This window comes from Erpetoichthys calabaricus, chromosome 3 (assembly GCF_900747795.2).
Source record: "Erpetoichthys calabaricus chromosome 3, fErpCal1.3, whole genome shotgun sequence".
Lineage (NCBI taxonomy): Eukaryota > Metazoa > Chordata > Cladistia > Polypteriformes > Polypteridae > Erpetoichthys > Erpetoichthys calabaricus.
Genome location: NC_041396.2, coordinates 90,154,481 through 90,442,838, shown reverse-complemented (window position 1 = coordinate 90,442,838; position 288,358 = coordinate 90,154,481). Strand labels below are relative to the sequence as shown.

Genomic DNA, 288,358 nt, shown 5'->3' with positions numbered 1-288,358 from the left:
GTATGGATTGCGTGGGAACGACATATCAGCTGAAGGGAGCTGGCAGAGCAGAAGTAGGTGCAGCTTAACCAAACCCACCCCCGCCCCCCAAACTCCCATACATCCACTCAGTTCAGACAAACTAGGTTTGCTTACTCCCTGCCTGTCTGCCTTTTCTGGGAACATGTGGTTTTAATCCAAGTGAAACTCGCCCATCACAAACACTTTCCATCTTCCCTGCCCCGAATTCCACAAAGCCCTTTGGAGACGGCAGAGTTCGCTCCGGCTAAACAGGTCGTGATTAACTCGAAGATCATTAAGTAGATAATTAAAAAATTATCAATCAGCTGTTCTTTGTGGCGTGCGGCAATCAATTCGGACCTATGTGTTTACTATGAGTTTTATAAAATTGCAAACGCTGGACAAAGAGAGTCGTTTCAACTGCTTTGCTGTACACCTTCGTCTTTTCCTTCATCCAGTTGCTCACTTTCTAACTGTCCTCGTCCATTGTCTTGTCTGCGCGTTTGAACTTGGGAGTCTAATCAAGAAACACATGACGTAAGGCAGGAGCTAAACCTGGAGGGGACACAGTGAGTCGTCTAGTACAGCAAACCCCCCACACGCCCTCATGGTGGACAGATTTAATATACTGCGCACATTTTGCGATGTGAGAGAAAAAACACTCGGAAACGATTCGATTAAAAATGTAATCTAGCGGACATTACGGATGCTAAAGTCACCACACAGGTGTAAGATAAAATGTCTGGGATGTACTACTACAGTACTTCAATGTTTGAAACGGCTTCTTCAGGGAAAACCCCGCTATCCGCTATTCTGGATGCACATTCAAAATCGCCGATCGGACACCATACTAAAGACATTGTAGTTGGGAATTAAAGCAGGCATGATAAACGAAAACGCGCTTCTACCATCTGCACAGTGACGTCAAGTTATATATAATCTATCAAAATAAAAAAACCTAACTAAAGTTCTGTTTGTTTAATTTATTTATTTATTTGGTGGATTCGCGATTCTAAATTGGCCCTAGTGTGTGCTTGGTGTGTGGGTGTGTTTGTGTGTGTCCTGCGGTGGGTTGGCACCCTGCCCAGGATTGGTTCCCTGCCTTGTGCCCTGTGTTGGCTGGGATTGGCTCCAGCAGACCCCCGTGACCCTGTGTTCGGATTCAGCGGGTTGGAAAATGGATGGATGGATGGATATTGTATTACTACGTCTTTGCTCGAGACTATCATTTGGATGATTTAGTAGCGCGGAGAATTTTTCATAGCCAAAGATGTCAGGAAATCGTCTCTGTGGGTTTGTATATTTTTGGGTGCGGTAGGATTCTTGATGTTTCCACCGCGCAGTTTTCTCGTGTGGGTTTTCTCAAGTTGATTCGCTTTTCTCACACACCTCAAAAGGAGTGCACGGTGGTGTGAATGGAAACTCGAAAGCTGCCGAATATTCGTATATATAGGTATACTGTGTGTGTTCAGGGATGAACGGTCGGCCTGTGCATTATGTCCAATGTCATTATGTCCATTATGTCCAATGGTAGTGGAATAGGCTCCAGCTCCAGCCCTATACATTTAAAAGCAGGCATAAAGCAGTAAACATCTTCATGTTCTCAATTTGTATACATTTGATTTTTACTCTGAAGTGGTGTCATGTTTTTGTAATTACAGGATGACAGAATTCACAAACTGAACATATTAAGAACACTAAAAACTTTGTTAAGCTTTACAACATTTTCAGGTTCTCAAAATGTATGTGGCAAGAAGGAAATACAGAGTGGCTAATCAAGAAATCATTGGCTGTGACTGCCCACAGGATCTAAGAGTCAGAAACTGTGCAAAATAACCAAGTGATGATGGTCAGGATCTGCTTCACCACCTCCTGCATATACTAGATGACCTTAGTAATGCGCCACTCTGTAAGCTCAGCTTTAGAAGTTCTGGCTGTGGGAATGTGTGTTTGAAATAATGAAGTTTTTCTAAATAAATTCTGTTCCAGATACATTCCACATCTTTGCACACACATCACAAAAGAGTCATCCCAGACAACTGTCTCTTTCACCCACAGTATACCACTGGAAAGCCCAGAACACAACAGCTCTTAATGTAGTTAATGGCTGCCAGGGTAACACAGAGGTCCCTTATTTAGATTAAAGTTTTGTAGGCAACATCAGGAGATAACTGCATGCAATGACTTTACATTTTCGGTCCACTATATGTCTTGGCGACTTTGAAGACAAATTTAGTCAAACCTGAGGAATATAGGTGGATACTTTGGAACACCAACATATAGTCTGAAAAACTTAAAAAATTTCATTCCTAAAATGACTTTCTACTACAAAATCAACTTGACATCAAAGGTTACTACTGGCTATACTGGTTACCTAAAAAGATGTTTGCCTAAAAAGATGCCTCAGAAGGATGAGGAAATTGTCAAAACATCAGGGACACACTGATTTCCTTAATGACTGTACTTCATCAGTATGTTTTAAAGGTTGACTTGTATATTACCAAAATGCACATCTGCTTATTTAGTAATTTAATCCAGGCAACATACAAACACAATTAAAATTGATTCCAAAATTTCTATATTTTGAGTAGGGAGAAATTTTGACTCTTGGATTTGTGAATTTCCCCTTGGGATTAATAAAGTATCTATCTATCTATCTATCTATCTATCTATCTATCTATCTATCTATCTATCTATCTATCTACTCTTTGACAAGGATGGCGATTATACAGGCAAGTATGTGTGGAGTTATAGCCAGGCTGGCAGTGAGGCCTAGTTGTTAAGGCTTTCGACTTTAAACCCTGCAGTTGTGGGTTCACATCCACTACTAACACTGTATGACCATTAGCAAGCCACTTCACATACTTGGACTCTCCAATTGGAAAAAGAAATGTAATCAAATGCATCTTAGATGTTGTAAGCTGCCTCAGGTAAAGAATACATTTTACAGTGCAATACCTTATTCATTAGGCAGTACTATTAGCCTTTAGTAAAATAAATACATTTCTATAGTCTGGCAGTGCATACTTCAGTGCACATGCATTCACAAAGTGAATATCAAACACTGCAAACATAAATGTACAGACAAATCAGTTCTTCACATTTTCTGATGTTACATGTGTACCCACATATGACATTTATATCCAGGCAATATAGGGTTAAAAATTGAACTTAGTTTCAGTATATTTGGGATCCTTCAGCTACAAGATAACTTCGAAATAAACAAAAACTTGGTCCATTATCATTTTCCCAAGCATATTTGAGATCAGCTCCTGCCATTTTCTTTTATAACTGGTGCTTTTGTGAATCTATCACTGCTGTGCAGTTTATCAGCTTTTACTGAAAATCCACTCTCCTGTATATTCAGTTCACCGTTTTACACTCTGGTTTGATACCAGGGCATTTGTGTAAGTACTTAACAGTGATTTGTCATTTATTTGAATTACAGGATATTGTAAATTTATTTTATTGTCATTAGTCTAGCCTGTTATTATGGTGAAGATGATTGCTGTCAAAGGGCCATAAACTGTGGGCCATCCTTTACGTGTATCTGTGATTTAACTGAAATCTGGGAGTAAATTTCAATTTGATTGTACCATATAAACAATAACATCATGGTTCAAAAAAATAAAATCTGAAAATATAAAGAACGAAGCCATGTTGCTGAATTTTAAAGCTGCCAGCATCTGGATCTGAGTAAGCAGATAAGATAAAGAAAGGCAATCATTCAGCTCCTTCGTAGCCGCTCCCCCGTGCATATGGTGAAGAAAGACTGAAAGGAGAATTTTAACAAGACAGTAATAAGAATATATATTAAAATGTAGATGGCAGCTTTATTACCCAAGTCATTTAAATTTATACCACTTGATGAAGGGTAAGACTCCTCTTCATCTTGCCACAGCTGCACCAGCTCGTAGTGCTACTGCACTATTTCACAGTCTATATCTAAGCAATTTATTTCCTCTAAATGCTTAAACCACTGCTTGACTACATTGTCTTCTGAATCTATATTCCAATGATTTGTTCAGATTTTTAACAGTGCTCTCTACTAAATATGTTTTATAGAAAGAAATATGTAAAGCATGTTGACAAAGGGGTTGCACGGTGACGCAGTGTTAGCGCTGCTGCCTCGCAGCAAAGAGACCCGGGTTTGCTTCCCTGGTCCTCCCTGTGTGGAGTTTGCATGTTCTCCCTGTGTCTGCATGGGTTTCCTCCCACAGTCCAAAGACATGCAGGTTAGGTGCATTGGTGATCCGAAATTGTCCCTAGGGTGTGTGGGTGTGTGTCCCCTGTGGTGTGCTGGCGCCCTGCCCGGGGTTTGTTTCCTGCCTTGCGCCCTGTGCTGGCTGGGATTGGCTTCAGCAGACCCCCGTGACCCTGTGTTCGGATTCAGCGGGTTGGAAAATGGATGGATGGATAATATAGTGTAGGAGATTAATTATTATGTAATCTTGTCCCTTCTGGTGTTAATTCAAATAATCTTTTTCTTCTTTCGGCTGCTTTCATTAGGGGTCACCACAGCAGATCATTTTCTTCCATATCTTTCTGTCCTCTGCATCTTGTTCTGTTACACCCATCACCTGCATGTCCTCTCTCACCACATTCATAAACCTTCTCTAAGTCCTTCCTCTTTTTCTCTTGCCTGGCAGCTCTATCCTTAGCATCTCTCCTCTGCACATGTCCAAACCAACGCAATCTCGCCTCTCTGACTTTGTCTAACAACCGTCCAACTTGAGCCGACCCTCTAATGTACTCATTTCTAATCTTATCCGTCCTCGTCACACCCAGTGCAAATCTTAGCATCTTTAACTCTGCCACCTCCAGCTCTGTCTCCTGCTTTCTGGTCAGTGCCACCCTCTCCAACCCATATAACATAGCTGGTCTCACTACCGTCCTGTAGACCTTCCCTTTCACTCTTGCTAATACCCGTGTGTCACAAGTCACTCCAGACACTCTTCTCCACCCATTCCACCCTTCCGGTACTCTCTTTTTCACTTCTCTTCCACAATCCCCATTACTCTGTACTGTTGATCCCAAGCATTTAAACTGATCCACCTTCGTCAACTCTAATCCTTGCATCCTCACCATTTCACTGACCTCCCTCTCATTTACATACATGTATTCTGTCTTGTTCCTACTGACCTTCATTCCTCTCCTCTCTAGAGCATATCTCCACCTCTCCAGGGTCTCCTCAACCTGCTCCCTCAAGGCACCCTGTCAAATGCTTTCTCCAGGTCCACAAAGACGCAATGCAATGCCTTCTCTATTCTTCTCCATCAACATCCTCAGAGCAAACATTGCATCTGTGGTGCTCTTTCTTGGCATGAAACCATACTGCTGGTCACTAATCATCACCTCACTTCTTAACCTAGCTTCCACTACTCTTTCCCATAACTTCATGCTGTGGCTCATCAATTTTATCCCCCTGTACTTACTACAGTCCTGCACATCCCCCTTATTCTTAAATATCAGCACCAGTACACTTCTGCTCCACTCCTCAGGCATCCTCTCACTTTCCAAGATTCCATTAAACAATCTGGTTAAAAACTCCACTGCCATCTCTCCTAAACACCTCCATGCTTCCACAATTATGCCATCTGGACCAACGGCTTTTCCATTCTTCATCCTCTTCATAGCTGTCCTTACTTCATCCTTGCTAATCCATTGCACTTCCTGATTCACTATCTCCACATCATCCAACCTCTTCTCTCTTTCGTTCTCTTCATTCATCAGCCTCTCAAAGTATTTTTTCCTTCTGCTCAACACACTCTCCTCGCTTGTGAGTATGTTTACATCTTTATCCTTTATCACCCTAACCTCCTGCACATCTTTCTCAGCTCGGTCCCTCTGTCTAGCCAATTGGTACAGGTCCTTTTCTCCCTCCTTAGTGTTCAATCATCCATCCATTCCATCATACGCCTTTTCTTTAGCCTTCGCCACCTCTCTCTTCACCTTGCGCCTTATTTCCTTGTACTCTTGTCTACTTTCTGCATCTCGCTGATTATCCCACTTCTTCTTTGCCATCCTCTTCCACTGTATACTCTCCTGTACTTCCCCATCCACCACCAGATTTCCTTTTCCTCCTTCCTCTGTCTAGATGTCACACCAAGCACCCATCTTGCTGTCACCCTTACTACATCTGCTGTAGTTTCCCAACTGTCTGGTAACTCTTCACTACCACCCAGTGCCTGTCTCACCTTCTCCCTAAACTCAACCTTGCAGTCTTCCTTTTTCAACTTCCACCATTTGATCCTTGGCTCTGCCCTCACTCTCTTCCTCTTCTTGATCTCCAATGTCATCCTACAGACCACCATACTATGCTGCTTAACTACACTTTCCCCTGCCACCATTTTGTAGTCTTCAATCTCCTTCAGATTGACTCTTCTGCATAGGATGTAATCTACCTGTGTGCATCTTCCTCCACTCTTGTATGTAACCCTATGTTCCTCCCTCTTCTTAAAATACACATTCACCACAGACATGTCCATTCTTTTGGCTTAATCCACTATCCTCTGGCCTTCTTCATTCATCTCCTTGACACCATACCTACTCATCACCTCGTCTCATCTGTTCTCTTCACCAACATGTCTATTGAAATCCGCTCCAATTACCACTTTCTGTCCCTTGGGTACGCTGTTCATCACTTCATCCAAGTCACTCCAAAAATCATCATTCTCATCTACTGCACACCCAACTTGTGGTGCATATGCACTGACAACATTCATCATCACACTTCCAATTTCCAGCTTCATTATCATTACTCTGTCTGACACTCTTTTCACCTCCAAAACACTCTTGACATACTGTTCCTTCAGAATAACTCCTACTCCATTTCTCCTCCCATCCACACCATGACAGAACAATTTGAATCCACCACCGAACCACCTGGCCTTACTCCCCTTCCATTTAGTCTCTTGCACACACAATATATCAACCTTCCTTCTCTCCATCATATCTGCTAATTCTCTCCCCTTACCAGTCATACTGCCAACATTCAAAGTTCCTACCCTCAGTTCCACTCTCTTTACCTTCCTCCTCTTCTCCTGCCTCTGAACACGTCTCCCCCCTCTTCTTCTCCTTCTTATTCTTCTTCGGCCAACAGTAGCCCAATTTCTGCCAGCACCCTGTTGGCTAACAGTACTAGTGGCGGTCGTTGTTAACCCGGGGCTCGACCGATTCGGTATGGAAATTTGTATTGTTGTCCGCATATTGATTTGGCAAAATTTTACACCGGATGCTCTTCCTGATGTAACCCTCCCCATTTATCTGGGCTTGGGACCGGCACAAAGAAACACACTGGTTTGTGCATCCCCTGTGGCTGGGTTCCAGTGTTAATTCAAATAATACCTTAAAAAATTAGGAATACAGTAATCCCTCCTCCATCGCGGGGGATGCGTTCCAGAGCCACCCGCGAAATAAGAAAATCCGCGAAGTAGAAACCATATGTTTATATGGTTATTTTTATATTGTCATGCTTGGGTCACAGATTTGCGCAGAAACACAGGAGGTTGTAGAGAGACAGGAACGTTATTCAAACACTGCAAACAAACATTTGTCTCTTTTTCAAAAGTTTAAACTGTGCTCCATGACAAGACAGAGATGACAGTTCTGTCTCACAATTAAAAGAATGCAAACATATCTTCCTCTTCAAAGGAGTACGCATCAGGAGCACAGACTGTCAGAAACAGAGAGGAAAGCAAACAAATCAATAGGGCTGTTTGGCTTTTAAGTATGCGAAGCACCGCCGGTACAAAGCTGTTGAAGGCGGCAGCTCACACCCCCTCCGTCAGGAGCAGAGAGAGAGAGAGAGAGACAGAGAAAAATAAACAGTCAAAAATCAATACGTGCCCTTCAAGCTTTTAAGTATGCGAAGCACCCTGCAGCATGTCGCTTCACTAAGCAGCTGCACAGAAGGTAGCAACGTGAAGATAATCTTTCAGCATTTTTAGACGAGCGTCCGTATCGTCTAGGTGTGCGAACAGCCCCCCTGCTCACACCCCCTATGTCAGGATCAGAGAAAGTCAGCGCAAGAGAGAGAGAGAGAAAAGTAAGCCGGGTAGCTTCTCAGCCATCTGCCAATAGCGTCCCTTGTATGAAATCAACTGGGCAACCAACTGAGGAAGCATGTACCAGAAATTAAAAGACCCATTGTCTGCAGAAATCCGCGAACCAGCAAAAAATCCGTGATATATATTTAAATATGCTTACATATAAAATCCGCGATAGAGTGAAGCCGCGAAAGGCGAAGCGCGATATAGCGAGGGATCACTGTAAATTATGAATCCAATCTGACAAATATTTTCACCCAAGACAAGTCAAACATATGTGACCTAGAGAGTTTGCTGGATGGCATAATTCAGCTTTAGGGTCCAGTCCCTAATATATTTGTACAATCTTAAATCTTGAAAAATGTGTATGTTGCATAATTTTAAAGATGCATTACACAGTGCTTTGTACTTATTGTAACTGAATGTCTATTATGAATGACAGTTTCACCCCTTGTCTGAAGTATTGATCAACAGGTCTCTTTCACATTGTTGCCTAAGATCATCTAGAGGTGAAAACTGTGAAATTAGTAAATAAAGTCTAGATATGCTGCCAATAGTCTCCTCATTACTAGTTAAAGATAGTTAAGCATAGATACTGATAGAACACTAGGGAAGTTGGGTAGGATCTTTATCTTAAATTGTAAGTAGAACAGAATGGTGTATTGCAGAAATTCCAGATTTCAGACTTTGTGTAATGTCATTTTTAAAAGCTCAACATGTGCTACCTGGAAAGACAATAGCTGCACACGCCATACTTATCAAGAACATGCAGATTTCAAAATAAACAATTCACATTGTCCTGGTTACCGTCTGCATGGAGTTTGCCTATTCACCCTGTGACTAAATGGGGTTTTCTATAGGTACTCACAATTTCCTTTCAAACTCCAAACACATGCATTTAGTGTCATTGGTGGCTCAGAAATAACCACATATAAATGTATGACCTTGCCCTGTCACCAGTGCTGCCAGTATATGCTGCAGTTCCTGCAAAAGTGAACTGCATTACATTGTGCTTACTATGAAATGTACTATAGAAAGCAAACACAAATGTATTAGCTTGGCACATGCTGTGAAATATGCTACATAAAATAAATATATTAGATATTATATTTCTCCAGTGTTATTTCAAGTATAAGCCAGGTCCTTTCACGACTTCCAGCTGAGTTTTATTTTTCATTTTAATCAAAAAAAAAAAAAAATACAGGAAATGCAATGTATTCATAAAGGGGGAATAATACAACACTTTAGTAAAAGGAAAGTGTGTTAAACCACAGGTTTAAAATCAAATAATTGAGAAGTAACTGTGACTGTGTCACATGGAACCAAACTGGTTAAATCTAAGGACAGAGAATAAAAATTGTAGTTTGTGGCTATTTAAAGATGTGATTCCATAATTAAGCAAAACAGCAGCACAATCTGCTCAGGGTCACAAATGAAAATGCTGGGTAAGTCTTATTTGCACCACTGTTCAGGCTTGCATAGCTAGAAAAGAATCCCTTAATGGCACTAAAATCATTGTCATATATAATTCACTTTAATTAAAATTCCAAAGAAAGCAACCGACCATTACCTTTCTTTGCATATTACAGTCATCTATCATGCTGATATTTAGCAATTCAAAGTTTCGCAAATTTGAGTTGAATTCTGTATTAGAATATTTGGAAGAACACAACTCTTGGAAATAATGCAAACTTTATCACATTTTAATGCAAGCTGTTCCATAAGACAGGAAGGAGCAAACAAAAAATGAAAACCACATTATGACTATACTAACACTAAAGTAATCATAAAAAATTAAGACCTGTAAATACCATATGTCTGTGCACCCTCTAAGCTTCACCCAGTCTTAGGCAACAGCAGCCACGGATGTAATGGAGGGTCTCATTCCCATTCATGGTTGGACAATGGTCTGTCTGAAGGCACAATCAAATGCTCATACAAAACCATGTTTAATCACTTGACAGGGCACTTTAGACAATGAAAAAAATATCCCACGTATCTTGAAACAAAATATTATATTGATCAAGACAGTTGTCCATTAGATCGAGTGAAAAAAAAACAATTAGAGATTTCATACAATGACAAGAATAAATGTTAAACCTTAAAAAAATCAATTAATATAAATTGAATAGAAAATGGATGTTTACTGCAAAGGTAAAACCTCTAAAAATAGTGTGTACACTTTTTCATTAAAATAACAATATACCGTAATTAAAATGTAGAAAAAAAAACCAAATGCAACAATGCCGAGACCAACCAATTCAGAGCTACAAAGGCCAAATGAATGAATGAATGATGAATGAATGAATGGTGAATTGAAGATGTGTAACAAAAAAGTCAAATGGGGATTAGCCAATTCCAAATTTCCTAATGTTGGAATGTTGGACTATTTGTACCATCTTGGGATTTGCATTTCAAAACATTAATGCATTTTAACAGAAAAAATGTCAGGTTCTTCAAGTGTTCCCAAATTATGATTTTTTAAATAATACAGTGCCTAATGTTTTTATTATGACACTTTATTTATTGCCAGATGCTTGCATTGCAAGAGAACAGTTGGAATACAAAATCCAAGCTCATGTTGGTATAAACAAAAGATGAAGTCAGTCCAATCTAAAATACTCTTTTACTCTTAATCTCTAAAAATCCATCCTCCAAAGTAATGCAGAGAGCTAATTAGTAATGAAAATGCCATTCTATTATACTTTCTCATATTGATTAAAACAACAGCAGATAAACAGAAACACTGTTAGAAGCCTAGCAGACTTCTTTTATAATAATAATAATGTATTTTTGTTGGATTCTAAAAAATCTCTGCACAGTTCACAGAAAGAAAATTAAAATTTTTCTACTTTTATATAATATATTGTGTTCCCATTGAATTATTTGGTATTTGGCACACTGTATTAATCTCCTAGGGAAAATTACCTTTTCACACGGCCTTTGGAGAGCACAGGCCAATTGTACAGCGTCCCTGGATCATTTTTCAGGTTACAGTACATTAAAATTCTTCCAGTTGAACAACATTAGTTAATGTGCTAATAAAGCAGTATAGGAAATTACAGTACATTTATCACAAGACACATTCAATACGTCTCCAAACACTGTTGTAAGAAGGTCTAGAATGATTGGAAATTTGATGCTATCTGATAGATATGAAAATATCTGCACCCAAAAATGTTTTAATTTAGGACATTCCCAAAACATATGCCTGAGAGAGGCTGGGACTACATGGCATCATTCTCAATTAGAGTCAAATACCTGATATATTTAAGATAATTTTAATATAGGGAAGTGTGTGTGGAGTACAATTTTAGGATGAATTACAGCTTGTTTTGCTCAATTTGATGAAGAAAAAAAATAAATAATCAGATTCCACTCCTGACTTGAGATATTGACAGAGGGGTCTCCTTCCTAGTGTTGCCTAATATCATCTTCCAGTGAGTACCATGACTTTAACTGAAATAGTAACAATATTCTTCTCATCACTAGTTATACAGTTTGCAAGTATAAATGCTGAATGAGGATTTAGGTGAGTTAGGTACATTTTTTTAACAAAGTTCCTAACTGTGTACAGAAAATGTCTGTGTTGATTTAATTGCATATTTGCAACAGAGTTAATCAAAACATACAAACATGTTATCAATAAAATATTCCTAAAGATCCTAATACGTAATGACTTCAGTGTTTTTCATGCTATGAAGTGGTTTTCTTCTCTCAGTAAATACATTTGGTTCCCACAAGATATGTCAGGATTTTCCAAATTCCATGTCAAAAACAGTATACACATTTGTATACAAGTATACTACATATACAACAATAGGAATATTTTTTTTACCTACTATATTATTATTATTATTATTATTATTACCTAAAAAAGACCTATAGGGAAGGTCAGTTGAAGCAAATAACCATTTTATTCAGTTGAATTTTTTTAGTATATTGTGAAGCACATTATTTATTATCCTTTATGTAACACACACCACACTTGTATAGGGTAATCACATATGAAAAAGCTTTTGAACCAACAGCAGGCATGATGCAAGCCATCACTGCGAGGGTTTATTTAGCACTTTTGTCCAAAGTCATTACAATGAAACTGCCAAAATTAGAAGTCTAATGAGAAATCTTTTAATTTCTGACTAGAGAATTACGGCACTATTGACCCTGTATATGTAGACAGCTTTATCAATGTCTGGTAAGAATTTTATAGTGTTAGATGCTAAGGTTGTATTGAAAAACAGATGCCATTTTTTTTTTAAATAACATGGCAAGTGAGCTAAAAGGACATGTCTATGTGATTATGTAATACCACCTCCTTTTCACAAATGAATGTGGCTAATAAGTGGCTAGCTCAGAAATAACCATGTAGACTTAAGAGCTTGGTTCTGAAAGTGAGAGATTTTGGCCATTGAGTAATTGAGTGAGGAACTTTTTTTGGCTTGGTTTGAGTGTGTCCTTCCCTAATAAGCCAAGACTAATAATAATAACCATTGAATTATTGTGGACAATCGTCTTCACCTCATGCAGCAGCATTTCTCTCCTGCAATTACAAAGCAAGTCTTCCAGGATGTTAATCACCTTATTCCATAAATCAAGTGTCCTCTTTCTATGCTTGATTAGCATAACATTCAAATTCCTTATATTCTGTGATCCACTCAATTGGCAGGGGCAACATTCATAAAACTTTGTGTGGATTCAAACTTGAAAATATGTGCATGCCAAAAAAAAAACAACATGAAAATGCATATAGCAAAAATATATATATATCAGATTAATAAAACCTGCCGTATACACATTTCTACGCAATTTACCATTCATAAATCACCTGGTAAATATGTGTTGTGATGGACGGCCAGCAGCTCAACTCGGCCGAGATGCCCCTGGAATAGAGGGATGGAGGAAGGCAGCAACTTGCCGACACTGCTTCCCCCAAGACGATAGATGACAGCTTCCCTGGAGTGCAGTGGTACCCCGGATTCCCGCAAGGCACTATGGGACATGAAGTTTGGATACACCGCCCTGCTAGGTGTCATGGGTGCCACCAGGAGGAGCTGTCAAAAGACAAGGGGATTTTGGTTTCCAATATAGCCCGGAAGTTCTCCCAAGTCATGGGGACGGAAGGGCAGAAATATTTCCAGGCTGAAGAAAAATGTGATCCTCCATCTGACCCAGAAGAGCTGACAAGTCACGTGAACAGAAGAAGAGAAGCACTTCCGGGCCAAGGACTATATAAAGGACTGATGGGAACCCAGCAAGCGAGCCGGAGTTGGGAAGGGAGTGTGACAGAGCTGCTGGGAGAAGAGAAGGAGAATTGTTGTGTTTAAGTATTGTGTGACTATTATAGTTATTGCTTGTTTATTGCAGTGGAGGTGCTTTGGGGCACTTTACAGAAGAAAATTAAAATACTTCTTGGCGTTTTTAAACCTGTGTCTGCATCTGTCTGCTAGGTTTCATGGGGCAACAGCGCCCTCAGGCATCCATTTATTGACAGCGTACATGACTGCACCATGAATACTGCCCTGAAACATCATATATAGAGCATGGTAATCAACCTCATACATATGCAATCATGATGCGGCAGAACTTCATTGGTTGGTAGGGCAGTCTCCCATCTGACACATCGAGGCACCGCCATCTGCATTCAGGAGTATCTGGTGCTGCTCTTCAACCAAGAGCGCAAGATCTTTAAAAAGGAGTCCCTAGATCTGTGCTGAAAAGATCATTCAAGCAAAATCCTAGAATAATGGCAGAGACAACCAAAAACAAAATTCAAAGAAGCCTTTTTGAAATCAGCATACTTTCCTTTATTGAAGGAATTTGCATTCTGCCTTATTATACCTTACAGTCTATTGCACTTTAATGTACTATTTGCAGTTTCTGGTTAGATGCTAAACTGCATTTTGCTGTACATGTACAATGACAATAAAGTTAAATCTAATCTAATGTAATGTACAGTAATCTAATATGACAGGGTAGAAGAGAATTTGTTTTCCTGAACTTGTTTCTTCTACTGGGTGGTAAGAAATCAAAATAAATTCTACTAACAGTAGGTTCAAAGCAATACTGAACTCTGCATTACAGAGGACACTCACAACCACAACAGTACAGTAAAGTGAACAATCAGCATAACACATTTATTACTGTGATATCAGAGGAAACTGTAGTCCACAAGGGCATGAGGAGACAAAGCAATAGTTACACAATTGATTTCCAGGTGACAAATTAAACCTCAGCTTCTGGAACTGTGATACATTAACATTTAACAGTGCTACATAGTAAAATTGAATTCACAGTCCTAGCTTTTTAATTTTTACAATAAGTTATAATGTGAAACAGTACACCTGGATTGGGCCTGGGACTGCCTTTTCATGCTAGACACACTCCACATTTGTTACTTTTTTATATTTATCCTATAGGATTAACTTACTTTCTTCTGCCACTGGAATCAGAAGACTCCAGACAGAACTGACTATTTATTTCATGAGATAAAGGGGCAACACGAGTATTACAGGTTTATAGTGCCACTACTGCACACAGTACAGAAAACAATTTTACTTGCATGAGATAATCAAAAATTATTTCTACAGCACATTTTCATGCAAAAGGATGTAGCACAAAGTGCTTTATAAGATGTCAAAGAAATAGTTACAAGCAAGCAAGCTAGATACGAGCAATAATGAATAAATAGTATAAAACATTGCTTCCCAAATTCGGCTCTGTGGCCCCCCTGTTGCTTCAGGTTTTTGTTCCAATCAGCTTTTGTTTTTAATTAGACTCCTGGGCTAATTAAGTGATGTGTCATTTCCCAAGTTCTGTGTTTTGGGAATGCTGCAGAAATTAGAAAATTAAGTTTGTTAAAAAAATATATATATTAAAATGTACCAAGCAATTATACAGGAAATATTTATTTTTTTCTTTTTAAAAATATTTTCATCTTGATTTTCATTCTACTTTTCTAGGTGTTCTAATTGTTTAATCAATCCATTATTTACTAATTAGTGGGTCTGACACTAAGTAGTTGCAGCTTTTGATTTTTCAGTGTTGTTTGCCAGCGTGTCTGCTCTGCTCATTTTTAATTGTCATTAATAAGACACAATGAAGGGGGAAAACTGCACAGGGAAAGGGCAAAATAATGAAATCAACAAAAGTGAGTTAAGCATTTAAATTTATAGCAAAAGTAGAAATATTTCTAAATGTCTTATAAATGTAAACATCATGCTGCTGTGCTTTAACGAATGTAGAATAAGAGAAAAAAATACCAGCTAATTAAATGAGCTCAGTGCTATCAGGTGTTGTCACTTAATAGGAATCTGGTTGGAACAAAAACTTGCAGTCACAGCGAGTCCCTAGGACCAAGTTTGGGAAGCACTGGTATAAAACAAATAATTAATGCACGCTTACATAAGACAGATATTAGGTCTGGGTAAAAATTTCGATTTTCTAATTAATTTAAATTTTTCATCTAAACAATTTGATATTGATTCTTAAAGTCTCATGAACGATTTTGTGAATCTCTATTCTGCTCAATTATTATATGTAGATTTTTGCTTATCTTCGTTTTTTGCTTCTGATTCAGCAGATGTCGCTAATGTGCCTGTTAAGGCTTTCCATGGAAAAAGCACTTTACCACAAGTAGCCCTTGCTGCAGGACTTGGGCTGGGGCGGAGATGGAGCTCAGGGTGGTACGGTGGTGCATACATTTAACTATGCAAAGGCAGATCATGTTACATGGGTGAGTCTGAAAGCCCATGTATGTGCATCCAGCCCCTATTAGCTCCAGCAGCCTTAACTTACGATAGCTGAACATCCAGGGCAGCAGGTTCCAGTGGGAGCACCTCACTGCATATATAGTATGCAGAGCTGTTGAGATGGCTGGCTGTTGTTCCAAAAACCTTTCTAGCATTTCCAATGCACTGTTCTATCACATGACCACATCAATCACAAGTCTGTGTGTTGGCAAGTCCAAAAAATGTTGCTTCTCTTTAAGCACGTGGCTAACTGTACTGCTATGGTGAAAAAAGTTTAATGTGCCTCGCCCTACCAGCCTGCAATACCAAAATAAGCTTGTGTGGAAAGCAGCCAATGGGAAGTAACTGCATAAGCTGTACTGTACAGATCATATTAGCAGCATTATTAGTCACGATAGTTGGTTCTTAAGATTCATCCAACGCCACAGTTAACAAGCATCAGCTCTAGATCCTCATTTTAAAATGCTTCCTTTTAGTCTGAGGAGGAACAGTGAGGATACATTTTTGAGACCGATTAATGTGACTGCTACACGTGAGCAACTGAAGAATATGTAACTTGTAGAATTGTAGAAAGACATGAATCTTCCTGCTGTATCTTTAATTTTAACTAATTCAAGATTATTTTAAATGTCCAATAGGGGAATATATTTGGCTAACAGTTTAGTTGAAGGGTGTCTACATGGAGATTCATAACACATGAATAGGTTATTGAATAACATTATTATTTAAGAAACAAAATTTGATTATTTTATAATATCTAGGGGGCTCTGCCCCCTGCTTGCTTCGCTCACCAATCCTCAGGGACGGGCACTAAGCACCAGCTATCTCATGGCTGAGCCTCTGGAAGGATGTCAGGGGTTCTTCTGTTAGAGAAAGTGATTGTATTTAAAGAGATAGTATGCGGGATGTGGGACGAAGGCAGTTTGGTCCTTAGTTATTATAGATAGAAAATCAGTTACTGTACTTCAGTATTTCACTAGAACTGTCTATTTTAATAGCAATGAACAATAAAATATAGTATAAAGTAAAAGCTGAAAAGTAAAAGTAGATGTAAAAAAGTAAAACATAAAACAATAAAAATTACATTACATTAACACCTTATCAAAAGCAATATTGTAAATTACTTTATCATTCCATAAATGTTGCTTTTTTGCATTTCTGTTTGCATATTGTTCAGGATATTTTTCTCTTTTTCATTCATTGGACGATTCTCTTTGTTCTTGATTTTTAATATACAGCTCTGTTTTGTTCAATTTCTTTTTTTCAACATTTATTATCCGCTCTTGCCACTCTTTTTCTAGCGTGATTTAAAATTCAGCGTTCTTGAATAGATAATTTGCTTTTCTGCCTGCCATTATAACAGACTGTGTTGAAGGGCAAGAGTGTCACGAGGTGGTACGGAGAGAGGCTGTGCGCAGTAGGAGTAATGATTGGGTGAGTGGTGTAGAGGGGAGTGGTCAAGGCTGAATAAATGGACATGACGGAAAACTTTTTTTTAATATAATACACTGATATTATTTACAAAATGATATACATGTTTTATAAAGTAGATGCGATTGCATTGTATTAATACAAGGAGCCAGCTCCCCCATAATATATATGGACTCTGATATGGCGATACATATGTTAATTAAATTATGGTAAATTTTGAATTAGTGCAGTACTGTGAAAAAGTGCTTTTGTTTTTTAAGCAATGATATTTTGTTACACATATTCCAAATACTGATGTTAAATGTTCATTACTAATCAAATATTTCTGGTTAAATGTCATTCCATGCTTATTGTGGCAGGAGGCTGGGGGCCAGACCCAGCTGGGACGCCTGGAAGGACTGGGAGGTAATCTGTGTGTCCCCCACGCCACAAGGGGGCAACCACCCTAGATAAACAAGGGACTACGGGGACGGAGCAAGGAGGCACAAACCCGTGGCTACCACCAGGGGGCGCCACAAGTCTCATAAAGCCCGGGAGATCTGCACTTCCGCCACACCTGGTAAGGAGGGGGAAGGTCCTTCCAGTGACACCCAGAGTGCTTCCGGGTGCTCATGCGGCACTTCCACCACACCAGGAAGTGCTGCCGGAAGAACGTCATCAAGCACCTGGAGCACATCCGGGTGAATATATCCTACAGTTGGCGAGCTGGAGTCGGGAGCTGGAGCAGGACGAAGCTCCAGTGACAGGTGGAAGAGAGGTGGCCAACGGACATTGAAAGGCCCGAGGAAGGGTGTTGTGCTGTTGGGAACAATGTGTGTGTGCAAGATTTGGACTTGTGGGGCCAATTCTATTAAACGTGTGTGTTTTTCAAGAACTGCCGGTGTCCGTCTGGTTGTGTCCGGGCTGGTTATCTCACATTATGCATATGTTATAAAGCCACTATGTAGACACATAAAGTGTTACTTAAATTTGTCACATTATATTAATATTCTCTATGCAAGGTTAAGTAATCTCGAAAAAAGCCACCACTTCAAATATATTAGTGCACACTAATTTAGTCAAGATAAAATCGATATCGAATTGAATTTGGGCATTGTGAATTGGAATTTAATTGATTTAAGACATCAGTACCAATACCCAGCCCTAACAGATATATAATCAGGAGAAGTATCATCCATAAATATAGAGTGGTTCTTGTAAGCCTGTAAAAGTGAGTCTGATAAGGCCAAGTGACCAGAGTGGACACAAAAATTTAAATAAACTCCAATTAAGCGGAAGAAAAAAAACTAAATCTATAGAGGTTTCAAGTCAAAAGACCAACCAGCCCCCATTGGGCATTCTACCCAACATAAATGTTCTTAAGTAGTTCTTTATTGATTTTTGTTTTTTTAAGCTTCATCTTAGAGGATTGATCAAAGTGGGTCTCAACATGCAACATGCAACTCTTCAACTCTTCAGTGCCTTGATTAGCAAGTATAAAACCATTACTTCCATATACAATTATAAAAAAAAATTAAAAATTGGTTTAAATCAATTCAGAGTATGAAACATACAGTGCATCCAGAAAGTATTCACAGCGCATCACTTTTTCCACATTTTGTTATGTTACAGCCTTATTCCAAAATGGATTAAATTCATTTTTTTCCTCAGAATTCTACACATAAAACTCCATGATGACAACGTGAACAAAGTTTACTTGAGATTTTTGCAAATTTATTAAAAATAAAAAAATTGAGAAAGCACATGTACATAAGTATTCACAGCCTTTGCCATGAAGCTCAAAATTGAGCTCAGGTGCATTCTGTTTCCCCTGATCATCCTTGAGATGTTTCTGCAGCTTAATTGGAGTCCACCTGTGGTAAATTCAGTTGATTGGACATGATTTGGAAAGGCACACACCTTGTCTATATAAGGTCCCACAGTTGACAGTTCATGTCATAGCACAAACCAAGCATGAAGTCAAATGAATTTTCTGTTGACCTCCGAGACAGGATTGTCTTGAGGCACAAATTTGGGGAAGGTTACAGAAAAATTTCTGCTGCTTTGAAGGTCCCAATGAGCACAGTGGCCTCCATCATCCGTAAGTGGAAGAGGTTTGAAACCACCAGGACTCTTCCTAGAGCTGGCCAGCCATCTAAACTGAGCGATCGGGGTAGAAGGCCCTTAGTCAGGGAGGTGACCAAGAACCCGATGGTCACTCTGTCAGAGCTCCAGATGTCCACTGTGGAGAGAGGAGAACCTTCCAGAAGAACAACCATCTCTGCAGCAATCCACCAATCAGGCCTGTATGGTAGAGTGGCCAGACGGAAGCCACTCCTTACTAAAAGGCACATGGCAGCCCGCCTGGATTTGCCAAAAGGCACCTGAAGGACTCTCAGACCATGAGAAAGAAAATTCTCTGGTCTGATGAGACAAAGATTGAACTCTTTGGTGTGAATGCCAGGCGTCACGTTTGGAGGAAACCAGGCACCGCTCATCACCAGGCCAATACCATCCCTACAGTGAAGCATGGTGGTGGCAGCATCACACTGTGGGGATGTTTTTCAGCGGCAGGGAATGGGAGACTAGTCAGGATAAAGAGAAAGGTGACTGCAGCAATGTACAGAGACAACCTGGATGAAAACCTACTCCAGAGCGCTCTTGACCTCAGACTGGGGCGACGGTTTATCTTTCAGCAGGACAACGACCCTAAGCACACAGCCAAGATATCAAAGGAGTGGCTTCAGGACAACTCTGTGAATGTCCTTGAGTGGCCCAGCCAGAGCCCAGACTTGAATCCAATTGAACATCTCTGGAGAGATCTTAAAATGGCTGTGCACCGACACTTCCCATCCAACTTGATGGAGCTTGAAAGGTGCTGCAAACAGGAATGGGCGAAACTGGCAAAGGATAGGTGTGCCAAGCTTGTGGCATCATATTCAAAAAGACTTGAGGCTGTAATTGCTGCCAAAGGTGCATCAACAAAGTATTGAGCAAAGGCTGTGAGTACTTATGTACATGTGATTTCTCAGTTTTTTTTATTTTTAATAAATTTGCAAAAACCTCAAGTAAACTTTTTTCATGTTGTCATTATGGGGTGTTGTGTGTAGAATTCTGAGGAAAAAAAATGAATTTAATCCATTTTGGAATAAGGCTGTAACATAACAAAATGTGGAAAACGTGATGCGCTGTGAATACTTTCCGGATGCACTGTATATAATGGAAAATGCATAGCCTATGATATGCAATACAATAAATATTATAAACAACAATTAATTAGTCAATCACGTTCAAAAGTTTGTTTTCCTTTTTTGCTTTCATTGGCTAAGGTTATAAAAACTAAATCAGCTTTGGGACAAGATGCATAAATTTGTTAAACTTGCTGGCAGGGCTAAATTAACAACAGCAATAGTGATGATAAATCATCAGTCGTCATCCCAGATGGTGTTACAGAAAGCTATGATTAAACATGCATTTAATGCCGACACCCTCATTTTAACACACTTTCAAATGTTGGTCACATACTGTAAATATAAAAGACATACCCACACTGGCCATTACCATATTTCATTCAGCTTTTAATGCAGTTAAAAATATTCCAAAGATTAGCTGACCTCTTTTCAAATATTTGAGGATCCTCTTGGGCCCTGAAGCTTCTGTTTTTCATTTCAACACAAGTCAAGCCACATTACTAGAGGTGATTTGTTTAATTATTTGGGCAAATTTAACACTCTTGTAAAATATATAATAAAGATTAAATGTTGTTGAACCTCAGATTTTAAACATCATTTTTTATGAGGTTTTGATAATAGTAAAAAGAAAAATAAAGCACTGAAAAACTTACTTCAAGGTGTCCTGATTATTTTATGTTTGTGTCTACTGGTTTTCTAGAGTCTAGTCATCCAAAGGGTTCTACTGTAAAAAGATTAGACATCACTAGTAGTATCGTTGTGGTAGTATTGCCTTGCGTATAGAATATACTGTATATATATATATCCACACACATACACACATTTTTGCAAGCTGATTATCAACGCTCAACACTGTTGTGATACTGCTCCTAATCAAATTAAACTGGTGGAAAGGTGGAATATCGTAAATAACCATTGCAACCAAAAAAATCCATTAGACATGGCAAACAAAATAAGTATCACAATATGAACATGATTTGCAGGCAAGAAATAAATGACAAATTTATCAATGGAGGAAATAAGTCTTTATGATTGAAATTCAAAAAACATTTGTAAAAAGAGATTCAGAACTCAAACCTGGAAAACAGAAGCAACAGTAATGAAGGAGAGGCTTAAGCAAGAAAACAAATTAGACAAGAAAATAAATTCTTGTATTGCAAAAAGAAAAATAGAGAAAATATTCCATGAATCCTACAGGCCTATAAATACAGGAGCAGAAAAATAAAAGCAGTGCTACTTACTTACGTTCTGCATCTAAAGGGCATATACTACTCTAACATGTCGCAGGAACAGAGCTTTCTTAGTCTTGAAAAGACCACTCAAAGGCTCCAAGTAAAATAATGATGCACAAACTGAATGGCAGTGGTGAAGTGTGTTCAAGATGGGAAGTAGTAACAAAGTGTACTCAAAATAGAAAATAGTAACATAAAGGGTTATGGGACTCTGGAGCATATCAACAAGTCATGTAGATGAAAGGGCGATGCTGAATGGTTGAGTCTTTTTATGATGCATTTCTTTGTATTAGTCATCATTATTTAACATACATGATACACTTAGGAGATTACAGAAAAATATAAGTACAGTATTTCAATGTAAGTCCAACTCCGATTCCAATAAATGTTGTGAAATTATATAAACACTGATAGAAGCTTCCACCAAAAACAAAAAGACTTCTCTTCACTGAGGAGCTGTTTCTTTGATAAGCAGATTTCAAGAAAGCATATAACATTGGAAATTCTTAACATTGAAATCAACAGGATCGTTCCTTACACACTATTATTTATGACAGAAAGACGAGGATGCTGCAAGTGGTATGAAAAAAAGCATGGTTGCTCTAACTAGTATTATTTTGGACATAGTCTATTACAGATATGAAAAGTAAGGAGGATTATGATGTAAAAGGAGTGTGAATTTTACTGATGATGTAAAGTTTTTAATAGGCAAGTTAAAATATAAAATTCTGAGGCAAAATTGAAATTTGTGAATTTAAGTACTTGGGCAACAGGAGTAACAAAAACCAAAACGAAGAACAAACATGCGAGAGTCTGTACAAAGGATTTTAAATGAGTAAAAAAGAGCTCTCAAATACCAAGTTGATAGAGAGGATTAAGCAAGTGAAGTTAGTTCGTGGCTGAGAATTATAATGGCCACAGAAAGATATAAACTAAATTATCATATTTGCAATGGTAATTATTCAATTCAAAGCTATTAATTGGCACTCAAAATTTAGCTTAGGCCAATGTAAACATTATTACCCCATAATGAGAAATTAATTTTGTACAATATTTTACAAATAAATTACTAAATATATCATATAATAAAGGGAAAGATACTGTGGCAGATGGCCGGGGCCCATGCCGGGTCAGAATGCCCCTTTGACACTGCCTCCAGGGGAGCAATCATGGGATGCACACTACGCCCCCCGGAACACTTGTTGGCAGCCCCCCTGGGTTGCATTGGGGCCAATAGTTTGGAACACCGGAGCTCATTCCTGTTGGGCTCTGTGGCCACCGCCAGGGGAAGCTGCACGGCCTAATGAGCCCGTCTGGGTGGGAACGCAGCCACACCTGCAGCACTTCCGGGTGGGCTATGAAAGAGGCCGACAGTCACCACTCCAGGCACCAGAGTTGGAAGGAGGAGGACAAAGCTGCCTTGGAGGAGAAAGAAGAGTGTTTTGTGGTGTGGTTTTTCTTTTCTTTTCTTTGGTGTTTTTGGGGACTGTGTTGGGCCTGTGGGACACAGGGAAGACATGCTCCACAGCTGAAAAAAAATTAAAAGTTCTTTTTGGTTATTTTACACGTGCCTCCGTTGTCAGTCTGTGTCGGGTCAATGTCTATATAGCGCCTTTGCCACACTAGTGTAGCCGGCAGGATCCCTGGCCTTCCGTAAGGCAGGGACCTGTAATCATTTTTTTGTGTGGTGACCCAGCACAGTAGCACGAGGCACGCACACTACACGGTTGCGCAGAGAGCGCAACCCCGTGACACCATCAAATCACGCACCTGCGGCGGGAGGGCCACAACGCTTGAGACTCCCTCATTCACCGCGCCCATGGGAAGGAAGATGGCCAGGTGCAGCCTAAAGGCAGCAGGCATGCCGAAGAAGCCCGTCATTGGTGGAAGGATCGTCAGGCCTGAATGAAGCGGCCAGGCCATGGAAGCTGCCTCTTGGAGATGGGATCCAGGAGGTAGGTGCTGGACTCAGGGAGGGTTTGCCCTGGGAGCCCTGTTGCTTTTTTCTGGGTGCCTACCTCGTAGGGGGAGAATGTCCAGAGGCGTTTGGCTGGCCAATGGATGCCGATTCCGGAGCCAGTGGCAGGATGAGGTCCGAGGAGGACGAGGGCCCGCTGTCTGAAAGGAAACCGCAGCTGGCAGAGGAGTGCCTGGAGTTGCAGACCGGTGGGAGTAACCCACAGGAACAGGGGGCGGTGGAGGAGCGAAGAGACGTCCCCGTAGTATGTAAGGGGGTGGAGGGTGTGTGTCGGCTGCCCGCAGATAAAAGTTTACAGGTGGGAGCGATTAACCTCCACCCTGGCTTCAAGAATCACCTGAGGGCGCCTGCCCCTTTCTTTTCTTTGGTATTTTTGGGGACTGTGTTGGGTCTGTGGGACACGGGGAACACATGCCCCATGGCTGAAGAAAAATTAAAAGTTCTTTTTGGTTATTTTACATGCGCCTCTGTTGTCAGTCTGTTGGGTCGATGTCTATATAGCACCTTTGCCACAATACGTACACAGTAAATTGCAGGAAAAATCCTCACTTGCATACAAAATTTTCGATCATTTATTGTCTTAGGAAATTTCCCAGAAGAACACAGAGTAACACAGCTAGTTTCTAAAGGGATCATTATTCAGATTATAAATCTGAAGGACAGTTGTTTTAAGACAAAGTATTCCAGTGAAGTAATACATGGTATAATACAAATGCATAACTAAGGAAAGGGTACAAAATAAAATTCAAATCTTTGGATGCCCAACTGAGCACTGTTGGTTTAATTATCAGGGAGTCAAGCCACCAAGACGCTATCTGGAAATGGTCATCCCTTAAAACTTTTATGACCAGTGCTGACACTGCAGCTCGATAGCTGGTCTTCTGTGTATTCCTACCACGTAATGCCAGCAGCTGCACGCTGACACTCTGTTAAATATTAAAGCAATGGCAAAGCAACACAACTGCCCTTCAAAAAACTCCCTCTTAGAATGTATTTCAATGGGAAACAATCACACTCTTAACTTGGTCTCTTGGATCAGCTACAGGTTTGCAGGCTTACCACATAACATGCTTTTCACACGAGAAGATAGATAGATAGATAGATAGATAGATAGATAGATAGATAGATAGATAGATAGATAGATAGATAGATAGATAGATAGATAGATAGATAGATAGATAGATAGATAGATAGATAGATAGATACTTTATTAATCCCAAGGGGAAATTCACAAAAAATAAAAAAACATTTTGAAAATGTTTAGCATTTTGTTTAGCAACAATCAGCATTTTAAAAGAGCATTTAAAGCAGACTGCAGAACTGTCTGTTTGCTCACTCTCCTGTCCTGTTTCCTCCAAACTGCATCTACCTCAGTCTCTGCTTCCAAGCTGCTGAAGTTGCTCAATGAAAAAGACTTTGTGTACTTTAAATCCGAAGAAGGGAGATTTAACCTGTGTGCTTGTGTGCTGAAGAAAAACCCCTATTTGGAATAAAGCCTTGAAACTGTTCCTGGCCTCTTGGCAATAAAGTTATTCTTTCCTTGGAAACCTGGTCTCATCTTCCTGTCTCTCATGTAATTCAACGACCCACACTGGACACTCTGTTCACAAACAATAAAGAGACTGGAGAGAATCCTCAGACAGCCCAACAATCATCACAGACATCTTTAATATTATGACAATGGTTTCAGCAAGTTGTCATTGGTGGGAGTTGTCTGGTTTGGGCACCTCCATTTTTTTAGTGCATTTGAATGGGTGCTGCTATATTGCTTGTGGAAATTACCTTCATTAGTAGCTACATGAACCATAACCTGTAATGTAATGCACTGTACCTACAAAAGATGGTGGCACACATAACCATAGTTGTTTTAGTTTTGGGATTCAAACTGTAAAAGAAAAAGTACTTTGAGCTTAGAGATTTTATAGTTTATTTTTGGTTCTGAACTTCTCACATTTGCTTAGAATTGGATTTTGAGTAATGTTTTTTTGACTATCGGTATTAAGATTTACTTCTGGTTTCACTGACCTTTCACCCGTCTCTGATCACATGTTTGTTTACTTGAGAGGATTCAAAACACATAATATCCCAGTCTTGTTTGTTTTCCATATCAGCATTCTAGCTGTTGCTTCTAGCAGGACCATTACAGCAGCATTATGCTGTGGGGCTGTTTTTCCAACAACAGGGACTGGGCTCCTGGTTAAAATAAAAGAAATAATGGTGTAAATTGCAACCATATACTGCAAGAGAACCTGTTCAAGTTTGATAAGAACCTAAAGCTTGGGAGAAAGTTCACGTAACAGCAGGACAATGATCTCAAATGCAAGACCAAAATAACCCAAGGGCAGCATGGGTCAAATCCACTCAATAACAGTGTAAAAATTATTATCCCAAAAGACTGTTCTGTTCTTTCACTTAGAGGATTGGTCAATAACTTGAATTCTTTTCAAATACAGTCTATAAAAAGTGAATTCATTTTTCTCAGCTATTTCTAGGATATGTTCACATATTTTGCTTTTATTCAATTACTGGGAACTGCTGCCTTTACCTTCTAATCAATCTTTCATTTTATTATTTTTTTTACTTGAGAAAGGTTATCAGATCATCAGTTTATGCAATTTCATTTGTCACTGTTAAAACATTCCTGAGATGATGTGTGGAATCTTTAACCCCCACACCTTTGCTCTCTGTAAGCTACATATTTAATGTGTACAGTATATCCAGATTAGTGATTCATCTAGAGATAGAAACTTATAAATAACTCCTCTGATGTGTATTCACACCATATTGAACAAAATGTTCATTGTGAGTTTTCTTACTTATTAAAAAAAATGGTTTTCTGAGCTCCAGGGAAGCATACCAGTATTATGACATGTAGCACTTTCAATTAAGGTGTTTTTCACAATGAAAATCTAAGAGGATAAAGAATTGTCTTAAGACACTAAATAGATTACATTATTAGTATACAGTATTTTATATTATTTTATGCCAGTATTAAATGTATAGCAGGCCTCATTATATAATGTACATTTAAAGTAAAAATATGACATACCAAGATGACAAAGATCCACAGGGTTCAGGATAAGGTCCACATTTGACAAGCTTATTATGATGCCTTAGCAACTACAACGTATTACTAGCTAGTTTGGCATACAAGTACTGTAAGAATATCATAGATAGATAGATAGATAGATAGATAGATAGATAGATAGATAGATAGATAGATAGATAGATAGATAGATAGATAGATAGATAGATAGATACTTTATTAATCCCAAGGGGAAATTCACATACTCCAGCAGCACCATAGTGATACAAAAAACAATATTAAATTAAAGATTGATAATAATGCAGGTAAAAACAGACAATAACTTTGTATAATGTTAATGTTTACCCCCCCCCGGGGGGAATTGAAGAGTCGCATAGTTTGCGGGAGGAACGATCTCCTCAGTCTGTCAGTGGAGCAGGACAGTGACAGCAGTCTGTCGCTGAAGCTGCTCCTCTGTCTAGAGATGACACTGTTCAGTGGATGCAGTGGATTCTCCATAATTGATAGGAGCCTGCTGAGCGCCCGTGGCTCTGCCACAGATGTCAAACTGTCCAGCTCCATGCCAACAATAGAGCCTGCCTTCCTCACCAGTTTGTCCAGGCGTGAGGCGTCCTTCTTCTTAATCCTGCCTCCCCAGCAAACCACCACGTAGAAGAGGGCGCTCGCCACAACTGTCTGATAGAACATCTGCAGCATCTTATTGCAGATGTTGAAGGACGCCAGCCTTCTAAGGAAGTATTACCGGCTGTACTCTACATTGTACTCTGTTGATAACAACCTGAACCTAAAAAGCCCTCAAAATGATCTAAACATAGTGAATTAGTTTTCTCAGTTGTGTCTTTAAATTAGTATTACATTTTTTTAAACTATCCTTTTGGCACACTAAAGATCTCGGTAATTTTATAGCACCTTTCTATTTCTTTTCTCCAAAACAGGAAGCCAAATTATAGTTAGCATTGCAGATAAGGAACCACAGTGGATTGTATGTTATAAAAGGATTCCCGAAATTGAAACTGCTATTGTCAACATACGTTTACATTACGTTAACACTTTAGTACTAGGGTGTTGTACTGTGTTAGCCATTATGAATGTAGAGAAAAGCCAAGCAAAATGACACCTTTTATTACATCTTGCCTGAAGAAGGGTCCTGAGTTGCCTCGAAAGCTTGCATATTGTAATCTTTTTAGCTAACACTTTATTAACTGTTTCTTGTGTTACTTTATTTCACATTTAACATCTCTTTAATTTTTTAAATACTATACAGTCAAGTAGTTTTTGCATCTTTAGTTTGTACTAAACACAAGGAAATATGCCCCTTTCCTCCATCCTAAACAGTGAATTATAAACAAAAACTGGCCATCAGCAGCAGTCTGAGGCACAGGTGGGAGTGACAGTGGGTGACTTGCTCTCTGATTTTTCAGGGTGCCTGTTCATCACAATTGTCAGCATTTTTCTAAAGCAACTGAAACAACAGTTCTTAAATAGGTAGGTAATCAGATATATCTGTGAATCAGCTCATCTAGCGCAGAATGAATTAATGTAATACACATGTTAACTGCATTTGTTAGAAAAGTAAAAATCAGCTTTTCTAACAAATGAAGTGCCAATCAACCATTGGATTTAAATTCACATTTTTAACTTAACTCTTTCCATGGCAATACAACTGTATTTATAAATGCACACACGCAGTATATATCATGGATTCAGAAAGTATTATGAGCCTTTCCTTTCTGCAGATTTTATTGTGTTGTATATTCAGTCTTAAATGGATAAATTTGCCATTTTTTTTTACCATCAATTGGCATTCAATGACAAACTGGAATTAAATTTTCAGAAATACATGTGGTATATGTATTTATTTCTGTACAGTACAGCAACATCTATTGGAATGATTTTGTTCAAAAACTGATAGGCACCTATAACTTTACAGTGATAACTAGGAGGTTACCCCATACTTGCTTCACTCGCCAACCCCTGTGGCCTGCACTACGCACCAGCCACTTCACATCTCTGCTGCTCGTGTTGTGAAGAAGGGGGCTGAACGCACCCCAAGGAGACGCAGCCTCTCCTCCAAAACCCTCTCTTAAACGGTGACACAATGGGAAACAAATACCGTTTTTTTTTTTTTTTACCTCCTCTTTGCTTGATCAGCTCCTGGCTTGCTGCTGCTACCGTGCCGTGTGATCTCCATCTCACACAGCACTTCGAACATTTAAAAGCCTGTACAGCAGCTGTCTTTGTCATCTACTCTTTGTCTTTTATTTCCAGTCCTGGGCATGATTAAATCTCTTGGTACAAATTCTTGTCTTGTGGGACGCGAGTTCTGGATATTTTTTAGTTTATAATTTAAAAACGGAATAAGAATCTGAAAATCTAACAACATCACATTAAAATGCAATAAGTCTGAAATGAATGATATCAAACATAAATATGTAGGTTTTAAAATAAGCCTGACAAAAAACGTGCCATAAAATTGTTGCACAAAATCGTTGCACTTTTAGGCTTAGGATTTTATAGATATAGAATAGATAACCGTTTCAAGTTTCATCTGTGACCGTGGCTGTGTCCTCGAACCTACACAGGTTTGATTTCTTTCTTGCATCCATCCCTACAGAGAGAGGCACTGTGCCCTGTGACCTTGGAGAAGCCAAGTAAGTAGACTAGGAAATGGATAGGTATTATAAGCGTATTTATTTATAATATCTTGCCACTCCCCTCCCAATCCCCCATCTGTTTTACCATTAAAAATGTGACACATTGGCTAGTTTGCCAAAACCTGTTTGTTTTGTTTTAGTACAGGCACACAGCCTTATTTGTCTTTGCAGGTATCACATAATGCTATGCACTCAACTCAAACTAACCTTTCAAAAGAGATCAGAAAATGGGAAAGTGATTTCTGAACAAAAAGTAACACTTTTTCACTTATTCGGACTGCTTTAGAACAGGCAGCTTTAGGAATCACTGCCTTCAAGTGTTCACAGAGTATACTGTATACTATAAGAGAAGACTGTCTAAGAATAAATGACTGTATACAGTATATAGTATAAGTGTTACATATACGTAAAATCAACCAAACAATAGTTTGTTTATTCAGAAATATTATTTTGTCAATATGGTGCATTTTTAAAAGTGGTTAAGGTTATAAACATTTTAACATTAGTAAAACTATAATCTACTTATTGTTTAATTTCAGGAAAATAGTATCATCTTCTACAGTGCCTCCACATATTCTATGCTTGCTCGGACATTTAAGGCCACGATATGCTAGAATTAATTTAAGAGGAGGATCAGTTGACACAGCTCATAGGCATGATGGGAAGAAAGGTGAACTCCAAAAATTACTTTTATTATTATAAAGAAACCTTAAAAAGTGAAGCTAGATAACAACTCTCACATATACTCTAGCTTTGAAAAGTACGAGTGAAGTTGTCCAGTCTGCAGTACTGCTTTATTGCCCTTTGTTTTCCTGTCGCTTTACTATTTAAAACAACATAACCTTCCTTGTTTAAAAATGATGGCAGAGATTTGCCCTTAACTACATAGTCTTAATTTATGACAACATAAATTACAGAGAGTCGCTTTGATTCCCTGTTTAATGAAGCCAGGTTGTTAACTGGAGCCTGACCCCAATAAACGGTGAAAACACAGGACACTAATAAACACAAGAGTGTAGAAAATATATGGCAGTTCCAGCGATTCAAACATCTTAATTTGAGGGAATGAAACAAAGGAGAAAAAAAAAAGAAAAAGATCACTGGTCTCCGTCCCTTATAATGGATGTTTATGCTTATAAGGACCAATTAGGGTCAGTCAGTTGTCACGACCCAACATACTGGTGGACGGTCAAAAGTGGCCTCTGATGAAATATGAGGCAGTTCTTCAGTTCTAGTCCTCCAAAGCACTAATGTCTACGGTTATCAATCAACTTGTGTTTTTTCACTGATTAAAAACATGCAACACACGTCTGCAGGCCTTTGCGTATCAAGTGAGACTTTATTCAAGAACAATTTAAAAATCATTACCTGTAGATGAGAGAGAAACCAGACAGACTACTGAAGTGGTCATGATTGCTTAGGACTCTAATACATACTTGATAAGAGCAATTTACAGAAGGAAGAGAGTAGTTTACGTTTGACTTCACTTGCCTTGTTCGTCTTTTTTCTCAATGCCTTACTCCACTACTAGTAAAAGTCTGTGACAGTGCACACTATTCCAAGACACAATTAAAAAAAACATTTAACTGTTCCTCACGAACAACTCTGAACTCTTTGTTCCTGTCCTAAATATGGGTGCTCCCCACTCCCCAACTATTCTAGTAGTCCACCACCGCTAGTTTGACTGTCTTGATCAAAAGTAGCCATCTCTACTTCTTGAGAGTTGCAGTTTGTGCAAACTTGCAACTAGGACAGGTTTTAGGAAGTGCCACTGCGCTCTCGCAAGGCATATTACAGACTAAACAAGGGAACAAGCTGTAAACCAATTAAGAAGGGCAGTGTGTCATGGTGGTTACAGCTTTGGTCTTCAAATCCTGAGGTTGTGGGTTCACATCCTGATACTGTATGACCATGAGCAAGTCACTTCAACCTCCTGTGTTCCAACTGAGGAAGAAAACAAAAGAAATATAACCAATTGTTTGTTTCAATTGTTGTAAGTTGCCTTTGATAAATACATCAGCCAGGTAATAAGTCTCTATACACTGAAGCCACAATGCTAATATTACCACTTCACCAATCAATATTATATGAAAATTTTACATCAGCACTTCCATTGAGTAGAGATGTGTCGTGATCCAGATTGAAGTGGACTGTCACCTATTCCTGACGTTTTCGAGCTCAGTCCCTGGGCCATCTGTCCATGCAGGTTTTCATCCCAACCAGTGAGTCATTGTTACTTTTATTTATTCTCATCAAGCAGTTGGCCTTATTTTATCTCTCTTATATTGTATTCAGAAATGTGCAGTACTGTGAAACTTATAAAAGGAGTAAGTTTTTTTTCATTGCTTTAGCTGTTTAACTCTGTTTCTGCCATATTCTTTTTAATTCACTTATTTATGATAAGTTTATTGTCCTTATTGTATCTAAAAACTGACAATTAATTATGAGACACAGATGTAAATTGCAGCGGCTGTGGGGCATCTGTTGGTGAAGAAACATTCATGGATCTTGACTTTGCTGACGATGTTGCGATCTTTGCAGAGTCAGTGGAGGCTCTGATCGGGGCGCTCGAGAGACTGAGCGAGGAGTCTGAGTGTCTGGGCTTGCGAGTGTCCTGGACTAAAACCAAGATCCAGGCTTTTAATGACCTCTTAGGCACAGCCATCAGCAGTGTGTCTGTCTGCAGAGAGAGTGTCGACCTTGTCGAGAGGTTTACTTACCTGGGCAGTGACATTCATGTCTCTGGTGACTCTTCCTATGAAGTCAGTAGACAGATTGGGAGAGCATGGGGGGGTCATGAGGTCACTGGAAAGGGGTGTGTGGCGCTCCAGATATCTATGCAAAAGGATGAAGGTCCAAGTCTTCAGAGTCCTGGTGCTTCCTGTCTTGCTATATGGTTGTGAGACATTGATGCTATCCAGTGACCTGAGATGAAGACTGGACTCCTTCGGTACTGTGTCTCTCCGGAAAATCCTTGGGTACCGTTGGTTTGACTTTGTGTCGAATGAGCGGTTGCTCATGGAGTCCTGAATGAGGAGCATTACCTGCATTGTAAGGGAGCATCACACCCGAGGGTGATCCAGCTCGTAAGATCCTCATTGTTGGGGACCCGAGTGGTTGAATCAGGCCAAGGGGTCGCCCACGTAACACCTGGCTGTGGCATATAGACGGTCATTTCCGAAGGGTGGGACTGGACCGCGTGTCTGCCTGGGGGTTGCCAACCGGGATCCCAAGTTGTTTCTTTGTGTAGTGGGTGTGGCAACGCACTGTACCAGTGCATGCTCCCCAACTTGACTTGACTTGATGTAAATTGCATTGAATACTACATGGCAGCAGTTCATTCAGTGTTTCTTATACCCGTATTAGCTAATTATGGCTTAAATAGCCCAAACATTAAAAAATAATTAACAGCAAGATATAATTCATCTCCTTCAAACATACCTACATATTTCATCCAGTATGCATTCATAATAATAAACTTATCATTAGGAAACAAATTAAAAGAAGAAAATGCTTTGGATGAAATTAGCAGTACTTCACATGAAAACCCAGTCTTAATACACTCTAGCGATTTGCAGCAACTGCGGTCGAGGCCGCCGGGAAAACATTGCACTGATGTTTGATGTTTTATTAAAATGTATGGCTCTGTTCAAATTAACCAAACAGTAACTACTAGTTGCACATGATAAACAGCCTTTGAGAAATAAGATGACGGTAAAGGAGGAATATACATTTCAACGTGTGTTTATCTATGAGGTGTGTATACTAATCATTTTTGTAGGCTACGCAGTCAGTTCTTATCGCTTTATGAGGTAGATCTTTATGTTCAAAAACTGCTTGTCCATTTCAGGTTATGGGCGTCATTAAGTAAAAGACGAGTCAAACCTGGACAGGACTCCAGGTGAAGACACCTTTAAATGCAGTTTAAAATAAAATAACATCGGTAAGTAACTAAAGGGAAAAATAATCTCAAGTTTACTTGCGTTGTTGTGCTATTATGAAAAGGCTGCGCCCAATTAAGTCGGCAGTCCGAGTCGGATAATTCAGACAAAACAATGGTGGTCACTGCCATTTCCATCCATCCATCCATTTCCCAATTCGCTGAATCCGAACACAGGGTCACGGGGGTCTGCTGGAGCCAATCCCAGACAACACAGGGCACAAGGCATGAACCAATCCCGGGCAGGGTGCCAACCCACCGCAGGACTCACTGCCATTTCACCTCGGTCAATTGTATAAAATAAATTAATAAAGTTGTTACCAAGAAATATCATTTCTGAGTTTGAATTACGTTTGGTGCCATGTGATGCAGCTTTAGTATGTTTCGTTTTGTTATCTGGTTTTGTGAAAAAAAAAAAAATCTATTTTGCACACCAAAAAACGGATCAGCGGCATCCTTGCAATTCTCCATAAAGTTGAAACGTTACCTCAAGTTGGGGGTCCACAAACTCTGATAGAACCTGAAAGCACTATTTGTGCCCTTTTTCTAGGCACTAGCAGATTGGTGGCCGCCAGATATGCGGTTTTCCCGCCTGTTTGGACTACTTTTGATTGGCTGTGCTAAGTTCCGTTTGTAAAACGTTGCGCGTTTTAGAGTTGAAATTGTAAGAACATGGCATTGTCACAACTCAGGGAGGTCACTCATGTCTGAAACTCGCCACATGGAACAGGTGACACGGGTCAGTGTAGTTAAGGGGTTAAAGCCAGGAGAAGTAACAACGAAAGAAAAAAAATAAACTAAAGGCTTTTGTAATCAAACATCGCAACAGAACTATTAACTGTCAAATAATGGGGATATTAATGTCTAGAACAAGAAAGAAAAAATACTTGTTAGCAAGAGCGGTGTTTTGGGGTGGCAAGTGCGGTGACAGCCCCAGGCCCCACACCTAAGGGGGCCCCGCTTTTGAGGTCCGTGTGTCCCGTTCGAGTGGATTTGACAAGTTATATTCTCCATTTTATATATATATACTGTATATATATTTATATTTATATATATATATATATATATATGTGATGCTTCTAAGAGGAACCCTTTTAAAATCCCTCTTCAAGGTCAAATTCCGTACATGTACGTCTTTGAAAACATTCCACAGTCCACCTTCATCTCCGGAAAAGGGTCACCAGTATAATCCCTTCCTAAAACAGGTATAGCCCATTAGTCACTGGGTTGGCTTCTTCCATCTATAGAAAGAGACATTGCATCCAGATTAGACTACGAAGATGTCATCATTGATTTTTCCAATCGGAAGGCAAGAAAAGTGGATTTTCGTCTCTGAACCTGGAAACTGGTAAGAGATTTCATGATGTGACATCAATGTTAATTTCACACTCGCTGTCGAAACACTGAAGCTCACATTTTATTTGTAGGCCATAAACATGTCCAAATATTAATGCACAAAAACATGTATCACTAATGATAACTGGCTGACACGACATCAGCATGGGTTAAGACTATGACTGCCTGCATATCGAGACTCAGAGTATACTTACAATTTGGGTACTTTTCTAGAAGAAGCCCTGCTAATTTCCGCATGACACCGCATCGCATTTCACACTGTCGTGGTATTGTCATAAATTATGAATTGCACTTTTTTAATAGATTATATCGTTATATTTTCATAAAGTCCTTGTGTTATCTTGCAAAAAATTTAGCTGAATACTGTAATGAGAAATTCTGATGTATGTTAACATTATTTTTATTAAATTTGTGTGCAAGTTTATACAGACCACACATACCGGTAACAGCGTTTGACGTAACCGGCCCTGCACGCCCCTAAGTCCGCCTCTGCTTGTTAGTGCCAGTTCTGGTCAGCAGGTAGGGTAGACATTTAAATAGATACTGCAGACTTCAAAGACTAGGAATATGAAAAAATATACAGAAAAACCTATATATCTATCAATCCATTTTATTAACCTGCTTACCCAGGGCAGGGTCATGGAACAACAGAAGCCTGTCTCAGCAATTATCAAACACATGGCAGGAACAATAACTGGGCAGGGTGCCAGTCCATTGCAGGGTGAACAGACACACACACACACACACACACACAATAGTCAATTCAACAAAGCTACATGTCTTTGGGTGGGACCGGGAGTACCTGGAGGACACCTATGTGGACAGAGGGAGAGCAAGTAAACTCCAAGCAAGAACCTGAGACATGAACCTTGGTTTCTTTATTGGGAAGCAGCAGTCAATATGATAAAATATTTAAAATCTTAACGACCTTTAGTACATAGTAATTTTTCATAAGTAGCTGACTGAAGTAAAGGTATGCAGTAACCAATATGTTATGTCTTTATGTTTATAGGTATATAGGATGCATTGTACATAGAAATATTTACTTGCTTGTGCTAAACAACATGCAGTACATCGAGTGTAAGTGAAAATGTATTTGTAAAGATTCATCCTCAGTGTAAGAGAGAGAGAGAGATAGATCTCCCACCCCTCAATGCAAAAGTGCACTCTGTTATTGAGCATCTCTGTTTTTGAATACTGTCTCCTGATATACAGTAAATGGCAAAACACTACTGTCCATTCAAATTAAGGAAACTGTAAGCGATATCGTAATATCTGCCAATCCCACTCCAGGTGTTCATCCATTGCAAATTGGAAGGAGGGGTTATTTGAACAATTGACTAGGTAAAAAGTAAGTGGTGGGTACTGCCGTGCTTACAAACCCACCAGAACATTTTTCCATTCTTTTGTTGCCTTTATACTGTTGCTTGGGTTTCTGTTTTTGTCCACAGTGTTATACAGGTAGGCCTCCCATTTCTTTTCCCTTTTTTATTTCTTTTATTTTTTTTTTTACATTTGCCAGTTTGCTGCACTTCATTACAGACCAAAGTTTCTAAGTCAGTTGAGCACTATTCACAGCTGCTTTTTATTTATAAAATCTTTAGTCCAGTTCACCTTTTGCATAAAAAGCAAGCATTCTGCATAAACAACAAATCCTAAAAATTAAAAGTAGTGTGTTTAAAAACCGCTAATCAAATAATCAAGTTCCAAGTCCCGTCATCTGTATGGGCCAAAACAATATATTGACCTTGTTGACCTGTTCTTAGGTTTGAATGGTTCACATATAGAGAAGCCTGGTTCCTGGTGTTACTAGAAAGTGGCATAGATTTTGGGTCTGTTCAAAGGGGACCTTTAAGCCTTCTATTTTGTAATGGAACATTGTCAAGTCCATATGATACAGCAAAGTTTTCCACGAAGCACAAGTGGGGAAGCCAGTCCATTACAGAACCCATTCATAAACACACCTACAGAGGCACATTATCCCAGAGATCATTGCTTTGGGATGTGGGAATAAAACCAGAGTACTCATAGCAATAGCACGTGAATATGGAGAACATTTATATTTCGGCTATGATATTTGATCTGTGGAGCAGCAGTGGTAACCACTGTCTAGCTTTTATTCTTTTCCCTGCTAAGTTGCTGATGCCTTTGTTTTACCAAAATCTTTATTTACTTGTTTCAGGAGTTCTCCTGTGGGCTAAATGTATGTAATGTGTTTGTGGTTACTTTTTGAAAATAATTTACTTGGCTCTGTATTTATGACACAAATCAACTTACTCATATTGCTCATTTACTTAATTTTAATGATTCACCTCTTAAGACAAGGATCTCAAGCCTGCTTATGCAACATATGCCCTTAAATATGGTTAAAACTTAGTGTTTTCAAATGCTAATGCAAGGATGTGCTATACAGGTCTTTTTTTGGACACAATTCTGATACTCCTTTTTAGGTGTCAGATTTTTCACCCCAAACCTATTTAATACTGATTGACCATTTTAACCTGGAGTACAGTGCATTCAAAAAGTGTACGCCTCCATCCTGATATCCTCAATTTTGGTATCGTGTATATTGCTCATAATGAATGCTTTCATATATTTAAACAAAATGTAATTATATAAATAAACCCACTATTTCTAAAATGCTACCAAGTAATAATAATACTAATAAAGTTATCCTCCACCTATATTACCCATGTGAAAAGGCAGTTGCCCCCTTAAAATGTGAACCAAAGTTAACTGATAATTAGAATCACCTGACACAACCAGACCTGACTGCAAACAGACCGTTTGAAATTAAACTTTGCCATATATTAACCCATACCATGAGACTGAAGTAGTCATTCTGTGCCTCGATCAAAGGAAATTCCAGAAGAGATGAGGAAAGAGAGTTGTCGAAACTTAACAATCAAGAAATTGGTACAAAGCTATTTCTAATGCACAGGACTCTAAAACACCACAGTGACAGCCATTATCTCCAAGTTGAGAACATTTGGAACAGTGGTGAACCTTCCCAGAAAACCTCATCCTGATCCAGTTACTCCAAGGACCCTGTGATGACTCATTCAAGAAGTCACAGAGGATCCCAGAAGAACAATCAGAGCACTTCAGGCCTCTCTCACTTCAGCTAAGGTTGGTGTTCATAACTCTACAATAGGAACGAGATAAGTAAAAAATGTGATTCCTGGGACGGCAGAAAGGTAGAAATCTCTGCACCCCAAGAGTAACATTAATGCTCGTTTCACATTTGCAAAAAAATATCTGGATTATCCCCAAGATTTTTGGAATAAAGTTCTATAAACAGAAATGTCAAAAGTAGAAGTTTGTGGATGACATAGGTTCCAATATATCTGGTGTAAAGCTAGTACAGTGTTTGACAGGAAGAACATTAAACTTACAATAATGGGTGTAAAAGCAACTCTACAACTGAATGGCTGAGAAGAAACTAAATTGGAGTTTTGGAGTGGCCTAGTCAAAGTCTTGACATATGTAATAAGTACATAAGTTTAATATGTCACTGTGCTCCGTACAAAAAATATTTTATAAATCCACTCACATGTACAGGCCAGATTTAGCACACAGGGGCTCAGCATTTAGAACTGCTAGGCAAGCATTAGAAGACAAGAAAGGGACAACTATGAAAATGGGCATTGTACTATTTCTGTGTGACAGAGTCAGCATGATATTGGATCCTCTCTTTGCCTTGTTTGGAATGGCATGACTTACCTAAGTGAGGGCCTGCACATGGAGAAAGAGTATAAAGCCTTGGAACATTGCCCGGCACACCTTTGAAGCCGACAGACGGATGGGAGCTATCATCATCCGATCCTGAAAATCCTTCCAGCGCAGCAACAAAATGGCAAACTGTATACAGTACAACCTCAATTATCCGGTTTAATGACCGGCGCCCATCATCTGGATAATCAAAAATCACGGATAATCGAAAATAATTATAAAAATTCGCAAATGCTAGAATAGGTGCTGTACAATGAAATTCTTACCTTTCTTGTGTTGTTTATGAAGTTTTCTTGACAAAATCAGACAGGAGACGCTGCTTTGTGTTCTTGTAGCGCTTCAGTTTTATTGACATGCGGAGCTTGCAAAGTGTTAGGATGTCACTAAAATTTGAATCCGCTTCCTGCTCAAGAAAGCCTCGACAAGACGTTTAAATTCCGTTACATATAGTGCTGCAGCGTCAGAATCACTGCTTAGTTTCTCACCTTGGATATCCAACTGTCTAATTCCGTGGTGAGATTTGAAACATTGCAGGCATCCTTGAGACGCAGCAAATGGTTCAGGAATCTTCATCTCACAGTGAAACCATTTCGCTTTTTCCAGGACATCCCTCGGTGCGTTTTTGCTTGAACCATTTGAACACAGCTCTATCCAGATCGTCAAATTTTGAACCCTTTGTTGTCTTGCGCGCTTTCGTCCCGTTAAATGTATCGGATGAAGTTACGAACTTGTAGAGTTCATCTTTCTTTCGAACAATATCACGCACTGTTTGATTTCCTATGTTAAATTCTGATGAAAGCTTAGCAATTGATTCCCCCTTTTCAGCACGTTCAACAATTTGCAGTTTCGTAGCAATTGACAAAACAACTCTTTTTCTTTTTGCTCCCGCACTGGACCCCGACATTTCGGCACGAACTTACGCAAAACCGCTTTCTAACCTTGAGGTGTGGACGCCAACTGAATGAACCCGGAACAAGGCGTCGCCTACACGGACCGTGCGACCCATACAAAACTTATTGACAAATGGCAGTCGTCTGAATTTGGAAAAAGAGGAGGGAGAGTGTTCAGAACGAGTCCTCTGCATCGGATTAAGTCTAATGGTTTTTCATAGCAGGGGATCGCCTGGCTGGTGCACAGATGCTATACTGTACTTTCAATCCTTTTAGAATAATTCTCAGAAACCCATCGACAAAGAAAACTTAAGCTGTGACACACGTAGTGTACATTCCTGTAGTCGGAATTCTTGGCTGCGAAATCTTGGCGGTCTTGTGATGTCTCACACTTTTTTTCTAGGCGATCCCGAATAACCAAATGCACGGTTAATTGAAGACCGGATAATCAAGGTTCCACTGTATATCGACATCCCACTTTGATAATAGTCTTGCTATGGCTTCCTCATATGTTATGCCACGTAAATCATCATTAAAGAAAGCTAAGTTATTTTCTCTTACCGCCGTATCACTATGGGAGGTGTATCGCCTCGTCATAATATATCTATTCAGGTTCAGGTTTCTTAAAATGCCACAATTAAAATGAACTTATTCCAAACCAGAGAGCTAGTGCCCCCTGCTGGATAGAATATAAAATTAATAAAGATGCTGCGGCAGGGCCTAAACTTGACAGTCCACTCCTAAGCACTCCAATGTGTCCAAATTAAAGCAGTTTGACATTTAAGATTAATATCAAATTATAGGAAGCATTAGTTACAATTATTGCTACTAAAGGTGCTACAACCAAATATTGAAACTATGGGAGCAATTACTTTTTCATGTGGTGAAGGGTTGTTGGATAACTTTTTAAATCATTATTTTCTTTATTTAATGAAGAAACTGTTGTGTGTGTTCAATCAGGTTCCTTTTCTGTAATATTGGATTTTGTCTGAATGTTTGAGGGTTCGCTTCCTGGGTCCTCCCTGCGTGGAGTTTGCACGTTCTCCCCGTGTCTGCGTGGGTTTCCTCCGGGTGCTTTGGTTTCCTCCCACAGTCCAAAGACATGCAGATTAGGTGGACTGGCGATTCTAAATTGTCCCTAGTGTGTGCTTGGTGTGTGTGTGTGTTCCCCACGGTGGGCTAGCCCCCTGCACAGGGTTTGTTCCTGCCTTGTGCCCTGTGCTGGCTGGGATTGGTTCCAGCAGACCCCCGTGACCCTGTGTTGGGATGTAGCGGGTTGGATAATGGATGGATGGATGATTGCCTGTTCGGTAACCTTACAATCTCCAAGTAGAATCTGTCCCTGAATCTACTGGTGTGAGTGGTCTTTTACTATTTAGTAGAAGGATGAGTGAGAAAGTGTCTTCGCAGGATGGCTGAGGTCTTTAATTATAGAAAACTAATACTATATGCCCTGTGTGGGCTGAGATTGGCTCCAGCAGACCCCCGTGACCCTGTGTTAGGATATAGCAGGTTGGAAATGACTGACTGACTGACTGACTGACTGAGGGTATTCATTGAAATACCAAACCAGAGGTTATTAGGAAGGGGCAAAAACTTTTTTCACAGTACTGTAGAATAGATACTGTTTAGGTGGTCTTGATGGGTTGTGAACAAACAAAGTATCCTGAATGGAGAATTAATTCCATTAAGCGTATATATTGGGTCGAACGTTACTCCAAGAGGATGGCATTGTTCAAAGTATGTATGTAAAATTTGGAAACCGTTTTTGGATTTTTGTAACGCTATGGACCTTTATTAAAAGCTTAACATTTAAGACGTTGTTATGGGTTATGAGCCAACAAACTACCCTAAATACAGAGGAAAATCCATTAAAGTCAATGGTGGATGACAGCTTACCCAAAAGACATGGCAAGGTAAACATTTTTTGGAAGTTGTAAAATTTTTTTTTTCTAAACTGTTCTTTAATTGAAGGAAAAGTAGAAAAAGCTATAAAGTTTCACCCTGAATAGATTAAATCTAAGATGGTTTTACGGATTTCAAACACAAAACTTTGACCCAAGTATGTTATAGGAGTTAAGCATTTTCCGGATACTGCAATTTTGCTCTTATTTCTCTTGAAATGCTTTGTATGTTAAATCAAGTGCTTTCTAAAGTGCAAAACGGTGCATTGTATTGATGTGTTAAAATCATTAAAGTATAATAAAGAAACATTTACTTTGTGCAAGGATATGCTTGTTTGTACACAATTTAGACTGTGCTTTTGGATCCTTTTCTTCTAATAAGCCACTAACCTAAAGGAAATTTTCCTTATCCTCAGGGGGTGTTGTAACATATTAGCAGACCATTCGGCTGTGTGCAGGTAAAATATGAGTACAAAGGATGACTAAGTCTCCTGAAGGAGTCTATTTAAGCACAAAAGCTGGTCAGCTGTAGTCACAGGCTGTAAATAATTTGTACCTGAAAGTAAAATCCTTACTTAATCAAAAGGCTTTGCCAAATCTCAGTGAAAAGTAAAACCAGCAGATTAAAGGATTAATTAAGAAAATAGTGCAGTAGTTAAAGATAGTTGTCAACCACTGATTAAGGAATTGGTTGGAACAGTGATTTACAGACTGCCATTACTGAGTTTCAGAAACATTGCTGTAAATTGTTTCATTATGTCAGCATATTTTATTTTGCAATTTAGATTATACAAAGAAACTAAAAGCAAATCCAAGTACTGACTGATTACTCCTCTTATTTACTTTGTATGCAGAAGCAGTGTGTGGTACCATGGACAGGAATGATCTCTCATCTCCAGAGCTGCTATTTCTGTAGGGCTAGTAGATGCTCACTAAGTTACAGCATCTTTGTTTGTAAAAGAATACTTTAAAACAATGTAGCTTCTTTTTCCATATCTATATGGTTTAAATTAAACTCAGTAAGTCCTGTGGTTTATAGAATTTTCGGCAGCTTCTCCTGCTTCCTATGGGGCAGCAAAATAAGCAACACAGATGGGACAGAAATGAAAGATTGGTGCCACCTATTGGTCAACATGCTAATGTTTCAATTTCTTAATGGCTACATTTTTGCTGAGTTAAAAAGTTTTTACCCATGGACTGGCATTCCATTTATAATTGCTTCTTGTCTTGTACTTGATGCTGCCAAAATATTTCGTGGCTCCCTGTCATGGTGTGATGAGAAGATGGATGGATAGAGGGAAACCTACAAGGCAGAAAAATGAAAGAGTCAGGGCCTACTAGCTATTCATTTGAAATTAGTTGAAATGGTGAAGGTCATGGAAGAGCCACTTTAATACAAGACAAACATGCAGTCACACCTGGAAACGTTTGTGACTTCAGTTATCCTGACAACATGCCTTTTGAGTAAGAAAGGAAAAAAAATAATAATTTGAACCCAAAGAAACCATGAAAACATCACACTGACAGAATTCCAGTTTGAAATAAAACCAGAGACAAAGCACTGAGTAGTGGCAGCCTACATTCTGAGCCACTGTCCTGCCTAGGAGAGAGTCCATTGGTGACTGTGAAATAAATGAAACACAAAAGGTGAAGGGGAAAGATTCAGTAAATAGCAGGAAAATTGTCAGAAACTGATACTTATTCAATTTCTAGACTTTACTCCTAGGATAGAAGAGTTGCCAGTAGCAGTAGAATACTTTGGCTTCATCATATAGAGATCTGTATACACTGATGCACAAGTAGTAACTGTTCATATTGATTTTCTATAACAGTGGGCATCATTGTGGTGGGCAATTACTAAGGATTGATTTCCCTTTCAGTTACGCCAGTACTTGGCGTCCTTTGATGGCACTTGTCATCTGTTATTTTAATTAGAATACGTATCTTTGCTGACTTTAGAACATGCACCATTACCAGTGACCAGTCCAATGGTGCCTATTCATTGTATTCCATCAGTGTGATCAACTTTAGCAGCCAAGTAAAATCTTGTATGGTGTCCACAGAGGAGTTAACTAAGGGACGCTGAATTTTAATCTGTTTCTTTATTTTTAACATACAAAACTTAGGAAAATATTATAATGGAGTTTGCAGTGGATTTACTCATTTTGTGAATCCTTCAGGATGAGTTTACCCTCTCTGGCAGATAGCTCTGTGTGTTTGTGTGTGTATGCCCGTGGCATACATAATTAGTTAAGAGTTGGCACTCAACTTTAGTCTTCAGTTTTGAAATCCAAGAACCCTACTGCTTTTAAACAAATTCATCCATCATCCAACCCACTATATCCTAACACAGGGTCACGGGGGGTCTGCTGGAGCCAATCCCAGCCAGCACAGGGCACAAGGCAGGAACAAATACCAGGCAGGGTGCCAGCCCACTGCAGGGCACACATACCCACACACCAAGCGGACAATTTAGGATCTAAATAGCTTATCTTTGGACTGTGGGAGGAAACCCACGCAGAGACGGGGAGAACATGCAAACTCCACGCAGGGAGGACCTGGGAAACGAACCCAAGTCCCCTAACTGCGAGGCAGCAGCGCTACCACTGCGCCACCATGCCGCCCTAAACAAATTCAGTACAAGGGAACTTTCTTTTTTAGCTGGAAGTGACCCTAGAAGTTCCCATTAGGAGGATCTGTTTAAAATAAATGTAGAAAATTAAAAAGTCTAAAATTCTGCATGAAGCAATTTTGATGCTGTTCTGTTTGCCATCTATGCCACTTGTAATTTTATATTTACTTATTTTTTTGGAAATATTTTCCAAAGTTAAGTTAAATCAAAATAATAACCGTGTTTTGTTTGAAATCTTATGAAATGCTGAGCTGTTTTTGAGCAATGGAAGAAATCATCAAATCACTTGTGAGAAGGTCTGGCGTGCCCGCTTGGCGAGAGCCTGTCTACCAGTATTTAACAGATGCCTATATCTTGTTTACTTCTGTCAAATAACTATTAATCCTGGGTTTGTTATTTACAGTATACATTTGGACCAGAAAGCCTTGTTTTGCTTCCAATGACAGTAACCAAAATATGGAGACATTTTAGATATTTTATTGACTTTCTGGTCTAGAAACAATAATGAACTTGTGCTCCAAAAGTTTATTTTCTGTGCGATTTCTTTAGCCTGGCAATTTGCTACTCTGTTGTCAGTTACTGGCTTTAGGTACAGTGTTCTTGCTTTACCATTTACTTATTAATATTTAGTAACTTAATAAAAAGCAGGTATATGTTTTATGAACTTGTTGCTTGGTATTTTGTGCTCAGCTTTAAGTATATAGTATTAGTTTTCTATAATTAAAGACCTCGGCCATCCTGCAAAGACACTTTCTCACTCATCCTTCTACTAAATAGTAAAAGACCACTCACACCAGTAGATTCAGGGACAGATTCTACTTGGAGGTTGTAAGGTTACCAAACAGGCAATCATCCATCCATTATCCAACCCGCTACATCCCAACACAGGGTCACGGGGGTCTGCTGGAGCCAATCCCAGCCAGCACAGGGCGCAAGGCAAGAACAAATCCTGGGCAGGGCGCCAGCCCACCGCGGGGCACACACACACACCCACACACCAAGCACACACTAGGGACAATTTAGGATCACCAATGCACCTAACCTGCATGTCTTTGGACTGTGGGAGAAAACCCACGCACACACGGGGAGAACATGCAAACTCCACACAGGGAGGACCTTACTGCGAGGCAGCAGCACTACCACTGCGCCACCATGCCACCCGTAGGCAATCATAACAACAAATATTGTAACATAACAAATACCATTTTAACAGAGATATATACAATGATCAACCATAAAATTAAGACCACCTACCTAATATTGAGCAGGTCCCCCTCATGCTGCCAAAACAACTCTGATCCAAAAAGACCTCTGAAGGTGTCCAATCTTTGGGTATGTTAGGTGCATAGTAGCTTCCACATGAATACCAGGACCCAAGATTTCCCAGCAAAACATCGACCAGAGCGTCAAACTTAAACTTAAACCAAAAGTGAGGGTCCTACCTGCAACCACACGCTCATTCAGGAAGTGGACCCCGGAGGCTGAGAATACTCTGAGAGAATGTTTTGGAAATACAGACTGGGATATCCTGCAGGGATCTCTTAGTGAGAACATTGAGGAAGTTGTTGACTGCACTACTGACTACATCAACTTCTGTATGGACATTGTAGTTCTAGTAAGAACTGTACGCTGCTATGCTAACAACAAGACATGGATTACAAGTGACATCAAGGGCCTTTTGAACCAGAAGAAAAGGGCTTTTAAAGACGGTGATCAGCATGAGCTCAAGCGCGTGCAGAAGGAACTCCGAGTCCAGCTCAGGGTGGTGAAGGAGCAGTACAGGAGAAAGCTGGAGCAAAAGTTACAGAATAACAGCATAAAGGAAGTGTGGGATGGGATGAAGATCATCACTGGCTGCAGCTCGAAGCGGGGTACCACCATCGAGAGAGACGTGAAGAGAGCAAACCATATGAACAACTTCTTTAACAGGTTTGACCACCCTAACCCACTCTCACTCTCACCTCGGAGTACTGCACCCTCCACACATCCTTCTGCTGATACCAGCATAGGAGAGACATCCCCACCCATAATTACAACAGCGCAAGTGAGCAGAGAGGTGAGGAGACTTCGTGCCAGCAAAGCAGCGGGTCCAGATGGAGTATCACCATGACTGCTGAAGGTCTGTGCATCAGAGCTGAGGGGTCCTCTACAGCGCATCTTCAACCTGAGCCTGGAACAGGGGAGAGTCCCGAGGCTTTGGAAAACATCTTGTATCAACCCGGTCCCAAAGGTATCACGTCCTAGTGAGCTGAATGACTTTCGGCCTGTTGCTCTGACATCACATGTGATGAAGACCATGGAGAGGCTGCTGCTTCACCACCTTAGGCCACAGGTTCAACATGCCCTTGACCCTCTGCAGTTTGCATATCAGGAGAAGGTGGGAGCGGAGGATGCCATCATCTATATGCTACACCGATCCCTCTCTCACTTGGACAGAGGCAGTGGTGCTGTAAGAATTATGTTTTTAGACTTCTCTAGCGCCTTCAACACAATCCAACCTCTGCTCCTTAGGGACAAGCTGACAGAGATGGGATTAGATTCATACCTAGTGGCAAGGATCGTGGACTATCTTAAAGACAGACCTCAGTATGTGCGTCTTGGGAACTGCACGTCTGACATTGTGGTCAGCAACACAGGAGCGCCACAGGGGACTGTACTTTCTCCGGTCCTGTTCAACCTATATACATCGGACTTCCAATACAACTCGGAGTCCTGCCACGTGCAAAAGTTCGCTGATGACTGCTATCGTGGGCTGCATCAGGAATGGGCTGGAGGATGAGTATAGGGACCTAATCAAGGACTTTGTTAAATGGTGCGACTCAAACCACCTACAACTGAACAGCAGCAAAACCAAGGAGCTGGTGGTGGATTTTAGGAGGCCCAGACCCCTCATAGACCCCGTGATCATCAAAGGTGACTGTGTGCAGATGGTACAGACCTATAAATATCTGGGAGTGCAGCTGGATGATAAATTAGACTGGACTGCCAATACTGATGCGCTGTGCAAGAAAGGACAGAGCCGACTATACTTCCTTAGAAGGCTGGCGTCCTTCAACATCTGCAATAAGATGCTGCAGATGTTCTATCAGACGGTTGTGGCGAGTGCCCTCTTCTACACGGTGGTGTGTTGGGGAGGCAGCATTAAGAAGAAGGACGCCTCACGCCTGGACAAACTGGTGAGGAAGGCAGGCTCTATTGTTGGCATGGAGCTGGACAGTTTAACATCTGTGGCAGAGCGAAGGGCGCTCAACAGGCTCCTATCAATTATGGAGAATCCACTGCATCCACTAAACCGTGTCATCTCCAGACAGAGGAGCAGCTTCAGCGACAGACTGCTGTAACTGTCCTGCTCCACTGACAGACTGAGGAGATCGTTCTTCCCCCAAACTATGCGAATCTTCAATTCCACACGGGGGGGTAAATGTTAACATTTAACATTATACAAAGTTATTGTCTGTTTTTCACCTGCATTATTATCATTCTTTAATTTAATATTATTTATTGTATCAGTATGCTGCTGCTGGAGAATGTGAATTTCCCATTGGGATTAATAAAGTATCTATCTATCTAACTATCTATCTAAACTGCCTCCAACAACTTGTCTGCTTTCCACAGTGCATCTTGCTGACATCTCTTCCCAAGGAAAATGATGCACATGCACCTGGTGGTCCACATGTTTCAAAAAGATAACATGATTCATCAGACCAGGCCACCTTCTTCCATTGTTCCATGGTGCAGTTCAGATGCTCACATGCCCAATTTAGGCACATTTAGTGGTGGACAGGGGTCAGCGTGGGCACTCTCATCAGTCTGTGGTTATGCAGCAAGCTGTGATGCACTGTGTGTTCTGACTGCTTTTTCTCATAGCCAGTGTTAGGTTTTCAGCAGGTTGTGCTATGGTAGCTTCACTGTGGTATCAGACCAGACCAGGTTAGCATTTCTTCCCCACACACAGGTATTAACCACCGCATACCAGGACCCCCAACAAGACCTGCTTTTTTGGAGATGCTCCGACACAGTCATCTAGCCATCACAATTTGGCTCTTTTCCGGTTTTCTGTGGTGATGATCTGCGCCACCACCACCTGATCAAAGCACCCCTGAGGTTGTAGTTGTCACGTGTTCTTTTCATCAGATGCTTCACCCATAGCCAGTCAGTCAGTCATTATCCAACCTGCTATATCCTAACTACAGGGTCACGGGGGTCTGCTGGAGCCAATCCAAGCCAGCACAGGGCACAAGGCAGGAAACAAACCCCAGGCAGGGCGCCAGCCCACCGCAGGACACACACCCACACACCAAGCACACACTAAGGACAATTCAGGATCACCAGTGCACCTAACCTGCATGTCTTTGGACTGTGGGAGGAAACCCACGCAGACACGGGGAGAACATGCAAACTCCACACAGGGAGGACCCGGGAAGCGAAACTAGGTCTCCTTACTGCAAAGCAGCAGCGCTATCACTGCACCACCGTGCCACCTTTCACCCATAGTATTTTTACCAAATATACTGTATCTATTGTGTTTGTGTCCAGAAAGTTTGCTTTATGTTTCAGTGGTCCACAACACTTTTTGCCTAATGGTTAGTGGCTTATTTCATTTGTGCTTTGCACATTTCACATCTTGATTGTTGTGATGGAGGCTTTCTTATGACAGCTCTCCCATGAAGCAGAAGCGTGTAGCTAAACGCGGACATCTGCAGTGATATGTGTGTTCCACTTGGTTCATCTGATCAGCTTCCAGGCAGTTCCATTAGAGACATTTTGTGGTCTTCCAGATCTTGCTTCCCTTCAATAGTTTTCATTAGCATTACTTTCTTAAAGATATTTCTGTCACTGAAAAAAAAAATAAACCCAGGAGGCTTACTAAATACTTTAGTCTTAGGAAACAGCAAAGCTATAAAATGAATCTTTATTTTCAGTCATCTGCTTCAAAGAACCGACAGTTATTAAGAGTAAGTATAAAATTTAGATAAAAGTAGAAGGATAATTTATTTCATTTAGGAGCTGTCCTCACCTGGCTTAATGAGAGAATCAGGTTTTGGTATAAAACTGAATGGTGTCAAAAGCTTTTGTATACAAGTGGAGTTTGTCTCAACAAAGTGTCTCAGATTGTTAGAATTTTTGTAACAGAATACAGACACTCTTAAGAGATGAAGAGGAAGCAAAGTTTAAAAAAGGATCCTGAACGGACTTCAAACTAATGTAAGGAAAAGGTCTGTGCCATCATTGTGTAACAAATATTCCAATTCCAATGTAACACGGGCATTTCTCTCTTAAATTAAAGAATCAAATAGCATTTCAGATGTAACTCTAAGGTGGGATCTTTCTTTCTCATGGTGAGAGCTGCTTCTGCTGTAAATGCCTGCAAATGGCAAGATGTATTAATTCAAAAAGATGGCCTTTACTTCCATTAAAATGATGTGGAAATGCCATCTTGTGTTTAGTCAAACATGCTACCATGCAAGTTTTCAGCAACAATGTGCTAACAACGTCTTTCTTTCAAAAGCACTTAAACAGAATTGCTGGGAAGGCATAAATGCCCTCGGCCACAGGATATTACATGAACTGTGTGCAAAGTCGAGGTTTTGCAAATTTCCACCCCCTTTCAATACATACACATTAATGAATATTACAAGGAAGGACATCCTATGGTACATCCATCCATCCATTTTCCAACCCGATGAATCCGAACACAGGGTCACGGGGTCTGCTGGAGCCAATCCCAGCCAACAAAGGTCACAATGCAAGAACCAATCCTGGACAGGGTGCCAACCCACCGCAGGACACACACAAACACACCCACACACACACACACACTAGGGCCAATTTAGAATCGCCAATCCACCTAACCTGCATGTGTTTGGACTGTGGGAGGAAACCGGAGCGCCCGGAGGAAACCCACGCAGACACGGGGAGAACATGCAAACTCCACGTAGGGAGTCCTATGGTACAGTTTTGCAAATTTAGCTTTGAAATATTATATTTGCAAGAAGAGAGTGCATTAAAATATTTAATAAAAATTGAGTACTTTCAACCAACGAATTATTCAGCACAAGTGTGTCTAAAACGCCATTGGGGCTCCTTCCTTTATAATGAATGCCTCACTAGGACTGTGACTGCCCTTCTTATCTTTTTCCACATCAGACGTTTTTTTTTTCTTTTTATTAATTCTTGTGTGTGTTTGTTTGTTATATTTATCCACTTATTTATTTATTGAGCTTCTGCAAAAAAGGTCAATTTCCATCTTGGGACAAATAAAAGTCTATCTACTATCCATCTATCTAACTAACAAAAATACAGAAAAATAGTGAAATGTGAGTATCAGCATCCTGAAGAAGATTCAGTGGCAGGAGATTAGCAAAGCGAAGCCAGTCGATAAGTGCTGTAATCAGTATTGTATACAGTACATATTTTGAATAAGAATGACATAAAATTGTTATGAAAGTCATTTAGGAGAAGACTGCAGTACTTAAAAGTAGAGCTGAAGTAGACAATTTCAAAGATGGCAGATGAAAAGTGAGAGTAACAAAGGTGTTGCCACTGTCAAAGATGACTATTAGTATACTACATAAATAGGCCACAGGATTCACAATCTGTTATTCCACATCGAAGAAATGCTCTCTGCGTAAGGGACCATCTTGTACCACAAATTACACACTTGGTAGTGAGCACATTGACGAAAACATAAAACCATGTAATGCACAAAACAAAAACAGACAACAACTGGGTCAGTTTTTTGTAGAATAGATGGTGCATGGAGACTGCAAATTTGTTGTTTTTCTGCTAACAATTCTTGCATGTGACAGGTTTTCCACTCAAGTCATTTTTGTTGCATTCGCATTAGTCCTCTGTGTATTGCTACTTTGAATCTATTCCTGTACGGATAGACGTGTGTCGCTTAACCTGTTCTGTCCCATCCAGTACTTGTTCTGAAGGGGAGCAGCTCAATACTTTGTACCTGGTCCAGCCAAAGCACTAGCTATTAAGAGACTGGAATATCCCAATTCTGGTAGAATGACATACACAGAATAATGAAAGAACATGACAGTTGTCTTAGTACATTGTGGAACTGATCAGATTCAAATGTTTTGAACAGTGTGACCTATTAAGACTTCTGGCACATCTGCAGTATGTTATGAGAATCCACATATATTACAACAACAAACAACTTTTTAATACTTAATATTATAATACTTAGTCAACCAATATCACACAGATCTAAACTGAACTTGTGTTTAATAGCCAACCCAAACACAACTCTCCATCTATGTCAAAAGTCACAATGGGTATTACCATCCATCCATCCATTTTCCAACCCGCTCAATCCGAACACAGGGTCACGGGGGTCTGCTGAAGCCAATCCCAGCCAACACAGGGCACAAGGCAGGAACCAATCCCGGGCAGGGTGCCAGTCCACCGCAGGACACACACATACATACCCACACACCAAGCACACAATTTAGAATCACCAATCCACCTAACCTGCATGTCTTTGGACTGTAGGAAGAAACCGGAGCGCCCGGAAGAAACCCACGCAGACACGGGGAGAACACAGAAACGAACCCGGGTCTCCTAACTGCGAGGCAGCAGCGCTACCACTGTGCCACCGTGCCACCCTGGGTATTACCAATACAAGCTAAATTCATCAAGACTTTGGAGCATTTATTGTTACAAAAGTTCCCTTTTCTGTTATAACCCATCCAGCTCACCCGCTGAACAGAACAAGTGTGCCAGTGATGAACTGGTGTTGAATTTGCTAGGTGTTTAATATATCCTTAATATATCCATGAGGGCTCTGCATCGGTTTTTCGTGGTGAAAAAGGAGCTGAGCCGTAAGGCAAAGCTCTCAATTTACCAGTCGATCTACGCTCCTACCCTCACCTATGATCATAAGCTATGGGTAGTGACCGAAAGAACGAGATCGCGAATACAAGCGGCTGAAATGAGTTTCCTCCGCAGGGTGTCTGGGCTTTCCCTTAAAGATAGGGTGAGAAGCTCAGTCATCCGGGAGGAGCTCAGAGTAGAGCCGCTGCTCCTCCGCATCGAGAGGAGTCAGATGAGGTGGCTCGGGCATCTGATCAGGATGCCTCCTGGACGCCTCCCTGGTGAGGTGTTCCAGGCACGTCCAACCGGGAGGAGGCCCCGGGAAGACCCAGGACACGCTGGAGGGACTATGTCTCCCGGCTGGCCTGGGAACGCCTTGGGATTCTCCCGGAAGAGCTAGAAGAAGTGGCCGGGGAGAGGGAAGTCTGGGCATCTCTGCTCAAGCTGCTGCCCCCACAACCCGATCTCAGATAAGCAGAAGAGGATGGATGGATGGATGGATGGATGGATGGATGGATGGATGAATATATCCTTGTTGCTTCTACTGAAAACAATGCACTAAAATTCCTGTTATATTTTAATCAGTGTCAATAGCAGTTTCTTTTCTGGTATACTGCATTATTACTTGATCAAAAGTACAGCTTTGACAGCCCAAACGATCTGTTATGATAATAAATAAAGTCACTAGGTACTGTAAATACTCTCAAGGAACTCATGCTTGAAATGAAAATTTGACAATAGCAGGACATAAAAAGTCACAAGCTGATCTACACTTTAATGCTTGGTCAACTAAAAAATGGGAAAACATTTGTTTGCAAAACATTAATGTAGCTCTACACAACTAATACCGTACTCATGTCCTAGTGTAGTAACCAAAGATAGGCGTTCACATTTGAAAAATCCATCATCCATGTTGCAAACTCAAGAAACATTAATGGGTCCCAGGTTTTCAAAACTATGGGCCTTTAATATCATCATTAAGTGTATGGATTAAAAGAAATGCTCACAGTTCTATAAAATCCACACCTCAATGGTTCTACATGAATCAACATAAAAGAATAGCAAATGTGATTGAGAAGAAAGTGGTTAACATTGCTGCCAGCCAGCACGTCATATAATGCGGGACACTTTAGTCAAATAATGGTAATATAATCAAAAAAATTCTAACACTAATAAAGTATACTGTATATTCAACATCAAAAACTGGTTATCTCATGGAAGTGCAGCAGTTCATGATCAGCTTCCATTTTTTTGCGCAGGGTAATCATCAAATTCTCATTGTATGAAAAAAATCAGATTTTTTTTATCCAAGATGCATCTTCTGTAAAGTCTGTCACATGTGACAGGCGGCCACAGACAGTACCCGGCTGGGACACCACCTGGATGGAAGGATCGGGGGAGAGAGCATCTGTGAGGCACCCTGGGATGCTAGAGGGTAGCCCTCTTAGGCGGCTGTGGTTCCACAGATTCCCGCAGGGCATGCTGGGATTTGGAGTTTGGTGCAGCCCTGCTTGGTTCAGTGGGGGCCACCAGGTGGAGCTGCAGAGCCCAACCTTGAACTTCCATCACATCTGGGAGTGATTCGAGGTCACGCTAATGAGCCAGAGTTGGGTGGAAGAGAATGAAGCTTGCCAGGAGGAATGGAGGTGGAAGAAAGAGAAAGACTGTGAGTACTGTGCTGTATAAGGTGGGGAGCAGGGGAAAGCGCTGCCCCACTGGAGTAAAGCCTCCGTTGTCCTGGGACTGTTTTGTCGGTTGTTTGGGAAGCTGTACACCCCCTGGTGTCCACATATGATATGAAGTTAATGAATGGGCCAAAGAAACAACCCAAGATTAGATAAAAGATAAGATTAGTGTTTTTCAAGTCTTAAGTTATTTTTTCACAAATTGTGAAATTATGTTCCAAAGGCCAGCATTTTCTATAAATTTTAAAAAATAGCTTGCCTGCACTGGCATTTTACATTTGAATTTACAAGTACAGATGGAAAACAAAAGCCTTAAAACTTACCGAATACGTACATTTTTCAAGTCAAAAAGGTACTAGTCCACCTATTAAGATTGCACACATATTGCAAAACAGCGTATCCATGTTGTTTCAAGAAGGCAAAAAAGCAAATCAGTGTTGAGATTCCACCATTTTAAAAGGAAACTGCAATTTGCTGTTGTGGCATCTTTCAGGAGCACAGATTCACTTTGTAAAGTCATCACCAGGTCAGGTCAGGCTGGGGACCATGCAGTGGTACAGAGCGCTGCTGCACCCACCACATGACAAAACACCTCAGAATCCCAGCTGGCAACCTCCCTGGCAGACACACAGTCCGGTCCCACCAACCTGGAAATGACCCTCTATCTGCTGCACTAAAGTGTTTTACATGGGAAACTCTTGGCCTGGTCCAGCTGCTGGGGTCCTCAACAATGAGGATCCTGTGAGCCGGATCACTCTCGGAGAATCGCGCCAAATAGTCGTAGTGCCGTAACTTCCACTCCATCACAATGCAGGTAATGTGCCTCATTCGGGACTCTATGAGAAACTGCTCGATCGACACAAAGTCAAACCAACGGTACCCAAGGATTCCCCAAAGAGACACAGTACCAAAGGAGTCCAGTCTTCATCTCAGGTCACTGGATAGCGTCCATGTCTCTCAACCATCTAGCAAGACATGAAGCACCAGGGCTCTAAAGACTTGGACCTTCGTCTTTTTGCAGAGCTACTGGGAGCACAACACACCCCCTTAGAGTGACCTCATGACCCCCCCATGCTCTCCCAATCTGCCTACTGACTTCATAGGAAGAGTCACCAGAGACATGAATGTCACTGCCCAGGTAAGTAAACCTCTCGATGCGATCGACACTCTCTCTGCAGACAGATACACTACTGATGGCTTTGCCCAAGAGCTCATTAAAGGCCTGGATCTTGGTTTTTATCAAGGACACTTGCAAGCCCAGACACTCAGACTCCTCACTCAGTCTCTCGAGCGCCCTAATCAGAGTCTCCATTGACTACACGAAGATCACCACAGAAAAGTCGTCACCAAGTGCTGTTATTAAAACTGAATGTTGATGCCCTGATGTGAACTGTGCCACTATTCTGTAGACAACTAAACAATAATAACTGAAGAAGGCACACTTACGATTGCTTGATTCACTATAAGATAGCTTTTTTCGTCCCTCAACTGACATTCCTGTCTCATAGTGTCAGGGTCTGCATCAGTTTTGCATATTGTTCCCAAGTATTTACCGACTGATCATTATTTGTACAAAGTACAATAAAACTCTTATGTGCTCTTTTCACTATGCTGCCACAGGAAATAATGGTCACTCAGAAAAAAATAATTATGATATGAGCGTGCATGTCTCTGTTATTACTACCTACAACAGAACATAACTGTTGAAAAAACAGAATTGAAGAGTAGTCCTTGTTGGGTTGTCACAACTCCACTCTGCTGTGAGCAGACCAGCAAAAAGGGAATGTATTCTTACCTCAAGAAAAATAATCTGTGATGAAATAATATTTCTAGTTTCCTTTCGTTATCACAAGGATGCCACATAAAATTTGACAGGGATATTAATAAAATTGAAACCTTGGCTGTTTCAAAGTGTAAGTATTTGGTAAGTTTTAAAGCTTTGGTTTTACGTCAGTACTCATACCCCCATAATTTCTAATGTATATGCCAGTGTGGGCAAGATGTTTTTTTTAAAAGTTATTGAAAACATTCGACTTTGGATCACAATTTTGTGTGGTAAATGCACAAGCATCATCTTTGTGAAGAAATAACTTTGGCTTCAGAAATACCGAAATTATCCTTTAAAGGACATCATTAATAAGCAGACTTTTAAGATTTCACACTTACAGTGTCCTCCATAATGTTGGGGATAAAAGACTTTTTTTTTTCTTGATTTACCTCTCTGTTGCACAGTATAAAATCACAAATCAAACAATTCAGACGTGACTAAAGTGCACAGTGCAGAGTTTCATTTAAGGGAATTGGCATAGTTTTTATTCACAGCATGTAGAAATGACAACACTTTTTCTTATGTGTTCCCTCCATTTCAGGGCACCATAATGTTAGAGGTATAGAAATGGCAGATATATCAAAACAGTTATATTTAGTACTTTGTTGCACGTCCCTTGCATGCAATGACTGCCTGAAGTCTGGAATTAATAGACATCACCAGGTGCTGAGTATCTTCCTTCTCTGGTGTTGCTCTGCCAGGCCTCTAATGTTGCCATCTTCAGCTCCTGCTTGTTTTGGAGGCTTGCCTCCTTATGTTTTCTCTTCAGCATATGGAAGGCATGCTCAATTGGATTTAAATCGTGTGACTGGCTTGGCCATTCAAGAATTTTACTTTTTTTAGCTTTGAAAAACTCCTGTGTTGCCTTAGCAGCATGTTTGGGTTCAATATATCATTGTAGGATGAAGCACCATCTAAGGAGGTTAGAGGTATTTGCTGGAACTTAAGCAGATGTTTCTATACTCCTCAGAATTTAGTGTCGACTGTTGTCAGCAGTTACACCATCAATGACAATAAGTGTGCCAGTAGCTGTGGCAGCCATTCAGGCCCAGGCCATAACAATCCTATCTACATGTTTACCAGATGAGGTGGTATGCTTTAGATCTTAGGCAGATCCTTTTTGTCTCCACACTTTGCTCCTGACACCACTCTGATGCACGTTCATTTTTGTCTTGTCTGTCCACAAGGCCTACTTCCAGAATTCTGCAGCATTATGTGGGGTTTGAATTTTGTTTTTGATTTGTTAAATTTGTCTTTAATGTATGGAATGTTATCCAGTTCAAATTAAAATCAATAAAAATATATATAAAAGAAAACCACTGAAACATATCCAAGTAGCCACAAACACCTGTGATGTCAATTGTCCCAGTCATTATGGTGCCCTGAAACGGGTGACCACGTAGAAAATGTGTTGTAATTTCTAGATGGTGTGACTGAAATGTATGCAAATATCTTTAATTTAAAGTCTGCAATGTACACTTTAATCACATCTGAATTGTTTGATTTGGAACTTTAAACTGTGGAGCAGAGGAGTAAATCAAAGATAAATGTGTATTTGTCCCAAACATTATGGAGGGCATTGTAGTCGTTTTATATTTCTTAAACATTTTAACACATTCGTGAATACTTTTGTTTTATTTTGTATGTACTCTGACTTGTCATACATGCTGCCTTCACCAATTGTTTATGTACATGCTCACAAATGTGCGACTTTGAAGGAAGAAAACTAGTTAGATTCCCCCAGAAGTTTGAACAGGCAAATTGCAGTACTTTAAAAAAAAATCAAGGAAAGTGTCCCATCAAGACTACAAAAACATTTAAATTAACAGATTACATTTATTAAATACAGTATACAGATATACAAAAGTCCAATGAATAATAAAAAAGTAAGCTGCAATACATAACTTTTTTTCCCTAAAAAATTACAATGAAATCTTTTTGCCACTATCTTCAATGGTCCCAATGGACGTTGCTAAACAGTGCCACCTGTCAACAGTGTGAATTGCTGAATTTGTTTCTCATAATGCCACATAATGTATAAGCATTTATTTTAACTTAAACCAGCACCATTAAAATTGGGTTAACTGAATAAAATTACAAGAATATAAAACAAGTTGTGTGAGTATGTAAAAGAGAAGCAGCTAAAATCTGAATGTAACACGTTCTCCAATAAATGCCGCTCTGTATGGCATCTCCCCAGATGGCACTGAATAGTAGTGACCCAAACAACTAATCTGTTCAGGAGATGTATCTTGTGTGAATTGTTTCTTGCTTGCATATGCATTTTAACCATCAACTTACCCTAAAGTCATCCAGGGTTTTAAATAGGGAAGAGGGGAGAGTGAGAGAAAAAGCACCATTGTAATAAATCTGAAAGACTAAGATCAGATGATACACTGTGCCTCCAACATTATAAAGACCTGCTAGACAAATATTACCTGTTAAGCTGCAAAAAAAAAAAAAAAAAAAAAAAGGAGACAAAACTGATGGTTAAGTTGATGGTAAACCAAATCAGTTCTGTCAAAATAATAAGATGCAGCCCTGGACATCAATTAAAAATAATGACTATATAACTTGGGACACCTCAGAACATATCATAGTCCACAGAGATGGGCAGAAAGCTGGCTGATATTTAGTGTCACTCATGTCGACGCACATTTAAAATGACGCGTTCTGTTTGTATGCTGTACGTTTCACAATACAGTGAGCCAGGCGCACCCATTTTAAGGGCACCTTTGCAGCACTGTCAAGTAAGCGTCTGTTGTTGTGTAGTTAACAATATGGGTTATAATCGATTAATAGCAATATTTTGTTTACCACAGACATTCAAGGAAGTGAACACACTGATAGAAACCAGCACTCTTACAAGACAAGAAGGAGTTCCAAGAGTTTTAACCACATTTCATAGATTGCTTCTAAATGAACATAAAACACAGTCTCACATTTAAAATGTTTTTGCTGCAAAACATTATCATTCATATTCTTAATTAAAGAGGTGGTCATTTAAAAGAGCATATTGAAATGTTGTGGAAACCCAAATTCTGCTCTAAAATTATACTTATACAGTTTGTAAAATGATCAATATTAAAAATGCTTTGTTTCAAAATGACTCTGCAACTTGAAAGAAACAGTATTTTTGCACTATTTGGTACTTTATTTACCTTTTCTTGTAAATGATGGAGAGCTCCATTTCGATGAGAAGGACTTCATTTTACAATGATTAGCCGTTACGAGATATTTGGGATGCTACTCTATCACACTTCACAGATTTTAATCAATGGGTAAGTTAGCCCAATAGCAACCTGTAAAAGAAACATGATCAAGAATGCTTCCACCTGGTCAACAGGAGATCAGTCTTCCCTCACCCCCCCATTTTAACTTATAAAATTCTATAAATATTTCAATTAAAAGCAAGTAAGGAAACAAGGCAACTGTTAGGTGAGCATTGGAAGGTTTCAATCAGAATACCTAACAGGCAGTCAACTTCTCTGTGTTTCGCTTAAATGTTTTGTCTTTGTACAGAAAACTTCCATCCTTTAGTGTTTTTACTCAAATGTTCCCTGATACTGAAGCATCAGTGCAGAAGTTCCTCCCAGGAAATGGGCTTGGAGAAAACTTCCCGCTCAAGCCAGAGGTCATAGTTCATCTGGAAATCCTCTGGAAGTTCTACTCTCTGTCCCAGAACACTCTGTAGGCAGTTGTCCACAGGCAGGAAGTCTGGATTGCTCTGAGTCTTATCATAGCGGCGGCTGTTGAAACGCTCAATATTGGCTCGCAGAGCACATTCTTCAGCCTGGAAATCCCAAGGACGAGCATCCAGATCTACAAACACAACAGTTTAGTAAAGTAGAATTATAACTTTGAGAAAGTAGCCACATACACTGTATATTAAGAAATTGTTATGTTTAAATCTAACAAAAAATAAGACAACACTGGGTATCTCCTAGGGCAGGAGCTGGAATTCCCAAATATTTGGAAAAATCATTACATTTAGTCTTCATTGAACCCAAATAACCATATCTGACTTTGATGAATACTTAAGACACTTCATTGTTTCAGAACAGACATGGCACAAGAGTTAAATATCCAGATATGCATGTCCGATACAACATTCTCAAGCATTATTAACCCAATACAGCATCTAAGGAAACAACAATCTCTCCTGGGAGTAAGAGAGGAAACAGCTCTGAACAGGGCATCAGTACATTTAAGGGCCCACATGCGTACTGGGCAACTTTAGAGACCCCAATTAACCTAACCTGCATGACTTTCAGAATTGGAGAGGAAAACTCATGCAGAGACAGAGAGAATATGCAAACTCCATACATACAACAGGGTGCTTAATTACTGCTCCCTTCTGTCACCCTTATATCACATCATATACAGTGATCCCTCGCTATATCGCGCTTCGACTTTTGCGGCTTCACTCCATCGTGGATTTTATATGTAAGCATATTTAAATATATATCGCGGATTTTTTGCTGGTTCGCGGATTTCTGCGGACAATGGGTCTTTTAAATTCTGGTACATGCTTCCTCAGTTGGTTTGCCCCGTTGATTTCATACAAGGGACGCTATTGGCAGATGGCTGAGAAGCTACCCAGCTTACTTTTCTCTCTCTCTTGCGCTGACTTTCTCTGATCCTGACGTAGGGGGATTGAGCAGGGGGGCTGTTCGCACACCTAGACGATACGGACGCTCGTCTAAAAATGCTGAAAGATTATCTTCATGTTGCTATCTTTTGTGCAGCTGCTTCCTGAAATGACATGCTGCACGGTGCTTCGCATACTTAAAAGCTCGAAGGGCACGTATTGATTTTTGATTGAAAAACAAACTCTGTCTCTCTCTATCTCTCTCTGCTCCTGACGGAGGGGGTGTGAGCTGTCACCTTCAACAGCTTTGTGCCGCGGTGCTTCGCATACTTAAAAGCCAAACAGCCCTATTGATTTGTTTGCTCTTCTCTATCTCTCTGACATCTGCTCCTGATGCGCACTCCTTTGAAGAGGAAGATATGTTTGCATTCTTTTAATTGTGAGACGGAACTGTCACCTCTGCCTTGTCATGGAGCACAGTTTAAACTTTTGAAAAAGAGACAAATGTTTGTTTGCAGTGTTTGAATAACGTTCCTGTCTCTCTACAACCTCCTGTGTTTCTGCGCAAATCTGTGACCCAAGCATGACAATATAAAAATAACCATATAAACATATGGTTTCTACTTCGCGGATTTTCTTATTTCGCGGGTGGCTCTGGAACGCAACCCCCGCGATGGAGGAGGGATTACTGTATGCCCTTTAGGAAATACCATAACATGACATTCAATAATACTGACACCATAACCAGACCATCTTGACACAATTAACTAAACTACAAGCTCTAAAGAAATTCCAACTTCCAAATAAACTAGATGTTTATTTATGTCTATATAAAATTGTATTTTGCATCTTGCAATGAATTAAAAATGGCAAGTGTAAAACCCTCCCGGGCCAAGAACTACAAAATTGAAGAAGGAAAGCAAACAAGTGACAGCCTAAAATATAGATCTGGAAGGCTGATAACACATGTCAGTTGTGTTCCCACAATACGGGCCAATATATCAGATTTCAATTTAATAGGAAATGTCACCCTACACGATGCACATATCTTTGCCTTATTTCTATTTCAAGTTAAGCGTGTGTATTTTTTAACAAAAATATTAAGTGTGATAGTGACAGCAAAGGACATATTTCTCTCAGAAAAAAAAAAAAAATTTCCACCTGAAAACCAGACCACTAAATATCAGCAGACTTAAAGAATAAGGGCACAGACTACTTAGTAAGCCAGGCCAGTAATCTAAATGCTATTTTTAACAAAACTAAAGAACATTAAAACAGCAATAGCAGGCAATAGTGCTGTTGATTAACAGCTCCAGGATGGTAGGTGGAAATACTAGGCAAGTCCTCTGTGTGTGTGCTGTTTTCCCCATGTATTCTTCCTTCCTCCCACATAGTAGCTCTTTATGCAACCTTGGGGTGGTGACTGGTGATGAGCTGCCCTTCAAGGACCATGTTGCTATTGTCTCCTGTTTTTGAAGATTTACTCCGTACAATAACTGCAATATCAGACTGCATTTGACAGAGTATGCAGCACAACTCCTGGTCCAGGCTCTGGCTTTGTCACAGCAGGACTACTGCAACTATCTACTGGCAGGAGCACCAGCAAGTGTCAGCATGCCACCATAGATGATTTAAAATGCAGCAGCATGTCTGGTGTTCAATAAGCCGAGGCAGGCACATGTCACTCATCTTTTCAGATCACTACACTGGCTTCCTGTAGTGGCACATATTAAGTTCAAATCCTTAATGCCTGCCTACAGAGTAGTCAGTGGGTCTGTACCTCTATATATTGAGACACTTGTGAGGTCCTATGCTCCTTCTTGCCTACTCAGATCTGCTGCTGAATGGTGTTTTGTTCCCACATAGAACAAGCTGCCCACCTCCATTTGAAACTCTGAATCCCTCAATATTTTTGAAGACTCTCTTGTTTGGTGCATTTCTAAGTGAAGGCAGTTAGGTTTTATAAATCTGAGAATTGCAACTAACTTATACGTTACTTTGAGCAATTCCCTTGCGGAAATCAATTTTGTACCCTTGTCCTGTAAAACTTGTTCCCAAACAGAATCCAGACTGATGTTACTTGGTTATGTTGACCTCTTTTGTAAGTTGCTTTGGATCAAAACATCTACTAAGCAAATAAATGTAAATGTTAGGTAAACTCTGTGTGCGTGTGTCTGTTTGATTTCCATCCATGGTTGGTTTTGTCCTTGCACATGATGCCTTGACCAGGAGAGGTTCTGGTCTCCATGACCCTGAACTGGAATAAGCTTGTAATGACTATGCTGCCATGCCAATGCTGGAAGATTGCTAGGAAGAAATGGAAGTTGACAAAGGCACTGATACAAATTAGAGAAAGTGGCTCTCTAACCCAATTCCATTCCAGGATACAAGAAAAATGACCCAGCAGTCAAGTCAAAGAGAGGATGAAACCACAAAAAAAAATTATTTGGGGTGAGGATGACAGGCAAAATGAAAAATTATGGGACTCAGGAGTGCGGCAAGAAGAGTTTTATCCTGGTGTAGTGCTACCCATAAGGGTGGAAATTTTTTGCGATCAGGTAAGTCAGCCCTGACCTTCTAAGTCTTATTGAGTGTGAAGTGAGGAGATGAGCTGGGACAAACACTCAGCTAGTGAGAGCAACAGAGATTTTGATTTTGTGAGTTACGGAAAGTGGAAAAGAGAATGCTTGAATATGTTATTGAGGTTTGGACAGCTTTAGACAATGAGACATGATATTTTTTTCATTTAGTACTTTGTGTTTCTCCCTGTATTCAAATCTCCTTTTTGGACAATTTACATTAAACTTATCATTCTTGTGCACTGTGGCCTTGTTGGTGGTATCCTGGGTGTGGACAGAATATCCAGATACACAATGTCTTAATCCCTCACATCACTAAATTGTACTACTGTGCATCGTAAAACATTTCCTGAAGTCATAACTACTCACCAATAAAAATTCTCCACATACCTAATAATCAGACATGTCACTTACTACAGCAACATGATACAGAGCTAGCAATGATAATAGTTGATAAATTATACATCCATGACTGTGGAGTGACTGTTGTGTAATGTAATTAACTTGGCTAGCATTAGAGCAAGACGGTGGTGAGGTAGTTACATTAAAAGGCCATGTAATTAGCAGCACAACATGCTTGTTCAGCATGCAGGAAAGCAAAAATTACCAATAAGGTCTTCTCTTACTCACCATTGCCGTAGGCCCAATCATCATTTAGGCGATGGCGCACTTTCTGGTAGATTGCAGACATGGTTTTCATGTTGCTCTTCCGCCACTGGCGGCCAAGATATTTAGTTTGCACCTTTAGTAACTTCAAGACATAAAGTTGCATCATGGCCTGCTTCACTTTGAGTGCCCGCTTCAGGATGGGTGCGGATTTAAAAACCACAAGCATCTTTTAGAAAACAGAGTAGCACAGACATTTTAGTAGAAAGTTGTTTCCCAACAAAGCTACATAATAACATACTAAATTGAGAACTAGGGATTGAGGCTAGGGATATGCACTGGCAATCGGAAGGTTGCCGGTTCGAATCCCGTAAATGCCAAAAGGGACTCTGCTCTGTTGGGCACTTCAGCAAGGCCCTTAACCTGCAATTGCTGAGCACTTTGAGTAGTGAGAAAACCGCTATATAAATGCAAAGAATTATTATTATTATTAACTACTAGTGAACTTTTTACAGAGAGTAGGACATGCAGTGCATTATTATTTCCCTGCAATTTGACAGCTAAATCTCTTGGATTTAAGGCAGAAAGAAAGAGTTTCCTTACCATAGTTCTTGAATGCTTCCATTTTGTAAGCTTGTTCAGTATCCGCAGCAGATTGATGCAGGAAAAAAGATTCCTCCAGCAGAATTGGTTGTTGTCCCCTGCTTCCTAAAAATGAAACATTATGGTGACAGCTGCCAGTGGAAAAGACCACAAGAATGTTTACTCATTATTCTTTTCACAGTTCATTTTTTGTAAACTGATTCATAAATACAGTAGTATAATTACACAGCCTTGTATTTATGTATACAATTGGAGCCTTCACAGATAAAATAATTTGTTCTTCTAAAAAACTGAGTCAGTGGTGCAGACTGAACAAACAACTCTATCAGAAAAATAAACAACTAACTGAATTCAAAAACACTTCTGATTACGCAACTACAAATGCTGCATTACATTAGAAAATTCTCGACATTCAGCTGGACAACTTCCATTATTTTAAATCTGACTACTTCAGTTAAATTCTGTTTCAGAGTAAAAACAATCTAAATGATGAGTGTTATCTTTAAAGATCAATGTTATAGTTCTACTATCATCCCAAAATTATGGTCCAAAGGAGTTATACTCAATGTAATGAGTCTGTGATGACCACCACCCTAGTCCAACAGTCCTAAGGCACTGACCCTAACTTCCACTAAACATTGAAAAGGAATGTTTGCCCAAAATCTCAACAATCTCCAGTGCTTTCAGCATTTCCTGGTGTATCTTATCCACCCGTGCGGCCTGGCCACAGCAAAGCATTATAATCAGTCTAGCGACCTCAACCATACGGATGGGCCCAAACCACCCAGTACTTAAGGCCCTGAGGTGGGGGGTATCATCAGCATTAGGAGATCCTCTGAATGAAATCCACAGTTGTGCTCAACAATTCCCGTCATGATTTTTATTTCCATTAAGCACTGAATTCTAAGTTACTGGTAAGGAGCCCCAGAGTGGACACAGAGTCATTTTTTCTGGGAATTAATTTGGCAATAAATACTATCCTGTGTGCACCATATACTTCCTGAATATCAGATACTATTGCGTGCATCTACATATCATTTCCAGTTAACAGAATACACTCAATAAAATTGGATAGCTCACTTTACAGAGGTATACTGTAAAACCTAAGTCATTGGATCCACAAAGCAGTAGCAATGATCACTTCTCAACTGTGTAGTAAAAGGTTAATTAAATTTGTTAGCAAACGATTTGCAGGTACTTATTAACTCGCTGCCAGCTTGTTATTCACACAGCTTGTGAGGGCTATTCATACTCCATTTTTTGATTGCATGTGAATTTTGCCCAATCTCATGTGGGTACAACCAAGTATAACATCTCTGGCCAACTTGGCACACTTGCTTATCTATTCCAATGAACTGTAGTATTTAGCATGCACTTTAAAGAGTTAAATTACATCAGGGCACTTTAATTGTCACTGTTTTGTGACAAGAGAGATGCCATTGTTAAAATGAGATTATTTTTTCCAGGTTAAACTTGAATATTCTAGTCAAATCCATTGGCAAGCTCGGCACACTGGGTCACTCACTGCACTGTACAGAATTCTTCTTCTTCTTCTTTCGGTTGCTCCCGTTAGGGGTTGCCACAGCGGATCATCATCTTCCATATCTTTCTGTCCTCTGCATCTTACTCTGTCACACCCATCACCTGCATGTCCTCTCTAACCACATCCATAAACCTTCTTTTAGGCTTTCCTCTCTTCCTCTTTCCTGGCAGCTCTATCTTTAACATCCTTTCCCAATATACCCAGCATCTCCCCTCTGCACATGTCCAAACCAACTGTGATATTTAACAGTGGAGTGATAACCCATACGGTGACAGTTTCTTAAATTGCAAGTGATACATGCGTTGCCAAACCTGGGTACACTAATGAAATTCATTGGCTAATCAGACATGTTAATCATGTTTGCAGTGATGTAATAAAGAAAAGACACCTTTCAGTTTAATAGTTATACAAAGTAATGGCAAGGAGAGTCATAAAATCTTTGGTGTATAGGCACATGCAGTCGTATCTGGTGCTCTACAGAAAGTATCTGATGTGCTTGAAATAACAGTATCTGGCGGGCACTAGACTAAATGCCAGAAACAAAAAATTACACAGTGTCCCCTCTCAGGGGTTCCATGGACTGGAGTGGTTAGTCACCATGAAATAAAATGCAAAGAATGAAATTTAAAAAGTAGGAAATGACCACCCTTTATACAACTAGAGGTCTCAAAAAATGAAGTCTGGTAATACCAAAGCAGTGTCCTTTCTTTTTTTAAAGAAGGAGGTTATATTATGAACTTCTTTTTATTTAGAAGACAGTATAAACAATGTGAAGACTGATTTATTCAAGTTAAAAATCACAGTCGTTCATTACATAGTTTTCATACTGCCAAAAGAGGAAATAAAAAACTCTCAGTCTCAGTTGTTCAGTTATTTAGACTCTTACCAGACTTTCTGCTGTCAGCTCAGGTAGTTCATGGATGACACAAGAAGGGAAATCCAAAACTGATATACTGAAACAAAAAAAAGATATGCAACATGAAACCATACAATACAAGCAATAACCATGTTCTTTTCCTCATGAAAGACAGTACAAAAAATAAAGCTTTCTCATAATCAAACATAACTAGTGTTTAACCTCCTTGGCATTAACTCAAAGTGTCTCTCAGGCATGGAATTCAATGTAAATATGGTTAAGCCAGAGTGTCTGTCAGGTTACACTGTATTGCTAGTATGTACAGTGTTAAGCCCAAACAGCACTTGGGACAGTGTTCTGCTGCCATCTAGTGGATACAAAAAAGATCATGCTACAAAAATCAGTCATGAATGCTTCTATGCATTTTGCCACTCTACTGCAATTCATCCATTACAGTAGAACAGTCAACCAAAACACACAATGGCTCTCCTTTCTCATACTTCTCTAACTTCTAGACCTTTCTGTTACCCAAGAAAAGTTATTTGCCATTGGGACAAGTAAATGTACCAAATGGGTCGAGTAAATGTTGTCATCACCAAGAGTCGTTATTGACATTTAATGTTGATGCACAGATAAAGACAACTAGACGGTAATATCTGAAAAAAGCCACTCCTACAATCCCTCACATTCTTTGACTATAGAGAAGCCATATTCTGTACAGCTATAAAGGAGACTGTAATTATGCTACAGTGTCATTAGGGATGATATTTAAAACCATCTAAATTTCTACTCTTATTATTTCAAAATTATTCATTGCCCTAAGTTATAATGAAAAGTAACAAAATGTGTGTTTTATTCTAATCATGTTAACTGTGCTTACCTGTTTTTTGCAGTGATATAGGACATGATGTTCTGGTTGAAAAACTTCAGGATCAAAGGGATGCAGTTTGCAAACACCAAATGCTGGGCCATGTATTCAAACTAATAAAAAAGGCAATTGTGACAGAGAAACAATTTCAGTACAAGAAGCAGGATGGCAACATATTTTAATACATAAAGAACATTGAGATAAGCACTTAAATAAATCAGAATATGTGAGACTTCAAAAACAGTAGGATAGTGCAAAGTATTACATAGACATCCGCTCAAAAATATTACTATTTACAAGAGTGAATGTCATTTAAGTACAGCAAATATTTGACAAAACAGTTGTGTACTTCACACACAATGTGCTAGGCTGATTTAAATAGGTTTACCTGATAGACATGGTTTAACTTGAAATGTTTCAGGAGCAGCAGCAGAATGGCCGAAATTGCTTTTACAATGATCTCCTTGTGTCTGTTCACATCTACCCCAAGTTTCATGCTCTGCAGCACGGTTGTGCTAGAGACAAAAATGAAGAAATCCTTACAGCATAAATTAGTATTATGTAAATACGCAAACACAATTTTGAATTTAGAATTTTATTTAGAAACAAATAAAAGCATAAAAATGTATTTAGTATATTTTGGTGGTCATTTTGTTTCCTTGATAATTGAGTCTTCCCTCTCCTTTCTCATACTTCTGTAACTTCTAGACCTTTCTGTTACCCAGGAATAGTTATTTGCCAATGGAACAACTGTTCTTACTCTTTGTCTTTGGAAGCCCTCCTTTTTAACGTGACCCTTTTGGAACTCTCAGCAGTGAAGATCAATGAGGACTGTGGTCCCTGCACTGACAAATGGTCAGAAATGACATAGCTAGATAGTATACGGAAGTCTCTTGGTCATTGCCACAGCCCTTATCCTTAGGTTTCTATCTCTTTGCCACTGGTTGACTCAGTGGCACTCCGTGATTTTCACTCCACACAAGTTTTCCTTGTATTGTCATTTAGAACTTTGCAGGGTGGGTTTAGAGTTATATATGGGGATGAGAAGTGAGGTGAAGGGTGCCAGACACTGGGTCGTTGTTATTATAAGTTAAAACTAATGTTATGTTAATCTTAACAAAAATTTGATAATAAAAATATATTAACAAAAATTTGATAATAAAAATATATATAAAGTATGTTAGTCAAAATTGCTACAGTTGTGTAATTTCTTTAACACGTTTTTAGGACTTGATGATTACTCTTATAAATGTTTTACACTAATCCTTTCCAACTATGTATTGCAATTGTGATGATCATAAAGCAGTTGGCCCAGATAATATAATTTTCTCAATAATCTCTATACTAGAACACTATGCTGATGAGCTTGCACCTTTGCTTTGTGTTCAATGCAAAGTTTTTGTCTTTTGTAAAGGTTTCCAGTACTACACTGCTCAAAAAAAATTAAAGAAACACTTAATCATCACGGTCTAACACCAAGTCAGTTAAGCTTCAGGGATATCAGTCTGTTCAGTTAGGAAGCATAAGCGATTGTGAATCAACTTCATCTGCTTTGGTGCAAATGAAAGTGACAAGAGGTATACTGGAGAGGCAACAAGACACCCCCAAAAGGGGAATGGTTTTGCAAGGTGGTGGCCACAGGCAATTCCATACGTGCCTTCTCAAGAAGGTTTGCTGCTTCTCCCAGCACAGTTGCAAGAGCATGGAGGAGATACCAGCAGATGGGTCACTACACAATGAGAGCTAGACTGGGCCGTAGAAGCTCTCCCAGCAGCAGAATCGGCATATGTTTCTTTGTGCAAGGAGGAACAGGTGGTGCACTGCCAGAGCCCTACAAAATTACTTCCAGCTGGCTACTGGTGTGCCTGTTTCTGACCAAACTGTCAGAAACAGACTCCATGAGGATGGCAATGCAGGCTCTACATCCTCTACTTGGACCTGTGCTCACAGCATACCATCGTGCAGCTTGACTGGCAATTGCACACACAATTGGCAGCTCCGCCATTGGCACCTTGTTATCTTCACAGATGAGTGCAGGTTAACACTGAGCACATGTGACAAACATGAAGGAGTCTGGAGACACCACGGTGATTGTTATGCAGTCTGCAACATCACCCAGCATGACCAGCTTGGCGGTGGGTCAGTGATGGTTTGTGGAGGCATACCTTGGAAGGTCGTATAGACCTCCAATTGCTAGGCAACTGTACCCTGACTGCTGTTAGGTCCCGGGATGAAATCCTCATAGTCAATGTCAGACCTTACGCTGGTGCAGAGGGCCCTGGGTTCCTCCTAGTGCAGGACAATGCCAAGTGCTATGCGGCCAGAGTGTGTAGGCAGTTTCTGGATGGTGAAGGGATTGATGCCATTGACATGCCCACACATTCCTCAGACCTGAATCCAATCAAGAACCTGTGGGACGTTATGAATCGGTGCATCCAATATTGCCAAGTAGCGCCACAGACTGTCCAGGAGCTCACTGATGCTCAGATATAGGTCTGGGAGGAGATTCCCCAGAGCCCCATCCGCTGTCTCATCAGGAGCATGTCCAGATGTTGTCGGGAGTACATACAGACACTTGGGGTTCATACACACTACTGAGTCACATTATGAGTTGCTGTGATGTAATTCAAGCAAGTTGGATCAGCCTGTGATTTCAATCTTTGACTTTGATTTTTGGTGTGATGTTGAATCCATCCCTCAATGGTTTGGTGATTTTAGATTACATTGACTGTTGTTACATCATTTTGTTCCCAATGAATTACACAGTATTACTCAGTAAATATTTTCTACTTTAATATTTTGTTCATTGAGATCCAATGTGTGATTTAAGTGTTCCCTTAATTTTTTTTGAGCAGTGCACAAAAAACAATTTCCTGGCTTTTTGATTAAATCAATTGCACTGACTTCTTCAAAATTAAATTATAGCAGCTCAGTGGTTAGTACTACTGCCAGATGAACCAAGCATCCTAGGTGCAGATGACTGGTCCTTGTCCATATGGAATTTGCACATCCTTCACTTGTGTGCATGGATTTTCCTCTCACATCCCCAAAGTCATCCAGGTAAAGGTTATCTGGCGTCTCAGTATTGGCCTGTGTGTGTGGGAGTGAGTGGGGCCTGCAGTTCTCTTTTTGTGCCCAGTGCTGCTGGGCAACCCACAACCTTAAATTGGATGAAGTGGGATTGAGGATGAAATGAACTGCTTCACGTGTCTTTTTGGAATACATTAACAGATCTCACTGGTTTGTGTTGCACACAACGTACAATAACTGAACATTCACAAGTTAATATAATATTAAAAATAAGCAGTATGAACATTAATATTACAGCTTGAATAAAATACGAAGTTTTAACTTCAGCAGTTATTAAATACATATAACAGCAAAGTGGAAAATATTAAACAACTTATTATATTACATACATTTAAACTGTATTAATGGAAAATTCTAGAAAATTAAATAAGCAAAGAAGATGTATTTATATGCACATAAGAACTACAGTATACCCATCTATACCCCATACCCATCTGTAAACTAAATGGTTATTACACCAAAGAAAAGTCTCTTTCACACACACAGACTGATGTCTGCATACTTACGGCATTTCCTCTGGCAAAACATCTGCAAGAATATTGATGGAATCAGTTTTGGCTTTTGACGTGGGTGCAGCAGCCAGGAGGATTTTGAGAAGTGCAATCTGCAATGGAGGAAAAAGGTAGAAATACCATCTTTGAATCCTTTCTAGGCCAGTAGGATATGATCAGTGTGCTGTATATATCAGTTTAGCAACTCACCATATACTGTGGCAAGCTGGGTAACATGCCTTGATATAGAAGCTCAGCAGGGCTCAGCTCAATATCCTCTTCTCCCTAAAATTCAAACAGCAACACGACAGCCCTCATTTATCTTTCAAAAATATGAGGCAACATAAGAAACATTTTGACAAAAGTGGGTCATTCTGCCCTACTTACTTAGTCTATTCTTATTCACAAAATACAAATGTACGTACTTTCAAATACATTACTTGGTAACTTAAGCCAAGTGTTTTTTGGATTTCTCTGTGTATACCTAATTCCTAACATTTGTATGAAGTTTACTCTTAAGCAGCTTCTATCTTTGTCCCCATAATGTTTTCAAAGAAATAATTAAAATAACAGCTAAAAACTGGTATATAAGCTCATAATTTAATTAATTTATAATTTAATCACTTTTATCAGTGCCTCTTAATCATTGTAACTGAATGGATACTCCTTTCATATCTACTAATAGCTCGTATGCCAAATTCCTAAGCTTCTTTTCTCTGGACTACCTTTAGTTAAGTTTGGTTCAGTTTGTAAAAGTGGTAACCAAAAGTGAACACAGTGTTCTAGATGAGGCCTGAAAAGTGTGTTGAACACTTTAATCATATCCTTCCCAGACTTATACCTGGTGATAAGCAAACTTGATTTCACAACTGCAACACTCACTAAAAAGAAGTTGTTTGTGCTTTTTAAAGTTTGTTTTGTGGTGAAGATTGTAGAGAAGGATTTATACAGACTAGCGTCCCTGTAGGGTGGTTAATTATACCTTTCCCAGATGGAAGGCCAGTGAATCATTGGATGGCAGTGCACTAGATGGCAGCATACATTCTATGCTGCTCACGTGTGGATTTCAGCAGGGCTGCACGTGAAGTGTAGTTGCAGTGGGCTGCTCTATTGGGAACTTTTAGGACCACTGGGGGAGATCTTGGAAGGTGCCCATGTCCTCATCCATCTGACAAAGAAGTGTTTCTGTAATGTGCTAACTCCCGGATCTTTAAAGGAAGTGTCACCTTCTCTTCACCCAGGTGAGGTGAAGTTGGATGTGGAGTAAGACAACACTCAAGTGGAGTAGAAAAGGAAAAAGAAGAATAACTGTATTGTGACACGTTGTTTTCTTTTGTGGTGAAGAGGAAGAAGACTCAGAAGGTATTCTGAAAAATAAAAAAGGGACTGGGTTTGGGGTGCAAGATGTCCCCTAACCGACTCAAAAGTAAGGACTTTTGGTCTTTGGCCTCATTTTACACTTCTGTATTTACCTAAATTTTGCCAACATCAGCCTAATGCAGGTAATCTGCAGCGCAATAGATCAAATCAATTATATTTTCTTGTTCATCTTCACATTACCGCTGAAAAGTGTAGCACATTTTTTTAAAATGTGGAAGGCTACATATTTTTCACATGAATAGGCACAAAAATGCACATAACTGAAATTTTCTCAGCAGGAAAAAGCACTGCACAGGAAGTCTAATTTTTGTGGCTACCTGGCAACTACCCTTTTCTCATTCTTGATTGCTGAAGAGATGGAAGCTCCCAGCACCATGGCAAATTGGACTAAGATTCAATTCTGTCTTCAACAAGTCTTTGGAATTGTAACTGACAAGACTGTCATCATGATTGGCAAAGTGGGCATTGTACTACCAGATCAACAACAACATACATTTCACAGCTTCACTAGAGAACTTTATTTAAACACTACATGACAGGCAGGCACATGTGGAAATAGCACATGGAAATGTTCGCAGACAGGAACATTTCTTATGTCAAAGGCGCAATTTCACTAGTTGTGAAACAGTAGAATTTCACAAAATTTTCTGTAAAGCGTACAGTTCTGATGTGAATTTTCTTCAAGTGACTGACTGGCTCATTGTACCTTATACTCAACACTGCATACTACACCACCATGTATCCTCTAAGCAGAGCTTATAAGTGCTTGTGCATAGGATGTAACAAAGCAGCTGAAATACCAGTGAAGGCTGTAGGCAGGCATTAATTCTTCGTCCAGGGCACAGACTAGTCAACCACTTTCTTTTTCCTCATTTTAAAGATTACCAGGAAAGTCAAAACACAAGAACAGTACATTACAATATTAGCAATTCTTACCCCGGATAGTGGTGTCTTCTGATATTCTTCTTCTTTCTGGATCTGGATCTCAGAGATTGAGATGTATTTGTGCTATAAATAAGGAAATTAATGAATAACAGAAAAAATAATACCATGGAACTTAACAGAAATGTACCCAAGAATTATAACAAAACAACCACCTCTGCCACACATACACACATACTACTATATATCTGGTTACAGAAGGCATACTTGTTTGAGGGTTTTGATGCTTTCATGAATTGGCCTTGGCAATCCAACTACAGTGTCTGTATCTCTGGAACAAAGGAAGAGACAACAGCAAGTGAGAACCATATAACCTTTTAAATTACAGAATTTATTTGAAGACGACTGGGAGGCAGATGGACACTACTCAACTGTTTATTATGGGCAGTTAAGTACAGTGAGTAGACAGCTAGCAAGATGAGAGTTGCAGATTCAGTATGTGACACTGATACAAAAGAGGTCCACATATTATTACTTCCAATGATGTAAACCAGAAGATTCATAGCAGGTCCTCTGGTGGAGGAAAGCAAAGCAGGGAAAAACAATCTGTACATCAATATTTAATTTTATGTTGCATCTAAACCCTCTTAATAAGAATCAGTCCAAAGAGATTTTAAAACTTCACCCTTAAGCAAGTGCTGATGATTATTTCCAGTACATGACTAAGAAGAACATCCACAGTGTTTTAAACAGCAAGTACTGTACTATAAATATCACTCCAACAAAAAATTCTGAAATATTAAGGCCTGAATATAGAGTGTAATTCAACTCAGGTTGTTTTAAAATGACTGGTGCTTACTTTCCTAATGTGTAGCCAATAAATTTGCTTCTACTGGTTTCAAGGAAGTTTTCAATGTCTTTCTCTCTGTAAAATAAAGAAAAAAAACATTAATTTGATGGCAAGCTTGCAAATAAAATATTTCCCATTTGAATCATATAGATTCCAAATTTTGTTTATCTATTCCTGGTACTCACAACAGATGCACACTGTGGTCATTGGGCACTGTATTCCCCCAAATCCTGCCAGACTTATGAACATTGCATTCATAAACATGGAAGGGCATAGCTCCTGAAATTAGTGACGGATAATGTTATAAAGATGATTGAAAGCTATTCAAAGGTGATTTAAAACAGCTGCTAACTAGGACTAGTTAAACACCAGGGTTATGGATTGGGGAGTTACTCTTTCTCGGATCATAAGCGCACAAAAACAGAGTACCTCATCACATACTGCAGAAATCATTTCTAGCTAGAAATCTATTTCAAATTTTTTTTTTATATGCAGAAAATGTTATCTGTTCTTTGGCCCATTATCAGACAAGTTTAATCCATATCCAATCCTGAGTAGCAGAAACACCTTGCCCAGGTAGCATCGAATTCAAGGTAGGAGTCAAACCTGGACACATAAAAAAATATATATATATATATATATATATATATATATATATATATATGGAAAATGGAAACCTTAGCAACGATGACCAAAAGCATTTAATTCCCAGAATTGAACAAGGATTTGAGTAATATTACAGAATATAATTCAGCAGGACTCTGCAACATCTGCAGCTAGTAGGTGCTATTCCATGTAAGACATAAATTTTAATTTGTTTTGCTTCAGTGCAGCATACATTCCATCCACATTCCAATCTGTTTAGCAAATGCAGAGTTGTTGGGAACCAGTGCCTATTCCAGCAGGACTGAGTGCAAGGCAAGAAGCAGTCCTGGATGGGGATGCAAGTGTTTCTTCATAATAATGCTGGAAACTACACAGTGTTTTCTCTTTACTGTTGATGCTGAATCGTTTTCTACATACCTTCTCAATCTCACTGCTTTCTTTGCAAATGATTCTTTATTACAACATCTTATGAAGTATATTATTAAGAATTCAGCATTCTACATGCTTCCGTGGCTGGTTTCAATATCTACCCATCGCCTCATATACTGACGATACATAAATCTTTGTGAAGATCTATCCTGGCTACATTATGAAAGATAACCTCACCACCTGCCAGAACAACATATGTGTATGGATGTTCAAGAATGTCCAAGACATAAATACAAGCAAAACAAAACTACTTCTTGTAGGATCTCCAGGTACAATTCCAAAAAAGGGTAACTTCACATTGGACTTCAGTTTCTAAAAACTTTAGCCTTCACCCTTTTCCAGTAGTCTTGTAAGTCATTCTAGAAGGCTCTGTGAGTTTTAAAAACCACATGCTTGTAATCATCAAGACATATGTTACCACTTACAGAATACCACCAGAGTCAGGCCCTTTCTCACCTCCTCTAATGCAGATATATTATCTAAAGACCCTCGACTGCATTATTGTAGTTCTCTTTGTAATGGTCTCCAAACTCAAAATACCAATCAAATATGACAAGTTGAAAAATGCTGCTGCAAGATTTCTAACAAGACCAAATGTATTAAGCTCATTTCCCCCATTTGGCTCATGTATATCAACTGCCTATATGGATTATGTTCAAAACTTTTCTTCTGAGGTACTAAGTTGTTAATTTCAAAAGCACAGAGCACCTTCCATCACTACCTTAAGGACCTGCCAGACAGCCAAGACCATCTGATGTTTGCCTTCTCAAAGCGCAAAAGGGCTAGCATGTTTTCAACTCTGGGTGAGCACTCATTTGACATTGAGATCCTTACCTTTCAGAACCTTCTCTCCCCAGAACTAGTCATGACGCTCCATCTGTAGACTCTTTGAAATCTAACTTCAAGACCCACCTCTTCTCTCTAGACTGTAATGGTATTCTTATAAACCTTCAGCCTCATCTTTACTAATGCTGGCTATACAATACTGTGTCTGACGGTTCTTTACTAATGCACACTTTAGATGTATATAATCTTGCACCTACAATTTATTTTGAAATGTATCCTTGTTTGTTGTGCAAAGTACCGTGAGATAGTTTACTCCATGTATATGGTGTATTTTACAGCTTTACATAGGCTCATTATTGGCACATGTACACAATACAGTGAAATTCTTACTTACAAGTGCTAATCAGCATGCAACATTATATGAAGGCACTATGAAAAAAGTATGGATTTGTATGTCCAATTGTTCTTACTTCTTGATACGGCTGAAAGTTGTAGACAATAGCTAATGAACACATCCATGAGGCACATGCTACATATTTCTATCAGTAGATGGTTCACTCAGTTCCAGTTGTTAGTTCTTGGTAGAAAAAGCTGATTAAAATTTCAAACTAATATAAAACCAAAATATTTTTAAAATATTATTTTTTTCTTTATAAGACCTTGTAGTGGAATTTGATTTTTATGTTCTTGCATATAAAAATGTAAAAAGTAGTCTCTCTTACCAGTACCCCATGCTTAAAAAATCCTCCCACACCTCTGACTATTTACAGTTGCTATTACAGAATATGTAAATGCTGATATGATTACAAGTTACAAATAAGCAGATGTGCCAACCATTTAATTGAAAAGATACATAGCTAAAATATCCGATAGGCCCAGATAATTTAAAAACAATGGGCTTAGTGATCACTATTAATATAATTTTCCGTAACAGAGGAACAAACGCCAAGGCGCAGCTAAATTAACATCTCTGAGTGTGGTACAAGAATGTGGCAATCAAGGATTAATTTTATTTCTGATGTATTCATAATGTTATCATTTTACACCTAGAATTATGTGTTATTGTTATGGAAACCTCCTTAATTAAGACTCTCTAGTGGTAGTAAATAAAGCACAACTTATTGTCTATTTGAGAAGAAAAAAATCATAATACAAGCAGTTTACAACTGTTCAATAACACAATCATCATTTGACTCCAAAATGTCAAACAGAAACGACTCCATTCAAACCCCATTATTTTTCATGAATCACTTGCATAAACTGCATTTTCCATTGTAGTACACATTCACAGTCCAATAGAACAGAGTCCTAAAATTTCAAATTGCCATATTAAATATCATTCTTGAGTACAGGTTTCATATTGTGTTAGCCTGTAAAATTTCTTATTCCTCACCTGACTTTGGGGGCCCAGGGTAGCCCCTTTGGGAAAGAGATCCTTTCAGAGGGTGGGTGAGGGATTGGTGGAGGCATGACCTCATCACGCTCCAAGGGGAAGGTCTCTGCCTCTAGACTGTTATCATTGTCATCATTTTCATCATCATCTTCGCGGGGGTCATCTGTTTTGTAGGGGTCTTTTTCATTGAAGGCATCAAGGTTATCTTGCTTTATAAGAGCCTGGAAAAAAATTTAAAACACAACAGAAAAAAAGGTAAACATGATAAAAGGTTGAGTGATGATGCATAAAAGCCTATTTATGACTGCTATGATTTCTGTTTTTTTTTTTTATTTACAGAAATTCTCGTGGAGTTTCTGGCTAATTGTTTATCAGTTATAAGGTTTAAACATGAGATTCCAAATGAGGTTTGTTTTTGTGTTTCATACACCTTAACTATGTTTTAAAAATTGTTTATATTTTTCTGCGCTTTGATTTTGTCTTTTTCCTGGACTTCGCTGTTTTGTGGATTCCATTGCTATGATGAATCTTCTGGTTACTGGGGGTGCGTTCACTGAGGTTTGTGACTGTGACCTTGTTAGGTCAAGCGTTTATAGGTGGGCTTGAGCAACAATGTTTTATGTGATTTTGATAGATAAATCCTTGAATACCTGTTCCAAAGACTTTTTTTTTTTGCTTATTTCACGGTTAAAGAATTCTTGATCTTCTTGGAGCTAAAGTCACTATGCCCCACGCACTCACCTCGTAGATGGTGCCTTAACCCGCTTCTATTAACAGACAAGAACTGTACAGAATTTATATCCAAACAAATCAGTTTCATCCTAGAGACAAATACATCCTCAGAGGTTTCTGCAGGAATACTCTGGGGAACTCTAAAGGCCTTCTTAAGAGGACAGATTATTTCACATCTTTCCCACAGGAATAAATTAGAAACCAAGAAAGTATCAGAACTAAAAAGCAAAATTACTAGAATAGATGAAGAACATGCCAGGCTTCCAAGCGAGGCTCTGCATAGGAAAAGGCAGGCCCTGCATTCAGAACTCAACCTATTGACAACTAATGAAACTGAACAACTAATTTATAAATCCAGACATCATTACTATAAACACGGAGAGAAAGCTAATGAGCTTTTAGCTCAACAAATCCACAAGCAAGAAGTTCGCAATGCAATCCCAGTAATCACCAACATGAACGGAGGTGAAATCATTGACCATAAAAATATAATGCACACATTTAGGGACTACTATAAATCCTTATATTCTACTGAGTTCAAAGAAGACAACACACAATCTAATGCATTTAGATACTTTTAGTGTGGAGAAACTGGATAAACCTCTGGCACTATCAGAATTACTAGATGCTATAAAGTCGGGAAAAGGCGGGAAAGCAGCAGGCCCTGATGGCTACCCTGCAGAATTTTATAAGAAATTCTCCGCTCAGCTAGCTCCCCTCCTATTAGCAACATTTACAGAAGCTAGAGACAATCAAATTCTACCTCAACCTTTTCGCCAAGCATTAATCACCGTATTTCCTAAACAAAATAAGGACTTATTACAATGTGCACCATACACACCAATTCCACTTCTTAATAATGATGTTAAGATACTCTCAAAAATCATTGCTAGAAGGATGGAGAAAGTGCTGCCTTCAGTAATATCACAAGATCAAACTGGATTTATCAAGGGTCGACACTTATCCTCCAATCTTCGACTCCTGCTTAATGTAATATACTCACCAACAAAGTCAAACACCCCAGAAATATTATTATCATTGGATGCAGAAAAAGCATTTGACATGATTGAATGGAAATACCTTTTCACTACATTAGAGAAATTTGGGTTTGGCCCGAACATTTGTGCATGGATCAAACTACTGTATACCAATCCAAAAGCTTCAGTTTGTATTAACAATATTTGTTCAGACTACTTTAAACTAGAACGTGGTACCAGACAAGGATGCCCCTTGTCACCACTGCTATTTGCAAACCACTGGCGTTTCACTGTCGAAATGCTGATCAGATAAATGGGATTATCAGAAAAGGACTGGAACAGAAAATTTCTCTATATGCAGACTATATGGTACTATATATATCAGACCCACAAAATTCTGTGCCTGCAGTCTTAACAGCACTTACAGAATTTCAAAAGATCTCTGGTCTCAGAATTCATCTGAATAAAAGTGTACTCTTTCCAGTGAATTCTCAAGCATACAATATCATATTTCCTTTTATTATTGCAGATCAGTTTAAATACTTAGGGGTAAACATCACAAGTAAACACAAAGCTCTTTATCAACAAAATTTCGCCATCTGTATGGAAAAAATTAAGCAAGACTTGCATAGATGGCCAACCCTTCATCTCACTCTAGCTGGAAGAATTAACATTGTTAAGATGAATATTCTTCCTAAGCTTCTTTTTAATTTCAAAACATTCCAATATACATAAATAAATCACTTTTTAAGCAATTAGATTCAACAATAACCTCATTTATTTGGAACTCAAAACATCCACGTATCCAAAGAGCGACCCTACAAAGACCTAAGGCAGAAGGTGGCATGGCTCTACCTAACTTTCAGTTTTATTACTGGGCAGCAAACATACAAGCTATAAAAACCTGGACACAAATAGATGAACAAACACAGGCTTGGTCCACAACAGAAGTAAAATCCTGCAGTACTTCTTTATATTCCCTGCTTTGTGCCCCAATAAATGCAAGGTATTGGCAATATACTAATAACCCAATTGTGCTTCACTCACTCAGAATATGGAACCAATGTAGAAAGCATTTTAAGATGGAGAAGCTTTTATCTGTGGCACCTCTGCAAGAGAACCACCTCTTTCAATCCTCGCAAACATATGCAGTTTTTAATATCTGGAAAAATTTGGGATTAAATTGCTCAGAGATCTTTATATAGACAACATCTTTACATCCTACGAACAATTACATTCCAAATTTAACTTTCCAGCTACACATTTCTTTCACTATCTTCAAATTAGGAACTTTGTTAAACAGAACCTGCCCAATTTTCCTCATCTTGCACCCTCGTCCATGCTAGAAAAAATATTGCTTAATTTCAAGGACTTAGACACCATCTCTGCAATATATAAAATTATTTTACAGTCCCTCCCTTTCAAAGATCCAAGAGGACAATGGGAAAAAGATCTCTTAATATATCAGAAATGGAGTGGAAAGTAGCAATGCAGAAAATTCACTAGAGCTCCATATGCGCAAAGTATAGAATTATTCAACTCAAAATTATATATCGAGCACATCTGTCTCGCCTAAAACTGTCCAAAATGTTTCCAGGGTGAGATCCAACCTGCGAACGCTGCAATCAAGTCACAGCCTCACTGGGTCACATGTTTAGGGCCTGCACCAAATTAACATCATTTTGGACCAAAATTTCTAAGTGCCTCTCAGACAGCCTTGGTGTCACAATCCCTCCTAACCTATTAACAGCTGTGTTTGGTGTTCTTCCAGATGGGATTAAATTGGAGAAGGACAAACAAACTGTGATTGCATTCACTACACTTTTGGCACGCAGACTTATTTTGCTAAACTGGAAGAATCCTAACTCTCCTGTTTTAAGTCAGTGGGTAACCGATGTTTTATACTATTTGAAATTGGAAAAATCAAATTCTCAGTTAGAGGATCTGTACAGAATTTTTTTAAAACCTGGCAGGATATAATCAATAAAATTTTAGAATAAGCTCTTAAAGCACCGAGGAAGTAATTATTTCCGCATTTCTTTTTCTTCTCCATTCATCTCTACAGGCCTATTAAACTCATCAATTTAGATATGTTTACAAGCCTCAAGTTTTACTAAGTTGGCCAAGCTCTCTCTCTCTCAGGGGTGGGGGGTCGACTTGTTTTCAATACTATTTTTTGTACAAATTGATCGATTTGTATGAATGATTACAATACATTTCATAAAATAAAAAAAAAAATCATTGATTCCTTGATCTAAATTATTGATTGTGTTTCGATTCTAACAAAAGATCTTTTTGATTCCTGGCTTTTGACTTTTTCGTCACTCTCTCTTTGATTCCTGGGTTTTATTTTTGGTTCTGGCTTAAAGATTATTCTGACCTCCTCTTAACAAATTTGGCACAAACTTGCCTAATGTTCATCATTTAAAATACAATCTCTAGTCTTTGAGATAGTTCAGAAGTTCAGCTTTGATAAAATAAGTGACCCCGAGATGCGGCATGTTTAATGTGATGTTCACGAATAGCATGACGAAGTAGAAGAGCAATGTAAACCAATACCTGTGTGCCAATATTTACAATGTTATGGTGCTCTTGCTAAAAGAATGGGGTATGTAAAAAGGGAAAATGGTGAGAAATTTGTTATCCAGGAAATAAAAGGAAAATCTTTGGAACAGTGAATCAAGGGATTATCCAAAAAACTCAAATACAGTTAGGCCCATAAATATTTGGACAGAGACGACTTTTTTCTAATTTTGGTTCTGTACATTACCACAATGAATTTTAAATGAAACAACTCAGGTGCAGTTGAAGTGCAGACTTTCAGCTTTAATTCAGTGGGGTGAACAAAACGAATGAATAAAAATGTGAGGCAACTAAAGCATTTTTTAACACAATCTTTTAATTTCAGGGGCTCAAAAGTAATTGGACAATTGACTCAAAGGCTATTTCATGGGCAGGTGTGGGCAAGTCCATCGTTATGTCATTATCAATTAAGCAGATAAAAGGCCTGGAGTTGATTTGAGGTGTGGTGCTTGCATGTGGAAGATTTTGCTGTGAACAGACAACATGTGGTCAAAGGAGCTCTCCATGTAGGTGAAAGAAGCCATCCTTAAGCTGTGAAAACAGAAAAAACCCATCGGAGAAATTGCTACAATATTACGAGTGGCAAAATCTACAGTTTGGTACATCCTGAGAAAGAAAGCAAGCACTGGTGAACTCAGCAACGCAAAAAGATCTGGACGTCCACGGAAGACAACAGTGGTGGATGATCGCAGAATCATTTCCATGGTGAAGAGAAACCCCTTCACAACAGCCAACCAAGTGAACAACACTCTCCAGGGGGTAGGCGTATCGATATCCAAGTTTACCTTAAAGAGAAGACTGCATGAAAGTAAATACATAGGGTGCACTGCAAGGTGCAAGCCACTCATAAGCATCAAGAATAGAAAGGCTAGATTGGACTTTGCTAAAGAACATCTAAAAAAGCCAGCACAGTTCTGGAAAAATATTCTTTGGACAGATGAAACCAAGATCAACCTCTACCAGAATGATGGCAAGGAAAAAGTATGGAGAAGGCGTGGAACAGCTCATTATCCAAAGTATATCACATCGTCTGTAAAACACTGTGGAAGCAGTGTGATGGCTTGGGCGTGCATGGCTGCCAGTGGCACTGGGACACTAGTGTTTATTGATGATGTGACACAGGACAGAAGCAGATGAATGAATTCTGAGGTGTTCAGAGACGTACTGTCTGCTCAAATCCAGCTAAATGCAGTCAAATTGATTGGGCGGCGTTTCATGATACAGATGGACAATGACCCAAAACATACAGCCAAAGCAACCCAGGAGTTTATTAAAGCAAAGAAGTGGAAAATTCTTGAATGGCCAAGTCAGTCACCTGATCTTAACCCAATTGAGCATGCATTTCACTTGTTGAAGACTAAACTTCAGACAGAAAGGCCCACAAACAAACAGTAACTGAAAGCCGCTGCAGTAAAGGCCTGGCAGAGCATTAAAAAGGAGGAAACCCAGCATCTGGTGATGTCCATGAGTTAAAGACTTCAGGCCAGGGCTATTCAATTGGCGGCCCGCGGGCCACATGCGGCCCAGAATCAACCTCCGAGTGGCACAGCCCGTGGTTCCGACCATAGATAATAAATTAATATATATTATTCATTATTAATATAATTTAATATAAATATATATATATATATATATATATATATTATATTAATATAAATATATAGTATATTAATATAAATATAAAGTATTTATTATGTCTATGGTCCCGCCAAAAACGCGCATTCCTACGTAAATTACGTAGCCTGCAACACGCAAACAATGCAGAGCGTGCCGGTAGTAGCTTAGATTACTATCAATATGTCTTTCTCAACACTGAAACGTAAAATTGCCAATGAAAACCGTAAGTTTAACCCTGCCTGGACTGACAAATACTTGTTTATTTTACCGCCACATCCAAACGCCAAACCGATGTGTTTAATTTGTAATGAGTGCGTTGGAGTATTTAAAGATTACAATGTGCGGAGGCATCATGTTGAGAAACACCACACTTTTCGCACCAATTTTCCAGAGGGATCTCAAGAGAGGGCTGCAAAAGTGCAGAGTTTGATTGCATCTTACAACCGGAGCAGTACTACCATGGTGCGGTCATTCACAGCCCAAGAGAGAGCTACTGCAGCATCCCTTTGTGTTTCCTGGATACTGGCAAAAAAGAAAAGGCCATTCACAGACTCTGAAACCGTGAAGGACTGTATGCTGGCTGTCGTGGATGAGGTGATAAATGACGATAAAATTAAAATGAGCATGGTATCTGCTATAAAAAACGTACCCGTCAGATACTTCAAACATTCGTAGGGTTGAAATTCTTGCTGCAGATGTGTATGAAACGCTGTTAGGAGACCTGATGAAAGCTGATACTATGTCTATAGCAGTAGATGAGTCCACAGACAAAACTGATTCTGCTCAGTTGTGCATATATGTCAGTTTTTTTGATGGCAAATGCTTCCGAGAGGAGCTGCTCGGCCTACTGCCGTTAGAAGGACACACAACTGGCGGTATAGTCTTTGGGAAAATTTCCGCCTTTTTTAAAGACAGTGGTCTGGATATGAAGCGTGTGTGCATGCTTGTGACAGATGGGGCTCCGTCCATGACAGGGAAAGTGAATGGTTTGGCAGCACGTTGGTCCGCTGTTGCACCTCAGTTGATCTCCTTACACTGCATTGTGCATCAGGCGGTGTTGTGCGCAAAACTAAGCGGGGTGCTCAAAACGACAATGGACAGCGTTATGGCTATAATTAATTTTATTCGCTCCACATCAAGCCTCCAACACCGCTTATTCCGCATGCTGCTGTCAGAAATGTCTGCTGAGCACCACGACCTTCTTTTGCATAATGACGTGAGGTGGCTGTCCAAAGGCAAAGCACTGGAGCGTTTCTGCGGTCTCAGAGAAGAGATCATAACTTTCCTCCGCAGCAGCAAGCAAAAAAAGGCAGAAACGCACTTGAGTCGCATACTGGACGACAACTTCATGGCCGATGCCTGCTTTCTGAGCGACATATTCAAACACCTGAACGATCTCAATTTGGGACTACAAGGCAGAGACAAAACTGTCATCGACCTTGTGGAACAGATGCGCGCATTCCAAGTTAAACTGGACCTTTTCGCAAATGATTTGAGCACAGGCCGAATGCTGCATTTTCCGACACTCCGCAAATGCATCTCATCCCCTGCACAAATCACGGATGTGATGACAGATTTCATTGCGATGTTGAAAAATAACTTTGCTGGTCGATTGGATGGACTTGATCTGCCCACAGAGTTGGCCGTTTTTGTCAGAGACCCGTTCACTGTTGCAATAGAAGGGGACTTATCCGCCAGAGCTAAGAAACTGGTCCCTTCCATTGACGAGGGGAAATTCACACTTGAACTTGTTGACATGCAGTCATCTGTAACCATGGCACAGGAGCTTTCCACTAACGGGTCTGCAATGTTTTGGACTGATGTCAACGCACATCAGTTCCCTAACATTAAGAAAGTAGCGATCGTCATGCTCAGTATGTTTGGATCAACATATACATGTGAGTCAAGTTTTTCACACATGAACTCCATAAAAAGCAACTCTCGTTGCTCCCTGACTGACCATACTCTCCACCAATGCCTTCGAATTGCATTGACAACTTACGAGCCTAAAGTCACTGCTCTCGTTCAAAACAAAAAATGTCACTTCTCCCACTAAGTCAGCAGGGTAACTGTAGCCTACAATACATCAATATAATGTGGGATGCGTAACAGAGGCATGCCTAATCACACATGGTGATTTAAAATATGTTCCCTCAGTGTTGTTGTAGTTGTGAATACTGTGCACTTTTTATTTTATGCACTTTGAGATGTTCCTGGGTCAAATGTGTGCAAGTTGTTTATTTTGTTTCAAAAGGAAACAATGTTATTTCTAATAGCCTACTAATGTGCACTATTTTGTTTTATGCACTTTGTGATCAGATAGGTCAGATATGTAGCCTAGGTCAGTTTTTTTTCTTTTGTAAGTGGAAAAAATAGGGGCTACCTCAGATTCTGTTAATTCAGCTCTTTTTGTATGCACCTTTTGCTCTGCAAACTGACCAAAGTTAAAAGAGAAACAACGAATAAACCTTATGTTTTTCAATAAATTTGTTTGTGTTGGTTTTAAAATTTGTCATTACGAGCTGCTTTGTCGCTAAAATGACTGGCCCAGCTAACCTTCTTGGTTTGACAATCTGGCCCAACTGAATTTGTAATTGAATAGCCCTGCTTCAGGCTGTCATTGCCAGCAAAGGGTTTTCAACCAAGTATTAGAAATGAACATTTTATTTCCAGTTATTTAATTTGTCCAATTACTTTTGAGCCCCTGAAATGAAGGGATTGTGTTAAAAAAATGCTTTAGTTGCCTCACATTTTTATGCAATCGTTTTGTTCACCCCACTGACTTAAAGCTTGAAAGTCTGCACTTCAACTGCATCTCAGTTGTTTCATTTAAAATTCATTGTGGTAATGTACAGAACCAAAATTAGAAAAAAGTTGTCTCTGTCCAAATATTTATGGACCTAACTGTATGTCTGCTTGAACTAACCTTTAAACCCTTGACCTAACGAGGGCAGGGTCATGAGCTCTGTGGACATGACTCCAGCAACTGGAGGACGCATCATTGAAAAATATAAGCAATTTTTAAAATTTGTTAAGGTGCATGAAACACAAAATTAAATCTCCAATTTGGAATTACTGCATGTCAAAATCCTATAATTGATGCACAATTCGCCATAATTTTTAAAAAGCAGAAATAACATCAGTGTCTCACAATTGACATTATTCTCTCTGCTTAGGAAATCTGATGTCTGAGGCTTTGATTGAGCACTACATTTGCCAGATCCAAGTAAGACTCACAAAAATAAGATGGATCAACAACCAGCAGCATGTACCTACCACTTGAAAAACAACAAAAGAAAAATGTACATTACCTTGTGCTCACGGCGGGCTCTCTTCTGTTGCTGCTCAATGAGATCTGAGGCGGATGCTGGAGGGGAGGCAGCCCTCATGTTACGGATCACACAAATGCTGTCCTCTGGCAGAGGTGGGAGGCCCATGATCTCTCGCTTCTTGATTTTGATTGTCTGTAGCTGCTCAAACCCACCCAAAGTAAACTGAAAAAAGTAATAACATCTGAAAGCTTAAGTGTTTTGCGCTTGTCTTAGTTAAACATTTTAAGAATTTATTGGCCATAAAATAACTGATAGGTAAAAAAAAAAAAACAGGCTTTTATCTATGCGAGCTTTCCAATTCAATGTGTTAACAGAAAATTAAACTAATAGGAATGTATAGAACTCTGTACAATTCATAAGAAAACAAAAGCACAACACTTACCTGCAACAACCGCTAGCCACTTGCATATGGAGTGGGCAGCACTGGCCCTAGTGGGCCAAGTCATTGGTTGTTAGTTTCTAACATGCCAATCAAGTTGATATTTTGATCCATGTACTGTACCTATTATTATTCTGCAGTGTCAGAAATCCCTTTCAGCTAATACTTTACTGTTTTGGGGATGAGGGAATTAAAATATTTCAACTATTTTTCTCCAGTTTAGTAAAGAAAAGCCAAGCAAAATGACACCTTTTATTGGCTAGCTAAAAATCTAGTTTAGTAAGTAATACACAAATCAACCTTCCACCAGATTAACATATTAACTGCTGTTTCACTCATTACTTATGATTCATTTCTAACTCCTTAATAAAAAAAGAATAGCAACAAGTGACATAAAATTAAGCAAAAAAGTAGAATATTATGTTACTCTAGTGCAGGGGTGTGGAACTCCAGGCCTGGAGGGCCACAGTGGCTGCAGGTTTTCATTCTAACCCTTTTCATAATCAGTGACCAGTTTTCACTGCTGATTAACTTCTTTTCCCCTTCATTTTAATAGCCCTGTTTTTAAGGATTCAGTACTCTGTATTTATTCCTTTCTTCATTAAATGACAACCAAACAGAAATGAGATGTCAGACAAGCCTACAGATGACCAGCTAAACTGAGATTTCAAACTCTGACCAGTTTCACTCCAACCAATCCCTTAATGAGAAGCAACTTCTCACTGTTAATTAAACCCGTTAGGTAATTCCATGGCATGTTGCTGCTCTCACTCTGTCACAGCAGACATTCCCAAAACTGTTGATTTTTTGTTTTTTCTAAGAACACTGTCAAAATGTTTTGGTGACCTGAGAGATCAACCTTACCAAGACCTTCACCTTTATTTTCAGATATTGCTTGACTGGCACAGATGAACTGATCATGTGGCGGCTTGTTTTGTGTCTCATTATTGTTTGGCTGCTAATTAAGGAAAAAGAGACAACTAAGTGGCTTGAGTCAAGTTAATTAAAATTAAGGCAAAAGAAGCAGCAAAATCTGGTCACTAATGAAGAAGATGATTTGAATGAAAACCTGCAGCCACTGCAGCCCTCCAGGACCAGAGTTCGACACATGCACTCTACTGCATCAAAATTCATGTTAGCACTAAACATATTTCTGAATATTGAAGAGCAGTCATTCATTTTGAGGCAGAAAAGAGCTTGAGTGAGCCATCATTTATGTTGATATTAAATTTTTAAAAATTAGGTGGGACAAAAGACTTCAGGCACTGCAGCCCTTCTACACCAGGGACTACCCATCCACGATTTACACCAGGCAATTTTTACTATGCCTACCTGATTTTTTATTTTTGTTGTGCTGTTTAATTTTTAAAAAATGGTATATGGCTGATGTTGAGGTTCTCACTTTTTCTACTTTTTTAAAAATATTATTTTTATTTTGCCTTTCAACAACTCGATTTTCTGATCAGAAAAATGAGAACAAAAATGAAAGGTAACACTTCAAATTAATACAGTACTGCCCTTCAGTAAAGTACTTAATTTTAGTCTGTAGGTAAAGATGAAACACATCACCTACAGGAAATTCATCCTGTTTATTATTTTCAGGAAATTTAAATAAAACAGTATGTAATATACACATATAAAAACAAAAATAGCTGATTTTTTTGATGTGGAAATTACAGATGCTGAGAGTACTGGAGAGCATTAAATGTGCTTTCCAACACTATTTTCAAAATGACAGTTTCTCTATTATGAATTACAGCACATCATTTTCACCATCACACAGTGCATCCTGTCATATAATATATGTTATCATGCATTCTAAAACAGCAAATGGAACAGCAGGGAAAGAGATGCCCACTTCGGCTAATTTGATTACATAACTGAAAGTGGTAACAGTACAGGCAAAAATGTGGGTGGTTGGAAAAAAAAATGTAACTTGAGGAACACAGGAAAAGAAGAACCATTTTAAACACAAATGTCCAAAGAAACTGATTGTATAAACTATTAATCTGTTATATGAACTGCCGCACACTTTTAACACCAAACTTTAACAGATTTACTGTATCATATACACTTTTTTAACTGACTCAGAGTTTTAAAGTTTATTTTGCATGTGATATGCTTCACGTAGAGCTACAAATTACAACAAACAAGCGTGACAAAAATAGATGGAATTTTAAGTTAAAAAATAGTTTCTTCTTTATTGGGGGTGAATTAAAGTCAGAAGAACAGAAGCTGCAGATACAAAAAGACAAATGTGCAAACTGAACATAAAATATGATTCTCATATTGTCAGAAAAGCTTCAGTATCAACAAGATGATGAAATGTGATTCATAAAGACAAGTTTTAAAAAAACTGAATAAGTTATTAAAATAAATGGTCTGCTATTTTCGAGCTTACATTTATCCACAACTCAATATTTAAATAAAGCACTGTCCAGAATGGAGGACAATCTGGGTATCACTGGCCCTGCCCTCCAGTGGTTTAAGTCCTATCTGACTGATAGGCAAGAGTTTGTCAGTCTTGTAACAGCAGGTCCAGTTCAGTGCCGGTCACACAAGAGGTTCTTCAAGGCTCCGTCCTCGGCCCTCTGCTGTTCTGTATCTATATGCTTCTCCTTCGCTATATTATTTGTAGCTTTGGACAATGTTATCATTTTTATGCAAATGATACTCAGATCTGTTTCAGTGTTAAAAGTGACAGTTCATCAGAGCCTTCTTACCTCACAACTTGCCCCAGTGAAATTAAAACTTGGAGGAAATATAGAACTCGAAAGTTAACCTGCAACAAAACCAAAGTCATACTAAATGGCACTAAAGCTAAGGTTAAAAACTTAAATATATTCTAAATGACTCTTGGTTATGATGTCACAAGAACTTCTTCTGCTAAAAATCTTGGTGTCATTTTTGATTGCTCCCTTAATCTACCCATATTCATCACATTAAAAAACTTTCTTACTTCCACCTCCATAACATATCCTGTATTTGCTAATTTTTCTCCTTTTCTGATGCTAAGAAACTTTTCCATGTTTTTATTACATCCTGCATTGACTACTGTAACTATTTAATGGCATGTTCCCCTTCTAATCGGTCATCACAACTCCAGTTAGTTCAAAACTGCAAGAGTCCTCACACAGACCAGCAACAGCGATCACATCACATCCATCCTTCTCCACCATCACTGGCTCCCTGTGTCCTATACTGTAGGACTGAATATAAAATTCTATTACTAAACTATAAAGATTTACACGGCCTTTGCTCCGAACTACATCAGTAACATTCTCCTTCATTATGCTCCTGTTTGCCCAATAAGGTCCACCGACTCAGGTAATCTTGTGGTGCCCCACACTAACCAGTGCTCTATGGATGACAGGGCTTTCACCTGTATAACGCCCATACTTTGGCAAGACCTCCCTAAATTAGCGGATGACTCAATTCATTCTTTTAAAAAACAACTTAAAACTCATTTGTTCAGGAAGGCTTTTAACTTAACCTACCATTCTGACCCTTCTTTTAGTGTAGCCTCTTCAAAGGTCCAGGCGCCCAGTGAGATTTGTGTTTATACTACAAATTATGTTATTTGTTCAAAGTTTTTATTGTAGTATTCATATTTTTGTAATTTATGCTGGTTTATTGTCTCTTTGTATATCCTGTATTTCTCTTTATTTAGTGCTTTATGGAGTTATTATTTGTGCCCAATGCTGTGCAAGGCCTGCTATTCTTTGTGAATTTCTCTGAAACATGTTGAGCATGGGAAAAGTGGTATATAAATAAAATGTATTATTACTTATTATTTATGATTACCGATATCCCTGAAAGCAGGCTTAGTGTTTGAAGAGAAGCATTTTTATTCTGTCCTTGTGGTCAGTGGGAGCCACAGCCTATTCCAGTAGCATCAAGTCCAAAGAACCAATCTTAGACAAAGTGTCAGTTCATCACAAAGACCCTCATTGGAATATACACATTTACTCATATCAAACCACTCCAGCCACTATAAAAAAACCTCACACTGATTCCATTCTATCTGAATTAGTATGGTGATGGGGTGTCACCCGTTGCATGGCTGCACTCGGGTCCTAGTCTGGGATCCTGAGTTGGTTTGTCATGTGGTGGGTGCGGCAATGCGCTGTATCAGCACCTGCTCCTAACCTAACCTAAAACCATCACTCTGGACCAAAATCTTTGAATGCCTATCAGACAGCCTTGTGGTGTTACAACCACTCCAACCCATTAACAGCGGAGCTGTGTTTGGAGTACTTCCAGATGGCCTTAAAGTAGAAAAGAACAAATTGATTGTAATAGCTTATACCACACTACTAGCATGTAGACCTATCTTGCTCAACTGGAAGAATCCCAGCCCACCTGTTATAAGTCAGTGGGTAACTGATGTTCTATACTATTTGAAACTGGAAAAGAAATCTCATTTAGAGATTCTAAAAGTATGGCAAGACTTAATTGATGAAATCTTAGAATAAGCATTTATTTTTGGGAAAGGGATATTCTCCTTTCTTTGTTGTTTAAAGATTTGCTCATGTTGTAGTCTCTCCTCTCTTTCTCTCGAGCGGGTGTTGAATTCTGGTTTGTTAAGCGTCACATGATTGCATGGAATGTTGCTTTCTTCAAATAAAATCAATAAAATTTTTAAATATACATATCAAACCAAATTAGAGACACCACTTAAACTAAGTTGCATGTATTTGGGGTATGATAAGAAATAAGAATAACTAGAGAAAACTCACAGATATAACGGAAATGTGCAAACTAAAGGCACCACCAAGGTATAAACATTTAAATTAATAATAGTTTAATAAAAAAGATAAATTGTTTAAAATAAAGATGAAAATATTTCATTTGAAAATATGAAAGTAATCAATAATGGTCAAATTAACATAAAAAACGATTAAAATTTCTCATTTAAAGATTTACCAATGTTGTTTCTTGTCCTAGAGTGTGTATATAAACACAGGGAACTCCAGTTTCTGTATTACATCTTGCCTGAAGAAGGGGCCTGAGTTGCCTTGAAAGCTTGCATATTGTAATCTTTTTAGTTAGCCAATAAAAGGTGTCATTTGCTTGGGTTTTCTCTTCATAAAAAACAACAAAATTCCAGCAGGCACAATGACAATCTCTGTCCTTAAATGACTCCCAACAGCCTAACAAAATCATTCATTGCACTGCAAGTCTCTTACCAGAATAGTTTTCCAGAGCAGTAAGAGAACCTTCTTCATGGGGAAGTGAGGGGCATGGCCACTGCAAAATTTGGTCACCATCCCAAACAGCATCACCGAAACAGACTCATTATTATAGAGAGGAGAACCTGCCAAGGTTAAATACATCATTTACATAGATTATATCAAAAATTAAGGATTTGTGACAGTGGTTACAGTAAAAAGGAATATATTATGCATTATGCCTTTGGTTTGACCTTTGAACATTTTTAATCTGAATAAATACATAGGCTTTAAAAAGACCATAAACTCTTAAAAAGAGCTAGCAGCCTTAATAAAATCTATGTCCTAACTGTCTCCTTGATTTAACCAACAGATTTGTGTTCTACTTGTGGTACGTGTAAAATATAACACGGCAACAACAAACAATTTATCAGTTTTCATGAACTATTTAAGCGCAAACTCATCCCATACGACGCCATCACCAGTGCTAACCAAGCTCTGTTTTGAAGGTTTCCCTTGTGGCTTTCCATTCTGGCTTATCAGCTTCATCCTCCTGCTGGATGGTTTCTACCATCAGATACATGATGTTTAACAGCACCCTGAATGTAAGAAAATTGAAAATTGCACCATTTGTGTTGCAGTATTAAATTTTATATACAGTCAGAAAAAGTAACTTACATAAGTAATAAATCACAGTTAGATTAGCATATTAATACAAAATTGAATATTTATTAATAAACTTTTCACATAGTAAGGAGAACTGTAACTTTTTAATAATAGATGACTAATGTAACATCAGTTTATTGAATTGTAAATAACAGGATGGTACAGTAGTGCAATAATTAATTCTACTGCATCACAGCTACGGAATCCTCAATTTGAATTTGGGTACTCTCCATACAGTACAGTACAGTACCCACAATGCACAACTAAGGGATATGCTTTGTAAAAAAATACCAGAAATATTGCAGGAATGGAGGTCAGTATAACTGAAATGGAGGAATTTTTGTGGCAGGTAAAAAACAAACAAGGCAGGGGAGACAGTTGGCATATCAGGTCGAGACCTCTTTCAAGCGGCTCCCTCCAGTTTTTCATTTGCTTTTTTATGGTCCCTGAGCTGTGCTATTGTACCTGAACAGTGAAAACAGCTGGTCATTACCCCAGTTCCTAGGGTCTCAACGCTAAGCAGTCTGAATGATTATAGACCAGTTGCACTCATCTCCATTCCAATGAAATGCTTTGAACACTTGGTAAAAAATGTTTTAATGACAGACACAAAGTCATTTCAAGATAACCAACAATTTACTGACTGTGCAAACAGAAGTGTGAAAGATGCTCTGCAGGTTATCCTCCATCATATCCACACTTTTCTCAATAAGCCTGGTTCTTATGTCACAAAGACATATTTCTGGATTTGTTTTTCAGTGTTCAGTACCATCCAACGTCACATACCCAATACATGCAGAACTTATCTTCAGTAAATCATTATTTTAGGTAAAGATACACTACCAAACTGCTAGTAGTAGTCAGCAAAGAATTTGTTTTTTAAATGATGCAAATATTTTATTTTCTTTGTAAGTTTTTAACCTGCCTCATATGTATTGTTTGTGTTATTTCATTTCTGTCAGTTATGGGATGTGCGTTGCTTACCGAAGATCTGTACTGTCAGCCAATGAGATTGCTGGCTTTCTCACCGCACTGCTACATGCTGCACTGTTGCTACAAAAACAAGACCAAAAGGATGACTGAGCACCAAATCAAGACTTTACAATGCATTCACAAAAGAGTTTAGAATCACAAAGCCCAGTTACATTTATAGGAATGTAAAAAGATATATTTCTCAATGCTTTGTTTGACGAGGGCATTTACACACTCCTTACTCTATTTCCATGTTCAGCAGCTCCACCAAGGCCATGAAGGTTCCAACTTCAAGGAGTAAGAAGATATTGTATCTCATCCAATGCTGGACTTCTGCTTCTGAATCACATTCTCCAAATGTGCCTTGAAGAAAAGAAAGTGACCAGCATTATCTTTATGAAAACCAAAAGTAGGGGGTCCTTATCCAATGGAGGTGATCAAACTCAAAATCAAAAATCTCCAATGTACACCTTTTCCAAAACAGTAACATTTCCCAGATATTAACAATAAACAGTGGCAGCTTGCACCAGAAAAATGAAACACACAGGGGACTAAATTAAAGCCCTGTGCTGCACGTCACCTCTCTTCATCTGTGTCCCCTGCCCTTGTGAGCTTCGTCAGTTACAAACCTTGGGCCATGTAAAGAATGGCTCTTGCCACCTTCAGACGTTTTTCCCTTGCAGTTACTTCTAATCCGTCAAGAAGTCGCATGGCATGAGCTCTGTGCTCCACAATATCCAACTCTGTCCATTTCTTATCAGCCACTGAAAAGGAAAAGATAAAACACTAGCAACTTAACCCCACAGCCTTCCATTTCTTGTTAACCAAACCAAACTTGTTTTCTTTTCCTTGCACATATTACTTTCCCAAATTTGCTTGTTTTTAGAGCATGAGGACTACAATAATTTCACAATAAAAATATATGAACCCTTAATATAAACAGAACTCATAATTGAGAATGAACTTTACAAATATTGTTAAATTAAAAAAAACAGTAAACATTATTAACAGTCAACACACTCAAGTGAAGGTAAGTGCTGCTGCCTTGCAGCTCCAAGAATCCTGGGTTCAAACCCCAAGCAGGACAACGTCCATGTTAAATCTCATTATACCTACTTGCTTTTTTCTTGGTTATTCCATTATCCACCCACATCCTAAACTTGTGTAGGTTGGATTTATTGGCTCCTCTAACTTAGCCCAATGTGCGACGGAATAAGTGGTTTAAAAAAATGAACAAAAATAATTACCATGAGTTCTAAAATCCTCTTCAAAACACTTTCTGTTGAGGACAAACTCTGGCCCTTCTGTGTAGCTGTACAATTCTGCAAAACAGAAAAAGAAAAAAGTCAATGAACTTAAAAACGGAACCAGCTCATGTATATGTCAGTGAAAAATGAAAGAAACACGCACCCGAGAGCTCAGAGGCCCATTTGTCTGTATCTGCATATTCAAATTCTAGGTCTGGACATTCAGAAAAACCCTGTGAAGGAAGAAAACAAATCCTTGTGATCATTTCTACATGAAAGCAACCCTAGCAAAAATATAAATTTTTTAACGGTAGTCTGTTAGAGATGCACTGATTGTAGAGTTTTTGCAGATGACACCAGAAATGCCATCTGCAAACTCTGCTTTGCGAAAATTTCAAGAGGAGAGAATACTAGTAAAAACTGCAACACCACAAATCTCTCTGCTCACCACAAGGCAAGGCATACTAAGGAACATGACGAGTTTCTGAAAAGCGAATCTGCTTCAGTCAAGAATGCTCAAGTTCCAGCGCTCACCAAGGATTGCAGAACTCTGTCAATAGCGCAAGTATTTGATAGCTGAAGAAAATTCAATTGAGAGAGTGCAAAAGCTCAAAGTATTACACGGTACGTAATGGAATTTATCATACTAGATGATCAGTTATGACAGATTTTTTGTTACTAAATTTTAAATAAAATAGTTATTGGAAATGTGTAACTGACAGCGATTAAGTAATAAAATATATAACTATGAGTAGTGCTGGGAGGTATTCCGGTTCATACTGAAAACCGCTTTTTATTTTTGTTATGATATGAATTTTTCTTACACCGCAATACCGGTTTAAATAGCCTAAACAACGTTCAGAACGTGGCGCAGCGGGAAAATGTTTAAGGGGGGACCTTTTTCACTGCTACACCGCTAAACACGCATGCAACGGAGTACATGTGTTAGTGGAGGTACTGAGCGGTGAAAATGGACAGAGAACATTCAGAAACTGAAGCTGTAGCAGACAATAAAGTTGAACATGATGACACAGAAGAACTTTTGCTGAAAAAAGGAGCCGTGTCTGTTGTCTGGAGATTTTGGTTTTAAAAAGTCAGATGTGGACCAAAAAACTATTTACTGCAAATGCTGTGGAGGCTAAAGTTGTCTCCGGAGGCAGCAACACGAGCAATTTGCTGCAACACCTTAGCCGCAAACATGCTTTGGAGTGCCATGAATGTATGGAACTAAGATTGGCACCCTCCACGTCCTCAGGTAAAACTGAAAAAGCGAGAGGACACTCAAGTCAGTCGTTACTTGTAGACGCATTTGCAAGAGGTACTGCCTATGACAAAAAAAGCAAGCGGTGGATCGAGATAACCAACGCTATTACAATCCATATAGCTAACATGTCAGTGGACAGAGATTAATAACATTAACAGAAAGTGTAGTTGGTTTACAAAAAATATATACTCTTTATTCCTTTTCTAAGACATGTTCAGTACAATACAACTTTTGACAAGCACCTCTGAATATTTTACTAAGTCTAAATGCCTCTTTGGATGGTTAAAAATTTGTTGTCAAAATTATAGTTTAAGTTGTTTGCAAAATTTGTTCAATAAAAAGATTCTATATTTTGACTGCAACTGCCATGCAATGTGATTCCTTCTCTTCATTAGTGCCACCCCCTTGAAAACTATCACTTTATAGAGCCATACAAACCTGTATTAATACTTGTGTGCACATTAAAATGTTTTTTTGTACAATGTACAATTCTCATGGCAGTGAAATAGCTTATTCTTAGTCAGTCTACTGCAGTAATTGCAATGGAAAATGTGGTTAACATCCACTCATGCTTGGGGAAAAAAATACCGTTGAATACCGTGAAACTGGTATAATTTTGAAAAATACTGTGATATAGAATTTTGGTCATACCGCGCAGCACTATGAGACTGTACATTTTGTTTAAAATAATGTTAATGGTACCTACACTGAATTAAACTGACTAACCAGTGACTTAAAATGAACAGAACTTATAAAATTATAGAACACTGAGATAAGAGTTGGTATCATTTTCATATCAGAAAATCAATGCACTTTGACTTTTCATATTTTACAAATGCCACTTATTACACTTTTACAAATATACTTATCCAGTGTTGGCAGAACCACCAAGCAAATGGCATTTTTTTTTTTTTTAAATAATTGGCTATCTGTATCGGAAAGAAACTTTCATATAAGTGCATCCCTAGTACTCAGTCAGGTGTTTCCTTTTAATGACTAAGGAGTTAGATATTAAAATACTAAAACAGTTCTACCACTGGCTTCTTGTGTGAAAGTAAGCAAGTCACTAGAAATGTGAGCCAAGTGTAAGAAGGGATGCCCATGTTGAGCTGCATTTTAGCATGAAACATTTAGCTTATGAGCACAAAAGGCAACTAACTTACTGATGAGAGGTTTTAGGTCATTTAGGTCATTCTGAACTGCATAGGCAACCAAATTTGTGTTTCAACCAATACGTGCTTTAAACTGGACTCCCGTCTCAGTTCACACTGGTGCTATTTTGTTCTTATGAATTACTTATAATTGCTTATCTATATCTATTATTTATTTATTATATTACATATTTATTGACTAATTTATAATATCTAGACTGCATAATATCATATAATGCATCAATGTTCATATTGCTTACTACATGTCAATATTGCTGCTACTTCTTTGTCTTGTTTTTGCACAATGTCTTGTCTTGTTTGTGTTTCAATTTTAAATTTTAATTGTTAATTTTTTATTTGCACTTCATGTTGTTACACTGTGGACCCTGAGCTTCGCAATTTCGTCTATCTGTATATTTGTATATGGTTGAGATAACAATAAAGTTTGCTTTGACTTTGAATTCACTTCAGTTTCTTTTGTTCAATAAAACCCCTAAATATGACATACCATTTGATGCATCGTGATGACAAGTTATCCAAGAAGTTGAGCTTTCATGGGGTTCCTCCCATTTTTGGCCATCTAGGCATGAAAACCACTCATTTTTAGGTCCATATTCAGTACAGAAAATTACACCCTCAAGAAAAAGAGTAAACCAATAGGTGTCTACAGCAAAAATGATCAGAATGACTTGAAGGTGTGCATAACACATCAACTGACTACAGGAGTTCACCTCCTAATGGAACACAAGGGGTCAAAGTTAGATCGAAAACTTGGGGATCGGTAGTACAGGCATGTGGAGTGTTGTTTTGTTATTTTGAGGCTGCTAAAAATTAATGAGATATTAATTTTGACATTTGATTCTTTACTGCCGATCCTAGCCCTCTCACAGCCACCCCCAGAAGGTGAAAAAATGACAAATTTCAAACATAAGCATGTCTGGTATTGTTACAGACTATTTCAATGTCATTAATCATGAACATGATAGTACTGTTGATTTGTGATCCTTCACTAGGAATCTAGTGCTCTATGTACCTCTATCAAAGAGTGAAAAACGACAATTTTTATTACAATTGCAAATGATCAGATTCTAAACATTTAAATTGAAGTACTCATCTTAATATTTCAAATATCTGAAACAACTGTCCCTATTTATTCTTACCCAGTGGTGTAGCTTGGGGTGGTCCGCCCTGGGCAGCACGTTTTTGGGGGCGGCATTATTGGCCAAAAGGCTCAGTATAATTCGTGTGTAAGCAGCAGGGTTCAGAAAAATGTCGCGATGCATGCTTGATAATCCAATTAAGGAAATTCTAGAAAGTTGATTCTGTTCATCTGGACATAGATGAACAAAAAAAAAAAAAAAAAAAAAAAAACACTATGTCCAGATGAACAGAATCAACTTTTTAGAAGGTTCAGAAAAATATCACTCATGAATTAAAAAAGTTAAATTCTCTGATTTTTATCCACAAATGCTTCAAAAATAATTTTCAGACTGTCCTTCTGTGACGGCATCAGACACAGCAGTTGAAATTTATGAGGCAATAACAAAAATAAACAAACATTACACCAATAATAATTTCTAGGAAGATAAACAACTAATTTACGATTTATAATTTCGTTTCATTATCAATCAGAATGTGTTCTTGCTCTGCGCAGAAAACATCCTCACCTATCACTTGTGCACTGCACTAGTTCTGGTTTTCGCAGCGTAATTATATTTAATAATTAGAACACGACTTATCAGTGTGTCTATACTATATTCTTGTCCAGTTGATGCTTATAAATAATTACATGTGAAAAATTATTGCTGTTTCTCTATATATGGAGTACTAGGGTGTTGTACCGTGTTAGCCATTATGAATGTAGAGAAAAGTGAGAAATAAAAGGTGTAATTTTGCTTGGCTTTTCTCTATATATGGATAAATCTATGCAATATTTAATCTTAATTTTTCTCTATACGTTATTTTAAACTTCTCTTTAAGTAGGTCAACATATTCAGATATGCTGGAGGGCGGCAAATTGAAGCACCATCCCACCCTGAGCGGCACGAACTCGAACTACGCCCTTTACCTCATGAAGTAAATCGTTACACTTCTTATGAACACCCTAAGTTATGTAATGCTGATGTTATTTCCGATTTTTTTTGTATTTGTCAGGTCCTTACAGGGTTACATCCAGTTTTATATAAATTTAAAAAGTATAAGTTTAAGTATACTGATCCTATGAAGATATGTCTTTCCTCTTTATTATGAAACTAGCACAACGACAAGCCTGTTTACTAAAACAGGATTAATGGTACAATGGTAAGTCTGCCTGTTTTGATCACGTCCTGCATTTATGAACCACTGTTCACTGGATGTGCCAAACCTTACATCTCACTTTCTTTGGGCTTCTTATTGCCTTCCTTCATCTGACATTCCAGCTTTGTTGTGGACGGCGTGATGCCCAGACACACAAACGCACGCCACACAGTTTATTATCCAACGTCGGTTACTTGACACTGTCCTAGGACATTACTCTTCTTATTCTTGTGGATCCCGGACATTACGCTCCGCAAAGGCACCGACGTCAGACGTCTTATCACATTATGTGTACAGAGATGTCTTGGTTACGCCTTTGCCTACTAATTATCACACAAGTGGAAAGCTTCTAGCTGTTTTCAGGAACAATCTTTGTATTTTATATGTGCTTATAAACTTTCAGGATAACAACCAAAGCATACAAGTCTAAGTCTTTTACAACAAACAGCAGTAAAGCTGAATTAAGAAATACAAAAGTGAGCTTGTAATGGGAGAACAGCTGGTCTCCCAGCTCCTCTTTGAATATTAGTGATGAAAGAAAACACCTTTTAGAGTAGGGGTTCTCAAACTTGGCCCTGGGGACCCCCTGTGGCTGCAGGTTTTTGTTCCAATCAGCTTCTGTTTTTAATTGGACTCCTGGGCTAATTAAGTGAACTGTTATTTCTCAGATTCCCTGAATTACAAAACTAAGTTTGGTTAAAATGAAAAAAAAATATTAAAATGTATAAAGCAGTTATATGGAATAATGTATGTTTTTCTTTTTAACCATATTTTCATCTTTCATTCTATTTTTCCAGGTGTTCTAATTGTTTAATTAATCCAATGTGGGTCTGACACTGAAGTACTTGCAGCCTTTTGTGATTCAGTGTTGTTTGGCTGGGTGTCTGCTCTGCTTGTTTTTAACTGTCATTATTAATATACAATGAAGGGGGAAAACTACACAGAGAAAGGGAAAAATATAATGAAATCAACAAACAAGAGTTAAGCACTTAAATCCATAGCAAAAACAGAAATATTTCTAAGTTTCTTATAAATGTAAAAATCATGCTGCTGTGCTTATAATAAGAGTATAGAAAAAAGTTCGCTTCCCGGGCCCTCCCTGTGTGGAGTTTGCATGTTCTCCCCGTGTCTGCGTGGGTTTCCTCCGGGCACTCCGGTTTCCTCCCACAGTCCAAAGACATGCTGGTTAGGTGGATTGGCGATTCTAAATTGGCCCTAGTGTATGCATGGTGTGTGGGTGTGTTTGTGTGTGTCCTGCGGTGGGTTGGCACCCTGCCCAGGATTGGTTCCCTGCCTTGTGCCCTGTGTTGGCTGGGATTGGCTCCAGCAGACCCCCGTGACCCTGTGTTCGGATTCAGCGGGTTGGAAAATGGATGGATGGATGGATGAACACTGCCTGCTAAGACTTGTAGCCTAGTTCTCCATTAAAGGTGTTCCCCCTTGTAGAAGACACTGTTGGAGATGCTATAGAAGTAATTAAATGCTGGCAGTGCTTATACCATGGAAAACATGAAATATATATGTATTCAACTCATTTACTCATTTTCACTTGTTTTCTTGAATTTCTGAAGTATTATTATGGCATTGTGCCTGTGGGACTTTATACTTTGTGTGTGTGTGTATTAGTCAACAAGAGCAAAGTCCCAGTACATGGATGGAAACTTTCAGTTAGTGTAATAGGAACCACAGACTACAGATTTATAAATGATCACCACTGTGTGTACCTATATGACTTTCTGCTGTTCATTTAAAAAGTGTGTTTTTACTTGGGTGAAAGCTATTATATTAATCCAAATTTTTGTGAAGCAACACCAGTCTGAACTTGCACCTATTAAGCAGTTCAATAACAGTATTGTCAAGCAATTACTTTCTTCACTGTGGCCTCATAGTTTGAAACATTCTTGAAATAAGTACACCCCCCACCAACCCCATCAATCAAGTAAAGTAATACACTATGGATCAACTAAACTCAACTAAAAAAATAAGAGAATAAATACTGACCACTGAAAACCTGCAATAAGCCATAATGCACTGAAGTCTCCCACTCTATCACACTGTCCCGCAGATCTATTCAGTCTCTACATCCATCACTAAACCATTCACCACTGTATTAAAAAAAAACAAAAAACAAAACAAACCATAATGCAATATTTTTCAAACCTGCTTCAAACCCAATTTAGGGTCACAACAAACCAGAGTCTGTCTTGATCGTATAAGGAACCAGCCCTGCATGCTGGGCCCACACGCACATACACCCACAGGGCAAAACGATGACTCGCAGGCATATTCTGAGACACCATTTTCAGAAATTTTATTATCCCTGCTTGATGGATAAGTATGAAAGGCACCATATGACTGACAGATAGATAGATAGATAGATAGATAGATAGATAGATAGATAGATAGATAGATAGATAATACTTGATTAGTTCCCATTATACTCAGTTATCCTTTATCCATCTGAAATGATGGTTGCCCATGAGATCAGTTTCTTACTTCTGTCTTGCATAACCACTGCCTCATTTTCAAAACTGCTTTTTACATACAAGGCTATATTATGATAAAAAAAGCAACTGATTGCCGAGTTAAGCATTCGAGAAGTTTACATGGACAAGGCAAAAAAGTGTAACTAGTATCGCTTGCAGAATTCATGCAGGTTTAACCTTGCAAACCAAGACTCCTCCCTACTATATAATACAACAGTTTTACTGCAGAATGTATTGAAGAAATACTAATGAAATCTAACCTAAGATAAAAACAAATAAAATGATTTCTTACATCAGCTCTCTAACATTTCGAAATCACATCACATTTCAAACATGGAATCTCAGGAGCTGGCCATGGGCTCATCTCTTTCTCCTGTTTCTTGAAAGTAATATAATATGCATGTTGATTGAAGGAATGCACCTCTGGAAAACTGTGTTAAGACAGGCATGAATGCCACTCTATGTGGCGCTACATGCCAATCAGCCCGAATACAAAAAGAAGGATGACCCCCACGAAAAGACAACTTATCACAAAAACCTAAAGAGGTCCAGTTAGGCGCTTCCTCCGCGTGCTCTAACCCTTACACAGTTCTAGATGTTCTTCCTCTTCTCCACCACCCCCGACATTGTACCCGATGACAGGGTGTTGTGGGCAGTCTTAACTATCTAACGTTCGGATCAATCAAGGTAACGCACAGTCCTGACAGGCTTCCTGGACAGGGTAAGGCGCTGTCCGAGGGCAGCATTCAGCAACAGGTAATAACGATCCTTCCGACCTGCAAGAAATAATTTACCTCCGAGTCCTTCCTCTGATTTCGAATGAATTCTCCTCTGCTTTTGTTGGGTAGCATTGATCTCTGTTTGTTGTTGACAATTAGTCCAACGCCTCCTCCAGCTTCCATCTTCCTTTTTTTTTTTTCTTTTAATTCAACGAAAACCGTGACCCCTGCATCTCGCGAGACGAGAATACAATGACCGCGGAAGTGAAGGCGCCGACGTTTCCGAATTGGACGAGAAGGACTTCGCTAGGTAGCGACACGGGTTCGTTGCATTAAACGGGTCGTATTGGTTTACTTCAGTGTATCTACTTACATTTTTAACAACGTAATGAAAATCAACATTATAAATAAAACTGTATAAAGAGCTTTGCTGTTAACTATCTTGCTTCACGGTTGTAGTCGTCCCGTTTTAGAGCTGTGCGGTTGGTCTCTTTACAGATTTTTACATTTCTCCCGTTTACTTCAACGTAACCAAATAAGTTACACGTAAAATGAAAATGGGACTGACTTGATGGAAGTCGTTCTGCGTGTTCATTGATGGACTGGTGCCTTCCATGTGCCGGTGTCCGCAAAATTGTAATGAGAAAGTAAGTCGGCACAATTATTTTTAAGTATAATTCAAGTTATGTGCGAATACATGATTAACTTAAATTTCATAAAATCCGCACAGGTTTGTATAGCTATTGTATATATTTTAAACGAAGCACATCGTCACATAGTAATCAGGAACACACTATTGAGTCGGGTAGTTCAAGCGGACACTTCAGCAGCTTGAATTAAATTCTCGGGCTGTAACAGTGAAACAAGTAACCTGAAACAGACGCGTGCTGTGTATGGTGGCCTTTGGTCTGCATAAAGGCGATCCGAGTTTTCGCTTTTAATTATTTTTCTTAAAAACGAACAATTCGCTCTGATATTATTGCCGAATGCTGGTGAAGAATGGCCCGATGTGATTTGTCTTGATGTAAGCCTTTGCATTAACAAAAGGGGAAAGTTTTAGAGATGGTAGACATTTTTTATCCATTGCATCAGGTTTTATAAACCTTAACCGTTGAGATTTAATTGAGTATTTAGCCTTCCCTTTCATGAAGTACAAGATTGTAGGGACTCTTGGTAGCACAGGGCGGGTACCAACCCAGGATGCAGGGCTGCTGTTGTATCCAGTTCAGCCCCCCCTTGGCAAAACTGTCAATCAAACAGATGAGGGCTTCCGTAGAAGTCAATCGTAGGCCACGCCCTGCCCTGCAGACCATTGCAAGGTCCAAATTCTGTTGGCTCTACCATTAAGTAGAGGTAGGTAGTCGCCTAGAGAATCATAATTGTGGGGGTAGTGGTTTCATTATTTGAAACAGTACAGACTGACTTATGAACAACATGGGCTCAGTACAACTGGCAGATATCCAATGACTTTATTATATTATTTTCATGTACTGCCAATGTTTGCTTTTAACATCTGATGACCTACCTGAACCATTTACAGGTGGTCTTCAAAATCTCACCTTGCTTGGCACTCACAGAGACTTCCTTTACATGGAGCATGTTTTAGTTTTGTTTTCATGGGGATCAGCTTGACATAAACATGTTGGGAGGGCCATAGGCTACAACATAGATAATAATCCAACACTAACAATACTACTACTAATGATGATGGCAATAATAGTAATAATCCTCAAATTGGTGTAGCACAGAAGACATAGAAGTTTGGAGTATGCACTAATGGGATGTTGCTACACCCACTGCAAAACACCTGAGGCCTCATGTTTAAACGGTGCGTACACACAAAAATGTTGTGTAAGCCTGTTTCCACATCTTATACATCTCAGTATTTGAATTATTCAGAGAGCTGTAATATTACGAATGTAATGGATTCTGTGTCCTGTCAGAGGAAGAGAAATCCCGGAAGCACGTAGTGATTCACAAACAGAGCACATAGAAGATTAAATACAAAACATAGCTTTTAATGTGCTACTTTAGTTACGATGGGATTTGAGAAACTAGTAAATTAAAACGATTTTAAGATGAAGTTTATCATGTTCTAATTTAATGACAAAATAAACTGTGATTAAAGTGGAAATTTTGAGATTAAAGTTGACATTTCATGCTTTTTTCCCACCGTGTGACTATTTTTTTTTTTCTGTACCCTAATAAGCTTTCATATGATACTCATATGATACTTTTCACGGCCACTTGGATATCTGACAACTTCTTTTTTATTTCGGGCACTGTGCGACTTTGTGAACTTGAGCTTTCGAGTTTCTCCGACACGCTATGTCACTCGATCAACTTCCTTTTGTTGTTTATACTACTGTTTAAACCAAAAAATAGTACATTTTTCCTTGCCTATACTTGGTATTCGCTGAAATTCTGTTTTCCCCCGTGCTTTTGCCATTGCCTTTTCACAGAACGCTGATCTTAAGGGCTATTTATATTGATTTGCATATTCAAAGAGGCGTAATTCTGGGAGGAGTTTGGGGAGTGGCAGCAGGCGCGTGCATGTGCGTTATTTTTCACACTGACCGGGATTTATGGAGTGGAAGAACGTAGAAGTTGGCAAACGCACAGATTTATGCATCTGGATTTTTTTGTGCGTATGAACATTTCTGCTTTTGTCCTTACGCCATGTTTTAGTGTGATTTCTATGCACGGCGTTATGCATGAGGCCCCAGGATTGGGATCCGAGTGCAGCAGGTGACCTCGGCTCACACTGCAACAGTGTGAGGTGTTTTTTTTTTTTTTATGTTGGCTGGAGTGCCGATCCTGCCACCAACTCCCAGGCTTTCCGTGTAAGTAGGAGGATTAATCTGGATGTAGATTAATGTCATACCCAGGACAAAGCAAATGCAGGTTAAGGGCCTTGCTCAAGCGCCCAGTGGAGTGGAATCACTTCTGGCATTTAGACATTCAGACAAATCTCCTTGCACCAAGAAACAAAGTTCTCCACCTGACTCCAATACTCTGTCTCAAACCCCTTTATCTATACACCACATAAGTGCAGAACCATCAGGGAATTTCTGCAAGTGCCATGACCTGGGGCCTCATGTATAACGCCGTGCGTAGAACTCACACTGTAACATGGCGTAAGCACAAAAGTGGGAATGTGCGTATGCACAGAAAAATCCAGATGCAGGAATCTGTACGTACGCAAACTTCCACATTCTTCCGCTACATAAATCCCGATCAGCGTGAAAACGCACGTGCACGCACCTTCTGTCCCGCCCCAACTCCTCCCAGAATTATGCCTCTTTGAATATGCAAATCAATATAAATAGCCTTGTGTGAAAAGACAATGGGAAAAGCACGGAGGAAAAACATAAGAATGTCAGCGAATACCAAGTGGAGGCTAAGGAAAAAACGTACTATTTGTTGGTTTAAACAGTGGTATAATCAACAAAAGGAAGTTGATCGAGTGACATAGCGTCTGAGAAACTCAAAAGCTCAAGTTCACAAAGTCGCACAGTGCCTGAAATAAAAAAGAAATCACATATCAAAGTCGCCGTGAAAAGGCGAGTCATAGCCCACTGTCTGAGTGTCATATGAAAGCTTATTAGGGTACAGACAAAAAAAATAGGCACACAGTGGGGAAAAAAGCACGAAATGTCAACTTTAATCTTGAAATTTCCACTTTAATCACGTAGTTTATTTTGCCATTAAAGTAGAACATCATAAACTTCATCTTAAAATCGTGTAATTTACTAGTTTCTCAAATCCCCTTGTAACTAAAGTAGCACTTTAAATGCTTTGTTCTGTATTTGATCTTCTATGTGTGTGAATCACTACCTGCTTCTTAAACGGGCTTTCTCTTTCTCCGACAGGACACATAATCCATTACATTCATGATATTAGAGCTCTCTGAATAATTAAAATACTGAGATGTATACGTGATATCTTTTTCATGATGATAAGAATGAAAGCATGTTATTAAACATGGGAACATGGTGGCGCAGTGCTTGTTCATGTCTCATGCAAGAGGCTTGCTGCGCCATGCACAACCTTCGGTGAAATAATTTATCACAGCAGTACTGTCTCTTTCAAACGTACTAACCTCCAATTCCTGTCCTTACTTTTCTTTCTTCAAATATCCAATCGCCACACAATCGGCTCTGTAATAGACGAGAAGCCATTTGTAAGCTTAGAACATTGATTCTTAAAAACTTTTAAGGAACATTGAAATATCTTCATAGTACATGTTTAATTATTCTATCTGTCTATCCTTCCAGTGTCGCGTCAGCACCAGCAAGAATACAACACAATGCAGGAACAATCCCTGAACTAGCTAGCGCTGCGGCACCGCGTCCTCACATGTTTAATTATTAACAGTACAGATTATTTAAATGAAGTTAAAGTTTTATCTGTATAATATAATCAACATATTTTGCTGCATTTCATCTTAAAAATGATATCGTCATCATATGTAAATACGCGCTTTATAAAGTGGCGCAGGTTGTACAATATAACTGTAGTGCAAGTTTACAGTGAGGTAATTGCACTTATAAGTACAAACAGTTCTACAAGGAGCACTTGATGGACTGATTGAGTGCGTTTAGAGTTCTTGGGATGAAACTTTTTCTAAACCGCGAAGTCCGTACAGGAAAGTCTCTGAAGCATTTTGCCGTGGTTGAGGCAGCGTCTGCTTCATGCTGTATACCGATAATTCTCTTTCCAATCAGCTGCTGCTGTGATTCCCCACTCAGATACAGTGATGTAAATACTCCGAGTGGTGCAGTGACAGTAATATGGAAAAAGATGATCTGCTGTGGCAACCCTTAATGGGAGCAGCTGAAAGAAGAAGAAGATGCAGTGAGAGTAACAACGCTAAAGCAGTTATGTTATTTGGAATACTATGGCTATTCCCTGGACCATTATATTGCTGCAGGTTAATTACAATCAGATGCATTACACTAATAAACAATATGCAGTTAGTTTCAGTGTATTTATAAAGCTGTGTCAGGAATGTGGATCTAAGAAAGAAAGGGTGACCACACAGGAACAGTAGCACTGCTTTGACGCTGGGTGCCGCCAGTCTGCAAAACCGAGTGGAGAAATTGTGTATGCCAGGGTATGAGGTACAGTGGAAATTTGCATGGCTTTATACCAAGTTTAGGTTTTATACATCGCGATTTGAGCGTGGAAACGTTCGTACTCAACATTTCTGTGCGTAAGCACCGTTTATACATGAGGCCCCTGGTGTTATATTTATAGTCTGATGCGTACACAATTGAGAGGAAAGGAGACAGGACTGTTCCTTGTGGTCCTCCGTATCAAAAACACAGTCCTTGAGTCTCACAAACTTCGGTCTGTCTGACAGATAGTCCATTATCCATGACACCATAGATTCATCCACCTTCCTATCTCTGAGTTTACCTCTTAACAGGGAAGCTGGATAGTATTGAAGGTGCTTGAGAAACCAAAAAACATCCTCACAGTGCTGACAGCTTTGTCCAGGTGACCATAAGCCTTGTGGAGCAGAAAGACAATTGCATCCTCCACTCCACTCTTTGTCCAATAGGCAAACTGCAGTGGGTTGAGGTGGTCTACCACAAAAGGTCTCATGTTGTCCAAGACCAACCTCTCAAAGGTCTTTATGATGTGAAGCGTTAAGTGGCACTGGTCTTAGGTGAAGAGGCACCTACTTTCTTTGGAACAGGAACAATGCAGGATGTTTTCCACAGTAATGATAGTTCTCCGATTGTAATGTTAGCACATACCCAAATCCAATTTCATGTTCCTAATGAAACTAATACCTGTAAGATGAAAGGTGACCCAAAACGATTCTTAAAATTGTAGCAGTAAAAGTGCAAAAGTGAACTACACCATATTTCCAAAAGTATTAGGACGCCTGCCTTTACACACACATGAACTTTAATGACGTCCCTTTCTTAATACATAGGCTTTAATATGGAGTTGGCCCACCCTTTGCAGCTACCTGTATAACAGGCTTCAGCTCTTCTGGGAAGGCTTTCCACAAGGTTTAGGAGTGTGTTTATGTGACCATTTTTCCAGGAGAGCATTTGAGGTCAGGCACGGATGTTGGACAAGAGGACCTGGCTTGCAGTCATTGCACTAATTCATCCCGGAGGTGTTCTGTCGGGTTGAGGTCAGGGCTTTGTGCAGGCCAGTCAAGTTCCTCCACACCAAATTCGCTCATCCATTACTTTATAGACCTTGCTTTGTGCACTGGTGTGCAGTCGTGTTGCTATCCGCAAACTGTTCCCACAATGTTGGGAGCATAAAATTGTCCATAATGGCTTTGTATGCTGAAGCATTAAGAGTTCCTTTCACTGGAACTAAGGGGTTAAGCCCAACCCTTGATAAACAACCCCACATCATAACCCCCTCTCCACCAAATTTTACACTTGGCACAACGCAGTCAGGCAAGTACCATTCTCCTGGTAACCGCCAAACTCAGACTCATCCATCAGATTACCAGACAGAGAAGAGTGATCCGTCACTCCAGAGGACATGTCTCCACTGCTCTAGAGTCCAGTGGCGGTGTGCTTTACACCACTGCATCCGACACTTTGCATTGCACTTGGTGATATAAGGCTTGGATGCAGCTGCTCGGCCATGGAAACCCATTCCATGAAGCTCTCTCTCTCTACGCACTGTTGTTGACCTTATTGACTCTGCAGAAAGTTGGTGACTTCTACACACTGTATGCCTCAGCCATGCGCTGTCTCTGCTCTGTGATTTTTCGTGGCCACCACTTCATGGATGAGTTGCTGTTGTTCCTAATTGCTTCCACTTTGTTATAATACCAGTAACAGTTGACTAGAATATTTAGTAGTGAGGAAACTTCACGAATGGACTTATTGCACAGGTGGCATTCTATCATGGTACCAAACTTGAATTCACTGAGCTCCAGGGAGCAACCCATTCTTTTACAAATGTTTGTAGAAGCAGTCTGCATGCATTGGTCCTTGAGTTTACACACCTGTGGGCATGGAAGTGATTGGAACATCTGAATTCAATGATTTTCAGGGGGGGGGGGGGGGTCCCAATACTTTTGGCAATATAGTGTATATTATATATATATATATATATATATATATATATATATATATTACACACACACACACACACACACACACACACACACAGTACTGTGCAAAAGTTTTAGGCAGGTGTGAAAAAAATGCTGTAAACAAAGAATGCTTTCAAAAATGGAAGTGTTAATCGTTTATTTTCATCAATCAACAAAATGCAGTGAATAAACAAAAGAGAAATCTAAATCAAATCAATATTTGGTGCGACTACCCTTTGCCTTCAAAACAGCATCAATTCTTCTAGGTACACTTGCACAGTTTTGGAAGGAACTCAACTGGTAGGTTGTTCCAAACATCTTGGAGAACTAACCACAGATCTTCTGTGGATGTAGGCTTCCTCACTTCCTTCTGTCTCTTCATGTAATCCCAGACACACTCGATGATGTTGAGATTAGGGCTCTGTGGGGGCCATACCATCACTTCCAGGACTTCTTGTTCTTCTTTACACTGAAGATAGTTCTTAATGACTTTGGCTGTATGTTTGGGGTTGTTGTCCTGCTGCAGAATAAATTTGGGACCAATCATACACCTCCCTGATGGTATTGCATGATGGATAAATATCTGCCTGTATTTCTCAGCATTGAGAACACCATTAATCCTGACCAAATCTCCAACTCCATTTGCAGAAATGCAGCCCCAAACGTTCAAGGAACCTCCACCATGCTTCACTGTTGCCTGCAGACACTCATTATTGTACTGCTCTCCAGCCCTTCGACGAACAAACTGCCTTCTGCTACAGCCAAATATTTCAAATTTTGACTCATCAGTCCAGAGCACCTGCTGCCATTTTTCTGCACCCCAGTTCCTATGTTTTCGTGCATACTTGAGTCGCTTGGTCTTGTTTCCATGTCAGAGGTATGGCTTTTTGGCTGCAAGTCTTCCATGAAGATCACTTCTGGCCAGACTTCTCTGGACAGTAGATGGGTGTACCTGGTTTCTGCCAGTTCTGAGCTGATGGCACTGCTGCACATCTTCCGATTTCAAAGGGTAATAAGCTTGATGTGTCTTTCATCTGCTGCACTAAGTTTCCTTGGCCGATCACTGCGTCTACGATCCTCAACGTTGCCCATTTCTTTGTGCTTCTTCAAAAGAGCTTGAACAGCACATCTTGAAACCCCAGTCTGCTTTGAAATCTTTGTCTGGGAGAGACCTTGCTGATGATGTTGCTGTGCTCAGTCTTGCCATGACATGAAACTGTCTTCCACAACCTCACCTTGGTAGCAGAATTTGGCTGTACCTCGCCCAGTTTTAAGCCTCCTACACAGCTGTTTCTGTTTCAGTTAATGACTGTGTTTCAACCTACGTGTGACATTGATGATCATTAGCACTTGTTTGGTATAATTGGTTGATCAGACACCTGACTAGAATCCTTCAAAATCCCTGACTTTGTGCAAGTGTACCTATAAGAATTGATGCTGGTTTGAAGGCAAAAGGTAGTAACACCAAATCTTGATTTGATTTAGATTTTTCTTTTGTTTGCTCACTTTGCATTTTGTAAATTGATAACAATAAACAATCATTATTTATATTTCTGAAAGCATTCTTTGTTTACAGCATTTTTTCACACCTGCCTAAAACTTTTGCACAGTACTGTGTGTATATATATATATACACTATATGTATATATATATATATAGTATATGGATTGCGAAATAGCAAATGCTTTGCACTTGCACTTTGTTGAAGTTTATACGTGTGAAGAAGTCAATAACCTCCCAAAAGTGTCAGGGACTACCAAGGAGGCACTTCATGACTTGGTCGTTGTATAGGGAGAACTACTTAAATTAAATAGGCTGAAATCAATCTAATCACCAGGACCAGATAACATTTACCCTGGAGTGCTTAAGGAAGTTAAGAAGTTCGTACATAAATCCTTGACACATGCTTTTTTGAAAATCTCTACACACTGGAGAAATTCCCAAAGACAGGTGGCTACCAAGCATTATCTCATTGTATAAAAAGGGTGATCAGGCTGGTCCAAGTAACGCTAAACCAGTAACACTAAACCAGTACATCTCCGGTAAATCAGCAAAGCAATGATTAAAGAAAAGGTCGAGCAGCACATGAACTCCTGAAGGGGGAGGTTGTATTTGACTAATCGATGGAATTCAATGAGGAAACAACAAAAATATATGAACACAGAGGTGCATAATGTATTATTTATCTTGAAGGGTTAGTGATCAAACTAAAAGAAAGGGGGGATTCATGGTGCAAGCTGCAGGTGGATACAAAATTGGCACAAATACAAGAAGTAAAGGATTATTGTGAGCAAACTTTTTCAAAATTATTTGATGTTAAATGTGGTGTCCCTCACTGCTGAGGCTGCTGCTTTTTTTAATCTACATTTAATTTTTAATTCACCCTGAGTCGAGGTTTGACGCTGTCACCTATTGCCTGTCCTCTTCTTCTAACTGCAGATCTGAAGATGGACGGTGTGTTGAGATTTGACGTCACTTCCAGTTTTCAGTTGTTTTATAACACACTCCACCACCATCTTTAGTCAGTCTTAGTTTGGACTCGCATCTGAAAGGACGTTACCTCGACTAAGTGTCAAACTTTGTTTTTTTCTTTCACCAGTTGTATGGGGATCACCATCTCATGCTCCAAACCTTTATGATCTTCTTGTATTTTTACTTGCAGCATAAACAATCTAGCTAGCAATATAATCAGTAAGAATTATAAGTAAAGTTGCCAACTAGGTAGAAGGGTAGATAATGCAGAACCAACTAAATTACCAAGAGACTTCGATAGATTTGTGGCAGATGAAATGTTTATGCAAGTAAATGTATTACATTTAAGAAAGAAAAATGTCAGGTTTGAATACACAATGGGATCTCTGAAACTTAAAACTACACCTTATAAGAAGAATATGGGAGACATTGTGGACTCAAAACCATCTACATGATGTGTGGAGTACAAGTCAAAAGAAGCTATACTGTATAACACACTACAGGGACAGTTCTGTGTACATTTACGGTCTCCATCTTACAAAATATACACAGCCGTGCTAGAGAAACCCAGAGACGAGTGATTAGGCTGATTCCAGGACTGAGAGTTACGAGCTACGATGAGAGTTGAACCTTTTAAATTTAAGCAAATTTAGATTAAGAGAGGATATGCATAAAGTGTTTTAACATTATGAAAGGAATTAGTACAGCAGATCCCAGTTGTTACTTCATCAATAAATTCTTCATTAAGAACACAGGGACACAGTTGGAGTGTGATTAAGGACAAAGGTCACAAAATGTTAGAAAGTGGTCCTTTATTTAAAGAACCATAGACACATGGAATAAATCGTCAAGTAGTATGATGGAAGGCAGAGCTTTAGCGATCTTCAAATGTCGACCTGATGCTATTTTGGACAATCTAAGTGAACAGGGTGAGCTCAATGGCCTGTTCTCGTCACTGTTGTTTTAATGTTGGCAAGAAAATGGCCAGTCTTGAATGAATTCTTTGGGGATGTTGCTACATCTTGGTGATATACCTTGAATGAACACGTGATCGGCTACTCGCATACAGCACTAGAGGAGGGATGTTGGTAACAAGACAGAGGTGAAGTGGGAGATAAACGGGTTCAACAACTGCATCAGGTAAATGACGGAGACACAGAAACTCCTCTACTTAGCTTTTCACAGAATGAACATTTCAAACATCTCATACAGACAACACTTCTGTTGTATTAACTTGGTTGTTCAGTTATTATAAGAGATCATTCAAAAGGAGAAAGATGCTAAAAATAACTACAACAGCAAAATTTGGTTTGGAATTTTTTACATTTTCAGTGAACCCAAATTATATTCTTCCCCTTCACTGACAGAACCTGTTGAACCCTTTAAAGGACAAACTGATTTTAATTTTAGTAATAGACACATATCTGGAATGGGGCCAGCTTTGCAGATTCTTGGTTGTGTCACTGTGAACCTCCATATTGTGCCTTTTCTTCTTTTTTGTTAATCATTGACTACTCTTCAGTTCTTTTTACAGATTTGATGCATCTTGGCAGGTTTCCTAAGGACATTTGTTTCCCTGCTTACTCCAAAGTCACTCAAGCAGGGCGGTAGCTCCTTAGATGTGGTCGTCGTCCCCTTCAAGTGCAGATTTTCACCCAAGTCAAACTGCGGCTGTAGGCTGAAGCAGGTTCTTGACATGGATTTGCCCCCATTTACTGTAACCTCTTACCCTGAGGTTTTGTCGTGGTGGGGTCCAAGAGTGACCCTGCTCATACTCTTTATTACGTAGACCTGAACAAAATGTCAAACAAATCCCTGCTCTAGTCCTTAAATGTGACTGTTTATAGCTAAGACCTCGGGCAACAAGACAGAGCACTAAAACAAGCAAGAAAGAGAGTTCATTTATAGATGAGTACAAGTTTAACTTATGGTTTCTGATTATGACAAAAATGTAAATAAGCAGAGTGAAATGCATGCTGGTAAAATAATACAATACAATCTAAATAGAAGTTTACCTTGGGTCCATATGCTTACTACCAGATGGCTCTCTACCATTTTCCTCACCTTTGGGGTCCTAAGGTGACCCCATTTTTTCTTTCAGACTCTACAATGTGGACCTTAACCGAATGCCTCTATCTCATACTTGTACCATACTGTCAGGATTGACTGCTATTGTAATTAAACACTTCCCCCTTTCTTTCATATTCATAATCCCAGGCAACTAGATGGTACCGGAACAAACAGGAGACAAAGTTACAAATTTGTTAACGTTTTAGAGAGGATACGTGCTAAATAATAATTGACACCACATGAGGGCGCCAGAGAGCCCCAAACCACAGAACCAGTAATACAGCACATGTTAATAGAATAAAATAATGGATTTTGAATTCTCCTTCTAGGCACTTTTCCCCAGTCCTCTCCCAACAACAAGCCACAAGTATGCAATAAATATTCAATAATCCACAATTCTTCCTCCTTCTTTACCTCCATTGAGTTTAACCCGATGCCTCCCAACTCTGACTCTCCCATGTGTGGCGCTGGGCTTCCTTTTATGCCAGCCCTGGGAATGCTTTTGGTGCCATTCTGTCTTCTCTCTGAAGCACTATCAGGCCATATACAAAGTAGGGTGGTCCTCCCCCGAAAGCATTGTGTACCCCTACAGGGCTGCACTTCCGGACTTCATTTCCCTAGCACCAGTGCAGTTGTCCCGACTGGGTTTTCATACAAGGACCACTGCCACCTAGCTCATGGTGGATGGGACCACTCCCAAGTTCCAGCTTCCACTGATCTATCCATTTTATATCGACTGGGAAGAGAGCTATCTTTCTGCCCCACTGGCCAATCTGTCCATTGTTCCTCTCGGGCCTCCCATCCAGTTAATGATGTGTCCTCTGATCCAGCCGGGATGCCTCTTCTCCTCCTACATAATCCAATTGCAATGAGTGTTACAAAATCATACAACCAGGATAACAGGCTACCAGGTGGGTCTCTGTCTTGTTTTAATTGGTCTCAGGTCCAAAGTGGTCCACCAAGGCCAGGCAACATGACCCTTCTGAATAGAGCCGCAGAAAGAGAGAGAAAGGATCTTTGTTAGCCTGTCCTTATGCTTGTCATGATCTGGGAATCTTAAGCACTTAAGATTTTCAATGTACATTTCCAATACTGCCCACTAGATGGGGATATTACTACAAAATCCCAGCAAGTCAAAAGGACAAGCACCGAATTGTTATTAAATAAAATGGTTAAATTCACAAAGGGCCCTGTAAAGCACACTAGGCAAAAAGGAGTTGGCAGCAAGAGCAATCCAAGGCAAACAATTCCCAATACAAAATCCCAAAGAATAATGCACATAATCAACAATATCATACATCATGAGCATGTATTCATTCAAGGCAAATCACAAAGATGTAGCAGTATCCCCACAGAATTCATTCAAGATTGGCCATTTTCTTGCCATTAACATAAACAAAAGAACCAAAAACAAAGTAAAACATAAATTTGAACCATGGCCAGGACAGGAACCCTGGCTGAGGCATAAGAACGATAGTTGTGCCTCCCTGACGTACCCCGCTGGACCTATGCAATGTTGTAGTGCAGGGCCAACTGCCCTGGTTCAGCACAACTCAGACCCCATTTTATCTAAAGCGTTGTTCCTGCATCATCTCCAGGTCAGACAAACATGAAAGAAAGGATGTAATGCTCAGGTAATTAAGTCATAAACTGCCCTCTAGTGCCTGATTCTTTTCCAGAGTCATAAACGTCCTTTACAGTCCAGCCTCTCTTCATGGGGAGTGAGCACACAGAATGTAAAGTGTCCCTCACCCTCCTCTCCACAGATGGCTTAAAGAAGCACTTAGCACTCCTAAAAACTCTGAACTTGCTGTCTTTTTTTTTTTTTTTAAACTTTTCACACACACACACACACACACACATACATTGTATATACATATACAATACACACACCTCAAAAATTTAAGGAAACATTTAAATCACACTTGGATTTCGGTGAACAAAATCCTCAAGTGGACAGTCTTTACTGAGTAATACTGTAATTTTTTTAGGAACAAAATGATTTAACAACAGTCAATAGAAACCAAAATCACCAACCCAATAAGGTCTGGATTCAACATCAAGCTGAAAATATATATACTGGGGGACATTTTAAGGGATCAGATCATTGTCAACTGATGCCTTTTCTCTTCTTCTCTCTGTAGACCAAAGATTGACGACCATGACATTGTTGAAGTCACTTCTGGTGTCCGCCTCCCTGGATCCACCTCCTCTTGCCAGGAGCCAATAATACTAGAAGGTCTGCCATCTTAAGCAGTCTATTTTGAACATACACGTCAATACAACGCTTTCTTTTTCTTTTTGACGCATCAATACCTACTTTTTTTATAATATAAGGGTTTGGCCTTCAGGTGCCCCAAAGATTCATCCTCTTTTCTCTTTTTATTAAAGTGGCACACTGATCAGGATTTAACGACCATTGTTGAGGATGGAGAGACGAGAGGAAATTAGCCAGTTACATGCCATGATGGCAGAAATCAGGGCTCAAAAGGCCCATGTAGGGGAGCAACAGACACAGCTTGCTGAGGTACATAATCAAACCTCTCTCCAACAGGAACGATTGTTGGGTCCATCCTAGTTGTTGCTTCTATTACACCCAGATGACGATATTGAGAATGTTTTTTGTAGTGTATGAATGAGTGCACCAGTGCCCATCATCAGTGAGAGCATGTGGAATGGGCAAAGTACTGGCACAGGTTTTGAGGGGCCTATTATTATTTTGATGAGCAGGCTGCTGGTGAATATGACCAACTAGAAGCAGAGGCTTTAATTCCTCAAATAGTCCCATAGTCCTGGTCCCTAAGCCCACAGAGAGCTGGCGCTTTTGCAATGACTTTCATCAACTTAATCAAGTCTGCCAATTCAATGCATATCTGATGCTGCGAGTTGACAAACTCCTCAAGCGATCTGGTAAGGCTCAATATTTGACCACACTTGATATGATGAAAGTGTACTGGCAAATTCCTTTAACAGAATCTGCCAAGGTAAAGATCGCATTCAGCAACAACAGCAGCCATTGGCAGTATCGTGTTACCGTGCTTCTGTGATTTTCCAGTGTCTGGTGGATAGAGTGCTGCGGCCGCACAACGCTTATAGTGCCCCATACATGGATAACATTGTCATTGATTCAGCACATTGGATTCACATTGTATTCGTTCATGTGGTGCTCCTGGGACTGAGCAAAGTTGGCATATGCATCAAACTGAAGAAATGTTTCTTCGGATTGACCAAAGTCAAATATTTAGGCTACTTGGTGGGTAGGGGCGTCATTCATCCACAATGCACCAAAATAGATGCCACCATGAACTGGCCCCATCTGAAGAACAGGAAGCAGATGCAAGCTTTCTTAGGAGTAGTAGGCTACTACCGCCAGTTTGTTGCTCATTTTCCTGAGATAGCAGACCTTACAAAGAAGATGGCTCCTAACATGGTAGTATAGGATGTTAAAACAAAGGCCACATTCTGTGACTTAAAACAGGTGTTTACGTCAGCACTGGTATTGATCACACTTTTCTTGTGCTTTTATCTTACTACCTCCTAGGACATGAGTTCACTCTGGTAACCCTACAGTGGAATCCTTGTGTGACCTGGTGGTTTTTGGATCTGCAACCTTTTTGGTTCAAAGTCCTTCATCGTTGGGGCTTACTCCATACCAATGCTGATTTACTTTCTCAGGTTCATGACAGGTCTGGGCCAGGGAGGTGGAAGGGGGTGGTGGTAAGGGTGGGACGGTTTAATGGCTCAGATAGGTGTGATTTCTTGCCTGACCGAGGCCTTTTCTCTTCCTCTATCTGCAGACCGGATGATCGACGACCATGAAATTGGTGATGTCACTTCCGGTGTCCGACTCCCTATATTCGTCTCTTCCTGCCAGAAGCCAATAATACCAGAAGTTCTGCCATCTTGAGGAGTCTGTTTTGGAGACTCGCATCTATACAACATGTTCTTTTTCTTTTTGAAGCATCAAAATCTGTGTTTTATTTAAAATAAACATATACAGTATATAGATTTGGGGCACCAACTGGATTGTCCCATTTAATATTAAGGAAAAATAAACAAAAGTAACTCCCTCTTGGTGTGCTTGTCCTCAATCTCAGGCCAAAAACAGCAAAAGAATCAATCCAAGTCATAGGGTCATTTTGTATCAGGAGCTCCACCTAGCAGCTTGTCCTTGATTCAAATAGTGCCTCCTTCCAGGAGTCTGGGATTCTTATGGATAGGGGAGAGTCATGTTCCTCAAACAAGGCTTTGAACCCCAGCCAGTGGAGGAACCCTGGCTAAAACATGACAATGGGAGGGGCAATGAGAATAAAAGCAGCATCTTGACTAAAGGATAAGTTTTGAGATTTCTGAAGTCAAAGCTACCTTTACCTAATCAAGGCATACATTCCTTAGCTCCAGAAAGCTGGCAAGTGAAGCATCAGTTGGTAATTTAAAATTAAATTTGTTCTCTCTGGTGAACTACAAATGGGGTTGATGAGGAACCAGGAGAAACAAAAGCCTTGAAACTTCTTAAACATCCCATTTGAAGCCCAGAATGTTACTATGAATTGAGGAAGCACCCATATCAGAAAGGTACTTACTCATATTTTGCGAGACTCCACCATTTTTCCATGCATGGCAGCCTTTCACTCTTAATGGCTGGATTACTGGTAGCCGTCTTTAACAAGGCTGAAGTTACTTGCACACTTTGATAAAGATACTTTTTTTCTGAGGAAACAAAACGTTTTTCTAAGGATTTGCATAAATAATCTTTTACTTTCCACCACCAATATGTATGACTATGAATACAATGAAGCTTTTATCTTAGCGCTAAGTCAGAGTGCACAGATGAGGCACTTCAACAGTTGAAAGATACATTTATGAAAAAATACATTTATTTGAAAAGAAAGCAAGGAAAACCTACAACCTGTAGCTAGACAGTGCAGCTCAGGACAGCCTGGGACTGGTGTTGCATTGTCATGATTGCATTTTATTTTCCCTTTATGTTGCACCATCCTTTCATTCTTTCACATAACAGGTTTTATTTAGGAGTTTTGTATTATGGAGAATTGCTTTTAATTTTTGGCATCATTTTCACTTATTTATTTTTCACATCATGCTTTTTGTTGTTCCATCGACAGATGATGCCATCAATACAAAAGCCAGCGCCATGTCTTTAACGTTGTCCAAGACTGTACATAAATTCCAAAATAACTGACTTTTGTTGTGTAGGATTATTTTGACTTCAAATTTAGGATTACATATTTGAGTAATACAGTAAGGTATACGGTAAGGTATAGGAATCATTTGGCTTTGAATTTAGCAACAGTAAGCTATGAGTTTGGGATGGGTAAATTGATACTAAAGTATTGATGCTTCCCAACCTGAACTTTTAATTTAAACACTGATGTTCACATTAAAAGCATCAATATTACACATTTTCAATAATATGCAAGTTTATTAGAAATTATTTTTAAAAAGCATTTTATAGTGAGTGCATGATTATTAAATTAAACATGTCATATGGAGCTACTTTTTCTTCCACGATTTTCATCGTCCTGCATTCACCCTGGCAGTGCTGCTTACCACAAGCCAAAGCAGTGTGACTTTGTATGTGAGGCAATGGCAGAAAGAAAGCAAAGCGTTGTCTGGAGTTGTTTTACTCCACTGAAGAATAATGAAGCAAAATGTGATACGTTATCGCAGCAACACCAAGTTACAACAGAGGCGATCAGAAGACAGCACAGACACTCGGGCTATAAAGCCTGGTACAGTTGCCAAAGGGTTGTAGTCTACTCTTAAAGATGCCTTCTAGTGTGAATTTCCCCTTGGGATTAATAAAGTATCTATCTATCTAGAAAGGCAGGCAGTACCCAGGTAACTTTAGTACTGTAATCTGATGTAAGGTTGATGTAATTGTCTCTCTATCATAATAAAAAAATCCTGGGACAAGATGAGACTTTTTAGCCTGGGACGAGACATGAATTTCTCAGAAAGATACTTTCACGTCCCGCAAGACGAGACTTTGTGCCAAGAGATTTAACCACGCCCGGGGCCAGAAATAAAAGACAAAGAATAGACAAAGTAGAATGTCGTAAAGAATTCAAAAATGTTGGCGCGATACACATGCAGAGCAGGTTAGAGATAATGAAAGTACTAATATTTGAAAGTCTCAAAAAATGATAATAAAGATGGCATTAGTGCAAACAAATGGAAATTATTACTCGGTGAAATAACGGAACAGTGAAAAGAGATTGAATATATTGTTCGGATTTAAACTTTAAGTTGGAGACTTGTAGATCATCTAATTTGTGTTGCCATCAGGGAAAAGTAGTGTTTCTTCCCAATGAAGAGGCAGATCCGTGAGAAATAAGATTTGTTGTTTGGTTAAAGTGAAATCCACATACACAAGCGGCAGAGTCGCAAAGTGGCTGGCACGTAGCGCAGGCTGGGGGGGGGTGGGGGTTGTCAAGAGAAGCGAGCAGAGGGCAAAGCCCCCTAATTTGAATAGAAAATTAACAATTTCTGTTTTTAGTGAGGAGTATATTACATTTATACCTTGATAAATGAACATACTTAGAACACATTTTCAGTCTTTCTATATTTATTATGTCCATTTTGTAAAAAGAAAAAAAAAAAAAAAAGATTACTCGATAATTAGCTTTACTTCATTTGGGCTGTAAAATCAATGCTAAAAGCAGTAGTCCCGAGTGTTACCCAGGAAAACATTTTTCAGCAGCCCAAGTGTTGCCTGCTCTCGACAGTGATACAAGCAGTGGTGACAAAGTGAATCTGTCTGTTGAAATGGACAGTCAAACCCAAAGTGAGTCTGATGAATCCACCACTGACGATGCCACTCGCTTGGTATTTACATCATTATTATACCTTTTATACTTCTGACTGCGTACTTTTAGTGTTTTGCACATTTTACAGTAAAAAGTAAAAATGCAATTTGCTGAGCCAAAAAATGCAACGCTTTTTACGTGTTTTTTGAGAAAAAATGTAACCCAAATGGTGCTGTCATTCCACATATCATTTGCAAGAACTGAACATGTGTAATAATTTCTGTTAATAAACAATCAAAGAAGTCCAATCTTTAGCACTATATGTAATAGTCTACTAATGAAAAGTCTTCAAAATGTGACTTTTTGATGTCCACTCATACTGTATGTTTTCATGTAAGATTAACCGTTCTTGCAAGATGACACTCTGGCTGCATCAGTATGTGTATCGATAGTAGGTGATACTGAGGCCAGTATTATTGGAATGAAAAGAAAATCAACAGTATCGGCCATCACTACTATGAATAGGTCTAGTGATTAGGATTTGGTAACAGACCTTCAGACTCCCCCATTCTGACCTCAGCTTTATCTATTTTCCTGTCCCTGTGTCATTCCATCACTCCATGTTGGTCAATACTTGTAGAAAATGTAAAATAATGTCTACCTGTATATGCAGATGAGCCTGCTCTGTCACACAAAACTGTCATTTCTGTTAGTAATGGGGACTGTTTTTCTGTTGATGCTGGAAGGACCAAAATAACTTTCATTAGAGGCTGTATTGATCTTGTTAACAGCAGCAGTGCATGCTTTAGCACTGCAATCTTACAGCTCCCATTTAAGTGCTACAAAGATAACTGGAAGGGGGTTCATAGAATCCTAAACAACTCTGCTTTTAATTCACAGGTTGATACATTTTTCAAACTATTTTAGTTAAATGGAAATGTTTTGCTTAATGGCTACTGACACATATTTTGCATCATGATATTCCACTTCACTTCCACTTTGCGCCATTTCTTGCTTAACGCAAGCTTTTATTCACATGAAAACTCGAGCCCCATCAGTTGCTATGAACACAGATGAGAGCACACATCCTTCTCCCAGGAAAGACAGTGCCAAAAATGTGGTAAAAATAAACAACTTAACTTCAATTTGTGTTATGAATTAGGACATTTTTATTGAGTTTAAGTACATTTTCTTTATACAAAACAATATTTTGCATTTATTTTGGGGAGGGGGGGGGGGGGGTTATAGTCCTGGAATCAAATTATAGCATTTATTAAAACTACACAGTAATTTTGGACTTTTTGTGGATACTGCTGCTATAATGCGTCCTCCGGTTGCTGCAACATTTTCACACAGTTTGTGACTTTGACCTCGTCAGTTTGGCTTGAGCAGGCATGCTTTATGTGTGCTTGCAGATACAAAACCCCTTTTTGGCTATTATTATTTTCAAGAGAGTTTTTTTTAGGCATTCTGCTTTTGAGCTTTAACTCAAGCTTTTTGACTACGATTTTTGATTCTCGTTTTGGTCATTTTGGTATTGGCAAAAGAGGAAATGATCTACCAGTTTTGACATGCTTGCTGATTTGACTACATCTTTTCTCCCAGTCCTTTTCCAAAATTCTTGTGAGAAAAATCTAGCACAACAATTTGTTGCCATAAACATATTCCTAGGACAAGGAAGAAATATTTTCTGAAAGTGAAACCTGCGTCACACGTCAAACCATTTGGGTGTCTTTTTGCAAACTCCACACTGCTTCCATGTGGCTTTTGCTGATGAGAGGCCTCTGTCTGGCCACTCTGTCAAAAACTGCATATTGATAGGGTGTTGTGGTGATAGTTGTCCATCTGCAACTTTCTCCCATCTACACACTGGTTCCCTGGAGCTCAGCCAGAGTGACCATTGGGTTCTTGGTTTCCTCTCTTAGCATGCCCCTTCTCCCATGATTGCTCAGTTTAGCCACATCGCCAGCTCCAGGAAGAGTAACAGGTGTCCCAAACTTTTTCCATTTAAAGATTATGGAGGCCACTGTACTCTTGGGGACCTTCAATGCTGCAGGATTTTTTTTTGTAGCCTTCCCCAGAGCTCTGAATGGCAATATGTTCGACCTCACAGCTTGATTTTGTTCAACTGTGTGACCTCCTATAGAGAGGTGTGTGCCTTTCCTAATCCTGTCCAATCAACTGAACTTACCACAGAGAAACTCCAAACAAGGTGTCACAACATCTCAATTATGATCAATAGAATGGGATTCTCCGGTGCCAAATTCACCTTAAAAACATGAATTTAGTTCAGTACCTATTTGCTGGACAAATGAGCCCTTCCTGACAGCACTGTGTTCAAAGCAAACTATGGATGGACACATTCATGCACACATTCAAACCCACTAATTCTTATCTTGGGTTAATTTAGAGTTGTCTTTAATCATACCCTGCATGTCTTAGGGATGTAGAAGGAAAAACGTCTTAGAGAAAACCCATGCATAGACAAAAAAACATGAAAACCTCAGAGAGTGTCCAGACTGTGATGTGATGCCTGAACTCTAAAGCTGCAAGGCAGCAGTACTAGAAACTGCTTTACAAGGAAAAGCAAATATATATTAATGTAATCAAGTAACAGTAACACAGTGCTGCAGCTCCACCGCCCTTCTGGTGTCCACATGCCTGCACCTGACACCCCTGTGATAGTTTTCAAGTTTTGTAACTTGGTATATCTGATTTGAATTAAAGTCCTTATCTGATGTTAATTTTACAGTTTCAGATTTGGAGATGTCAGCTTCAAAATATAACCTGGCTGAGGTCAATATAGCGTCAATCACAATTGTTCCCATATGATTCTTTTTGGTCATCAAAGTAGGAAGAATAAAAATATAGTTCATCATGTGCTACAAATGGGTATTCTATACCTGAAAGCAAACAACGCTTAACATTTTCCAGCTGTTTTTAATATTCAGTGCTTTAAATGGCATTTTCTAAATATACACCCCATTAAATGGCTCACCACTTTTTGACACCACTAGTTTACAGATTAGTTACTAATAGAGATGTGGAAGCTAACAAACAGGATTTTTTGATATCACATTCTTTCATATAAAAGAGGAACTACTGAATCACCCATTTTCTGCAATACTGGATGTTTAGAGGGTTTTGCAGAGATGTGGCAATCTTTCTATCCAACTAACACACTATTTAGTGAACTGCCAGTATGTTTAGGCCAACTTTATGTAACACAGCTCCATTATTTTCAGACACTGGGTAAAAGCACATAAATTGTTCATAAAATGTATGGCATGCCATGACTGAGATTTAACCTGTACATTTGAAGTCTGACATTTGAATGCCACATCACAGGGGATGCAACTTCAACCTCCAGTTTTTACCTGCTGAGCACAGTTCTTTGAAAATCTTTTTTAATAATGCATACTGACACAGTAAAACTATCAAGTGTGAATGGAAGTTGGAAGAAAAACAAAAACAAAAAACTAACAAAAAAAGTTCATGTTCAGTCAAAACAGACAAGGTTAGATTAATGTTAATGGTACTTTAACACAAGGAAACAATACTAGAAAGTGTAATCAAACTCTTTAATTAAGATTTAAGATGTACTATATAACCAAGTGCCAATATTACTGCCATAAAAATGAAACTGTATGTTATATAAAACTATTTGTTTCCTTTTGTCATGCTCTAAAGTACATTTTTAGAAAAACAAAACCCTTGAAGACAGATTCATTGTGCCCAATCGGATCAATCAGATGCAGTCCCTTCAACCCCATTCAAGCAGGTAATAAGCATAAAAGTTACTGACTTAACAATACAAAACAGCATACTTAATGGAAGATACTAACAAAATAAGGGAAGATTTTTTTATGCCAATGCCTTATAAAAGTGCTCCTGCAATGATATACAAGAAAATAATGTCTAAAAATAAACCTAAACAAATGTCAAGTGGATTAAGGGCAAAGGCAGTTGTACAGCATTCAGATATGTGCAGTGATAGTCATCAATTAACAAGCGTATAAAAATAATTAAAAAGTGTGAGATAACATAAATGATACATTATCAGTATTCTGAAAAAAATACTTAGAATCACAAAATTGATGCACTGGTAACAATTACTGATAACATTTTCTGAAAAAGATTTAGCAGGAAATATGTTTCTATAGGGTAAGAGAATTTATACAAAATTTCACAGCATTTACTTATCAAAAGTTCCCAATTTTTGAACATTTTTTGCAATATGTTAGTGGATATATAATGAAAATCATGTTCTAGTAGTTACTAGGTTATTTAAAAGTTTAATGCATCAAGAAATAAAGAATACAAATTTTATTCAACTAAGACTCAATATTTCATATAATTTATAATCAATACCTAAGATTTGACAGAAGAAAGATCCTCTTTGGCAAATTAACCAGAATATTTGTAGATTAAATTTAGACAGTCCATTAAGTATAAACACATTAAACTAATTCTTTAAAAATAATTAATTTTAATTTTATAATGAAGGATAAAAATTTTGTCTTCTAATATAAAAACAATGTTTTTAAACAAATCTGTTTCTGAGATTAAGGCGTGCTTCTGTGTTGTCACAGTGTTACCTGTTTAAAATCCACTTCCTAGCCCTGCAAAAATGAACTGGTAGATTAAGTGTCCTTCCCTTGAATGTCAATGTGTGAAAAAATCAAATATATTCTTAATCCAGTGATTAACAAAAGTGGGTCTTCGTAAGTAATCAAGATAAAGTTATTAAACACCCTCTAATTGCCTTCCCATTCAGAGGATAATTTAAACTCTGTTCTCGAGAAAAAACAGTAGCTCAGATTTATATTATATCTTAATATTATAGCCACCAATGTGTATATATTTTTTGGCTTTTCAATTGTTAAAGTTTCACTAGCTGAGCCTAAGATTTCAGGATGCAGTGGCACAATACAATTACTGACAAATATGATTTTGTGCTTTCATTTGATTTGACTACATGATACTGTCTAACAAGAACCTTAGAAATGTGGTACATGCAGGTCATAAAAAAAACTATAAAGTCAACAACTATGGCAATCAACAGCAGATTAAATGGCAGAGAACAGAGTTAAAGGCATTTAAAGGGTACAATGCTGTGAGAGTTTGTTATGTAAATGTATAAAAGTGTGGCATTCAGACATGCACATTTCATAAAGAAGAATTCATGCATCTAGCAAAAGAGAACTTCACAGTATGCTATCAGAATTTTATTCTCTAGTAGAGCCCTTTATAAAAACTGAAGAAATTGTTGAAATGTATGTATCTGAACATCGTTCCTGGCTCTGTTACTATATTTGTTCCCGTTTTTTCTTAAAAATGGTCCATTCACTGAAATAACACTAAAGAAAGTGCATCATAAGACTATAAAACTATAATCATTGGGGCTGTAGTTTTGTTTGCCTCATGCCAATGAAAGGAAATAAGTAAATTACGGTACCAAGAATCAGCTTTTTTACATAAACCTCTTTCAGTCTTAACTTTAAACATATATTATTTCACAGAAAGTCTAGAAATTCATTTTCAAAGATTAAAACTAACGATAGCTAACTACACTTCAAGAGTAGTATGTGGGGTGGCGAGGGATTCTGATCAAATGCTGTGCAAATTATAAACGACTTCTTGGCAATTACAAAGATCAATTTAGAAAACACGTAAAAGTAAAATCACCGAGCAGCACACGGTCCTTGATCTTATTTCTTAATGAACTGCATAACATGAACCATAACTTCAAAAAGTCAATCCTATTGCATCGTATTTCCTCACTATTTGCATTTCAAGAACATTTGTCTAATCCTCTTAACTTGCAAACCATCATGTGAGACATATTTATAAAGTCCTGAGAAATTCACAGGTTAACCATCCCAGGAATTTACAAAGAATTGCTCTCTCATATGTACAAAGGCAACCCAGCAATATTCAAGGTTAATAGTGTTCATACATGAAGATCTCATTCTATGTAAAGCATTGGCAGTCTTCATGCACTGAGGGTTGTGTAAAAATACCACAAGTATTACAGTTATCTTTGTTTAAAAAGACACGTTGATAAACAGCAATGGTTGATGCTACATTAATTTTCTTTAACAATTCACTCTAGTCCAAAACAAACCATCCCACAAAAATAACTTCTATGGCAGTGAAACTGAAAAGAATGACAGCCAATATGTAGCACAATCGCCCTACAGATACTTGGCTTCCATGAGATAAGTGCCATACACCCCACTTCACTGCCACATGAGTGCATTGCTGATAGGCAACAGCATCCATAAAGCAGACAGTTCACATTTATGCCTGACAGTAACAAAGGAGAATGGCTCAGTGGTTTGAAAGTCTGTCATATCTACAGACATTTCTAAAAGCTAACCTTAGAAAAGAAAATCATGAAAATCTCAAGTTAATTGGAGATTTTCATACATCACCTGATGATTAGCTCACTCACATGAACATCAGTTTACCAACAAATTCCAGGCAAAGCCTGCATGTGTAAAAGGGACTAATATCACTCAGAATTAGTCCTTAATAAAGATATCAGTCTTAAAAATAACGGTAAGAGCAGTAAGAATGGTGGAAACCTGTTAGGGGTAGTAGCTGCATGTTCATTCACAGTTTATTCTAACTAACTGCAAATCAATGCAGGTATCAGTGCTTAAAGCTGTTGACTGGAATAGGTCATCATAGATGCTTTTTAAAATGCATCACTTTGCAACTTTACTAAGATTTGGTCTAGTCAAAATACCAAAACAAACTTTCCCTAAATAAGAAGATGATATACTACTGTCATGCGAATGCAATCTGGATATAATATGTACCACTTCCCAGAAATAAAAAACATGGAATGATTCTTCTCTCCTTTGGCACCATTGTGGTATGAGTAACACAAAATGATTTTTTTTTTGTGGCTGCATAACTCATTAAAAAAATAAAAGTAAAGAAGGTTAATGATAAAATGATACATTTATGCATCTTCCTGATTTACACTTTCTAGCAAAACCTTTGTTTAGATTTATATATAACTAATAAAAGTATACACAGGCACGAACAATAAAATACAGACCAAAAAAAATCTTTTAGGGAGTCAAAGAAATATGACTGTTTGAGACATCACAGTCTGTGCTGGATTCAGCAGTCTGAAGAATTAATATCTGCAAAAAAAAATAAAAAAGTATAATTGTTAACTATTTCAAACTATTGACTTTAAAATAATAAATATCATGAGGTTAACATTTTGCTTTATTATCTTGAGCCATATCAGTTTTGTTTGCTATAAGATAAAACTGCCAACTGAAGAAAGATTCCTATTTGCTGCACTCAAATCATGTTCACAGCACACATATTTGAAGATGAAGTCTTTGCAAACAACTGACAGAGCTCCTTTAAGAAGGGTTTAAAAAACTCAAGTCTAACAATCTTCTATTGTTGGGGTTCCTTTAAGGGAGTCCCAACACAACTTTAAAATAACCCTGATTTATATGCCCGTTCAAAAATACTACTTAAAATTTTTTTTTTTACATCTTCTTGCCTCCTCCAATCTCGCATCAGTTTCTCAGATGCATCGAATTTTGTTGCAGCAGTGCAGTTACCAATTTCTTTCGCTACTTCAACAATGTTTAATTTAAAACCAGCTTCATATTTTCTTCTGATCGAACGCTCCATCGTAGATAAGGGATGCTCTTACGATAAAAGGTATATGAGGGTGTGAGATACAAAAAAAAACCACAAAACAGGGCAAACATTGCTTCGGAATAGTTCAGATATTACTGTGTGGTCACGTAGGCACAATACATAGAAAAAAAGGCAGTGTGCTCCATGGTTACTCTCTCAGGTGAGCGTTAGCATATCATAATCTCTTGGACCAATAGCGTTAGTGTTCCGCATTCAATTTATATGAGACATTATAAAACACCAGAAATTATATGGTAAAATCAAGTCCCAACTTATATGCAGGAGAACTTATCCGTGAGTATATACAGTACTTAAAAAACAAGATCTGCTTTTAACATGAAGAAAACTGAAGAACCTCAGCTGAAAAAAGAAAAACAAAAATTGTGGGGATGTATATTTATGCCTTATCTGGGTCATGTCACAACATATGCCCAGCTCACACGTTCAACATAAACTGAATGCACATATACTGTAAATGCTCATGTCACATTTAGATCATTATAAAGTAAACACCACAAACATTGGATCAGGTTTCTTTACCAATTTCAGTTCTGGCCTTAAGACCGATTATTGCATTAAGTTAGTTTAAATGTGGATTTGAAGTGTCACCACACTACCACAGAATGTTTCAGGTCTGGATTTTGATTTGCCCATTTCAAAACCTGGAATGTTTTACTTTTCAGCCACTAAGCTTTAGATTTGCTGGTGTTCTTAGGATCATTGTCCTGATGCATGCTCCAAACTCAGCCAAGCTATAGCTATTGGACACATGGTCTCATATTTTTTTTTCTAGAACAGGGGTTGGCAACCTGTGGCACGTGGAAAAATTTTCAATGGCATTCTGATTGAATCAAAATATAGTAAATATATTTTAATTACACCGCACCCATTCTTGCCGTCATCTACAGTACGTTTTGCTCATGTGACTCAAATGTAAATGGAAACCATATGTTCAGTGCAGGCCGTGGTACATTAAAACAAACCTCTTATTACATTTTAATTACAGCACATACATTCATGCTCCGTGTCCCCACCTGTGTTTTGTACGTGTGACTCAAATGTAAAGGGAAACCATGTGTTCAGTGCAGGCTGTGGTACGTTGAATTAGTAGAATTATGTCGGCACACGCAATAACATTGTAACATAGGTTTGGCACAACATCACTGAAAGGTTGCCGACCCCTGTTCTAGAATGTTCCAGTATAAAGGGGAGATCATTTTCATCTAAATGACTACAAATACATTCATGTCCTGAGGCTGCAAAACAATTTTAGATTATTCTGTCCTCCACATTGCTTCACGGCTTGTTCAAGGATCTTCTTACTTGCTGGTTTTTGCCCGATGCAGTGTTGCACATAATGTTCACACTCCTCTATAGCCATGTATATTTGGAGAGGAAGGAAGTTTTTGTGGGCTAACCTTCCATGAAAGGCATACCTGAGAGCCTTATTCTGATAGTAGAACTGTAATATTTATCATGTTAAAAAGAGGCCTGTAGATCCATAGATGGAAATTTTGTGTTCTCTGAAATTTCTTGTGCAATTACATAGTCTGGTCTTTGAGTGAATTTGCAGAGATGCTGCCTAAAGAGAATGCTGGCAACTGCCTTGAATTCTGCCCGTAGAATGAAAGACCTCTTTAAATTGTTTGAAACTGACCTTTTTTAATCTTTCCAGACCGATGAGCAGCAAAAATTATGTCTCTGAGATCATTGCAGATGGTTTTTATGCTTGATGTGGCGTTTACACAAACATGACTGCTCCAGAATGAATTGTTAATGGTCTGCTTTTACATCAACTAAACAAGAGATTAGCGAAGCCTGGCTCTAATGAACTTTTTAATTGACATGAAAACAAGAAACATTAACTTAACTTTTCAAACATGGCTTCTGAATGTTGCTTTATTTTTTTAATTAATATGGGTGGATTTAGAATAGTGAAATTCAAAGAAGTTATTTTTTTGATGTTGCCATTACTTGTATAGGTAATTTTTTCTTCATGTATATGTTGCACACTTTAAACTGTTTGGGCTTGTATAAATGTTGTCTAATGTTACATTGTAAATTTAGCATTCTGATTCAGTTGTACATTCATATGCATTTTTTTGTTCTATGAGGAACAATTGCTAGATGACAACTTATTTACTGGGAGAATGTGGGACTTTCATTGTGTTCTGGATAGATGATGATATTCAACCTATGTCAGGAGATCTCTGACAATTACAACAACGTACATAGTGGAAGCATAGAAAAATATTGGTAATCTACACTTATCCAAGGAGGAGGAAGAGGAGGAGGAGGTTGGAAGCATGCACTGATACAGTATGTTGCCACACCCACCACACGATGAATCACCACGTGACGAAATATTTGGGGAACTAAATTTTTATGGGGGAAATAATCATGCTCGCTGGTTATTTGCATACATCTCTTCTAAGGGGTATATACCATGAACAGCTGGGACCGTTGGATTATCTGGTTGTTATTTCTTAACACTGGCTCGGTCAGATAGCATTTTTCTTAACACTGGCTCAGTCAGATAGCATGTTTCACAAATATTTAAACAGAATATGATGATCAATGAAGAACCAATCTGAACTGTTGAAAAGAGGAATAATGTTAACTTGAAGCCTTAAGTATATCAGAAGGCAAATGTGGAATAATGTTGAATAGAAGCCTTCAGTTTTATTCCATGTTGAGTTTATGGAGAGATGGATTTAAATGGCTGCTATACAAAGCTTTGCAAAAGTCCAGGTATGTAATAAAATGGTTAAAGCACTAAAATTCTCAGAAACAGAAAAGAATGAAAATAGACTGATTTACAAGTAACTCTTACATATTTGACAGTTACATGATCCTTATTCCTAAATCACAATCAAGTTTAAGAAACCTGATCAATCACATATGATAAAATATTCGACTTTAATTTTCACATAGGTATATTTTTTTAAATGCACTTGAATTGGCTCTTTGAGTTGTCAAGGGCTTGCACAATCACATACTCAACATTTCAGATACATCAGAACACTGAAGCTGCAATTGTAACACACATCTTTGGGGATGTGGCAGGAGAATTTCAGTAATTGGAGAAAAACCCACACAGACACTGGCAGAATGTAAAACTCAACATAAAACCAGCAGGCAAAGGCACAGAAAGCTGAATCTGATGATGCATCAATGTTAACCATAATCTCACACTGTTGGCCTCATGTATGTAAATAATGAAAAACTAATTTTGTTATTTGTTCTTTGACACGTGAGGTTAGAGTTTTTCATTTTAGCACTTTGTGAGGACTAGAGGATATTAGTTTATTCTATGTGTATAGGAATTACTTAAATATCTAAGAACATGGGGAATATATAATACTTATATATAATTATTTACAAATATATTAAAGATTATATATAATATTTTGTAACACTCCTTCTAGCCAAATTACATCAGTCTTAAAATAATATATATTTTCTACTACTGAAAGAGTATATGAACAACAAAGAACTAAGTTAAAGTGGTTGTTTGGAATTCTTAAAAAGAGGTCCACAATGCTGATATAAACAAACTAAACATGAATAAAAAATCTAATATGTGTTCAGATCATAAGGGCTTGGGATGAAAGAGGTGTTTTAAAAAGCTATCGTGAATGCAATGATTGTTCTAATAGATATGTCAGTATGCCACATGGATATAATAAAGCCAAACAGGAAACATAATGCTAAAGTGCATTCACAAAGACATTTGAGAACTTGCAGTCTAAAAATACCTTTCAATTACTTTTGCTAAATGGAGTGCAAGAAAAAAAAAAGTGTTCAGCTTTATTTCCACTCATTTTCCACATAGAAATGATCTTTATATTAAAAAATACTAACACACTTTACAGATGAAATTACTCTTATTGCTTTTTTAATTAGTTTTTCATCAGATTATTTCATCTGTGCATATTTACCTGTAGTAGTTTGGTTTGAATGGTCCATTTTTATTGAGTCCCAGGTATTTGGCTTGTTCATCTGACAATTCTGTGAGATGAGCATCAAATGAAGGCAGATGTAGACTGGCAACATATTCATCTGAATTTCAGATATAAAAAATAATAAAACATTTCAAAACATAATGATCAGATAGGCAAGTTTAATTTCACTGAATGGAAGGCAGGAGGTGGAAATCAATTTACCCGAGGGAATAAAAACCAACTATGCATACAATCATTTGCCAAATAAATATAACTGTAACCTCTTCAACTCAAAATTTCCATTTGATAGAATACTGAAATAAATATTTGTAATTTTGTGCTAGAAAGTTTATTCTAATATTTATTACGCAGAAAATGAAACATCTCTGTTACTTTCAAAACAAGCTAGTAAGAGCTCTACATAAACTATAATATGAACCTACCCATCTTTTTTGGAAGTAAATATACATCCTGTTTATAACGTCCTTCGGGTGCATTGTAAAGCTCTATCAACGCCAGAGCCTATTAAATGGAAGCAAAAAAGTTACATTTAGTATAGCTTAAGAATTCACAAAGTGAAAACCAGAAATCAATGCCTGTGTTTTATCTGCAACTGACTGTATAATTCAAACTAACCAAATGACAAAAATTATTAAAACAAAAGCACATCTGAAAGACTCAAGAACAGAACAATGTGTAGAAATGTTAAAACTATATAATTGAAAGTGGCAATCAGAAAAAGCTGGATTTTCTAAAGGTTTACTCTAAAAGGAGCTGAACAAGAATTGGAGAATGTACAAATACAGACCAACTTGATATCTTTGCTGCTAAAGAAAATGTTCCTGCTTACAACACAAGTTTAGGGATATATTTTTTTTGTAATTTATTCTGTATATTAAAGAGTTCATATTCTGTACAGTAGTTAACCTAAACATTATTAGTAAGCATAATCTTCGTTTTCTCTGTTAAAAAATTCACATTATTCAGCTTATTGGTAATATTTATTTTTTGATGCTCAAATCTAAACACTTATTGGCAGAAAGTCACTTAATTCAATGAAGATCAACAGACTCACAGATTTAAACACACAAGGGAATGACATTACTACAGAAAAAAATCCACAATACAAATATTATTCTTTGATAATACTTAAGCTTGATGAAACAACCTAGTAGAGGAAGACTCTTGATCTCTGCCCTACAGACAATTCAGTATCAATCTCTTCAACTATAAAAGGCTCAATTAATTGTGGCACAAATATAATTTCATTCAACAACTGCCAAATATAACCATCTAATTCCTGTTTTAAAAAATTAACTCCAAGTAGTGCGCAGCCCCTTCTAAAAAGTACAATCAAGATGGAGTACACAATTAAACTGACCAAACATTCCCTGTATAAACATTTATAAATACTTCCTACATGTATAAGGATTACTAAGTGAACATCCATAAAAATGACATTACCCAATATGATATAAAATTAAAAATAAACCTACTTACTTGTGTGGTGGCTGTGATTGATAGCACAAAGGTAGGGACAGTAGAACAGCTCAAGTTCAGGAGGCGTCCCTACAAAATTAAGCAAACTATTTATTACAACTCAAATCACAAGACATACCCAAATGCATTTTTGCAAGGAAGAAAAAAATAATTTTAAATGGGACAAAATCAATCTATTAAATACACAGTTACTAAATAAATATTTTTCCTAGTTTTATAATTAACAAAACTGCAGTGCTCTTACCTCAGCCAGCAGCACCACTCTCTTGCCATCTGGCCAGATAACATGGTCTACTTGGGACCGCACTCTTTCCCAAGTGAGCTCAGGTGTACGCAGGCTGGTCTAAAATGCAGCCAATCAAGAAATAAAGAAATTGCAGTTTCAAATAAAAGCTGTGTAGTCAATATTTTTATTCATGCAAAACTTTATGAAGACTACTTACAACATCAATTTCTGTATTGGAATGACCCATGTTACAGACAATGCATCCATTTTTCATGCGATCCAAGTGTTCCCTTATAACGACATTTTTATTTCCTAAAATTAAAAAATTAGTTAAGACAAAATTGTGGAGCTTGAGATTACACAATTATTTGGAAAGGCTTTTCTTTTTGTCAGAAATTGTATACAGTGATCCCTCGCTATATCGCGCTTCGCCTTTCGCGGCTTCACTCCATCGCGGATTTTATATGTAAGCATATTTAAATATATATCGCGGATTTTTCGCTGCTTCGCGGGTTTCTGCGGACAATGGGTCTTTTAATTTCTGGCACATGCTTCCTCAGTTGGTTTGCCCAGTTGATTTCATACAAGGGACGCTATTGGCAGATGGCTGAGAAGCTACCCAACTTACTTTCTCTCTCTCTCTCTCTCTTGCGCTGACGTAGGGGGGTGTGAGCAGGGGGACTGTGTGCAGCTGCTTCCTGAAGGACATGCTGCACAGTGCTTCGCATACTTAAAAGCTCAAAGGGCACGTATTGATTTTTGACTTTGTTTTTCTGTGGCTCTCTCTCTGTCTCTTCCTGCTCCTGACAGAGGGGGTGTGAGCTGCCGCCTTCAACAGCTTTGTACCGGCGGTGCTTCGCATACTTAAAAGCCAAAAAGCCCTATTGATTTTTTTTTTGACTGCTTGCTTTGCACTCCTTTGAAAAGGAAGATATGTTTGCATTCTTTTAATTGTGAGACAGAACTGTCATCTCTGTCTTGTCATGGAGCACAGTTTAAACTTTTGAAAAAGAGACAAATGTTTGTTTGCAGTGTTTGAATAACGTTCCTGTCTCTCTACAACCTCCTGTGTTTCTGCGCAAATCTGTGACCCAAGCATGACATTCTAAAAATAACCATATAAACATATGGTTTCTACTTCGCGGATTTTCCTATTTCGCGGGTGGCTCTGGAACGCAACCCCCGCGATGGAGGAGGGATTACTGTACACCTTTTTCTGCGATAAAAGTGCTGCCACCATTTGTCTACTAAATTCAACATGCCAGAACAATGCAGCAGTTCAACTACAACTTGTAATTTTGTAATAATAAAATCACATAACTTGTAATTGTAATTATATACACCTTCTTAAGGGTTCCTTGGGGCAATTACTTTAGTTGTGCTTTTTTAAATATTTGTTTATTTTCTTATTTTGCTAATAAACCATTGTTTTATTAAAAAGAAGGTTTTCCTAAAAGGCAATCCAGAGCTACCAAGCTGCAATACAACAATCCATTTTCGAAGTCCAGAAACAGAAGGGAAAAAAAAATCAGTAAATCCAAGGAAAGCAATGGAATAGCAAAACTCAAAATAAGACTCAACTCCACAAAGCACATTCAAATGAACCACCAGGAACTCACCTTCCCTGCCTGCCTTTATAGGCTTGTGCAGTTATTTACTGGTGAGGTAATGGTGGCCTTGTCTCTTGGGGGGGCCCCCCCACAAAACACAAGGGAACATAATTACATACAGAAAGTAATAATAAATGAAAATAATAATATATATTAAAAACATAATTAGATAAATAATAAATGGACAGACCAACATTAATAGAAAAAATCACAACCAATTGCCAAAAAATTAACAAAAAAGACAGAAAAAGACATTTAAACATAAGCCAGTGGAGAAACAATGGCTAAAACAAAACATATTTAAATGAACCAAAATCTACTTTAACTACCACCTTTTGCCACATTTAACATTTATATACATTTTCTTAAACGATAAGCTTTGAAAACCAAAGGTTTGATTTCTTTCTCTGAGCTTCACACTGACTCATTTTTACACATCAACAATCAGTAAATGTTTCCAATAATTGTATTTGTTGACAGTTTTTAGTGAGAAGTCAAGCAAAATGACACCTTTTATTGGCTCACTAAAAAGATTACAATATGCAAGCTTTCGAGGCAACTCAGGCCCCTTCTTCAGGCAAGAGTTGCCTCGAAAGCTTGCATATTGTAATCTTTTTGGTTAGTCAACAAAAGATGTCATTTTGCTTGACCTCTCACTTCATTCTTAATGGCTAACACAATACAACACCCTAGTACTACTGACAGTTTTTGAAATGATTAGACTGTAGCCTGCACTAACCTGTTGAGTGTCTTATAATACGCTTATAAATAATTACAATTAAAATCATAATACTTTGTAACTGACTGAAAATTAAGCACTTTCTTGAAAAAAACAGCATTCACTGGAATATTTGCTGCTACTAGTTTGTGATGATCCCCCCAAAATATTAAAAAAATTGAAAAAGTAAGATTAAAGATATCACAGTGACTTGTTCTTTTAAACCTAAGACCATGTCTAGTCAGATTAGGACGCAGGAAGCGATCACCATAAGGCAGATGTATGAATGTATGTATGAATATGAACTGCTACATGTGTATCAGATAAGCTAAAGGAGCGCTTTGTTCTTTTTATGCAGCAAAAACACCATTGGTAAATATATAAATGTAATGAATTAAAATAGCAGTTAAAGTGTACATATGAATCCAGCAGTTCTTTATACAATATACTTGTTAATTTAACACTATAAGAGTGAATTTAGCACTGGCGATTTATATACCTAAATAATTAAAAACATTTTTTATTCACATTTAATATCATTCCGCAGCTTTTGCTGGTCAGAGTTTCGTTCCATTGCAGAAACATTGTTCTATCCCTTGAGTAGAGCACGGTATGACTGGAAGTTCCAGCTGCCACACTCAATGGACTGTTTGAATAAATTAAGTGCACTGCTCAAGTGTGCTCTCATTATCAAAAAATAAATAGCAAAGTACAACTGACAACTCATAAAAGTGAACCAGTGGGAGCAGAGTTGTTTTATGCAGATAGACAGACAGACATAATGTCAACAGAAAAATATACAACATATTTATTAAATTTCTTCTCTGTCTGCAACACTCCCTTTAGAAAAACTTACTGCAACAAAGTTTTTGAATAAAAATGGCTTTATGTAAAGCAATCTGTCTTCCCACAGATTAGTTCAGAATGTTATGATATAGTAAAAATATTCTAATACGTATTAAAAATACATTTATAGTTTTCTTATCTGTATTTTTTGGTCGCAATGTAACTGTAAAGCACATGGGGAAAAAAAAAGCTAATGCAACCCTTGAAAATACAGTGCTTCACAAAAAAAAAAAAAAAAAAAGAAAAAAAAAAAAGACTTCTCTGCTTGTAAGATGTGACGTAATCCAGTAGCCTACATAGGAAATGCATATAAGACCACCTGTGCCTGCTAAAACACATTAAATGTAGTTATTAATCAAACTTGCATTTTCCTGCTACTATACTGTACTTTCTGAACTACCCAACATTCACTGAAACCCACTCTCTTAACTTTGATGGATGAAAATGACATCTAACAGGGTTCATAGATTTTAATACATTTCAAACTTAAGGACTTTTTATCACCGTTCTAGTACCAACAAGCACAAGAATTCCGGGCTATTTTACACTCTGGTTCTGATTATACACAGCAAAACTACATAAACCTAATAAGAACACATATACACTCAATTTTAAATTGCTGACCACTTGAAAGTTGACATTGATGCTCACAATATTTACTCAGTGTAATATTGCAGTTACAAGCTATTAATGCAATTTTAGGCACAGCTGCTATATTTTAAAAATAGATATAACATTTTCTGGAAAAAGAACGTGTCATTATATATGTGGTGTGCACAGAGCCAGCTCTTGCCAATAATTCCGGTGTGCGCAAGCAAAACACACAAAGAAATGATGAAATTAGCATGTTTGTTCGAGGACTCTTTACAAACAATACTTTACAGAGCACATAAAAATACAGAAACTTTACTGAGTTGAAATGCTAGCAAATTAGGCTAATGACAATAAAAAAATAATTTTTCCATATATCAGGTAGTAAATTGCTACAGATGAAAAGCACGAGGTATACCTTGGGAAGGATATCCACACACTTTAGGACTCTCTCTCGTGATCAGGAAACATTTCCTGTAAAAGGTTACCCATGTCTTTGTCTTCTCTGAACAATGCTTGGCCATCACATTTAAAACCGAGAGGATTTCGGAAAATTCACATTCAGTCACTAACCTGACTAGAACTCTCACTACAGGCACTGATCCACTGTCACTTGAACAACTTGCAGTGCGGCGGTCAGATGTGATGATAGCCACACAAAAGGTTAAAAAAAATCATAACAGAATTACTTGTTTCCTTACTCTTCTTCATTTTGCTATGTTTATGTCATTTAATATGGCTTTTCAAATGAACTAGGCCCATATTCCAAAAGTCATACAGTAATAGCACTCTGACATATTTGTTTTACTGAAGCCAATCTTTGTTGTCAGCATTATCCAACCATTTCAAGTGAAAGACACACTTTCCTGGCATTCTGAATGCTCAATAAATCACAGTAATATGTCTAATGTGGGTTAGCTTCCCGGTTCCTCTCTGTGTGAATAGAGCTTTGAGTACTGAGAAAAGCGCTATATAAATGTAATGAATTATTATTATTATAATATACACAATGTAATTAATCTTGCTATTTACCTCTTAATTCTAACTCAAAGCTAATAATTCAATGTGCAGGCTAACATCCACTATATATCTATATCAGTTCATATATGCAGTTGCACAAAGAACACAATGCAAGGGAACACTAATGCGCAATGTCATTAAATGTGATATTAATGCAAGATGTGGGTGTTTTGTTGGCAAAATATCTGATGTTTTATCTTGACATTTGATTATTGGAATCCTCGTTAATATTTTCCATTATTTATAAGTGCCATTTAAATTTTTAATTTTAAGGACTTTTCAGTACTAGATTTTTGCTTGTTAATTTTTCATGACTTTCCAGGTTTCCCAGAACCCATACAAACCCTAACCTTAGTTTTCAAGGCATATTTATTTCAGGTTGCATATGGTGTCACTGAATAAATAAAAGAATAAATACATTAAAAATAAGCAACAAAAACATAATTTGTGATGCATTTAATTGTTTATACTGACATTTTACTTCATTATTTATTGTCACATTTCCCAGTACATTTATTTATTTCCATATTTATGTAATTTTTCCAAAACATTCCTCCAGAGAAACACATTCCCTAACCATCCTTTTTACATACATTGAATCACCATGAGTCAGTAGCTCACAAGTGAAATTGCTGAGCGATCTTTGCAACGATCTGTGGTATTTTCTTCTCACAGTGCAGATATGCTGTTAATGCCCAATTACAAATAACTGTTAAATGATTGTTTCATTCTACAAGGCGGATTTGGATTTTTTTTCTCCCTAAATAATAAACACCATCATTTAAAAACTGCATTTTGTGTTTACTTGTGTTATATTTGACTAATGGTTAAATGTGTTTGATGATCAGAAACATTTTGTGTGACAAACATGCAAAAGAATAAGAAATCAGGAAGGGGGCAAATAGTTTTTCACACCACTGTATCCTACGTGTCAGCTTCAGTATATTCAATAAACAAGGACGCTTGTTCATGACATGCTGCATGTGTCTTATTTTACAGTAATTTTTGTATATTCTACACAAACCCCATCTTCACAGCGCTACATTAGCATTATTTGTTTCATAAAAAGAGTGTGCATATGCATCAGGGAATGATTAAGTAAATAATGCCTAACAAGAGTTTATAGTAAGTAATATGGATGAACCATAGTCTATGGTCATTTTCATGGCTAAATGATTATTAAGCTAAATTATTAAGGGTAAAATAAAAAAAAAAAAAACATAAAAAAAACATGCCACTGGAAGCAAAAAAAGCGTGCATTGTGTGGAAATGGGTGACCAAGGTCTGATTCACAAAACTAACAAACTGATTGTACTTTTCTTTTTATAGCTGAATCAACACAATATTATGCCTCATCACTTTAGGTACTGCATGTTAAGTGAACAGTTAGCTCTAGCACAGACTGTGTGTAAAACTGCATGTTGCCAAAGGTGACTAGAATGTGCACTGTCCTAAAAGACTTTTTAAAAGGGTGATGTGTAGCTCTTCCATTACTCATATGGAACAGTGGAAAGGCTGTGCTCCTAACTTTGTTTAATACTGTAAAGTCATACATGAACTTATTTTATAGATTTCAAGTGACAGATTCAGGTAAAAATGAAATTAAGATTGACGAGTTAGTAACAGGGCATCTCTACATGAATAGTATAGTTATGCGCTAAATATTTAAAAGTTTGCCGCAGTGGAAGGGCTGCTACCTTGCAAGAATTAGACCAGGGTGCATGTCCTGGATGCTTATTGCACTGGGCCTGCATGTTCTCCCCGTGTACACATGAACTGCCTCATACAGTCCAAAGACATGCTGGTCTGGTGGACTGACAATGCTGAATTGGTCCCTGAGATATTATATATATATATAAATATATAAATAAATATATATAACACTAAACCTTACTCTGGATAAGCAGTGTTGGAAAATGAATGGATGGATGGATATATAAAAGTTTTTGTGCCTAGGCCTTTTCATAGTTAAATTCTTTCTATGTGGGCTATTGAAATATTCTCTGACAGTATTCCAAAACAATCTCTGCATGAACTCCAAATGGTATAAAATTCAAGCAATTCTAATACACTCAAGGCTTCCATTACTTCACTTTTCAGATGTTTTAAAGGGGTTTGTAATGTATCTCACTTTTTTATTTTTTACAATTTAAAGTGGTCTATGAATGACATCTAACTGAGACACTTAACAAATAACAGACAATCTAAGAGTCCAAGCTGTAAATAATATAAATCATTTCAAACAGATCAGTCTAATTAACTAGTAAACTTAACATTTCCTCAGAAATTAGTTTAGTTCCCATTTTTTTTTTAATCACACCTGAAACAACCATTTATAATCAATATTCTTCCCAGCTACAACTAAATAATTAGTAGTTAACAGAGACCTCTGCATTTATTCTCAATGTGTTCATTTCCATAGTACACAGTGAAAGCCCTACACAGTAAGATAGTCATCTGGCAATCGTTTATGTGTGTTGTCTCCTGGTACACTTTTTAAAAACTGCAATTTTTTTAAGCAGATAAATTTGCCTCTTTAGACATGGTATTCTGAATTTATAATTCACTCGGGCTACAAGATATTTCTTCAAGCATAAACAGTTCAAAATATGTAATATTTACATAAAAAAAATTACCTGTGCAGGTAATGACAACATCAACCTGGCGGATTACTTCATTGAGCTTTACTACCCTGAATCCATCCATACTGTAAAAAGAATTAAAAACAAAACATGAATAAACATCTTAAATTACCTTCTATATCCAGAAAAAAAGGCAAATGATTCATCTATATGGAAATTAAAAATAACTTTTCCTTCTTTCAATGTTTCTGTTCTTAGTAGTGAATCTCAGGAGCTTTACAATATTAATCACTTACCAGGCTTGTAAAGCACAAATGGGATCAATCTCTGTGATATACACAATGGCCCCTAGTGCTTTTAGTGCAGCACAACAACCCTTGCCTACCTGAAATAAACAGGATAACACTGTCAATAACTTATTAAAAAATAGACTTTACAGCATACTGTTATTGATATTTCAATACATTATGAAGAACATCAAAAAAAATTTAAAAGGATGAATAGGTAACATGAAAATTAATTTAAATGGTGGTATTGTCATTTGCAGCACTGGCTTATGGATCCTGCATTTGAATCCCATACCTTCTCACTGAATGTGTGGAATTTGCACATCCTTCCCTTTTCTGTATGGGTTTTTCTCAGAATATTAGGGTGACTGATGATTCTAAATTGCTCTTGTGTGCGTGTGTACTGGGTTCTGCAGTACATTGGTGCCCAGTCCAAAAATTAGATTAGATTAAAATGACTCCTACCTTGCACCAGAAGCTTCTGAGAGCGAGTCTTGGAACCATGACTCTGATTTAGATTAAGCAAGTTCAAGAATTGTATTTTTTCCTGTAAAACGTGGTGGTTTAAGCTACTGATTAGAATGATAAAAATATATTCAAGAGAAAAGTAAAAACTAGATTTGCTCAGGCATTATTTATATAAAAAGTAAGTCTTCTAAAATTACTTACTATACTATGTTTATGGGTGGCATGGTGGCGCAGTGGTAGCACTGCTGCCTCGCAGTAAGGAGTCCTGGGTTCGCTTCCCGGGTCCTCCCTGCATGGAGTTTGCATGTTCTCCTCGTGTCTGCGTGGGTTTCCTCCCACAGTCCAAAGACATGCAGGTTAGGTGCGTTGGCAATCCTAAATTGTCCCTAGTGTGTGACTGGTGTGTGTGTCTGTGTGCCCTGTGGTGGGCTGGCGCCCTGCCCAGGGATTTGTTCCTGCCTTGCGCCCTGTGCTGGCTGGGATTGGCTCCAAAAGACCCACATGACCCTGTGTTAGGATATAGCGGGTTGGAGAATGAATGACTGACTATGTTTATACAGTGCATCCGGAAAGTATTCACAGCGCATCACTTTCTCCACATTTTGTTATGTTACAGCCTTATTCCAAAATGGATTAAATTCATTTTTTTCCTCAGAATTCTACACACAACACCCCATAATGACAATGTGAAAAAAGTTTACTTGAGGTTTTTGCAAATTTATTAAAAATAAAAAAACTGAGAAATCACATGTACATAAGTATTCACAGCCTTTGCTCAATACTTTGTCGATGCACCTTTGGCAGCAATTACAGCCTCAAGTCTTTTTGAATATGATGCCACAAGCTTGGCACACCTATCCTTGGCCAGTTTCGCCCATTCCTCTTTGCAGCACCTCTCAAGCTCCATCAGGTTGGATGGGAAGCGTCGGTGCACAGCCATTTTAAGATCTCTCCAGAGATGTTCAATCGGATTCAAGTCTGGGCTCTGGCTCGGCCACTCAAGGACATTCACAGAGTTGTCCTGAAGCCACTCCTTTGATATCTTGGCTGTGTGCTTAGGGTCGTTGTCCTGCTGAAAGATGAACCGGCACCCCAGTCGGAGGTCAAGAGCGCTCTGGAGCAGGTTTTCATCCAGGATGTCTCTGTACATTGCTGCAGTCATCTTTCCCTTTATCCTGACTAGTCTCCCAGTCCCTGCCGCTGAAAAACATCCCCACAGCATGATGCTGCCACCACCATGCTTCACTGTAGGAATGGTATTGGCCTGGTGATGAGCGGTGCCTGGTTTCCTCCAAACGTGACACCTGGCATTCACACCAAAGAGTTCAATCTTTGTCTCATCAGACCAGAGAATTTTCTTTCTCATGGTCAAAGAGTCCTTCAGGTGCCTTTTGGCAAACTCCAGGCGGGCTGCCATGTGCCTTTTACTAAGGAGTGGCTTCCATCTGGCCACTCTACCATACAGGCCTGATTGGTGGATTGCTGCAGAGATGGTTGTCCTTCTGGAAGGTTCTCCTCTCTCCACAGAGGACCTCTGGAGCTCTGACAGAGTGACCATCGGGTTCTTGGTCACCTCCCTGACTAAGGCTCTTCTCCCCCGATCGCTCAATTTAGATGGCCGGGTGGCTCTAGGAAGACTCTTGGTGGTTACGAACTTCTTCCACTTACGGATGACGGAGGCCACTGTGCTCATTGGGACCTTCAAAGCAGCAGAAATTTTTCTGTAACCTTCCCCAGATTTGTGCCTCGAGACAATCCTGTCTCGGAGGTCTACAGACAATTCCTTTGACTTCATGCTTGGTTTGTGCTCTGACATGAACTGTCAACTGTGGGACCTTATATAGACAGGTGTGTGCCTTTCCAAATCATGTCCAATCAACTGAATTTACCACAGGTGGACTCCAATTAAGCTGCAGAAACATCTCAAGGATGATCAGGGGCAACAGGATGCACCTGAGCTCAGTTTTGAGCTTCATGACAAAGGCTGTGAATACTTATGTGCTTTCTCAATTTTTTTATTTTTAATAAATTTGCAAAAATCTCAAGTAAACTTTTTGCATGTTGTCATTATGGGGTGTTGTGTGTAGAATTCTGAGGAAAAAAATGAATTTAATCCATTTTGGAATAAGGCTGTAACATAACAAAATGTGGAAAAAGTGATGCGCTGTGAATACTTTCCGGATGCACTGTATACTGATACCATATACTATACGGATTGCTTTATAGCCATTTCATTAGGCAAAGTCTCCTTTTTTTTGTATCTGTTCAAATTTCACTATGTGTCAGTTTTCCTCCCATATGCCAATGACTTACATTTTTGGTTGACTAAACCCATATACTTAAACAAACTGATCCAATAAAAGTGAGTATGGAGGAGTGCATGGATGTGCTGTGGAGAGTGAAAGGTTGGTTCCTGACTTTCATATGGATGATGAAATAGGCTTTGGTCTCCTGTTACCTACAGCTGTATTAAGCATTTTGAAACTGGAGGAGTGAACTAAATAATAAAATATCATGCTGTATAACAATATCCATATGGGTTTGTTAACTTGCTTTACTCTTCAAAGTCAACAAAATCAATTATACAGAGACTGTAAAGTAAATGTAAAAGCTCCATAAATGTTAATAATAATAATACATTTTATTTATTTGTGGGCGCCTTTCTAAACACTCAAGGACACCGAACAATAGATAAAACACAGATTATAAACAAAACTAAAATACAAAAATTAAAATCAGAGCAATTGTAATCAAAGAGAAAAAGCAGTCTTAAACAAATGAGTTTTAAGTTTAGATTTGAAAAGTGAAAATGATTCAATATTTCTAAGCTCAGGTGGTAGTGAGTTCCAGAGCTGGGGAGCAGAGCAACTGAATGCTCTGCTCCCTGAGTGGCAAGACAGACGAAGGGGTCAGTCAAGTGGATGGAAGAAGAGGATCTAAGGGTGCGGGAGGGAATGGCAATATGGAGGAGGTCAGACAGATATGGAGGGGCAAGGTTGTGGATAGCCTTAAAAGTTAACAGAAGAATTTTGAATTGAATGCGGAAATTAATTGGAAATGTTGTTGTACTTTTTAAAATATTAATAATGGTTTAACCAACACAAGTTTCTATATTCTACTTACAGCAATTGCACCAATTTCCAGATAACCCAGGAGCAAAAACAATCAGTAGCTTTTTGTGCTAATTATTGGGTCAATATACAACACGGTCATAGTCTTGTAGGAATATACTGTATACAAATCAGTATTGATTCTTAGTCTTTTATTCCAGTAGTTCAGATGACAGGATCTTTCTAATGATGTTCAGTTGGGTTTCAATAGGCGTTATTCTACTGAGACTATTCTGCCGACTGTGCTAGACACATTAAAGCTGGCTAGAACTACCAACATTTCATCTGCCCTCATTCTTATATATCTCTTTTCCACCACAGTCAACCTTCAGATTCCTCTTGCTAGCTTTTCTGACTGTAGCATCACAGGGACTGCTCTCATGTGGTTAGAATCCTACCATGTGCCCTGGGGAGGACAGATGTGAAAGGCGCATAAGGTAAGCACAGGGATGTCCCAAGGATCAGCACTGGGTCCTCTCGTCTTTTCTCTGTACACCACCTTCACTGGGCCCTATTTTCCAGTTCCATAGTTTCTCGGATCAGTACTATGTCAAAGACACAAAAAGATCTACCTGTCATTCATTACAGAGAACCATGTAGTAACAGGTAAAATCTTGGCATACCTCCTGATATCTTAACCTGGATGAAGGAGCACCATCTCCAGCTCAACCTGGCAAAGATGGACCTCCCTGTTATCCCAGCCATCCCCTCTATTCAACACCTTATTTCTGTTCAGCTAGGCTTATAATAGCTAACACTCACCAAGTCAGTATGAAACCCTGGAGAGGTGACTGATGACCAGCTACCCTTCGCTGACTAAGTTACAACTGCCTAATGGTTTTGTAGATTCATTCTGTATAACAACTGCAAGATCAGACCATATATGACAAGAGTACGCAACACAACTCCTGGTTCAGTAATCACGTCTGGACTTCTGGAACTCTCTACTGGCAGGAGTACCTGCATGTGTTACCAACCCGCTGCAGATAAGGCAAAAGCAGGGGCATGTCTGGTGTTCAATGTCACTCCTCTTTTCAGTTTGCTACACTCAATGGATCCTTTTAGCAGTACACCTCTGGGTGGCATCAAATCTCAGTCCATATTTGTTTTCATGTGTCGCTCCAAATTAGTGCAATGAGCTGCCCACCTCCATCCGAACTGCTCACTCCCTCATTGTGTTTAAGAAGTAACTGAATACCCTTGTTATGTGAATATCAGTCTAATTGATAACGGCTTTGATAGGTTCTTGTAACTAAGGAAAGATTAACTAGATTTGTGTTCTGTTAGGTTTAGAGCTCTTTGATGATAAATAGTGTAACCTTGTCTTGTAAACCCCCAGACTGATGTTTACTAAATTATGTTGCTCTCTTTTGTAAGTCGCTCTGGACAAAGCGCCTGCTAAGCAGACTAATGTAAATGTTTCAGGCCCCCCCAGAATGACTTTACTTGTACACTTGGTTGGAATATTTTAAAAGGTGCAAAACAGCAAATTAAATAAAGTCCACTATCTTGATGTACAACAAAGTGGTGATTGCACAACTTTGTTTGGCTTTCACTGGCACATAAGGACTTACTTTGTTGAAATGACAGACTTGACAGAGTTACAGAAAGTGAGCTGCTGTCCCCTGTCTACATTTGTGTTTGTTAAAGATGAGCAAACATCTCTGTAAATTTTTAAGAGACCAAGAAGTGTCTGCAAGGACATTTAAACTTGTAACAACAACCAGACCTCTTTCCTACTCTGGACACACTCTATCACCTATGAGCAAGGATCATCCTAAATGTGGAAGTGGATTCTGATCCATCCAGTATTACCTTACAAAGTAGGCATATGTACCTGTTCATTTTCTTTTGAATCAGGAAGTTTTTCCATTCTGTTTTAGGGATTGAATACAACTCTATATATATGTAAATGTTTTTGTTCTCTGGGCCCAAAGAAAGGGCTGTGGATCCTGAAACATCTCTTGAATTTAGACTGAATTATCTACAAGTTCTATAACCGCATATCATTGAGTTCGAACCGATTTCTTACAAGCAAGTCATTTGTTGAAGTTTACTTTAGTAGACTGTTCGTTTTTATTGATATTTGTTGGACGTCTGGTCTATAAATTGATGTGTTCTGAAAGTCTATAATGCTTTGAAATATTTGGTGATGCATGTATTGGTTTGTGAAGTTTGTTATATCTGACATCTGGTTATGGGTAAATGTTGACAAGCAAGATCAATGATCACAGATGATCCAGGAGATTTTAAAATGCATACTGTATATATGTAATGATTTTAAGTATATTGGCTGTTTCACCATTACCATTATGTTGGCAATTCTTGACTATGTAGTACTGTATGTTGACCAAAGTTGAAGTTCCAAGTGATGTAAAAAATAATTTAACATACTGGTGCCTGCCACTCTATGAGTAGAAAAGGATTAATGAAAGCCTTATACATTTTAAAACTGTGAGTGTGACTCTATGCTAATATCTCTTCATCTTTTAATATTATTAAATCTTCTGTGCCAATGCTGTATTTTCCACTCTACTGCAAGGTACACTCCTTTCAACTGTGCCAATTTGGGGTTGCCAATCAACCTTACCAATGTTGTGTCTATGATATCGAACAATAATAAAGAACCTAAGGAAAATCCACAGGCGGGAATTTTTGTAAGAATCATACCCATGTAACTAAAATACAAATAAGGAGGGGAAAGGAAGACAATGAAAATAAATTACTCTTAAGTGAATAAGTTCACAGTAAATCTTCATCAGGTCTGGACCCAGTGGTTTTGACTTTATGCAACCCTGATGGGCAAACCATAACTGGCTTATCTATCAGAAGCTAACACATCTGTCTTCTCCTGAGAGGATCTTTACATAAGCAATCTTGAACAAACACAATGAATGGTTATTTATTGTTTCTCAAACATTAAACGAAGCAATTAACTTAAAAAACAGTGTCTCTTAAAAATACCAAATATTTGTCTTCTTTAAATATAAAGGAAATACTTTTTATAAATAAATTGTAGACTCTCTTTCACACAATGTTTTGATTTAGAATGTTTTACGAGGACTGAATAAATTAAGATCAAATTGAAGCGAGTCAATGCAGGTTCTCTAGCCCCATCTACTGACAAAAATAACATGTTGTAATCACTAGGTGGAGGGATAGATTTGTTTAGATGTGGTAGCTAGCAGAATTTGACATGGTGCCATAAACATTTTTAAACAGGACTATCCCTGTACAACTAGTCAGAACATCTGAACAATTTTGACAAAAATAGCATATAGTACATTGTATTGAAACTGAATGTGATTTTTTTATAATCAGCCCGACAATCCATAAAGTAATGGATTAAAAAATTTACAGCTTCTTGAAATGATTGAAATTATGACACTGACAATCATTATTGATATTGTGACTATGAATTGACAAATACATGTGCTGACTAAAAAACATCTTCACACAATTTCATGTTAGGAAAATCTGACTCATTAGCCAGGCTTCAGTGCTATGATTTTGTATTAAATGCCGCACATTACATGGATGTTTCCTTCCCTCCTGAAATTTAAGATTAAGCGCTTTTTGTAGAATTTGATGCAATTAAAAAAAAAACTGTTTGAAAATTCAAATCTGGCACTGAAGTAATATATATAATTTTCTGAGAATTTTGGGAGATTGTTCAAATATTCTGTCTCGAGACAACCATCTCAATTCACTATAATTGTCTAAATAATTGCTTAAGTGGCTACAAAAAACTAATACACAACCCACAATGCATAAAGTATTGCAATAACCTATAAGTCAAAACTGACAGACACACATTGCAAGATGAATACTGAGCCAAGTCCAAATGCTTCTAGACAGTTTGTTGTAAGTCACATAGCTGGCTCCACTCCATCTGTAAATGCTAAGTCCCCTGCAGTAAACACTGCTTCTCCACCACAGAGTCATGACCAGATTTACCATCAAGGTGACTTGGTTTTACATCCTGGGGCCCTGCTTGCATGGCAGCATTGGCATATGTGAGAAAAAAAAACTAATAACAGGAAAAGTCCATATTTTCACCTACAGTACTTGCACTCACAGCAATTCACTATCCTGCACACACCCTAACCCCACTTTTATCCCTATGATTATAAACCTATCTAGTCACACCTAAATAAAACACTTTCCTGACTATTGTATGGATGGGGCATGATCATAATCAGAGCAGTGTCTAAAGATCACATTTACAAAATTGTACATTTGATGTTTTACTATAAAAGAGAAACTGTTCAAAGGGTTGATAGTCATTTATGGGGTGTAGTGACAATAACAAATTCAAAATAACTCAAATGGAAACAAAAGATGCTGTTTTGGTGAAAAATATACCTGACATTTTCAACAAATAAACCAAGATGTCAGTTTGAACAAGCACTCTGAACAAGTCTGTAAATAACACAGTTGAGACCAACCTTACAGACAGTTTTCTCAAGAGAAGACTAACATCTTCACATCTTGCTGAAATATGCAGTCCAATTCTGTGGTGTCCCATAACACCAACATAGACATAAGCACCACTGTGGATAGCAAACAGACCACAGCAAAGCACCAAAAAACACAAAACCACAACCAACGGTTTTTATTTCACTTGGTGCAAATACTGTATAAATACTAAATTACACCTCACAATTTTGGTACAAGTGGAATAGTCCCTTTAAAAATGTTTAATAGCACTTTGTGAACTGCGCTATCAAAAGAATGTTGATATCTTGTACAAATGATGTTGCACTCAATAAACTAATAACAGAAAAGAAAGATAAAAGTGACATACATTTTTTAACTTTTTTTTTCAACTGAAGACCCTTTAGCTGATTTATTATTGATATATGTGATGTTCATAACGGGTGAGTAAATAGCCTGGCGGGGACCTGTGGAGGACTTAACCTGGTCTTGCATGTAGTGATGGGCCCTCTGTCAGTATTGTCAGGAGAACAGTGACAAATTTGTTCTGACTTCTTTGAATGCCAGAACACTCCAATGCTACATTTGTGGGGACAAGAAAAATGTTGCTTTCAATAATTAAACTAATATGGACATTGTTTCATACTTGATGCACTAGTGTAGCAAACCGGACATAATATTGTAGTCTAGATAACAAGGCACATCCTGGCATTAAAATTGTGGCAAGCTGCGCAAGGAGCAACACGGTTTTAAGCAGCTAAAAGGGTGATTTACAAGTCGTTAGTAGGGCTGCTGACAGGGAACAGCTTTAGTCTTCTTAAACACTGTTCTCTGTAGACTTTCTTGGGGTTTCAAGCTTATAATAATTTAATCTTCCATGACCCTCTATCCCCTGCTCTCGTATATGGCAGTTAATCAAGTTCACAACTAAGTCACATAAGGATGTACATTTACAAAGAATGATGGTTATTTGACAAGACAGAGCATACCTATGGGCATTCTGTATATGATTGATAGCTCATCGATGCACACGATTCTGTTCTAATGAGCCCTGCCCAGTGGTAATTAATTACAGTGCTCCCTATAAGACCAGTTTAGCCCCACCACAATCTTGCCTCTTCATACTTGTTCGGTTATTCTGTATACACTTGTCTTGAACATACAGCTATGCATACTAATTTATGAGCATCATACCTATCACGCACACTTTTTATTAAATAATAAGTTTGTGCTCGTTTTAATTAATTAAGATTTGCAGCATCACGTCATTTAGCCTTCTGTAATGCAAAACAGTACTCGCCCCCTATTAATGAACTCCAAACAAGCAAGAAAGGATTTTCAATATTGCATATTATTTTGCATTTTAATGTTGTTTATGAGCACACACCTGTTACTGTTCTATGTTTTTGCTATTTACAGGAAGATGTTGTTGTCACTGTTTCAAAGCAGAATGTGTAGCAAAGGTATGTAGTTCCTTAAACTTAAGTGCTTCAAATAGTTACATCATCAAAAAAAAACAACAAAAAAAAAAGATTGCCAGGTGAAATTCACTGCTGATATCTGAATCTTCTAATTGCATTAATTCATCTTTACTTTATATACTGTATTTCAAAATGGAAACTCCAGCATTTTAATGGAATAGAGTACTGTACAGTATCTGCACATTGGTTAATATATACCAACACCTTTAAGTAAGAACAGATTAGCTTTAACTTTGATTTGAACCTAAAAATTGTAGACATTAAGCAGTCATCCATTTTCAGGTTGCTTCTTACATTACAGGGTACCTTTGGGATCCCTGGTCATAAGTACTACTTAGGTTTATGAAAGTTCCCGTGATTTATTAAAAAATGCTTTCTGACTGTCTTTTTAGGTATTTACATAGAATTTGAAAATAAATTTAAGCTAATATGTGGGTAAGTAGTAGGGTGCTGTAAAGTTAGCCATTATGGATGAAATGAGAACTCAAGCAAAATGACATCTTTTATTGGCTAGGTAAAAAGATTACAATATGTAAGCTTTTGAGGCAACTCAGGCCCCTTCCTCTGGCAAGATGTAATTAATTGATTACATCTTGTCTGAAGCAGATGCTTGCATATTGTAATCTTTTTAGTTAGCCAATAAAAGGTGTAATTTTGCTTGCCTTCTCATTTCAGCTAATATGTGGCTAATACTGTTCTTTTTTTCTTTAGGACGTGGGCCACTGATGAACAGAGTGACCGGTTCAAACAAGCTCTGCTTCAATCAGTCACATGTTTAACATACAATATAAAATTCTTAACTTTGTCTCTATTTTTCCTGAATTAAAGGCAACTTACTTCTCCATATCCGCAGATCACCACTTGTTTTCCCCCAAACATAACGTCAGTGGTTCTCTTCAATCTAGGAAGAAAGCATTAATTGGGCAAAACCTTCTTTATTTTTAATTTAAACATATACAAAATTCAACAACTAAATAAACAGATTTAAGTCTCACAGTAATTCCAAGATCTTCAAAGTCAATTAAATGTATTTTTCTATGTGTTACGCTGCTACTTTTTTGCCCGTCATTATTCAGAAACTCTGCTATGTGTATTGAGTGTTTTTTAAACTATTATATAACAAACTATACCTGGAACTGTAATGTAAGAAATTCCTGTAACTCCAGTAATGGTAGTACTTAATAAAAAGAAGTGACACACTCCTTACCCATCCAAGATAGATTCTCTGCAGCAGTATAAGTTGTCGAACTTCTGCTTGGTAACAGAGTCATTCACGTTCATTGCAGGTACGCACAATTTCCCAGCCTTAGACAACTGATACAACCTAAAATTATAATTACATTGAAGATAACACATATCTCTGCGTTGTCTTTACTTGTAATATTTGTTAGTCTAAATGACTATGAAAACCTCTTTGATGATAAAGTGCTTGAGAATGCTACTTACATCTTTAGTATTTTTTTGTTTTGTTTGAGTCAAAGTACAATAATTTGTTACTTGAACAGTACATATTAAATCTCATTTGAGCACCTACAAAAAATGTAGATGTATAATACAAAGGTGTGTCTGTAGACTTTTTTTATGGTATATTTTTCTAACCTCCTCATATCGCTCTCTATATATAGTCACCTCACTTCGTCATTATTCTCTTGATAGTCCTATCTATTTATGTCCAAAAGGTGCCTACATGGTCCGGAGCATCAGTGATCACATATTTCCTCTGCGACATATATACCCTTATACAGATGACTGACTGTTAAGAACATGTTACAAGGCCAAGTAAAATTCAAATCAACAGTGAAAATGTTTTGCTGAATAGATTATGAGTTGGAAGCAGTCCTAAAGTACCTTCTTCATAATGAATCATGTGCTGTGATGTAAAGGTAAGACTATCACTCAAAAAGCAGTACTAAAAAAAACCCAGAGCTGGCAATAACAGAAAAAGAAAACAAAACATATGTAGCTTGAGCAACAACTCAAGAAAACAAAGTGAATGTTACAACATGGTAGATGGAGCTATTGTAAACTTTATTAACGTTAATAACTTCTTTATATTGTGGTGGATGTGGCAACATACTGTACCAGTAGATGCTCCCTAACCTGACCTGAGGCACCATTTTGTTATTGGGGTTAGCCACCATTTTGTTGTCCCATTGTAAGAGTGCACAGTTCCTGATTGTGGAATGCGTCTCCCTAGAGATCACAACTTGTGATGTCACACACATTCAGTGATTTATAAGCTGGAAGCTCAGCAGTTAATTCTTTGAAATGTATGGATAATAATGAAAAATCTTTCAATTTTGTGATTATGTTTCGCTTTTTACATTTTCTGAATTTATTGGCTGTTTTCACTCAATGATGACTTTTTGTGACATTTTGGGGGTAATGTCTCAATTCTTTGATCTCCCAGTTTCTGATATGTATTTTGCATACAATTTAGTCTCCCAATCCTTTCTCTAAAATTCTCTTCTTCCACAGGTACGTAGTGATACAATATACAGTATGTACCTCAGGAATTTAGAGAGAGGGTTTTGAATTAGGTTTATCAAGATAAAATTTCTGGGACACACTGCCATAAAACAAACCTCAGAAATATCAGAATAATATTTTTGGAGGAAAATTATGGCTATTAATGTTCATAATGATGTTTTGGCTTATGTTGTTTGTGCTAGACCAAAAAGTCTGCTCTGGGCTTACCAAATGATTTATTACAACCACTTCATCCAGCTAAAAGAGCTAGGGAATCTATTAGTATGGATTTTATCACTTATCCTCCACCTCTCCAAAAATGTACTATAATATTATTCATCATGATTGTTTCTCTAACTAAATGCACTTATTTTGTCCCACTAAAGAAGTTATCAACAGCTAAGGCATTTGCAAATACAGCATATGCATATCTGAAAGTTTGTGACTATATGGTCCCTCCAAACATATTATATCAGACAGGTCTTCAGTTTATTTCTCCAATTTGGCTTTTCTTTAGTGCTAAAGTTGGGTTTACATTTAATTTGCCTTCAGGTTATCAAATGGACAGATGGAAAGGATAAAAATAGATTTGGAAAAATGTTTGCTGTGGATACTTTCCAAGAATATTGGTGTTCATTGTTACCATTGTCAGAATTTTCATGTAATGCTCTGTACCATTCTTCAACAAAGATGTCTCCCTTTGAATGTTTGTATGAGTTTAACTGCCTTACTTAAACTAGACTGTGTGTCTGCCTCTGTACCTAATCTTAAGAAATATCTTTCTAAACTACATAATATTTGGAAGCTAGTCCAGCAGAACCTGTAGAAAGCAAAATCATCTGAACACTGCAAGTGTGCCAAGTGACCAGTCCTCAAAATCAAAACTTGTGACAAACATGCTCCAGGTATTAGTCCACTCTAAAAATAAGAGAGACCTCTTTCATGCATGATAAGCATGATGAGATGCTGTTTTATTATTCCAATTGACCATAAAAGCACCTGCATTTGATACTGAGTTTCTCACTTATTCAAGTATTTCATTTATTTTTCCCTGTTACTTACACAATGCTTATTTTTGTGGCTTATCTAAAAGAATGCTTGCTGTAGTACTGGGATATCCTGCAGGGACCTTATAGTGAGAACATTGAGGAGGTTGTTGACTGCACTACTGAATACATCAACTTCTGTATGGACTTTGTACTTCCAGTAAGAACAGTACGCTGCTATGCTAACAACAAGCCATGCATTACAAGTGACGTCAAGGGCCTTTTTGAACGAGAAGAAAAGGGCTTTTAAAGGCGGTGATCAGCATGAGCTCAAGCGCGTGCAGAAGGAACTCCGAGTCCAGCTCAGGGAGGCGAAGGAGCAGTACAGGAGAAAGCTGGAGCAGAAGTTGCAGAATAACAGCATGAAGGAAGTGTGGGATGGGATGAAGATCATCACTGGCTGCAGCTCGAAGCGGGGTGCCACCATCGAGAGAGACATGGAGAGAGCAAACCAGATGAACAACTTCTTTAACCGGTTTGACCACCCTAACCCACTCTCACCTCAGAGTACTGCACCCTCCACCCATCCTTCTGCTGATACCAGCATAGGAGAGAGTTTCCCCCCACCCACAATTACAGCAGCCCAGGTAAGCAGAGAGCTGAGGAGACTTCACGCCAGCAAAGCAGTGGGTCCAGATGGAGTATACCACGACTGCGGAAGGCCTGTGCGTTGGAGCTGGGGAGTCCTCTACAGCGCATCTTCAACCTGAGCCTGGAACAGGGGAGAGTCCCGAGGCTTTGGAAAACATCTTACATCACCCCAGTCCCAAAGGTATCACATCCTAGTGAGCTGAATGACTTCCAGCCTGTCGCTCTGACGTTGCATGTGATGAAGACCATGGAGAGGCTGCTGTTTTACCAACTGAGGCCACAGGTCCGCTACGCACTCGACCCTCTGCAGTTCGCATACCAGGAGAAGGTGGGAGCGGAGGATGCCATCATCTATATGCTACACCGATCCCTCTCCCACTTGGACAGAGGCAGTGGTGCTGTAAGTATTATGTTTCTGGACTTCTCTAGCGCCTTCAACACCATCCAACCTCTGCTCCTTAGGGACAAGCTGACAGAGATGGGAGTAGATTCATACCTGGTAGATTCATACCTGGTGGCATGGATAATGGACTATCTTAAAGACAGACCTCAGTATGTGCGTTTCGGGAACTGCAGGTCTGACATTGTGGTCAGCAACACAGGAGCGCCGCAGGGGACTGTACTTTCTTCGGTCCTGGTCAGCCTATATACATCAGACTTCCAACACAACTCGGAGTCCTGTCATGTGCAAAAGTTCGCTGACGACACTGCTATCGTGGGCTGCATCAGGAGTGGGCAGGAGGAGGAGTATAGAAACCTAACCAAGGACTTTGTTAAACGGTGCGACTCAAACCACCTACACCTGAACACCAGCAAAACCAAGGAGCTGGTAGTGGATTTTAGGAGGACCAGGCCCCTCATGGACCCCGTGATTATCAGAGGTGACTGTGTGCAGAGGGTGCAAACCTGTAAATACCTGGGAGTGCAACTGGATGATAAATTGGACTGGACTGCCAATACTGATGCTCTGTGTAAGAAAGGACAGAGCCGACTATACTTCCTTAAAAGGCTGGCGTCCTTCAACATCTGCAATAAGATGCTGCAGATGTTCTATCAGATGGTGCGGTGGTGTGCTGGGGAGGCAGCATAAAGAAGAGGGACGGCTCACGCCTGGACAAACTGGTGAGGAAGGCAGGCTCTATTGTAGGCACAGAGCTGGACAGTTTGACATCCGTGGCAGAGCGACGGGCACTGAGCAGGCTCCTGTCAATCATGGAGAATCCACTGCATCCACTGAACAGTATCATCTCCAGACAGAGGAGAAGCTTCAGACACAGACTGCTGTCACTGTCCTGCTCCACTGACAGACTGAGGAGATCATTCCTCCCCCACACTATGCGACTCTTCAATTCCACCCGGGGGGGTTAATGTTAAATTTATACAAAGATATTGTCTGTTATACCTGCATTGTTATCACTCTTTAATTTAATATTGTTCTTTATCAGTATACTGCTGCTGGAGTATGTGAATTTCCCCTTGGGATTAATAAAGTATCTATCTATCTATCTATCTATCTATCTATCTATCTATCTATCTATCTATCTATCTATCTATCTATCTATCTATCTATCTATCTATCTATCTATCTATCTATCTATCTATCTATCTATCTATCTATCTATCTATCTATCTATCTATCTATCTATCTATCTATCTATCTATCTATCTATCTATCTATCTATCTATCTATCTATCTATCTATCTATCTACTTTGCAACAGGGTTTTACACATATGTGACTATTATGTTCCAGCCAGGGTCTCATTCCAGGTTCAAATATTTTTTTCCTTTGATTTAACTTTTTTGGTGTCTTTTGAATATTATTTTGTACATTGTATTTATTATATTTTTGTTTTGTTCTGTGCTTTATTTATTAACTAGACAAAAAGCCCGTTTCGACAACGTAAGATGAAACGGGCACAAGTTTGTGTCAGCAGTGTATGAAGAACAAATGATAAGTAAGAAATAAATAAGAAAGTGATGTAAGTAATGATAATTAACTAAGAGGTTTGGGATATGTATGAGTTTATCACGGCAAAAAATACTGTACACTTATAAAATACATGCTATTTATGACAACGTTTTTTGTTTGTATACTGGAGAACTGTCAGTATGCAACTAAAGTTGTAAAATCTCTCTGTAGACTACATTTTTTGTGAAGACACTCTCACTGTTTGGTAGTAATTTCCCTTGATGTGGCCCATCTTTAACTTGCACCTTCACATCACTCGCCCGCTGAAAGTACTTAATAAATATGTTCTTACGTATTATTTTGAGTGTGAGGGTTGGCTGTGATCAGGGCTAATATCCTACGCCTGGGCGGAAGAATTTGGGATTTCAGAATAATAATCCTGAAATGCGTAGGCTAAATCCGCCGCCTACCGCGATGTTGGGGTTGGATTTCGGTCTCGTAAGGTTTTTCAGGCAGCAGCGCAGAAGGCGACTGCGCATTCGGCTTCGGACGGAAGTGAGTGAGTGCGCAGAAGGAGACTGGGCATTCAGCTTCGGACGGAAGTGAGTGAGTGCGCAGAAGGAGACTGCGCATTCAGCTTCGGACGGACGTGAGTGAGTGAGGAGGCACGCGAATTATGTATTAAGATATTGTACTGTTTATTAATTATTGTGCTACATTGTATTTTGATAATATGTATTTGTTCTCTATTCTGTTCCCTTTATGTGGTGTCTCAAGGGGTGTAACCATCTAATGCTGTAGCTGGGGGACCACCCCCAGTAGTATTTAAGGAGAAACAGCTGATAACATGACCTTTTTGACACTATAGTTCCTTTCTTTTTTGGTTTGTGCTTGTTTCTGGATTTGGATTTTCTGGTTCGACTCTTGCGATTGTTACATTGTATTTCTTCTGGTTTGTGTTGTTGAGTTTGTTTTTCTTTTTACTCATTGCACAGCTCCTCTCTTTGTTTTGCTATGTTTAATGTCATTCTTTAAATAAAATATTTTAAAATATTAAATGGAACTTTGTTTTGTGTTGGGATCAGAGGTTTTCACAGGCTTCATCTCTGCCTGTGAGGGCATTTTGAATTTTAAAGCCATAACCCCATTCTGGGGCCTTTTAGGCTAAGTTTGGAGGCATACTCTGTAGGTGTTGACCTGTAGTACAGTTGTGGAGCACAGGTCCAGGTTTTGTTTTTGAGGCACCTAACATGAAAATTGGTGACGCTCAGAAAATTGTCTTCTGATTGGGTTGTGACTTTGGGTTGGCCAGATGTCTTCCTATCACAGTTTTTTACAGTTTCCAGTTCCTGTTTTCCTGCCATTATCACTGGAAAATTGTCCAAGTAGTATTTCAAAAGGATGTAGTGACACAGTCTGTTTCAACTCTGCTTTAAGACAGACACAGGGTTTTTAAGTAATCAACAAAAAATGGGACACCTGAGCAAATTGCTTACTTCAGCTTGCAAGGCTTAATTCACTTTAATTGCTGACAGACACAGGGTTTTTAAGTAATCAACAAAAAATGGGACACCTGAGCAAATTGCTTACTTCAGCTTGCAAGGCTTAATTCACTTTAATTGCTGCAGGACATCTGTAGGTTGTAACCTATTAGTTGTTCCCTGAAGAAGGCCCATTTGTAATATTCTGATATTTTCCTTTTTTTCAGTTTTTGCTAACAAACTTTAAATTTAACCCTCTGGCAGTTTACTGCTTACCTTTTCACCATTGTAGATCATTCATTGCATTTCAACTGATTAAAGTTGTAGAAAAACTGAGATTTTCCAAAACTATTGACCAGTAATGTGACAAAAGTAATGTGAGAGTTTTTCATGCATTTTTTTGATACTGTTTTGATCCTATGTTCTCTAGTACAGGTCATCATTGACACTATACCAAAAACATTATCACCATTCTGCATGAAAACCTGAGGTTAATTTTTTTCTCAGGTATCACTACAAACTGCGTAGATTAAAGAACATCTATAAAAAAAAAAAAGATATCATTCGGATGGAGTATTTCCGTCTATGTGTGTTCCTGCCCTGTGCCCTAGGATTTCTGGGATATTACTCTCCAGCTGCCCCATGACCCTGCTCTGGATAAGCGGGTTAGGAAGATGGAAGGATAGATATTCCTTTAAGAAAATTATTTTAAAAAATAAATTAACAACACCATAGATCTGTGTATTTCTACATGCATTTTGCATGTTATCTGCTGTGTCTGATGCTAGTTTGTGGGTTTAATGTAATTATTTTATTTGTAATAGCAAATAGAATTGGGGATTTATAGTGGAAATTCACTTTACACAAACTGAGTTGAACACGTCTGCTTCTCTTTTAATATTACATGATAGCCAGTCTTGTAAGAGTATTCTACTATATACTGTTGCTTCTGAACTCTAAAATATAGCTGGCTGGGCCAGTATTTTTTACTTGACCATTTGACACACACTGAAGAAAACACTAAGGCATCAAAAAATTGTGTGTAATTAAAAAATAAACAGATAAAACAGGATTTTCCCATACCACAGCTCATTACTTGATCTTAAGGATGGAAATATATATTGCAGTCCCAGTAGAAGAAAACTAAGTCTTTTGTAGCAGCCTCAAACTAGGAAAATGAATGATGAAAAATGTAATCTCTTTTTGGAGCACTATCACAGAATACCCCATAAAGCAGTTACTACACTAATATTAATAACTTAATTACAGTAAAATTTAACTACAGAGTCTTCAGATTTCCTTATGCTACAACATTTTAATGATTACCTGTGAACTCCTGTAACACTCTCTTCAACAATACCCCTTATCTTCTTAAAGACATTTGTGTATTTCTTATATACCCAGTGTGTCAAATCTCCTCCATCATCCAGGATCTACCAAGAATAATAATCAAAAAAAAAAAATGAGACAGCACCATTTTTGTTCATTTAACCTTGAACTAGAAAAGAAATGAAAGGCTTTCACTATAATTATTTTTTGACAGCTGCTGCTTTACCTTCTAGAAACATACAGGATATTTCAAGGACAAGCAGTAGGGAACTGGAAAATGCAAAGCGCTCATTCCATGCAGACAAAGCCTAAGATAATCAATGACCACTTTATTAGGGAAATCTTATTGTTAACAATAACAGCCTACTTCCCAAAGCAGCTATCATGTAGCTGCAAGTCAACATATAGTATACAGACGTGGTCAAGATTTTGAGCTGGTGTTTGACCAAATGTCCAGTATGTGAAAGTTCGGTGGGCAAAAAAAAACAGTTGGATGAGAACATGTGTGTCACAGCACGATCTCAAGCTGGTTAATGAACAAAACCGTGACTTTAGTTTTCTCCAAAAAGCCTGCACCATCCCCAGACATCAATTTAAGATGAAGTGGAGAATGAATGTGTCACTGAAAAATATGCAGGAACAGTGTGATAAAATGTAGTCACTAAGGACCAAAATCTCTAAGATAGTCCACCAACTTACTGAATACATACCCTGTGGGAAAAATCAGTTCCTGTCTGGTATTAGATTGATACACCTTATAAAGTAGCCAAAGAGTGTACACTAATTTAATGTATTATCTTTACAGATCAAATTTCGTTGGAATGAAGTGCTCGTTACTGAAAAAACAATGTGCTCATTACTAAAAAAATAAATTGTTGTAACAGATATTTCGTTATAATGGAACTGGAACATAGCGTGGTCTTTTGGCATGTACGGTGGACAAAGCTGACTGCAGAATGCCAAACTCAATGACAATGTCTATTCTCTTCTTGCTAGCATCAACAGCAGCAAGAAGTTCCAACGTTTTCTTTTCAAATTATGCTCTTTGGTATCCATAACAGGCAGTCAGTATTATTAGACTTTGAGGTCCAAGGAAGTGGAGGGGAGACGAGTTCCCCTCAGTGTCAGAAACACACGCTGCTTGAGTTACATAAACACCGCCCTTTGGTGTCCATAACTCGTGCCCCTTAACTTTCATAAACGGTGCCCCTTGGGTGACATTGCTTAATGGATTGAAAGACTCTTTGGCTGCCATCTGCTCTATTGTGAGCCACCTTTGATATAAAAAGATCATGATAAAAATTTCAAGAAAATGAAGATCAAATTAATAAGAATTATTGCATGTATAAATATGCAAGCAAAAAATGCAAAGATGCATTCAAATACAAATTTAATTGACAGTTATCCCACCCTTAGATATGACAACAGTGCTTGCAGTCTGCAGTAACCCTTCTCAAGCTCCACAGCTACAACAGTGTGACAACTATCGATTAAACCAAGTGACATAAGCATGCAATTTAATTGGCTGTTCACCTGAGTTCCTGAATCACAATTTTTGGGCCAAGTACAGAAGAAATACGCATAATTTTCTGTTTTGTTATGAAAAAGTTGTTGTAAAGAATTTTGTAGCTAAAACAGACTTTGCTATAATGAGATTTTTTTAACATTAGTTGCATAGAAAATTGGCCAGGACCAAGAAAACAATTGTTAAAGCAAGGATTTTGTTAAAACAGAGTTTGCTCTAACAGAATTTGACATGTATATACTAATTCAAAAATCTCAGCAGGGCACAACTAAGATAAAATATGCGTCATTTACCTACATGATTGTTTCCAGTAATTGGGGATAACTTTAAGTATAAAAAATACTTAGTTTTGACATAGTTCATTTACCATATTAGGCTGCCAGTCTTCCATATTTACACAACGATCGATACACCACCAGAAATCATCTTCAGACTCTCCTTTCCAAGCGAAAACAGCAACACCTTTTTTTAAAAAATATAAATATATATAGCATCATGCAATGAACTCACATTAAATCCCAGTCTTTACAGCAAAATTTTCTGTTTTACCAATTCTTAACTCAAGACATACTTAGACTTCTACCTGAAACTTTTCACAAGAAGCTACTTAAAGGGATATGAAGCCTTCAGTTTTAGGTAGCTTTTTGAAAAATAGAAACCACATGAACAATGTTGTGCCCACGATAATGAAAAAAATTGAACACTGACAAAAATGTATGTACAACATTTAGCAAACATCAACAGATCTACCGTGATCCCTCGCTATATCGCGCTTCGCCTTTCACGGCTTCACTCCATCGCGGATTTTATATGTAAGCATATTTAAATATATATCGCGGATTTTTTGCTGGTTCGCGGATTTCTGCGGACAATGGGTCTTTTAAATTAACCGCCCTCTGCCGGATATATCCGGCACCGTTGTTTTATTGCTAACGCCATACTGCCGGAATTATCCGGCACATTTGCCTGTGGTTATATGAATGCCTGGCAAGTAGTATAACTGACGGTTTGGCGTGGGTATTATTACTACGTTGTATTTCGACAAGTCTGTGGTTGTTTTGGCCGGTCATGTGACGTGATTCGCATGTAACAGCTGTGAATATGGCGAAACGTAAACTGACTTCAAGTGAGGCTTTGCAGGCGATTTTGGACAGTTCTGATCATGATTGTAGCAGTTCTGAAGAAGATTTTAGCGACAGTGATGAGCAGCAACGTGCGCTGCATGATACTGTGAATGAAGACGCATCGGATGACGGCGCTGAGTGGGTGTATCCCCAGCATCTCAGCTGGGCTGCTGCCCGTGGTGAACTACCTTTTCTGCATTCGTTTGAGGGAACGTGTGGCTTTATTGTTGATGTAAACAATTACACTGCTGAGCAGTTTTATGAGCTGTTTGTGTCACCTGATTTGATCAGACATTTTGTTCATCAGACAAATCTGTATGCAGCACAGTTTATTGAGAAAAATCCCAATTTACCTCCACATTCCCGTGTTCGTGCTTGGTTTGACACTGATGAAAACGAAATGAAAAAATTCATTGGGATTTTGATGTTGATGGGAATAATCAGAAAACCAGATATTGAGATGTACTGGTCTACAGATCCTATGTATGCAACACCTATTTTTGCAGCTGTCATGACACGTAACCGATTCTCTTTGCTGCTGAAATTCTTTCATTTGAATGACAACAGAAACGAGCCAGATAAGAAAGATCCAAACCGCGACCACTTGTTCAAGCTACGTCCTTTGATTGATCATTTATTTGAAGCATTTCAGTTGCCCTACATGCCAGGACCGTCAGTTGCAGTTGATGAAAGTTTATTGTTGTGGAAGGGCCGCTTACAGTTTCGACAGTATCTACCATTGAAAAGGGCACGGTTTGGTATCAAGATGTTTTGCTTACCTGAGAATTCAGGTTACATTTATAGATTTCGTGTATACACTGGCAACTTGCACAACATTTAGTGGTCAATACTGCTTGAATAAATGTAAAAAATGTAAAAAAAAATGTAAAAAAGTAAAAAAACGAAAATTGTTCAGATTTCGCCTGGCGTGGGGAATATTTAGGGAGTTGGCGGTTAAAGGGTTAATTTCTGGTACATGCTTCCTCAGTTGGTTTGCCCAGTTGATTTCATACAAGGGACGCTATTGGCAGATGGCTGAGAAGCTAGATTGCTTACTTTTCTCTTTCTCTTGCGCTGACTTTCTCTGATCCTGACGTATGGGGATTGAGCAGGGGGGCTGTTCGCACACCTAGACAATACGGACGCTCGTCTAAAAATGCTGAAAGATTATCTTCACGTTGCTATCTTTTGTGCAGCTGCTTCCTGAAACGACATGCTGCACAAAAGCTCGAAGGGCACGTATTGATTTTTGACTGAAAAACAAACTCTGTCTCTCTCTATCTCTCTCTCTCTCTCTCCCCCTGCTCCTGACGGAGGGGGTGTGAGCTGCCGCCTTCAACAGCTTTGTGCCGCGGTGCTTCGCATACTTAAGCCAAACAGCCCTATTGATTTGTTTGCTAGAGATTGTTTTCTCTATCTATGTGACATTCTGTGCTCTTGACACGCACTCCTTTGAAGAGGAAGATATGTTTGCATTCTTTTAATTGTGAGACAGAACTGTCATCTCTGTCTTGTCATGGAGCACAGTTTAAACTTTTGAAAAAGAGACAAATGTTTGTTTGCAGTGTTTGAATAACGTTCCTGTCTCTCTACAACCTCCTGTGTTTCTGCGCAAATCTGTGACCCAAGCATGACAATATAAAAATAACCATATAAACATATGGTTTCTACTTCGCGGATTTTCTTATTTCGCGGGTGGCTCTGGAACATAACCCCCACGATGGAGGAGGGATTACTGTATTCTTTTTGTCATAAAAGCTGAAACAGATACAGCCTAACAATTTAACTAATGAACTAACTAGACATTGCTCTGTAGTAATATGAAATCTGCAGCACTTAACTTCATCAACTTATTAGCACAAGTCACCATGTTTTGTTTGTGAATTTCCTTCAAGGAAAATAATTTTTTTTTTTTGGATGAGTGCACCTGTTTCACCAGTGATGTACTTTTAACTCCTTTTTTAAACTATCATATGTACAGTAAGTGGTTCAGAACAGGACTTCCTTTGGATTCTTGAACAAAATGACATATGAGTCAGTAAAGATATATGTTAACCAGGAGAGGCTATAAATGCATACTGACTAGGCTCTAAGTATGAAAAAATTATCTGGCTATGTGATGTAGCATTAAATTTATGGAAATAACTTATATAATAAGCACATGTCAAAGATTGTGTCATTTAAAAAGACGAGGATTTTCAGAGCATCTCGTTGGACATTTGTTGATTTCCAGTTTTGTGAAAGTAAAAAGGAGAAGACTTCATGTAAATGAAATATTTTTAAATGTCTGAGAAATTAATACTTAATTTATAATTGCTATGTCATTCTACCTTAGTGCACAAGATTGTAATTGCAAGTTTAATAATGTTACTGTTATGTTATGTTAGCAGTGTGTCTGTCAGCAACTCCCCAATGTATATACAGTGATCCCTCGCTATATCGCGCTTCGCCTTTCGCGGCTTCACTCTATCGCGGATTTTATATGTAAGCATATTTAAATATATATCGCGGATTTTTTGCTGGTTCGCGGATTTCTGAGGACAATGGGTCTTTTAATCTCTGGTACATGCTTCCTCAGTTGGTTTGCCCAGTTGATTTCATACAAGGGACGCTATTGGCAGATAGCTGAGAAGCTACCCAACTTACTTTTGTTTCTCTCTCTCTCTCTCTCTCTTGCGCTGACTTTCTCTGATCCTGACGTTGGGGGTGTGAGCAGGGGGGCTGTTCGCACACCTAGACGCTACGGACGCTCGTCTAAAAATGCTGAAAGATTATCTTCACATTGCTACCTTCTGTGTGCAGCTGCTTCGTGAAGCGACATGCTGCACGGTGCTTTGCATACTTAAAAGCTCAAAGGGCACGTATTGATTTTTCACTGTTTGTTTTCCTCTCTCTCTCTCTCCCTGCTCCTGACGGAGGGGGTGTGAGCTGCCGCCTTCAACAGCTTTGTACCGGCGGTGCTTCGCATACTTAAAAGCCAAACAGCCCTATTGATTTGTTTGGTTTTCTCTCACTTTCTGACATTCAGTGCTCCTGACGCGCACTCCTTTGAAGAGATATGTTTGCATTCTTTTAATTGTGAGACAGAACTGTCATCTCTGTCTTGTCATGGAGCACAGTTTAAACTTTTGAAAAAGAGACAAATGTTTGTTTGCAGTGTTTGAATAACGTTCCTGTCTCTCTACAACCACCTGTGTTTCTGCGCAAATCTGTGACCCAAGCATGACAATATAAAAATAACCATATAAACATATGGTTTCTACTTCGCGGATTTTCTTATTTCGCGGGTGGCTCTGGAACGCAACCCCCGCGATGGAGGAGGGATTACTGTAGCTTAAAAAGACTCTTTTGTTAACAATAGGGCATTTTAGCTAGATTATAATATTGGTGACTTTAGTCATGCAGTTGCTAGTTGTGTAACATTTTGTTGGTAATTATTTAATAGAATTGTTAAAAACACTCATAAGATAATTGAGATATTTGCTACACATCACATTTTTCTACATAATCTCAGTCAGCTTCAACAGCCTTTCACCAGGAGCAAGCAACTGTTTCTTGTACGAGTGATAATCCCGCACTTGCAGCCTCTTCTACACTTCTTCCATAACCTCATTATTACAACACAGTTCTTTGCACACAATTTTGAGGGCTCAAAAGAAATGGAAATACATTATCACAACAGTAAATGTTCATTACTTATTTCTTTTTCACTAGAAGGAATGTAATAAAAATACATTGTGTAATGCCTGGATTGATCTGTGGTATCTGGGGTGAACTTCTCCAGGCTGATGGTAAGGCTGTCCTCCTGGCACTGCAAGAAATCTTTGCTTCAATTTGGCAGACTGGCATAATTCCAACTGACTGGAAAATAGGACTTTTCACCCCTATCTGGCAAGGCAAGGGTGAGAGTCTGGATTGCGGCAACTACAGGGGGATAACACCGCTTTCGGTGCCGGGTAAGGTTCTTGCTAGGGTCATTCTCAATAGGATCTGTGATCACCTAATAGCGACCGGAGCTGTCTGAATTCATACCTAAGAAGTCTACCATCGACCACATCCTGGCACTGAGGGTTCTAATGGAGCGCAAACATGAATATCAGCAGAGTTGGAAGCCTCTGTTTATTTTCGTAAAGCGTTCGACTCAGTTGATCAATCTGCCCTGTGGGACATCTTGAGACTTTGTGGGATCCTCTCAGGGTTGATAGATATCAGTATACTGGTACTGTGAATGTTGTGCAGAGTGGAGGCAGAAGCTCTGTGTTTTTCCCAGTTGATTCTGGGGTTCGTCAGGGGTGTGTTCTTGCTCCTACTCTGTTCAATGCTTGCATGGACTGGGTGTTGGGCAAGGTTGTGGGGTCCAGCTGTGATCTTCACGGAGTCAATAGAGGCTCTGAGAGACTGAGCGAGAAGTCTGAGTGTCTGGGCGAGCGAGTGTCAGGCCTTTATTGACCTGTTAGGCACAGCCATCAGCAGTCTGTCTGTCTGCAGAGAGAGTGTCGACCTTGTCAACAGATTTACTTACTTCGGTAGTGACATTCATGTCTCTGGTGACTCTTCCTATGAAGTCAGTAGACAGATTGGGGGAGCATGGGGGGTCATGAGGTCGCTGGAAACGGGTGTGTGGCACTCCCAATATCTATGCAAAAGGACAAAAGATCCAAGTTTTTAGAGTCCTGGGGCCTCATGTATAACGCCGAGCGTAGAACTCACACTATAACATGGCGTAAGCACAAAAGCGGGATTGTGCGTACGCACAGAAAAATCCAGATGCAGGAATCTGTACGTACGCAAAATTTCACGTTCTTCCACTACATAAATCCCGATCAGCGTGAAAAGTAACGCACGTGCACGCGCCTTCTGTCCCGCCCCAACTCCTCCCAGAATTACGCCTCTTTGAATATGCAAATCAATATAAATAGCCTTCTGAGAAAAGACAATGGGAAAAGCACAGGGGAAAATATAAGAATTTCAGCGAATACCAAGTGGAGGCAAAGGAAAAACCTACTATTTGTTGGTTTAAACAGTGGTATAATCAACAAAAGAAAGTTGATCGAGTGACAGAGTGTCGGAGAAACTCGAAAGATCCAAGTTCACAAAGTCGCACAGTGCCCCGAAATAAAAAAGAAATCACATATCAAAGTCACCGTGAAAAGGCGACTCGTAATCTCGAAATTTCCACTTTAATCACGTAGTTTATGTTGCCATTAAAGTAGAACATCATAAACTTCATCTTAAAATCGTTTATTTTACTAGTTTCTCAAGTAGCACGTTAAATGCTTTGTTCTGTATTTGATCTTCTATGTGCTCTATGTGTGTGAATCACTACGTGCTTCCGTTCTTTCTCTTTCTCCGACAGGACACAGAATCCATTACATTCGAGATATTACAGCTCTCTGAATAATTAAAATACTGAGATGTATACGTGATATCATTTTCATGATGATAGCAATGAAAGCATGTTATTAAACATGGGAACACGGTGGTGCAGTGATTGTTCATATCTCACGCAAGAGGCTTGCTGCGCCATGTGCGACCTTCGATGAAATAATTTATTTCAGAAGTACTGTCTCTTTCAGGGCGACACGGTGGCGCAGTGGGTAGCGCTGCTGCCTCGCAGTTGGGAGACCTGGGGACCCGGGTTCGCTTCCCGGGTCCTCCCTGCGTGGAGTTTGCATGTTCTCCCCGTGTCTGCGTGGGTTTCCTCCGGGCGCTCCGGTTTCCTCCCACAGTCCAAAGACATGCAGGTTAGGTGGATTGGCGATTCTAAATTGGCCCTAGTGTGTGCTTGGTGTGTGGGTGTATTTGTGTGTGTCCTGCGGTGGGTTGGCACCCTGCCCTGGATTGGTTCCTGCCTTGTGCCCTGTGTTGGCTGGGATTGGCTCCAGCAGACCCCCGTGACCCTGTGTTCGGATTCAGCGGGTTGGAAAATGGATGGATGGATGGATGTCTCTTTCAAACGTACTTTTCTTTCTCCAAATACCCAATCGCTACACAATCAGCTCTGTAATAGACGTTAAGCCATCTGTAAGCTTAGAACGCCGATTCTTCAAAACTTTTAAGAAACATTGAAACATCTTCGTAGTACATGTTTAATTATTCTATCCATCTATCCTTCCAGTGTCGCGTCAGCACCAGCAATAACACAGCGCAAGGCAGGAGCTATCCGTGAACCAGCTATACGCTGCGGCACCGTGTCCTCACCTGTTTTATTATTAATAATGCAGATTATTTAAATGAAGTTAAAGTTTTATCTGTATACTATAAGCAACATATTTTGCTGCATTTCATCTTAAAAATGATATTGTCATCATACGCGCTTTATAAAGTAGCACAGGTTGTGCAATATTATAACTGTAGTGTAAGTTTACAGTGAGGTAATTGTACTTATAAGTACAAACAGTTCTACAAGGAGCACTTGATGGACTGATTGAGTGCGTTTATAGTTCTTGGGATGAAACTGTTTCTGAAACACGAGGTCCGTACAGGAAAGGCTTTGACGCTTTTTGCCGTGGTTGAGGTAGTGTGTACTTGAAACTGTATACCGATAATTCTCTTTCTGATCAGCTGCTGCTGTGATTCACACTCAGATACAGTGATATAAATACTCCGAGTGGTGCAGTGAGAGTAATATGGAAAAAGATGATCCGCAGTGGCAACCCTTAACGGGAGCAGCAAAAAGAAGAACAAGATGCAGTGAGCGTAACAACGCTAAAGCAGTTATGGTATTTGGAATACTATGGCTATTCCCTGGACCATTATATTGCTACAGGTTAATTACAATCAGATGCATTACACTAATAAACAATATGCAGTTAGTTTCAGTGTATTTATAAAGCCGCATCAGGAATGTGGAGCTAAGAAAGAAAGGGTGACCACACAGGAACAGTAGCACTGCTTTGACGCTGGGTGCCGCCAGTCTGCAAAACCGAGTGGAGAAATTGCGTACGCCAAGGTATCAGTTACCGTGGAAATGTGCGTGGCTTTACGCCAAGTTTAGGTTTTATACATCGCGATTTGAGCGTGGAAACATTCGTACGCAACATTTCTGTGCGTACGCACCGTTAATACATGAGGCCCCTGGTGCTTCCTGTCTTGCCATATGGTTGTGAGACATGGACACTATCCAGTGACCTGAGACAAACACTGGACTTCATGGGTACTGTGTCACTTTGGAGAATCTTTGGGTACCACTGGTTTGACTATGTTTCGATTGAGCAGTTGCGCATTGAGTCCCGAATGAGGCACATTACCTGCATTGTGAGAGAGCGTCACTTATGGCACTGTGGGCATGTGGCAAGATTCCCCAAGCGTGATCTAGCTTGCAGGATCCTCATTGTTGAAGTCCCAAGTGGCTGGACCAGGCCAAGTGAACACTCATGTAACACCTGGCTGAAGCAGATAGAGGGTCATTTCTGGAGGGTGGGACTGGACCGAGTGGTGTGTGCAGCAACGCACTGTACCAGTGCATACTCCCCAACCTGACCTGATTGTATAATGCATATTACCACACAAAGGAATTCTGAAGGCTGACTGTGCATGCATTTGGAAAATAATGATTAGAGATTCTTGCAGTAGGATGTGTGAAATATCTAGTGTGAAATATCTAGTCATTAAAGCGTAAACCACAGGCTTTTCTGTTCATTTTAACTAAAGTATAGAAAGTTTTGCATGACACTTTGGGAAACCCACACATATTACAAGGGCATATTGTCTTTGGAACTTTGACGGGTTCTGTGAAATAAAGTTTTTTTTTTTTTTTAAGGTTGTTTCCTCTCTCCATGGCAACTGAAATTTATAGTACTTAGGCATTGTTAGTGAAAGAGAAATATTTTTACATTGCAAAAGTGACTGGAGAAACCTACCTAGACTTTAAACTCAGGATTTTGTCTTGAACACTGGAGTATATTAAAGGTTATTCAGGATGTAGTGATCATAATGTAATAAGTTTCACAGTGTTATTGCTAGGTATACAATACAAAAATGAAAACTTTGATTTTAGTAAAGCAAATATGAAAAACAAAAAATTGAGACAAGGTCTTACCTGAGATAAAATTTTAGGTATGGAAACAGTGGAGAAGCAGGGGAGGTCAGTTTAAAATGATGCTTTATGTAATGCAGAACAAGTATGTCCCTACTCTGAGAAGCCATAACATATTTAAGCAAAATTCTCTATAGTGAGTTAGGAAATAAACATGAATATCTGGAAGAAAAACAGCTTTACAATGAGTACACATTGAAACAACTATGGTTCTATCATTTGTGTCTATGAGCACATGGGAGCAAAAATGCAAAAACAAATTACAAATGCTAAAGGGGAATTTTAAAGGAGAATGCTGCTGAAAATGCAAATGTAAATCCCATCAGTATTTCTGCATAAAGATAACATTCAAGAAGTAATGAAGACTATTAATGCTGAAAGGCAGCAAGGACAGATTCTGCAAAGCAGATTGGCCAGGGGGGAAACCTCTGAATAGGCAAGCGATAATTCTAAGACCAGGAAAATGAATCCCCATTATCATCCATGCATAATAACATAAGACTTACAATGTAAACAAGCAATAAATCTTTGCAACACATTTACAAAAGTTAAAGAAAATAGGAAACTTGTGTCCAAAATGTTTAAAATTTAGTGACTACTCTTCAGATTGCAAAATCAACAGCAACAGATGTACATATTGAGTAAGCCAATATCATACCAGCAGTTCTAACAGATATATAAACTGTCAGACTACAGCAAGTTATGGGATGCAGAGAGAATTGCTCACAAACTGCTCACAGTTACACAGCAGGCACTTCATAATTGCAAAATAAATTGTCACATATTTTGTACCATGAACACTATAATTAGTATATTATGGTAGATAAGGTAAAATACTTTTAAAAAATTCACAATAAAAACATCACTGAAAAATATACTTTAACACAGCATGTGAAAGATTGTCTAGGTTAACTAATACAAGTCAAAGTTTTATTTTTTACATACATTTTTGGAGATTTGTTTTTTTAAATAATTCTTATGTGAAAGAATTTGTGCTATGGGTCACTTATATCTTTTTTGTCGTTTAGCCTAGTATCTGAATATAACTGTTTACTAAGTAAAAGTTCATATCTGAAAAAGTGTTAACCTGACTTATTATTGCAGAAACAGTTTTTAAGAGCTGGTGGGTGGCACTAGAAATAGGCATGATCATCTTTGAAGTTTGATGAACCTGGTGGAAAAGACAAACATTGCCAGCAATAGTGGGACTTCAGGTGCCTGCCACATGCAACTAAGATGACTAGGGGGCACAGAAGCAGCTAGCTGAGTCACTTGGTACTAGTGAATGTCAGTCAGATGTAAAGCTGCAAAGTCTGTTAAGGATTTCTCCAGCTGTCTGTGCTGGGGCTGACACGATTCTGCTAAAACTATCCTATGCTTTTTTGTGTTTCCCAACACAGATCAAGAAAATAATGCAATCAGACGAATTCTTATGTGAAACAAATCTTTCTAAGTGAAAAGGGAGGAAAAAACACCAATGTGCAACTGCAAAATTGGCAAATCAGTGTCAGCCAAGTAAAAGAACCCAAATGAAAAAGTGATATTATCTGTGATTTAAAACATATCTATGTTTATTTTTTTTACTCCTGGGAGATTTTTCATGCACATGTGGACTACAACTGCTGAGGACAAGAAAATGTTTAGGCTTGTCATCAAATGGAATAAGATCTAATAAGACTGCCAGTCTCGTTGGTGAAGACTGAGATGATATCTATGCCGCAATCAAGCACTATCCATATTTCAAATTTATGTACATGGCTTTCAGAGTATTTTAATTGCATGGAATTTAATCATCTTCAAATTAGTTGTTTTATAGTCAATAATGGATAAATTCAATGATTGGGGAACTTCACTCTCAACTGTTATTTCTCTGAATTGTGTCCAAGTCTGCAGTGTTTCAGGTGAGACACATGAGATAAGATACAACATTCTTGTTCAAACTGTTTTTTCTTGTTTAATATTTTCTAACTAAGCTTTGCTTCTGAGTAATTTTTACAGCATTAAAAAAAGTATTCATCTGCGGGCTGTTGGGATTTCTTCAGAAATTACAGCCATGTCTAATAAGCATAAAAGCAGAAGCAAAATAATAATACATGATTTTGGTCCAAATTTAAGTTTGGTTGGAAAACAGTAAATGCTCTCAATTCTTATTTCTCTGAGGTTTGCATGAGTAAATATTATCTGGTCCTTGACTTCAATGTTTTTAGTTGTACTTGAAATATTCTGACTCAATAATCTAGAAAGCATTTAGTTTAATCCCTAGAGTTAATGGAAGAGTAAATGTTTTCACAAGTGAACACTTCACAGAAATAAGAACTGAAAGAATTTAAAGTTTAATTGTCTACTCTCAACTTCGTTCAGAATGACTGATTGTGGATGAGTGCAGCCTGTGACAGACTGGTGCCTAGTCTATGGTTCCTGCATTAAACCCAATGCTGCCTGAACTGAAACTGGGTCTCTACAATCTTTACATGGACATGTGGGTTAGAAAATAAATGCATGTAAGAGTTTATTTTAAATTCATACTGCACAGTTTTAAAGATTCAATAAATAATAGTAATTAAAAGTACTGTGCATTGTTTTCTCACCTGCTTCAGAAAGAGCAGAAGCTACTTCATTCTGGGTAGAATAGATATTGCAAGCAGTCCAGCGACACTGTGCCCCTAAAGCCACCAAAGTCTCAATTAGGACCTAGAAATAGAACATAAACAATACAGTTAAGTGGACAGGACCATTCTAACCTCTGTATCTTGTAATAAGAGTTTTATTTAAAACAAATTAAGGATATCAAATGTATATCTTCATTACCTAACCATGCCTTTATTAATATTAGATTATTTTAAGAGCACCATAGATTTTTAATGGGCGACAACCAGGTAGGTAAGAAGCACATAACTCCAAATAATATCCATTACCATTAGAAACTGCAAAGAATGCACAAATAAAGTAATATATACTTTTTGATCTTCAAGTAAGCAACAAATCACTAAAAAAGAAAATACTCAATTTTTACACTACTAAAACAGTGGTAAATTTGTCTGGCAGAGAATACAGAAATGCACTGTAAACAAGCATAATAAATACTGAAATTTTGAAGGAAAAGTAAAATCTCTGAAATGTTTAGCATAAAGCATAAAACAAATTTAAGTTTTTCTCTTTGACAAAATACAAGAATTGGATCTCAGCATTAGGGTCAGATGAAACATGAATATTATTAAAGTGGTACATTTATCTGTTGAATGTTAGACATCAAATAAATAATACCCATATAAAAATAACCTCATGTCTATAAAACAAAACAAGTTGGCTGGGCTTTGGAGGATATGGGGATATTATGCGTTCATTGATCCTGGGACTCATGTTAAAGTGAACAGCTTTATGAACACTAGTAAGTACCAAGACATTTTAGTTAACACATAATACCTTTAGCCAGGAGACTGAAATTTAGGTTCCAAAGTACATTCTTGTAAGACAATGACTGCAAAAATAACATCAAAATCCATAAATATACAGTCAATTTACAATAAAATTAACATCAATCTGACACCTTCAGTCCTACTGAATATCTCTGATTTACACTGAAGGACATAACTCCAAGTAAAGATAAAGGATATCGAGGACCTGAAAAGATAACACCCAAGGATATGTCTCATGTGTTTTTCATTTTCATATATTACAGAAATTCATTCAAGCCTGTTATCCTTATAAGAAGTGTTCAAAATTCTGAAAATCAAATGGCAGTAATCGTTTTTACTTAAATGCAATATAAAAAATAATCATAGAATTTTCAAACAATTACCACCTGAGGATTTACTTTGTTAGTCTGAAGAATTAAAAAAAAAAAAAAAAAAAAAAAAAACCTACAACACTTATTTAGGAAAGCGGTTCCCCTCCTTCTAAATAGATACATCTCGCCGGTCTGTCTTTGTACCAGAGTTCCACCAGCATTGATATAAACAACACTCTGATAAATAAAGATGCAACCTTACCGCAGTCTGAGCAGTAATGTGAGTGCAACCCACAATCTTTGCTCCAGCAAGTGGCTTCTCTCCTTGTGCTCTCTTTCTTAAGGCAATGAGGGCCAACATATCTGTATAAGGTGGAAATTTTAAACCATTGATGCATTATTGTGGGCATATTCCATGATAAATTAGATGAGATTATAAGTAAACTTAATAAGTTCAATAAACTTTAAATATACAAGGGCTCATCACAACTAAAACAACTGAGTATTTATTAACTACTGTCACCTATCTCAGCAAAATAAAATAGCTAATAAAATCTGAAGTTACAAAAAGTTATACCAAAAAGAAATTTCACTCATAAGAGTCTATACTCATTAGAGTCTTAAGTAAAATACATTACTTATACGATGAAGTAAATCTTTAGGCCGACAGTATGAAAAGTCCCCAGGTTGAGCTGTCAGAGGAGCAGCATTTCAAAAAAAAAAAAAAAACTTAAAAACATTGTATTTTAATGTAATATTTTATTTGTATTAAAATCACCAAGTCAAATGCCATTAACCAGTATGGCTATGGCAGTTAGGTAAGGTAAGAAACCCAATGCTCCCCATACCAATTAGGTGAACCATAGTTGAATCATACTGCAAATTTGTTGACATTTTTCTTATTTTCATTAAGATATTGTTTTGTGTTGAGTATCCTATGTTTATAAAGGATGAAGGTTTGTCAAAGTTAAGAGAAAATGATGAGTAATTGATTATTATCCAGCAGTGTAATGAAACCTTTATAATTTCTATGTGCATGAATATTGTGTTATTAACTTTAAATGACTGCCCACTATCAAGACTGATGCAGTTTGAACTATGATTATCTGCTGCCCAGAGACACCCTAAAAGATTTAACAGGGAATGCCAAATGAAGAGAACAGGGTTTAGGATTTAGCAATTTCACAATACCCACTTTCACGTACTGTGCCAACAGGTGATACCAACATTAACTTGACATGGATACAACAGTAAAGAAAATTAAATAATTAAATATTTTCAGATTATTAAACACATATTTAGAGAAACATAAATATTTGCAGTTCCCTCAGAAGTAGTAGTATCGTTAATTGTAAGACACTTTTTGGCAAAAAAAAAAAAAAAAAAGGCACACATAAGCAACTTTCAGACAAGGAAAATACTTGAATGGTCTTTCAAACCTCACTAAGCAAAGGAAACTCCTGTTTTGTGAGCTTTAAATGCACATATATACATATCCTAAGGTACATACTGCTTTGAACATTTTTAATACCATCACAATGAAGGGTTTTCCTAAACCTATGTTCAGGCCATACAGCTCACCGGATCAACAACTAATGCTGCTTGGCCAAGAAACTGAGGGAACCACAAAGATCTATTATTAAAATATTGTTTTTCTTGTTTGTGTTAGGATGATTCACCTGACCATACACTCTCTGCACACTGAGATCTCAGAAACATAGTACCTTTCTATTAAATGCCAGACAGAAAGGTGTCTGTGTACATTGTAGAAAGAAGTAACCACAGATTAGAACCTCATCCCATTCATAATTTTAACAGGAAGAACTGCAGTTTAAATGCATTGCTTAATGGAGGGTGTTAAAGAATGAATTTCTCAAAATTTGTGTTGATCTCATTATAAATAGCCAGTTATTTTGTTCCATATAAGATGTTAATTCACCTAGATGGCTAGGGAGATTTTATATCAAGTTTCATACTAAAAATGGCAGGTAAAAAATGTTATTGTAAATATTCATTTGTTTAGTCTTTTACCTTGGAAGTTAACTCTGTTGAAGAGGTTTCTTTACTTTTCAATGAGTTTGAATTTTATTGATAAAATATATAAGCAGCATATTGGTTAGGTCCTTTTGCAGTTTGCTCACTCTCACTTCTGTATTATTTGTTTTCTATAGACAAGTGTTTTCCTTACATATTAAGGGCTTAAGCAACAACTTTAAACTGACTTTGTTGGCATGAGCATGGTGTATGCATGTTTGAACCCTGGAATCAGATGACCCTCAATCTACAGGATGATTTTTGCCTAATGATGGATGTTGGCAGGATAGGTTCTAGCATCTTGTGAACCTGTACTGGAATTACAGGGTTCCAAAAATAGCCAGATTAATAGATTTTGGGAAAAGCTCATTAAAAGTACTTATTTATTTGCAATATAATAAATGTACAGGATTACTTTTTGTCACTTTGTCACCACTGATTTACTACTGCGACAATACTATCCCTGCTACGGTACTGATTTCCTCTTTGCGGTTTTAGACCATGAAAACTCTCATACTTTCTGTGTTGTATCGTCTTCTCTCAGAGCTTTTAAAACGTCTCTTAAGTTACATCTCCCCTAAAAGTGTAGGGAAATCTTGGTGTGAAAAAACAAAAACAATAAACTACACAGGTGCTACCATCTTGTATAAAAGAATTACTGGGCAGAGAATGGTTATACACTGTACCTTAAGTTCTATTGGTAGATCTAATACATTTAATATTTTGGGTCAAGAGACAGCATGGAGTAATTAGAACATAACAAGAACATATTTTGAAAATAGCTGACTTTCAAGCTGTGACACAGTAAATAGTCACTTGTTAATAGTAATTACGTGTCAAATCTTGAAAACAGAATTACTGGTACAGTTCTAATTGTGTGTGACAGCTTAGATACATCAGATTTAGTCCAGCAGCACTATTAGTTAAACCTGTCTTGCTAAGAGACTAAAAACCAGAACTGTTTGCTGATTAGATCAAATAAAAAATGTAACTGTTAAAATTATTAAATATTCTGTTTCTATCATATGCAGAACACATGACAGATTACATAATATCAATAAAATTAGTTGTTTTCTCTTCATAATAATATACAATATAATAACTGTGAAGTGTTGCCCATAACTGTTTTAATCTTGTTACATTGATCCCCCACCCATTTCAACAAGAAATACAAAAAAAAGTAAGAAACTAAAGTCCATATCCAACCTTGCTCAGCAATTTCAATTTCTCTTCGACCAAACTCAGCTTGTTTAATGTTTTTCACACAAAAGTCGCTGCTCCCTTTGCTGTTGATCTGTGTCTTGTCTCTGGGTGATGCTTCATCATCCGAGCTATCTGTATAAGAAGCAGCTAGAAAGAGAGATTTTGAAAACTAATGGATTTGAACAAAATACAAGTATAAAACGACAACCAAAGAACAATATGAATGTTTTGTTAACATTGTTTTATATCTACTACTTCGAAGTTAAAGACAAAATATAACAAACATCTCCTAGCCTTGGAACAAGACCTCAGTGTGTATAGACTATACTGTACTATTATCATCAATGTGTCAAATATTCATTGTACTCCACCAAAACCATACATACTAGCCTGCACCACAGTATACAATTAATCCTTAGGAAAGTTTATGGCAGCCAGATCACGCAGGCCAACAAAGGTTTGCCTTTTCCCAAGGACCAGGAAAACCAATAGTTAATTTTCTCTGGATTACGTGTACTGTATACCCAAGTTCTGATTTTAATATTCTGCATTGTCAAACAACAAGTTTTCATTATAATGTATTCATACAATGACATTTACTTATTGGGTAGCATTGTCACATTGTAGGTAGTATTGCTGCCCTCTCAGATCTAGGATTCTGGGTTTGAACTTCATATCCTAATGTTGTCTATGTGGACTTTACATATTATTTCTGTTTCTCCTTTGGTTCATCTAAGGGTCGTTCAGTTTCCTCTAAAAACCCAAAGACATACAGGTTACATTAACTCACAAATCCAAATTGTCCCTATCTAGGTGTGTGGTTTAGTGGGCTCTACATTGGACTGGTACTCCCTCAGTACTGCCTACAACAGCCTGCGGCCCTGGCCCTATCCCCAGTCTGCAAAGACCCCAAACTAAATTATGTAGGTTCAGGCATGTTATGTAATATTTACTTATTATTCCTAGAAGCTACTCAGAGAACCAAATTAAAATAAAACACGGGTTCAAAATCCTAGTAACAAAAACTTCTGTTCATTCTCTTCTCCAGTTTCCAGTTAATAGCTTTACACTGGTCCAGTCCAGTCCAGTGAGCATAAGTTTGACTACAGTTCTCTGTGGTAGACTTACACTCCATTCAGATCTGATTCCTCTTTTGCAATTGATGTTAATAGGAAAAATAAGTGAATAAATGACATCTGCATTTGTATGTACTGTGCATACTGTACTGTATTTTTTCTTTTCTTTAATTATCTAATTGTTTATGTTTTACATAGCTGTATTTGTAGATGTGTGTGTATATTGCACTTTCCATTGACAGGCTCCATGTAAAACAAAAATGAATTTTAATTTAGCAGAGCAAACTATCTCCATAAAGAAGCTGTATATATAAACTGGAAGCAGCATCTTAAATAAAGATTTGCTTATGTTATAATAATACACTAATGGATTTCTGAGAAAACACAGTAAGATTTTTTTCTTTAGTACTGTAAGAGTATTACACATTGTTTGTCTTTACATGTAAGAAAAGAGGTTCCTAGGAATAAATACGAATAAACACTTCCTGGAAAGAAGTACTAGTAAAACAATTACTACTGAAAGGAGTTCTATTTTAATCTATGTCAAAAGCACATAATGTAATTGGAAGGTCTAATGCAACATAAGTCAGAAAAAAACTAAAAATAAAAAAGACAATAAGAAACTATAAGCATGCCCATGGGGTAAAAATGAAACAGATAAGTCCATATCATCACTATTGCTAAAAACATTAACTTTGTGGTACATCCACACAACACTAAGCAGAACTGACTACAGTCAGAGAAATGACCAGAGAAGTATTGTTTTTTCTGGAGCAAATTTACAGAGGAAAATAAGTGAACATAATGGTAACAGCAAAACGTTTCAATACCTTGAAAAGTTGCAGGATCTCTTTTGTTAAAATAATAATTTGCTTAATTTTAGGTAAAAACAAAAATTGTGTATGTTTAAATTCTCAGACTAAAGTTTAATGCTTGTGTTATAGTCTGCTTATTACATCTGAAACAATCAGAAGAAAAAAAATCATTCATAGCACACAAGCAACATTTAAGTTTTGTTTGCAATATCTAAGCCTCAGTCCAATTAATAAATCAAATTAATCCCATTTTTATTGGCACTGGAAGCCACAGCCAATTGTGGAATCAGGCAAAAACCAATAGAGAACCATCCACCTCAGGGCATACTTTGACCAATTTAAAATTGTCCAACTAATCTGCATTCATTTGGAATATGGGAGGACATCCCACAGAGCAAAACTCATGCAGACATGAGGAGAGCATGCACAATCCACACAGTGACTAAATCAGAACTAGAACTGAGTCATCTGAAGCAGTGAGGCAACACTAACCACTACTCTGTTCACATGTAATCATTATGATCACTTTCTCTGAAAGAAATAAAATTACATGAATAATAAAGAAAAGTTGAAATCATACAATAAACTGCGTAAGATTTCTCTTTAGTAAAATGAACAGATACAGGAAGAAAAATACAGCAAATGGCAGGTTTAATTAAAATATACAGTGGTGTGAAAAACTATTTGCCCCCTTCCTGATTTCTTATTCTTTTGCATGTTTGTCACACAAAATGTTTCTGATCATCAAACACATTTAACCATTAGTCAAATATAACACAAGTAAACACAAAATGCAGTTTTTAAATGATGGTTTTTATTATTTAGGGAGAAAAAAATCCAAACCTACATGGCCCTGTGTGAAAAAGTAATTGCCCCCTTGTTAAAAAAATAACCTAACTGTGGTGTATCACACCTGAGTTCAATTTCCGTAGCCACCCCCAGGCCTGATTACTGCCACACCTGTTTCAATCAAGAAATCACTTAAATAGGAGCTGCCTGACACAGAGAAGTAGACCAAAAGCACCTCAAAAGCTAGACATCATGCCAAGATCCAAAGAAATTCAGGAACAAATGAGAACAGAAGTAATTGAGATCTATCAGTCTGGTAAAGGTTATAAAGCCATTTCTAAAGCTTTGGGACTCCAGCGAACCACAGTGAGAGCAATTATCCACAAATGGCAAAAACATGGAACAGTGGTGAACCTTCCCAGGAGTGGCCAGCCGACCAAAATTACCCCAAGAGCGCAGAGACGACTCATCCGAGAGGTCACAAAAGTCGTCTAAAGAACTGCAGGCCTCACTTGCCTCAATTAAGGTCAGTGTTCATGACTCCACCATAAGAAAGAGACTGGGCAAAAACGGCCTGCATGGCAGATTTCCAAGACGCAAACCACTGTTAAGCAAAAAGAACATTAGGGCTTGTCTCAATTTTGCTAAGAAACATCTCAATGATTGCCAAGACTTTTGGGAAAATACCTTGTGGACTGATGAGACAAAAGTTGAACTTTTTGGAAGGCAAATGTCCCGTTACATCTGGCGTAAAAGGAACACAGCATTTCAGAAAAAGAACATCATACCAACAGTAAAATATGGTGGTGGTAGTGTGATGGTCTGGGGTTGTTTTGCTGCTTCAGGACCTGGAAGGCTTGCTGTGATAGATGGAACCATGAATTCTACTGTCTACCAAAAAATCCTGAAGGAGAATGTCCGGCCATCTGTTTGTCAACTCAAGCTGAAGCGATCTTGGGTGCTGCAACAGGACAATGACCCAAAACACACCAGCAAATCCACCTCTGAATGGCTGAAGAAAAACAAAATGAAGACTTTGGAGTGGCCTAGTCAAAGTCCTGACCTGAATCCAATTGAGATGCTATGGCATGACCTTAAAAAGGCGGTTCATGCTAGAAAACCCTCAAATAAAGCTGAATTACAACAATTTTGCAAAGATGAGTGGGCCAAAATTCCTCCAGAGCGCTGTAATAGACTCATTGCAAGTTATCGCAAACGCTTGATTGCAGTTATTGCTGCTAAGGGTGGCCCAACCAGTTATTAGGTTCAGGGGGCAATTACTTTTTCACACAGGGCCATGTAGGTTTGGATTTTTTTTTCTCCCTAAATAATAAAAACCACCATTTACAAACTGCATTTTGTGTTTACTTGTGTTATATTTGACTAATGGTTAAATGTGTTTGATGATCAGAAACATTTTGTGTGACAAACATGCAAAAGAATAAGAAATCAGGAAGGGGGCAAATAGTTTTTCACACCACTGTATAATGAACAGAGAAAAGACACTGTATGGCCAAAACTTTTTTGCGCTAGCTTCCAATAAACTTGCTAACAAAACTGTTGAATTCTGTTGAGTGCAGGGTTTACTGTGTAGCAACCAAATTCCCATCATATTATGATCCACTTCTTAGGATCCACTCAAAAAATACATACATGTTGCTAACAAGTTTAACCAGTGTCAGATTTAGGCATAGCTAAACAGACTAAAGTTTAGGTCCTCACAATCAGCAGGAGCCTCATAAAATTTCACATTTCTTTTTTATGTGTATTGCAGTTTTAAATGTGTAATCAGTACATGCATTCATATGAAAATACTTTTCACTTTAAATACCTAGCTATGTTTAACAAGGGGCCTCCAAGCTTTATATAGCTTAGGGCCTCACCAAGTCTAATCTGGCACTGAGTTTAACACTCTGAAAGTGCAATCCTTTTAAGCAGTTACCGGCTGGAACAATGCTGGCATTCTGCCAGGGTATCTATGTTTAATGAACTATTCACATATGATCAGAGGAGATGGAAATATAGTAACTTAAATGGTAGCAGATCCTAACTGAAGTACAAAAGCTATACATAGGAGTAAGATGGTTTCGCCTAACTAAATGTTAGAAACAAGTATCTAATAGAATCAACACCAGTACAAAGAATAATACATGTCTACTAAAACAATGCAATTTAAACTCATCAATTCAGAAATTTTTAAATATTTACTCACAGTTTGTAAATAAATAACAAAATCAGAAACAGTAGCACAGACAAATTAAAAATGATTTTTATACAAAGCAGTGGTAGCATTACTACCAAGAGAATAAAAACAGTAATCTTTTTTGTTGGAAGTTATGGATTAGACTGATGCAAATACCTGAGCTGTAGCTGTCCGTGGAAGACTGGGAGATGGAACGAGAAAGAGACCTGCGTCCTGTTTTCGTAGGAAAGCGGTTGAATTCCTGTTTGTCATCAGCAAACTGTATTTGCTAAAAAGCAAAAGACAGATTTTACTTCAAAAGATACACAACCAAAAATAAAAAATATGCACAATCCATGGCAACAAAACACTTTTTTTTATATAACAGTCAAAAGGGGTTCAGACATTCTACAAGTTAAACTCTCCTCCTCATTCATTTTACATTTACTGTATTTGCTTAGCATATGCTTTTATCCAAAGTGACTTACAAAGCATGTCAATAGAATCGAGTAAACATTAGTGTGGGGACTATTTGGAAAACAAGTGTTACAGGACAAAGGTACACAAATGATTACCACAAGTGAAAAGCTCAGAAACAAAATACAAGCTTGCTATAATTTTCCAGATTACAGGACCTTAGACAGAAATTCAAACAAAAATGTTTTCAAATGGTTCTTAAACACAGTGAGGAAGACGGCAGTTTGGATGGAAGTAGGAAGATTGTTCCACCAGCCAGGAGCTACACACAAAAAAGATCTCGAATGAGATTTGATACCGCAAAGAGGTGGCATCACCAGACACCATTCAGCAGTGGACCTCACCGGTCAAGAAGAAGCAAATCTCACAAATGTCTCCATATATAAAGATGCAGACACAGTGATTGCTTTGTAGGGAAGCATCAAGGATCTGAACATAATATGTGCCACTACAGGGACGTCAATATAGTAATCTGAAGAGAGGAGTGACATGTACCTGCCTCAGCTGGTTTAACACCAGACATGCCACTGCATTTTAAATAATCAGCAGTGGTTTAGTGACACATGCCAGTGTTCCAGCCAGCAGAGTGTTGTAGTAGTCCAGATGTGACAAGACCAAAGCCTTGACCAGGAGTGATGCTGCATACTCTGTCAGTTATGGTCTGATCTTGCCAAAATGGCACTGAGTAAATTTGCAAGACTAAGAGACTGTTGCAATATGGTCAATGACGTTATTGATCACCAACCCCAGGTTGTGTACCAGGTTGGAGGGTGTTAGCTATAATGAGCTGATCTGAACAGATAAGGTGTGCTGAATAGGCAGACGAGCTGGGATAACAAGAATGTCTTGATCATGCTACCAAAACCACTATAACAGTAACTAAAATTGAAAACTGTCTAATTATCACTTAGAAAAACATTATCCAATATGGGAAACAGACACATCATCATTGGTCCTGATTGGTCCATCCAGGCAACATCAATGACACCTATGGGTTATTTAGTGTCATTCGGTATTTATGTATTCTCTGTAACTCTGCTCATTTTTAAAATAAACATTCATAAACAAGCTACTGCTTGATTATATTTTACCATTGCAGGGTGTTCTGATTCAATGTTCACATGGACTTCCACAAAATATAATAATGTACACAGTCATAAACCTTCTCCAAGTCAACAAAACACAGACTGACAAACTTCCATGACTTCTTTCTTTACATCAGCTTTCCTAACCATTTGTGTCTGTCAATGGCTCATAGGACTACTTGTATGGCTCTCACCAACCACCTTTTAACTACATTTTTTTTTTTGTACAAGCTCCTTCTAATGAGATCTTCCACAGGTCCATTAAAAATATGTGTACCAAACCTCACTCAAAACAAAGAGGCACTCTTGAGAATCCCCTCCAACTAAGGTGTTTAATATCATTTCAAATACAGCCTTACTACTAATTTACTTTTTCTAGGACACTGCAAAATAAGCTTCATCTTTCAGACCAAGCTAACCACCATATGATGATCAACAGACAGTTCAGCACTTCTCTAGCCAGGTTTCCAGGACATTTAGCTGGCCTCATATCAGAATAGCACAACTACAAAAATGAACCTTTCATGTTAAGTATAAGGTAATCTGGTACCAGGCACATTTTTTTAGCAAACTTGTCTTTCAACATATTTATTTAAGACAGTCTGGGTCTCCCACATAGATCAACAACAAATCACCACAAAGATGCAGATCACTCAGAACGTGGCTAATAATCATGTTCCTCCATACAATGTTGCCGTTAATCATGTGAGCAACCAGGTCTCCCAGTAGTACTATGCCCTTTGAACTACTTAAGCTTAGGTTTCTATAAAGAATGACTACTCTGTACAGCTGATACATGTATATACACATAAGCAGCATACAAAGTATTCCCATACACATCATCAAGTCAAACTAAGGTGAATGCCTGATCCCTTGGTACAAACTCCAACTGTACCATTAGCTGGGGGCTTGCCTTGAATTCATCTCCACAATCCATTGGGGCTTCATCTTTGCAAAAATTCATGAACAATCAAACACTTCTGTCCATTGCTTTCACTACACTTTTGGCACACAGACTTATTTTGTTAAATTGGAAAAATCCTAACTCTCCTCTTTTAAGTCAGTGGGAAACCGATGTTTTATATTATTTGAAATTGGAAAAAATCAAATTCTCAGTTAGAGGATCTGTACAGAATTTTTTCAAAACCTGGCAGGATCTAATCAATAATATTTTAGAATAAGAAGAAATAATTATTTCCGCATTTCTTTTCCTTCTCCATTTATTTATTTATATATATATATTTTTCCTTGTTTATTTTTGCCCTATTAAAAAGCCCTTAGCAATTCTCCTTTGGCCATGCTCTCCTTGTCAAGGGTGGGGTTTGATTTGTCTTCAATCCTTTTTTGTATAAATTGATCTATTTGTATGGAATGATTACAATAAAATTAATAAATAAAATTAAAAAAAAAGCACTTCTGTCCATTGATGAGGACAATGTTGAGTAGGACTATATTTAGTCCATAGTTTTTATGTCTTCACTGTGAACATAGGCTCCTTCCCTACCACTAAAGTTCTACATCCCCAAAAGCTATTTTAATCAGCCAAAGGTTGCTCTGTTTGGATCTGCTCTACATGTGCTTCTCACTTAAAACCAACAGTTTATTTTTTGGGTGATGAACCCATACTGTAGGTTAAAAAGCTCACCTGGCTAACAGGCACTCACCAATGAACACCATCCATAGGCTTGGACCTTGTAATGTGTTCTACTTCCAGGTAAGACCCGTTTAAAATTATCAAGTGCCTTTGTTGGAAACAAATTTTACATTACTCTCACTTCCTGAAATTTGGAAAATACACCTACAGCATATTTACAGTAAGTCCACATAGTACGAAAGAATTATAGAGATTATAGCTATAGTGTATAATTTTCACATCTGATTCTTTATGGTAACAATTTTAAAGATGGGAGAAGTGATGACGGTTTATTTTTGACCCCCGATATTTGGTGAAGTATTTCTCAATCCTCTAAAAATAGTCACCCGACTTTTAAAAACACTAATGTAGAAAATGTTGCAATTTTTGGTTAGAAGAAATTTTACATCACAATTTAATTAAATGATTTTGCTTCCTTAAAAAGGCTGTGCAAACTGTGGGATAATGACAAAGACACTGTGAAATCTTGAGGTCTCCGTGACCTCTTGAACCCTCAGACTAGACGTCAGACACCAGGTAAAAGTCCAAATATAATATTTATTATATAATAATAATGTGCACCAAGCACCCTCCTCTCCACAATATTCAATAATAATAATAACAATAATCAATAAACAATAATCCTCCACACTCCCAGACACTTTGCCACCCTTCCTCCCAGCTCAGCTCAGTGTACTGGGCTTTCCTTAGTCCTTTTATAGCTCCTGACCCGGAAGTGGTTCCAAGCACAACCCACAAGTCCATTTCCTTCCGGGTCAGGGCAAACAGTCCTCTTCTTCATCCCGGGAGCACGTCGCTTCCTCCAGTCACGTGACTGAGACGCACTCCCGGGTTATAGGGCACGCAAGATCCCACTAGCCCCCCTACAGCGACTCCTGGCGGCCCCCAAGGTATCCAGCCGGCTGTGTCACAACACTACAAAGTCCATGAGGCCCTGCTGGAACTTGGGGCACGAATATGCTGTCCGGAGGGCTCCTCCTAGCGGCCTGGGGGTGGCGACCGGAGTCCATAGCCGGTCGTCCATCACAGTCCCTCCCCCTTAGCGACGACCAGTGGGGCGGAGCGTTGATTCCCGCGAGGGACGTCCTCCTCCAGGAGGACGCGAGATCCGGGCCGTGGTTCCGCTGTCTAGATCCCCCAGCGAACCTTGGGGGAATGGTGTATCTGCTATCCCACCGTTCCCCTGTCCTCCGGGGACAACTACGCCACACGTGGCCCGGTTGCCGGCAGTTGTAGCACCGCCGACGTCCTCCTGTTGGCTTCTCTTCCCGAGACCGGAAACATCTCGGGAATCCCGTCAGCTCCACCCTGTCCTCCGCCAAGGAGGGTTTAACGGCCGCTTTGCTGCTCTCTGCCCTTTTCTTTAATCTGTCAGGAGACCCTCGTTTTAATTCAGGGATCTCCTGCTTTCTCTGGGGCTTGTGCACAGTATGAGGCTCTCTATGGAAAAGAGAGAGCCTCTTTGCTGTTTGCACACCCGTTGTCCTATGCAAACTCGGAGGCGGCGTCATTAGTACCGTATCGCTCCGGGTAACAGCACTATTCAGCTGCACCGGGGTGATCGGTACTTCCCCCGCCCCTTCAGTAAGAAGCGACAACCCCCTCTTCACGCGGGTCGGGCTCTTAAGGTCCGCATTGGTCCAGAGCGGTGTCTGATACCGCCGCTCCGGTTCTATCGGACAATTGCCCGACCACTCCGTCATTGTGCCACACTCCAATGTCGGGTTCACAGCGCTTTGGCAACCGCTACTTTTTAAACGCGGTGCCGGTTCACACTGTGTCCCCTTATTATATACGGTACAGAGGGCACCTACCAGCACCGCCGCATTAATCGAGGCCGGGGCTTCACGGCCTAACCGCCGAAGGTACTCCTGCAGTCCCTTCAACGGTGCTTCTGCTGTAGCTCCCAGCTCCTCCACACGCTTCCTCAACTCTTGTAATCCCTGGAAGAAAGCATTTAGGGGCTCGAGATATTTGTCGAGCTCCCAGAAGTTTATAAAGTTATTTGTCTCGGCCGGTGGCAAGGCTACTTCCTTGTTATGATCACCTGCCGACCGGGAACCAATGAGCACGTCCGCTCCTGGCACGTGCTCTGCTGGGCTTCACGAAGGCTCCTGGGGATTTGAGTCCCGCATTTTAGACGGCCTGGGTGCTGCTACCGGCCGAGAGCCAATGTGCACGTCCGTTGTCGGCACGTGCTCTGCGGGGCTTCGCGGAGGCTTCTGGGAAATGGAGTCTTCTGAGGGACGGGTGGCTGCAACAAGCCGACTGAGGTCTGCCTTTTTACCATTTACGGCAGATCCTTCAGTCACATCCCGCCTCTCTTTCTTTTTATTTAACATTGCCGCTGCTTCGCTCGTCGCCCCCTTCCCCTTCAGGGAGCGCAGACGCGTTGGGGAATTATTGACCTCACCGACGGCTCCAAACTGACCTTCTTCCTGGTCGCCGTCGCGCGAGGTCACGTGGACACATCCCACGAATGGGTTGGCCGCTTCCAGCCGACTTCCAGCCCGACTTGCCTTCTGGGTATCACGGCCATCTTGCCACGGTACGAGGCAGGTATCCGATTCACCGGGAGTTTTCCGAAGGCAGGCCTCTGCAAAATAGGAATAACACATCCCTTGCCCATCAGGCGTTGCCCCGGCACATACCTCCGGATTTTTCCGCGGTGTCCCCGATTCATTCAGGGCTGTTGATGCAGCCGATTGCTGGTAGCCTTCTTGCTGCTTTGCCCTTCGGGCTTGTTCATCCTTTATCGGCTGCCGGTCCTCCTCACACCCAGTCAGGTAAGCCCAGGTCAGCTCGGCATCGGTCGCGGTCTTCACCCAGTCGGTGTTGTTGTTCTTCTTTTTCCCCGACTTCTTTCCCATCTCAACCAGATACGAGGCGAGATTCATCAGCGCAGCCCACGGAGTATGGTGAACTTTTCTGTGCGTCCTGACGCTGTCTTCTCAGGGTTCTGTCCACAGTAAAATTTATTTAAATTCAGGTCCTCTGCCAAATCCGACGGCCAGAGAATCCTGCCGAGACTACGCCAACTGTGAAAGCTTGAGGTCTCAGTGACCCCTTGAACCCTCAGACTAGATGTCAGACACCAGGTAAAAGTCCAAATATAATATTTATTATATAATAATAATGTGCACCAAGCACCCTCCTCTCCACAATACTCAATAATAATAATAACAATAATCAATAAACAATAATCCTCCACACTCCCAGACACTTTGCCACCCTTCCTCCCAGCTCAGCTCAGTGTACTGGGCTTTCCTTAGTCCTTTTATAGCTCCTGACCCGGAAGTGGTTCCAAGCACAACCCACAAGTCCATTTCCTTCCGGGTCAGGGCAAACAGTCCTCTTCTTCATCCCGGGAGCACGTCGCTTCCTCCAGTCACGTGACTGAGACGCACTCCCGGGTTATAGGGCATGCAAGATCCCACTAGCCCCCCTACAGCGACTCCTGGCGGCCCCCAAGGTATCCAGCAGGGCTGTGTCACAACACTACAAAGTCCATGAGGCCCTGCTGGAACTCGGGGCACGAATATGCTGTCCGGAGGGCTCCTCCTAGCGGCCTGGGGGTGGCGACCGGAGTCCATAGCCGGTCGTCCATCACAACACTTAGGGGAAAATAATCTCTATTGAGTTTGATTATGTCTGTAATACTACTATATGAAAAGCTTTGGACAGCCTGTTTGTCTAGTGTGCATGTGTGTCACACAAACAAGCAGAAATTCTGTTACATAATCCTAGGCTGCCTAAACATGACTAATTTCTAACAAGAACATCACTTCAAAGAGAATAATGCTCTGTAACACTAACAGACACCAAATATGAACTTTGATAACAACATTATTTTTCAACAAAACAACTACTTAAATTCATAAACTGTAGCTGTCAAAATGCCATACACCATTTCCATGAACTGCATTATTCAAAATATGTATTCCATCCATTTTTTGTATATTTGTATTTAACAGATACAGTGGGTATAGAAAAGAACCACCCCCTTTGGAAAATTCCAATTTTTTATGCTTTACATCCTTAAATGAAAACACACAAACCAATATTTTTTCCAGCTTCACTTACTCAATGCAATTTATAACATCCAAGTGAAAGATGTATAGCTTAATGTATATATACACATACAGTATAACAGGTAAAAGTTCTTAAGTAGTTGTGATTAAACATCAGAGATCCAAGAAATTGTAATCAGGAATCAACTCTAGGGCTACTGTTATTCTCTATTTATGTACTACTCTACAAGAACTATTATAACTTTGCTGACAATGCAGCTTTACTTATCTTTGAAATGAAGAGGTACTGTACCTGAGGCTCTAAGCCCTCTGATCCAATGTCTTACTAACATTACAGAATGGATGAATATTAATGAGTATACATTTCCTTAAAATAGAGAAAAAAACAAATTTTAATTTTTAGCTTAAATAAAAAAGTGATGGTTTAAGGAATGCCCTTACAAATAAACCATGAAGTAAATAATCTAAGCAGCTTTATGGAGTTAGATCTAAACTTCACATCAGATTGTATTCATATTATTAACACGGTGTTCTTTCATTTTAGAAACACTGTGAAAGTTAGACATCTTATAAGATACTGAAAAAAGATTTATTTTTAATAGACATGTTTACTGTAATTAGTTGAAAATGCAGCAACAAGAAATCTTAACCAAAAAAAGAAAATTTGAGTAAATCTCACTGGTCTTAGCATTGTTACAATAGCTGATTTTGCCCTTTAGAACTGATTTTAAAATACTTTTAATCATACACTACAATATACAAGGCTCCAAACAATCTAGAACATTCTTATATTCTGGAGTGTGTGTCCCCAAACATTCCAAACCATAATCTTAGATCCTCACACACTGGTTTTCTTATTATTTCGACAGCAAAGCATAAAAGAACTAGTAAAGTGGAGTTTTGTTCTGATGCACCAAAACGTAATGCTTCAGTTATAGAAATAGCCAGTCTAATACTGTGAAACATTTTTAAACACTTCTAAAAACCCACTTTTTTAATTTGTCCTTTTCATAATTCCCAAAGTACTACAATATAATATACTTATATATTATATACTATAGTAATAAGTAGTAATAATATACTTGAAGTATGCACTATTCACTAACCACTACTTCTCACTGCTTTATTTTTCTTTAGTGGCATCAAGTGGCCATTGTTGATCCTCTGTAATGCTGAACTTTCATTCATTTCTCTCCTAATTATTCATACAACCTTGAATTCTTCAGCAATTCTGTGAAGTTAGAAAACTCTCACACAGTACATCGGATGGGTATGGTTGACCTTGAGGAACAGTGTAAGTACACAGTGTTCTGCACAATCCATGGAATGGTGAGTTTAATTATAGACCAACACTGCCTTTTCTAAATGCTGCCATCATACAAAAAGGCAGTCAGCAATGAAAATGTATTACCCCTACATAAAAACATTCTTGGTACATATGTTTTGCTTGGTTTCATTTTTTTGTTATTTTTTCAACAGATCAGACAAGAATGCTGCTGTTATCTAGTCTTGGCCAATGGCATGACTCTTAATCAGAGTGTCACGCTGCCTAAAAGCTTCTAAAATAAAAATTGAAGCAAAAGAACTTAACAAAATGTCTGAACAAGTAGCTCGACATAGACTCTGCTGTTATCTAGTCTTGGCCAATGGCATGACTCTTAATCAGAGTGTCACGCTGCCTAAAAGCTTCTAAAATAAAAATTGAAGCAAAAGAACTTAACAAAATGTCTGAACAAGTAGCTCGACATAGACTCTGCCACAACTCAGCTAGCGTGTAATGGCAGCGTGGGTAGCAGCACCTGGCAGTACGACTGTTAGTAATGATTAGATGACCATGCATTGGCAGGGTTTCTTGACACTTCATATGAAGTGGAGTAAATGCACTGTGTAGCCATTCCGTGGTAGGAATCCAAATGGGTGAGTGAGCACAAGCTCTCAACTTTAATAAAGGTTAATTAAAGTAATAAAACAGCAAAATATTTCAGGGGTCTAAAATGTATATACAACATAAATTCCTCATACAAATATCTCATATTTTAAAAATCTGTTGGCCTCTTCCACCTATAAAAATAAATAAAAGAAAGCTGTATATAAAATCACTGCAGTTATCACATATAGTTTCCAAACTGATTAGAATTAATCCACAAGAAACAGGCAGGAACAGTAAATTCCTTAAGAATGACAGACTAAAAGGTAGTGTTAAGGTTATGATTAACAGAACCTACTTATTTGTTTTTAAAATTAAATCAATCACCAAGATCTTGCAACACAAGGAAAAGAACAGAGCTTTGTGATAAGGATTATTAAAAAAAATCCTTGAAGAGTTCCGATAGCTTAAAGCACTAAAAAAAAAAAAAAGTTACAATGACTGATAACTGCAATGTGAGCAGAGGTCAAATGTAACTCTGGTTGCCAAGTTTAAAACAAGGTAACATGAAATGCTTAAACACGAAAATAAACTGTTTTGCCTTGTTCTAAATATGTTCAGGAATAACAACAAAAAATACAAAATGATCGCATTAGTTAATTAGTACATTTCATGCCCACCGTGGTCAGCCCAAAAAGAAACTTGACAATACACTGGTGTTAATAAGTGTTAAAAGAGGTCTAAATGAAACAATGACATTGATAACTTGTTCCTGGCAATAAGGCAGCAGTCCATTAACCGAGTAAGCAAAAAATGTGCTCAGATACCAGCAATTTAACAAGTGTAAAGATAACAATAGACTTTTTGTTCTGGAAGAAAATGATTATTGGCAGAGACCTTGGGAAAACTTCACTAAACAGCAAAAAATCCTGCACTGTACAGGTGCTCTTGCACCAAATCAACTGCTAATAACAGCATTCAGAGACTATGAATAAAATGGTCTAACTTCAGTATGTAGTACTGAAGCCCTAAACACATGTTGGTTCTATTCTTTTTCTAATTTTACGTTTACAATTATCTAACCAAAATAATAAATCTGCTAAGCCATTTTAAACACTTCTTATTCCGTCGGCAATGCACCTTAAAACAGTAACAAAATTCATCAAGGAACATGTAATCCTGTCTCGGTAAAAGTATATATATTTACTACCATAAGTCAATTAATAATGCCAGCTCAACTTTGCAAAAAGCAACTCTGAATGGGGTAATGCAGTACAACACCTACAGAATACTTAAGTATACCTAAGAAGAAGTGTCACTAGGACCCAATAATTAATGTTTAGGTCTTGGTCAAATATGATTATTTTTCAGAGTTTAAAAAAGGTCAAAATATGAACATATTAGTGAGTATAGTTGGTGTTTCAATGTCAGAGTCTGTAGCTATCACGGATACAGTATAAAAATTTGCTCTCAAAAAGAACAAAGGAATTTAGCAGCTGCTTTCACACACTCAAAAGTATATATTTTCTTTTCTTATTGTCAGTGTCCCAGTTCAAAGAGATGAAATTATTTGTTGTGCTTCATTTATATAGGTGTTAGTAGTCTATTTATCATTCATTTTATACACTGTTAATATTATTTTCTATAGTTGTTAATGTAGGCACACACACCATTTAAATTTCATTTGAAAGATAATAAAGTACTCAACATTGAACTGTATACCTAGCTAATATGATGTAATACCTTAAACACTGCCATTGTTTCTCATGTCAAAGTGTTCTATGGTACTAGACTTTAAACCCCAAACAGTAACTTACACTAATTACAGTTGAGAAATATAAGCAGATTAAATATTGTATAAAAGAACTTTCTTGAATGCCACACTGGTTGTGCAGCCAGGACAACTGACTACAAGCAGAACAAATATGCTGGGAACTTTTTTTTAAAAAAAAAACTCAAGCACTTCTTAATTACACTATTCATCTATACACTTTCAAATATACTTAATCCAATCTTAAAGATTGGATAAAGATTGTGCTTTAACTTTACAGAAAACCCAAAGAATCAAACAGACAAAATATTTGCTGACCATACTCATTTCCATGTGTATTAAAGTCATTTAGAAAGACTGCTATATTGTAGCTGATAACCAATTAAGAAATAAGTTGCTGAAGTCAACTACAAATTAAAAAGAATAAGCAAAAGGTTTGGTGGGGGAGGGGGTCTTTACATTTAAAGTAACTGTGCTTGAATTAGTTTTAATATTTAACACAAGCACTTCAAATGAAATGTCACATAGACTTGAGATCCTTAAAGAATAATAAAAAAACACCTGCTTTCTCAGCCTTCTATTGCATAATTTGCAGAAAAAGCTATTTAAGGCTCCCGTGAGCACAACACTTGAAAAATTGACTATGCATTGTGCTGTACAAAAAGATTCTCAAAATGTAGTGAAACAGACAAATAGGTTGTATCAGTATATACTTATGAAGATCACTGGTAAAGCCTGAAAAATCAAAATTTCCAGATATAGCTCTGGTGACATCCTTGCATTTAAAATATATTTTTTTTGTCAAAGTAATTCAATCTCTTAGTTTAGGATGTCTAATTTTGTTTCAAAAAACCATGAAAAAGAAAGGCAAATTGAAGTGTGAATGAAAAATCCCTGGTAACAAATAAAATGAAACGCTATTTATGAAGCACTTGATTTCTGACTATAGATTCATCAGTGTATAAATCATACCCTAAATAAAACAAATAAATACATAAATAAAGGACTGGCCTAAAAGATCACAGCAAATAGAGCCACTTGTGTACTGATGGAATATTTTACCAACCAGCACTTTTCAAAAGTTTAACAGGTTGCTGAATTTCCAAAATGTATCTTTCAATATGCTGCTGTTGATGAAATGCCTTCTTATCTGAAGAAAACGGAAACAACTCTCTCTAATGAGAATCGGTATAATTCTGAAAACAATATTGCCTTCTTCGGACTGGACTTTTAATAATTCATCATTTTATAATTTCTTATTTTTACTTTTATCAATATATCTGAAACAGGTCAATTTCAGCCAAATATTTGCACTGCAATAGCCCAAATTAACTCAGTAAATAATTGTCATGCCCAACAAAGCTTTAACCAACACAGAGGTACAAAATACAAGCTAACATTGTACTAATTACATTCTAATTACATACAACATTTCTCAACTGGCAGCTACAATACTGGACAGATTGTTTAGGTGCAAAAGACCTGTTTCCAAAGTGTTTCCAAAATGGGACACAGGATGTTTCCAAAGAAGGGGAACACCTTGCTCTAAACAGTATATGGGGATATGACATCTAAATATGGCACAATGACAGGTAACAGATTGGGACACAAAATAAAATTCATTCCAGAATTGTGCATTATAAAAATGTCTTGGTTATGAATTGTAAAATCCAATTGTTTAGAGAGAAATCTCTAAAGCATCACAAATAATTTGTCTTTTATTTAGCTGATATTGGTGTAAACAAAGGCTTTTAATTATAAATACCTTCTTTTAAAATTTCAAGAGTTGTACTCACTACTCTTCAGCCATTTTCAGCTACTTTATTCCATAAGCAGAATAATAGCCATTTATTTTGGTTATATATTTTGGTGCAATTATGTCAAAAACTCTTTAGGGCAGGGGTACTCAACTGTGGTCCTGGAGGTTCACAGTGGCTGTAGGTTTTTGTTTTAACCAAAAATTTTAATTAGGACTTGTTTAATCACTAATAAAGCAATATGTTTTTTTTGGGCTTAATTTTAGTTAACTCCTTTGTTATGATTCAGAACCCTTAATTGCCTATTTTAAAGGAAAAGCAGCATTAAGATTTTAATTGTTGCCCGTTTTTGTAATCAGCCATCATATTTACATTTATTTATTTGGCCAATGCCTTTATCTAAAGCAACTTGCAACATCTGAGATACAACTGATTCAGTGGTTAGATTTGATCCCACAACTTCAAGGTTGGAAGTCCAAATCCTTAACCACTGTGCCACACTGCCTATCATCAGTTAATAATGAGGTGCAAATGACAAAGGGTCCACCAGCCCCCAGTTAACACGCTTCCATTTAAACCTGTGTATATCATGAAGTTAATTGTGTTAATGCAATGTTTTGAAATAAATAAGGGAAGGGAAGAACTAAGTGGTACAAATCTGTTCTGGATCACAAAACATATAGATAATGTTCTCAGAAATGTTGCACCCACTGCAAACCTCTAGGAATGGAGCGGAGTACCCCTGCCTTGGGGCATGAGGGGTTAAATAAAAAAGAAAAAAAAAACTTGCAGTGTTTTCATCTGAATAGTATATTAGATGATCATAATGGGAATATTACGAGAACTGCCAGCTGTGGCCATTTGTTGTATTTTGTTGGTGGTTGTGATTTCATCTGAGCCTTTTGAGGAACAATGACCTAGTGGTTGGAATTGCTGCCTCACAGCTCAGGTCACATTTCTGGCCATAGAAATCAGTCCAGCATAGTTGTCAAATACTTCCCTAGCCCTCAGGGGAACTTCAAAGACGATTGCTACCTTATAGTCCACAAAAAACAAGTTCAGTTATTCATTCTTAATTAACTTCAATACATTTCACAGAGTTTGGCGAAGTTCCTGAATATTTCCATGATTTCACCAAACTCATGGGGAACTGAACTCCATGGGGTTTGCTCATCACTACACGTGTGGTATAACTTTGGATAATGCTCCCACTGTTTCTTGGGCTGTCCTCTCCGAGACAACAGATGCGAGATGCAAACAAGGATCACTAGAATTAGAACCTCCACTTTCATTACATAATGTATCTAAAAATGTCAATTAGCCACTTTCAGACCTAGCCCTCTTACCTGTCAAATGAAATTTCCTAGTCTGTACACACCAATGGTTACAATGCAAAACTTTATTTAGTTTGTTTGAATTCATAAACAGAACACAGAAATTCATGCTCCAAAACAAGCCAAGCCAAAAATATGTAATCACCAAAGGCCTTACCTGGAGCTTGTCACTAATGAATGTGCTTCTTCTTCTTAACTTTACAGTCACAAAGAGAGCAAGAACACAGTTTTGATCATGATTGTTTGCCTCTTGTACGTGAAAAACCAGAAACCTAAACCTGAAATGTGTTTGTTTTAGTAATACTGTAGTCTACTGGGGTTCCACAACTGACGAATCCTTAGTTACATAGGCACATATAACTTGGTTTCTAATACCTTCATTGAGATTTTAATATACATTAATGCAGAATCATGTTGTAAACAAATTATTTTTGACAGCATTTACATTTATACTTTGATAGAATAATTAGCCTGGACTGCCATTGTTATTCAAAACCAGACAATACCTAGTTGTCTGGTTTATTTAGTTCCCACTTCCAATGTTTAGATTTACATTATGACATTTCCTTCTTTTGAACATAAATGTATAGCAGCTTAATTATAAAAAATATATTTTTCCTTTTATATCAGCAAAAAAAGTGTTATACAAAAGGGTTTAGAATGAATGAGTTTTTTAAACTAGAATTTGTTACATTATTATGGAAAAAAAAATCCACAGTTGGCATCAACCTGGTGAATCTAAGGTGGTTCACCTATACTAATGCTCAGTGAATGAATTTGTTTTGCCTTACATGGGTAATGCAGAAATAACTGTAAAATAAGTCAGGCCAAAGTATTTTGCTTTACAAAAACCAATAAAATACAACAGTGCAAATTGCCCAACGTCTTTACCAACTTTCAGCCCATCATATAAACTATTAAAAAGTAGTGTTGCAAACAAATTTTGTTCCATGAACTAGCTGTAGATCATTTGGTGTAGATTGCTGGTATATTAGTAAAATGTCATTCAATATTCAGCATCAGAAACAAATAAGTACAGACATTTCTTAATCTGCCCTTGAAATTGAACAAGCAGTCAGCTTCAATGCAATAATACACTTAAGTATCTAAAAAAAATCGGGAGTGTGCTCCCCTTGACTTTCTCGTATACTGAAATAGAGGAAAAGATCATCAGAACGACTTCCAGCTGCGCAATATTTATCATATATCATATCTCTTTGTTTCTCACCATAACTAATTTATTAATATTGATACACAATCATTTATCTCTATTTATAATCATACTTTATATTAAAATATTTTCGCACTTAGGGAGGTCGAAAATGGTGATGCAATTTTTTCATAATTACATATGCATTACCTAGATTACATGCAAAGTAAAAAGAGTTATAGACACCTAAAAACATAGAAAAAGTGTTAATATTACATATTTGTTGCAATAAATTGATATAGGTAAATATGCATTTAGCTACATTTAATTGTGATAATGATGGTGGAAATAAAAAAAAAAATCATAAAATGAAATGTATTACAAGGAATATGATGGGAGCATTTTATTGTTCCCATAACATTTTTGTATTTACATGGCATGTTCAATGTTTATATGTGATGGTGTATAAATTAAAATAAAATTAATAATAGTTATTGAAAGAATATGCGTTATATTGAATACAGCCTTTAATATCACATACACATTTATATTTCCATGATCCAAAAAATTTCAGGTAGGTGTTTAATTAAAGTACCACTTTTGGTTGCGCAATTTTTCTCAAATTTCATATCTATTTTTTTCTCGTTATTGTAACTATCTACACAAACTTTCAATTAAGTAACTCTATTCAAAACTGTAGTGTGCATGATATAATTCGGATGGTTGTTTAAATAAAATACTACTTCCGCTTGAGTAATTTTTCTCAAATTTCACATCTGTTTGCTTTTTATCATTATAAATATCTAAACAAAATTTGAATCATCTATCTATAATTACAACCATAGTTTACTTGAAAATTCACAAAAGTATTCAGTTAAAGTACCACTTCCGGTTGTGTGATTTTTTTCAAATTTCATATCTACTTATTTTTTGTCATTTCTAATATCCACCCAAAATTTGAATCATATCTTTATTTATAGCCATAGTTTACCTTAAAAAATCAGAAATGTGTTCAAGTAAAGTATCACTTCCGGTCACTGGAAATGGCCCCAAATGATTCCTTATTTTTGATATAAAGCAGGTGTATAAAATCTCACTGACCTAGGTCAAAGCGTTTTCGAGTTATTGTGTTTACACATAGACAGACACACAGACAGACAATTTCAAAAATGGTATTTTCGGACTCAGTAAAGTCTAAAATGTCAAGATTCATCAAAATCTTGATGTTGATTTTTTTCACGATTCCTATACTTTCTCTATACTATGTATATGAGAAAGTAAAAATGACACCAATATTTCTGCCATAATGTATTGGCAGACTAGAATGGAAGCAGATTGCCTGCTCTCTTTACTGTATAATCAGCAAGGAGGCTGGTGTCCTTAACCAGACAGTTTCCCTGTCACTATTCAGCATGAAGGAGGTCTTTTGGCTTCATGACATTCTAGACCTTCATTCATTTTCTTTCTCTAAAATGTTCCTGGAGATCTGTACTGTCATCTGTCAATATGGAGGTCTTCTGATTTCTATCCAATTCTTTGTTGCTTTTCTTTCTCTATGATGATCTTGGAGAATTCTCTTGTAGAACACCCATTGTTAACTGGAGGATCCCATCTACTTAGAATGATTTCTAGCTGTCTAATTGCCACTGACAGTTTTCGCCCTTTTCTGAAGTACCCGTTGAAACTCATCTATATCACAGTCACCATGATGCTACCTTAACAGATCACTAATATTCAGTAACTTGGTCTTTTTTGCAAACGAGTTTTTAAATGTAAATCTATATATATAATCCACTAAGCCGACAGAACAAGCAAGACAAGCATGGGATACGCATGGTGTAGCCGACAGAACAAGCAAGACAACCATGGGATATGCACGGCATAGCCACGCCCACCAACTCACAGAGACCCGCCCACCCACGCTAAGACCATGGGATACGATGACAACTCACAGAGCCCCGCCCACCAACAATTCACTAAGCAGCCGACCATGGCACACGCCCGACAACAATTCGAGCGAGAGCAAAAGCATTTGCCAAGAATGTTTTCATTAATCAAGAACGAAAGTCAGAGGTTCGAAGACGGTCACATACTGTCGTAGTTCCGACCATAAACGATGCCGACAGGTGATCCGGCGGCGTCATTCCCATGATCCGCCGGGCGGCCAACCGGGTAACCAAAGTCTTTGGGTTCCGGGGGGGGGGGGGGGGGGGGGGGGGGGGGGGGGGGAGTATGGTTGCAAAGCTGAAACTTAAAGGAATTGACGGAAGGGCACCACCAGGTGTGGAGCCTTTTGCTTAATTTGACTCAACGCGGGAAACCTCACCCGGCCTGGACACGGAGAGGATTGACAGATTGATAGCTCTTTCTCGATTCTGTGAGTGGTGGTGCATGGCCATTCTTAGTTGGTGGAGCGATCTGTCTGATTAATTCAGAAAACGAACGAGACTCCCGCCTGCTAAATAGTTACGCAACCCAAGAGCGGTCAGCGTCCAACTTCTTAGAGGGTCAAGTGGCTTTCAGCCACGTGAGATTGAGCATTAACAGGTCTGTGATGCCCTTGGATGTCCGGTACTGCACGCACGCTACACTGAATGGATCAACGTGTGTCTACCCGGCGCCGAGAGAGGTGGGTAAGCCGTTGAACCCCATTCGTGCTGGAGACTGGGGCTTGCAATTGTTCCCCATGAACGAGGAATTCCCAGTAAGTCTGGGTCATACGCTCGCACTGATTACGTCCCTGCCCTTTGTACACACCCCCCTCACTACTACCATGGTCGGGTGACTTGGTGGATTATACAGTATATAGAAAAGCAGCCGGAACCGCAAAGAACAATGAAAAGACAACGTGGCTCAGAGGTGCATGTGGACTGTAGCAGAGACAAAAGCGACTGAGGTGGTGTTTGGAAAATGAACAGTCAACGTGACTCACAGGTTCATGTGGACTGTACACAGACGAAAGCGACTCAGGTGAGGAGTTGGGGGCGGGCACATGAGCAGGCAGTGCGTACTGAACGATGATTGTATGTTGGTTCGTAGCGTGCATTGTTGCAATGTTACTCTGCATTAAAAAAAGCGGCGTGATTATGCGGCTTGGCTAGTAAACACTATTTTGTTATACTTCTGTAATGTAAACTTTGAAAAGATCTTATAACACTGAACAAAAAATAAATTGTTTTATCTTAGGTGATCATATGTTTCTCTTTATGAACATGTCCCACAAAACTGATCTACTGTATTATGGAAAGGTTTAACTGAATGTTTTGAAGGCAGTATGGTCTCTCTCCAAATTTTAGATCAGACACTTATCCAGCAACTAATCACATCCGACACTCACACCTGATCCTCACACCTAATTGTTTGTAAGACCAGGAATTAAGTCAATTCACCTTAAGCTTGGCATTGAAGTGAAGGCTATGTTACTATAGGAGGCCACAATTGCAGCTTAGTTACACCCTGTGTCATTCTGAGCAAATCACTGCATATCCTTTATGCGCCATTCTTGAGGTTATAGAAAAGTGATTCCCTCTCTCACATTTAAGTATTATAGGAGGTAATTAAAGGCTCAACCAGTAATAATTCACTTGCTTTTGGATTACATCCTGTGCAAAAAGAAAAGATTCTTTTTAAAGTCTGTTTTGGAATACTGTTTACCGCCATTTGACAATATGAATGCCTAGTGTGGTACGTGAGAGACATGAAGAACAAAATCTTCACTATTAGAAGAGAACCAAATGAACTGCTACAGCTGACAGCTAAATTCTCTTTGCATCACACATTTAATTTTTTTGGTGTTACGCCGAGCAGGCTGTGAGCACTGCAGCTTTACAAAAATTAAGGCTTTGCCATCATTCCTGCAACTTAAAAATAAGCACAGATAATTTAGAATAGGATACTAAGAAAATAAATCCTGAAATGTTTGATTCTTACACTAAAATTATTTGATGATTCTTAATACATTTCGAAGATAATATTGACTCTTTCCTAGGTAGGTTGTAAATGTGGTAGCAGTAGACTTATTATGAAAACAAAGTAGAGACTCTATCCATCATCAAAACCATGGTCCGTTAACATTAAGTAGCGCAGACACAAAGTTACTGGCCATAAGTCTTGCTCTTAGACTGCAAAAGACAATACAGTAAAGCCCTCTAGGTGAGACAGGATTCATATCTTTATTCTCATTATGTAACATAGGGATCCTATCGGATCATTTGATCTGAGGGATCTATCATATGTACTTATAAGTGAATGCCTGGATTTTCTTCAGAATTCTTCACCATTCTCCACCTTTTCGAATCACATAACTGGACAGCTTTGACATTTGAGTTGAAATTCCTCACTTTTGTCTTCTTGAATATGCTTGTGGATATGCCTGTGCACTTCTGCAGATTCACATCCTGATGCCTTTGCTTTTGTTCCTGCCTTGCTAATTATACTAACAACACAGATAAATCAGTTGAGATCTTCTATGCTCCACTCCACTTTCATTAGGGCCTTCTTGTTTCTTGTTTGTGTAGTAGTTTAGTCTTTTCTTGACTAATTTCTAGTAAAGCTTGCTTTGAAGTTACACTCAAGGCATCATTTGTATCCTGCAATTTCTGGAATCAGCTGCCTAGCTGCTTTGTTGCATCTGGACTTGTGCAGACTGCAGGTATCTCTTCCATTACTTTAAAATCCTGCATGTTTAATTTAAGCAGGATAATCCTGCTGCACTTTCAAGTAAAAAAAAAAAAGACTTTATTGTTGCCAGTTTTATCCCTTCATGGAATTGGTTGAGAAATAAATAAAAATACATGATTTGTGCATATTTTGAAAGCACACTGATGTGACCAATGAACATTTGGCTGAGTTGAAATGATGGCGAGATGTTCATATGTTTATTAATGATGAGCAAACCTCATAGAGTTCCTTTTGCAATGAGTTCTGCGAAATCACAGAACTTTGCCAAACTCAGTGAAATGCATTGAAGTCTATAGGGAAGGGATTATAATGGTGTAACGGTCTTTTAAGTGTCTCAGAAGACTAGGGAAGTGTCTTCTTGTATTCAGAAATGTGATCTAGGCTGAGAATCAACAATCCTACTAACTGTGTCACTGTGTCTAAAGCACCACAAACAAAATACAAGAAATGGCTTAAAACTAGCAATAACTAAGATAAATAAATATATATTATTTATATATTAGGGTTGTGAATCATAAAAAAAATTAATCACATAAATGTAAGTAATTGATCACGATTAACCGGATCTAATAATAAAACATGTAATTCTAAAATTAATTAAATAAATTATGAGGTAAATACACACTGAATCACAAAATTAATGCAGAATCAACACAAACGAATAAAAACAAATAATGGCACAGTTTAAATTTAAGTAATGACCTTAAAACTGAATTTTTAACAAAATACTACTTGAGCAAGTACAACCTGAATTTGAATGTCTTCCTGAAATGCAAGTTGAAAAGAACACAATAAGAAAATGAGGCCAATGGATTAATTATCAAATTGGTATAGCATATAAAACAGAGACATGTCAAAGTAAAAAAAACGATCGAAACAACTACTGACTTTGAATGCATTGCTAAAGTCTGATTTAATTGAAAGAATATGCATCTCTTACATGGACATACGTTACAAATTGTGTTAAAATTCCACAAATGCTATCCTCAGCTGTTCATCACCATCAACGATTGACAATTATACCCTACACAAGTGCTATGTCTGTGAACGTCAATCTTCAAGCTCTTTCTTTGCTGCCAACTCTGTCCCACCCCTTCAGACAGCTTCACAAGTAAGAGATTTAATGTTTTTGTGGTTGATAGAATTATAGTGTGCCTTCGGATACTTTGTGTTACAAAAACATGCCACCACAGAAAAACGGCTGAAAAACACTGCTTTACCTACACCTTTGCTCCTGGCATGCTAAAAAGATCTCCTAGGTTCTATCTCACTTAAAAATGGACTCTGTGCATTACTTGGATGGTTATGTTGCATTCTTTGCATAAATTAGCGAAATTACTGCAAACTGGAATAATGGATAGGAATAATCATTACAGTCCTAGTTCGTTTAATTTTTTCATATATTAGGGCAGTTGGCACTGTAAGCTACTTAACAGACCGGCAAGTTAAACACAGAGGTACTAGAGACTTATTTTGGTTTTACTGCCACTCAAAGATAACTTACAGCAGGAAAAATAAGTTTTGAATGCGTCAACGTTTTTCTCAGTAAATATACAAATGGGGCTATTAACATGAAATTTTCACCAGATGTCAGTAATAACCCAAGTAATCCTCACATAGAAAGAAATCAAAATAAATAAGTCCATAAATTAAGTTATGTGTAATAAAGTGGAATGACACAGGGAGGAAGTATTGAACACGCTTACTGAAATTTATATTTTATAATTTTTAATACTTAGTAGAAAAGCCTTTGTTGGTAACAACAGCTTTAAGAAGCCTCCTGTATGGAGAAACTAGTCGCATGCATTGCTCAGGTGTGATTTTGGCCTATTCTTCCACACAAACGGTCTTCAAATTTTGAAGGTTCCAGGGCCTCTTCTATGAATTCTGATCTTCAGTTCTTTCCATAGGTTTTCATTTAGATTCAAGTTGGGTGATTGACTGGGCCATTCTAGCAGATTTATTTTCTTTCTCTGAAACCAGCTGTAGTACTAGGGTGTTGTACTGTGTTAGCCATTATGAATGTAGTAAGAAGTCAAGCAAAATTACACCTTTTATTGGCTAACTAAAAAAATTACAATATGCAAGTTTTCGAGGCAACTCGGGTTACATCTTACCTGAAAAAGGGGCCTGAACTGCTCTGAAACCATCTGAAAGTTTCCTTGGCTGTGTGTTTCGGATTATTGTCTTGCTGAAATGGTGATCCCAGTTTCACCTTCAGCATCCTGGTAGATGGCAGCAGATTCTTATCAAGAATGTCCCGGTACATGAAGTATTTTAGGGTGTTTTTTTGGTGATGAGCAGTGCTATTTCTCCTCCAAAAATAATGTGTGCAATGACATCCAAAGAGTTCAATTTTGGACTCATCTGACCAGACTATATTCTCCCAGTATTTCATTGGCTTGTCCAAATGTTGTGAAGCAAACTTTAAACAAGCATCAACATGCTTTTTCTTCAGCAGTGGAGTCTAGCACGGTGAGCGTGCATAGAGGCCATGGAGCTCGAGTGTATCGTTTATTGTTTTCTTTAAAACAACGGTACCTGCTAATTCCAGGTCTTTCTGAAGCTCTCTGCGAGTGGTCCTTGGCTCTAGGACAACTCTTCTGATTATTCTGTTGACTCCTCTGTCAGAAATCCTGCAAGGAGCACCTGGTTGTGGCCAGTTTATGGTGAAATGATGTTCTTTCCACATTTGGATTATGGCCCCAATGATGCTCACTGGAACATTCAGAAGTTTAGAAATACGTCTAACCAATGCCATCACTATGTTTAGCAACTTGCGAAAGCTCTTTGCTTTTACCCATCATGAGATGCTTCTTGTGTGACACCTTGATAATGAGAAACCTTTTCATAGGCCATCAATTAGGACTAAACTTTGCACTGATAGGGGGCACAATTGCTTTTTAAATACTGACAGATTTCAGCTGGTTTCTTGGCTTTCCATGCCTTTTTGAACCTCCTTTTCTTCATGTGTTCAATACTTCCCTGTGTCACTCCACTTTATTACACATAACTTAATTTATGGACTTATTTGTTATGATTTCTTTGTATGTGTGGATTCCTTGGGTTGTTACCAACATCTGGTGTAAATTTCATGTCAATAGCCTGTAATAAGCATAAGTTTAATATGTCACTGTACTCTGTGTAAATATATCTTATAAATCTGCCTTTTTCTACTCACATGTGCAGTTGACACAGAGCCAGATTTAGCACAGGGGTTCACCATATAGAACTGCAAGGCAAGCAGTATCACATAAGACAAGACAGATAGACACAACTGGGAAACCAATAGTCGGACTGAGAACTGCTGTATACTATTTTTGTCTGTAAAAGTCAGCATGAAACTGTATCCTTACCTTGTTTGGAATGGCATGATTCACCTAAGTGGGGGCCTGCATGTGAAGAGTGAGTATAAAGCATTGGGAAATTGCCCAGCACTCCTTTGAGGCCGACAGACGGATGGAAGATAATGTCATCTGATCCTGAAAATCCTTCCACTGCAACAGCGAAAATGGCAGACTCTATAAATCGGGCCCCCACTCCCAAACTGGGTTCTTGCCACTGGCTTCCTTCATCTGCTATGCAGAGTAAGCCATCAATAAGCAAAGCTAAGTTATTTCTCTTATGTGATTTCTTACCGCCATATCACTAAGGGAGGGGTATCACCTTTTTATATCATATATATATATATATATATATATATATATATATATATATATATATATATATATATATATATATATAATATATATATATATATATAATATATATATATATATATATATATATAATATATATATATATATATATATATATAATATATATATATATATATATATATATATATATATAATATATATATATATATATATATAATATATATATATATATATATATATATATATATATAATATATATATATATATATATATATATATATATATATATATATATATAATATATATATATATATATATATATATATATATATATATATATATATATATATATATATTATATATATATATACAGCTTCAGGTTATGTAGCACACCACAATTACAAAAGAACTCATTCACAGGAAACATAGCCCCATTAGAAATATATTTACTGAGAAAAATGTTGACACGTTCAATATTCATTTTCCCCGGTGTATTTAGCACTTATGGGATATGACAATGACTTGATTTTCTTACAGAAACATGAAATGAAAGAAGAAAAAAAAAAAAAAAAAAAAAGAGTGTAATTTTTACCTTTGCAACTTTTCTCTAGCATTGCACCAGGACTGGTGTAAACCCCCCTCTCCTCCCACATCCCTACACCTATGTCAGCATGTATAAATCAAGAAAATGAACAGTGCTATGTATTGACATGAGACGTATTGTTGTGAACCATGTCATACGAAATGTTAAACCTTCAAATGAAAGTTTTATTTCATAAAATTTTTTAAAGGTAGTATATACTGTAAATATGGTACTGGAGGTGTATGTAATTCTTTAGGTACACACTTAACTTGTGTGTATTATTGTTTTGTAATGTTAAAAAATAATAATTATATGAAAATGCCACACTGACCAAAGCACTGCCTGAGGCGTTTGCTTTGTTGCCAGCCCAGGATGCAACAATATTTTTAATGTGTTAAACAGACCACATTAAAGTAACACATTAACTTTCCCAGGCCTTTAAATATATATATATTTTTTTAATCATTGCGCTCACAGAATTCAATTCTCGTAACACACACTGGCAAGTGCCATGGGACTAACTCATTCCACTGTATGAAGCTGCGGCTCCTGGTGCAGCTGAAACATCTATTTTGTTTTTTTTTCCACAAAGAAGATAGAAACACAATGAAAACAGTAATAAATCATTCATTATTATTATTTCACTGGGTCTTATTCTGACATGAGTGGGAGGGCTCCTTTGAGTCTTATTTTGACTGGTAAGAGCAACACGTAGCTAATTACACATGCAAAGTTTCCATGTGGTGCTGCCAGAGACGCAGGAATCAGTGAGTGAATTTACTTGTCCCTTAATAATATGATTATTCACAGTAAACTGGTTTCAAGAATGCCATTTAAACAGTTTCTCTGATTAGAGACACTGGGTTACTGGTCTCTGAGAAACCAGGTTAACAGATGTAGATTTCTCTGCAGATATCAGAGTTATGGGGCCATGTAAACCCTTAACCAGGTTACTATTAAGGATTTTGTAGTCTGTACATGTCTGTTGCACTCTGTCAGCCTGCATATGTCTTTGCTTCGCACATGCTTCCAGCCACTGGTGGAAGACAGTTGAAGCGTCACCAAGGTAATTTTCTTGAGGCAAATGCACAGGCGATCACATTATAGTTTCTCCTGGCTAAGATAATCTGTCTCAATATTTAAGAAATCGCTACATTTATGTTGATGAGCTGAAGGTACAGTGTTAAACTTGGCAACACAACATTGAGAGCAGAAGGGTAACACAGTAAAAGTAACACGCGTTTAGTAGTCCAACTACATTTTTAAAGTAACCTAACACTAAACTTATTGTATTGAAGTTAAAATACCTACAGTATCTTTATTGCAGCAGCACTGGGTGTTATGAAAAAAGTAAATAAACCGGGTCCTTTTCAGGGCTCTATTGCATAGCCAAGCAGAAAAGAGTGAGCTGTGTAACAAAGGTATATTAATAAAGTTAGTGTGCTGTGAGGTCTGCTGAGAAAATAATTGGCTGTGCTTTTCCATGTGCTACAGACCAGTATACATCTCGTGTCACTAAATATGTTAAAAGGAACACCACGGACTCATCTCACCTAGCTCATCACTTATTCCAAAAACCCCCTTCTGGCAAACGCTTCAGGTCAACTAAAATTGAAACTAACAGACACCTCAGTTTCTTTCCCAGAGCCATAGCCCTCTCAAACCAGTAATTTGTCCTGTCATATTTATATATTCATGCATTCTGTCATATACTGCATGAAGGTGGGTGTGTGTACAGTATACAGTATGTATATATGTATGTATGTACATGCATGTACACTAGACACTCACACTTTCACTTTCACTCCAGTTATGTGTGTGTATGTAAACACACTCATTGTTATATATCTAGTGGCAGAACGTATAACATTCTCATTATGGTCAACTAATATACCCATCAAATGAAAACACTGCAGTTTTTTTTTTAAATTAAATAGTATGTGGGTACAAATCTGACTGGATCTTGTTAAGACATTGCACATGCAGAAACAATAATTGGAGAACAAAGTAAGTAGCAAACACAGCATATTCACTGTGAAAAATGCTTTGGTGAATTTTGCCAATCACCATTAATCTTTAATAAAGTGCCATACATAGCCTCATTAAAAAAAACAAAGGCTTCATATCCATCCTCAAAAGTGTACTAAGCTGGAGACTAGATTCAAGCCTAACACCTGATTTCTATTGTTCTTATTTAGTATAACAATTCAAATACAACTAACACTAAAAGAATGTACAACACATACTTTGATGATATGGGAGTGAAAGACATGCTGTCTCTGGTTAAGAAAAGTTACTGCCCTTATAGGCTAATTAAACAGCAAATTCTGGATTAGTGTACTGTCAATTATGAAAGTTAGACTGAAACTGAACAAAGGCCATTTTATAGGAATTCTGAAATAATAAAAATAATAATAATAATAACCTTATATTGACCGGATTGATTTCACAAAGGTAGTCTTAAAGTTGAGGCAAATCTAAAAATACAGAGAGTGATTTGGAAAATTAAAGCATCAAGTTTTTCTGACATTTGAAATTTGAAATAAATTGATTGGTCCATTAAACATTTTTCTTCTTAGGTATTACTAACTAGCCAATGCCTTCTCCTTAAACTGATAAAGACACAAATCTTGACTAGTTTGAAAAAAATATTGTTACTACAGGATTTATGTGAATGAAAATATCCTATGTTATCATGACATTCAGTAATTTATGTGACCAACATAAAATAATGTATGAATTTTTCTTTTACTATTGATTTAAACCAGTATTTATTAGTCAGCTAATGGACAGAAAATGTCAGTGAATACATTATTTGCATGTGCAAGTTAATACAGAAGGTAGTCCATGGTGACCATATAATATTTTTATAACCTCTATGCTGAAATCCTCCAGGGCCAATACAACTTTGTTTCTTTTGGGGAATTTCCCTTTTGCACATGAAATTCAAATGCTGTATGCATTATGTACTTCATTTACCAAGAGAAATGTTGGTCAAATTTTGAGATATGGCATAGATGTAGGATGTAAATACTAAGAAGGACCGAGAACCAGAAGAAATCTATCTTTTCCAAGATCTGGAAAAATGAGCTCATGAAACGAAAACATGCTTGAGTAAAGCTGTTTCTCTCTCACTCACACCTGGGGATAGTACAGAATCATTCTCAGTGTAACTTTTTTCTGTTTCACTGGAAACTAAAAATCCTTAACAGTGCAAAATGTGATTCATTCACAATATTCTTTTGCAAAATACTTATTTTGATTATAGTGGTGGTGGGAATCTGACGCCATGCTGTAAAGGTAAAGGAGGCTTGAATGACAACACTTTAGGTTTCAGGTTTCTAGCCCTTGACGTCAACAACAGCTTGAAAGTGTTAAGACAGACCCTAAGGTTAGTAACAAGACTTACTGCTATGTACTTTCTTAACAAATGTAATTTTACACCAAACTTGTACTATTGTTATTCTAGGAGAGTATTGTTAAAGGAATAGCATTTATTTTTTTCAATAAAATGCTTGCACTTTTGCACAAATAATACAATTGCATTTTTTCAAATCCAGCTACTATAGAAAGGTGCTTTATAAATTGACGGCTGTTTAAATCCCTCACTTGGTACTGACTTTCACATAAACATTGATTATCAGGGTTTCCCACAATTGTTTTTGTTTTTTTCATTTTGTTCATTCATTTTCCAAACCCACAAATATCATTTAGTTTAGTTAATTTCTTGTTCTAAGTATAATGATGTTAATTTGAATAATTATGTATAATTGTGTATGCATGATTTAATATATGTTTAAAAGTCATGCATACAGTAACACTGGGCTACAGTACTGATACAGTTGCTGTTTAAATATAAATTTAATCTTTCAGTGCAGATATGAGCAAAAATATTTTTATTAAAAATTCCAGCTTCCAACAATGCTAAATTAATCTGTATTGTTAAAAAATAAGCAGGGGTCATACCACCTTCTGTCCAGCATATTTGAGGAGTAGTGTAATATCTAGTACTTCTAGTATACACTAACAAAGAAAAAAACCAAACTAATCAAAAATTGATGTGAAAATATTTATGGTTACCAAGTATAAACCATTCTACAGTAGAAGCATTTTCTAAAAACTGCATAAAATTACCAATCAATATACTATCTATAGAAACAACACACATAGCAAGTACAAGCAGAATTGTATCCAAGGAACAGATAACACTCAAATTTTAGAAAAACTGAAAATAAATATTTAATAAGATTTTGAAGTGAGGGGTAGGGAACCATGAATTAGTAAAATTGATTTGGCTGTATAAAATCCAAAAAGTCCAAAAGAAGATACATGTAAACATGGATTTAAACATAAGCCCCACCCCACCCACCAACACACACACACACACAAAATTTCACCCTAACTTCTGGACAAAATTTGGATAAATATGTACAACCCAAGGATTTGGAAAGCATTCAGATACTAGGCATAACAGCAGCATAATATTCATCTGAATGTAGTGCATGACCAATATTCAATAAAATGAGACAATCAAACTATCAAAATGGTGTAACTAAAGCTACAAAGAATGCATAAGATAATTGATAGGATCTCTGTATGAATTACACTAGTTTATTTATGCTATTATACTTATTTGTGACACATTTTAAGTGTTAACTGTCCCAAGAGCTGTTGCAAGTAAATCATAAGCTAACATTTGGCTGCATCCACTTAAGCTTAACACTTGCAAAATCACTATCAGCTGGGATGGACAGAACTTAACAGGAAATTTGTGGAGAAAGATCTATAAAAAGCAAGTTTTGCTTCCTTGATTAGTTTTAAAAGTGAGAATCTGATGCAAAACATTTTTAAATGAGTGAAAACACAAATAGCGTAAGGCTAGGACTGATTATATATTTGCATGCCACTATAATAATGTTATCTTCTATGGACTAAATAAACTGTATAACACACATGCGCATGGGAGGCAGTCTATGGCCTAAACTAAGGGTAAAACAGTGGGTCAGGGGTTGATGAAGTGCACTAATGTCGCCTCTTCCTCCTCTGTAGAACCACAGAAGAGAAAATGGACTACAGCCTAACCAATATCTACTTTCTTCTCCAGACCATGCCCTTCTGCTGACCACACTTCCGCCAGTGCCCTGTTGGACCCTCCTCTTTTTTTCCACCGCCTATAAATGCAATCACTTGCCTTCCCCAGTCAGTTCCATTCAGGACTCTGACAATATATGGGATGGATCTCCAAAACTTTCTTGTTTCTGTGTTCTCTTTTACAGTGGCATAGTCAGCAGGATTCTGCTTCGGAATGTCAGGCACCTGAACCCTATTTTTAGAGAACTGGCAACGGAACTTCAGCGGCCCAAGGAATGGCTGGAACAGTCGTAAGTGAGGATGGAAGCATGGCTAACCCTCTAACTAGACTAGATCAGGCCTCCATTTCAGGTACTTGTGCCTGAAATTTATTTTCTTGTTTTTGAGCAGTCAGCTAGCCGGAACAGGTGGCCATGGTCAGAGTGGGGTGACATCCTAGCGTCTTCCCTGAAGGATGAGCCACAGCGAGCTTACTATGACCTCTTGGAGAAAGACGCTGCTGACTATGATGTGCTCAAGTTGGAGGTCCTAAAGGGGTTTGGTGTATTCACAGACCAGCAGGCGAGGGAATGACACGACTGGCGTTTTGACCCTGAGTTGTCAACTCACGCGCAGGCGTCTGAGATCTGGGAGAAAACCGGTCACTGGCCAAGGTCAGAAGTGAACAGCGCTCGGAAAATCGTCGAGCAGTTGGTCTGCAATGCCCTTTTAAACGCACTGCCCGACTATCTAGCCCAGCTGTTTAAAACCATGGAGGGCCTTACTGAGACGATTGAGTGTGATAGAGCAGCATCCCAGACTGGGGGATCAGAAAAGCCCACCTGTCGAGCCCAACAGGGAAGAGGCGCTCCTCCAGACCCCGGCCGCCACAACATGAAAACGATCGACAGACCCCAGGAGAAGACTCCCGCAAACCCACACTATTTCAAGGTCGGGGAGCCATGACACATTGTACCTGCCAGCCCATTTCACAACATATCCATGGACTGCAATTGGGCCCATGGAGAGAGGTATTGTGCACTAGTTAATCCTCTGTCTCTTCCCCACACAGGAGTGGTTTTGGTTAATGGGCACAGGGTCACCGCTCTAATTGATTCTGGGAGTAACATCTCCATTGTTACTCGCCATTTCACGCTGCTGCAACAGTGGCTAAAAGAAAAGACCAGCGAAACCTGTATTTATGGAGAAACGCAAAACTATGGCACGGTCTTGTGTGTAATTGGTTTTGAGGACAAACTACAATGTATCACAATGGCTATCATGCCTAATCCCCCGTACCCCATGATTCTGGGATGAGACTGGTCTGAAAGCAAAAACAGCCATGTAAATACCATTCCACATGTACAGTTAGGCCTAGCTAAGGCCCTCCCGTCTACTAATATTTTGGAATATGTCACGCAATTACGCAGTAGATTGGAGAAAATACATCCAATACTAAAAGAGCACTAGGAAAAGGCTCAAGCAGCACAGGCCCATTGTTACGACTGTGGCACAATGCTTCAGGAGTTCCGCCTGGGAAACCGAGTCATGGTCCTCGTTCCCACTGCAAAACACTTGCCCATTGGTAAGGCCCTACAAAGTTAAGGAAAGAAAGGGGCGAGTCAACTACTTGGTTAAACAACCACATCGTCAGCCGAGTGAATGAATATACCATGTAAAGCTCATGAAACTGTCAAAGGATAGGAAACAAGATCCCTCCTCCGGCCAGCTCTGTTCACTTTTTACCCAGAAAGTCAATCTTAACTTCAGCCCCAATTTGGCACCCTCTCAGTGTCAGGGAACGGCCATATCAACTCCCAGAGGCAAAATGTGCAGAACTGGAACTTGAGATCAGGCATATTCTGGACCTAGGGTTGATTGAAGAAACCCACAGCCCCTGGTCTAGCCCTATTGACTTGGTCCTTACACCAGACAGAAGTTGCCACAGTCCCTGGTCTAGCCCTACTATCTTCGTCCCTAAGCCAGACGCAAGTTGGAGATTCTGCAACAACTTCCAAGTCTCCCAATTCAAAGCCTACCTGATTCCTCGAGTGGAGGACCTCCTCGAATAGCTCAGCAAGGCACAATTCTTGACCATGCTTGACACGACAAAAGGTTACTGACAAATTTCTTTAACGGAGTCCGTGAAAGTAAAGACTATGTTCAGCACCCCTAATGGACACAGGCAATATCATGTCTTCCCATTCGGCTTGCACAGGGCACCAGCAACATTCCAGCATCTGGTGAACAAAGTGCGTTGGCCCCATAATGCCTAGAGTGCTACCTACCGGGTTGACGTCTTCATCTATTCCAGCACATGGAAAGAGCACCTACTGCACGTCAAAGCAGTCCTCCGGACACTTGGTGAAGCTGGCATATGGATCAACCCAAAGAAATGCTTCTTCAGGCCGACTGAGGCCAAGTATTTGGGCTACCTGGTGGGCAGGGGCACTGTCAGACCACAGTGTTCTAAAGTCGACGCCATCCTAAGTGGCCCCATCCTAAAACCAAATGACAGGTCCAGGCCTTTCTGAGTTTAGCAAGTTACTATTGCTGATTTGTGCCTCACTTCTCAGAGAGGGCGACGCCCTGGGCAAACCTGATGAAGAAATGGGTCCCTAATTATGTGGTGGTATGGGATGATAAAGTGGACGCTGCATTTGGTGACCTTAAGTAGGCCCTTACGTCAGCACCGGGAAAACACCAGACCTCTCTCTACCTTTTATCCTCCAGACGGGAGCTTCAAACACAGGACTAGGTGCCATGCTGAGACAAAGTGTCGATGGTATTGAACACCCCCATCCTTAGCCAGAAACTGCTGGATTGGGAGACCAGGTATGCGGCGGTCGACAGGAATTTCCCGGATTTCTCACCCTCAACAGCTGCTAAACGTGTAGCATTTCACAACCTTAAGCAGCGCTTACGGAAAGCCGACCTGCCAAACTGAAAGTGGACATTCAAGGTAAGCTCTACATTCTTTACTTCAATGGAGGAAGCAGAAAAAGAGCTAAAAAAACTGATCCCGGCACTTTTTTGAAACACGATCGCGGGTCGCATTCTGTCCTGGCATGGCAAAGAAGATCTTACTGGCTGTTTAATAAATGATACTGGTACCATAATTATGCATTGTATTTACTTCTTGGCCACTTTTGGTTTATGTTTTATGTTTTAATTACAATTATATGCATATATGTATGCTTTTTTTTTTTTTTTTTTTTTTAAGCAGACTGTTTAACATCATATCCTTGGTTTATAGCATTAGGGCTTACTATACTTATCAAGGGTTACTGTTTAACCTCATTCCCTGGCTCTGCATTTAGAACTAAACCTCTTGACAACTAAAGAAACAGAACAACTCATTTTTAAATATAGACACCATTACTATGAACATGGAGAGAACGCTAATAAGATTTTAGCTCAACAAATCCATAAGCAGGAAGCTTGCAATGCAATCCCAGCAATTACCAACAAAAACGGAGACAAAATCATTGATCACAAAAAAAATAATGCACACATTTAGAGACTACTATAAGTGATTTTATTCTACTGGGTTTAAAGAAGACAAGACATGACAAAATGCATTTCTGGATGCATTACAGATACCACAACTAGACTCTCAGCACAGAGGAACTGGATAAACCTCTATCTTGGCACTATCAGAATTACTAGATGTTATAAACTCATTTCAGAGTGGGAAATCAGCAGGCCCTGATGGCTAGCCTGCCAAATTTTATAAACAATTCTCAATTAAGCTAGCTCCCCTTTTATTAGCAACATTTACAGAAGCAAGAGACAATGAAATTCTACCTCAATCTTTTTGTCAAGCTTTAATATCTATCTATCTAATTACCATCTTTTCTAAGCAAAATAAGGACTTATTACAATGTGCATCATACAGACCAATCTCACTTTTGATTAATGATGTAAAGATACTCTCCAAAGTCCTAGCTAGAAGGATTAAGAAAGTGCTTCCTTCAGTAATATCACAAGACCAAACTGGATTTATTAAAGGCAGACACTTTGCTTCCAATCTTTGACGCCTGTTTAATGTGATATATTCACCCACAAAGTCAAACACCCCGGAGATATTATTATCGATGGATGCAGAAAAAGCATTTGATATGGTTGAATGGAATTACCTTTTCACCATATTGGAGAAAGTCCAGAGGCTTCAGTTTGTATGAATAACATTAATTCAGACTACTTCAAACTAGAACGTGGTACTAGATAAGGATGTCCCTTGTCACCACTGCTGTTTGCAATTGCCACTGAGCCACTGGCAGCTCACTATCGAAATGCTTATGAGATAAAGGGGGTTATCAGAGAAGGATTTGAACAGAAAATTTCTCTATATGCAGATGATATGGTACTGTATATATCTGATCCACAAAATACTGTGCCTGCAGTCCTAACAGTACGTACAGAATTTCTAAAGATTTCTGGTCTCAGAATTTATTTGAACAAAAGTGTGCTCTTTCCAGTGAGTTCTCAAGCACACAATAGTAGATTGGACACCTTCCCTTTCATCATCGCAGATCAGTTTAAATACCTAGGGATAAACATCACAAATAAACATAAAGCTCTTTATAAACAAAATTTTGGTGTCTGCATAGAAAAAATTAAGCAAGACTTGCATAGATGGTCTACCCTTCATCTCACTTTAGTTGGAAGAATTAACACTGTCAAGATGAATATCCTTCCTAAGCTTCTCTTTCTATTTCAAAACATTCCAATATACATCAATAATTTTTTAAGAAATTAGATTCAACCATAACCTCATTTATTTGGAATTCAAAACATCCATGTATCCAAAGGGCGACCCTACAAAGACATAAAGAATAAGGTGGCATGGCTTTACCTAACTTTTAATTTTATTAGTGGCCGGCGAATATACAAGCTATAAAAACCTGGACATTGACACAAATAGATGAATAGTCACAGGCTTGGTCCGCATAAAATCCTGCAGTACTTCTTTATATTCCTTGCTTTACAGTAATCCCTCGCTACTTCGCGGTTCACTTTTCGCGGATTCACGACTTCGCGGATTTTATATGTAAGCATATCTAAATATATAACGCGGATTTTTCGCTGCTTCGCGGGTTTCTGCGGACAATGGGTCTTTTTACTTCTGGTACTGTACTTGCTTCCTCAGTTGGTTTGCCCAGTTGATTTCATACAAGGGACGCTATTGGCGGATGACTGAGAAGCTACCCAATCAGAGCACGCAGTTAAGTTCCTGTGTGCTGCTGATTGGCTCAGCGACGGAGTGTTGCATTAACCAGGAAGTCTCATCTCACTCATTCAGCATTAATGTGCTACTGGTTCAGGGGCCGTGTCCAAGCGCCAACAGAAGATGCAAATGATTGCAGAAAAGGTAAAAGTTTCAATGAGTCCACGATTCTTTTTATTTAAAAAGGAGGAAAAGCATATAAGATCTACGGCCACAGTGTCCTTTAACCAGGATGCAAAACGAGTTGCAAGTGGACGTGATAAGGCAGTAGTCTGGATGGAATCTGCTTTAGGAATCTTTGCAACAAGGTCGACGACGTCATGACCGCCTACAAGCTGCTACGTGTACTTCGCTATACAGTAAGTGTAAACTTATCTACCGATTTCATATTGCTTAGCAGTTGTCCCTGTTATTAATAGAGTAAAGGGAGGGTTGTAAACAATACAGGGAGGGTTTAAAAACGTCCAAATACACGTTAAATAATTAAATAAATATGGTGTCCCTACTTCGCGGAAATTCAGTTATCGCGGTCGGCCTTGGAACCTATCTCCCGTGATAAGTGAGGGATTACTGTATACCCCAATAAATACAAGTCATCGCCAATATACTAACAGCCCAATAGTGCTTCACTCACTCAGAATATGATATAAAGAGGTAGGGGAAATGACGGGGAAGGTGGTAGGGAATGAGAACGGCGCCCGTACACATGTGCCACACGGCCGCCCTGCTGGCCACTGCCGAGAGTTGATTCTACAATAAAACAAAAAAAAAAATAAAAAGAGGAATAACCTTGGAGGTCAATCATTACCCCGAAAGCGGAAAGTAGATGTCACGTAGTATATATGTACCAAATTTAAGGTCAATAGTTCAAACGATTTGTGAGCTACAGGTGCTTTAAAATCCTGGACAGACAAACGGACAGCCACGGTAGCGTCAAATTCTCACTTAGAGGATCTGTACAAAACTTTTACGAAATTGGCAGGATCTGATCAATAACATTTCAGAATGAGTATTTAAATTGAGGAAGTGGATTCTCGACCCTCTTTTTTTATTCTATTTATTTTTATTCATATATATTTTTACAATTTTTAAAGTTTTACTCTGCTGACCTAGCTCTCTTTCTCATGGGTGGGGGTTGATTTGTTTTGAACCTAGTTTTGTTAAACTTGACTTCCATGTATGAAATGTTATCTGATTTTAATAAAATTAATAAAATGTTATAAAAAAAAAACTCACGAATGGAGTATTTCTTTATCTGAAGGATACTTGCATATGTCATATAGTTAAGCATTTTACAATGGCTCTGGTTATCTTGTACTAGGGGGCTCCGCCCCCTGTTCGCTTCGCTCGCCAACCCCTGGCGTTGGGACATGACAAAGAGTGAGATGTATGAATTAGATATAGATTAGTTGTAATTTCTGTCCATTTAGGATTGCAGGTCATAGTGATAAACAGATCCGGTTTTCCAAATTTTCTTACGATAGCCATGGCATCTTGGTAATGTTGTTGCATATTGCCTGGGCTGCCTTGAAAGGATGATGGTAGAATAACAGGTTTTCCAGCCGGGTGCTCCATGACGTCAGCATCCCGATTAATGTAGTCCAGCAGCGATTTGTATTTATCGGCTGTAAGTGAAGGCTGGTTGTTTTTTATCCACTGCAGATCATTTGATTCCGCTCGAACATAAACGTCAACGATGTATTGTTGAGTCAGCTTTCCTGCATTGAGTAATGGATTAAAGTCGTCCCTTACTGAGAGTCTGTAGGAGAAATATTCTTTCATGGATACACGTGATCGTCTCTGCGCCTGCTGTTTTTTAATTCTTGAAATTGTAGCACTCCATCCTTCCTGTCCAGTTGGAAATAATATGGGGTATGTTAAAGTATCAAGAAGCGGAAAGCAAATGTCCATGCGTTGGAATGTAGGTGTGTTGTTTTTATCAGGACGTAAATGTAGAACAATATCTCTGTGAAATGGAGGCTCACCATCTTTACTTTGAAAGACAATTGCCACTTCATTAACGACGGGCAGATTGTATCGTCTTGGATCTTGTTCTTTGTCCTTTATCAAGACCAAAGCAATTGTAGTTGCCGCTATACCTTCTGCATTTGCTTTTGTATTTGCCTCCTTTTCAAGTTCATGTAGCATTTTTATAGACTTAGCTAATGGGTGATTGTTTATGACATGAGTGACGTTTCTCATTATAAGCTCTGTGCATTGTTTGTTTCAGGAAGGTTCATGCGTTGATAGATTGCCTCATCTGGATCTAGGATGTAGATTTGTGCATATTTGCGTTGTTGATTTGTTTCAGGGTGCACTGTTCCAAAGCGATGCAATATTTGTCCACATATGCGAAAGCAGTATGGGCCATTGCCTTTTGGTGGCCTGATATGTACTCCGGTAGATGCAAAAGCAAATGAACTATTGTAGGATCTAATGCAGTTTATAAAGTTTTTACTTTCAGGCACATCGTTAGTTAGAAGCTTCTTTAGATATTCAGGATATGAATGTAAAGGAGGCAGTCTAATCTGACCTTTTTGACAACAACGTGTAAATTCATTATTTGTATTGCCAGTTGTTTCTTCTGTGAAGTTAAGTGAATGACAATGATTGCAAATGACATTCATTAATCCCAATGAATTTATTGTTTGTATCGAGCCTTGTCCGTTTTTGTATGTCGGTCATTTGAGCTTGGTGCTTTTCGCGTCTTGCTTTTTTTTTTCTGTCAGTTCATTTGCGCGTTGTACACGTCTCCGTTCATTTATTCTGTCTCTTCGCTCCCTTTTTTGTATGTCTGATACGCGAGCTCTTTCGGTTTGAAATCGTGCTTCTTTCGATGCAGCACTTTGACACGCGCGCTGAATGCGTCTACGTTCATTGTGTCTGTACATTTGGGCACGTCTCTGTAACGGTGTCACTTGTGCTTTGCGTTTTTTGATCCGAGACATTTTTTCTCCCGGTGTTTCAGAAGCGCGTTTTATGCGCCGCCGTCTATTTTCTTGTTTCTTTCGTGTTCGTGTGTTTGTTCCCGTTATCCTTTCCGAATCGTTTTGTACCCGTGACCGTGTATTCATGACTTGTTTCTTTCTCAGCATGCGAAATATGGATAAGTAATAAGGAGGATCGCACTCACTGTTAATATGTATCCTTTTCTGCAGTTGAACGGTTAATAGTGCTTTATTGAAAGGACATCCACCTATGCTGACACCTATGCCGACACCTATGCTGCCTCGTGTGAAGGTGTCGACGTTCACTTTAGAATATGTGGCTTTGGGTGTCACTTCTTATGGATGTGTGGGGGGGATTGTTGTTGCGCGAGCGTCTTCTTTCTTTTTGTGTTCCTGTGTCTTGTTTGAATCCCCCTCTTTGTGTGTGTCCCGTCCCTTGCTTGTAGGGTCTGTGGGGTGGTTTTGTGTTCTTTTTTTTTGTCTTCCATAGGCTTGTTGAATCCCCCTCTTGGTGTGTGTCCCGTCCCGTCCCGTCCCGTGCCTGTAGGGTGTGAGGGGGTGTGTGGTCGTGCCTTGCTGTTGTGCGCTCGTCTGTTCTTTTTTTTTGGTGTGTTTAGTTTCGTGTGCAATGTGTTTCGTGCTTTGCCCGCGTTTGACTACTTTTTTATGTGCCTTTTCCTTTTTTCGGTGCTTGTTGCGCCTCATTTCTGTGACTCCTTTTTGTATGTGCTCACTCCTTGTTTCTGTGGTCTTGTCCGCCTCTCGCGGCCCCTCATCCGCCTTTGTCGCCCTCTTTTGTCCGCCTTTCTCCGACTCTCGCGGACTCTTTTTGCGCCTGCGCCTCTCGCGGACCCCCATCCGCCTCTCTCGCCCTCTTTTGTCCGCCTTTCTCGGCTCCTCAGCCGACTCTCGCGGACTCTTTTTGCGCCTGCGCAGTACGTCTTTTTGCAGCTACGGCCCATGGCCGGATGTGCCTGCGTCCATCATCCGGTTTAGCATTCTCGGCTCCTCAGCCGACTCTCGCGGACTCTTTTTGCGCCTGCGCAGTACGTCTTTTTGCAGCTACGGCCCATGGCCGGATGTGCCTGCGTCCATCATCCGGTTTAGCATTCTCGGTTAGTAATATGGATACATCGACAATAAGGTAAACTGAAGCTCAACATACAAGTGAATATTAGCAAACATTTGATAAACATATGGCAAATAAAATACGTAAATTACAAAATATTATGATAGCAAAAACTTGTAAGTCGGATGGTATAATGAAGCAACAAGCAGGAAAAGGGGGCAAACCAATAAAATGTCTTCTGCAATTAAAATATTTTCTCACTTACATGGTACATCCCCATAGAACAATTTTTAGAAATTCAATGACAGAAGATAATGGAATCTGAGGCTTTACTGCCTCCACTCTATGCTGTAGCAAACAAAACCACAATCATCTATTTGCTTCCTGATATGTTATACAGGTATGGACAAATTTGTTGGTACCCCTCCATGAAAAAAGAAGACCACAATTGTGTCAGAAATAACTTGAAACTGACAAAAGTAATTGGCACCCTTCGTTGTTTATTCCACATTCAACAAAAATTGTACTTTGCTTTAGAGTTTTGATTTAACAGGATAACTCAAAAAATAACAGAAATTACAATGGCAAGGAGAAAAATGATGGTATCCTTAACCTAATACTTTATTTTGTTGCACAATCTTTAGAAGCAATTATTGCAAACAAGCAATTCCTGTCACTCTCAGAGAGACATCTGCACCTGTACAGAGGTAGTCTGGCCCACTCTTCCTGAGCAAACTGTTACAGCTGTGTCAGGTTTGAAAATTGCCCTGCCCAGACTGCATGTTTCAGTTCTTTCCGTAAATGTTCAATAGGATTCAAATTTGGGCTTATAGAAGGTCACTTCAGAATAGCCCAATGTTTTGTTCTTAGCCATACTTGGATGCTTTTAGCTGTGTGCTGCAACTGAGACAGAGCTTTCTCACACTGTGCAGGATATTTTGCTCCAGAATGCCTTGATAGTCTGGAGAATTCATTGTTCCCTGCACAGACTTAAGACACCCAGTGCCATACTCCACGAAGGAGCCCCAAAACATAACCAAGCCTCCTCTATGTTTCACAGTAGGTATGGTATTCTTTTCTTTGAAAGTTAAATTTTTTCATCTTTGCACATAAAGCTGACTTGTGAAAAAGCTGCTGTTTTGTCACATGTGCCAAAATGACACTGTCTCAAAAGGTACTGTGTTTTGTCAGTATGTATTTTAGCAATTCAAGTCTGGCTTTTTATGTTTTTCTTTCAACAGTGGAGTCCTCTTGGGTCTCCTTTCATTAAACTCAGTGTTACTCAAAAAGCCACGGATGGTGTGGTCAGACACTAGGGGACCCTGATCTTGGAGCTCAGCCTGCATCTCTTTGGGAGTTGTCGTTGGCTTTTTGTCTACCATTCTCACTATCCTTCTGCCCATTCTGGGTTCTATTTTCCTCTTGCTATTGCATCCAGTGTGGCTGGCTAAATTCCTTTGGACCTTAAGTTTCTTAATAATATTTGCAACTTTTGTCATTGGAAAATCAAGCTGCCTGGAATTGGACTTTTAGCCTTTGCCTGTAACAAGCTTGTCTATCTATTTTTTTTCTGATCTCCTCAGAAAACCCTCTCCTTTGCATTCTCTGGTCTATGTTCAGTGTGAGACACACAATGACACCTAACAGTAGAGTGACTACTTATCTTTATTTAAATAGGCTGAATGACTGATTGCAGAATTGTGTGATACTAATTAAGGAAAACTGTTTATTAAAACTGTTTATTTAACAGTTCACTTTTATCCAATTACGGAGGATCTTTTCTAGGGGTACCAACAAATGTATCTAAGCCATTTTAGAATTATCTGTAGTATAAGCAGTACTTTCTATCTTTCCACATTTGTTTTACTTTACTCAATGACATATCAAAGGCATGCAGGTATACATGGGACAATTGGTTTTCATTTAATCACCTTTTCAGGGAGCATACAGCACTTTTTCAGTGAGCTGTAATGGTAAAAAAATTAATTTGTCAATGGCTGTATATTTGTATATGGAACAGCTTAATCTTCCTCTTTCTGAAAAATTAGTAATCCACTACTGATACCATAAAGAAGTCAAGGAATTGTAGAGAAACCTTAGATGATGGCGGCCACTTGGAAGTTACTGTACTTGTATTGATTAAATGTATTGAGCACCCCTTTCATAACAGTAAAACAGAGCTAAAATGTAAAGGTGCCATCCAAACAAGGTTTAATGTCAGAGGTTTTGGCTCCCTCATCGTAGCTCTCTCATCTATCGCATTACCTTTAAAGTTTGAAGATGGTATGGATTTCAAAAAACAAAAAGGATGAAAAGGAAAGACCATTGAATAAGAGATTAAAATGACAAGAAACTGGAGAAAGAAAGCCAAAAGAAATAGTCAAATTTAAGCCAGACAGGCACAAATGCACTAAAAAGAACTGTTTATACACTGAAGACAAATGTAAAGGAGGTAATACATAGAGTTTTTTCTGCAGTCCAAATCATTATATCTTACATTAGAGCAGAAAATATACACATAATCTAAAAAATAACTACATTATTCAAGAGAAAAATTAAATATATGAGAAGAAAGGTAATGTAGTAATGTACTCTGGCTATATAACATTAGGAATACTATTTACAGATTTAAAACTAGGTATTTTTTTGTAAAGGAGAAATCACATGCTGGCAGAAATATTTGAGAAATAGCTGTAGAGCAAGTGTTTGATTCTTTCTGCATTGTTCCCAATATCAAAAGCAGCAGTTATATAAGAAAGAACAACAGAAAATTATGCATGAATGAACTGATAGCTTGTATAATGGTACTCAAGTATTCCTTCATTTTAGAGAAAAACAGTAGTTCAAAAAAGAAATCTCTCCTATTAGAATGCAAATAATGAGTCTAACTCCTAAAAATAAAACAAGCTTTTAACCATTTTAAGGTTTCAAACAAAAACTGACAATATGATGGGAGTCTATTTTTGGGTTGCTCTTTGCTTGATTATTCTCTTTATCTATTTTGCCAAGGATAGCACTACCAGGAAAACAAGGCTGCAAAACATCTACCCCTAAAGATCTCTGAAGTGGTTATGCCTCTCAACTAGGATGAAGTTTATTTGCTACTAGGAAAAAAATGTTTGTTTCAAATTTCATTGTTAGGTAGAATGCCCAGTGGGGGCTGGGCAGTCTCTTGGCTTTGGAACCCCTGAAGATTTTGTTTTGGTTTCCAACCTAACTGGGGTTTTTTTCTGTCCTCCTGGCTATCTGACCTTACTTTTTCTTTTCTTTTTTTTCTTTAATATCATTGGCTAATCTTGTTTTTTTTTCTCTTTGATGTACTTGTAAAGCACTTTGAGCTACATTGTTTTTATGAAAATGGATTAAATAAATAAATCTTGTTGTTAACATGATTGAGATTGATGTATATTTGCCCCTTTCACAGACACATGCAAAGGGGCAATGCTACAACTCATTAAGTGAAACACAAACAAACTAGTTGTGTTGATTATTCACTTAAGTTAAATTAAATTTACCTGTTTGCAATTATGGCACTTCCTGTGAGTTCTGGTTAAAAAAACCCATATTTGTGAGAAATCCCATGACTCTGATGGTAGAACTCCTGGAACCATTTCAAGATAAACAGGACAGTCTAGTTATTATTATACAATGCACACCTGATCTAATAATAATATATTTTCCATTTGTCAAAATTTGCATAGAAACCAGCATATGGGATTCATTTAAGATGTACTGAATAAAAGCTAAATTATGGCTACTATTAATTGTCTTCTAATTCCATTAATAATAACCAAGTACAGTTATGATACTGACTAATCTTAGCTCTAAGTTTTAAGCTGACTTTCTGATAGATGTGTGGAACACTTTTTTGGAAGACTCACTGCTAATTCAATATGTTAAGGTTAAAGTATAAATCTCAAACTTCTGTTCTGTGATATCTTTGCTGGCTCATTTGCCCTCTCCATTTAAAATCAATAATTGTCTTAAAAGGCTCCAACAGCCTGCAGATAGAATCCATTTCATTACAGAAATCATGAATAAATTAGAAGAAAACTACCTTAAATAATAAAAGAGTACATACATAACTATATCCATATTCACTTTAAAATTACCTTGTGTTGAAAATTGTAGTACTTAACAGTATCGGAGCAAGCACTGCATTTCAGTCATTAAGTCTGTATCAGTAATCGGCAATGACTTTACATATTCAAAAAACTCACAGTCAAAACATGGAACCACTTCTGCAAGCTCATCTGTTGCTGTGCTGCATGAGTAGCTCGACCCTGATAAAAGATTCTCAATATATTTGATTTTAGACAGACAGAATAAATGTATTTGTGAGGGTCTGAATAAAGATCGCAATTAGCTTAATCCTTATGTTGCAACATTAGTGGTTTAATGTCCAAGACTTCAAGCTCAGTTAAGGGGCTGGTCATTCACTATGTCTGGGCCCTTTGCTAGGCAGGGTGAAAATTCATCAACCTAGCTTACCATGCAGCCAGTTTCTTAAAACTCTCAAAAATAAGCCTGATATATGTTTAATGCGTGCACATAACCAACAGAATGTAAATGGATTTTATTAAGCATGATATAAGACGCATTTATTAGAAATGCTCAGACTTGTTGCCCTTTATTTGCTATCATTTTATATTCATTAAGATATCTGCCATGTACTATCTGTTACCTTAATTATTTTATACTAGTCATTTAGCCCGTTACAATAACGGGCGCTAGAACAGTAGTGCATAAACATTAGTAGGAACAGTCTATATTAAATGGCAAGGGACTTTGACCTCATTCTTTTTGTTGGTCGTATTTTTCTTTCTTTCAGCCTTTCTTTTGTTGATGTTTACTTGCTGAGCTGACCGTTCTTTGTGGGCTGCCGCCGTGTATTGTGTGTCTTTAATTTTATGTGACAGTAATACTGTCTTGTACGGCTCTCTTCAATAAGGGCGTGCACAAAAAGGCGAGCTTCAAAAGGGCGACCTCAATTGAGCGCGGCGAATAAAGGTGTTCGTAGATAATTTAGTTCAAATGGCTCTGGAATATGTGAAGAGCAACAAAGGTGCAGATCTTTACTTAAGCGCCTTTATTCGCTGCGCCCAATTGAGGTCGCCCTTTTGAGGCTCGCCTTTTTGTGCGCACCCTTACTGAAGGATGCCTGTGCGCGCCCTTATTGAAGGATACCGTCTTGTACATCTGCTGGCTTGTACGTCCGCCATATACCTTTAATTTTCTCTGGCGGTAATACAGGCGTGTGCGTCGGTAATATGCCTTTAAACTCCTCTGACAGTAATACTGGCTTGTATGTGGCTATAATATGCGTCACTGTATTGTGTACCTTTAATTTCCTCTCGCAGTAATACTGGTTTGAATTTCCGTAAAACGCCTCTAACTTTCTCTGACAGTAATATCGCGCATCGCACCGTGCCGCGCGCATGCGCACTTTCCCTAGAAGACACCCACACAAGGACACCTGGATGCACATAGGGATTTTATATATATATAGATTCTATATGCTATCTGTTGCACTTTATGTACTATTATTTTATATTCTGAAATTTAAGGCAGTTTTTGAGTAATACTGAAAGATATTTTGTAACAGCTTTTAATACTGAAGGAACTTATATTATTCTGTGAAACTCTCCACCTTAGTTCTAATAAGTCAGGGAACATATTAAGAAAAAAGAAAGAAAAAAAAGCAAATATATCCATAATGTTTCTTAAGCTTCACTTATTTAAATAGCATTGTTTTGTGTCAGCAGTCAATTGCCCCTTCCCTTGTTTAATTGTTTATGCTTTCAAAAAAAGAGTTGCAGTTTCTCACAGTATGTAACTACTGTTGTTCCTTATTGTTGACATACCAGTATAATCATCTAAAGATGCTGTCCATGCTCCACAATACAATGTGGTGTGACACATCACTCATTTCCTACAGAACATAAGGTGTTTTTTTAGAGTACCATCCATACCCAGCACAGAGGAGCAATGGAAATATTGTCTCATTTTCAACCAAAAACTTTGGCATTTTTTACTCAATCAGTTTAATACTAAATGTGCCATTTTTGGGTACTTTAGTCAATATTTGTGTTGCCCAAAAATTCTACACATCTTTAATTAGTCTAGTTGAAAAATATAAGTTGGAGAGGATGTTTATAATTTGCACAATGGGTAGTAGAGTGAAGTGTGCCTGCCATAGGCAGGGGACTGATACACTGTATCTCAAACAGAGACTCTCTAGTACAAGATGTGGTGTCCCACTTCTCTGTCACTCCCAGAGCAAGAGTTATTTTGTGTGTGGGCTCACACCCAGAAGCACTTTTTTCAGTTTCAGTTCACTTTTCCTTGCTGTGTATAATGCATAGCAACAGAGAATGTGCTTGAAAGTATCAGGAAAATGCAGAAATAAAACTAAATTTGCTTATACTTCAGCACTGTACCACAAGAGAACGCTAACTTTTACATTTAAGTATTAGTTTAAGTTTGATACAATTTATAAAATTGTGATGTTCTATATAAACTGTTCAAAAAAATTAAAGGAACACTTTGAAAACACATCAGATCTCAATGGGAAAAAAATTCTACTGGATGTCTATACTGATATGGACTGGGTAATGTATTAGGAACAAAAGGATGCCACATCGTTTGATAAAAATGAAAATTATCAACCTACAGAGGGCTGAATTCAAAGACACCCCAAAAATCAAAGTGAAAAAACGATGTGGCAGGCTAGTCCATTTTGCCGAAATTTCATTGCAGCAACTCCAAATTGTATTCAGTAGTTTGTATGGTCACCACGTGCTTGTATGCATGCCTGACAACGTCGGGGTATGCTCCTAATGAGACGATGGATGGTGTTCTGGGGGATCTCCTCCCAGATCTGGACTAGGGCATCACTGAGCTTCTGGACAGTCTGAGGTGCAACCTGGCAGCATCAGATGGACCAAAACATAATGTCCCAGAGGTTCTATTGGAGTTAGGTCAGGCGAATGTAGGAGCCAGTCAATGGTATCAATTCCTTCTTCCTCAAGGAACTGCCTGCATACTCTTGCCACATGAGGCTGGGCATTGTCGTGCACCAGGAGGAACCCAGGACCCACTGCACCAGCACTAGATTTGACAATGGCTCCAAGGATTTCATCCCGATACTTAATGGCAGTCAAGATGCCATTGTCTAGTCTGTAGAGGTCTGTGTGTCCCTCCATGGATATGCCTCCCCAGACCATCACTAACCCACCACCAAACCGGTCATGCTGAATGATGTTACAGGCAGCATAATGTTCTCCACGGCTTCTCCCTTTTACATCTGTCACATGTGCTCAGGGTGAACCTGCTCTCATCTGTGAAAAGTACAGTGCGCCAGTGGTGGACCTGCCAATTCTGGTATTCTATGGCAAATGCCAATCGAGCTCCACAGTGCCGAGTAGTGAGCACAGGGCCCACTAGAGGACGTCGGGCCGTCAGGACATCCACGTGAAGTCTGTTTCTGATTGTTTGGTCAAAGGCAGTCACATGAGTCGCCTGCTGGAGTTCATTTTGTAGGGCTCTGGCAGTGCTCAACCTGCTCTTCCTTGGCCAAAGGAGCAGATACCGGTCCTGCTGATGGGTTAAGGACCTTCTATGGACAAGTCCAGTTCTCCTAGAGAAACTGCCTGTCTCCTAGAATCTCCTCCATGCCCTTGAGACTGTGCTGGGAGACACAGCAAACATTCTGGCAATGACACTTATTAATGTGCCATCCTGGAGAATTTGGACCACCTGTGCAACCTCTGTAAGGGCCAGGTATCACCTCATGCTACCAGTATTGACACTGACCGTAGCCAAATTCAAAATTAGTGAAAAAACAGCCCGAAAAGATGAGGAGGGAAAAATGTCAGTGGCCTCCACCTGTTAGACCATTCTTGTTTTGGGGGTCGTCTCAGTGTTGCCCCTCTAGTGCAACTGTTGTTAATTTCATTAACACTAAAGCAGCTTAAACTGATTAACAACCCCCTCTTACTTAACTGACCAGATCAATATCCCAGATGTTTCACTGACTTGATGCTATACTCCGGTTAAAAAGTGTTCCTTTAATTTTTTTGAACAGTATATATCTACAACAGCATCCCTTTCTTTACATCCATAGAATTAACTACAGGGACAGCTGATAGAGCTATTTAGCATGACACTGTCTGTAGTCAATGGCTGGCATGCAATGGGGAACTTGGGGATCCCATTGTTTATTATAAGGTATCAGCTAACCATTTTAATTACAGTAGTACAGGGACATTTAAAAATGAAGAATTTTAAGACACTGAAAGATTTCAGGCAGCAGCAAGTAGGATGCATGGGAGCAGTGGTGCTATGCAAAGAAATGCTGCAACAACATGGGTTGGAGCAGTGCAGTCTATGAATTTTCTCTCTACTCCTACTACTCAGTTCCCAGTTTCATGTTGGCTTACAAAAGTAACCAATCCCATTGAAAGTCATCATAATTTTCTGCATGACAATCTTATACACAAACGATTTGTCCATTCAGTATTTTTAATGTGAACTCGTATGCTGTAACAACACATTTCCAAAGTCAAAATAAACCATTTTCCTTGGATATATAACTGAAAAAGAAAAACTCAAAAGTTATTGTTTGCATAAGCATTCAAACTCTGTGCTTTGGAAGGTCCAGGTTAACACAAATGATAAAGTAATCACAAACAATACAAAAGTGAGTCATCTGACCATAATTAACATAATTAGGTGCTACTTTGAGTCCTTTATATCTCTTTGGATATACTAGGGCCATAGTCTTTGTTGGACCTACAAAAAAGAAGATAAAGGAGCTTTCTGCTGATGTGAGAAACAGTCATTTAAAAGCACAAGGTAGGAAATGGGTACAAAATAAGAATTTGAATGTCCCTTCAAGCACTGTTAGATCCATCATCAGAAGGTGGAAGGTTTATCACAGCGCCCAGATTCTTACTAGAACAGGCTGTCCCTCAAAACTAAACATTAGAGCCAGACATTGACTGTGAAAGAGGCTATTAAAAATCCAACCATCACTCTCAGGAGTCTTCAAGTGGTTGAAACTTGAGTGAAGGTGCATAAGTCCGTAATTTTAAGAGCTCTCCATAAAATAGGCCTCTACGGGAGGGTAGCAAGAAGGAAGTCATTCCTTAAGAAAGTCCACATAAAAGCACGTATGACATTTGTTACAAAGCATGAGAAAGGCCCAGTTAAGATGTGTGAGAAGTTTTTTTATGGTCAGATAAGATCAAAATAGAACTTTCTGGCCAGATTTCAAAGAGGTATGTGTGGCGTGAAACTAACGCTGCCCATGCTTCAAGAAACAATACAATATGGGGGAGGCAGCATCATGCTATGGGGATACTTTTCATGTGCTGGGACTGGGAATCATTGTCAGAGGTGAAAGCACAACAGATGAACACAAATATCACATTATATTGCACGAGAACTTGTTCTGGTCTGCTATGGGAGAAGATACAACAACCTAAGCATATGGCCTAAGAAACACTGGAATGGCTCAAAAACAGAAAGGTGAATGTTTTGGAATGGCCAAGTCAAAGCCCTGACCTTAACCCTATTGAGAATCTGAGGCACTATTTGAAAACTGCTGTCCACAGGCAACACTATCCCACCAACCTAGAGGATCTCTATAAATTCTGCCAAGAATGGGGAGGAATCACTGCTGAGAAATGTGCAAAACTGTACATAATTAGCCCAAATGAATTAAGGGTGTAATTGCAGCAAAAGGGTTCTCGACAATGTATTAATGTGTTGGGCTTGAATACTTACGCAAACATTAACTTTTGAATTTTTCTTCTTCAGTTAAATATCTACAGAAAATGGTTTTCTTTGACTTTGGAAATTAATTGTTAAGAGTTCACATTAAAAATACTGAATGGATAAATGTGCACAAATCTTTTGTCTTTCAGAAAATTATGATCACCTTCAATGGGATTAAAATACTTTTGCACGCCACTGTATCTACATCATGGACAGAGTAAAAGCATTTGTATAGGACTGCAGCTGAAGGAATATTTGGTACAAAATCCAATCCTTGAAAGGTCAATTTCCATAATAGTTCTAGAAAATGCAGCCTTTACATTCCTATTTAATTCTAAAACTGCTCTCACATAGTCTGTGATGATTATGAATTGAACTTTTCAAAAATACCATAACAAGAAGCTCTACCTCACATTTATTTCACTTTGATAAAGATGTCCAGGCAGTTGACAACTTCTGCTAAAAAGGTAAAAACAATGTAACAAACAAGGAATTAAAAAGTCTTAAAACTTATTGAAGATAAGTCCACTTTAAAGATTCATATTTCATGCTTCCACAAATCATTCATCTGTGTTTCTAAGGCTTGTCTATGACTATAAGGCAATGTTGAAAAATTAAATAGTAGCTTTTTGGCATTCCCTTTCCAACACAATTGTATTAGCTCTCTTCTCTGTTCACAATGACTTTTTTATTTCAACATGATAGTTCTAACAAAGAGATGTAAGGAGAGGTAAAATTGTAAAAACTTCTGTAAAACTAAATTGTTAAAAAATAGACATGCGTACCATTTCAAGAAAATAGTGAAACAGCTAAAACAAAGCATAAATGTGCATACCTAGGAAGTGAAAATGCAAAGGAAAAAAATCAACTGCCTAAACTTCTTATTAACCCCTTTACTAACCTTGACATTTTCAAACTACTGTTAGTAGCGCGAGCATCAAATGTCATTTTGCCAATAAACTATACTGAGATGCAGCAGAGGATTCCAAACACACATTTCAAAGCTAATGAGAACTCACATCCTTTAGCTTAGATTCAAATCCCGCTACTAACACTGGGCAAACATAAGTCACTTCACCTGCCTGTGCTCCAATGAGAAAAACAAAACAAATGTAACCAACTGCATCTCAAATGTCGAAAGTCGTCTTGGATAAAGGCATCAGCTAAATAAGTAAATATAAATGTAATTGAAATGTAATTGCTGAAAAGAAGCTGCCTATCTGGTCCTCCCAGGTGTGACTGTTTATTCTAACCTGTTACAGAAAAATTATGGCTAGAAACTTGTTAATAATGTAAGCAGATTGTAGTGATGTGTTCAACCATTTTATTACATATATAGGGCCTCTCAGTACTGAAGTACTGCTCCATCCATCTAGTAAATGCATTTGTCTGCATAACTAGACAATTCTCCACATTTGCTTTACATGGTATTCTGAGCCTCACAAGAGCTATTCACTATACATTTTTTCTCTCCATCTCTTCATTCTGTTATCTTTGCTTTGTTGCAGTGACTTCTCATCAGTATATTCTGGGTCATAAAGATAAAGCTCACTATCACTATCATAATCTGAGATCTCTCTGATACAAGTAACAATTTCCTTGTCTAAATGCTTAGAAAATTAAAAAAAACATTAAAATAAATAATTTACAGCAAAAGACCAAGAACAACTATCATAGCAGGTTTGCAGCTTGAACATTAAAGAATCCAGCTACCAGTAACCACGCCAATGGGGTCAACAATGCAGAGTTTTCTAAGTAAACAAGCTTAATGGACTGAACGGTCTCTTCTTGACTGTCAAAGTTCTAATGTTCAAAAGGAATCATGCATTTTACTGAGGAGGAAATTAGCGTTCCACCAAAATCAAAAATCTTGATTGAAGCTAAATCTAGGAAACACTAGACCAAATACCCCTTTATACACATATTTTTTTTCATTTGTTTTTGTTATACAGTATTGCATAAAGATCTAAATAAAATCAATTGCAATTTTGATTTTTGGATGCCAATTAATTATAAAACTGCAAGTTAATAAAAAAATCCTTTTACTAGTGAAATTAATCTTTTCAACAATGATATACTGCATGTTAATAAACTATACCAATAATAAATAAATAAACAAATAAAATGTTAGTGCAGTTAGCTTGTCAGGGTACTTTGTCCATTCATACATACATACATACATTTTCCAACTCGCTGAATCCGAACACAGGGTCACGGGGGTCTGATGGAGCCAATCCCAGCCAACACAGGGCACAAGGCAGGAACCAATCCCGGGCAGGGTGCCAACCCACCGCAGTTTGTCCATTCATTTGCTGGCAAGTCATATGGATTCACACTGTTAATTAGGTTCAACTGGTTTATAAAATAATATTGTGTTGCATCCTAAATCCGGTTTTCACAGCATGATCCCCTACAATTTTCTCTTCCTTTGTCCATTTGCTTTTCCTTTCATAAAAACACTGGAGTTTCTGTCAGTGTGTCACAAATACTTGCTCTTTACTGTAAACAAACCACAACCATTCTCTACAAATGTCATCCATGGCCCACAATGAACCGCGGTGTGACGTATCACTAGTTCCCTATAGAACAGGAGGCACTATTTGAAAGCATCATCCATAACTAGTGCAGAAAAGCAATAAAACCAGTATAAAACATTCAGCCCACAAATGTGGGATGGTTACTCAATCAGCCAAATACTGAATGCTTACTGCTTTTGGATATTGAAAATTTGGTTCATCCCTAAAGGAAATACAGAATTATTTAAATTTTCAACAACAACAGAGTCTCACTCAAATGAAATATTTATTTATTAAAACAAACTGTATAGATACTAATTTAACATGTATGCAATCTCAAGATATGGAGGTGCTCAGTAAGTTTATAAACTTACACTTTAAAAGAAACTGTATGGGACAAATGACGTCAGGCAACAATTGTGAAGAAGTTACTTTAGCTTAAATAATAACAACCTTATTCTTAAAGAAACGACTTGCAGAGCACTCAGATATCATAAAGCAACCAACTTCATGTCTTTAGAGCTTTGGGTTCAGAATAAATTAAGTATCCCCTTAAAATCTCCACAAACATTAAGAACATTAATACAGTGGAACCTCGGTTTGTGAGTAACTTGGTTTACGAGTGTTTTGCAAGACTAGCTAAAATTTTTAATAAATTTTAACTTGATAAACTAGCGAGGTCTTGCAATACGAGTATTATGTATACACTTTGTCTGCTGAGTGTCATGTGATCACAACTGAGCTGATGGTTCTTCTCTCTCTCGCTGCAGGATTGTGGGCAATCGTCTCCTATTCTCCGTCTTAGTCGGCATGCCTCACTCATATAGTCAACATCCGTACACGCTTATACTGTTTACTACAGCATTGTGACTGTGTGTGTGTATGTGCACTGTGAAGTGCGAGTCCCCGTCTTGCACCCCAAAACACGAAGCTGAGTCTCAGTACTTTAGCAACACCAGCTTTATTCTGCTTGAAACAGCAACAGCGCAGTTATTTATTGTAGAGGGATATCCCACTCTCCTATACACAGACACAGCAGTCAGGCAGGGTTGTGGCCAAGTAGTACTGTGCCCTGCGCATTTATAAAGTTCTTTGTTCCTTGTATCACCCATAGACGGCAGGCACTTATAGCATGTCCGCGATCTTTTCGGATTCGCTTTTACGGTGAACTGCTACAGCGCTGGGAGACACACTCTTCCGTGTGTCGTCCCGTTGGGTGGAATCCCACAAGAGTTTAGAAACTCACTCACACCAGCCATGATTCTTTTTAAAGGTAAAGCGCAGGTTCATTTGTTTTATGTATTTTTACTTTATATTTTGTATTAATCATTTTTATATGAATAGTTTTGGGTTGTGGAATGAATCATCTGAGTTTCCATTATTTCTCATGGGGAAATTCACTTTGATTCACGAGTGCTTTGGACTGCGAGCACGTTTCTGGAACGAATTATGCTCGCAAACCGAGGTTCCACTGTATAGGCAAAATGATAACTCCGAACTAGACAGACTGTGAGCAGAACCATGGTTATCATTTTACTGTGAATTCTGTTTGCAAAGAAATCTACACTCACCAAACCTGGTATACATTATTATTCCCCACAGGTCTAAATGCAGAGTTGTGTAAATCAGTAACTTATATACTAGCTTCCATACAAAGCATCAAGAAACTTGCAAAAGAAGAAAAATACAAGAGAAAGATTACAAGGTAATTAAAATTAGGGATGGTCGAATCAGGTTTTTTTAGGACTGATACCAAATCACTGATATCATGTTACAGGATCTGCTGACCCCGATACCAATTCAGATTTTTTTTTCCTTTACCTCTTTAAAAATGTGTACACTAATATATATAGAGAAAATATTTACCCATAATACATATGGCATTAAAGAAAATAAAACTACAAGTTTTTATACTATTTCATTTCTTCTGTAATGTACTGTATCTAAAACAATTACTCTTGCACGTTGATTCAATTAATTGATATTGGTAGCTAAACACTGCTTAAATGTAAACATACATGCACTTATACATTTATACATTTTCATCAGTTTTAATCATTAACTGCACTACCGCTTTTTTAGCTGTTAAAATACGCATTTACTAAATTTATAAAGGTTTTTTTTACCCCCAGCATGCTAGCGAGACAATCTAATTCTTGAAGAATAACTATAAATATAGACTACCATTTTAATTGTGCAGCACTTGTTTCTTACCAAATACTGTATGACACAAACAAACAAATAAACACAGTAAAAACCTTTAAAAGAAGCCAGAAATCTACCAAATGTTCATAAGATGTTTAGCAAGATCATACAAGGCTAACATGTGTCACTAGTTCACAAATAAAACAGACAAATTTTGCTGTTAAGCAACAATCTCAAATTCTTTTTAGTCTCTTCATTTTCTAATTGGAAATGAAAGCCACTGTAATTAACACAAGCTCACTCATTGTCCAAACTCGGACAAGCAGTGTCCATTTTAACTAAGGATAAAATAAAAAGGTCTAAATTCTTTAAAGAAGCTTTTCATGCCATTTTTGTAACTGTACAGGATGACTCTTCCAGTTGCCTTTTCTCACTATATTACTTCATCCATCCATCCATTTTCCAACCCGCTGAATCCGAACACAGGGTCACGGGGGTCTGCTGGAGCCAATCCCAGCCAACACAGGGCACAAGGCAGGGAACCAATCCTTACTTCACTTTCTTTAATGTAAAGGCTAATATTCCAATCTTCTCTCTCTTAGGTAAAGTCTGCCTTACTGCTCTCTGTTTACAGGAAGTTCGTAGCAAAAAAAGGTGTGCAAGGTCAACTACTATAATCCTTCATGTAAAGGAGCATGACAACTAAATTAGCATAAAGCTTAGCAAAGCAGATTCTGAAAAAATTTTTGTGATCAACCAATTTACCAATCAAATGTCAAGACTTTGTAGTGAAAATCAGCCAATTTAGATTGCAGGCCAAATGATCAAAGCATCACTAATTCAAATTTACAAAGCGGCACTGGAACACTCGCAGTCTGGATAGGGCCTACAAAGCAACAAAACTATCAATCATTTATATAACAGTGCTATACACTTTCATTGCAAGGCACATACTTGACTAATAATTGCCTACTAGCCGAAACGTGTAAGAATAGGAACGGAAAACGGTGAGAAAAGAATTCAGAAATCAAGAAGAAATAAATACTTCTTGAAAGACGCAGTGTGCATGTAGAATTTCCGACCAAGCAGGATTACATGTGAAAGTGATAAATAAATCAGGCTTTCCTGATACGTACTATGGCCATGGCATCCTGATAGTTTTGTTGCATGTATCTTGGACTTCCTGGAAATGTGGACGGTAATATGATCATTTTGCCTACACGTATGTTGCTATTTTCAGCATTTGCTTGCAGTGCGTCTGATAGTTCCTCGCGCAGATCTTGTTGATGTAATCTGAGATAGTTGAAATGCGCGCCCTCTGTTTTAACATATGCATCTACAACGTACTGTTGGAATAGTTTGCCGCTGGAGTGCAAAATACTAAATATATTCTTCATTGCTAATCTGTACGTGTAAAATTGGCAATGAGTAAGTCTTATTCGCTTGGCGGTCCTTTTATTGGGAACATGTAAATCCTTGTGCCAGCCAATGTCTCCGTAAGAGAATAAAACTGGGTAAACCATAGGATCGCAATTCATATTGAGCGTGGAAATCTGTTTACAGGAGTTGCCTATAGGATAGATGCAAATGTCCCTTTCGGCAGGCGTTTCACCATCTTCTCCAACGAAAATCGCTGCAACATCGGTGTGACATGTCGGGGCATTGTATCGTCATAAATCCTGCCTAGGAAAACCTTTCATACAGATGCTGTTGGATTGGACTGAGCGATTTCATGCATGAGTTTGTATGATTTAGCAAAGGGGTTGATGGTTCTGAGCGTGGAATCTAGCTGGAGAAGTACATTTTCGCTGCATGCAGAGTTTGCTTTATTTTGTAAGCGTACTTCAGTAGCTTGCACTGTGTCAAGAACATACAACTGTCCATATCCTGGAGAGGTAGAAGTGTTAACATATAGTGGAGAGATTTGGTGATAAATTTGCCCGTGTATTTTAAAACAGTATGGTCCGTGGCCAGGAGGTTGAGTTATCTGTGCACCCATGGAAGCAAATGCTAGAGAAGAGTTGTATTCTCGAATGTGTTCACGATAATTTTTAGCTTCTGCTGTTTGCTGTGCAAGAAGCTGTTGTAAAGACACAGGTGGCTCCCGCAAAGGTGGTAAAGCTATTTTACCGTTGTGGCAGCACCTCGAGTACTTGTTGGATGTATTACGCTCAGCAGGCCAGTATAGTGCATGACATGGAAGAGGGCGAATAGGAATCGAGAAATGCCGTGTCGGCTGCATGTGGGCAGGACCGGTTTTGAAGTGGAAGCAGGACGAACCAGAAGAGAAATATATATATGAGATCATGGCACCAAAGAGTAGTGATATGTTGCATTTCACTGTAGTCTGAACAGTAGATGAAACAATCAAAATACAAAAATTATGCAACACACTGACTGAGAAACATTTCGGCTAGTTCATAAGTGCATACTTGCAATTCAATTATAAAACCATGTATTGATAGTGAGAACAAAAACAGGAACATTATGTTGACATTATCTCATTTATATGAAAGATGTTTTCTGTTTGCCAGTCTTGTAAATTAGTGCCAAAGCACAATTGCCAAGCATTGCATAGTATATTCAGATTCAACCATAGAAATACATTATATAACATGAGTCAACTTGTTTTACAGATAAACACCACTTATGAGGAGAAAAATAAAGATGTAATTAGAGGCTTGCTAAAGTTTGCAGTGAACACAATGATCTTTTACAAAAAATGACAAACATATGGGAGGACCTCATACAGCTTTGGGAAAATGTATATAAAAGTAAACATCCCTATAAAGATGTTTTGAAAATTATTCTTAAACATTTAATCAGCACATAACACTTGAAAAAACAAGTTCCTGAACTACTAAATCCATCAGGTTTTAAATGGGTATGTGTGTAATGTCTGATAAACACGACCTCTAAAAGCTTTATTTTTTTTTTTGAGATGGTCTCCTATGCTCTTTGAGAAATTCTCCTTCATTTCATACTTTACTGTTATACATTAAAACACATAAAGAGCCAGGAGTCTTCCAGTTCTGCCACTAAACCATTTAATTCATTAAATATTTGCTACCTAGTACTATTCATCCATTTCAATTTTACTACCCAATTAATCTATTTAATAACCACTATATAATGTCACAAACGGTCCCACCCAGACCCACCAAGACTCAGAGAACAGGGTTAAAATGTTCATACAAGTGTAAAGCCCTGTGGGAAAGAAAAAAATTAAGCCAAACAAGGAAAATCCCAGTTATATAATCAGTGGTATTACTAAAGAGTAACCCAGGAAAATATTTCATGGGAATTCTAGGTTAAAAGATGAGAAGGTAAAAGATAAGGGCTGACTTTTACTAGCGGCCCATGAAGGAAACTTTTCATGGAGATTACGGCTGGGTTAAAAAAAAAAAAAAAAAAAAAAAAAAAAAAGACCAGATTGCCTCCAATATCATTATGATGACTCAGGAGTACAAGACATGAAAGAACAGAATTAGCCTCTTTACACTGATTGTTGATGACTGGTCCTAAATTGGACTGTTGGCATCTTTCGTCCCACAGTACAGGTGTTCTATGGCTCCATGAGCTCCCAAATGCTTTGTTTCTTTGCCAGCTCATGCATGTTACCCAGCTTTGCTTCATTCCACTCACTCAGGGTCAGAGGCTACCCATACGCCAAACTATCCCTTAGATCTGTGAATGGACCCAAGACCAAGGTCCACTGCCGAGGCTAACTGATGGCCATGCATCCAGTTAGATGGGCTTTATCAGCCGGAAGAGGCACCCAAAGTGCTATCTAACTCCTGTGTCTCCACCTCCCACCTAACATCACTAGCAGAGCTGCTTTTATGCCTGTTTCTCTGAGTAGTCTGGCCTTCTCAGACAGATCTCAGCCACCTGAGGAGCATGTTCACCCTCTCAGATCCTGACAGGGAACTGCACTGTCCTCTTCTCAGAACTCTTGTCCTTGAGGGTAACACAAATTCCAGATATCAAGGACATTAGAGGGGTGTGGTGGCCTGCACCTGTCTAAAGCAAACCATCATAAGCGTGATTGAGGGGTCCATCAGCATTAGGGATAAGTCCTCTGTTTCAGGATCGTTTTAGTCAGATCTTCTCCCAACTGCTGCACCAGGTACAACAAAGGAAGGACTGACAGACATAAGCAGCTGTTCTGACAGACACAATCAGCTGTTTAATAGTTCCTGAAAGGACCCAAACCCTAACCCTAGTTGTCTCTTTAAGAAAGGACCCTAATCAATTCCCACTCTTTGCCTCAGGAGATACCACTATTCATCTTCAAGGGGGATTGCTGCATGAGTCTTTGTGCCAACACACCCATCCTCTTTATTTGCCAGGTCTAACCTGCTGTGCTATTTCGCAGCTCCTTTTACGCTCCTTCAGCGTGCATGGCTTCACCCTCTGGCCTGCAGAGTCTCACCTGCCTTTCCTCTCACAACAATATTATGATATCCATTTCATGCGAATCCTGTAATTTTTGACCCTTCAGAGTTTAAAAAGAATGGAGCTAAATAGCAGGCCTTCCAAAATAGTGTAAACAATGTGAAATATTTTCTGAAGCAGAAGTGACTCGAAGGACAGGTTTATACTTCATGCAACATGGTGCATGCTCCAGCAGACACTGATGCTACACAAGCGTTTTACTGTTTATACTTGCATGCATACTTTACGTAAATCTGAAAGAATCCATCAGGTGGCAGTGTGAGATATCATCACGGTGAGAACAAGTTCGGCTTTTCTATGTTGTGAATTGCCTGGAACACCCATTAAATTCCGATGACACCTTACTGCACTATCTCAGAAAAGGATGTTTAATGATTAAATCCATCAATCCAGGGATGTTCCCATTCCAGCAAGCATTGGGCACAAGGCAGTAACAATCCCTAGATGGGGCATCAGCTCATCGCAAGGTGAATACAAGTACACAAGTACACTGGTGTCATTTTAGTGTCACCAAATCTGCATATCTTTGGAAAGAAACCGGAGCACACTGTGGAAACCCAGCAGGAAACCATGTAAACTCCAGGGAATACCAGCGATGTGACTCCCTGCGAGACAGCAGTGCTACCGCTCCGCCATCGTGTCACCCCCATGTGTGTAATTGACAGTATTCATTATTTAAACAAAATTAACGATTTACCTGTAAAATGTAACATACATACGTTAATGCATTTCATCATGAAAGTGATATGAAGTATTAATCTAAGGATTCTAAATGTGCAGAGAGTTGGAATATCATACATTTAATGTGCTCTGTATGGTGATCTATTGCCGTTTGCCGCTTCTGTCAGGTCAGGAGGAAGCTCCAGAAAAAAAAGACGGCACAAAAGATGGTATGTGAGACTTTTAAAATGTATCATGTCATTACGATGGGGAATATGCAACGCTTGAATATAAAAGCACCACGAATGCATCTGTATGTCGGCATTTTGCATCACTACATTAAACAATTCATCAAACATCAAAGCATGCACATCGATCCTGGAGGATTCGCATAGCGGCTTTCTGTCACATGTAGATAGTAAACAGAGACTCTGACATCATGTTCCGACTTTTGTCACACTGCGTCCAGCTCCACCACCCCCAACACACTTTTTGCTGGTACTGCAACTCGCGCACGTGTCGCGTTAATTTCTGAGGACCTGCTCAGAGGACGCGTCAAATGAATGCTAGGAACGCATGGCAGCCATGATGCGTGCGTGTCCACGTTCTGAGCTTGAAGTATAAACAAGCCCTAAAAGGCCAGTATTAACTATTGAGCTCCACAGTCAGTAATGAACAGAAAGCCCAGGGCCCCACAGAAAAGTGTTTCATGTATGCTGTACATTTCATTATATCCTTTTAGATACTACGTAGATTTTATGTCCAAGAACAAAACTGGCCATGTAAATTTCACACAATAAGTAGTAGTAATACCATATCAAGATAGCCAAATCCATACTTCCAGTTACTAAGACAAAACAGTGATGTAAACTGAACTCCTACAGAAAATTCTTTACACATGCTGTACTCAGTTTAGTTAAAAGAAAATTATTCCTTATTTTGTTGAGCATTTTTTAAATCAGCAAAACTTTTTTTCATAATAAATTCTTTTGCAAATGCTTCTTTTAAATAAATCTCCAAGAACTATATTACCTTGCAATAGTTTCTAAGAATAATGAAACAAAACACAAAGGAAAAAACTAAGGTTACATAATTGCAAAATAATTATAGTGTTTTGTTATAATTATAATTTAATACTAGCTGTAAAAACTTTCTTGCTTATTCATTTTATAACTTAAATTTCATGTAAAATCAACAATTAAGGGTGAGCTATAATGCACAATGATGCATAAAGTTTTAAAAATCAAAACTTCTAAATAGATTTCACTGAAATTTACTCAAATTCTTAATCCCATTAATGTTTGTTTAAAGGCAATCTGAATGAGAAAAGGGTAATGGAATTCCATTATGTGGTACTCTTATAATAGCAACCAAGAGCAATAATATATTTCCTCTGCAGACACTAAAGAAGAAAGCATCCTTTAAATACCATTTAATGTAAACTTAAAGGAAACTCCTGCTGTGCATTTTAATCTTACAAACACAGCAACACAAACTGATGCGATAACATGAACTTTCACAAAGGAGCAATTGTGTTCTTTGAACTTAAATAATTATGGGAATGTTGTAAATAAAAAAACATAATATTTTAAAACTGAGCAGGTATTGTTCTTTCAAGTCAGAGATTTGAGTGTGTGAGAGCTGGTCAAATAAACAAACATTCTCAAAATTTCAATAGATTATAACAATTGCTTGGCACAACTCAAAGGAATGCAGTGCAATATAAATAAAATTTATTATTATTATTTAAACTTTTTTTGTAAAAAAATTACACAATGGCTCCTGAAGGGGTATGCTTTGATAAACATTTATTTTGTCCACTTTCCTGTTAGAAAACCTTCTTATAGCACAGATTAATACAACTACCCAGACTGCAATATACTGTGTTAATTGATTTGTCCAATAAGATTAGAGCTAAGGATAAGAAAATGTTTTATAATTATATACATTTAATTTCAAATATCCTACATAACATTTTCAGCAAAGCTGCCATGCAATTCTCAAGTAAAAGCTCAAAATGTCAAAAACTGAGTTGCACAGCAGTCTGTTAATAGTTTTCACACTATTAGCTGCACATCCTAGATCAAGGGTGTCGAACTCCAGGCCTGGAGGGCCGCAGTGGCTGCAGGTTTTCATTCTAACCCTTTTCCAAATCAATGAGCAGTTTTCACTGCTAATTAATTCCTTTTTCCTTCATTTCAATAGCCCTGTTTTTAAGGATTTAGTCCTCTGAATTGATTCCTTTCTTCATTAAATGGCAGCCAAACAGAAATGAGACGTGAAACAAGCCAACAGATGACCAGCTAAACTGGGATTTCAAACTCCAACCAATTTCACTCCAAACAGTCTCTTAATGAGAAGCTGATTCTTGCTGTTAATTAAGCCCATTGTTTAATCCAATGGGTTGTTGCTGCTCTCATTCTGCCACAGCAGATATTTCCAAATTTGTTGGTTTTTCTGTTTTTTCTAAGAAAACTGTCAAAATGTTTTGGTGACCTGAGAGACCAACCTTACTAAGACGTTCACCTTTCTTTATTTTCAGATATTGTGTGATGGGCACAGGTGAGCTGGTCATATGGTGGCTTGTTTGTCTCATTATTGTTTGGCTACTAATTAAGGAAAAAGAGACAACTAAGGGGCCTGAGTCACGTTAATTAAAACTAAAGCAAAAGAAGTCAATTAGCAGTAAAAACGGCTCACTAATGAGCTCAACTTCAATAACTTCAAGAGATCATCTTCCTTCAATTAGCCACTGGTTACCAGGAAATGACAAAACTACATTTAAGGGCTTGGTCAGTCACTGTGCATCTGTAGTGTTTCAGTGGTTAATTTACCAAGTAGCTGGCAAAATTGACTCTTTGCTCAAAAGTGGATAGTTTCAATGTACTATGTACATCTTTCTTTCAAAATAACTTAACAACTTCAGAGTATGTGCAAGCAACCACATACTTTCAGCTGTTTCAGTATACAATTACATGTACAGTAACACGCAGGCACCAATGGCTTACAACCATAGATGCACCACTCCATGTAACTCATGGCACCAAGACTTTTAAATGCATATTTTTATACATTCAAATAACATTTTAAATGTGAAACATTGTAATGTCAGTTACTGGTTAAAAGGCTTACAAATATCAGATCATATCTTACAAGGAGTCACCCATATATATATATATATACATATATATATATATATATATATATATATATATATATATATATATACTGTGAGGTTCCCAGGGACAAGGACACCACCAGAATGAGACATGGAGGGGCAAAATGCCAAAGATGGCCTTGATGAGGGGAGAGCACGAGAGTACGCGAGAGGGAGAGAGAGAGCGAGGCAGCCTGGGGGATGGGGGGTATGTACAGCTATGCTATGATGCTGGAGGTCTAGAGACCAGCTCCTGGCAAGGATTCCTGATGTTGCTTTCATCATAGAGAGAGAGAGACACATAGACTTAGAATGAGAAACAGCATCAAAGGAAAAAATACCAGCGGTTGGCACATTGTCACAGAAGGCAATATATGGAGACCTACTGCCCCATAGAGCAGCAAATAGGGTGGCAATTGGGAGACCTTTTGTTTTAAGGCAAATGGAAGGTTCACATGTACAGGAACACCACAAACCACTAAATAGGATTTCTAACCAAGTATTCCAGCAGAAAGTGGTAAACTATCTTCCATTTTTTATGTACTGATTCTGGAACTTAGGTGAAAATAACCCCAGGAAATGTTGTAGACCAACCACACAGAAGGACATCTGAGTGCAGACTGAAAAGGAGAGTGGTACAAGTACTCAGCTGGGTGAAGGGGGAGAGGCAAGGGTCTGGACAAAGTAAAAAGGAATCGTAGCTGAGAAACAGATAGTTTTGTGCAGTACTGTAGTGGGCAAGTGAACAAGTCACTCCACCAGACAGACAGAGTTTCATGTCTGTTAAAGTAGGCCAAGAAGAGTAGGTGGGTTTTTATTTACTCTGTTCTACTCTACTTTGATTTATTCCATGTTCTCTACCTTTAGTTTATTTTATTAATAAAGCCACCATTTTTCTTAACTTTTGGCCTCCTGCATATTCTTATGGGGGTAGCCAGCTACCACAAGGGTGCCCCATCACAATATATTCAAACACAGAAGGACTTTTTTTTAATTTCTCTGTTTAGCAGATGTGCTCAGATGTTTTAGTCCAGTGCTTAATTATTTACATAATACACGTCACACTTGCAGACTGCAAATCACACTGTTTGTTTGTGTGAGGAAATGACCGGCTTTGTGCATGACGCACTGGATCAACAAGGTGTTAGGTGATTGCTGGGTGTATTTTATAATTAATAAAAATGAGTCATATCCACAATTGGCTTATATTGGTTTATATTTTATACTAAAATTCCTCCTGCTCTTCTAACAGCAGGCAAAAAAAAGCACAAGTCTCACAAAAGGGTGAAGCTTTGGGGTATCCTTCATACATAACATTACGGCCCTGGAACGCTCAGTAATTTTCACAAACATAACCCTGCCCATGAGATGTGGGAATCTTCTTACCTAAAACTGTACCCATGCAAAGCTCTGCCATGCATTACTCATGTATTTAACTTCATTATTTTGCCATTTAAATGGATTGAATTTAATGAAATGGTAGCCTTTTAATTTTTTTCTTACAAGATTTACCTGCTTTAAGTTAAAATCTATGGGATTGCAAAATGAATTGTGCAAATCCTGCAATTTCACACCGAAATTGAAGCTCTGAAAAATACTTTGACAATACTATATTGTGGGGTCTGTAGCAGGGGCCACACGTGATGAAGTCATTCACATTGAGAATGATGATAAACAACAAACACAATCTTGGAAGTCCCAAAAACATAAAGAAGAAATCTATTTTTCTTATTATGGTGTATACCAGAGATAGATAAAGGACAATTAAGCAAAATTAAGTACGACGTTTTAAGAATTATTATGCTCAATTGAACCAAATCAAGATCGAATAAGCAGCTTATTTAAACTACATTCCAACATCCAAACACTGTATGATTAGTATATTAACCATATTAAATTAAATGGATTACATTTTATGGGGCTATAAAAACTATGCAGACTAGGAAAAAAATCCAGTCTTTGAAGATGATTTGATAAAAGATTTGTTTTAAAATTTCATCACTAATGCTGTTTATGTTCCAGGAAGTTCTGAGGAACAACATGGAGCCAAAAATGTTAAGGATACGTTTCTTAAAATATAAATAAAAAAACATTTTATATCACTTTAATCACAAATGAGACATTTTAGGCATTTACCAGGCCAGTCCCTTTCTCTAGTCCAAAGATCCACTCCTTCATTGTTTAACCCGTTTACCCAGTTAAGGGTTATGGGGCGCTATTGTCTAACCCAGCAGCCTGGGCTTAAAGCTGCCCTGGAAGAGACGCTAGTCCATCATACATCTCACCAAAGTAAAATCATACTCACAAACTTTGGGTCAATCTACAGTTTCCAATTAACCTAAAAATTCAAACCAATCAACCTAAGCTTCCCATATTTACAATGTGGGATGAAATATTAACATTCAAAACCTACACAGGCAGAGCATGGAGTGAGATGCAAAGCCAGTTTTATTGTTTTACTGCTTAGAAGACCTATTATACATGGATTTTATAAAGAAGTGCTGAGAAAAATCTTACATTTACATTCACCCCATATGAGTAAAAAGCCACTCTTTAAAAAATATATTCTTTGCTTAATCTGCGTTAGACATATTGCAAGATAAAATGTTAAACCACATTTATCTAAAACTGAGCCAGGAATCAGAATGATCCTTTGAGATATGTAGCCAGATACCAGACTCCTTTAGTAAGGTGCCCTACTACCAGAAAACCAATTCCTACTGGACATATATTTTTAGACAGCTGTTTAACACATACTCTGTCTCAGGAGAGGATCATCTACTTAGCCAGCACCCCCTGAGGGTTTTACTGGATCTAATACATTTTCACAATGTTCTGTCTAACAATGTTGTCTTTTTATTATTAAACCACTTATTTAATAAGTAGAAAAAATGCTTTAGTATCTTATACTATATATACTACTGTGCATTTTGCAATGGTTTATGAATGTGACATATTTCAAATTGAAAAATAAGTAAATAAATAAAACTCTGCTCGTAATGGTGATGAACCCAGCAATTTTATAAAATGCAATATTCCTTTAATATAGCCCTTCATTTTATTCTCTAAAATAGTCAGAGCCCTTTCTCCTCTGCTACAACTGCATTGACTTAGATTTTTTGGTAGGGCAGGAAGTAGTGACTACTAGTAGACTACCAAAGGCATCATTAAAGTGATACAATGGCATTTTACAGAGACAGTAAAACTTAATAAAAATATTTTTGTCATTTATTAGGGAACTTTTCTCATCATAAAATACAGTTATATACAGTACAGCAGTACATATAAATTTCACAACTGAAGTTCAGCACCAAAGTCAATGTATGAAAGAGAGAAATGCAAGAGATTTACATTTCACTTTGGTTGGAAATCGGGTTTCATGCCCCTGCCTTAAATAATAATGAAAAGGCTTCTATCTATTTATTTATTTTCTAAAACAACTTATCAGAAACAATGTGCACTGCTCCAAAGTATGTAGAATTAAATGCAATATGTTGTACTTCCAAATTCCAGATTTTTTATTTATATGACACAATCCTACAGTACTGTAATTAAAACTGAGAATGTGAAATTTGATATGATGAAGGAGACGACTCAAATAACCAATATAGTTTTTTGTATACAGTAGTCTATTAATCCTTCTAAATTGGTTAAGTGTTACAGAATCTGACTATTTCAGTAACACTGTGCTGGAAGTGCTCAGGTCTCTGGGTTAGTTCATCTTGGGAAAAGTTTCGTCTCCCTTTATCTTTTTATGGGAGTTCAGGAAAATGGTGGGTTGGGAGAGTGCTGAATAGATTGCGCCAGATTTCCAGAAGTCGGACATTATGAACAACAAAGTGGCTACAATTTTTGTGACTTCAATTATATGATCAATTAGAATTTTCCAATTAAACTCTTGGTTAGTTAAAATTTCAACACTGCACGATCTTTGTAAACAAATTACAATGCTTTGCAGGTTTGACATCACCAATATGCAAAAAAAAAAAAAAAAAAAAATACAACATGATGCTTTTGCTCGTTATGCAAACGACAAAACATGGTTGAGGTTACATAAAAAGAAACCGGACTTAAAGGTTTTAATTAAATGGCTAGCCAACTGCGAAACACTAACATTTCGTGCTAATATTAAAAACGACTAGTCACTTTCTTGCATCTGCATAATCCTGTTAAAGGTTAGGGCTTGCCGGACGCATCCTGGCATGAAGCTGGTGTAAGGGCAGAGTAAAAGCTGGAAAAAGTACCAGTGTGTCGTGGGGTACACTCGCGTGCCCACACACTCATACCTGGACAATTTAGATTCGCCTATTAACTGAACATGAATGTCTTTCAGATGTGGACATAACGCAGTGAAAAAGACACACTGAGACACATATAAGATACAAAATCAAATACGTTATAATGAAACTAATTAAGACTATGCCAAAGTAGACTTCGAGAATTCCGTTAAACCACAGGTTACGTACAAATCAGAACGGGTAACGATTCAGGTACCTGATCGGAGGATCACTCACCTTTTTGACGGGTTTGTGAGAGGTGACTGCGGCGAAGGCTGGCACCGCCGCAAAGTCACCAAGCTTCGTGTCACTGCCCATTTTTCCGACTGACATCGTCGAGTACTTTTCCGCAACATTTTCACTTTCTTTCACCTCTTTGCTGGCTTGTTTTATTTCTAGCTTCCCTTCCGAGACAGAATCTGACATGATGTCAATCAGTGGCTTTAATGGATAAAACTAAAAACGTACTGCTCGGTCGCGTCTACAGACCATGGGTCTACTACGAGCTCGACTACTATTTATGAAGTTTGTACACCAATGATTTGACAGTTGCTCCACCACCTCAGACTGCGTAACTGGCGTCTGCCAACCAGCTTGTGGCGGTTTGTTTTGCTCGTCATCAGGACGCATGGAGAGGTGGCGAATAAAAACGGAAGCGGAAATACGTCAAGGCGCGAATAGCGGAAAGGTTAGGCACCTGTCTCCTGATGCGCTACCATTTTGGCTCAGTCTTACTAGGGGAGATACAAAAATAAAACGGACACAGATCCAGAATGGCTTCATATACCGCCTCCCATTCACACGCCTTTAATTGTCCCAGTTAACCTTGAAACTAATATCGACAAGTGTATCTAGGGCAGCGTGGCAGCCGTCCCTGTGCTGTTGTACTTTGACTAAGGCAGTCTGCAATATGCAATATTGTTGGGAAGGGTCCCGTAAGTTTAGTTTTTTGCCGTGGGGCGGAGACACGATATCACACCCCTTTGTGACGTTTATTTTTGAGGCGTGGTCGTCGACTCCTTCACCTTTGCCAAATGGAGCTCACAGACTTACTTAAAGTAGTTAGCGATAGTTAACTGCGACCATTGAAATTGCAGTCTTGCATCAGATTCGTGTATGAGCGAAAGTATGATATGTTGATAAAAATAAGCGACGCTCACTTACTGTATCAAAATTTATTCTTTTATTTTCTGACCCGCTAAGTCTCAGCAAGAAAGTGTTTATCACTTCATTTTCGGACGCATGGCTTGGACAGGACGCCATACTATAACAGGTTGCTGGAGTTCACTTTATTCTTAAGTAGCAACTTTCAGTAAAGACAACTGTCATTACCCGAGCGTATATGCGAATTTATTACATAATCCTAACATAAACGTTTTCAATATTTACATTCGTAAACTCACCTTGTAAAGCCAATTAGCGTATATAAGAAACCTTTATAAATGTTGCTTTTAGTTGAAAAAACAGTTACAAAGTGTAAAAGATGTGACACCCATAGAAGATTTGACCGATTGAAGAATAAGCGTAGAGGAAAAGACATACTGTGCTCTGAAATAAGTAAATATTTAGACTTACCAAGGTTCATTGGCTGTCCTGGTGATCTTGCAATATCATATGGCACATGCTGGGGATTGAAATGCGGTATACTGTGATGGAATATTCTGTCTTTTACTATTAATGCTAAACATTCACATCAGTATAATGGTAGAAGTTGTAGCCTTTTCAAGGCTGTAATAGTATAAATCGCCATAACAGGATGTCAAGAAGAAAAAAGAGGAGATTATTAGTATTTGGTAGTATTACTACTAGTAGTAGTAGTAATATAAAAACGTGTACAGAATGCATTGAGATTCTTACTTGCAGATTTGACCAACATGGTATGATGGGATGGGATTTAAATTCCAACCTGCAACAGTTTAATTTAAAAGTAGTTACTAGTTTTTGAAATGTTTTTGCAGAATAATTTCTTCTAATACGTATACCCTGTGCTAAATTAATGTTTTATTTTTTTCAGACAGGATTTACTTGTAAATATTGTGCCTGAAGGGGAACTCCTTGCACTAACAGGTAAATCACCCAAAAGTTTTGGGGCCTCAGAGTTGAAGACCATATCCACTACAGTAAGAATATATAAGATGAGGAATGAATGCAGTAATAGGATTTCTTTAAGTAATCGGGAGTCATAGTAACGTACATTATGCATTAGATAGGACATACTTAGTTGCCCAAGAATCAAAGTTACATATAAGCCCTCTGAATCCAGAGCAGGGTTTTGTGGGCCAGGAGCCTATCCCAGCAAGCATAGGGTACAAGGGAGGAACAATCTCCTGGGCAGGGTGCTAGTCCATCACAGGGTGAACACACTCACATGCGCCACATACACTGACGATAGCCAATACAGCGTCACCAATCAACCTAGCCTGCATGTCTTTGGATTGTGGTAGGAAACTGGAGCACCCAGAGGAAACATATATATAAACAGGGAGAAAAGAATATAACCCTGGTCTCCATACTGTGGCTTCACTACTGTCCCAGTGTGCTGCCATATATATATATACAGTATATATATATATATATATATATATATATATATATATATATATATATATATATACAGTCATATGAAAAAGTTTGGGAACCCTCAGCCTGCATAATAATTTACTTTCAACAAAAAAGATAACAATGGTATGTCTTTCATTTCCTAGGAACATCTGAGTATTGGGGTGTTTTCCGAACAAAGATTTTTAGTGAAGCTGTATTTAGTTGTATGAAATTAAATCAAATGTGAAAAAGTGGCTGTGCCAAAATTTGGGTCCCTTCACATTTTGCTAATTTGAATGCATGTAATTACTCAATACTGATTACATGCAACACCAAATTGGTTGGATTAGCTCATTAAGCCTTGAACTTCATAGACAGGTGTGTCCAATCATGAGAAAAGGTATTTAAGGTGGTCAATTGCAAGTTGTGCTTCCCTTTGACTCTCCTCTGAAGAGTGACAGCATGGGATCCTCAAAGCAATTCTCAAAAGATCTGAAAACAAAGATTGTTCAGTGTCATGGTTTAGGGGAAGGATACAAAAAGCTATCCCAGAGGTTTAAACTGTCAGTTTCAACTGTAAGGAATGAAATCAGGAAATGGAAGGCCACAGGCACAGTTGCTGTTAAACCCAGGTCTGGCAGGCCAATAAAAATACAGGAGTGGCATGTGCACAGGATTGTGAGAATGGTTACAGACAACCCATAGATCACCTCCAAAGACCTGCAAGAACATCTTGCTGCAGATGGTGTATCTGTACATCGTTCTACAATTCAGCGCAATTTGCCACAAGAACATCTGTATGGCAGGGTGATGAGAAGGAAGCCCTTTCTGCAGTCACGCCACAAACAGAGTCGCTTGTTGTATGCAAATGCTCATTTAGACAAGCCAGATTAATTTTGGAACAAAGTGCTTTGGACTAATGAGACAAAAATTGAGTTATTTGGCCATAACAAAAAGCGCTTTGCATGGCGGAAGAAGAACACCGCATTCCAAGAAAAACACCTGCTACCTACTGTCAAATTTGCTGGAGGTTCCATCATGTTGTGGGGCTGTGTGGCTAGTTCAGGGACTGGGGCCCTTGTTAAAGTCGAGGGTCAGATGAATTCAACCCAGTATCAACAAATTCTTCAGGATAATGTTCAAGCATCAGTCACAAAGTTGAAGTTACGCAGGGGTTGGATATTTCAACAAGACAATGACCCAAAACACAGTTCGAAATCTACAAAGGCATTTATGCAGAGGGAGAAGTACAATGTTCTGGAATGGCCATCACAGTCCCCTGACTTGAATATCATCGAAAATCTATGGGATGATTTGAAACAGGCTGTCCAAGCTCGGCAGCCATCAAATTTAACTGAACTGGAGAGATTTTCTATGGAAGAATGGTCAAAAATACCTCCATCCAGAAACCAGACACTCATCAAAGTTATAGGAGGTGTCCAGAGGCTGTGATATTTGCAAAAGGAGGCTCAACAAAGTATTGATGTAATATCTCTGTTGGGGTGCCCAAATTTATACACCTATCTAATTTTGTTATGATGCAAATTGCATATTTTCATTTAATCCAATAAACTTAATGTCACTGCTGAAATGCTACTGTTTCCATAAGGCATGTCATATATTAAAAGGAAGTTGCTACTTTGAAAGCTCAGCCAATGATAAACAAAAATCCAAAGAATTAAGAGGGGTTCCCAAACTTTTTCATATGACTGTATAAATATACGGTGAAAACAAACATGTTAAATGTAAGAGTTTAAATCCCAGGTAGTAGGCTTCATTTATTTGCCATCGGTAGTTAGAGTAGAGGTTTAGAAAGCCCACTATTCAGCAAAGTGACATACAGTATAGGTTTCTTTTAGGACATCCTCATCCACTCTAAGGGTGGAAGCAGAAATTAAGTCACAGATTATGCAGCTCTCTTAGTCTCCTCCAGTTTGCCCTAAAGTCATTCCCTGTGAGATCTTCTTCATAGTTGTGTGACTATATATTATATATATATATATATATATATATGTAATATATATGTGTGTGTGTGTAAATTATAATCGTACTTCATAGACCTATTGATGATCCTTGTCTCAACATACTTTAAGAAGATGATTTGAACTGACTGTGAATAAAGCATTCTAGTCATCAGTTTTACTTAAGAAAAATGGAACAATTACTTTTTCGGTGTCCTGCACAGAAAAAAAATAAAACCCTATATTTTTTAGATGGAAGAAACATGCATGGTTAGTAAAGAAATATGAATTATAGAAATAGAGTGTCTCTCGAACAAAAGTAACTTTCAGAATGCATCTGCAGAATCTGATAATCTTACTAGAATATTTGTTAAGTTTAAGGATACAAACTGCACTTTACTACTCATCGATTGTCTAAATCCATTGAAATAATGAATTATTAACATAATAAAACCCCTAAACACTAATTGTGGTTAATAAGTACAACTAAGTATTGTCTGCATATGAATGAAAATAAATATTATGCTCCCCAGTGACATCTGCTAATAAGAGCATAGAGAGTGAAAATAGTAATGCTTCCAACAGTAATAGTAATATTTGTCACGCTGTTGCTGCAAGTTCTAATACCTGTAGCTGGAGATTATACATTTCCACATTTAGAGTAGCTACTTGGCATGTTAATCTTTGTGCCTTTGGGTCACTTATTTTGCCCAGTGTGAACTTCTGTCAAGAAGTAATCAGCGCAGACTTCAGTGTTAATGTTTGCAGTGTACCATGTAATGCATATGTCTCTGATATATGCAGTTTTGGTATGGGATTCGTAAAAGCAGTACTAATGTTTGTGATGCACCATACTGTATATTGGAATGACAAATGCAATGCATTTTATTACTAAAAATGTTTGTGATGCACCATCTTATGGAATGACAGAGACATTGCGACCAGAAGACACACAGACACTTACCCTTTTCTTAAGGTGAATATCAGCCAGGCTTCGATTCTAATTGTATTGTCTCATGTGAGCATCAGAGCCTAAATTATAAAATACTAAGCAAGATCTTAGACAGTTCTCAAAGCAGGGCAAAAATGAGAAATTCTGTTGCAAAGGCTGCCCAATTTAGTGAGGCAAAAAAATTGAGTCATTTAACTTTCCTAAGATAAAAAGGATACTGGAGTGAAAGCCAGTAATCTTCAACACCAGTCAGTAGATGCTTTTGCTGTTATCACTCTAGTGTTCGAAAGGAACCACATTTTTGTCTAGAACAGGGGTCCCCAACTCCAATCCTGGAGGGCTGCAGTGGCTGCAGGTTTTCATTCTAACCCTTTTCTTAATTAGTGACCTGTTTTTGGTGGTAATTAACTTATTTTGAATTCATTTTAATTGACTCGTTTTTTAAGATTTGTTCCCCGGAATTTCTTTATCGTTCCTCTGAATTGCTTCATTTCTTTCCTTAAACAGAAATGAAATGTGAAGTGAGTGAGCCAACAGTAGACCAACTAAACCAGGTCCTCAAACTCCCAACCAATTTCACTCCAGCCAGTTGCGTAATTAGGCGCAGAGTCTTGTTGTTAATTAAACCCGTTCTTTAATTCCACGGTTTGTTGCTGCTCTCATTGTGCAATATCATATATTTCTGAAATTGTTGATTTTTTCTTTATTTTTCTAAGAGCACTGCTAAAATGTTTTGGGGACCTGAGCAAATCAACATTCCTGAGACCTCCACCCTTTCTCAGATATTGTATGATGGTCACAGTTTGCTGGTCATGTTTTGGTTAATTTTGTATCTCATTATTGTTTGTCTGCTAATTAAGGAAAAAGAAACAATTATTGAGTCTGAATCTTCAAGAGCAAGTCAATTAAAATTAATTCAAAATAAGTTAATTAGCAGCAACAAAAACAGATCACTAATTAAGAAAATGGTTAGAATGAAAACCTACAGCCACTGAGGTCCTCCAGGACTGGAGTTTGAGATCCCAGGTCTAGAACAACCTCAATTCTCCCAGGTATGGATTCAAAAACATCCAGGATGCTTTCCTTTGGGATTTTGGCACATACTGACTCAATAGCATCACACAGTTCCTGTAGATTTTTTGGCCACAAACCTCACAGCCCACCTCACCCAAAGGTGTTCTATTGAATTGAGATCTAGGCCTTGGAATGAACCAAAGTACCTATTGCAAACTTGAACCTTTGAGGACAAAGTTGCTAGCAATTTCCCTTGGTGTTACATCCATAGGAGACAAAAGTTAATATGTGATATTAATCACTATGTAAAACAATGTGGTAATGTAGAATTGCACTCAAGCCCATTAATATATATCTTTATAAAGTAAGCATAATGTAGGTTGTAACTGCAATAGGAAAGAAAGTATTTTTGTTGGATGTCTCTTTCCTTTTATGCCAGGCAACATTTCCATGATACTAGTAACTGAAAAAGACGGTTTCCCAGGTGAGTGTGGTCTTCGATTATATTTCCAGAAAGTTTCCCTACCCGTGATACTGTATATACTGTTCTTCAACCGTGAAAGTGGACCAGCACTGATTAGGACAGGTTAAACATTTGATGTTGTCAGATAAAAAGCATGAGCTGTTAAGTTTTTTTGATAAGAGCACTTATGCTTTCATTTCAGTGTAGACTATAAATCATAGTGGTGCCAGCAAATTTTAATGATTACACCCCGCTCACAGTGTCACCATTTATAACCAGGAGTGTAGGCAGTGATGAGTGTCTCCTGAACTCCACAACCATCTCAACTGTTTTCAAAGCACAGAGTTTGAAATTGTTAAGATTGTACCAATTAGCCAGTCTACCACCTTCTTCCAACAGGACCCCTCATGACCATCTTTGACCAGGTTGATTATGGTGGTTTAATCTGCATTTTTCAGCAGTTTTACAGATGAGTCATTGAAACTGCAGTCATTGGTTTGAAAATTAGAGATCAACAGACATGTCAGCTTGCAAAGGGTAGACAATAACTATAAAGGGGTGCAGATTGTCAGAAAAAAAATCTTATGTACTCAGTAACATTATAATGACACCTAGTTAGTGTTAACAAACCCAATGAGTGCCAAGAAAACATTCCTCAAACCAGTACACCGTCAGATCCTGTACCATTAATACAAAGCAGGATGTTGTTTACCAAATTCTGCCTATACCATTAGTATGTCACAGCAGAATTCACAATTCATCACACTAGGCAACGTATTTTATTTGACCGATTTTGTTTAACTGATGTCCACAGTAGCCTCATCTTCCTGTTTTTAGCTGTTCTCAGACTGTTGTAGCCCATTCACTCCAACTGTGTTGTGCATTCAGAGTTTTCCTTCTGCACCTCACTGTTGTAAACAGCCAATTACTTGAGTATTTGTTTGTCTTTATATAAGCTTGAACAAGTCTGGCCATTCTTCTTTGAGCTCTCTTATTGTCATGTTGTTTTGTATCATAGAAAGGCCACTCGCTGGATATATTTTGTTTTATTGTACCATTCTCTATAAACTATAGAGACTGTAGTGCATAAAATCCCAAAAGGGCAACTGTTTCTGAAATGCTGAAACGACCATGACTGACACCAACAGTTGTGCCATGGTGAAATTCACACAGAGCACCCATTCTCTCATTTTAATATTTGCTCATTACTAATTGGACCTTTCAACCATGTTTACATGCTTTATTTAAAGGGTCACATGATTGGCTACTTGGAGGTTTAGGGAATTTAAGTTAAGAAGATGAAGCCTACTGCCAGCAAGCATCGGGCAAAAGGCAGGAACAACTCCTGGACAGGGTGCCAGACCATCACAGGGTGATCACACACACACATACATCAGGCAGACCCTACTCAGGATAAGCAGGATTGAAAGATGGATGAACACATGAATGGATGGATCTTAACAAGGAGGTGTACCTAATAAAGTGATCTTTAGGTGTATAAGTTCTGTCCATCTGCAGATGTGTCTAATTACTGTTTACAGATATAGATGTTCTTAATACTTAGATATTGTGGGTAACCAGGCTTAGGCAGCATAAAATTTTTAATTTTGCTTAGCACCCTTCACGGTGAACAACATTGATGAACGATCCAGTATCAAAATAGCAGTACATTGTCCTTGTTTTACAATTGTTTTCAATCAGGGCAGCTTGCGCAAGAGTTAAACTATTAGTTTTTAATACTGTCATATGTCAATATACATTACAGGAAATTTTGTTCATATAACCAGATTTGTATATTACAATGGTCAAGTCCTTTGTGATGGATGTCAGGGATGGACTGGGATCCTGACCGGGATGGTTGCTATTCCCTTGCCCGGTCTGGAGGTTCAGGAAATTGGTGGGTGATGGCTGACTGCCTCCCAGAGCCAGGTGCTTCCCAATTCCACTAGATGACAACATTCTTCTAGCCTAGCTCCCACTTGGATACTCTCAGGGCAGCATGGGTGCTGAAGTTCTGGTGGGTGCGCCAGGTGGGGTTCTTCAGGGGCTGCTGGAGGGGGTGTCTGTTAAAAGGAAACTTCCTTATGGGATGGAAGTTCTGCCTGTTCTAAAAGCACTTAAGAGAGCACTTTATTGAGGTGTTTAAAAAACTTCTCACCATATCAAATCTTGCCCCCTTCATGATGGATTTTTCTCCCAAAGTCTTTCCCATGCCTTTTAAAGAACTGGAACAAAGTGACCTTGAAATAGTTTGTGATGAAGCCATAGCTCAATTTGTAAACATTATAATCAGGTCAATGTGGCATTTTACAGATAAGGAGGTGAAAAGTATTTGTTTATTTAATTGTTAATGTACAATGAGTGCATAATGGGAGGGGCTAAATTAAACTTTATGCCTGATCTTACAATCAGTATAGTCAGATGGATCTGAGTGTCTAAGAGTGTGATGAATTGAACAGACCTTGTACATTGCTTACTTAATTTGTTCACTACAGCACAGCAGATTTTAAAGAAGGGAGCAATTGCATTGCAAGGCCGTTTCCCTGGATATGTTGTTTACTAGGTGGTGTGAACTGCAGTAAAACTACAAATGCATCCCATGATTATATGCATATTTTTCACCAACCCTGTAAGCATTACCAGGAGGTGCTAATCACAGCATTTTAGCTCCTGTTCAGTATTCACCAACCCATAGTTTATTTTTTGCATACAAAGGCATATTCATGAGTGTGTGTTTTGTTATTGCAGTTGCCTATGGTGGCAGATTGCTCATCTCAGGGCAACAGGGCCCTGATTTGGAATTAGGTTTGCACACAACAGGGGAAAGGCCTACAAAGTGCTAGAGGGTGTGTAAAAGAAAGATACTGAGGAGACTCAACCTGCGCTAACAAGAGTGGAGCATTTTTACTTGTCCTTTTGGGCAGGCAGGGAATACTAGCAGTGATAAATTCCCTAACGGCCAGATATTCCCTAGAAATGGACTTCTCAAAAAGCATGTCTAAAAGGAAGAGAAATAGGCTCTGGCACTCTTTGAGAAAGCAGACAATGTTCTTCCAGGACACTAGAAGTTAGCAGGTTAGCTTGATCAGAGTTGCCTTAGCCTTTAGCAAAAGTGAAAGGCTGTGAAATATCTGTCTATTATATTAAAAATCCTTTGACGCAACAAGACTTTTTGGAAGAGTGCACTTCCTGTGCACTCTATATTTGAACATTTTCCTCACTTTAAGTTCCCAATTAAAGAAGACGTATTATGTCCAAATCTTATTGAAGAATTTCAACACGAAGGGTTATCAACATAAAAAATTAGTACAAACGCAATTTTAGCACCGAGAAACGAGGAAGTCAAACGAATTAACACCAAAAATGTTGATCATTTACACATCAAATTGGTTAAATGCGTCCAAAAATGTTGAACGTTTACACTGCAAATTGGTTAAATTTGTATCAATAGACTATGCTGAAACAGTTAGTGGTGATCGTGTGGAAGATGAAAACAACAACTTACATTATCACAAAGAATATCTACAACCATTAACAACGTTCCGTCTTACAATGCACAAATCACTGTAGAAAGAAGGATGTATCCAAGAAAGATAATGTAGTACATCTTCCGCGGATAACATTAGACAACAAAGGAGATCTTGATATGCCATTCGTATTAAAACGTTAACAGTTTCCCGTTAGAATAGCTTTTGCAAAGACAATTAACAAATCTCAGGGCCAAACATTTGAAAAAAGTACTTTTATTTAATAGAGAGAAAGAAACAAAATTTAATCACAGGCAGTTATACGTTGCATTGATGCATATGTAACAATTCTCATGAAAATAAAAATCTGTTTAAATTGTACATCCGCATCCCCATACGTGAGCGACAGAACCGCAAAGAGGCTAGTGCGTAGCGCAAGGCAGCGGGTTGGCGAGCGAAGCGAGCAGGGGACAAAGCCCCCTAGTTAGTACTAGGACAGTGAAACCATTACAAAACTGGTATCCACCTTGGAGGCCTGATCATTTTTAGGCCCAATTATGGATCAGGTGAGTAATGAGGTGGCAATAGAAGGCAAGCCACACCTGACTGATGAAATGAACACCAAACCAGTCTTAAAACCCAACACTCTACCAGATCCAAATTGAATCAACTGTAGATATATGAGGTGAGTTGCTAATTTTTATTGTGTGGTGTTGAGATTTGGGAAAGAAAAGTAGCCATCCACCCAGAAGGTGCAAACTGTTATGAGCTAGAAGAGCTCCTGAGGAAAAAGTCACAAAAATACTCAAAATGCCCACTGCTGGGGACTGTCAAACCTCAACTAGAAATGAAAAGGGCAAAATATAATCTCCATAAATAAAAATATTTATTTGTACAAAAATGGTCTATAACACAATAAAGCTCCACGGAGTACAAGAGGCAAACAAGTTTCCTAAAAAAAGCAAAGGCAATATAGAGGCAAGTAAATCCCAATACAGAAGTCAATATGTGAAGTCAAAAACAGAGCTAAAGGTAAAAGAAAATCCAGAATATCACAGAAGCACAGAAAAAACAATAATGAAACTCACCACACCTTAAGCACATTCAATGAATTGCAAGGGAGTGTGGATTTTCCCCAGCCTTTATAGGTGTAGATGGAGAACCACCTACAAAATGCAAAAGAATACACATTGACACACAGAAACTAAATGATCAATACTATTAACATAAAAAATGACAAACAGAAGTTAGATTTTTGAACCCCAGCCGGCAGAGGGGGAACCCTGGCTGAAACATGACACAAACCAAAATTGCCCAGACCCATTTGAACAGTGGACATTTTGTTCTCTTTTAGCTTATTTCATTACTGTGCCTTCTACCTAAAAATAACTCACTCCTTTCATTTTGTTTGATTTAGTAAAATAGTTGTTTTGAATTTTCAGAACTCTTTGGCACATCATTTCAAGGTTAGAGGGATTCCAAAGTAGTGCTCTCATATTTTACTTTTTTAACCTTGCAATTTAATTAGGTGACATTTTTCAGTAATCGCGAATTTCAGATTTTCCATCAAGTCTGTCAGTGTGTGTGTGTGTGTGTGTGTGTGTGTGTGTGTGTGTGTGTGTGTGTGTGTGTGTGGTCCCTCAGAGTAGTCCAATTGGTCAGTTTCACTTTTGTCACACTGTTAAACGCAATCAACACAGGCAACCTCTGGGGGTTTCCTCCTACATAGTGCAAGATATGCTGGATAAGTTAATTGATAATTCCAAAGTAGCCCCAGGGTGACTGTGGGTAAATGCATAAGTGAGCCTTGCGATGGACTCAGACCTCCCACTTTCAATAAGTGTGGTACAGAATGATTGAGCATACAAAAATTAATACACTTCATATTCAGATTCAACTTCAACTGCATTACCAACCCATCTAGAGAAATCAGGTATCCTATTATGGACGTATCACTCAGGAATCCTGAAGCATGTAGAGCAGGGGTCCTCAATCAGGGTCCTGGAGGGCCGCAGTGGCTGCAGGTTTTTGTTCCAACCCAATTGCTTAATAAGAAGCACTTATTGCTCAAGTAACACTCGTGGTTTAATTTAGTGGTCTCGCTCATTAAGATTTTGAACATTTATTGCTGTATTCTTGTTTTTTAATCACTCCTAATTAACAATAACATGCATATGAAAAAAGAGACCAGCATTTCCCCATTTAGCTTGTTACCATTTACACCTGTGTGTATTTATCATGTATTATTTGCTTTAATTAAATAAATGGAAGGAAATTGAAGAGAAAAAAGTGAAGGACTGAGAATTATTCATCCATTTTAGCCTTCAAATCATTTGGATGATATCCTTAGAAAGGAAAAAAAAAATCTAGGACATGAGAATGACCCAACATAGCTAGACTTAAAGCACTAACAAGCCATGAAAATAAATTATTGGCAAGAATTGCTTTCTAATTAAGCAACCAGATTAGAACACAAACCTGCAGCCACTGCAGCCCTCCAGGACTGTGATTGAGGACCCCTGATGTAGAGGGTTTACAGAGGCCCAGCATGCTTACTTAAGGACCATTAAATACATTCTTTCAAAATTTAAGAAAAAAAGTTTCAGACACAGTGTAAAATTAGATTTTTTTTCTCATGCTTAATGTTATTGATGTCCTAGGTCAGACTGAAGTGGATCATTTCTCAAGCAAATGCCTGAAATTTCAATTGAATACAAAGCACATTAAAACAGGCCCATTACTTTTGAAGATGCATCATCTCCAAGGAGGACCAAGTGCTGCAGCAGACAGTGAGTAAAATGAGAAAGATCCCGGAATGGTCAATCTAAACAGTTTATGCAATTAATTAAGAGATAGTATTTAAGCAGCTGCAGTAGTAGATTATGTTATAGTGAAGCAGATGAACAAATTGCTAGGAGCAAATTAACTTCTTTAATATTGATATGGAATACCACAGAATGTGAATTACGAATTTGAGTGTCAATTTGGCTGTAGCTTTCTCGACCCTTTAATATGGCGGGTAAAGTTTCAGTGCTTAGGCTTGGCCAGTGTTTATACAACAATTCCCATCTTTGGTTGTTTCCTCTGCTCTGTTTCCAGTTGACAGTGTTTATTCTGACGCCATCTGCTGTATCAAATGACTAAGTGCAGGGGCTGCTGCTCTTCGATTCTTACTATTTGCTTCTGGTTAATATTAGATATTCTTGACAGGCTGTTAGTCTTTCAATAGGTGTAATTTTTTCCTAATAGACACTTAATACAAATACAATTTAAGAGAGCCTTTACATTAAGAAATTAAGCACAAATGATGTCATACTGGGTTGCACACACCAACATAAACGGCAATACTGTAATTTTAGGCTCAAAGGGATTAGTTAGGAGTTAAACACAGCTTATGTCCCTACCCTGACACATTTAAGTAAAGGACCTTCAAAAGGAATTATAAGAAGGAAGAAATTTCCCATATTTGTGTACATTGTTGTCCTTATTTTACAAATCAATGCAAGGCAGTGCTTTACATTTAACAAAGACTACAAAAAAACACCCAGATTTAAATCTGTTGTGGTATTCTTCTGCACATCTGCCATTACTGATAATTATAAAACTAGTTCATCATCCAGGGAGTAGCATCTCTCCTGTAAAGGCTGCAATTATTCATATTGGATATGCCCTCATAAAAGCCTTCATTTAGCACAGTGTATTCGTGGAAAAAAGGCTTATGCAATGTTTCATAGGTCATCTCTTTGGATTGTAAATTGGTGGGATCACGTGGTCCCAAGTTGGCTGTCTTCACATCAAACATACTTCACAAGCACAAGAGAACTCCTGAATGTATAAACGCCCACAACATGAACAAAGATTCTGTAATTTGGTCTGACTTATCAGGTGACATTTCAGATATCCTAGTACTTTGTTTTTTTTAAAAAAAGGAAGGACAAATAACATGCCCTTTGAGAAAGATAGATTTCACAGTGAAGAAAGCCCACATTAAATATTTTAAAGAGCAGGGCGCTGCTTTGCATAAATTTGAATATCAGGTTAAGTTTTCCGAGACGCCGTTCTTTTTGGTTCTCTTGTTGGTGCTTTTGATCTGTGTAGTGTGCCCTTCCTCGCCTACATTTTCTGAGACTGCAAGCCTCTTAATTATTGCAGGACGTTTTTTTAATATATTCTTTTAAAGTATGTTTGTATATTTACTGTGTTCTGCAAAGTGAGAACGGTGCTACAGGTCAAAATCTGTAGGCGTATTTGCTGCTCTCTTCTGGGAATATATAGTAGGTACATAATGTAGCATCAGCCAAACAGACATTGAAAAGCAAAGACTAATATTTTGGAATCCATTTTGAAAACAAGGAGAAATTGTACAGATTGTTTTGAGAGAACTAAGCAAAGAAGAAGGGTGTCCTTACCATTGCCAGACGTTTAACTTTAACAGAGCTAAGAGCTTTATGTCAGAGCTGAGTCACAATGCATTTGGTTCATCGACCACATTTTGGGAAGCAGTTTAGCAAGTGAGTCCTTGGGATTAAAGATGCATCTCTGTTAAGTCAATTTAATGCTTTTAAAGCACAATTTAAACAATGGATGAAGTGCTGTACAATACAAATAATAGTATAATCAAAGGTTACATTAAAAATTAAGGTAATAAACTAAAAGATGAGTCCATAAAGTGACTTAAATGTATGGGGGAGAGGAAAGACCTGGCAGATAAGAGGGATAGGTAACTGCACATCCTAGGAACAACAATGGAAAAAATACCGTCTCGACTCCCGAATCGTAGCTGAGGGACTGACAGCAACAGCTAATTAGAAGACCCGAGAGGTCTTGGCAGAGTAAAGGAACAAACAGTGCCTATAAAAACTACTGACCCTCTGAGAACTTCTCACATTTTACTATTATGTAACATTGGATCACAGTGGATCTAATTCATTCGAAGACTTTGTTTGGCGTTAATCAACTGAAAAACACTCTTTAATGTCAAAATGAAAACACATCTCTACAAAGTGGTCTAAATCAATTACAAGGATCACAAGTATTTTAGAATTTTATGATTACAACCTGTCTGAAGGGGGGGGGGGTCCTCAGCCTGCATATTGTAATTGGTTCACTTAACCAAGAAAAGGTATCATCTTGCTTAACTTCTCACTGAAAGTAAAAAAACACAAAATAATTGCATAAGTATTCACGCCCCCCTTACGTCAGTATTTAGGCGGCCATGACAGTTTGTGTGCACACGTCTTGCTCTCTCTGTCAGCTCGGACCCTCTTCCAGTTTCTCCCCATTTGTGTTTGCCAAACTATTCAGGTACTGTAGGGCTTCATGTAGACCCTGAGTGAAGACCCTTTTTCAAGTCCAGCCACACGTTCTCGGTTGGACCGAGATCTGTGCCCAGTAGTGGGGCCCTGAAGCTTGAGCCATTGTGGGGGCCCCACCACAACCATCAAAAAGGTCTGAGTAGCCACTGTTATCATCTTCAACTGAGCTGCTCTGCGGCAGATCACCACAAATGTTTTAAAAATGTAACCACTAAATCTCAGTCTTGGATTAAAATGGCTGTACTGGATTATCTTGCATGTCAAAGTCACTGGTGTGAATAAGAACTTATAGTATAAGTTACTGAGGGATGAAAATTAGGTAAATGTTATATGCTGTACATGCATGATATATCATAGAATGATGAAATAAAACATGGAAAAGACCACAGTCAATATCATCTTTTATTTTAGACACCTATGAGGAGTAAATAAAAAGTGTTGGCCATTACAATGAGCATAAGAAACAAAATATGCTTTCATTTAATTCAATTACAGCTAGCCTAAAATAAATAATTTTAATAAGACTATCAATTTCTGTGAATATTTTTTTTTAATTATGGTATATATATATATATATATATATATATATATATATATATATATATATACATACAGTGGACCCTTGACTTAAGAGCTCAATTCGTTCGAGAGAGCTGGTTGTGACTCAAGTTGGTTGTAAGTCAAGACTATTTTTCCCATAAGAAATAATGGAAATGCCCTTAATGTGTTCCGAACCTCCCACAGCAACACTTAACTTTTTTTAATAAAAAAGGGTTGTATAATGTGCATAATTTACCAAAAACACCAATAATTTTTCTAATGTACTAACTAAAAAGTTGTAAAAAGTGCCTAGCCTACCAGAAACAACAATTTCATACTGTACTCACCACTTAAGTTGACATCTTTGGCTTACAGGAAGGAAGGTGGAGGAGAATGAAATGGAAGGTGGTTATTGTTTGGAAGGAGCTTCCTTATACAAATCTTTTCTTTGTAAAATTGTCGAGATGGTGGATTTCGACATGCTGTACATATTAGTGAGATCAGTCACACAAATACCACTCTCATATTTCCACACAATTTCCTTCTTCGTTTTGATTGTGATCGCTTTCTTTACCTTCATTACCTTCTCTTCCTTCCTTGGCAATTATTGAAATAAATTATATAAATCACTGCACTGACCAAAATTCCATCCACAAACACATGTATCTGGGCTCCGACTGACGCTTACAAACGCTCTCGGCCATTTGTTTACAATCGCACAAGTGGATACACGTGACTGCATTTAGGTCGTAACGCAAGACGTTGGTCGTAATTCAAAACAAAAATTTTGGTCGTAAACCAGGTTGTTTGCCTGTCAGGCCGGTCGTATATCAAGGGTTGACTGTACTGTGTGTGTGTGTATATATATATATATATATATATATATATATATATATATATATATATATATATATATATATATATATATATATATATATATATAAAATCCAACGTCTGTCTGTCTGTCTGTCTGTCTGCCCGCTTTTCACGAGAGAACTACTTAACGGATTTAGATCGGGCTTTTTCCTATAATTTGCTTGAACATTTCAGTTGATTTTGCGACTTCTGTCATCGTGCTACGTATTATAGTTCGCTTGCGGCACCGATTTATTCGCGTGAATCTGAGAAACATGCTATGGGCCGAGGGGAGGGGGAGGCGGGACCTCAGGAGTAGGAAGCCAGCCTCCATTCGAGTCGGTCTACATCTCGCCACGTGTTGGAGTGTACCGTGCCTCCACTTAGCTAGCGATACCTGTTTGTTCAGCAGACATTATCATCTACAGATTGTTAAGGAGTAACGTTTGACATTTTTGAGAGAGACATCACAGCTACGTTTGAGGGTACCTGCTGATTGACAGAGATATCATGGCCATGTGCTCTTCTCTCCATGCTGGGGACGCTCTCCTGTCAGAGCTGAACACGGTCAGATACAGTGCCAATGTTTGATGTTGGAGCGTAACTACCTTCCGCTTGGCCAGAGATACCTTGACAACTTTTTACATTTTTGGCAAAGAGATTGCAGCTGCATTCTTGCCCCTGAGAGCAAGACCAAAAATATTATATACCAAGAGGCCCTCTGATACGAAAGCTATCAATATAAATTCTCTACATTTTTTTTTATTGATTTTTAAAGTTTGTCCTGTTTTACTATTATGGGGTGGAGCTGCCGGGGACAGCTAGTAAACATCCTTAATTTTGTTCATTTATGGTTAGCCTACATAGTACTTTGATAACCTTTGAATTTTTATATGGCCTATTATAGGCCTTAATTATAGGCCTATTTCAAATCTACCGTTTCTCTCTAAAATACTACAAAAAGTAGTCGCCAATCAGCTTCAGTCACACCTTACACATTACAATTTATTTGAGAAATTCCAGTCTGGTTTTCGCACTGGTCATAGTACAGAAACGGCACTAACGCGGGTTGTAAACGACATTCTGATATCCTCTGATGAAGGAAACTCCACTGTAATTATGTTGTTAGACTTAAGCGCAGCATTTGACACCATCGACCATTCTATTTTACTACACAGGCTAGAAAATGATGTTGAGCTTACAGGCACCGTGCTCGCTTGGTTTAGTTCTTATTTATCAAATCGATTCCAATATGTACAGAAATGTGCTGACAGTACTCCATCATTATACACAGAAGTTCAATATGGTGTCCCGCAGGGCTCAGTACTGGGACCTTTACTGTTTTCACTTTACATGTTTCCACTGGGATCTATCATTAGGAAACATAATGTTACTTTTCACTCGTATGCAGATGACACCCAGTTATACCTTTCATTTAAATCAGATGAAGTTTCTCCGACGTTGTCTTTAATTAGTTGTGTTAGCGAATTAAAGGAGTGGATGAATGAGAACTACTTGCCTTTAAATACAAATAAAACAGAGATGTTAATTGTTGGAGGGAATGATGCTGATCGTAACAATATTTTGTCATCATTTAACTCAGTTGGAATCCCAATTAATTTTACTGAATCAGCCCGCAATCTAGGAGTTATCTTTGACTCTAGCATGTCCTTTAAAGCGCATATTACAAAGTTGTCCAAAACATGTTTCTTCCATCTTAAAAATGTTAGGAAATTAAGGTGCTTTCTAAATAAACAGGATTCTGAGAAATTAATTCATGCATTTATCTCTTGTAGGATTGACTACTGCAATGCGGTGTTCACTGGATGTTCAAACTGTTCTTTATACAGCCTCCAGTTAATACAAAATGCGGCTGCAAGAATTATTACAAGAACAAGAAAATACGAACACATAACTCCAGTTCTTACACTGGTTCCTGGTTAAGTTTAGGGCAGATTTCAAAATCCTTCTTTTAACATATAAAGCATTAAATGGCCGAGGTCCGGCTTACTTGTCTGAACTTATCATGACTTACAAACCAGAACGCACATTAAGATCTCAAGATGCCGGTCTGCTTATGGTTCCAAGGATTAATAAAATAACAATGGGAGGTCGAGCTTTTAGTTACAGGGCCCCTAAACTGTGGAATGGTCTGCCTGCTACTGTAAGAGATGCCCCTTCAGTCTCAGCTTTTAAATCCCGGCTGAAGACTCACTACTTCAGTTTAGCATATCCTGACTAGAGCTGCTGATTAACTGTACATACTGCAACTCTGTTGTTAGTCATTAGCACTAAAACATAAGTAATATGATAGAATTGGATACTAACCCTCACCTATTCTGTTTCTCTTCTCGGTACTCAAATGTGGCACTTGGTATCACGGCTGACCTGCCAAGTTGTTTTGCCTGCCTAAGGTAAAGTCATCCTTGATGGAGGATTGCAGGAATCGTGAGAAAGAGGAGTCCTTTCTTCGGACTGCTGGCCCAATACTGTTTTAGCCGTGGAATGGCCAAATGGGGGAGGCAGCTTGATGGATGAGGTCTCCAGGAGTCTAAAATTATCCAAATCTTATTATGTGATATCATCTACTGTTAAATTCTGCTCCGTACTTCTAAAAAAATTTTATGTTTTATTGAAGATTTGTTCTGTAGGGCGGCACGGTGGCACAGTGGGTAGCGCTGCTGCCTCGCAATTGGGAGACCTGGGGACCTGGGTTCGCTTCCCGGGTCCTCCCTGCGTGGAGTTTGCATGTTCTCCCCATGTCTGCGTGGGTTTCCTCCGGGCGCTCCGGTTTCCTCCCACAGTCCAAAGACATGCAGGTTAGGTGGATTGGCGATTCTAAATTGGCCCTAGTGTGTGCTTGGTGTGTGGGTGTGTTTGTATGTGTCCTGCGGTGGGTTGGCACCCTGCCCGGGATTGTGCCCTGTGTTGGCTGGGATTGGCTCCAGCAGACCCCCGTGACCCTGTGTTCGGATTCAGCGGGTTGGAAAATGGATGGACGGTATTTGCCCCCTTTTTTTGACACCCACTGCACGCCCAAGCTACCTGGAAAGGGGTCTGTCTTTGAACTGCCTTTCCCAAGGTTTCTTCCATTTTTCCCTAATAGGTCTTCTTAGAGAGTCAAGGCTGGGGGGCTGTCAAGAGGCAGGGCCTGTTAAAGCCCATTGCGGCACTTCCTGTGTGATTTTGGGCTATACAAAAATAAACTGTATTGTATTGTATTGTATATGGTCTATTATTTTGTGCTGAATTACACTATGTTATTAATATCTTTTTAAAAACCCCTTCTCATATAGTAGACACCCAAAATGTTTAAGCAATGTGGACTAAAGTCACTCCAGGGGCTGATTCTGGGATTAGGGCTCATGAAGCTTAAGCTTCATTAATTTCACCGTAGATCTGCCCATCTGTGCCCATACTGATCAATCATCTCAGAGTTGGAAAACAGTTCTGACTGGCTGAAAAATTTCAGAGTGATGCAAATTTGGCCTTACTCTTACCAGAAGGAGTTAACACATTTGATCAATTTTCCTAATTTAGAAAACTACTCCTAATTCCACCAGGATTTTGGAGAGCTCATGAGCTGTCCTAATTCACTACGGGCCTACTGTACAGCGCCATGCATAAAATTCACACTAAAAAATGGAGTACGCACAAAAAATTCAGATGTATAAAACTGTACGTAAGCAAAGTTTCACATACTTCTCCTTTATAAATCCCAACCAACATAAATTTTAATGCACATGGACACACCTACAGCCCCATCCCAACTGTGAAAAGGTGAGTATCCAAGTGTTATGCAGAAGCGTATTAGGGGTACAGAGAAGAAAAAAAGTGTCTATGTTGAGATGTCAACTTTAATCTTGAAATTTCCACTTTAATTTTATTTTGTCATTAAAGTAGAATGTTGTAAACTTCATCTTAAAATCGATGTTTCATTTACTAGAGTTTCTCAAATCCCATCGTAAGTAACTAAAGTAGCATGTTAAATGCTTCATATTCTAAGTGTTCCCCGACCCAGCTGTTAATTACTATGTGCTTCTTAAATGGATTTTCTCTTACCCTGACAGGGGTGTGCAGGCAGTGATTGCCACACAGAATACATTACACTCATGATATTATAGCTCTCTGAACATTTTAGAATACTAAGATGTATACTTGATATCATTTTCATGATGAAATGCATTGTGGGGGGCACAGTGGCTTAGTGGTAGCAATGAGATGGGCACCCCATCCAGGGATTGTTCCTGCCTACCACAAGATATCTGCTGTGACACGCGTGGCCCTGGATGGAATAATTAAGTGCAGTCATTAGTTGTCAGTTATAATCATCAACATTAAAAGAAATAAACATTTGAAATACATCAGTCTGTATGTAATGAATGAATCTAATATACAAGTTTCACTTTCTGAATGGAATTACTGAAATAAATCAACTTTGTCATGATATTCTAATTTTATGACCAGCACCTGTATATAGTACATCATCTGCATATAGAGAAATTTTTTGTTCCAGTCCTTCTCTGATAATCCCCTTTATCTGATAAGCATTTCGACAGTGAACCGCCAGTGGTTCAATGGCGATTGCAAATAGCAGTGGTGACAAGGGGCATCCTTGTCTGGTACCACGTTCTAGTTTAAAGTAGTCTGAACAAATGTTGTTAATACAAACTGAAGCTTCTGGATTGGTGTACAGTAGTTTGATCCATGCACAAATGTTCGGGCCAAACCCAAATTTCTCTAATGTAGTGAAAAGGTATTTCCATTCAATCATGTCAAATGCTTTTTCTGCATCCAATGATAATATTATTTCTGGGGTGTTTGACTTTGCTGGTGAGTATATTACATTAAACGGGCAACGGAGATTGGAAGATAAGTGTCGACCTTTGAGAAATCCAGTTTCATCTTGTGATATTACCGAAGGCAGCACTTTCTCCATCCTTCTACCTATGATTTTTAAGAGTATCGTAACATCATTATTCAGAAGTGAAATTGGTCTGTATGATGCATATTGTGATAAGTCCTTATTTTGTTTAGGAAAGACGGTGATTAATGCTTGACAAAAAGTTTGAGGTAGAATTTGATTGTCTCTAGCTTCTGTAAATGTTGCTAATAGGAGGGGAGCTAGCTGAGTGGAGAATTTCTTATAAAATTCTGCAGGGTAGCCATCAGGGCCTGCTGCTTTCCCCGCCTTGAAGTGACTTTACAGCATCTAGTAATTCTGATAGTGCCAGAGGTTTATCCAGTTCCTCCGCAGTAAAAGTATCTATTTGTGGTAACTGTAATGTATCCAGAAATGCCGTAGATTGTGTGTTGTCTTCTTTAAACTCAGTAGAATATAAGGATTTATATTAGTCTCTAAATGTGTGCATTATATTTTTATGGTCAATGATTTCATCTCCGTTCGTGTTGGGGATTACTGGGATTGCATTGCAAACTTCTTGCTTGTGGATTTGTTGAGCTAAAAGCTTATTAGCTTTCTCTCTGTGTTCATAGTAATGATGTCTTGATTTATAAATTAGTTGTTCAATTTCTTTAGTTGTTAAGAGGTTGAGTTCTGAATGCAGAGCCTCATTTGGACGCCTGGCATGTTCTTCATGTATTCTAGTAATTTCGCTTCTTAGCTCTGATACTTTTTTGGTTTCTAATTTATTCCTGCGGGAAAGATATGAAATAATCTGTCCTCTTAAGAAGGCCTTTAGAGTTTCCCAGAGTATTCCTGCAGAAATCTCTGAGGATGTATTTGTCTCTAGGAAGAAACTGATTTGTTTGTATATAAATTCTGTACAGTTCTCGTCTGCTAATAGAAGCAGGTTAAGACGCCATCTGAGAGGTGTGTGGGGAATAATGACTTTAGCTCCAAGATCAGAGGTGCATGGTCGGAAATAACAATAGCGTCGTACTTGCAAGATTTAATCGTAGGCAAGAAATGATTATAAATCAATAGTCAATTCTTGAGTACCAATGATGTACTGCTAAGTAGAACGAATATGTTCTTGAGTTTGGGTTTAGAAACCTCCAGGGGTCTGATAAGTTGTGGTCAGTTACAAACTGTGTAATTGTCTTTGCAGTGTTAGATGTCACCCCCCCGTGACAGGAGTCCTATCTAAGAGTGGATTTAAAACACAATTAAAGTCCCCAGCCATTATAATTTTATGAGTGTTCACATTGGGAATGGATGCAAATACATTTTGCATGAATTCCTTATCATCGACATTGGGTGCATAAACATTTATCAAAATCATTTTACTGTTAAATAAGTTGCCCATGACCATCACATATCTCCCTTCAGGGTCCGATACTACATCTGATGCTACAAATGAGACTGTTCTATATATGAGAATTCCCACACCTCTAGTTTTCTTTGTAAAGCTAGAATGGAACATTTGGCCAGTCCAGTCTTTTTGCAGCTGGAACTGATCCTTGCTTAGTAAGTTGGTCTCCTGTAAAAATACTATTTTAGCATTTAAACCTGTTAGGTGAGAGAATACTTTCTCTTTAATTTGTGATTCAGGCCTTTAACATTCCAGCTCACAAAGTTAATTAACTGTCCCATCATGGAGACATTGATTCTGAATTTTTGATGCCATTTTATATTCTTAACTGGAAGTGAGAATTAAGCTTTAACCTTAATTTCCAATTTCCCGAAGAGTTATTGCCATGCAGCCTATTGTTACATTGGTAGTTATAAGAATTAAAAGTATAGATTAGATATGGCCTGCTCTCTTTCTCTCCCCCTTATCCCCCTCAGTATATATTATTTAAAGTTCATTTACTTGTAAAATGAAATATACATACTTTATTGCATTTCATCATAAAAACCAATATCATGTATACATCCTAGTATTCTAACAGGACACAGAACCAAGAGAATAGCTCCTGAAAATCTAAATTGACTTAGACGCCAATCATAATCATCTGTAAATATGCGCTGTGTTCTACTGAATTGATTTTCTTTATTTCCATTGTATGGTATAATGAAATTCAATATACAACTCCTCCATAAACTTCCTATAAAATGATAAAAAAATATTAAGGTGAAAAATATACAATATGAGAGCATTAAATACAATATACAGGTACATGTAGTGCAAATGGTTCATAACATGGCTCAGGTTGTGCAATATTATAGTTGTAGTGCAAGTTTACAGTGAGATATTTGTAATAAGTACAAACAGTTCTAATGAGACCACTTATTGGACTGATTGAGTACATTGAGTCTCGAGGTCCATGCAGGAAAGAGACTGAAGTGTTTGCTGGATGGGGGAAGTTCAGAAAGATTGTGGCAGGGGTGAGTGGAATCCATGTAGATGCTGGTGGGTTTCCAGAGGCAGTGTGTACCATCAATGTCCTCCAGGGCTGGAATCTGAATAAGATTTGTAACAAATCGTGTATGTTATGCAATTGATTCATCATCTAAATGAAGAATAGTTTGTCAAAATGAATGTGTTGGGAAGGTTGTGTGTAAAATGCAGTTTTGCAATAGCAATGATTTGGGTAGGTCCCAACCAAACATTTCTCCAATTTTGCACCAAACTTTGAACACCCTTACAGTGCATAAGGTAATATGCAGAATTATACACTTACCCACCACTTCCCATGAAGTAATGTTAAAGCATGCTGTATTCATGCAAGATCATTGCCCAAAGTGTGCATGAACACACACACGGGAATCACAACTGATAGCACAGTATCAACACACAGGTGGACATGCCTTCAAAACTGTACTGTGGCAGCCGGCAGCTTCAATCAAAATGTGCATTCCTCGCTATCCACAATTGACTCATTTTCAAATAGATAATTTTAGCAGGATGAATTATGTCAACCTGGTTCCACAAACATGACTGTGACTTCAGTTTACAACGGCTGTTTGCAAAGCCATGAAATAATAATCCAATAAAACAGGGGTGTCAAACTCCAGGCCTGGAGGGCCGCAGTGGCTACAGGTTTTCATTCTAACCCTTTTCCAAATCAGTGAGCAGTTTTCACTGCTAATTAATTGCCTTTCCCTTCATTTCAATAGCCCTGTTTTTAAGGATTTAGTCCTCTGAATTGATTCCTTTCTTCATTAAATGGCAGCCAAACAGAAATGAGACGTGAAACAAGCCAACAGATGACCAGCTAAACTGGGATTTCAAACTCCAACCAATTTCACTCCAAACAGTCTCTTAATGAGAAGCCGATTCTTGCTGTTAATTAAGCCCATTATTTAATTCAATGGGTTGTTGCTGCTCTCAATTCTGCCACAGCAGATATTTCCAAATTTGTTGATTTTTGTGTTTCTAAGAACACCGTCAAAATGTTTTGGTGACCTGAGAGACCAACCTTACTGAGACCTTCACCTTTCTTTATTTTCAGATATTGTGTGATGAGCACAGGTGAGCTGGTCATATGGTGGCTTGTTTGTCTCATTATTGTTTGACTACTAATTAAGGAAAAAGAGACAACTAAGGGGCCTGAGTCACGTTAATTAAAACTAAAGCAAAAAAAGTTAATTAGTAGTAAAAACAGCTCACTAATGAAGAAGATAATTAGAATGAAAACATGCAGCCACTGCAGCCCTCGAGGGCCAGAGTTCGACACCTGTGCGATAAAACATGAAGTGAAACAGATTTGCAGCTTGAATTTGTAGCCAAAATAACTGTGCGATGCTGTCAAGTCAGCATTTACCAAAATCCCTAAAGGAATGTTCTCTGCATCTTCCTCAAAGAATTCAGGCTGTTTGAAAGAGGACATGAGGGTCCTATGTGGTCTTTACACATACATCCATGTTGGGGGGGGGGGGGCATGTTGGGGTGGGGGGGGGGAATTACCCGATATAGTGAGAAGTACTTTTTAGGTATTGTGGAAAAATTTTACTTATGTTGCTAAAGTAATGTGCTATGCTTGCGTTGTATAGGTCATGACTAGAACAAGAAGGCTACAACAATATGATACATTGAATAGTTTAGCGATAGCCGATATCGTCCTACCCCTTGGGAGGCAGTTACAAACCATATTTAGGGGAATTCTGGTGTATGGACATCCTGGTTGATGATGTACATAAATTGTATGTTGCAGCTCTTCAGGACATTAGGTCTTAAAGGCATTCTAAGGATGTTACTTTTGCAGCTGGAAATTCTTCTCCTGTTGCTACTTGCTGTTACATCGTTCCTTTCCAACAACCAGCTGACACAGCTGAAATGGTCATTTACATCAATGAGACATTGGATCCCATGCCTGGTCAACTCCCAATTCCCTATCTTTAGCACCGGATGAACACACATGATTGGAACACCTCTTACCCCAACTGCTGATGCCCCCTTTTACATTGAGTTTTGGCCCGATTAATTCATGCTCTTGAATAAAGGTGCCACAAACTCAAAGCAGCTGCTAAGCAAAACGCTGCATGTTTGCTTGGCTTTTAACTAAATAAGACACTTAATCTATGGACATGAATTAAAATAAATACATGTTTGTCTTGCAAAAAAGTGAAATGCAACTGATCATTTGGTTGCTGTTCTTAATTTTGGCACTATAAAACTATGCCAAAACTAAATGCCCCGCATGCATACTCACTGTAATGCAATACAGTTAACACACTGGATGGCATTTAAATTTGGCACCAGTCTTCTGTGGCTTTAATCCAAAACAATTTACAAAAGTGGTCCACATAACCAGTCAATCCAACTTTCCGTTTTTTTTTTTTTTTCCATCCTCGTGCCAACATGTCTGCATTACTTAAAGATGTTCAACATCAAATGTATGCATAAAAACCAAAACGACTTTTTTTAAATAAAGTTTTATTTGCTGAATGGTGTACACAGTACATGTCCTATACAGCTTACTTTTATGCAGACTGTTCATGCTTGAAAAAACAATATATATATATACACATTATATATATATATAATAATATATATATATATATATATATAAAACAATAAAAATGTTTTGTAGTATATACACAAAATGTTCCTATTTTCTTTCAAATGCCGAGAAAAAGCCTCCAAATACAGAACCCATTATACAGTACCTGACAATCCCAAATGTAACTACATGCAAAAGCCCTTGAAAGTATTGCAAAGACAAACCACTAGCAATTTCTTCTTCTTAGACATTAAATGCAGTGCACATCATGAATTAACTCTACAAATAAGTTTTAATCCAAGGCAGAAGGAAACTGTGTGAAGAAAACAATACTTTTAAAGTAATGCACTGCTCCTGCATCAATGAAGTGGTGAGACCAGAAATTTAAGCTACAAATTAAAAAGTGAAACTGGTATTTAAAAAAAGAAAAAGAAAAAAAAGCACTATCTTGGGTTCACCACTTTCATTGCTGCATAAATACTATACAAACCATCACACTGTATTGTTCTGGTCAGATTATAAAGAAAACCAATAATCGGCACAGAATGTAACAAAAAAAAAAAAAAAAACGCATCAGAAATCCCAGAAGACCGTTTGAGCTCTACACTGCACTGTTGCTTTGGAGTACCACCTTAGATAGATATGTGACATTAATTCTGTGGTTAAAATCCACATGAACACATTACACTTTAGATCAGAGACACAATACATAAGGGAAGTGCTACATCTAACACCTTAAAGATTTCAGATACACATTAGTCTTGAATAATAATAATAATAATAATAATAATAATAAAAAGTCATCTGAATACAAATGATACTCGGTCTTGAGAAAAAGCACCCAAAGTGTTACAGAAGAGTTGAATTTTATATATATATATATATATATATATATATATAAAATAAAAAAAGGTAATTTATCATGTTTGTATGACACAATTTTCAATTTAAAAAAAAAAAGAAGCATAGGAGGTGGGGTCACATATTCTCCACATTCATTCATCCAAACTAGCAGCAGTCATCCTGTATGAGTGAAAGTACCAAATATGAACAAAAATCACTATGTAGGATTTCAATAATTATTAATCAAGTTAATCTTAACTAACAATGATAAAAGCATGTTGTAACTGTTTGAACCCAGATGAAACTTCAAATTCATAATTATAACTGGAGGTGCAAACTTGGGAGATAAACTGAGGAAAGAAAACACAACCAACCAATCTCACTGCAGCCACATACTCTACTTACAACAAAAAATACTTAGAAAAACTGTACATTTGACTGCTAGTGTGGACACAATTAGCAGCAATGCTTCCACAACACTGTATTATGCCACGTTTGAATACTCATTCAGGCGCTCACACACTGGTGGAGGGGGTTGGAGAGAATTGTGCTGCCAGCTCTACAGTATGTAGACAAGGTCAAGAATGGAGGATGAGCAGGACAAGCTCTTCAATTATGACACTCTTATCATCTGTCCCACAACTTCTTCAACTGGTTGAGACTGATCTGACTGGGCCTGTGGGAGAAATAAAGAAAGAAAACAAATGTATAAATCAATAACTACAGTCCAGCATTTTGAAAATACTATGCATGGATACATTAATATGTTTAGGCATTAATTGATCGGTTTAATTTTAGATGCTGCCTAGACATTAAACATGCTTCACAACTACTTACCAGATTTTCTGGAATGTGGCAGGCTGTCATTTTGATTAGAATTAACCCCAAATTAAGGTAGCGGAATTGAAGTTTCTAAAGGAAACGTCGTGTATCAGTAAAATACAACTAACGCTGCAGCTGTAACTACCTTTCAGAACATGTAAACCACCTGCAGCTAAGTATGTCTGGGACTGGTCAGTACCTGGATTGGAGACCATCATGGAAAAAGTTTGAAATGCTGCTGGAGGCACTTATCTTGAGGTCCATTTCTGGATCCTTAAGCTCCAGAAGAGCGATGAAGACAATGTACTATAAAAATTGATGCTTTACTTTGGATGAGACATAAAACAGAGTTCTTGACTGTCTTTTTTTTTTTTTTTGACCAAAAAGGATCCCTGGGCATCTTACGAAAAAGAGTTTGGTGTTTCCCAATGAACTGGCCAAACTGCCCACCATGCCCTGGTCATTTTGGCACCCTAATAATCCCCTGTACATTACTGGCTAACTCTCTCTCTCTCTCTCATGCCTTTACCATAACATAGCTATTGTGTGATGGGCACACTGGTACATGGCTGCCATTGCATCTCCCAGATGAATGCTACACATTGGTGGTGGCTGAAGTGATTCCCCACTATCTGTGTAAAGCACTTTGTGTATTGATTAAGGTGCTATACAAATGTAATTATTATTATAACTAAAAAACAATTAACTTCACATAAAAAAAAGCTTCTAACCTCTCTCATTTTGGGCAAATGAAGAAAAAAAGAAAAAAAAAAAAAAGATTGACAAAATGGTAAAGCAGCACTGCAGAAAATATCACGCTATCCTTTGTTCTTTGTATTTCAACATAATTTAAACGCATGCCTGAGCCCTTAGCAATCACAGAACATCCTGCTAGCTACCACATTTAATCAAAAAATAAAATCCAACAAAAAACAGTGGTCCCAGAGTGCAAACACACACAAAAACCGTGGGCATAAAAATGGATCAAAGTGTGGCTTTTTTAACATGGCATTGTAAAAGTTAAGTATGTGCCATACACCTTAGGGCTCATTTATACTTCACGCTCAGAACGCGTAAGCGCCAGCATCATGGCCGCCACACGTTCATTTGATGCGTCCTCTGAGCAGGTCCTCAGAAATTAACGCGACGTGTGCGCGAGTTGCAGTACCAGCAAAAAGTCGGGGGGGCGCAGTGTGCTAAAAGTTGGAATGTGATGTCAGAGTATGTTTACTATCTACATGTGACAGAAAGCCGCTTTGCAGATCCTACGAGATCAGTGTGCGCGCTTCGATATTTGATAAATGGTTCGATGTGGTGAAGCAAAATGCAGACATACAGATGTATTCATGGTGCTTTTATATTCAAGCGTCGCATATTCCCGATCGTAATGACACGGTATGTTTTAAAATTCTCACATACCGTCTACTGTGCTATCTTTTTTTCTAGGGCTTCCTCTGCTTCTGACAGCAGCAAATCGCCAGCAATAGATCGCCACACTCTCTGCACATTTAGAATCCTTAGATTTATACTTGATATCACTTTCATGATGAAAAGCATTAAAGTATGTATATTACATTTTACAGATAAATCGGTAATTTCGTTTAAATAATGAATACTGTTAATAATTACACACATGGGGTGACAGTGGCAGAGCATTAGCGCTGCTGTCTTGCAGGGAGTCACGTCGCTGATATTCCCTGCCTGGAGTTTACATGTTTTTCTGCTGGGTTTCCTCAGTGTCTAGTATATGTGTGTGCTTGTATTCACCTTGCGATGAGCCGGGGCATCGTCCAGGGATTGTTTCTCACTCGTGCCCAATGCTTGCTGGAATGGACACATCCCTGGATTTAATCAATCAACATCCTTTTCAGAGATATTGCGGTAAGGTGTCATCGGAATTTAATGGGTGTTCTAGGCAATTCACAACACAGTGAAGCCGAACATGTTGTCACCGTGATAATATCTCGCACTGCCACCTGGCAGATTCCTCCAGATTTACGTAAAGTACGCGCGCAAGTATAAACACTTCAACGCTTGTGTAGCAGGAGCGTCCGCTGCAGCATGCATCGCGTGAAGTATAACTCCGGCCTAACTGTATCCAATGATGTTTTAGATGATGCAATTATTAGCAACATGAAAAAGCAGAACAAATAAAGTAGGGATGCTCCGATCAGGTTTTTTAAGGCCAATACCGATCACTGATTTCATGTTACTTCATGTTACTTGATTGGCCTATTCCGATTTTTTTCCCCTCTTTACCCCTTTAAAAAACTTTACACTAATCACCTGCATAACCAGACAAACAGAAATTACATGACCTATATTAAAAAGAGTATTTTTATAACTAAACTATAGAGCACAGGTCTTAACTGTTCATTTTTAACAAGACAGTGACCATAAAATACCAAAAATAAAATTTCCTTAAAATATACTTTACAATTTACAAAAACATTTATCCATAATACATGTGGCATAAAACAAAATAAAATGCTTCTCTTAAGCTGTCACATTGTTTAGTTTTTTTTCTGTAATGTGCATATGAAATAAGACATAATTTAAAAAAAAAGTAGTTTTCCCTATTTCTGTAACAGCAAAAAAATAATATATATTACAGTAATCCCTCCTCCATCGCGGGGGTTGCGTTCCAGAGCCACCCGCGAAATAAGAAAATCCGCGAAGTATTTTTATATTGTCATGCTTGGGTCACAGATTTGCGCAGAAACACAGGAGGTTGTAGAGAGACAGGAACGTTATTCAAACACTGCAAACAAACATTTGTCTCTTTTTCAAAAGTTTAAACTGTGCTCCATGACAAGACAGAGATGACAGTTCTGTCTCACAATTAAAAGAATGCAAACATATCTTCCTCTTCAAAGGAAACAGAGAGGAAAGCAAACAAATCAATAGGGCTGTTTGGCTTTTAAGTATGCGAAGCACAGCAGCACAAAGCGGTTGAAGGCGGCAGCTCACACCCCCTCCGTCAGGAGCAGGGAGAGAGAGAGAGAGAGAGAGAGACAGAGAAAAACAAAGTCAAAAATCAATACGTGCCCTTTGAGCTTTTAAGTATGCGAAGCACCGTGCAGTATGTTGCTTCACGAAGCAGCTGCACACAGAAGGTAGCAACGTGAAGATAATCTTTCAGCATTTTTAGACGAGCGTCCGTATCGTCTAGGTGTGCGAACAGCCCCCCTGCTCACACCCCCTACGTCAGGATCAGAGAAAGTCAGCGCAAGAGAGAGAGAGAGAAAGTAAGTTGGGTTTCTTCTTAGCCATCTGCCAATAGCGTCCCTTGTATGAAATCAACTGGGCAAACCAACTGAGGAAGCATGTACCAGAAATTAAAAGACCCATTGTCCTCAGAAATCCGCAAACCAGCAAAAAATCCGCGATATATATTTAAATATGCTTACATATAAAATCCGCGATAGAGTGAAGCCGCGAAAGGTGAAGCGCGATATAGCGAGGGATCACTGTATATATATGGACACGGACACAGAGTGGCATGCAAAAGTTTGATCACCCTTGTTTTAAATGTCTGTTTTAAGTGAACAAAAGATGAACTGATGACCAAAAGGCATACAATTAAAAATGGCACTTTTGTTTGATATTTTAAGCAAGTTTACAATTTTTTTCCATCATTCACAGGTACAAAATACCAAAAAAAAAAAAAAAAAAAAGGGCCTGAAGCAAAAGTTTGGCACCCACCATGGTCAGTACTTAGTAACACTTCTTTAACAAATATCACAGCATGTAAACACTTTTTACATCCAGCTAAGAGTCTTTCAGTACTTACCTGGGGGGATTTTCACCCATTTGTCCTAACAAAGGGCTTCTAACTAAGATTCTTGGGCCATCTTACATGCACTGCTCTTTTGAGATCTATCCACAAACTTTCAATAATGTTTAAGTCGGTGGACTGTGAAGGCCATTGCAGAACTGTCAGCTTGCGCTTAAGGTATTCCATTGTAGATTTTGAGGTGCTTTTCGGATCATTATCTTGTTGTAGGACCCAACCACTTTTGAGCTTCAACTTTTTTACAGATAAATATGTTTCATTCTAGAATTTGCCAGGTATTTAAATCCATTCTTCCCTCTACCAATGACAGGTTCCCTGTACCACTGGCTGCAACATGAGCCCAAAGCGGATCGCTCCCATGCTTACTAGCTGGAGAGATGTTCTTTTCCTGAAATTTGGTATGTTTCTCCAAACATACCATTGCACGTTGTGGCCAAAAAGTTCCATTTTGACATCCTTAGTCCACTTGACTTGTTTCCAAAATGCATCACACTTGTTTAGATGTTCATTTGCAGGTTTCAGACACTGTGGCTAGGATGAAGGAGAAGTTTTCCTCTGCTGACTCTACCACCACTCCAGAGTCTGCTAAATCTTCGTGAATGTCTTTTACAGCTTGACAGGGTTTTTAATTTGCCTTTTTTGTGTGTGTGTTTTTTTTTGTTCTTTATTTCGCCTTATACAATTTCTTGTATTAGGAATTTGGTAGTTTTCGCATACCCCTTGGGGTCAGAGCGCAGGGTCTGCCATTGTACAGCGCCCCTGGAGCAATTACAGGTTAAGGGCCTTGCTCAAGGGCCCAGCAGAGCAGGATCTCTTTTGGCAGTGACGGGGATTCGAACCGGCAACCTTCGGGATACCAGCGCAGATCCTTAGCCTCAGAGCCACCACTCCGCCCTTTGCCTTTCTAGCAATCCAACAAGCAGTTCTTTCAGAAAGTTTTCTTAGTCTTCTAGACTTCAACTTGACCTCCACTGTTCCTGTTAACTGCCATTTCTTAACAACATTACGAACTAAGGGACTACCTGAAAATGCTTTATTATATTCTTGTATCCTCTCCTGCTTTGTGAGCATGAATTACTTGATTTGTCAGAGTTATATGCAGCTGTTTAGAAGAACACATGGATGCCGATTGTTGGGACAAGGTTTGAGCAGTCAGAGAATTTACACAGCAATTTGCATCACCTAGAGTTTCCCCAACGATGACTGTGAATAAGTCATAGCTCTAACAAACTAACGTCTGAGAGCTCAAATACTTTGGGGTGCCCCAACTTTAGCATGTTGCTCCTTTCCTTTTTTCACTGTACAACTGATTGTACAAAACAAAAACAATACACTAATCTTGCATAAAATGCTGAAAAGAAATAAGTCATCTTTAACTTTATGCCTTTTGGTGATCAGTTCATCTTCTGCTACCCTGACTGTTCATGTTTTGACTGGAATAAAGTTGGTTTTGTTGAAGCTTTTGGACTCAGCGTCTTCTCTCAAGTGTAAGACAGTGACTCACAAGTCACATGGTACCAGAAGTATGGTCGTGCACCAATGGATTCTCACCAGGTGCACGATGCTCCACTCCCAACAGAGCTGGATGAGGCTCCTGCAGGTGCGACTACCCTTGCCCATCCCAGAGATGTGTTGGGTGAAGATGAATCACTTGGATGACCCAGAGTGTTTCCTATTCTGTTTTGAACGCACGACAACACTGATGTGTTAGGACAAGAGAGGCTAGGCAGCTATTTTGGCCCCCTTTTTGACCAGGGAGGCCCTACAGATCATGCAAACCTTCCTTGTGTAAGGCTTGATGATTACGACTTATGTGAAGCAACAGATCCTCCTACAGTATTTTTAGTCGACCAATGAGAAACGTGTACCAAGTTTCATGAATACTGCTTCAGCCGTTCGGAAGTGATTCTGGAACATCATCATCATATATATTATATATTATATATTATATACACACATACATACATACACATATATACATACATATACACATACATAAATGTAATGAATTATTATTATTATATTATATACATACAGTAGTGCTTGAAAGTTTGTAAACCCTTTAGAATTTTCTGTATTTCTGCATAAATATGACCTAAAACAACATCAGATTTTCACTCAAGTCGTAAAAGTAGATAAAGAGAAACCAGTTAAACAAATGAGACAAAAATATTATACTTGGTCATTTATTTATTGAGGAAAATGATCGAATATTACATATTTGTGAGTGGCAAAAGTATGTTAACCTCTAGGATTAGCAGTTAGTTTGAAGGTGAAATTCGAGTCAGGTGTTTTCAATCAATGTGATGACAGTCAGGTGTGAGTGGGCACCCTGTGTTACTTAAAGAACAGGGATCTATCAAAGTCTGCTCTTCACAACACATGTTTGTGGAAGTGTATCATGGCATGAACCTCAGAAAAACAGTTGTTCTTCCATTATTTTAAGGGACTTTATCTTAAACTTCTATATATAAGCTTTACTTACCCGCACCGCCATCTCTTCCTTTTCTTTAGGAGAAAAAAATCTACCTCCATCTCCTCTTTTTCTCTGCATTGCATGCCGATGACGAGATTCATGCAAGTATTTCTGCAAAGAAAATGCTATACTATTAAAATAATGGAAGACAGAAAACAGTAAAATATCTAAGCTATTACATTAGCAGCTCATACCATCTCAGTATAGTTTATTAGTGGTAAATAATGTAATTCGATATTTTAGAAATTGTGTAAGTAATCAAGAAAAGTATTTGACAATAAGGGATGTAATATAATACGATTGATCTTGGATTCCAAAAAACTTTTGAAATAGCATGAAGTGAGGGGATAGTGATCAAATTAAAAATGGAAATTCAAGGAACTACTGGGGGAGGTGATTGTATATCTACGTAAAACACAACAAGTAATGATGCCAGGAACGTTCTGAATTGATTTTACCATTAATCTCCTACAGTTGATGTAGCATTTAATTTGTAAAACAGTAAGTAAAAATATTAGATATACAGTGGTGTGAAAAACTATTTGCCCCCCTTCCTGATTTCTTATTCTTTTGCATGTTTGTCACACAAAATGTTTCTGATCATCAAACACATTTAACCATTACTCAAATATAACACAAGTAAACACAAAATGCAGTTTTTAAATGATGGTTTTTATTATTTAGGGAGAAAAAAAATCCAAACCTACATGGCCCTGTGTGAAAAAGTAATTGCCCCCTTGTTAAAAAATAACCTAACTGTGGTGTATCACACCCGAGTTCAATTTCCGTAGCCACCCCCAGGCCTGATTACTGCCACACCTGTTTCAATCAAGAAATCACTTAAATAGGAGCTGCCTGACACAGAGAAGTAGACCAAAAGCACCTCAAAAGCTAGACATCATGCCAAGATCCAAAGAAATTCAGGAACAAATGAGAACAGAAGTAATTGAGATCTATCAGTCTGGTAAAGGTTATAAAGCCATTTCTAAAGCTTTGGGACTCCAGCGAACCACAGTGAGAGCCATTATTCACAAATGGCAAAAACATGGAACAGTGGTGAACCTTCCCAGGAGTGGCCGGCCGACCAAAATTACCCCAAGAGCGCAGAGACGACTCATCCGAGAGGTCACAAAAGACCCCAGGACAACGTCTAAAGAACTGCAGGCCTCACTTGCCTCAATTAAGGTCAGTGTTCATGACTCCACCATAAGAAAGAGACTGGGCAAAAACGGCCTGCATGGCAGATTTCCAAGACGCAAACCACTGTTAAGCAAAAAGAACATTAGGGCTCGTCTCAATTTTGCTAAGAAACATCTCAATGATTGCCAAGACTTTTGGGAAAATACCTTGTGGACTGATGAGTCAAAAGTTGAACTTTTTGGAAGGCAAATGTCCCGTTACATCTGGCGTAAAAGGAACACAGCATTTCAGAAAAAGAACATCATATCAACAGTAAAATATGGTGGTGGTAGTGTGATGGTCTGGGGTTGTTTTGCTGCTTCAGGACCTGGAAGGCTTGCTGTGATAGATGGAACCATGAATTCTACTGTCTACCAAAAAAGTCCTGAAGGAGAATGTCCGGCCATCTGTTCGTCAACTCAAGCTGAAGCGATCTTGGGTGCTGCAACAGGACAATGACCCAAAACACACCAGCAAATCCACCTCTGAATGGCTGAAGAAAAACAAAATGAAGACTTTGGAGTGGCCTAGTCAAAGTCCTGACCTGAATCCAATTGAGATGCTATGGCATGACCTTAAAAAGGCGGTTCATGCTAGAAAACCCTCAAATAAAGCTGAATTACAACAATTTTGCAAAGATGAGTGGGCCAAAATTCCTCCAGAGCGCTGTAATAGACTCATTGCAAGTTATCGCAAACGCTTGATTGCAGTTATTGCTGCTAAGGGTGGCCCAACCAGTTATTAGGTTCAGGGGGCAATTACTTTTTCACACAGGGCCATGTAGGTTTGGATTTTTTTTTCTCCCTAAATAATAAAAACCACCATTTACAAACTGCATTTTGTGTTTACTTGTGTTATATTTGACTAATGGTTAAATGTGTTTGATGATCAGAAACATTTTGTGTGACAAACATGCAAAAGAATAAGAAATCAGGAAGGGGGCAAATAGTTTTTCACACCACTGTAAATATTCAAGGTGGAGTGGGGTGTGTATGAAAGTACATCTTAGATGAGGTACACCTTTGGAGTCTATATGGACCAGTCACTGTACAAAACTAGACAGGATACAAGAGCAATTAAGAAGTACACTAAAAGGATGTTATTTTACATAATACACTAGGAATACAAATCAATGAAGAGTATCCAAGTTATACAGTGCATTTTTGAGTATACCATATCCTTAGACATTAGAATCAAAATACCTGCAACTTAAATATCTGGAACCAATCAAGGACTGATAACCTATGTAAAGTCAAATTGCCCATTTAAAAAAAAAAATAGAACATTTGATATTAAAGATAATTGTTGCATGGCATATACACATTAGAACACATAAAGGGACTAATTTCTGGAGATTTTGACAGTAACAATAACTGATCAGTCAAATTTTCTTTTAGATCAAATATGTCTCCTTTGTCTGCAGAACATAATTCACTTTTGTTAAAGATGGAACTCTCACCTTTTAAAATAATAGTTTGACTCACTATCTAATTTGGATTATTTTTGCAACTGCACTTAAATTATTCCTGAAAATAAATGCACTTCTTTTTCTTTTGGCTGCTCCCATTAGGGGTTACCTTGGCAGATCTTCATCTTCCATATCTTTCTGTCCTCTGCATCTTGCTCTGTTAAACTCATCACCTGCATGTCCTCTCTCTCCACATCCATAAACCTTCTCTTAGGCCTTCCTCTTTTCCTCTTCCCTGTTAGCTCTATCCTTAGCATCCTTCTCCCAATATACCCAGCATCTCTCATCTGCACATGTCCAAACCAACACAATCTCGCCTCTCTGTCTCCAAACCGTCCAACTTAAGCTGACCCTCTAATGTACTCATTTCTAATCCCATCCATCCTCGTCACACCCAGTGCAAATCTTAGCATCTTTAACTCTGTCACCTAAAATAAAATTTGCAGATTTTATTTTTTTTCTCCAGCCATCTGGAGTTTTTTTTTTTGTTTTTTTTGTTCACCCTGGCCATCGGACCTTACTCTTTTTTTTATGTTAACTAATATTGTCTTATTTTAATTTATGTTGTTTTATATATATTTATTTACTGTTCTTCATTATGTGAATCACTTTGAGCTACTTTTTTTGTATGAAAGTGTGCTATACAAATTATTATTATTATTATTATTACCTCCAGCTCTGTCTCCTGCTTTCTGGTCAGTGCCACCGTCTCCAACCCATATAACATAGCTGGTCTCACTACCGCCCTGTAGATCTGACCTTCTCTTTCACTTTTGCTGATACCCGTCTGTCACAAATTACTCCTGACACTCTTCTCCACCCATTCCACCCTTCCTGCACACTCTTTTTCACCTCTCTTCTACAATCCCCAATACTCTGTACTGTTGATCACAAGTATTTAAACTCAAATCCACCTTCGCAAACTCTACTCCCTGCATCCTCACCATTCCGCTGACTCCCTCATTTATACACATGTATTCTGTCTTGTTCCTACTGACCTTCATTCCTCTCCTCCCTAGAGCATATATCCACCTCTCCATGGTCTCCTCAACATGCTCCTTACTATCGCTACAGATCACAATGTCATCAGCAAACTTCATAGTCCACTGGGATTCCTGTCTAATCTCATCTGTCAACCTGTCTATCACCATTGCAAATAAAGGGCTCAACGCCGATCCCTTATGTAATCCCACCTCCACCTTCAATGCATCCGTCACTCCTACTGCAGACCTCACCACTGTCACATTTCCCTCATACCTGATTTGAATTTCACCATGATTGTGTTCTGTGTGCAAAAATACTTGTAGCAGTCAATGTGGTTATTGTTAAAGTGACTCCCTCTGCAGTTTTTAATTTTGCTCATACTGAGGATTTTGTTAAAGTGAACCCCATCTACCGGTCTTATATTTGCTCATATTTGGACCTGCGTCCATATTGCATAAAGTGTGCAGAAACACTTGCAACACACACTGTGTCTTAAGCAAAGGTATTGTCACTGAATTACTGAGGGTTTTGTTAAAGTGACCCATCTGCCATTCCTTTTTTAGTTCATATCTTGGTCTGGGTAGTGTAAAAGTGTGCATTGAATGTCCAACAGGCTTCCACCTTCCCACTCAAAAGTCTTATTCATAGGTACTTTTAATTTTTTCCAAACGTTTTACCAACAGGAGTAAAAAAAGTGTTCAGAAAACAACACTGCTCAGTTTTTTCAGAAAAGAGACGCCACAAACTAATGATGGTGCAGCATCAACTCCTGATGTGGCAATTTCAGACAAAGACATTGCAGAGGCTGATCCATCAGTAACTGGTGGTGTAACTCTGGACATGTTAACGTCAAAATCTCCACTTGCTGCAGAGATATCGAACTGTTGGCCGTAAGTTTACGTCCCTGCTACTTGCCCAGAGAGTTTGGACATGTCATTGTTGTCATCGTGTACATCCCTCCTCGGGCGGACGTGGAGACAGCGAGTGACATCATCCACTCTGCTGTTGCTAAGTTACAAACGCAGCACCCTGAGGCGCTTGTGCTAATCGCTGGAGACTTTAACCATGTGACGCTGGACAAAACATTACCTGCATTCTCCCAGTATGTGGACTGTAACACCCGGGGAAATAAGACTATTGATTTACTGTATGCAAACGTTAAAGACGCATACAGCGCCACCCTGCTGCCTGCGCTTGGGAAAGCAGATCATAACCTGGTTCTGCTTCAGCCTCACTATAAACCAAAAGTGAGAGTCCTACCTGTAACCACACGATCATTCAGGAAGTGGACCCCGGAGGCTGAGAATACTCTGAGAGAATGTTTTGGAACTACAGACTGGGATATCCTGCAGGGATCTCATAGTGAGAACATTGAGGAAGTTGTTGACTGCACTACTGACTACATCAACTTCTGTATGGACATTGTAGTTCCAGTAAGAACAGTACGCTGCTATGCTAACAACAAGCCATGGATTACAAGTGACATCAAGGGCCTTTTGAACCAGAAGAAAAGGGCTTTTAAAGACGGTGATCAGCATGAGCTCAAGCGCGTGCAGAAGGAACTCTGAGTCCAGCTCAGGGCGGCAAAGGAGCAGTACAGGAGAAAGCTGGAGCAGAAGTTGCAGAATAACAGCATGAAGGAAGTGTGGGATGGGATGAAGATCATCACTGGCTGCAGCTCGAAGCGGGGTACCACCATCGAGAGAGACGTGAAGAGAGCAAACCAAATGAACAACTTCAACAGGTTTGACCACCCTAACCCACTCTCACACTCACCTCGGAGTACTGCACCCTCCACACATCCTTCTGCTGATACCAGCATAGTAAAGACATTCCCACCCATAATTACAACAGCGCAAGTGAGCAGAGAGCTGAGGAGACTTCGTGCCAGCAAAGCAGCGGGTCCAGATGGAGTATCGCCACGACTGCTGAAGGTCTGTGCATTGGAGCTGGGGGGTCCTCTACAGCGCATCTTAAACCTGAGCCTGGAACAG

General features: G+C 38.4%; 3 protein-coding genes and 1 long non-coding RNA gene across 9 annotated transcripts in view; 1 reads left to right on the top strand and 3 right to left on the bottom strand.

Moving 5' to 3' along the window:
- Positions 1 to 58,610: 58,610 nt before the first annotated feature.
- Positions 58,611 to 102,490, bottom strand: strip1 (striatin interacting protein 1). The gene is made up of 21 exons (XM_028797107.2): positions 102,327 to 102,490; positions 94,497 to 94,566; positions 94,334 to 94,408; positions 93,716 to 93,850; positions 93,329 to 93,449; positions 93,099 to 93,167; positions 91,941 to 92,047; positions 91,467 to 91,594; positions 85,878 to 86,060; positions 76,658 to 76,878; positions 73,453 to 73,518; positions 72,861 to 72,924; positions 72,648 to 72,719; positions 70,542 to 70,616; positions 70,347 to 70,444; positions 67,139 to 67,265; positions 66,763 to 66,863; positions 65,913 to 65,979; positions 63,484 to 63,588; positions 62,905 to 63,109; positions 58,611 to 58,926 (listed from the first exon to the last, which is right to left on the bottom strand). The coding sequence occupies exons 1-21, from the start codon at positions 102,432 to 102,434 to the stop codon at positions 58,679 to 58,681; spliced, it is 2,445 nt and encodes an 814-aa protein (XP_028652940.1). The 5' UTR covers positions 102,435 to 102,490; the 3' UTR covers positions 58,611 to 58,678.
- Positions 102,039 to 118,043, top strand: LOC114648214 (uncharacterized). The gene is made up of 3 exons (XR_003715661.2): positions 102,039 to 102,288; positions 116,019 to 116,113; positions 116,266 to 118,043. It is a non-coding gene; the product is annotated as an uncharacterized LOC114648214 (long non-coding RNA).
- A 7,336-nt stretch (positions 118,044 to 125,379) lies between these two features.
- Positions 125,380 to 248,476, bottom strand: ahcyl1 (adenosylhomocysteinase-like 1). 2 transcript variants are annotated; one of them, XM_028797109.2, is made up of 17 exons: positions 248,077 to 248,475; positions 182,659 to 182,770; positions 177,623 to 177,766; positions 174,645 to 174,745; positions 173,244 to 173,346; positions 161,861 to 161,955; positions 159,966 to 160,072; positions 152,349 to 152,465; positions 151,979 to 152,042; positions 141,655 to 141,743; positions 141,413 to 141,483; positions 134,209 to 134,303; positions 134,010 to 134,108; positions 133,766 to 133,834; positions 132,709 to 132,787; positions 132,263 to 132,383; positions 125,380 to 127,801 (listed from the first exon to the last, which is right to left on the bottom strand). In XM_028797109.2, the coding sequence occupies exons 1-17, from the start codon at positions 248,263 to 248,265 to the stop codon at positions 127,795 to 127,797; spliced, it is 1,662 nt and encodes a 553-aa protein (XP_028652942.1). In that variant the 5' UTR covers positions 248,266 to 248,475; the 3' UTR covers positions 125,380 to 127,794. The 2 variants fall into 2 exon arrangements, with proteins under 2 accessions (XP_028652942.1, XP_028652943.1); XM_028797110.2 differs by lacking the exon at positions 125,380 to 127,801 and having other exon boundaries at positions 132,259 to 132,383; positions 248,077 to 248,476.
- Positions 248,477 to 274,714: 26,238 nt separating this feature from the next.
- Positions 274,715 to 288,358, bottom strand: part of nfyal (nuclear transcription factor Y, alpha, like) — a 51,399-nt gene continuing 37,755 nt past the window's right edge. For 4 of the 5 annotated variants that reach the window (XM_028797100.2, XM_028797104.2, XM_051925000.1 and 1 more), the window contains exons 9-10: positions 282,743 to 282,844; positions 274,715 to 276,315 (exon numbers count right to left, since the gene is read on the bottom strand). In XM_028797100.2, the coding sequence (XP_028652933.1) occupies positions 276,253 to 276,315; positions 282,743 to 282,844 (165 nt within the window). In that variant the 3' untranslated portion in view covers positions 274,715 to 276,252. The remainder of the gene's footprint in view (positions 276,316 to 282,742; positions 282,845 to 288,358) is intronic. The other variant, XM_028797105.2, reaches the window with a different exon arrangement.

What these genes read in the sequence shown, in the direction of transcription:
- strip1 (XM_028797107.2), bottom strand. Translation starts at nt 102,434, where the DNA reads ATGGAAGCTGGAGGAGGCGTTGGACTAATTGTCAACAACAAACAGAGA. An exon ending in CCCTGGGCCCCCAAAGTCAG is followed by an intron (nt 73,519 to 76,657) that starts GTGAGGAATAAG and finishes TTTATTTTACAG; the next exon opens with AGAGAAAGACATTGAAAACT. An exon ending in GGAAGCATTCAAGAACTATG is followed by an intron (nt 63,110 to 63,483) that starts GTAAGGAAACTC and finishes GTTTTCTAAAAG; the next exon opens with ATGCTTGTGGTTTTTAAATC.
- ahcyl1 (XM_028797109.2), bottom strand. Translation starts at nt 248,265, where the DNA reads ATGTCAGATTCTGTCTCGGAAGGGAAGCTAGAAATAAAACAAGCCAGC. An exon ending in AATTGAAATTGCTGAGCAAG is followed by an intron (nt 174,746 to 177,622) that starts GTTGGATATGGA and finishes CACCTTATACAG; the next exon opens with ATATGTTGGCCCTCATTGCC. An exon ending in TTTACTTCCAAAAAAGATGG is followed by an intron (nt 132,384 to 132,708) that starts GTAGGTTCATAT and finishes TCTGAAATTCAG; the next exon opens with ATGAATATGTTGCCAGTCTA.